This window comes from Lagopus leucura, unplaced genomic scaffold (assembly GCF_019238085.1).
Source record: "Lagopus leucura isolate 7727_CA_CO unplaced genomic scaffold, USGS_WTPT01 Super-Scaffold_100028, whole genome shotgun sequence".
Lineage (NCBI taxonomy): Eukaryota > Metazoa > Chordata > Aves > Galliformes > Phasianidae > Lagopus > Lagopus leucura.
The window spans coordinates 3813654-4102011 of NW_024962279.1; the positions used below are offsets into that span (position 1 = coordinate 3813654).

The 288358-nt window shown below is 41.5% G+C and overlaps 4 protein-coding genes across 8 annotated transcripts; 2 read left to right on the forward strand and 2 right to left on the reverse strand.

Annotated features, from left to right (window-relative positions):
- The first annotated feature begins 1769 nt into the window (after positions 1–1769).
- On the forward strand, positions 1770–86827 carry MITF (melanocyte inducing transcription factor). 5 transcript variants are annotated; one of them, XM_042880815.1, is made up of 10 exons: positions 1770–1928; positions 51272–51518; positions 72109–72336; positions 73444–73527; positions 74914–75009; positions 79391–79508; positions 82316–82390; positions 83318–83393; positions 84559–84706; positions 86300–86827. In XM_042880815.1, the coding sequence occupies exons 1-10, from the start codon at positions 1825–1827 to the stop codon at positions 86699–86701; spliced, it is 1578 nt and encodes a 525-aa protein (XP_042736749.1). In that variant the 5' UTR covers positions 1770–1824; the 3' UTR covers positions 86702–86827. The 5 variants fall into 5 exon arrangements, with proteins under 5 accessions (XP_042736749.1, XP_042736750.1, XP_042736752.1 ...); XM_042880816.1 differs by having other exon boundaries at positions 82334–82390; XM_042880820.1 differs by lacking the exon at positions 1770–1928 and adding an exon at positions 46717–46736.
- Positions 86828–93677: 6850 nt separating this feature from the next.
- Positions 93678–98567, reverse strand: LOC122185227 (2-epi-5-epi-valiolone synthase-like). The gene is made up of 5 exons (XM_042880807.1): positions 98428–98567; positions 96578–97211; positions 95429–95662; positions 94489–94741; positions 93678–93778 (listed from the first exon to the last, which is right to left on the reverse strand). The coding sequence occupies exons 1-5, from the start codon at positions 98565–98567 to the stop codon at positions 93678–93680; spliced, it is 1362 nt and encodes a 453-aa protein (XP_042736741.1).
- Positions 98568–100795: 2228 nt separating this feature from the next.
- LOC122185228 lies at positions 100796–130048 on the forward strand. The gene is made up of 12 exons (XM_042880808.1): positions 100796–101062; positions 102350–102440; positions 103703–103862; positions 105516–105643; positions 106622–106854; positions 112361–112597; positions 113731–113812; positions 115009–115218; positions 119117–119325; positions 119866–119938; positions 124052–124169; positions 129853–130048. The coding sequence occupies exons 1-12, from the start codon at positions 100796–100798 to the stop codon at positions 130046–130048; spliced, it is 2004 nt and encodes a 667-aa protein (XP_042736742.1).
- Positions 130049–172028: 41980 nt separating this feature from the next.
- MDFIC2 (MyoD family inhibitor domain containing 2) lies at positions 172029–180812 on the reverse strand. Its single transcript, XM_042880809.1, has 3 exons — positions 180788–180812; positions 175887–176108; positions 172029–172288 (listed from the first exon to the last, which is right to left on the reverse strand). Exons 1-3 carry the CDS (start codon positions 180810–180812, stop codon positions 172029–172031), a joined length of 507 nt encoding a protein of 168 aa, XP_042736743.1.
- Positions 180813–288358: the final 107546 nt, after the last annotated feature.

The window sequence follows — 288358 nt, forward strand, 5'->3', positions numbered from 1 at the left end:
ATAGAATTGCTCTACAGAAATCTAGTACTCGTGACAGCACAACAGCCACTTCTTCTTTAATTTCACTGAATATCTCTTTTGAGTTTGATTTCCTTTATTTTTATAGCAAATTAACTGCAATATTGGCATAATAGGTTCACCTTCAAGCACTCTGTTTGTTTGGGGGGTGTGTTTATGTACTAATTTCCAGCTTCGGCCCAGGGGAAGTATTGTTCCTTCTCTCTGAAAGACAAGCTCTACAAGAGAATTATAAGCACCAATGCCATCTATTATGAGAAGAGCTTTTCGTGACTCAGCAGAACGCTGTCAAGGTCCCAATTAGCCCAGGTACAGTGAGATATTGCCCACTGAACACCAACTGTGTGCTGGCCCAGAAAAGGGGTGAAAGACAGAAATAAGGGCTTTGCGGGGCGATGAAAGGAAAGGCAGTGTTCTCTGTGCTGTGAGCTGTGCGCATGCTGCTACTGAAGCTGCAATATCTCTAGAGCAGTGTCATTGCCTAGGACGTAGATTTGCATACTGGATCTTTAGAACTAGTGCTATAATTAAAACAAAGCTGAAACCTCATATGCTGTACATTTTGAACAGCAGAATATATCATTTTTGCACCTAGAAAAATAGAAGGGAAGCCTTACAACCAGCTGCGTCCTGCACCGTGTTTCCTTGCACCATCCTTCACTCACAAAAGCATCTCATTGATCTCAAGGAGCTCAGCTGGAAGTGCAGCTTAGCAGTGGGCTTTTTGCAGGTCGTTCTCACTGTTTGTTTGGTGGTTGCTTTTTCCCCCTCCGTTTCTCCCCCAAAGCAGTTAGCGAGCCCACGGCTCCTCAGAGCTATCCCTACCATCTGCCAATGTGGGCTCAAAAGAACACTCTTCGGGGCCCTATCCAAGTTGTCGCCTCTGATTCAGATTCAGGGAAGTAATTGCTCTCGCTGTGCAGTCACTGCACAGAGTTTGGAGGCTGCAGAGCCATTTGGGACCCAATGCTGATATTTGTGCTCAACTTTGCTTGCGTGGGGTGCGATGTGAGCAGCCAGCCAGGCTGTTGCAGTCACAGCATCCCTTTCTGCAGAGCTCTGGGATGAGATGCTTGCTTGTGTCCCTGCTCCTGCAGCAATCCATCTGGGGTACTTCTCACGATTTCTGCTGCAAATGATTGAAACCCCACTGTTTTTGTTGTTTTTTTTTTTATAAGTAATTTTACCACACCTTTCTTAGCGATGTTTATGGTTATTTTTTTTTGCTTGTTTGTTTGTTTGTTTTTTTGCTCATTTGTAAATGCGTGTAAAACTTGAATTGAAATTGCTGTGCTGGAAATTCACCCCGTCCTGCTACGGGAATCCCAGGCATTCTGCATGTATTACCACAGACCTCACTCCGTGCCGCCTCGACACTTTCCCTGCACATCGTTTGCATTCAGAGCGTCCCTCCCTGCCTCTCAGCGCACGCCGAGCCCGTCCCGCTAACAAGGGCCGGCCCCCAGCTCGTACTTTTCCACTTTGACCCCGAAACGCGGATTTTCGGGACGTCACGGAAAGCCCCGCCTCGCAAAGGGGCGGTGACGTCACGCCCAGCTGCGCTCAGAGCCCCGTGACGTCACGGCGCGAACTCTGAGCGGGGCGGGGGCCGAGGGGCCGCAGGTGGGCACGCGTGGGGCTCGAGCCGTAGCGTTGCGGCGGGCGGAGGCGGCGGCCCGGCCCGGCCCCGGGGCGGACTCAGTACCGGGCGGGGCGGACGCGGCGCTGTGGGCGTGCGGGAGCGGCGCGGCTCGGCTCGGAGCGGAGCGGCGGTCACCTCGCGGCTCTCCTCTCGCGGCGGCGACGATGCAGGCGGAGTCGGGAATCGTGCCGGACTTCGAGGTGGGAGAGGAGTTCCACGAGGAGCCCAAGACGTACTACGAGCTGAAGAGTCAGCCGCTTAAAAGCAGGTGGGCGGCGGCGGCCGGGCCGCGGAGGACGCGCTGTCCTGGCGTGGATCGGGGCCTGGGGGAAGGGAACGGGTTGGGAGCGGCTGCGATAAACGGCACCGGAGGGGAACGTGCTGCGGAGCAGCGCGTTAAAAGCAGCCATTGAGCCGGTGTTTCCTGCAAGAATGGCAGTTTTGTTCGGCCTGCGCGGGGCGGGCCCGTCCCCGCCGTGCCATTATGTAAAGGGCATTGTCGGCGGGGCACGGGGCCGGCTGCTCTGCACTGCTTTGCTCCGCACTGCTTTGCTTTGCTCCGCGCTGCACTGTACTACGCGGTCCCGTCGAGTTCCACAGCCCCGGCAGGACGGGGACAGGCGCTGCGATGCGCTCCGTGCTTTGCGCTTTGGCTGCGCGGTCGCCACAAGGTCTCGCGTTCCGGGCCGATCTCTTTCATTTGACTTTGAAAGCAGGTGTGTTGTGTGCGAGCGAGCGCTAGGGATTGGAAACTTTCGGCGGTGTGTCAGCTTCTTCCTGAAGTGTTTTTTTTTTTCCCGCAGATCCGCACTTTATTCTTACCCAAAGCGGCTATGTCGCTTAGATTTTTTTTTTTTTTTTCTTTTTAAGAGGAATAAAACCACACAGAGTTCTATTTCTTTTGGTGTATTATTGTGCCCGATTTCACTCGTGGTGCTGGAAGTGCCCCCAGATGCCCTGAGCCCTCCTGCTTTCTGTGTGTCTCCATTCTGAGCTCTGGGCCAGGAGTGAGCCCTCACCTCAGCACCAGGTTCTGCTATGGGTGGATCTCATTGCAGCAGGGGCTGTTAGCTTGGTTTCACAGTCACGGCTTGTGCTTCTGAACAATGCTCTGCGTCCGGCTGTGTGTGTAGCTGGAAAATGAATGGGAAGGTAAATATTAAAAACTGCTGGAATGAAGTTGGATTGCGTTGCATGTCAGACTGACTTCAGATGAATTCTTGATCGTGCTCTGAGTGCTGAAGAAACACAGCAGTTCATAGTGAAAGACGTGAAGGGTACAGAGGAGGTGGACCTGCTGCTGTGGAGGCAGCTGGGGTGGTGTGGGGTCAGTGACCATGTTGCAACAGTCACCGTGCAGGTCACCAATTCACAGCTATCAGCCTGGATTGCAGCAGCCTCAGGTTCTGGCTGGTGTGCGCTACAGTTTTGTCCCTTTGCGGTTATCTCCTCTGTAATCTGTAAGTTGTCTTGCACAAATGTTACAAGCACTCTTGGCTCTTGTGATGTGCTGCCTTGCTGTCACTTTGGGCTTCCCTGACTTTCCCCAGCATGTTGGCTGATGTGCTGACCTTGCTGTGTCACCTGCCTTGTGTGCAGCTGTCACCTCCAGGTGAGTCCCAGCAACTCCTGGCCATGCTGGAGCTGAAGAGCCAAGGACCCAGACATCCATGCTAGGTCCATGTGAACCACAGCCAGACTGATGGAACCTGATAATGGGTGGCAGAAGTTGCTCATAAAACTGCCTGCTTCATAGTGTGCAGATTATAATCTGTGGGGATTTCAGTAGTCCTTCAGCACTGCTCAGGTCTGAACCAAGCCTGATGGGTGGTTGTTGGGGAATCCAGCATCACTGTGCTGCTTTCTTCTGTAATGTAATCAGAGTAATAGCACAGCACTGGGTTCAAATGGTGTCATGATGGGGCTGTAGCCACAAAAACTGCTTTCTTACAGTCCTCTCTACAGCTTTACCCAGCGGAGCAGGTGGAACAGAGGCAAGCACTGGTATTAGGGGTTGGGGCTTAATAATGTTCTTCTACTTTCCCTGTTGAGAACTGCTGATTTCCTAGCAACATTCAGGGCTTTCTCTGATGCTTTTTAACAATAAGAAGTGAGAAGCATCCTCAGCTTACTCACAGCACTAAAATTGTGAGTAGATAGAAAAAGGCACACCGCTCAGCAGTACATAGCAGTGCCAGTGGCTCTGACCCTAGAAGAAATGTTTTATTGGCACTTGAACTTGGTCCTGGCTGCCTCTTTTTCAGGTCTTGTTCTCCTCGCATCCTCCCCAGTTGCTTGTTTTTTGGTGTATGACATCCAGCTCGATATTCCTCCTTGTTGATGTGCCGTCTCAGTTAGTCTATCCATATTTCATAATTCAAGTCTGCAATCCAAAGCTGCCAGGGGTCCAATAACAAAAGCTTTTTGCTGTAAATACTGTACGAAGTTAGGCCAAGCCACAACTGAATACTAGAGGCCAGGGAAAAATGTCAGCAAAAAGCTTTAATCACAAGGGACGAAAAGAAGTCATTGGACAAAGATGCATCATTTCCAACCACGTTTCCTAAGCTCTCCAGGTCTGTAAGAACCTAGCTTCTTGTACAAAGTGCTAGATACACTTAGGGTTCTCTGGAATTTGTTGTGGTTGAACATCTTTGAAAACTGAGATGATGGTTTGGTTGCTTTGGTTTCTCCAGAGTGACTCCTCGCTGTGGGAGGAAACTGGATTTGAACTCATGTCTCAGTGGCTGGACATGGTTTCCTTCCCCCTCTTCACATTTGCACTTCATTCCTCTGCTGCCTTATTTTTGGAGACCAATTTATGAGTACACACTCTTGAGTACATACGTGCCTGTGTAATGAGCAGGTAAATAAGGTTTCCTTTTTGGTGTAAGCAGTGCACAGTGAAATGGGTGGAGTTTTATTTTCAGACAATCAATTGAAGAAAGTAATCAGTGATTGCCAGAAATAAACACAGATGTCACCTCTGCACGCAGCCACCAGAACACAGTTACAGTACATCTGTCACAGTGCTAACGTGGTTTCTTTAAAACATTTGACTTGTTAAAGCTCTACTTTGGGTATCAAACTGGGATCTTCAAGGGAGGGCCTCACAGCCTGCTGCTGTTGCTCGCAGTTGCTGTAATATTTACTTTGTCCTCTTGCCTATTCTGCATGCTGTTACCACTTATTGACCCTGCTCCTGCCCTGTTCTGTACGCGTTTTCCTTTGGGTGGATATTGATTGGGTACCACTGAAGGCACAGCTTGACCCACTGAGGTGCACACAGTGCACTGAACTGACCCAAATATGGCCAAAAATAAAAGAAAAAGACAAAAAAAAAAAAAAAGATTCAAATGCTCTGTTTTCTTGAGTCCCTGTAATGTGTGTGCATTGGTGTGAGCTGCCTCTGAAGTGCCAGGACATAATTATCAGCTGTTGTCATTTACTTCCATGCTCTAAATAAAGCCACATACCTGCAGTTAGCTTGCTGCTGGTTGTACTATTTTCTTGTACCCTTTTGCAGCCAGTTTATATTCAGACTGGTTTGGAACAATGGCAGCTACTGGAGTTATTTTTAGTGGAAAAAGATGATTAGAAAATGCTTTTAAGTTGTGTGTTAGTTGTAGAGGAAGCTTGTTCTTGCTTTATGAGCAATAGCATTGAGCTGTAGAGTTTGTCATTGCTGCGGCAGTGATGTAAGCTGTCGGTACCTTACTTCCATCTGCTTGTACCTCCCCTATGCCCAGCTGGGATCCCCTGGAAAGCACTTCACTTGCTTCCTCCTGATACTGTGCTGAGCACTGAAGACCAAATTTAATAGCAGCTTTCCTTATAACGCCGTGTGTTTGTTTAGGAAACGTTAATGTAACCAGAGGCAAACGTTTCTGAGACGTGTGCTTACTATGGAGCCCAACAGGACTCTTCTGAAGTGCCTCAATCTGCAGATGATCAAATTTAATTTTGCAAATGATCTTTGCAGCGTGATTAAGTTTGAACTTGATTACATTGAGGCTTCTCAGCACTGAATTTGTGCTTTACTGGAGGTAGTCTTCATAGCACTGCTATTTACGGATCTTATTTGAGTGTTTTATATTCTGGTTAGGTTCTGCAATGCAGTTTGTTCAGGCTACTGCTTACATCTGTTCCAGTTGTGCAAGAAGTGGAAAATAGACTTTATTTAGAACTGGTCACATGTGCTCCCATCCAGGAACTGTGTCTCAGCGTGCTTAAAAAAATAAAAATGTATCTTGGAGGAACAAATTTTAAAAGTTCCTGAAATATTTTTCAGACTGTTATGAGGATTGTTACGTATTTTAAACTGAAAGGTAATAATGTCTGAGTTGGAAGTGGTATGAAGCTCGTGTTGGCTGAAGGCAATGGTAAGGGCAGTGGGAGCAGAGCTGAGCTGGAGGTCTGTGTCTTTGAAATGTCTTCCGTGGTGTTTCTGTGAGTCAGTAATCCCACCTTTGTTCTTCACCTCACATTCTCTTCATTCGAAGGAAGCCCTGTTAGCCAAATATTCTTGTATTCTCTTACTTTTGAAAACGGACTTGAAAGGAAAGGCTGTAATTGGCGTCTCTGTTGTGTAAACATATGGAGACAATAAGAAGTTGCGCAGAAAAATGGTATTTCTTTTGTATTAGGAGCTGGTACTGATCTGTGTACCAGAGCATTTTCCATTGTGAAAGATTCCTGTGACCTTTTCTCTTTAGAGGAGCTCTCTCTGCTATTTGCAGTAGGCCTTTGCTGTTTAGCACGGAAACAGAAATAGCCCATGAAATTCTGTTCAGCATTTGCTTTGATAGGAGCTATTAAACGTTACCTTTTCACTTCCCCAGCTTGCTTTTCTCAGGAGAACTGTGCTTGGCTGCCAAGCTCATCATGCAGCACGCAGATATTTTGGGATGGAGCTGACTACACTGACTCTGCACCTTTGGGCAGATGCATTTATCAAACTATTGGCTGCATTCGTTGTGAGTACACACTCTACATGAAGTAAATCCGTGCCTCACTGCTGAGCCTCCCTCGCTGGCTAAGACTGATTTTGACAACCCAGGTTACAACTGGAATTGGTCTATTCTTCCATTTTTCATTCTGTGCTGTGTGTTTGTATGTTGCACTCTTTGTGATGGTCTCAGAGGGCTGTTCCAGAACTGTTGGAGGCAGTGTGACCAACTCCTGCTGCACTGTGTGATCAGGATCTAGAAGAAGAGAGTGAAAGACACCCTTGGATGCATTATCTTACTAACAAATTTTTCCCATCTGTACACTGCAGGATTAGAAGTTTACTAGGAAGAAATCAGTACAGCTGTTAAAAATGAGGGTACAGGAGACAACCCCTGTTTCTTTTCGTGTTCCCTAACGAGCCACTTTGAGATGTTGGGAGTGAAATGAGAATCTTCTGTTTACTTTTCTGCTAAAATTGAAATTGCACGCTGACTGCTAATTGTCTTTGGAGCACAGTCTGCCATTTCAGCTCCGGGAACAAAATGAGAGTCCAGCTTTCATTAAGCTGCTCGGGCCCTTGGCCATTATTGTCTGTCTCTTTCTATTTAAGATTCTAAAAGTTTTCAAAATATATTATGGTAGTGTTTGTTCTTGATAAAATTTATTGTCTTTTCCTATCATTTTTGCTGGATCAAAGATGATGTGATGAGGCAGGGTAGCCTGGCAGATCTTGCTGTACTGTTAACTACTACATCCCTATATATTATACTGGTTACTGTTTTGCTGCTGGGAAGCACGAGGCAGCTACTGATTTGCATATAATTTCACACTTCATTTCATTTGGGGGGGGAGAACAGCTTAGGAAAAAAGCATCATATTCTAGACTCATGATAAAATAATGCTATTGCTTCACCTGCAGCAGCTGTAAAGTGCTGCTGCTGATTTGAGCTTCAGGACCTAAATAGTGCATTCCCTATGAGGGCTGCAGTGTGCCCTCAGCCTTTGTGCCTAGGGATGGCAAGAGGCACAGCTTTGTGTGCCTTCTCAAAGCACTCTGTCCTGGTAATGTTGGCCACAGTGTCACCTTGTGACTCACAGGAGCCTGGCTGTTGATGTCTATAGGCTTCATCTGAAAGTAAGGATTTTAAAGAGGCCGTTCTTCCAGCATGGCATAGGTATTGCTGCTCCACGTGAAAGAGTTGTGAACGTGGATAAGAAAGGCTTAGAATGCAACTGCTAGTTAATACTTCAACCACTAACAGTGTGCTTGGATGACGCTCGCTTTTTCTGGTAGCATCTCTGCTGCAAGGGCTGCTGTTGTGTTTGTGCTAGCAGCTCTCTGCTCAGCATGCAGCCATGGCCGGGTGGGTTGTGCTTTTTCCTTCAGTGCTTGGTGGTTCAGAGCGACTAACATGCAGCCCCTTGCCCTGCCCTGCTTCCAGCAGCTGCTGTGAGGACCGGCCAGGCAGGTTGAGGGCAGAAATGTGTTGCTGCTGTATATAATTACAGCTTCCAGCGTCAGCCAGCAGGGCTGCTCGCTGCGATGATTGGTGCCTGTACTGCTATGTAAAGCAGAATGCGAGCTTAATGCCGGGTTTGGGCTACTATTTTAATATTGTAATTAGCAGCCTTTAGCAGTAAACAAGTTTTTTTTTTTAATCAGTTCCATGAAGATTATGCTTTCACAATTTAAGCAGACGTGCGTTTGCAGACGTGGGGAGTTTGTTTCGGGAACTGTGTATTACTTGGAGGAGAAGAGCATTAAGGACAAACAAATACCCTGTTTCTTTTTCTTTTTTCTATACCCAGTGTATTTTGGGCTTGGTTTTGGGCAGCTGGAGGGTGATCCTGTAGTCACTATTCAATGAGGATGTTTCAGCTAAGAACAACTGACACATTTGAGGCAATGTGGCAATCTCTTGGATTCATCCTTTTAAATGCTTCCCAAAAAAAACGTGAGCTAGTTTCACAGGTATGTTCTGTTTCCCTTCGTGGCTGAACTTTGGGCACAAAATGAACTTAAATCTCTCTCAAGCTGCTGCTTTCATTGGTTGCTGTGCGTCAAGTTGGATATTAGGAAGAATTTCTTCTCAGAGTGGTGAGGCACTGGCATAGTGGTGGGATCAGCATCTCTGGAGGTGTCCAGGAAAAAGGTGGATGTGGCACTGAGGGATGTGTCAGTGGCTGTGGTGGAGGTGCATTGGCGTTGGATTAGGTGATCTCAGTGGCCTTTCCCCCCTTAGTGATCCTATTATCAGTAGACTTGTGTGGCTTGTTGGGCTGAACCAGCCTGGCTTTCTCCACCTACTGGTTGCAAAGAGTGAAGAGACAAGAGGGCTGAAGTTGTAGGGAGCAGGAAGGTTTGTATCTGCTCAGAATTTCGTTGGTGTGCATGCAAGGGTGACGTGCATGGTTTGGCCTGCTGTTCCATTAAATGATTTACTTGAGATGAATTTGAAGAGAAAAGGACTTTGCATGGGGAAAATTAGTGTTTTGGGTGTATGGAAAGATGCTAATCAGCTTTGAGATATTTTAAGTGCTGGAGGCTTGCCAAGTTGATGTGTCTCTAAGCATTAGGCCAATAAGAGGTACCGTAGTTTCAAAGTGTGGATGCTATGACACCATTCCTCTTCTTCAGCACAAAGTGCTATGCGAAGAGTAGAAACCTGGCAGGGCAGGGATTTTGGGATCAGAGAAACCAGAGGAGTAACGAGAAAAAGAAGTGGGAACCACTGGAATGTTCTGAATGAGGGATGCTTCAGAGAATGGAGAAAGGGATGATTAACGATCTTTACTAATCTTACTCCCAACCATCCTGTTGTAACATGTAAACACATACAGAAAATAGGAGTTACTGTGATTCTTTCCGGGCTAGAAGGCAGCTAAAAGGCTTGGGATGGAGCTAACTCAACTGTAAGCTGCTTCAGGGTGAGGAAATGGGAGCAGACACTTGGAGCTGCCAGACACTGAGAGGTGAGGAGTGGGGGCAGGAGGGGGCTGTGGTCCTGGAGCTTCACACTGCCAAGCTGAGATAGTGCCGGGAGCTGAAAGGGGATGGTTGAGAGATCTGGAGTGGGAGAGCCGGGCTCAGCCTTTGTGTACGTTCATTGCTTCTTTTCAGGATTCTTTGAGGTTTCTCTAAATAAAGAAGGAGAGTTTGTGTAAAGCAAGATTTATTTTGGAAGTGCTTTTTCTGGACGTGACCCTGCATGGTGATAAAAAACAAGGCTGTAAAGTCAGAGTAGCAGTACGGAGGGAGAGGGCACGAAGCAACCCCTTCCTTCTTACAGTGCCTGTGTACTTCACTCTAAATAAATAAGTTACAACCTCGGGGTGTGAAATCAGAGATGAGATATGCCAACGTGCAAGAGGGAGATGATCTTACAGAGAAGCAAAGGGAGAAACTTGCTCTGGGCTGCTAGGAGCACAGAGAAGCGTGAGGCCTCTGCAGTGGGTCTCTTGGGATGCCATTAACTATTGTTTGGGTTTCTGCTCTGCAATCTTTGTTTGTACCAAATATTTACAGTTTTAGCAAGCTCATCCCGGACATCAGTTTGCCTAGTGAAGGAATGGGCACGGTTATGAGTTGTGGGGATTTCTTGTTTATTTATTGCTGCTGTAAGACAAATGTCACTGTCTGATATTCTGCCCTTGGAGAAGGCACAGTGTAAATCTGTTAAGCTGCTCCTTTGTTTGTTAGTTTTGTGCATAATGAGTTTGGAATTTAAGATTAGTGGTGTGCTGTGTAACTGCTTATTTTGTGACCTCATCCTCCCGTTCTGCTTGCCTGCTTGTCCACCTGTCACATCCTGTTGGGCACCTAGGGCTATGTTCCTTTGGTTTTGCATTGCATCATCTCATTTTTGTGTGTTCTGCACCTTAGTGGAATTGGGGGGGGGGGGGGGGAAGGCAACAAAAAAATAACAACCAAAAAAGAACAAACCCCCCCCTGCAAAACCAACAGAAAATACACCCATGTGAAGTGGGTGTTTATATTCATTACAGAATGTGTGGGGAAAATGTGCCTTCAGGGAACCATGGAGTGGTTTGTGCTGGAAGGGAACTTTCAGAATCTCTCAGTTTGGTCCCTGTGCTCCAGGCAGAGACATCTCTCATCAGATCTGGCTGTCGGTCTCACCAAACCTGAGTCAGCCAGTGAGGGATGTAAGGATATATACTGCAGACAACCAGTGAGCCATGGCTTTTTCAACGTGTGTCTTCAACAGGAGCTGCTCCATTTTGCCTTGTGTAACGTTCATTGGGCTGGTAGGAGCCAGAGTGGCTTAGGAACACAGTGAGCATCCACCTGGGATTGTTCTCATCCTGCTTCAGAAAATGATTTTTTTGGAGTGGAGCAGCTCTACCAGGAAGCATGGAGGATGTGCTCACAAATTAGATCTTTTTCAGCCCCATCTGTTCCTTAAAGGCTGTTAGCCAAGTTTCAGCAATTGGGGTCACAGCTTGAAGTACAGGGAGCTGCGTGAGCCCTGAGTGGTGATGTTTGCAGCACAGGCAGTGGGATGAAGGCAAGACATTCCTAGAGTTATGGGAAGCAGAGGGGTTAGCAAGGGGTGAGGAAACTAACTCTGAAATTGGTGATTGAAGGGCTTCTCTTAGTGGTATGCATTAGTAGAGAAGAATATGAGGAGTGAAGGCACATACAGGTCACTTCTTGAAAGCACTTCACCTTTTAGGAATGTGCAATAGTGTGTAGTGCAGCAGGAGAAGCCAGAATCTGTAGAAGCGGGTAATTTCCAAGGAGTGAAGTGAGCAAGGCAGGAGATAGACCATAATCTTGTTCTGTCACAGACTTGTTTTTTTTTTTTTTTAATTTAGCTTGTTGCACAATTTACAGTTTCAATCTAATTGCAAAACTATTCTGCAAGTGATAATTTGGTTCCCAGCTAACACAGCTTTTGTATTTACCACACAAAGTGGTCCCTGGAGCTGCCGGCCCTACTGATGCTGGGGCTGGGCTGACTGTTTTGTGTGTCACAGAGATCTGCATGGAACCTTTGTCCCTTGGGATCATCTGGGAGGTAGCTGCGCTGCCTCGTGGTGATGCTGCAGGCAGAAATGTCAATCTTGGAATGAAGTTCTGCTGTTGGATTTGAGTGATTTCGGGTGCTGTCGTACCATTACCCGATGCGTGTTTCACATCTGTCATTTAATACCTTTGCACTGAGGAAGACCAGGTTTATGAAGTAACATGATGTAGAAAGTCACAGTATCTGTTTTTGTTATTGTTTCCAGTGTTTTTATTATTTATTACTGTGTTTACTTCTTTCTTGTGGCAAGGACTCTCCCATCTCTTGAAATCCCAATTTTGCAATCGCTATTCCCTGTATTGAAGTGCTTCAGTATCAGGCTGTGCTTTTGGGAAGTGCTAAATTTGGCTGCTTGCAGACTCATCCCAAGTACAGAAGACGTTCAGTAGGCGCCGTTTGACTTCATGAAGTGCTATCAGGAACACTTGGCTTTGGGAGCTCTGATGGAAATGTAGTTCCTATCTTCTATATAGGAGAAATCAGTAATGAAATTAGAAACTGCATGCATTTGGTGAGATTTTAGTAGCCTGCAGAGCACCCTTTGCAGCAGAAAGATGGGTGCTCTGGAACTGCAAGATGGTACTGATTGTATTGCATTTCTGCTGGAACAAAAATATAACTGGTTCAGCATTTGCACGTTCCACTTGTGTATTGTTTTCGCTTTATTTTGTGCATTTAGAGAATGCTGTGCTCGGCAAACTGCTGCTTTAGTATTTTCTGTGGAATGGAAACCATCTGGATAATTTAACTGAATTTTATCTAAGGTCTTGGTAACAGGCTCTGTTCTGTTTCTTGGCATCTTGCTTGATGAAGATGAGAATTCGAGTTAAAATTCAAGAAGTTAAGTAAGGGCTGGTTTATGACCCGGAATTTTAGAAGCAACTTCTGCTTATTTGAAATCTTAAAGGTATTCGTATTCAACATATTAAAATGCTATACAGACTCTCCCAAAAGCGTTTTCCCTGAGCAAATGCCTCCTGTAAGGCTTTTTCTTTCTTTCCCTAATGTACTTTGAATCTTTTGTGTAGTGGGACTTGCAAGTTAGGAAAGTGTTCAGCATTTGTGCTGCGGCTGCTTTGAAAGAGAGCTGTCATAAGCGCATGCTAAAGTTAAGCATATGCTTAAAGGCTTTTCTTAATTAAACTGCAGTTCAGAAAAACCCTTCCATGTCTTCTTTATTTCAGACTCCGAATTAAATCAATTGGCTTTGTACTCATAGGTTTAAACTTGTTGCAGCCCTCGGGTAACAAATATGTTGGAGTCCCCCACCCCTGATCCAGCAAACCTGTAGTGCAGGAGCTGTGCTGCTGTGCTGAGGTTTCAACACATGGCTTAAAAATGGTGTTGGATTGGAAGATGAGTTTTCAGTGTATGGCAGGTTAAATCCAATGGACTTCTGAGCCTGACACCATGATTTGGTGTATTCTACTTCCATGTGTAACAAGGAGAAGTAAGAAATCATCCTAGGTAAAGATAAATGCATTATCTTTGTGACATGAGATGCTCAACAGGAAGACCACCATCAGTCAGACTTTTTTTCCCTACAGAAAGAGTTAAGCACCCATTTAGTTTCTGATGTCCTGATGATAATTTGGCTTGTGTTATTTAATTTTATTTTGAGTGAGATGAAGGGAAGAGATAACATTCTCAGCGTTGGTAGGTTGTAGGCGTTGGTGGGGAGAGGCAGTTAGATTTGCCTAAATGGTGATGAATGATTCTTTGAATGCTTTGTGTGCCCATGATATTGACACATTCTGGTATGGGGTTCATCCAGTAGAAGGAGCAGTTTGTGACTGCAGCATTCTGAATGGGAGCTTTGCTGCTGGCCTACTCTCAGATCTCATATGGAAAGGTTCTGCATGTTTGGAATAGAGCTATTTTCAAGAGTCGTCAGATTTTCCTGGTGGCTGGAGGAGTCATTTCATCGAGTCCAGCTTGGAGCCACGTCTTGTTGGCATTGGGTTCTTCCAAAGGTGGAGACCTCACGGCTTCTCTAGGGAACCCGTTCCAGCATTTGTCCACACACAGGCTATAGAACTGGTGTATGTTTGTTTATTTATTTTTGCTTCCCTTGTGCCTATCTCAGGTAGAAAATACTTGTTGAATTTTCTGTCGCTGTATTGAACTTCGTAGTGCTGTAGGTTTGAAGGGGCCGAACCATTTCACCTCAGTTGTGCTGTTTCAGCTTTGCTTTTGTAAGCTGGACAAGGGGAGTTATTTCTTAATCTAAACTGTTGCATTTGGTCATTCAACCAAGCCATTGTCCAGGCATTGGTAGGGTGGGCAATGCTTGTACCCTTTGCCTCACCTTGGAGTGGCTTCCTTGTTTTGACTCCATCTTGGTTAGTTCTTCAGTGTGTTGTTCTCCTACATGGTAGAGCTGCAAAGCATGCAATGAGCACTTCAGCTTTGATGCAGAGGTGTCCAGTGCACAGAGCTGTGCCTCAGTGCTGTTTGTGCAAAGCTCCTGACAGATGCTCATTGCCTGTGATGTTATCAGCACTGCTTAACATGTGTAATAATTCCACAAGGCTGTTGACTAAAACATTTCAGCTCTTTGATGCACCAGCACTAACTTGTCTGTTATGAATTCATATATGAAGTTAAAATTGCTTTTAAAATAGTAAACATGAACTTTGGCTGTTTCTTGCTTAAGGGATAATTCTAGAATGTGTTCTTCAGTGCCTTCTGTAACATGGAACTGCTTCTGTGTTCCTCAGGACAGCCTACAAGCTTTGTTCAACAAATAACACATGCAATTGAGTATCTTGACTGTTCTGGCATTGGTTATCCTGTGTGAAACTATCCAGGGCTACATTTTAGTGTTTGGTGCCTTGCTTTTGGCAGCTTAGGGACCAGCAAACTGGAGAGCTTGCGGAAATTAAGTGCAAATCTTTAACAGGGCTGTTGATCACAAATAAGAGCCGGGTGCTGCACCATGCCATTGCAGTCTTTGCTTGGTATCAGAGCAGTGAATGTGTGCTGACTGTAAAGGCTCCAGTTAGTGCTGTATCGTCAGGCTCTGGCATGTTTTGGTAACTGTAGTTGACTGGGAATAGCAGAACGTGGAGCACGGAAAATAAACCATGTTTACTGCTCCAGTTTTTGTTCCTTCTGCATTTCCAGTAACTGTTGAGAAATGAGCAGAAAATTCAGGGTGGGTGTTTTCCCAGAGCACCGCATTCTGGGGGAGAGGGCTGATGTCTTTGTGCTGCTTAGAAGCTCTGAGGCAAGCTGAGACCCTGAGCTGGGTGGGCTCAGTTCTTGTGTGAGCTGCTGCTTAGTAAAGCTGTTTGGGCAGTTTAACTCTGCAGTACTGAACTTCAATTAAGTTGTCAGGTGTAGCATTGCTTTAGGCGTTAATAGAGTTTTACTCTCACTTAAAAATCTGGTTTAGTAATTAACCTCCATGTTATTCTGCAGTTCAGAAGTCGTTTGTTTAGTGCAGCAAATCTAGTGCCGTGTGAATTAAAACATGGAAGATGTTCAGTAATGAGAAATGGAAACAGGAAAGTGCAGAAATTGGATTATACGCAGTTTACAGGGAACTGTGCTAGATGCCCAGTTTTTAATTAAGAGTTTAATTCTGAAGGCACTACTTCGCTTCTGCATTTGGATAGTTGAGGAATATTCTGTTTTATATAGGAACTGAATAATGGATTTCACTTGTTGCACACTGACTTGTAGTTGCACTCAGTCAGTGGTACAGCTTTTTCTGCAGTGTGCTTTTGGGTGACAGCACAGTTGCCAGGAGGTGCAGTGTGTTCATATGCTGGATGAGAAGTGCCAAGAGGACTGTGGAACTGCTCCCACAGTTCTGACTTTCCCCAGAAAATTCCAGGCTTAGAGCTGGCCTATTATTGCAATAATACCCATGGCTCTATGCTTTCCAGGACTGGAGGGATAACATCTCATTGAGTTGTACAGGCTGACTTGCTTTCTTGTACCCCAGCATTTCCCTCATACTGTTGGTAGGCAGAGTGAGATGGAGAGAAGCTGGGGGGGCAGGCAGTAGCAGCAGGCAGTTGCCATGCCAGCGCAGTGCTCAGGCTGCAGCCCTAAACGTGCTCCAGAGCAAAACATCCTCGTGCTAAATCTCCTCCAGTACATTTCAGAGGTAAACATGCTGGAGTTGGAGGTTCAGTGTTCTCCCAGCCATGTCCTGTATAGCATGGATACGTGGAATCCAAGCCTCAATCATTTCTAACTTCTGAGTGATTCAAGGAGGGAAAAAAATACAGCTTCATATCTGTTACTTAACTACTTTACTTCAAAGCAGTAATTTGGGGTGAAAGTTCACCTCCTGCTTGCCAGCAGGACTCTGCACTGTTCGGGGCGTGACTTTGGGCTACACCTGGTGTCCTGTAGCTATGGGCTGCTGCTGGGAGGGATGGCTGTGCCCAGCTTTGCCTCCAGCCACAGGTCTGCTTCCTCCCTGCTGAAGAAGTGAGCAGCTGGGGCATCTCCCTTCAGCCGTTTATCTCTCTTGAGGCAGTCGGAAAGGTCCACATGTGCCCAAAAAAGCTTTGTTTTCCTTCAGCTCACAGCACTGTGCTGTGGCTGTGCAGTGTTAAGACCCAACCTACGGAGGATTGAGGACCATACATAAAATTATAGAATGGCCTGGGTTGAAAAGGACCACAGTGACTACGTAGTTTCAACCCCCCTGCTATGAGCTGGGTCACCAACCACCAGACCAGGCTGCCCAGAGCCACATCCAGCCTGGCCTTGAATGTCTCCAGGTATGGGAGGGTAAGTCTCCTCCTTCCATAGCAGCTTGCATTTACATGCAGTTTGGGACATAAAATTGTACCACTGATTTAAAATCAAACCAAAAGGGATCTGTGGTTACAACTGGCCTGTGCTTGGTTTGTACATGGCTGAGTGTTGCTGCCTTAAAGCCAGTATTCCTGTGGGAAGCATGATGTGTATCATGCCTACATTCAATGAAATGAATGAGTTTGGTTTGATGGCTTTGTCATTGATTTTTAATGTACTGAGTCTCTTAAATGAGAGAGTGGTAATGCCAGCATTCTTGGTAACCTGTCAGGGCTCCCTTCTCCAGCTTTATGCTGCTCTATAGGCGTCACATCCCAAATGCAGTGAATCACTGAGCTAATCATCTTATGGCTCGTGCATAGTTGAGTTAATTCTGTGTAATAATTTACTGATGTCAGCTATGCTGTGGTAGTTATCTATGTGCAAAGTCCTGGTTCATAGCAAATATGATGTAATGCTTGCTAACACAAACCTCTCTGGCCGTAGGCTAAGCTGTCTTAGTACACGTTTGCTGTGATCTAACAGCACACGTGGCTGTGCTTGCTCCTCAGCTGCTGAATGGTAACTTGTTAAACCAAGGTGTTTAGGTTGGCTGCTTGAGTCTCCCTGCCACCATCCAGATCTGGAGTCAGTTGCTTTGACTGTGGCTGTGATGTCCAATCCATCCTGTGTTAATTTGTTTTCCACAGGAGACAGAAAATGTGTATAATGGATGAAACAGGATTGAATTCTTTCAGTGTGTAGCCATGGCTGGTAACTGTGGACTAGTTTAGCAGGGTTCACATCTGTGTTAGCTTTCTGAAGACAACATGAAGCTATTATGCAGTTACTACCCACTCCAGGATTTGCACATCAATTAGGAGAGGCTGCTTACTCATGCTCCTCAAAAGTTGTGCCAAAATAGCAGTTACATTATGTCAGAGCCCATATTTTCATCCAGGACAATTAATCAGGATGTAAACCTTGTTACTCCTCAGTAGCTTTGTGTATGTGCCTGGGACTTTGATACAGGGTGCTTCAGAAGGTTCAAGAAGGCTCCTCTGCAGTTGGCACACATCAGGGAAATTATGATGAAATGTGATGTTATTTTTCCAGCAGTATATCTGGGAAGTTCCAACAAGAAAGTTCTCTATAAACAGCTTTGCTCTGCAGTTGTAATTTATCCTACTTTAATACTCAGGATCCCTGCTTGGGGACACCTGTGTTGCTGTGAGGTGTATACGAGCCTGGAGTAGGGAGGTGCTTCCCAGCAAATCTGCAACCTGAGAGGAAGGAATGGGAAACAGATGGCTGCAGGAGGACAGCATGAGGCAGTGCTGCCAGTGCAGCAAGGAGTCCTTGCTCCCTGAGTACCTGTCAGCATCCCATATAGGTACCTGGCACATGTGTGCTTGGCATTCTGCTGCTTAGATCCTTCTTTCAGCAGCTTTTATGTTCCAGGTTGCCCCACGATCCCTTTGGATCTTGTGGTTTCCTGGTTGTTCCAGGAAGTCATCCATGGTGATGTAATGCTCCTGCTCTGCTTGTGTGTGTGCTGCAGAACCACGTCTGTTTACTTTCTTTATGCAACACTGCATATAAAAGTTCTGCAGGCAGATCTTCAATGCTGCATGGACCTCTTCAAATTAATAAAAGCTGTGAATCAAATCCTGGCTTTTGCTGAAGCTGGTGACTTGCTTGTAACGTTTCTTCTCAAATTTCAAGAGTCTGTGGTTCTGGATGCCAGCCCTGTCTCCTTGGGCAGTCAGTAAAACTCACTATGGTTCCGAGACTGATGGTAGCAGAGCTGAGGACAGATGCAAAATGTCAGTTCAGATGTGATGCGACAAGGCAGTAGTGCATTTGGAGAAGTGTCAAAACCTGTTGTAATGGAAACAGGAAAATAGTGGCTTTACTGAGGCTTCTGGCCTTAGACAAGAACCTGGAGATCTGCCTTGTGACCTTCCGGGCTCTCTGCACATATGACCTGCCTTATGTGCTGTATCAGAGCTTCTTCCAAAGAAAAGGAGAGGCTCAAAAGTAATCCCAGGAGCTGTGTGTGCCGAGCCGTGTGCAGCAGGACAAGGGTTCTGTAGGGGGGAAAAAAAAAGCACTGCCATGCTGAAAGCGTGGTCTGAGGTCTGTTCAGTAATTCTTGATCCTGATTCAGTCTTCTGTCTGCTTTGCCAAATGCCTTGTAACGCAGGGAAAATGATAACTCAGAAAAGATGATGTGCAATAAAAATAGTAGCACTTGCTCCAAATCCTCCATACGCTGATGGCTGGGTTTTCAGGCGGTAGATTCCAGTAAGGCGTGCCAACAGGCCGCATACCTGCCTGTGTTGTGGCCCTCTTTCCATGAAAAGCCATTTGGGTTAGAGACAAGGGTGAAGTCACCAGGAGTCTGTGGTATCTCTGTGAATTAGATCCAATCATGTAGTTTATTAGAAGAAACGAAGCAGCATACCTCCTGAGGTCCTAGATGAGATTCTTGCTTTAGGAATCCTCTCCTGTTTCCATTTATTTCTTCCCGATTGGAAAACTCATAGTGAGTGTATATAAATTCATATCATTAGAGACCATCTGGAAATAGCTATAGCAGACTAAATTATGTCTAATAAAAACTTTCTAAAGATCTTTTCTCTGAGGGAAGGGAGGATGGAAGCCTGGAAAAAGGAAAAAAAAAAAAAAAAAAAAAAAAAAAAAAAAAAAATCCAGACCATCAGATCAGGGTTCAACTACATGAAATTATGGTAATGTTTTCATTTGGAAAAAGCACAGAGAAATTGAATTATGATTGAATGCAAATGCTGAAACATTAAAATTCTACTTAGCCTGTGGCTGTTCACTTAGTTTATTCTGTCCTGCTACCTTCAAAATGCAAACAACCATAACATCGTTTGACCTATCAGAATAAAATTAAGTATAGGAAATGCAGTAATACAGGTTTGCGAGGGAAGAAGTAAATTTAAGCAAATAGTCAACTCCTGGATTTGGTTGTCCCAGAAGGCTGTGGAGGTATCAGTAGATTCCAAAAGGGATTGGGTGCTGGAGAGGCACTGGGGAGCAGAACATGGGCAGCAGGGCAGGTTTGTAGAATTGTAGAATGACTTAAGGTGGAAGGGACCTCAATGATCACACAGTTTCAACCACCTCTCATGGACAGGGTTGCCAAGGTTGTGTGCTTGTCAGTTGGAGGCAGGGTGCTGAGCTTGGTGGAAGTGTGGAATTCTACTTATTTTGTGTATTCGCCCAGCATCTGGAATTTGGGTACCAATTGACTGAGCTCTGGCAGGTTTGACATCTGGTTCCTTCTTTCTTCAGTTACTAAAAAATCAGGAACTACTCATCGAAGCCTGAGTCGAAGGACTTAATGAATCACTGCAAATGCCTGATTTGTTGGCAGCTACATGCCACCCAGCTTCACATTCTGTTCTGCTGCCATAATTTTAACAAAATATTGGAACTATGCTCCCCCACTCAAAAAAAAACCAAGCAAGTCAAACCCAAAGTATTCAGAGATCTGGGAACTAATATGCAATCCTCCCCCAGTTTATTTGTACCAAGTGTTTGGGTAGGCCTTGGTAGTACTCTCAGCTGCAGAGCAGGTTTTAGTCAAGAAAAGCTTGGCTGTCGTTTATTCTGAGGAGGTAAATGAGCTAGATAATCTGGGACTGATGAGAAAGTTCATCTGAGTTGAGAACTCAATCAAAGACATCTGAATCTCTGAGTCCGCATGGAAGAGCTCTTGGATGCCTTGCTTTAGTTGGGGGATTGGTCGTTATCTTGTCAGTCATGTTTATTACTTTGGGTTAGAGTTTATTGAGATGGCTCTCATGCCTTGCTGTGCTCATCATTGCATGCACAGGAGGCTTGTGTTGTCTCTTAGGGTATTATTTCCATTGTAACCGAAATCTTTCCATTAGCTACCTGTCAGATTTTGACTCTCAAAGCCCACTTCACTGTACCTCAGCATATATGTTAAAACAGCTTAGCTCAGAACTTCTGAAAGGCTGTGTGTGGAGGGAGGTAGAGGAGTAGAAGGTATTTTGTGAGCATCTCCTGCTCCCCTCAGCTTGGTTAAGATACCTGGAAGGAATTTTTGCCTTCAGTGAAGAAGAACAAAGGAGTTAAGGTGAGTTGGCCTCTCTTGGCCAGGGACGTGGTAGATTTGGTATTGACGTGCTGTGTCCAAGTTCCACTCAAATTTCAAGAGCATAAGCTTTAATGGAGACTTAGAAGTAGGACAATTAAACCTGAACAAACAAAGTACATAAACAATGTCCAATCTGTTTAAGCTTCTCTTTGAGAAGGAAAGATCAGATGCAGATAATGGAACAGCCACAGGTGTATTCAGGATGTGTAATAATGTTCCCCAAGAAATTAAACCTTTTCCATCATTTGAAAAGCTGCCCTGCAGTTTGAGGTGCTGCCCCATCTTTTGTCACTTCCGCAGCATCAGGGAGAGAAATAAACCTGTAATCCAAGTAATCTAAATATAGCACTGTTAGCTTACAAATGAGACTTCTGATGGCTTCAAAATGGATTCTGTAATAAAAGGAAATGTATTTGACGCTGCCAGAATGTACAGTCCCACCAGAGGCTTGTGAAATAACTGTTACAACAAAAAATTCTGGGCTGTAACAAAGCTTGTTGACGTGTGCAGGTTACTGGAGGGTATTTCTGACTGTTGCCATGAAGATGAGTTAGCAGGAAAAATACTTTCTTTGCAACTGCTGTGCAGCCCTGTGTGTACCATCAGCTTTTGCAAAGAGACTTTAAAAATGGTTAAAGAGGGAAACCACCTTTAAGAATGTGTACCAGAGTTACGAGCTGTGGGGGCCAGAAGGGAGAAAGTGTGAGTTGGTCAGACAGCCAGAAGCAGCATTAGCCTGTGTCACTCCCAACTGACCAGAAACTGTTTTGCTGGAGTACCTGGGTTGTTTTTTTCCCATCAGAACCATAGGCTTTGATTTCTCGGCAGTTCTACAAGTGAAGGTTTCAGTTACTCCAAGCGTGCTGGTAACACTTGCAGCTGGTCACTTAATAAAATGTTGCAAGAAGAGCTGATGGCGCTATTCATGTGATGTTCAAAGATGCGACTTCCAGCCATTGAGTGAGATTATAAATCCAGATTTAGAGGTGAGGTTTGCTCTGCTCACAGTTCTCTTTTTCACAAAACCTTGGCCAAGTGCTGAGTGATTGTTCTCCTTCCATCTGGCAGTATTTTCACAGCCATTGTTTGTAAGTGCATGGAGGGCTCTGGTTCTGCTCAGTACAGTAGAGACATAACCATAAGAAAAGGCATTACAACCGGGCATACAGTGCTGTGGTTTCTGCTTGGCTTGGCTTGAGAGGCACTGGAGATGCATCAGGGAGAGCTTCTGCCCATGCTTTGCAGTGTCCAGAAGTAAACTGCAATGAGAGAACTTTGAAGACCACTAATCTTAGAATGAAAAAAAAAAAGTCTGCAACCAACTTTTTATCCTACCTACCAGAAGTTGTTTTTCAGGTTGAAATGATGTGGTTAAAAGAAGTACTGAAGCTAAACTCTGTGCAGTCTGTTTCTATGGGAGATCAGGCTGTGCTGTGCCTTCTGCTGTGCTTTTAACTTGCACGTTTCTGATGCCCACGCACAGCCCTGGATGATGCTGATGAGCCCAATGCTAGAGACCACTGCTTGGGCTCTGCTCCTTTTCTACATGTGTCATCGTGGCCTGTTGCTGATTTGAGACATGGTCTTATCTCTGGCTGTGGCAGGCACGTTAATACAAGAAAACGCAATGAAAATACCTGCTTGAGTTCTCAGAGATGTTTCGGGTTATGTAAAACCGAATTTTAAATAGTAGCCTTTTCACAACATTTGGGGCACGTGTTAGTGAATATGAATTTTCAACGCAGTGCCGGCAGAGTTACTTTAACAGATGCAGAACTGCATTGCTAAGAATAGTTTCTGCAGTTATCTCCCCACACAAATTTTCTCCTCAGGCATTTGCAATGTGCTTATCTGCACTGCAGAAGACTGCATGCATCTTCAGACTTCTTTGTTTTTTTTTGTTTTTTTGTTTTTTGTTTTTTTTTTGCAGAAACTAATCTGCAAGCTTTCTGCTCTCCGAGGATATCAAAGCATGCTTTTCTGAGGCTGCACTGAGTTCCAACTGATGAATCAGAACTCTGCACAGAAGAATTTGGATATAAACACAATAAGGAAGTTTAGCAATAGCTTTTTTTATTCTTTCCCCATTCTTGCTTTCCCTTGGTAAACAGCAACACTTGCTGGCAAGAATGGGAATAACAGATCAGTCTGCTTATTTTCAGTTGTTTGGTTCATATATGATAGTCATCCAGCTCTTCTGCAGCTGTTAGCCAGTGCAGAATTTACTTGGTGAGGAGGAAGGTGATGCCTTAGCATGAGATGCAGCCTTTGTATGTCTCCTTAAGGCCACCGAGCAACAGAAGTCAAATCTGCAGCTTGTTTGAACACAGCTGAATTCTGAGTTTTCCCACTAAAAGAAATGGAGTGCTCTCATGAGCGAAGCAAACAGAACTCCATCCCAGTAATTGCACAAAACTGTCCTTAAACAAGAAGGGAGGTGTTAATTGAAGGCTGCCTCTCCTTGTTCTCTAGGCAGCAGAACTTTATAGGGTGTGAAACTGTGGTTTTTAAGCAGAGTTAATGAGGATAGACTCGGTGGTTACCAGGTGCTGTTGGTTCAGGCAATGCTGCTGTTTTCTGAGTGCTGTAGTGGGGTCTGAGTGCCTTAGTGGGGGTAAGTGCTTTACTGTGAGCAAAGAGCATGTGTGAAGAAGGTTATCTACTTATGGGCCCCCAAATGCATCTGTGCTCTCAGTAGCAGCAAGAAAATGCTTCCCTGCTTTTGGAATTTCTTTTAAGGTACTTGATGATAGCTGGTTGAACTGATGATGTGATTTGCTCTCATCTCCTTAGTCTGATATCTGGTTTGTCGGTACCATCAGCTGTGTGAGGCTCAGCTTCCTTGCCTACCTTCCCTTTCTCCAAGAGTTTCACTGAGTTTTTTCATCAGTTTAAAGCTTCATTTTTCCCAAAGGTGGGATTGGCACAGGCTGACATGGGAGGGGATGGAGTCGCTGTCTCTTGGGGTGTTCTGTAGATGTGGTGTTGAGGGACGTGGTTGGTGGGAGTGGTAGGCATTGACTGACGGTTGGACTTGGTCATCTTACTGGTCTTTTGCAACCTTAATGATTCTATGATTTATCTTGCTCAGTTATTACATGCTGCAACAGCATTTGCAGCAAGATTTCTTAAAAACAGAAGGAAAATGTGCTGGAACACTCACAGGATTCTCTAAACTTAGAACCATACCCAATCCGGCAGTAAGCGTTACACCCTCTTTGCTCCATAATAAGTGCCAACTTGCAGACCTACCCCTGCATCCAGGTTTGCCTCCCAAGTCACTTTACGCAATGGCTTTGGGAGCCAGGTGTGGCTGGGACAAGAAACCTGGGGTCTGCTGTGCCCAGAGCTGCTCCATGAAGGTCTGTAGGACTTCCCCCATTGAAACAAGGGAGTAGGAGTATGGGGAAGCAAAGGGAAGTTTGGGATTTTCCATATTTTTGTGCTTAATTTAAAACAGTGATTCAGACAGCTGAGCAAGACTGGTTATCTGCTCAGCTGTAAGAGAGGCGTTGCCTCCTTTTGTGCCAAATACCTCTGAAGATACATGAGATGGCAGAAGACAACAAGATCCTTCTGGAATCCAGAACAGAACTTTGGTGATTTTAAAAAATTTAAAAAATAAAATTCTTGTAGACTTTGACTTTATATCTGCTAGGAGAGAGCAGGGTTTATGATAAAATCCAGAAAATAAAGCCTTTAGTCAACGAGTATGCCATTGTTGAGGGATAGCTCTTTAATTTCTGCCTGATCTGGGTGATTTGGTATAGTGCATCCAAGTGTGGAGCCCCCAGTGCAAGACAGACAGGGAGCTGTTGGAGAGGGTTCAGAGGAGGCCACAAAGATGAGCAGTGGGCTGGAGCACCTCCCCTACAAAGACAGGCTGAGGGAGCTGGGCTTGTTCAGCCTGGAGAAGAGAAGGCTGCAGGGTGACCTCATTGCAGCCTTTCATTGCCTAAAGGGAGCCTACAGACAGGAGGGGAATCAACTCTTTGAAAGGGTTGATAAGTGCAGGATGGATGTCAGGGGGGAAATTCTTTACAGAAGAGTGGTGAGGTGCTGGAACAGCTGCCCAGAGAGGTTGTGGATGCCCCATCCCTAGAGGTGTTCAAGGCCAGATTGGATGGGGCCCTGGGCAGCCTGGTCTAGTTGTGGAGGTTGGAGGTCCTGCATGCAGCGGGGGGTTGGAGGTTCATGGTCCTTGAGGTCCCTTCCAACCCTGGCCATTCTGTGGCCATTCTGTATGTTTAGTTCTATGGGAAGGTTACTGTGCTTGGGTTTCTTCCTTTCAGTAGCTGTGGTAACCCATAATGATAGAGTGCTCTGTCCTGTAGGTCTGAGATAAGCATTGAAAATCTTCATCTTGCTCTGAAACATGATACAAATGTAATAACTTCAGAAGATGGGCTATAGATTAGCAAATACTTGGTGAGTCATACATTCCCCTTGCTGCTTTCTTCTTCTGCATGTCACAAACATTGAGGAAAGCTCATTCATCCTAGATAGGCGTGAAATCCATCTCTGATGCATAGGGTTGTGACTCAAGGAATGGAAACAAAAAGGCCACTTGGTGTAATGTCTGCTGCTGTGCTCTTGCCAAATGCCTTGAGCAGAGGGGGAAATCTGCTGTAGTTTGTTTGGAAGATGCTTTGAAGATTATAGATCTCTTGCATATAACATACCTCAATTAAACGTGATTAGGAGTGTTGTAAGTAATAGCTCTGCTATGAGGATGAGAAAGGTGAACAGCAGGATGTGAAGGTATTGGTTGGATACATGGGAGAAGGCAGCACAATAATGGGAGCTGTGTTTCGGAGGAAGTGAGGCAGGGCAGCAGCAGGCAGTCTGGTCACACAGGAGCATTGGCTGAGGGGATCTAAAGCAGATGTGAGGGATTGGTTGAGAGCTGATGTCAAGGTGAGTCTCCACTTAACCTCCTTGTGCTATCTTAGTCCCCCTCTTTGCTTTTTATGAGACTTTGCCCCTTTCTAATACAGTAATTGAGTATGTCAGATATATCTGTGGCCTGGAGAATTTGCTCTGTGACGTCCCTCTTCTGAAGCCCAGGCTCCCTATGCTTGCTGTTCTGTCCTGGAGGGATTCTTGCTTGAAGTTAACTGGCTACTGCAGTTGTGGACGTGCCTTTCACCTTCTTTCCTATTCACCTTCTGAGGTCACTTTTCCACATCAGTCTCCCTTTACAGCACTTCTGTGGCTTCTTCCCAAAGCTTTTGCTGTGTGCTCACCCACCCTGTCCAACAGAGTGCTTTTTCATCATTGTTATCCTCATGAGCATTTCAAAATGGTCGTGTTAATGAACTGTGCAGGGAGCTGAGGGGCTGGCAGCAAATTGCTGTCGTGTTTTAGGGCTGTCTCAGTGGTGTACAAGAGCACGGTTTCTTTATCGAATGAACCCATGGTGTTCTCCAGTGGATGCCTTTTACTCCGGCTTTTGCCTTGCTCACCTCTTAATCTCTTTCATCCTGGCAACGGAGGGCTGCAGGAGCAGCTCTCAGGGTGTTCTTGCATGCTGTATTGTTTGAGCAGTGGAGATGCTCTTGTAATTTGCGGGGGGCAGACAAACAGGCTGCAGACTGCTGTGATTGCCCAGGAAATGTTCTGCCAGCTCCACCCTTTCTTCCTGATGCACAGCACTGCCCACTGATCCAACACTGGGCTGAGGTGGAGAGAGGAGCAGAGACGTGGGTGAGTCATCTCGTGAAGCCTTCCGACAGATGCAACTCCCTGCCTCTGCCTACCTTGCTTGCTTTTCTAGCACTGCTGCCTTCTGCCCCATCTCTTCGGTACCTTTGCGTTGCTTTCTCTTCAGAGCATCTCATCAGTCTTCCATTCTTTCCTTCAAGGATTTCTGGTTGCCAGCAAGGAGGGTAAATTGGCAAGCAGAGTTGCTCCTGGACTTGTTGCAGCAGAAAGCATTGCACAAAATCAACAGTGCTGATAGAAAACAAAGGGTGGGTTCTGTGATATAGAGTGTAGGGAGGAAGAGTGAAAAGATAATCAGCTACGAAGCTGTAGAAAGCTTCTGTCTGTTGATCTTGTTGCATCATAATGAATTTACCACTGATTTTAGTATGGAAAAGGTGTAGCTGACTATTCCTCTTTCCTTCCACGGGAGGAAGAGCTCTATGGTAATAATTTTTGACTGAGTCTGAAAGAAGAAAGCTGTATTAAGAGGCCTTCAGCAAGTCCATTTTGGCTTTGGCTGCTCCCTCCGACTCTTCCATCTCTGTAAGGAATGATGTGTGGTTTCTTTTTGCAATGTAAGTGTTTCAGGGGGACGCAACTTCATGGTGGAAACTATCTAATTAAAATTATTAGGAGCTGTGTTTATTTATAACATGTATGAATAATTATTACTCAGAAAGTCTGAGTGTTATTTTCTTGGGAAGTCCCTCATTAGAAACTCTGCATCATCGAGGATGAGCGGTACTGTTACTTAACTGGTTTCGGTTCACAGCTGGGCGAGGAGCAGAGGGAAAGCTGTAGAGGCAAATGTAACACGCTGTGAATAAGAAAACAGATCTTCCAGCATCTCAAATATATGCTGTAATTATTTTGCCTTGTAGTCTGGAGCTTAAGCTCAGCTAGTGCTTAGCATTTAGGGCAGTGGAATGCTGAGTGTATGAAGATGCTGCTGGGAGGGAGGCAGGAGCAAGCTGGGGGCCTGTGTGTGTGTGTGTGTGTGTGTGTGTGTGTGTGTTGTTTTTAATGCCAGTGTTGCTGGAGCACCCTGAGCCTGCCACGCACTTTATACCAGACTTTGTACTCTCAGTGAAGCTATGCTTGGTTTATACATCCAAATAGTTGGCCTCTTTCCATTTTCTTTAGAACAGGGACCATTGTTTGTGCTTGGACAACAGTGGCTGTGTTTTCTAATTCAGAAAGTGCCTTTATCATTATTTCTGTTTTGCAAATGTGGAAACAAGCAGCAAAAGGGAGCACTAACCCTCAGGTAATATGAAATGGCAGCAATCAGGAACTGAGCCCTTGTCCTTTCCAAGTCCTGTTGTTATTTCATCTATTAATAGAGTCACCAAGCAAAACTCTCCTGTGAGCCTCTGTAAATGAGGGTGCTATTACAAAATGTTGCAGAACATAAACAACCCTTCCCCTGCACCGACAAAGCTTACTTGATCCTGCAGTGCAATACCATTACCAGTAAGCAGGTCCTTAGGCTTACCAGCAGTGACCAGCTTTGGTGGGTAGGAAAAGCTGAGCTGGAGTGATGGGGCTGGGGAGCCAGAGCAAGCAGCACAAACATAGATCAGGCTGCTGCTTATTCATGGCGACACTGGGGAAGGATCTTCCTGTACTACCTCTCTATGGAAGGTTCTGAGAAGTGCTTTCCTATGTGGTCTTTTGCCCACAGTGGATAGGAAAGTAAGGTGTTCTGACCTCTCTCCCCCTTTATCCTCTGTCAGCCTGTTTTTATGGCCACAGTACAAACCAGCCATAACATGTGCTTGTAGCTGGCCTCTCTCTGATTTATTTGTGCTATACACACTAAGAATTGCTTGCTCCTGTAGCTAGTGGTGGGATCACTAGCATTCAGCATGAAGACATGAGTGCTCTTAAAGCCTTGCCGTGCCTCTGTAATAGAAAGGGAAGGTATTCAGATGTAGTAACTTCATTTAACCATGTTTCCATCATACAATTAAGGAAAACTTGTCAGCTGGATTGTAAGTGAGGGCTTGATGGATTTAGGATTATTTTTTTCCATAAATGATCCATTATTTCCTGCCCTCCCTTCCCCCCCCCCCAATAGAAATCAAATTTAAGCAACGTTGGTTTTGCATCTAAGATCTGAACTTCTGCAAAATATATTGAGAAGGCCTTAATTAATGTTTTTATGGCTAAATTATTAGTTCCTAATGAGAGTTCAGTTGTTTCATAAGAGCACCTTCTTCTTAGCTTATACAGCCAATGGCAGGTGAAAACTCTTGGCATTGTTCATACTGGTCCATCTGTCGATGTACTTTGGAACAGCTGCCTGCTTAACAGTATTTTAGATTTGGTCTACCTTTAAGCAAGCATTTTCTGATAGTGTTCTTTTAGTTATATGAGCAAGCAGATGCCAGAGGTGGTAGACCTGCAGTACGACTATGCTGAGCTCATGATGGAAAAATAATGTTCGTTATCCTTTCCTTTTCCGTGCCCTGTTTCTGTTTTCTGTGAGAAACAGCAAAATGAAAAGGGCTATTTTGGAGCTCGGATGGTAGTACCTGTGGGCCATAGGAAGAATTTGCCCACTGGAGGCTTCCTTTTGCCTCAGACCCCTCCCCAGAGTGCTTCTGTTGATCTAAGAAGCAGTCTCTGGGATTGCTCATATCCTGTGATTATCGGGGCTGTGAGAACATTGCTCTGTGTTATTGCAAGAATATAACTTCTGATGGTTCAGGTGAGTGGACTTATTCATCAGCTGCTCTTAGGAAGTGCTTTGTAGATGTGTCCCATGGCCATCTGACCTGATTTCTTATGTATTTGGGGAAAGTGAAGGAGATGTGTTGAACACTGTTGAGATTGAACAAGGGCTGTTTGCTTTGAGGCGCTGAGTTTTGACTGCAGACTCTTGAAGCAGTTCTAGGTGTGGATGCTCATGTTCGTTCCACGTTGCCTGCAGCCTGCCATCCTCAGCTTGGGGCAGAGAAACACAGAGCTGGGAGAGCAGAAGGGAAGGAGAGAGGAGGGTGGGCTTGTTTTTTCCTGATAAGACTAAGAAATAAGACACATGGTTTGCATGGGGTTCATTTCTTCACCGGTTTGTGGTCTATCTAAGATGAAACCAGCTTCAGCAGCATGCCACTTCTGTGTTGCTATGAAGTACTGAGCAGACACGCTCTGAGTTTGACCTTGTCTGCCTGAGGACATGTTGCTCTGGGTTGGATCATCCCCCTGTGAGCACCAGAACTGTGCTGCAGCCCTGCCCCAGGATGAGCTGCTGCTGGAAGGCTCCCATGAGCCTGGGAGCAGCTGTCCTTGGGGAGCAAGCTCTGCTGTCTTCAGCAAGGAGTTCTGTTTGGTTTCTGCATGAAATTGGAACCCTCAGTATTGTCACAGTGAATGCACTTTTAGCTTGAAGTGTGTGTAGTTTGCAAGAAGGATGCTGAGAGTTGTGCTTGGTATGGCAGTGCATGCTGAGCAGAGATCAAGCAGCTAAATGTCAGTCGTCCATTCTTAAGCTTCCAAAATTTAGACTTTATTTGTAGTCTCAGTCCTAAGTCTGATTGACTTTGTCTTTATTTTTTAAATCATCACTAATATTGGCATTCTAGCCAGCAGCAGTGCATTGAAATCAAAGGCAAGTACCAGGACAGGACAGTGGTACCTCCCTCAGTCACTGATGTGCTAAACAGTAACCAGAGAGATGAGAATGTTGTTCTCAGGAGTTTGAGAAGACTTGCTGTCAAGATCTGTGGACCGGGTGGCTTGAATGACATGGCCAGATGGATGCTGGGCTCAAGTGCCCCTGGCTGCTGGCAGGGTGACTGCATAGCTGAGCACTTGGTCACCTTGTAGGTGAAGGCTTTTTTTTTTTTTTTTCTTCTCGTTTTCTAAATGAGGCTTGCTGAATTATTCTAAGTGTATGAGGTATTGCTTGGTTTTTGTCTCATGGGAACAGTAGTTAAAAAACGCTTAACAACAGGATTTCTCAGTATATACTTTGGTCTGTGCTGACCTGGAATTGCTTACTGAGTCAGTGGTGCACCAAGGCTGGCCTCTGAAATAGACTGTCTGATGCACCCTCTGCTCCGGTCCCTGCTGTGTGTTTGTTTCCCTTAATGTGCTGCAAGGAGCACAGACATAGCTGGAGTCAGGGACAGAAATAACCATGACATTACATTAGACTTGGGCACCGTTCTGACTGGTGGGCTTTGATAACTTTGACATCTAATATTTTTAAGCAGACTTCAGTGTTTGAATTCAGAGAGCTGTAGCCTCTCTTCACCCAGCTTTTAGCTCTGGGGCTCTTGGTTCTGTCTGTATCCTCCTCTAAGGTCCCATTACAGAAAGGCTGTGCTTTTCCATGTTCATGCAAAAGTGGTGGCTGTGCGTGATGTCTTAGCTACCAACTGCACGTGCGCTTCTTGCAGAGAAAGGTCACAATTGCACAGATTTTGCACTTGATTCTAACTGCTGCCTTACTAAAGCAATTTTGCAGCTCTTCTACCTCCCTTCCTGCATTGAAACTCCTAAATTTAGTAACATTACAGCCGGAGGATTAGAATGGTGCTGTGAATTTGTCACAACTCATTTCATTGGTATTGTGCAGATGCAGGCTGTTAGATGGCTGTTCCCACTCTCTGCTTGCATTTAGGGAGCTGCCAGGAGCTTGCTGGCAGCATTGGATGACCAGTGCTGCTCTGGATCCACATTGCTGCTGTGCCACCCACTGCACACCGGAGGCTGGATTTGTGTTTGCAGTATCGCTAGCTGCAGCCTTTCTATTTTAAGCATCCCTGGCATGCTGTAGCCTTTCCAGAACATGACGTGTACTCTTAGGGAAAATGAAAGATGCATCCACCAGAAAGTAGCAACCTTGCAGAAGTTTGGATGTACATCAAGTTTCTTTGAGGTATACCCTAAGAGAACTGACTGCTGGTTATGAATTATGACTGCTGGAAGATTTATAGTGCTTATAGAAAGGCAAGAGGAGATTCTGATTGATTCTGCTTAGCAGTTCCGATGTATGTATATTGGTGAAGTACTTCTGTTTTCAGTGCTCTGTAGCTATTAACTTAAAGCCTTGGATGCAGTGCATTGATGATGTAGAGTAGCATTTGGTAAATGAGATTCTCTGCCATGCTCTTGGAACCTATAATTTTTTCTTAAACTTGTTAAGGGATAATGAAACTGATCTTCAGCAGTGGCACTGATGTGGAGTATCAGCATGCTAAAGGACTTGCGTGTTGTTTGAGCAGGAAAAATGCTGAAGGCTGACTCACCAGACATTCATTTTGGGTTGGGGGTGGTGAGGGAGGGGTCCCAGCAGTCTGTCGTGTTCTGATGCTCAGCTCTGGCCTGTCAGTGTTGGAAGGAGGCAGGCAGTGGGAACTGCTGTCTGCATGTGCTGTTCTCCACCACGTCCTGGTGGTTGTCAGCAGTACTAGAAGTTGAGATCACATCTCCATTTAATTTCATTGAAAGTGTTTGGATAGCAGGAACCTTTGACCTCTGGATGTCTGAAAGCTACACTAGTTCAACAGGCAAACTTATGTATGAGTGGCAATGAAAATATGATAGCAAAGACCCTGTGAGTAGATGGCCTGTGTGCAGTATGGTTAGTGATAAACTCCTGGGTCACCTATGGGCCATCAGGGAGTCTTGTTGCAGCTGTGAATGTTTGTGTGTATCTCCCTAGGGGTGATGTAACAGCTGTGCTACATTGTTTTTCATCCCTTATGCCATGGGTGAAACTTTTGTAACTTGTGTTAATAAAATGTTTCCATGCTTCTAAGTAGGTGATCTGTTACTTAAGAGACAAAGGCTAAGCTTCGGTGCCAAGCGTAGACTCTTACAGCATCGTAGGTAGGCTGCTGGGTCAGTTCTGTGCACAGGAAAATGTTGTTCTTATCAGAAGGAGTGGCGAGGCACGGGCTGCCCAGGGAAGTGGGCTCACCATGGGAGTCATGTGGAGAGGTGGCTCTGAGGGATGTGACCAGTGGGTGGGTTGGTGTTGGCTGTGGGGATCGCAATGGTCTTTCCCAGCCCTAATGATCCTGTGATCTTCTGCTCTTGGGCACGTTCCCAGCGCAGAGCCCTGGCTGTGGCAGTGTGTGAGCAGTGAGCTCACACAGCAGGGCCGTGCGGCGGTTGTTCCCCAGCTTGCAGAGGGCCTGGCAGCTTGCAGGCTGCGCTGCTGCACCCGAGCGTGGATGTACAAGGTTTCAGAGCACCTCACTCGTACTGATACGTGCAAAAAGAGTTTGGTTTCCTATTAAAAAAAATTAATTGCCGTGCAACTTTCCACATTCTCAGTTTTGTCACTGAATATTTTCCAGGACCCATTTTTTTTTTTTTCCGGTAATGATTTTGGTTGGAAAAGCTATCGTCTGTTTTCCTTTGCAGCTCAGTGAGAAGTACTGTGAGGAAAAACTCATTTACATTTTTAGAACTTGCGGCTGATTAAGTTTTCGGTAACAAAGATTTTTTGTCTAAGTGCTCACAAAATATGTGTGCGCACTTCAGCTGTGTTTGAGTGCACAGAGATTAAGGCAGCTATAAATAGCATCTTCTGTGACCCTGCTGGAATTTTTGCTAAGCTTGGAAGCACTGAAGTGTGTGTTTTGTCAGATTCAAATCGTGAACCCTAGAGAAGAGCTAATGAGTTCTTATTCTTCGGCCCTAATCTCTAACCTGAGCGCTCTGGATGTGAACAGTCTGAAACTGCAGCCCCAGCTCCTGCTGCCTTATTTGCTCTGCTTTGCTTGCTTTGCTCATTGGGTCATTTTCTGCCCCAGTTGATGTGTTTATGAAAATAATTAATTTCAACCCATATTAGCAAACCCATGCCACCTGTTCAGCGGGAAACAGTTCACAAAACCTACTTTATTTCCTGTTGCACAAGCTTTTCCTCTTGGATGCCTTGTAAACCATCCGAGTGAAATGAATGGCTTTCTCCTGTTGTTTGCTTAATGAAGAGGTGCAGCTGGGAATGAATGGTACCTGATGAGCCAAAGCTGGGCTTTAGCAGCATTCTGGTTCTGGTGAAGCATTTCTGTGCTTGTCATACCCACAGGTTGGCTGAGGACATTGGCTCGGTTCTGCTGCTTGCATTCAGCAGCACGGGCAGCAAGCGCACAGAGAGAAAGCCCTGGGAGCATTACTTGTAGAAAATGGGTGAAGGGACATAGAGACCCTCACCTAAAGGTCATGCTGTTACTGCGGGGCTGTTGGGTATGGCTTTGTATCTCTGGTCTGGCAGCTGTCCAGTGTTTGTGGGTGAGTTAATCATTTCTGGTGGGGCAAAGCCAGCCAGCGTTGCTCCCTGCGTGGCCCCGGGTGTGGTGGCCGTGCCCTCCTCTTGCCTCCTTGCATTGCATTGGGTTTGCATGAATCTGTTCATACTCATGTTTGTTGGCTCTTCTTCTTTTTTTAGAAACAAATCTTACCCACAGCAGCTCTGTATCCACAGTGAATGATGGAGACATCAGTGCTCGTTAATGATTCACTTGCACGTTCCTGGATTGCAGTTGCTCAGCAGCTTGTGTTGCTGTTATCTGCAGGTGTAGTTCTGAGAGCCATGCTTAGCCCAGATTGCCATGGATCCAGTAGGATTATTGCAGTGAAGGGCTGTCTGGGCTCTGCCTCTGTGATGGGTAACTTGAAGTATGTCTCTGCAGAGCTGCTCCTAGGGATCTCTGCAGGCTTGGGGAAGTTGTTTGCCTCTGAAACTTGCAACTTAAACGATAGCTTAAGTCATGTTGATGCTATTTGAAGACTGCTTTTAACAGCTGAAAGCAGACAAGCAGACTTCAGTTCTGAAGTAACTCAGTTGCTGAAACCCAGGCCTGAAAGCGATGTGTGGGGTGACTGAGTATAGCCCTTTGTCCTGGACATGGCCGTCATATCCTCTCTAGATTGGTGGAGTTATGCAGGCAAGGCTTGCCTAACAATTGAACTTCCTATTTTGTAACAAGCATTGTTGTAAGCTCTTTCATGGTGACACTGTTCAAATAAACTTTGAAAAAAAAGAAAGAAAGAAAAGGGCTCTAACAAGAACAAGAGGATGCTTTTGCTGCCTCTGCCTTAGTTGCTTCCTGTTTCAAAAAAAAAAAAAAAAAAAATCATTCACCGTGTGATGCTCAGTGACAGCCAACCCAATGGTAGAAAATAATCTATTGGGGGGGGGGGGAAGGGCGAGAGGCTTCAGGATGCTTTTCACAGCATGGAAATGCTCAGGCCTAATTTCAGAGCAGCTTCCCAGCAGCACAAAGCCAGGTGCAGAGCGGCCCTAGAGCTGCAGCTGCTGTAGCCAGGGAGAAGATCCTGTGGTGGAGGGCTGCAGGAAAAAAGGCTTGGCAGACTTTCTGATAACAGAAGTGATTTGCAAGGCGGTTACTTTTACTGTAGCCAGTTTTGTTGTAGGGAGAAAACGTTTGCAGAAGAGAAGGGTTTTCAGTGTCACTTGTCCTCCTGAGTTCGTTCATCCCTAGCACTGGGGCTTCTCACAAGAAGCATGAAAATCTCTTTAGATGCTTTTTATGAGGAAAAAAAACCAAAAACCATCAACCTGAAACTCCCTATATATAATGACATTTTATAAGCACAAAAGCTGATTATTTTCTTCCTTATTTATTTTGCTCTTTAGGTGAATATGAGATTGCTTCACACTGTGTTCATGTGCAGGGTTTGAAAGCTCCATGCTAAGCTTGGAGAAACCTATGGGAAACCTTTGGCCCTGCACGTTTTCTACGAGCATTTAAACTCCTTTTTGTTTTAGTTTAGTGATAAAAGGAACAAAGCTATTATTAGTGACCACGGGCATGGAAGTTTGCTATAGCAGCAGCACTTACTCATCTGTTTTCATTTGCAGAAGTCTTGTAGTGAGGGCAGGCAGAGGTAGCAGTGGGGCGGTGGGGTGAGTGCTAGCAGTGGGAGCACAGCTGGGTCTGGGAGCTTACTGGCACCTCTCTGCACAGCCCTTTGGTTTGGTGGCCATCAGCATCACATCTGCCCCTCGCCAGCCCCTGCTGTGCTGGATTGTAGAGTAAAAGGATGAGCTCTTCAGGTAAGTTCTCGGTCATTTGTTTTTTCTGAGCTTCTGTGTTGTACAGCAAGGTGCTGCTCCTGGCTTCAGTATGCCACTGGGCTTACATCTGAGCTCATGTGGTTGGCTTGCAGTGTAGACAGAGCTGGAGTCCTCTTGGTTTGTGTGATTTCTATCTCTGTACTCTCATCAGAAAAGAAAAAAAAAAGAAAATTATCTGACATAAAAGCACCAAAACCAACAAAAACCAGACCTTGATAAATGTTTCCTTGCTCCTTGCTTTGTTTCCTCTCCGCAGAAGCCTAGCAAGCATGCACATGGCCTTTTTATGTGCTTTAATGTTCAGCCATTTGGTTCCATGGTTCACACTGTTGTGTGTGCTGTGAGCTGCAGGGCTGATGCTGCCCATGCTGGGGATTCACCTTGCCTTAAGACTGGTGCTTCAGGTGCTCCAGTGCAGTTTTCTCAGGTGTACTGAGAGCAGGTGAGTTGGATGCTGAAAACACAGAATTAAGAATGAAATAAGCCTACTGATTCCCTCAGTTTTGGAACAACGTCCCCAGTTACTTGGTTATGATGTGCTGAAGTCAGCTCGAGTTCTGCATTGTAATTAAATGCTTGGTGAAAGTTTGCTGCTTAATAAACATATTTAAATCAGCCTCTTTGTTTCCCCAGTCCTTCACCAGTTAAGAATCTGGTCTTGCAACCTGACTTTAAATCCTCAAGTTACCAGGACAAATACCTTGAGAAATGTATCTTGAAAAAGGGGCAGAAACTTTTCCAAGCAACTCTTGAAAATCGGTATTTGCTCAGATGTCTGTGTGATGAAGATGCTGAATTCCCAAAACGCCCCTTAAATGAACCTAAACAGAAAGCAGGGGTGGAAGATGAAAACTCCTATTTGTGCGTTGAGGTCTGTTGGAATGGCTGAGCAATGGTGTAGGAAGTTCCAAGTGTTTTTCTTGTGTCCGAGATGATATTGTCAGTGGTTTTAGATAGCAGATAAGCAAGGGGGAATAACAGCTGTTTTATCACGCTGCTTACAGACACTTGAAATTTAGCGTGATAGCTGAATAAAAGGTTTTATCTGTATTTATGGTTGTTAGCTGCCACGTAGGGGTGTAGATTAAGTAATTTAAGTAACTTTTGCTTTATTTTTATTAAAATTGTAGATGTCTTTTTCCTGCCTTTTTTTTCTACAAAATATTTATTCACAAAACATGCCTTCTCTCTTGCCTGCACGGAATAATATTTTGCTCCCAGGTGCCAAGATTTCTGGGAGTAGACTGATAGAATGGGAAGAATGTTACATTTGGTGGTGTATTTGCAGAGTGTTTAGCAGGGCTTTGTGATTTTTTTTTTCAGGAGGATTTTCTTAATCTGCTCAGTTTTTTTTTCTTTTCATTCTTCCTTTTTTCTTTTACGCGAAAGATTTTGAGATCACAACAACTTCCTCATCTTCTTCCCGTGCATCTGAAGGTCCCCAACTCCCTTTGAAACAGTTACAGTCACCCCCTGTAGTCGGAATGGGGAAAATATCTGACGTAGGCATTCTAAATGGCTTTTGCCTTGTTTGGATGCTTTAAGTTCTAATAGGCTTCGCTGCTGAATGAAAATTATGTGGATGAACCTTAGCCTAGAATGCGTCACAGTTATCTGCCAAACCTTTTGTTTTGGGTGGGGGGAAGGGGGTTGTTTTGTTTTCTTGTGGTGATGGAAAACGTTATTGCAGAAAAGCTCTTGGGTACTGTTTCATGAAGGGTAGTACTCCAGCAGTTTATGAAATGATGGCACCGTTGAACAGTGCCATGAGAATATGATAAATTGGTTAGAAATCTTGTGTTTTGAAGCAGCTGCAGCTGAACTGAGAACGTACAGGCCCACTGAACTGAAAGCATTATAGGCCTGTGTCAAACCAAAGTGACTTGTTAGGGCTTCTGGAGCAGAATTGCTGTGCCCCTCAGGTGGGAAGTGTTCCTACTGCCTGCAGTCTGGCACTTACATGGGCAGGGAAAGAGCTTTCCAGCCCCTCACGCTGTGATCATCTGCATTTATTGCCGTTTCATCCTTTTGTTGCCCTTTGTCCTAGCATTATATTGAGGTTTTCCTTAAATAAGGAAGGATCTAATTTATTTGATGTAATAGCTGTAGCATGGTTTTATTGATTGTAAGATACCTGTAATCAGTCTTGAATGCCTCCCTTGCAGGTGCTTGATAATGCTTCATTGTAATGGTTCTGCAGAAGTGTGTGGTGAAAGCTGACTTTTGCCTTGGGCTTTTTTGCTCTCGTTTAAGGGGAATTTTTGACTCTCAGCCTGGAAAGATTTAATGTGCTGGCTCTTTAGTAGTGCTAAACCTGTTTGCTTTGAAAACTTGCATCTAAACATTTGTATGTTAAAGACTAGTTTTAAGCAACTTGTATATAGGCATAATAAGAACATAAAGCAAATAAAACGCATTTATTTCAGTTTAACACTGTGTGTTTGTAGGTCCTGTCAGCTTGAATTAATGTCAGTGTTCTAGGATAGTGCTTGCTCTACCAGACAAGAGGATGTTACTCAGGTTGTGTAGTGGCATTTTGTATACTTCTGAAAGGAGGAAAAAAAAAAACACCAAAATCCAAGAATAATTCAGATTATATTGAAAGAGCATTGGAAGCTGATGTTTGTTCCCAGACTAGAAACAACATGGCCAGTGAAGCTGTTCATTCTGTTCTGACATTCACTTAAAATCTTGACTGCAAACCTGGTATGTCAAACAGAATGGAGATGTTAAAGATTTGGGGTTTTGTGCTGATGTGGAATAGCAAATGAAGGGGTGTGGTAAGACTCTTGAAGGTGAGATGACTTTTAGTTCTCCTTGCAAAGCTAACTTCCTAGGAAGGAATTGAGAGCTTTCTCCCTCTATCAGAAGCTGTAAGTCAACACGTTTATGATGTGCATACAACTTTTAAAAAAACATTTGACTGATTTTTAGCTCTCCAGCTGGCTGTTAGAGGTGCTCCTGGCCTGGCTGATGTGTGCAAACCGGGGGAAGCCTAAGGGAGAACAAAGTGTGGTTGGAGTGCTTTTGTTTTTATGCTGTTCCTCTGGAAAAAAAAAAAAAGAAGCAGATCTCTGCCAAAAACGGGTGACCTATGTGAATGTTTGGTTTAGAGAAAGCTTTCTGGAGCTGACTTGGCAGGCCAGTTAAACTGGGTGGTGTGGTGGGGTTGACAGAAAGAAAATAGGGACTGAGACAGCTAGCTCCAATGTTAATGAAATCAGATTCTGATTTGCATCACCTGCTCCCACACTTTTCTAACTCTAGCTTCCTTTGTGCACTCTGATGTCAGTGCCTTGTACCTCTTGCTGGGGTTTTTTCTTTTGTATTTAAGAAATACTGACTTGGAGAAATCTTTGCATGACAAAAAATGACCATTATTTGTATTCCGTTTTCAGACCTCTTTTTACTGTTTGTGCTTGAAGTTGGTCTTCCTCTTTGACTTAGTCACTTTAAATGTGTGGCTGCACCAAATTATGGCAGCGCTGACCAACCCCCCACGTGTTGTTTGGGGCAGAAATTGGGCAAAAAGCATAACAGCCAGCCTTAGGAAGTGCAGTCAGCTGAACTACAGGCACTTGTTTGCAAAGCAGTGATGTAGGCACTCAAGTTGTTTCTACATGAGCCAAAACGGAGCGGTTGCATTTTTTTAAGACATTTTTTTATTTAGTGCTGCAGTTCCCCCACTCCTGAACTCTGGCTCACTTGGCTGGGTCAGTGCATGGGAGAATGTGGGCAGTCCCCAAGCTGATGGCAAGAGTGAAGAGGATGGTTCCAAGAAATTGCAGCACGAGGACTGCTGATGCTTACTTTCCAGCCTGTCCAGCATGCCAAGTGAAAAGAGTAGTATTTAATTAATGTCTGAAACTTGCTGCCAGCTCTAGAAGAACATCTTTATGTTGGTGCCACCTGCTAAGAAGCCTGCTCACCTTCCAGAAGTACAGCGTTTGGCTGTGCTGATGTATGTACAGGCTACAGTTTAATACAGTGCTAAATTCCAGCACTTCTTCTGTGTAAGTGTGCTTTGTCCTGTGTCTATCCCGTTGTGGCCTGTGGCCGGAGGGCATCTTCTACGGCCTGTGGTTGGTTACTGGCTGCTTCGTTCTGCAGTAAGACTCTTGAGGCAACGCATGTTGTTCCTTCAATAGTCCTCCAGCTGAAGACTGATTCAGGACTGGACTTCTCAGAATATAACTGGTTCTAATTTAATCTTACTCATAGCTGGTTCATATCACTTGGGGTAATGCCAAGGTTGTTCTTTTCTGGGTGTTTGTTTCTCTGCAGTATTTATAGACAGCAACACTCATTCCTGTCAACCTCCCTGTTTTGTAAGATTAAAATGCCAAACTTTTCTTTAGCTTCCCACTATAAAGTGGGCTCTGTTCCTCTCGTTTCTTGTTCTTGAGCAGAGTGCCTGGGCATGAGCCTTTTTGCCCATGAAGCCTTACACAGGTGTCATGTACCAACAACGCCAATGTTTTGCTCTTCTTTCGTGTGACCTTGCCTGATGCAGCCTACAACTCTGTTTTTCATTCCAGTGTTGCAGTGCTGGACATTTATGATATTAGGAATAATTCATTCACCTGGCCTTTTTTCTGTCCTATTGAGTTTAAAATTCCTCATTGAAATACTGATGGTGCAACACAACCTGGAGTGCTTTGGAAAACCTGAACAGAGTTGTAGCAGCCCACCAGAAGTCAGGCTAGTTTTCTCATACTGCTGTTTCCTAATAAAATGCATAGTGGGGTTTGCAAAGGATTAACTGTTGCTCTTGAACAAATGTTCCAGATATCAAAGATGTAAGTTAAGGGGAGTTTTACTGTGATTGGTGTTGTTTCCTGAAAGTGTCAGTGGGTCCAAGGCTGGAGCCTTAGCAGTGGTGTTAGATGCAGATGGCTGAGGTTACTAGTGAAGAGATGGAAGAGCTTATGTTGAAAGAAAATAAGTGGGAATAAAAAGGAAGATCCGGGAAAGCTAGCAAGCAATTCAGGTGTGTAATCTGGTAAGGAGTTAAAATACTGCTCCTTTATTTGGGGAGAGAAAACAGCAAGGTCACTCCAATGTTCTGGTGAGAACTCAAGGTAGTGGCCAGGGAAGGGGCTGGTGGGAGCTGCAGCATTTGTCAAAATGTTTTATTCTCTGTAAAATGAATAAACGTTCAAACCAGGGAGGGGAGAGCAGAAGCAGGGAGGGTGCAGTTAGAGCCTATGTGCTCAACTTGATGCCATGGTGCTCCTGGGGCAGTTATGTGTGCTTTGTTTACTTGGGGTGATGAGAGTGCTTCACCCTTTACCTCTTTACCCTTTTTATCCATGCTGCATAAGACTGCAAATAATGCAGTGCAAGCTGACAGGCTGGGGGGAAACAGGGGACAAAGCTCCATCTAGTGTATAAAATGAGACATCTGAGAGCTAACAGGAGAAGAAATCCTGCAGAAGATGGCTTTCCATACTCCTGTTCTGTGGTTTTTGGAAGTCTGTGAAATAGGATTGCAAGCACCTTAACTGTGCAAGTGTTAACTGAGTATCTTTGGTGTTCTACAAGCAGATATGACTTTTGCATGAGTGTGTTTATATACCCTGGCACACAGGGAGGTTCATATTGGATTTAGTAGCATTTTAAGTTGTCTATAACATCATTTCTCAAATATGTTCCTTCTATTAAGGTTAGGAGTTGTGAGTCTAGACTATACGTCTGCCAAGAGAAGGAAGGCAAAGAGATGCAGGAGTATAACAATATATATAGATATATATATTATATATTATTATATATATATATATATATATTATATATTATTATATATATTATATATATATATAACAATATATAAAGATAATACTACTTAAGGAAAAATATCTTCCTGACTTATGCAATCTTAAGTCTACAGCAAATGGTAGATAAAATGTGTTGTCCATTTATACTTGCATTACTGTCTGCTCTTAAAGACAAAACAAGAACAAGAAATCATCTTGTTTGTTCTAGAGGTTGCTAAAAATAGGCATGTTTTTTTCCCCCTGAGTACTTGGAAATCCAATTGTAATTCCTGAATGGGACTCTGCAGCAGCCTTTAAAAGGATGGGATAGATATCCTCACAGAAACCAAATCCAAATGTACTCCTCCATAATCACAGAATGGCCAGGATTGGAAGAGACCTTAAGGATCATGAATCTCCAACCCCCCCGCCACAAATATCCTCCTTGTGTTAGATGCAGATTTGGCAACTAACCATCAGTCATCTACTGATGTATAGTTAAATTGAGCAAATAGATAATGGCCAAAACAGGCTACTGTGATCTAATCCAGATTTTCTACTGTAGATAGTGATGGAAACATTTTTTTTCTTAATTTCCCATGATGTTCCGTCCTTATTCAAAATCATGTTTCCTGTCCTGGTAAAGAGTTGCCAAAGACCGATTGGCCAAATGTGTCATTATGGCAGTGGTGGCTCTTTGAGATCTGTGGGAAATTCTGAACCCTTCAGGAACCTGTGTGTTTTCTGCCCCACTGTGAATATCCCATTGACTGCAGGGCTCAGGCAACTCTGGAACTGTCCATAATCTCCAGGTGACTTTATTGCAGGTTTGTAAAACTGGCTGACTTATGTAATGTTCTGTAGTCCTCTGTTGCAGCCTAATATAAGAGAAGGTGAGGATTGCTGCGCAGTGTTGGTGTGTTCTCCCACAGGTACTTTGCCAAGGTCATAAGCAGTAAATACACCAGATTAAGCAAAACCCTCATGCAAGAATTCATTATTAACTATAGTCTTTGCAGGATTTATTAGTTATAAACTAAGTGCCTGCCTTTAATATTCTTTGTCCTAGTAAGTAAGGCAGATGTGGACTTCATGTCCAGTGAAGCATATTCTGGCACTTACCCCTGCTTGCATGATTCAGGAGTTTGCAGTAGCTGCACAACAAATATAGCTGTATCTTTGAATAGAACTAGCCATTCAAGTACTGTGCTTCTGGCAGTGCAGAAGGAATTAAGAAGGTCTAAGAAAAAGCTTGTAAATAATTTTGACTTGGCAGCTTTTTTTCAAGAGGAATTCAGTAGCTGCAGTGTGTTTGGAAAAGTGAGAAGTGGTGTTCGTGCAGCAGGCCTGTGAGCACCTTATACAGGTGTCATGTCTTAGTTGTCGAAGGACTGCAAAACTCAGCGCCTGCTGAATGCTTTTAATATAATCTTCTTGTAGGACTGCAGCTGTATTAATTTCCAATAATGTATTTGGTTGCACAGAGTTGTTTCTGAGGATCTTTTCTGATGTCTCTCTTTAGGTGCAATGTAAGTTGCTTGCAGAACAGAAGGAAAATACCAAAATAAAATTAAGGCAGTGCAACAGCAGGCTGTATTTATCAAGTTCTCAAGAATACTCCTGAATAGACTGGGGGGGATCTTTTCCTATATATATTGGCACTTTCTAAAATCAGGAGGTATAAACATTGCTTACACGTTACTTTGAATGAGACTTCATTTTTAATTGATTATTTCTTATTTCTGTTATTTGCATGCCACATGAAGTATAAGAAATCATCTTCTTTCCCTCTCCTTGGTGTTATTCATGAACAGTTTCTGACTAGAAACAAGGTGCAGAATTTTTTTTGAAGAAGTTTGGGGAATTGGCTGAGCATTCCTGCAGATGCCCATTCCCCAGTAGTCTAGACGTTCACAAAAGTCTTTAGTATTGATTTAAAGGCTGTGGTTCATCTAGATGCCATGAACTTAAAATAGAGCTGTGGCTGTTAGACAGCAGATGAAGAGGTCCTCTAGTCCATACTTCCACTGCCTTTCCCCAGCCATCCTGTGCCAGCTGCAGAGCAAAACCCGAGGTGAGACTGACATGACCTACAGCATGCACTTGAGGGCTGTAAGCACACAGAAAGGATACCCATTTTGGGAAATCCCTGAGCTGAGAGTGGTTGGAGCTCCTTGTTTAAGGAGGCCTCCTAACATTCTTGACTTGTTCCTATCCTGTTTCTGGTTGCTTATCTAATGGGGTGCTCTGCTAGACAGACTTGGAACCAGTCCTTAGCAGGGAAGAAGAGGTACTGTGGAGCAGTGGATATCATGCTGAATGTGGTTCTAATGAGGATGCTGCTGGATCCCCTGATAGTATTGCAGCTTTAACTGATATCCTGATGGCTCCTGCTTTCTACAGGAGCCTTGATTTGAGATCACCTCACATCAGGGATTTTGCTGATTGCATTAAATAACCTGCACAGAGGAGTTGAAGGCCATCTCTTCAATAGTGTTTGCAGTTTTGCACTGCTTCCAGTGAATGAGTATGGCAGAATATGCTTCACATCTGCCTTACCTGGCCTCAATTAGCATTTGTAAACATCACTACTACTTTTTTACGTGGAAAAAGCTAGAGCTTTTTCCACCTTGCTGTCTGCACTGTGAATACCCAAGGCAGCAGGAGTGGTACATCTGTCCTGCTATTGCAAATTGCAATTGCAGTGTAAATATCCAAATGATAAGTGAAGCAAATGTTGCTGAATGAAGGCCTTTTTTTCCCCTCAGTAGTTCAGCCTGTACAGTAAAGTAATCCTCTTTGTCCCAGTAATTCTTCCACAAATAGCCAAAAAATGTAGAACTATAAGTAATTCTTAAAGACTGCAAAACTAAGTTTGTTTACAACAAGTGGACGCTGAGGAATTGTTTTCTGCAGTCTTTTTAGAATGAAGTTGCTAAACGCACTCCCTGATCAGATCCTGTAATGACCAGCTAGCCCTGCGGCTACAGATTGAAGTGGAAGTTTGCTTAATATCTATCCAAGGTGATTTTAATGCTAGAGTTCTCAGTGATGTTAGGGTTTTTTTCTCTTGCATTTCATATTTGCAGTAATGAACGAGTCATACATGCTGATAACAGACCTGTCACAAGCAATGAAAATTCACCTTGTGGTTTTCATTTTGAGTGTTGGGGGTTTTTGATCATTTAAGGCAAATCTTCCATAAACACTTTCTCTTTTGCTTCTTAAGATCCTGTTTGCTCGGCATACCAGAAGGAGGACGTCATCTGTGCGAGATGAGATTTTAGGCTGCCCTCTGCATTCTTTGGAAAGAATTAACTAGTGCATTGGCAAACAGTCAGTAAGAAGAAAATCAGGGATGAGCCAAAAGATGTTCAGATTGGGAACGATTGAGTTCCTGCAGACCTTGGAAAGCCTGCTGGGTTCTCAGCTTGAAGAGTTTCTGAGCAGGTGAACAAGGTGTACAAACTGTGAGCACAACGTGTCTGAGCTTTGTTTGCTGTGGGTCTTTTGTATAAGCCTGTGGGCCGACTGTGAGGTTTATACGTCGTTGTCTAAATTTAGATGCAATGAGAAAAGAATGTGAAGTCTGATTTTGGGTCTGTGTAGTTAAAAAGTATCAAAAAGTGTGGTGATATACTTCATCTTCCCTATTGGCGACAGTGTTATCTTCTCTATTTACCCAGATAAAAGCAAGCAAATTCTGCATTGCAAAATCAAGAACTACAAAGGTTATTAATGGAGTGTTATCTCCTGGCTTTTTATTTTATCGCTTTTTGGTTGTTGAAGCTATCTGTTTTTTTGTTGTAGAATGTCTTGCGAATGTGTGCAGAGTTCTTTAGAGAGGTAATACAGATAAAGGCAAGCAGTGTCCGAAATAGCTCAAAAAGTCTTTTGCAAGGTGACTATTCACTCTGTCAAGCAAAAGGTAAATCTGCCTTCTGCTTTTTTTCTTTCCCTTTACTATCTTTCCTGTTTGTGATGAACTTCAAAAGTTTGAGAAAGAGAACCAAACACAGCCTTGTAGCGATAGGACAAGGACGGATCGGTTTTAAACTAAAAAAGGGGAGATTTAGATTGGAAACTTTTCACTGGGAGGATGGTGAGGTGCTGCACAGGCTGCTCAAGGTAACTGTGGATGCCCCATCTCTGGAGACATGCAGGGCCAGGCTGTATGGGGCCCTGGGTACACTGAGCTGCTGCCTGATATAGGGGTTGGTCAACCCTGCCTGCAGCAGGAGGTTGGAACTTCAGGGTCTCTGAGGTCCCTTCCAAACCAAGGTGCATCTTCACTGAAGAGAAGTTTGGATGTGCAGGATATCTCCCCCAGAAAGCAGGTTGTCATGTACCCATCTCTTCCCTTTTGATGATAAAGATCCTGAGAAAACCGTGCTCTTGTCCACCCAGCCCTCTGATGGTGTTGTTGCCCTAATCATGCTCCTTTTAATTAATGAATGGGCTGAGTGCTTTAGCACCAGTGCATATCTCCTGCTCCCAGGGATGGGTGTGAGGGCAGGGCAGGCCCCAGCTCTGTGGTATGGTCCCACAGCACCGCTGGGCTTTTCCTTCGGCTTCCCACAGCCCTCGTTGGAACACATCTGTTCCTTGCCTTGGGCGTGTTGGCAGTTTGTGCAATACCCAACTCAGAGTGCCTGGGCTGCCTGGAGCCTGCTGGGGCCATCTGAAGCATCTCCTCAGTAGATGCTTGGTTGCACAGGCTTGCCTGCACTGATCCCAGGGGTTGGTATTACCAGGGCCTCGCTTCTGTCTGGTTCCCCACTCTGGTGGGGATCAAGTTTCTAAGCTGTATATATACCAGAAGCTGTATATATACCAAAAGCTGTGTCCCCAAGTAAATGGGCATTCGAGCAGATCAACTTGTGGCATTTTATTAAGTCAACACTCATGTGAAAGCCACCTCCAGAGCTTAATAATTATTTACTGAGTGGTGCTGGGTCATGAGTGAGGTTTTCATTAAGTTCAGAAAGCATTATGCTCAGCAGCATGTGAAAGTGTGCTTTAAAGACAGGAAAAAAAATGGAAAACTACTAAGTGGTGTGCAGCTACTTAAAAAGGTGGAGGGTTAAATTATCTTTACGTTAATAAATGAAGGAACACTCGGAACGACAGACAAGTGCACCTTCTAAACTTAATATGTGTGTAACTCAGCCTTGAGCTCCTGGTCATGGACCTGCATGGAGGGCAGTTGAGGGCTTCACTTCAGACTGACTGCTTGGGGCAGTGGGCATGTGATGGTGGGCCAGGCCAGGGTTGGAAAGCTGGAGGGAGAGAAAAATGTTGGTGTTGATGATGGAGCAAAACCAAGCAGCGTGTCTCTTCACACAACTAACCTTCAAATGCAGAAGCCCTTAATAGAGAGGGTTGAAACACAGTTGTTGCTTTACTATAAAGGCTGATAAAGGCCTCTGTGCTGCTTATGTAATTGTCAGGCTTTCTGCTCTGCCCTTGACAGACAACAAAGGACATTAAAGGGTGCCAACTTTTTTTTTTTTCACATTGATACGTTAATTCAGTGCCAACCAATTGGCTTTCTGAATGAATTGTCACTGTAACAATCAATTATTAAATTTTAGGAGTGGAGCATGAAGCGGTGCAGGGAAAATGCTGTGGTACTTTTCCTGTAAGTAAAGTCCATTGTGATGGCTGAAGATGGAAGAGAAGAGACTTTTCTTTTGTATTAATCTGCTCCCCTTTACGTTAACTTTGATCTTGTTCTCATATGGTATCCTTCTGTTTTCTGTTACCTGTGTGGCAAACAGTGATGCTGACTGACAGGTTAGGTTAGGTGCTGCTAACATATACACTACTGGCAATTGTGTCCTGAGGTGTTTACTGCTAGAGGGACTGCAAATGGTATCTGTATAGATAAACCTAGTTTTGAGAGAAATGATAGCACTCGTTGAACAGGAGTGTTGGAAGGGGAGTTGTGTTAGTTGCTTCTGACAGTGCCTTCTGTAGGTCAGGCCAGATGTTTGAATTGTGTTGTTGAGCTTTTATCTGCTTGCTGGAAGGATCAGCCTAGCCTTGAACTGATGTCAGATACTTCAGTGTGGATGCCTTGCTTTTCTTTGTAAATAGTGATGAATGGAGTAAGGATAAAGGCGTGAAATACAGGTATTTAAATCACATGCTGTTTCTGCTCTGATCTCTGGGAGATGGTGCAGCTCCATGGGTTTCTGGAGGTGCTACATCTTCTGCTTTTCTCAGCTGATCTAAAGATGAGAAATCATTACAAAAATGTCAGATCTGGATGTATTTCATTGTGCCTTCAGAACGTCCTTTACTGAATATCACCTTCTCTGACACGTGGGTCAGCTGTGCACACGCTTAGCTGAAACATTTCAGGTATTTATTTGTCAGGTCCTGTCTGGAGCAAAATATCCCAGGCTGTTGCTAGAATACAAGAGAATGATGGGAAAACAGGTGATTGGAATTTATTTTTTTTTAATAAAAAATAATTTGGAAAAGATTTGTTTGACTAGTTGGCATATGTTTTTAACTGTTGTAATGTTTTATTCCAACTTAAGGGCCTTAGACAAAACTCCAGTTCCGGATTTCTTAACAAGTTCATGGATAGTGCAAAATATTGTGTGTAAACCAGTAGAGTAATGCATGTAAACTAGAGATCCTGTTATTGAATTTATAAGGATCTGAAAACAAAACTGCCTAACAAGAGACTAGTTTGGTGTTTTGTCCATGGGAACAGAAATGAAGTATTCAGTACCCATCTGGAAAGATGAATGATGCTTTAAAATACATGGTCTCTTTAATCACTTCAGTTGATAGCAGTGAAATTAAACTTGATTTTAATCTGACTGGTTGCTTTTTATTATGCAACAACTATTTGCATTATAATGTATGCATCCAGTAACTAACATTTCCCAGGCATCTATGCAAAGGATATGTAATTTAGATTTATTTGTTAAAATGTTATCACTTAATGATTAATTGAATTGGCGTATGACATTCATAACTATTAACTCTGCCTGTATTACACTGTGCTTATTAGACTGCTAATAGATAACTGGTTTAATCATACGTCAATTAAAAGGATGAGTCGGTTTCATTTATTGCAATTAAAGGATATCTGTAGACTGTGTTTGCAGGAAGTATCTCAATCACATCGAGTATCAGTTGCCTGTGTGGGTTCTGTTACTGGCTGTGTAATGCCCAGCTGAGTCAGTCCATGTATGTGAGCTCCAAAGCCACGTGTCTGGGTTCTGCATCGTGCTGCGCTGTATCTCTCCGTGCTCAGTACTGAGGGAAGATCTGCTCGTGTGGCAAAGCTTAAAGGTCAAGTAGCTTTCAAAGTATGATTTTTTTCGGTATGCTTTTGACTAAGCCTTTGACACCAGTATTGAATTTTGGTTTATGGCTTTTTTTTGTTGCTGTTGTTAGAAAACTGATTTTTCTGACAAAGCTTTTCCTCTTTGCTTTCCAAAGAATACGTGGTGAAGAAACCCTGACTGCCTTCCATTCAGTCGATGCATCATGCTGCTGAGAGGAGTGGATGGAGTGGGGGATGAAGGCTGAGTTTTGAGTGGGATGGGCTTAGAGAATGAAATACTGGGGGAAATTTCAAACGCTTCTGTTCCCACATTTCTCCGTGCTGCTCTTGCTGAATTGCAGCAAGTAGAAGGAAAGCTGTGTCAGCTTAGTGTCTAGAGGGGGCCCTGCATAGACTAGAAACTTCCTCAGGTGATAAATAATGGCAAATCTGAACAGCAGGAGCTGCTTTGTTTGTCCACTTTCCTCATGAACTGGGCATTCTGTCTGGCAGGCAGTGCCTGATAGCAGCACAGGGCACTTCATGTCTGGAACAACTCGGTTGGTGTCTGTGCCATGTAACATCACTGTGCACACACAACACAGCGATGTGCCTGCTGAGCTCACTAATGCTGTTAAGCTGCATTGCTTTCTGGCTTCTGCTTTGCAATAAGGATGAACAGGATATTCCGTAATCTCACAAGCTTGTTTTCTCCCTCAGCTGGCCCCAAAATCTGGTGGTTTGGATGGAAGATCAGACTCTTCTTCCTCTGGCCAGTGTCTGCTCTTATTGTGATGGTTGTTAAAGAGTACACTGCTCGTTCTTGCGTTACCTGGTTAATTACACCTACGCTATTCTTTTTTTCCAGTGAATAATTAGAATGTTGAGCAGAATTGCAGTAGAGCCTGGAAAAGTGTTTGTCTTTTGGGGAAGAATTTGGCAAAACAATATCTTCTGGGATTTTTTTCTCTTTTCTTTTTAAAGACAGTAGTTAGACTTTTCTTTTTAATCAATGATTCAGGGGTGCACTACCTGCAGGAAGTTGTAGGGATGGCTGTAGAGCCATGTGACATGAGTACAGTAATCGTCTGAGGGAGGTCCTCACAGGGACTATTGGAAATGCAGTAGAAATCCCTTGTGTTCCCTAAAATTTTAGATACAAGAAGTAGCTGCTGAGGTGGTTTTATTACTCTGGGCTTTGTTAGGCAGAGAAGCAGTTCAGAACAAGAGAAGCTGGGAGGAACTGTTGGGTTATCAACTTTGCAGCATTAGGTGTCTGTAAAAAATGCCAATAGTACCCTAATGAGAAGTGTGCTTAAACTGACACAAAGTTTTTATTTAATGTGAGGAATGAGTCCTTCCTTAAAAGCAGCATTTCAGCACTTGTTTTGTGCTTATCTGTAACAGTGGACCATTAAAGTGAGGTGTGCGAGCAGAACCATTGGGAGTGCAGGGAAGAAATGTTGGCACTTCAGTTATACATGTATGTAGTCCATAAATATACCTATACTGGGGGGTGCAGGCACAATATCGTTTTGTTTTGTTTTACTGGTTGGATGTATACAATCAGAACGATTTGGAGACCTTTTTGGAGCTCTGTAATTCTCCTGGTTAGGGAAATGCATGTTTCCAAGCTGGACGGGGACTCTGAGTGGCTCTGATGTTTGCTCAGATGCGGAGTAGCCAGGAAACTGGCTGCAAAGGTTCTGATGGGAGAATGCTGTGTATTAATTGGGAGGGTGGTGTTTGTGCAAGTATCACAGTCGTTGACTTGTCTTGAGCAGCTAATTAGTGCGATTATTCCACAGCTGCATTAGTTTCACCACAAAGGTTTTCTCTTGTTTTATCAAAAGGATCAGTGTCTCTGTGAATGTTTCAACCTGACAGGTCTTAAATAGTGAGGCTGTCTCCTCCCTCTGCTCCCTCCCTGCCCCCAGAACGTGTGCTCTGGAAGAGCAAAGTTTGATCTCTGGTGAGAGTAAGCATGGATCCTCCTTTTGCATTTTCACTGTGAGCACAACACTGATCCTAAACAAACTGCACAAGCTTTCAGCAGTGCTCCTGTTGGCCAGGCTCTCAGTGGCCACAGTCCTGAGATAAGAGCTGGAGGGATGCTGGGCCCTGAGCTGCACTGTGAAGCTGCCTCAGCAGCATTGTGCACGTAGCACTGAAACTCAGGAGCCAGAGGTGGCGTTTCCCTGCTGGTTTTCAGGCTTGCTGTGTATCTGTTTGGTCCATGGAGTCATGGTTTCCTAGGTGCTTCTGACTCCCCTCCCTTAAAGGATGCGTAGATTGGTGTTTACTTGCCTTAAGAGTTCCACTTTATAGAAATGTCTTATAAATGGAATCTTCTGGGAGTGAACAAAATGATTGATTGTTTAAGAAGATGTCTCTGCATTTACAGCAAAGTGCTGTGCTTGCCCAGAGTTGGTGGTGTTAACCTGAATGGCTCAGCGGGCTTTGGGAAGGGTTGCTGCTTTCATGGAAGAGGTAGATTTATTTATTCTGAGCTAGATGATTAGACCTGGAGTACTGTCTGTACCTCTCAATGAATGCAATTAATTCTTTACATAATTATTTAAAAAATTATGAATATGAGTACCTGCTGCTGTCTATAAAATCACTTGTTTTTCTCATGGTTGGTCGCTGCAAAACTTGAAATAGGGAGGCATGTTTTCCAGCTGGATATTGGTGTTTAGAAGTGGTTGGTTGCAGTCAAGTTAAGGCAGCACAACGCAGCTGCTAAGTACCCTCAGTAGGTCAGCCATGCACCCGTCTTAGTGCGGCATTTCCGTTTGGATTCTGCTCTGTGGTTCTGTAAACCCTGAGGCTGGGATCAATGGAGCCACTGGTAGAAGCTGAGCCATCTCTCTCTGCTCTTCCCACAGCAATTCCGAGCATCCTGGCGCTTCCAAGCCTCCCTTAAGCTCCTCCAGCATGACCTCACGGATCCTGCTACGGCAGCAGCTCATGCGTGAGCAGATGCAGGAGCAGGAGCGTCGGGAGCAGCAGCAGAAGCAGCAAGCAGCCCAGTTCATGCAACAGAGAGTTCCCGTCAGCCAGACACCTGCCATCAACGTCAGCGTGCCCGCCAGCCTGCCCCCTGCCACGCAGGTACCCATGGAGGTCCTCAAGGTACGTCGGGTCCCCACACTCACTCTCTGAAATGGGCTTTATGCAATAGGGATGTGGGAGAAATATTTCCAGCACCGAAATCTTGCAAATAAGTTTCGCTTCGGCTTGATTTGCACATTGGTTTGGTGTCCCAGTATTCAAGATTGAAGATCTTGTTAGCTTGTGGCCTTTTTTTTTCTTTAAACTTCAAGAATCTTGGGAAAGAGGTTTTGTTACAAAACTCCTGTTTCTGTTGTTTTCCCATTGGAAGCCATTGTCCACTCTTTCTGACGCTCAGTGGTTTTCAAAAGGAAGAAATTATTAATAAATACTCAAGTCAATATTTCATTTTACAAGTAATGAAAGATATATATGTATGCTTTTAAAAATTGAATCAAAACTCATTGCAAAAAGAGGTTTCCCAGAAAGCCTTAATCTGAAATACGGTGAGTTTCCAGCCCCTTGCAACAAGCCTTGGTAATCCTTTTTTGCTTAAATGACTTGTTTGCTGTTAGTAGCTCTGGGTTCCTTGTCCTACTGGAAGCTGTAGGAGCTTGTTAGTATCTCTCTGTCAAAGGGGATGCAGCTTGCTAATTACTCAAAGGAAATCTTGAACAATTAGAAGAAAAGAGAGAACTTCTTGCTCAGAGTAAGTTCATTTAGAATAAAGCAATGTGAAAACATGTTAGTCAAAGAGCATAAAAAGTAATGGAAAAATATGATAGATCTTGGAAAATAAATGAAAATTTTACTCTTACAAAGTTATCTATTTGCCTTGCATTACTGCAAATATGCAAATGCAAATATCTCTTTTCCAGTATCTTTTTATTGCAGTTTTATATTTAGTAATTTTTTCAGCCAATAAGCATACTCTTACCAGATAAGTTAACTGGGTTACTGTATGTTCTTGTGTTTTGCCCATCACTGTTCTGTATTAGCGATACATATTCTAAGATTTAAGCTTAAAACAGAGCTGCAGGCTCAGTATTTCAAGGCAATCTCAGTGTGACTGTTTTATGGAGGAGCTGCAAGTTGTTCTCATGTACTGAATCCGCATTGTGGTGTTGTGTTGACAGTGCTGTTAGCAATACTTGCAGGAATACCAGAATATACTCCAGCACAACCCACAGTGTAGGAGTTAAACTGATTATCAATTATGTATTTAATTTTTGAAGGAAGTGCATGTACTTTGTGCATATGTGCACATACCAAAGAGTCTGAAACTGACTGGGAGAAGCTATTTTGTTTTAATGTTTGTGCATCCTGAAGTTGCTAAATTTCTTTCTTGGTTATGATCCCAGTTACAATGTGAGAATCTAGCAGGTATGTAGGTGATATCAGTTAGTTCTGTTCACAACACTTTTGGTTAAATAATTGTATTTTTTGATAATTTCATCCTAATTTATCATAACACGAAATGTAGTTTGTTTTTTTTTTTTTTTCCTATTCTAAATCTCTCTGAAAGCTTATAGGAACATGTGCACTTCCTGATGCTAGGTGTGCAGTAGCTTGAAGTTTTAGCAGTCGTTTACATTGTCCATTTTACTGCTACCTCTTCACATGAGAGAGAAGGGAAGGATGCAAAGGATTCAGACTTGAATCTTTATCTTTTGGGATCCTAGAGGAAGCATCTGTCCCCACTTCTTCCACTTGGCAGGAGAGAGGGCACCTCCTTGGCACTCAACTTGTGCCCCAAAGGCGATGTGCTTGACCTCAGAGGGAAAAACTAGCAAATATATGCTTACCTGGTTTGTAAATTGAAAACAATGCCTTGCAACAAATGCCTTTTGGAAACAGAACTGTGCACTGAAGTAGTGGTTGGGGAAATGTGAGCTACCTGATGGAATAAAACAGCCTCTGACTGCCTGTCACCTGCATTTACATAGCTAACAGGCAGCAGGAGTGAAACCACATCACTGTCACCTCTTGCTGTGCACAAGGCAAGAGGCTGCTTTGCTGCTTGGCTCAGAAGTTGTGCCTAACAGTAAATGGGGATCTCCCTGGTGCCGATAGGCTGCCAGCCAGCTGTGCCTGAAGTATGCTGTGCTGGTGACATCACTTCCCTGGAGCTGCTTCTTACACTTCAGTTGTTTTTAGCTGTAGACAAATTGTCCGTATGAGCCTAGACAGCGTTTTTAATTAAATGAATAGGGAACTACATGTGGTAGTTCTAATATCCAGATGGTCTGGATTTAGTGACCTTAAAGAATGAGATAGTGTAAAAAAAATGCCATTTTTGTCTTTCAGAAATGTTAATCTGTGAGGCAGTTTCCTGTGTGAGAGCTTTTCCAATGTTACTTCACAGGCCAATACCGCCAAAAGTAGCGGCTGTTTTATGTAGTTGGCTTTGGTTGATTTTTGTAGAACTTAAAATCGCATTAAAAGCCCTAACCAATCAGAAAAACCAACTTGGTGAATTTCCTGTTTGTATTCTGTAATTACACGGTGTGACTTGCTCTGTCTCCTATGTCTCCCAGTATTAGGGGAAGAGTACTTGCATGTCTGAAGATGGTAGTTTGGGATGACTAGCATAAAAAGAAGCTGAAACTGTTGATGAGCTTGCATTTTGTATTTCCATGATGCTTATGATGTCATCTAAAACAGCACAGAAAGAGTAATTCATATAAACCTATGTCACATTGCATAGGAATCTCTACATTACGTAATGTGGTCATTACGTTCAAGGGTATGTGAATAAATAGGATTTTATTTTATTGAGTAATGACTTCTTATTGCATCATTTCTCTGCTAAGTATGTAGCTTGGCAAGGTAGGAAATAACCCGTTGGAATTTAAATTTTGTGTTGCTTTGTAAAATGTAATTATGAGATGGACTAGGAGCAGGTGTATTTCATTTGAAATAATATCTCTTCTGATAGCAGGAGGAGGGTTTGTTAGGGCTTTCAGTTGTCCTTCTTCACTACTGATGTTAGTTTCACAGGCATAAAGGCTAATTTATCACTAAGCAGCTTCCTCATCCATATCCTAGTGGTTGAGGAGTGATGCTGCAGAAGGATGAATGTCACAAGGGGTTCTTTGTTTCTCCTCTGCTTCTGGACTTCCTTTTTGCTATCACAGAACTGTTTTTTCACCTGTAGTGCTGGCAGCTGACACTTACATGTGGGGAGCATCTACTGTTGCTGCTTTTTGCTGATGGTAGCTTTAATGCTCCCTTCTCACCCATTCCCCATCTCCTTTCTCTATGAGCAGCTTATTCTAAAATAAGTGATCTGCCTGCTGAGTCACTGGTGGCATACAATAGTGCTTGTAATATGCTGGGTACTTTAAACGTTTATCTGTCACAGAGGACCTCACTTAGGATTCGTCCTGCCTTGCAGCATAGGTGGGTTTCCCCATGGTGGATGTTAACTGCTCCTTTGGTGCTAAAAATACAACTCTTGACTGCTGTGTGTTGTCATTGTGGCTTGTTTTCCTTAAACATCTTTTCAAATACTGGACCCAGACACTCTTTGTTGTGTTTTTGTCCTTCCTTCATCATTCCAAGAGTGTTTGCCCATTGTAGGGCTGACCAACACAAGTCTATTCGTCTTTCCTAGTGCCATCCCTGCAATCACTGTGGTTCATTTTCTCTTTTGCCCTTGCAGCAGCTTTTGCAGAGCCAGCAGGAGCCCAGTGGTGCAGGAGCCCACTCTGGCCTCTTACCCTCATGGCATTTTTCATTCAGATTTTAAATGCACCACCATGAAAAGCTCTTTGCATCAGACACCCTGTATTCCTTTGTATTTGAAATGCCAAGCATGCCTTCTGAGTGGTGATAATGATCATGGATGTATATCAAAAAATACCACCTCCTCATCTTTTTTGTAGTATGCTCTATTGCAAACAGTGACCCATGGTGTTGATATTGTCCTTCTGTTACCAGAGAAGGCTGAGCAGTTAGAAATAGTGCTCCTTGTATAGTAAGTACCATGAAACTCCATTGTATAGCAGACCTATCTTACAGTTCTGAAGAACAGGAACAATGGGATGTCAAGATAAGTGCATGGTAGCATCTGCTACATTAAGTGTGTGTTTGTGGGAATGCTTATCTGATTCCAAGTTAATTTAATCGAACCTGACAACAGAGATAGTGGTGTGTGTCAGTATGTTAAATAAGTATGGCTTGTATTTGCAATTGTAACTTAGAGAAGTGATTTGCCAGAACAAGCCTTGGTGAACTACAGAGACAGCAGTGCAGAGCCAGTGAGCATAGCTGAAGCCTACAACAAATTCTCTGTTAGGAAAAACTAGCTTTTAACTACAGAACCTCTGAAGCCTGCCTTGCCTTCTAAACCTTTACATAAGTAGAAGCATCTCTTGGGCTTGCTTAGTGAGTTGTAAGCTATTCCAGAATAAGAACTAATGATAATGTCTGTAGTTTGGACAAGACATGAAATGTAGAATCTTTCCTAATACAGAGGTTACCAGATGTGCAGGTCTGGGTGTTTTCTGGGAAAATAGCACAGTGAACAGAGCAGGAGCTGTAAAGCTGCTGCTCCTCATAGGGCTGGTGCCTTGCACACAGGCAGCGTGTTCCAACAAGGCAGTATGCTGCTGTGAGGATTTAATTGGCACTCTGCATGGCTGTGCTAAAGGACCAGATCTACTTGGTACTTGGTAGCTTGAAATAACGCTCCTGACAAAGATGAAGCATGATAACCTCTCCAAAGGTAAGGGAAACTTGCCAAGTTGGTTCTATTACTTCTTCAAAGTTTTCTTTCTGCCATGTTTTCTGATGTCTGAGTTACCAGGCTTTGGGAAAACTGAGGCTTATTATGTGTTAGGGGCTGCTTTGGAACTGCAGATGAGTTCTGAATGAGTCTTCTCAAAGTTTTGTAGGAGCTCACAGCTGTGGCTGCTGGAAGCACAGAGGAGTTTCTGCAGCCCACCAGGCAGCAGGTTGTAGCAGGCTGTACTTTTTCAGCCAAAGTTAATTAAAAAACCCATCTTACTACACCGTACTGGTTGAACCCAGATCATGGAAAGGGGCAGTGCTGCTCAGTGCAGTTGTGCTTTTTGCCTCCATGGTTTCCTTGGGCAGAAAGCTGTGCCCAGAGCCCCCAGGGAGCTGGAGAACGGGGAGAGTCATGTGGAGGTCTGGGGAGGCCTCTGTTGACAGCTTTGATAGACATTAAATGTTAAAATGTGAAAACTTAGATCTGCTTAAAGTAATCTTTAGGCATTATGTATACGCACAAATATTTCAGTTCTTCAGCTAGTTTGGCAGCATTATTCTCCGAGACGCTGAACCTGTATAGTGAATGAATTCAAAGTGACAAGCTAGAGACATTCCTGCCATTCAAGAGAGGCTTAAGGAATTTCTTATTGGCTAAATTACAAATATGTAGCATTTTGCCCAGCACTGCATGGCAATTTCAACCTGCCTGACCGTGACAAGATTAGCACTTTTCCTCCCCCTCCCTGGCAGTAATATTAAGGAAAAAAAAAAAAAAATAGATTAAGAAGTACCAGGCAGAGATGCAAAAGCTTGAAAGAGCAGAAAACCAGCCTTACCTTGAATGATTCTGTCTGTCATTGGATTGGTGCCTTAATTAGCCCCATGTCCTTTAACCTCTTGAGAAATAAGTAAGGGATAAATTTGGGGATAAAGACAAAGACGTCCAGAGATTTACCACACACCGCTAGGTAATTCATCAAGGAATGTTGGTAATTAGCCCTGCCTCTTTCCTTTCTGGCTCATTTAATAAAACTAGTTGATTTAAAATAATGCCTGCTGGTTCATTATAACTACTTTAAGAACTGAGTTATGAACTTGAAACAAAACCCAGCATTGTGTTGTCTATAAAGGACCTGGCAAGTGTATTTTGCTTTTTAAAAACAAAATAATTCCATTCCTTTCCCCCCCCCCTCCCCTTCCTTCTCCAGATTATTAAATATTACTTTGCGTTTGGATTACCATTTGGCTTTTAGGGTGTATTTGTTTCTAATGTCTACTATTGAGAGACAGAGAGGAGAAAAACATTCCAAGATCGTGAAGAGGAATATGTCAGTTTGCGTTAAGAAAGCATGGCCTGATGGAATTCGGCTGAAGACTGACTTTACAATAGTAGTAGGCCAGCTGAGGAAATTAGTAGTTGCTTTAACCCTTTACGCCCCTGAGATAGAGGCCAGGTTCACGACTTGTTCTTAAACCAAAAGGTCAGTTGCTAGCCAGTGGGTCTGGTTAGGTCGGTCTGTCTGTCTGCCTTCAAGAATTAAACCATTGTTACTGTAAATCTTCAGTTAATAATTAATGGCAGACCAGGATTGCAACACTCCTGAAACTGTTGTGGGCTTGTGGAAAAGCAGACTGTGCTAGCATTCTGCTTAGATGTTGAATCTTGGACTTGGCAGATCAGAAGGAGTTAAGATGAAGTTAAGGAGTTAGAAGACCTTTGCACCTTTTATCATAGTACCTTTGGGGGCAGAATTGGATATACTGTTTTAGTGCAACTATGGAACAACACCTTCTTTGCTCATCTTCCATGCATGCCCTGGGCTGGTGCTTGCTCCTGGGGAGCTTCCACAACTTTTTGTTTTGACACAGCAAAACAAAACGCCTGATTTTTACATACTTGGCAGATTGTTAAATTAAATAATATGGTGGCCTTTGTAGAATCATTACCATACATTTCCTTGATTCTCAGCAATTCTTTCATTGCCAACTACAAGATTATCTTGTTGCTTTTGAACACATAGGGGAGAGTTGGCTTGTTGGGATAACAGCTCAGCCCTGCAGGCTGTCCCTAGAAGCACTTCCATTGGGTGCCAGTTCCACACTAACCAATTTTTTTAGACTTGTTAATATACATCTGTTGTATAATCAGCCCCTGCCCAAATCCAGTTTTTCAAGTTTGTAATGATGTAGAGCTCAAAATAGAGTATCTTTAGATTTTATTTTTTTATTTAATACCAATGTTTTAGAATGTATAGGCCAAATTAATAATTTGGGCATCCCACATCGTACCCTTATCCTTTCGGCATTTTGGAACAATATTTGTATTGTGGACCTCTGTTATTTAGTGTCTTTGCCTTGTTTAATTATCAGTAGGCTGTGATGTTTCAGTTCTTTGAAAACTCTAGGATAATTTTTCCAATTTAAGCAATTTTTCCTTTTGAACTTGACCCCAAGCAGCATGTTTTCAGCACTGGTATTACAGCAATTAAACTAGCACACAAAAAGCTCTAAGCACTGCAGAACGCTTCCAGGAGTCATTCGTTGCATTGCACTTTCATAATCTCTCAGCAGATGGCATTGCAGTTTCCAAGAGCGTCTATTGGGGAAGCTTTCAGATGGTTGTGAAGTTGCCTTTCTAGACTGTTCCTTTCTCTGGCGAAGGCTAATAGTGAAGTGACAGCAACTGGCTTTCACACGATATTCTGATCATGATGTTTGTGTTACTGTGTTTTGTTTCCACCAACTAATGTCTCAGAGGTGCCTTTAAGCTGTTAACTGATTGAATGTGGAAAGTCTGTGAATTTCTGCTGTTGGCATCCCATTGAAGCAGAAAACCTGTTCAGCAAGTGCAACTTGAATGCGTAGGGGGGAGAAAAAGCAAAAATGATAAAGCAGGAGTGCATTTTCCACTGAACATTTCCTGTCCTCAGAGCTGCGTATGACATGATTGAATTATTCTTCTCTTTCCTGCTTTGTGCTACAAATCGTGTTTCGTTGGGTGTTTGTTTTTTATAGACAATGTTAGTGTTAAGTTTCTTTTTAGCTAGTTTGGGGCTTATACGTTGAACTGTGTATCCTTAATGGTAGCATGTTGTACTTGTCTCTGATCTGACTTCCAGTGCATGTCATCATTTTCATTGCTTGTTTCTGACACTGCTGACACCCTTTTTTCCCACCTACCCAGTAACTTCCAGCTCTTGGTGGTGTCAGATTTCTTCCTTCTACTTTTTCCTCGGTGCAGGATGCGTGCTTTTCATTTCTAGTTGCATTTAGGACTAAGGACCGAGGCCAGGTAAAACAAGCATGTTATGATAGCCTGTGCTTTTGCGTTGCTGTTTGCTTTCCATTCTTTCTACGCACACCATCCCTTTTGCAAGGTGAATAGAAAATCATTTAAAAGAATTTATAATAACATAACTTTCTGGGAAAAAAAAGATTAGCAAATATCTCTGTGTTCAACAATTAATGTAGCTTATACAACCCAAAAGCCACTAGACATCTTCAGGCAGCTCGTTTACTGAAAGCTCTGGCTTCTGACAACAGAATTCTCGTTCTTGACTTGATTGGAATCAGCATCGTCTTAAAACGAACACATTGACATCAGCAGGAATGTGTTTTCTGTGTTCAAAAACCCACTAAGTTTCAAAGAGCAATTTTTCTGTCTTGGGGCAATGTAAGTCTTATATCTATCCATCTGTCCTCTCCTTTTGAACAATGACATAGGCATATCTGCTCACCATAGGGCACAGGAGTGTGACAGACTGCTGAGCCGCAGCGGCTTGGGAAGGAGCTGCGTGGATGGGGCTTTGGATCTCAGAAGCTGCTGAGCACCTGAGCTTCTTTAAAAGAGTCAAGTTCCTTGCTGTAGCCTCTAGAAAACCCTCACATCAAATTTCAGGGTATTTTTCCCTCTCTGACACTGAGTTCTTGTTTTTCTTCCTAGTTACGATGAAAGGCCTTCCACTGAATTACTGTATTAAGCTACACTTGCAGTGATATTAGAATCATTTCTGCTCTTAATTCAAATCAGAAATGAACTGTGAATGTGAAAGGAAGTTTGTACATTGAGTGAATGAAAGCTTTTATTTCAGATTTTCTTCCTGAAAATCACCTGGAAATTCCTGGTTGAAACAACCAAAGCATTGTGGACTTCACAGATGATTAGGAAGCAAATTTCCATTTGTTTTCAGAGAAAGAGATAAACAGGCAACGACTGGAAGCCCTCTTTTTCAAAACTGGTGGAGCAGAGCTTCTCTTGTTGCTGCTGCAGCCTTGTGCAGACTGGGGCTGTTTTGTTGAAGCTGTGCAGTGCTCTGCTATCGTTACACAAAGTTGGTTCTTCTCCCATCGAAAGAAATTCTTAGAAGTGAGACCTAAGTTTAAAAGCAATGCAGCAATCATCTTTATGATCATAACTTGTTAATTGAGAAATCTTCATGTTGAGCAGTCTAATGCTATTTTACTATTTAACTGATTATTTTATGAAGATTAGGCTTCTTGGAATACACTTGATATCCATATAAAGATTTGTCATGTCGATAAAAAGCACTTTAAAAAGACTTTGGAAATTCTTGTAGGCTTGTTTAAAATGACCCAGTGAAATGTAATAATATCTTTTCTGCAACCTGCTATTTTCACAATAAATAGTACTTTTAGAAAAAAAAATTTCTGGCTGAAGTTTGAAGTAATTTTGAATCCTTGAAGTGTAGCACAAGCTAACAAAATTCTGCTTCCTTGCTCCTACTGAAATAACAGTCTTCTGAAATACCACGGTAGGCTGGGACTCAAAGAAACAGTTTGTTCAGGGAAGGAGTAAAATGACCTTGAATGAGTCAGCAGTTATGTGCAGCAATTGTAAGCTTTCTAAAAGGAAATGAGTCGTGGCCCACAAGCACCATTCGTTGTGCAGCAGTTAATGGGCTCCTTTCACATGAAAGTTCATGTATTCCTTAAGGGTTCAGCCCTGTATGGTTTGTTGTGTAAAAGGAAAAATAGTATTTAATCACGATACTGTGGCTTTTCAAAAGAGTTTGTGCTTTTCTGATCTGCGTTGGCTTTTGGAGGGTAGAAGAGTGGTGCCATCTGCTCTGGAGTGCTGCTCACTAAACAAGTGGTCGCTCTGTGCTAAGTGCCATTTCCTATGGGATTGCTGCTCAGAGTTGGCTTTCTGCTTTTCCCAGGAGTGTTTGATGTAAGCAAAGAGAGAAATGCTTCCAGACAAGGCCTCTGCCTGAGCTCGGGTTGCTCACAGCACTTGCTTTTAGAAAGCCTTTATCTCTGAGCTTCCACTTTCTCCAGCAATTGCTATTAATTCCTCTTATCTGCATTGACTGAAGCTGGTAGGACAAGTTTAGCAGACTGCCATGAATGAACCCGTCCTGATCGCTTAGTGTGATGCAAGCAGATCATCTAGATTCTCTGCTTTGGATGCAGTGTGTACCAGGGAGTAGGGGCAGATAACTGTTTGAGAACCACAGCTAGTCTAGCATTGCACTTCCCTCTCTAGAGGCTGTAATTCCAGACGTGTCTCAGCTAACTATTGCTTCCAGTTGTCTATAAGCATTAGGCATCAGCTGGAAGAAGGCAGAAGCAGAATTGGCAGCCCTTAGCATGAAGGGCTTTTGCAACCTGCTTTTGCAGTAAATTTCCCGTTGTCCCTGCTTACTAGAAGTTTGTTAATTCTTATTGATGAATACTAGTTACGTTTGTGTCAGAGGGCACTAAGCAAGGAGCCCTCCTTCTCTCCAGTCAGGTCTAGGAGTCCAGCCTGTGAGACCAGTCTGGAGCCAGCCTGATGTGAACATCTTTGCAATGCACGTGGTATCCTCAGCTATTTCCCTGTGCAGCTCTGTGTATTGTGTTGTGTTGCAAATGTACATCAAGCTATGGGGTCCTGGATATTGGCTGTGAGTGTCCAACCCCACTGTTGGCTGTTATGGATGTGCTGGCATCTGCTCTGGTTCTTAGTGCCCTTTAGTTTTCCTGTGTTCAAACTTTCATGTAAAAGAAACACAGTTCAGTGTGAGCTTATTTGCATTTTTAAAGCATTAAGATCTCTAAAAACTATTGTATCTTACAAAGTAGTGATACACTGAAATGGGTTTATACTTGGAATATAAAATAAGGTAAGGAAAGTGGGGGGAGAGAGAGAATTAGCATCTAGTTAGTCCACATCTAATCTCTAATTACATCCATCTAATTGTCCAGGGCCTGCTTGCCTTCTGTTGGGCTGTGTTTCCATCCTGTCTCTTGGGTAGCTAAAACTTCTTATCATCCATCAGTAGTGAAAGGTATTTCGTGATGTACATGTAGTGTTGCCTGTATTTTCCAGTGGCAAAAAGTGATGTGTATATTTTTCACATAAACGTGGCTTGACTGGAAGATACTGTCTGTTTCCCTTTGAGAACATAGTTCTGTTCCTGTGATAGCATTTCGAGGGTTAAATTAGCATGGGTCAAGTGTGATTTAAAACAGGATTCTTTTGAGACCAAGCCTGGAGGCCCTGGATGTCTCAAGAGACATTTTGATCTTCTGACAAAACCAATACTTCTGAATTTCTTGGCAATCCTCCTGCAGCTAACCTTTGGAGATCTGGGCTGATAGCACACACCCAGCTTTGTATCATGAATGTGTCTCTCCTGGTGAGATGTTGACTTGAGCTTTTTTTCTTGAAGTTCAGATGAAACCATTTAAAAGAGTTTTCTGTAAAGTGCTTGGGAAGATGGAATTTGTGGCGCTGTTATAAAATTCAGGTTCATGTCCTGTAAAGAAAGTTGGCACCAGCAGTACTCTGCAGCAGGGCATTGAGACCTCACAGGCCCTTGCAAGGCTGCAAAGGCTGCTGTTCTTGTAGGGCATGTCTATGTGCTGGAAATGCAGAAGTTTTGGACATCTTTTTTTTTATATAACATTATTTTCACAGTCTTTAAATATTCCTACAGGGAATGTTCTTGTCCAATATCTGTTGAAGTAATGCTTCCGACTGCAGTTTCTTGTTACGGTTGGCTAAACAAGGCTAATGACAGCTAGCTGAATTTTTGTCAAAAGATTTCACCAGTTCAGCTGATTGTGCTGCAAGTTCTCCTTTGGCCTGAGCAAGGGTCACTTCTGTGGACAAGAGCTTCTCATTCCACTGTGAAATGAATTATTTATCTACCATATGTGAAATAACACAAAGAGAAGAGTTTTCAACAGCTCATGTCTGCAAGACATGGGAAGGCAGGTGTGGGGAAGGTAACAAAAGTGGCTGAGTGGCTGGATGTTGTTTTTGTTGTTATAAAATAGATCATGATGCTATATCTCTTACATATGCCAGGCTTGAGATCTTCAAAGGGCTGAAATGTTGCTGTCCTTTATTGAATGAGCCTCTGCTAGTCTGTCTTCTCCTGGGAGCCAAGAAATAACTACCATCTAGCTGTTATGAGAATAAGTTCATGGAATATGGAGGTGAGCTCATGCAATGTAATAGCTATTTGCCATAAATACATCTTTGTGATACAGAAATATTATGGCAGCATTATTTTAGCTCAGATTGAACAACCCCCCCCCCCATTTCTCTGTGGTTTAAAATTAGAGTGCAATAACATAACAAAACGCAATTTCTTCTTTTTGTTACCTTTAGTCTTTTGTTAGAGCTGACATCACAGTAGGTGCACCTTCTCTGTGAGTGAGATGTCAGGAAATAGGAAGTGTAATATTGCTTAATGGAACTACCAGGGACATGAGCACTCTGCTCCCTTGGAAAAGTAATGCCTACAGAGCAGGTTTTCAGTTTTGATGCTCTATGGCATCAACTTGGCTGATTGGGTTAATTTTCTCCTTTGGAGCAGTGCCTTGCCTCTTGGTAAGGCCTGCACACATCTTTGTGTGTCTTGCCAAAGTAGCAGAAAAATGCCAATTCTGGTATTTAGCAGAATGCTTCAGATCGCAGCCAGCTGAGTTTGCATGAAGGTGACTTGGATTGTCTTACATTACTGAGCGTGATGATTGAGCGCTCTGAGCTACTGAAACTGTTTTATTACAACCCAGTCGATTTTAATACAGCCATAAATAACATTGCACCTCGTTGAACAGAAGGATAAAAATCAAGCAGTTTAGTGGTAAGCCAGCTTGCGTTTCCTTCACTTAAATGAAGTCAGCTATTTTTTTTTATAAATAATTTTAGACTATTTCCAGTGATCATGTTAGTAGTGTGAATAAAATGGATGCATTTAGACTGCTTTATTCTTTGGTTTATTCAAGACTTCCATACTGGGGCTGCCATGAGACACTGTAGGCTGTAGGCAAAGTTTTATAGAGCCCAGTAGAGTCTTTCTAATTCTTTATTAACTGTGACATGTAGAATCTCAGGGCAGTTTATCACATAAAACCGTTTTGAATTAACAGAATCTTCATTCTCTTGCTAAGTTTTTCTCATGGCACTGTCATAAAGCAGATAGCCTCCAAACAAGTGCCTTCTAAAACAAGTGTTCTTTGTGCTGTGTAGCAATGTGGTACGAAGCAATTTGTTAAAAGAAGTGGTCCTTTCAGAATCATGCAAGTTTCAGAAGGAAGGTTTTTCAGTTAATGGTGTAGGCCAGACACTGCATGCACTGTGCAGTGTTTGTTACCTTCAGTGTTTTGCTTTCAAATGTTGATCGTGATTAGTGACGTGCTCTTGACATTTGCTTTGTAAGTGACCTTGAGAGCATGCTGCCAGCCCTGAAATTGTTTCAGCAACGAGTGTAGCTTCACCTAGATCATTTTTAGCTGTGCGCAACAAGTGGAGATCTCCTGATATGCAGCATTTCTACAGAGCACGTTTTTCTTCTTGAATATAATAAACCAAGAATTGTGTCTGAGTTTACGAATAACTTCTATTCAAAAAAAGAGGAAGATACAAGTATGATTTTCCTTGTGGCTTTTGGCTATTAAATGAGTTTTGATCCAGTGCCATCTTTACATCTCTTTCTATCTTGCATTCCTTCGCTGAATGTTGAAATTCTGCAAGTAAATACTTCAGTAGCCCGTGGGCAGTATTCTGAACTTCACTTCATTATTATAAGCTAGATTTGTGGATTTGTAAGACCTATAAATCAAGCATTCTCCTTCTTTAACTTCAAAGAGCTGAAGATAATATTCCTCAAACTGTAAAGTTGTCTTAGCTTGAAACTGCATCTTGTAGGCTATTAAACAGAGCAACTTCTCACAAACCTTGTAGCAAACTCATAAGATCAGTGTTAAGGATATGAAATTTTTAGAAAGCAATTTTTGTTTGGTGTGGAGTTTTTTGTTCTTTGTTTTTTTTGCTATCATATACTATTTGAGCAAAATTTCCTGTTTTAGCTTTAGTTTCATCTGTGTGAAGTCACAGAATGGCAGGGTTTGAAGGTACCTTGAGGATATGAATCTCCAACCCCCTGCCACAGGCAGGGCCACCAGGCTGCCCAGGGCCCCATCTAGCCTTGAACACCTCTAGGGATGGAGCATCCACAACCTCGCTGGGCAGCTGTTCAGCACCTCACCATCCTCACCACTCTCATAGCACAGAACTTCCCCCTGACATCCAACCTGAATCTTCCCTCCCTCAACTTCAAACCATTTCCCTTTGTCCTGCTGTTGTCTACCCTTTCAAAGAGTTGATTCCCCTCCTGTTTGTAGGCTCCCTTTAGGTATTGAAAGGCTGCAATGAGGTCACCCTGCGGCCTTCTTTTCTCCAGGCTGAACAAGCCCAGCTCCCTTAGCCTGTCTTCGTAGGGGAGGTGCTCCAGCCCACTGCTCATCTTTGTGGTCTCCTCTGGACCCTCTCTAACAGCTCCCTATCTGTCTTGTACTCGGGGCTCCAGACCTGGACACAGTACTCCAGATGGGGCCTCACAAGAGCAAAGTAGAGGGGGGCAATCACTTTTCTGTCCCTGCTGGCCACCCCTCTTCTGATGGTGCCCAGGATACATATCATCTCCTTTCTGAGCAGTCAGTGTTGCATGATACACGTTAAGTCCTTGCAAAGACTAAGCAGATTCACTGGGTTAAAATTTGTCATGTTTACAGCTGATCAACCTTAGAAGAGCAGAGCCAATAGGGCAGTGTGCTTCTCACCTGGACAGAATGTCTCCTCACAGCATTCTGGGATTTGAGAGTGATGTTCTTCCTTCTGTGTACCTTAAGTACGTGCTGTCTCATCCGTGGGTTTTATACTTCCATCCAGGATGATCTCTGAATTGCTTGTACATACAAATGTTCATTGCTTTAAGTTATGTTCTAGTTTGTCAACACACTTCTAAGGAGAAGGGTCACGATTCTGTATTTCTTCCCTGCCCTGAGAAGCGCAGTAGAGTTAAGCAGTTTAAAGACGTGCAGTGAACCAGAAACCTGGGAGTGCTGGGGTGTGTAGGTCTAGCAGGGATTACTGGGGGCTGGGGGGGATGGAGTCAGTAACTGCAGTGCCATGTAACTTGATAGTCTTGTTCAGGTTCTAAATATGTGACTGCAGGTCAAAGCTGGCACTATGCTTGGCAACCTTAGGAGGAAGATAAAGTTAGACAAACATTTTAACCTCTCTGAAGTGACTCAAGTCAATAGCGAACTATGTTAGTGGTCCAGATAAATCTTATGTTGGTCCTGCTGTTTGAAGGGTGGATGATATTGCTTTGGCTATGAAAGGCTTTCCAAGATAAGGAACAGAGGTGGTTTCAGACCATCTGTACTGGCTTACGGGCAACTGAAACGTCTAGTCCTATGGTTCTGCTTCCTTGTAAGCTAATGTCCTGCAGGTCTTGCAAGAGAGCTTATGGAACAGCTTTGTTTCTATCCTTTTGTATAGGGGAGGCTTTCACACCCTAATGTGTGCAGCAAGCAATCTCAAAGATTCTAGTGCAGGTGAGAAGGAGGAGGGCAGAAATGGATGTAGATCTGAAGCTCTTGAATCATGTTATTTTTTTCTTTACCTTGGCAGTAATTCAAGCTTGCTTTTCAGATGCAGTCTTGCCACTGATACTGTTTTCTGTTAGTCATAAAGCACTTACACTCCAAAGCATGTGGTGTATGTGAAACCTATTGGTGTCTGGCATTTGATGGAGTCAATTATTTGTTTGTCTTGAAGTGTAAAATAGTTCCTGATTCCCTATTAGAAAGTATATAAAATAAAAATATGTAGCACATACATCCAGAAGTAAGTAGCAGAAATGTTTGTTTCCTATCAGAAAACTGTTGCTGTTCAAGGGATGAGGTTCTGTCTGAAGGCCACACTTGTGAAATGGCAGCTAGCATGTCACTAACCTGCAAATTACATCAATTCCAGTTGTCTTAGGCAGATTGGTTAACCTCTCTTTAATTTCTTTAGATAATGTTGTCATGTGCTTCTATATCTAAAGCACAGTTTTTAAATACTAATTCACAAAATACTTTGTTCTTTTCATCTGCTTCCACGTCTTTCCCTTGGAGGAAAATGTCAAATTACAGAGAGGAATTTTTGGTGATGGGCAAAACAACTCCCAGTTCATTCTGGACAATGTGCCTTTTCATTTTTATAACTGTGTGTTGGAAGATGTCTATTGGATGTACTTAGATTGCAATCCTACTGCTGGATCTTAAATAGTCTTTTTGTACCTGCCTTGAGTTTTCATGTTCAGAGGGGTTTTATTAAGCATTAATTGATGTCATTTCTTTGCACTATGTCCTAAGATAAAATACTCGTTTTGCCTGTTAATAATAAAAGTAGCTTATCAGGTTTCTTTTCTTCTTGGGCTTTCTGGTCTGTGTTCTTCTAGTCACTGTACCTGCATTATAGACTGAACAAAAGGGAGCAAATATCCTCTAAAAAGATGGGGGGAATGGTAGAACAGCAGCCAGAGAAGTTATTTAATAGATGTATCTGTTTCTGAATTCTCAGTAACTCTATGGGCAATAATGTGTACTGCGATACTGTCAACTATGTTTTGATTATATTTCAAGTGAGGTAGCTGTTTCATCTTGGACGAGTGATAAGGTTTCCAAAGGCCAGCGGACTGAACTTCTAATGTGAAGCTACTTAGAACACTGATGTCCTTAAAGGGGAAGAAGTGAAGCTGTTGCTTAGTATTTGAATGCTGTATGTGGGAAGATGTCTTTGAGGCTTGTCTTGCTAGTTGAGTTTTGGAGCCAGGTAGTGTTCTTGCTGGTATTTCAGTGAAACCCGTGATTGGTATTTTAATGAAATAATTGAGGTTGTATATGGTATTGAAGATTTCAGCAGATCAATCAGTGGTCGATATTACTTGCAGAATATTGAACTTGGATTAGAGGCCTTAAGGAAAAGCTAACTTAAGCGCTACAAGAAAACCCATATGAATGGTTATATATGTTTAAGACTGATTTGCCAGCTGCTCAAAATCGAGTTAACCAGGTATACATGCTTTGACAGTAAAATGAAGTTATCTGAATGCAAGAGGCACTGATTCTTGTGTTGTTCTCAGTCTTCTTCTCGTGAAATGAGAGGCACCTGTTAGGACAGCTTTCAGTTTCTATTCATGGTGCTTGAAAAGTGTTTGCTGCTGTTAGTTTTTGTCACCTCCAAACGTGATGGATCAAAGCAGCTTTAAAAAGTAACTTTGAAGGGCTGGCCCACATGTTGAGCTGGCTTTCTGGTGCAGTGCGCCTAGCTGAAGCCTTACAAAACATGCTGCTGGATGTGGTTTTACATCATTTTTCTTTGTGTATCATTGATTGCTAATGCAGATTTTTAACCTTTTTTAAAAATCCCGTGATATTTAGCTGTCTAAGCAACAAAAAGTTCTATTGAAGGGAGAAAATTGTTCAAAAGGTATTTTATTTGTGATTATTAACTAAAAGTCCTAAGGCAATTTACTTGGAACAAATGGTCTTTTAATAAAATAAAGTAAAATAAAGAAATGTGGGGATGAGGGGAAAAATTCTTCCTCTCATTTGGTTATCTGTCTCCTCTAAATCTCTGCAATGTTCCTGTGCCCGAGCTTGTCTCTACGTAAATGAAGCATTCAGTTGTTTGGCTTTGCTCTCACAGAAAGGTTTAGTGGTGTTTTTGATGAAGGATCTTCTTATGTATGTGATTCAGGCAGCTCAGATGTGCTCCTTCCCTGCTTGTGGGGTACCAGGGAGATGTAGGGCATCCCGGCAGATTACTGGAAATCTCTTGCAGCCGTATCTTACCAGTTGAGAGCTGGGAATCCGCAGCTTTGCTGCTTAATTTCTGTTTTGGATTTTTACCGTCTGCTCTTTAGAATGGGTGTTGTGTCCTAGTTTGAATCGGCATGGCCTGAACTCTCTTGAAACACTTCTGCTGGATGAGCTTTGCCCAAATGTCGTGCACTGGGTCTCAGTGTAAGCCTGGCCAGGCGCTTTTTGGCACAGGGACTGAGGGCAACTGAGGGTAACTGAGGGTTGTGTTATCTGCCAGCAGAATGTGGGAGATTAAAGGAGGAGAAAAGAGGTGACAGAGGAAGGGCCTGGGGCACAGCCTGCTACAAAAAAAAAAAAAAAAAAACACAAAACCAAAAAACCCACAAAACATGCAGTTGGTGTCTTCTGTTGGTGGACATCTAGGTCTTGGAATTTTTCTGGTCCTTTTCCTGGGAGCGTGAGCGATGCAGGTTTTGTTCTGTATTGTGCTCTCACCCTGCCTGGGTGACAAGTGATGTCTGATCCTGATGGAGGAAAAGGACTGTGCAAATGCTGTCAGATGAGCAGGGTCTATTGTCAAAGTAATACATTCTAAGATAGGAGTTACAGAAATTAACTCATCTACTGGAACTTAATTTTTCATCTTTGGAGTCGATAAAGTGAAAAATAGATTTATCTGGGTAGCATAACTCTTACTGGTGGTGATAGGAAAATTGATTCTATAGCTGGGGACCAACAAAGTTGAGTGCTGTTCTTATCACAGCAGACTTGTGTGTTGAGTTGTGTAGCGATTTAGCGATCAGATTAAGCTCTCCAGAAATGCTATCTTGAGTATGCTTTGCTGTGCAGCAGACTTTGGAAAATAACTCAAGTGGAGTGACTCTGTGCTTTGGCACAGTGCTTTCTGTTGGGTAGGAAGGATAAGGAAGGGCTGAAAGGTCTGGGACTGGGCTTAGTGATCCTTGTGGGTCCCTTCCAACTCAGGGTGTTTTGTGACTGGAGGCAGTAATGGGGAAGTGTGGATGAAGGTGTGTGCAGGACGTGGTTTAGCCTATTGTCAGCTGTTCCTAAACTGGGAAACCTCTTCCAGCTGTATGGTAAGATAGAGTTAATGTGGAGGATGAGGGAGGCTGAAGAAGTGGCTCAGCACCTTGAAATCCTCCTGCTGAGCTGCAGGTCCTGTGTGAAGCCGGGTGATGGGTGGCTGTGGCTCTCTGGGCTGAGGACAGGCCTGTGCAGCCCTGCAGCTTTTCCCAGTGTGCCCCATGGCCGGTGGGTTTGTGGTTGGCTCGTGGGGTTTGTTCAGTTGGTTCCTACTCTGTACTTAAAAACTTTTAACCTTAGTGCTAAAGAAAAATACCATTGTCTATTAGTATGACTGGAACGAAAGATGAATTGCGAGTTAGCCTTGAGCGAACTGTCAATCTGACTTTGATAGCCCATCACTTAAAAGGTCCTTTTATGTTTATGAAAAAGCATGACGTCAAAGCCAGGGGAAAAAATACCAATTCTTAGGGCTAAACTTGCATGGCTCCAAGAAGAGCTCTTGTGAACTGTTTGTTTCTCTACATGCGTGGCTAATTAGCGTAGGTTACTATAAGTCTGGGCAGTGGCATTCAAGTGCTTCTGGTTTGGGGCAGCTTTTTCATGGTGCTTCTGTGCATGAGTCTCTGACTGGAGTAGCATAAAGCAAAGGATACTGCAGTCCTTCTCTCATAATTGTATAAGTATTATGCTGGAAATGCTTGAGTATAATCATTATCAGGTGAGTTGTTATTTGCAGACTTACTTTAAAACCTATTGCTAAGAAGGCTTAAATATACAGGAAATCCTTTTCCTCTGATGTCTAGTATGCTTTATTGAATTTCTTCCACAAAAATGAACGGGGGACATGCATGGTCGGTTGTAATGGCAATCGAAGTCGCTTTAATAGAACTCTTCAATACAAAAAACATTTTAGAGTATTATTCTATCTCAGTTTCTCTACCTTTTGATATAGCTGTTAATGATAAAAGAGACATGATAGCGTTTCCAAGATATAGGTGATTTTTTTTGCATGAAAAATAAAAGATCTTTCTTCTCTTGCTTACTTAAGGTGAACGAGAATAGTTCAGTGTGATAGTTTCATTTACAGATACAAAATATGGAATATTCTATATTATGCTTGATTTGACCTGAGACACTTCTTGTCTTGCATTGTATTTGTATAATGTGTTGTCTTAATGACTGTATATGATTTAGGCCATGTATCTGAGAGATGAATAATCTGGAGGCAAAAATTCTTTTTTTTTTTCCAATTAATGCATTTGATATTAACAAAAAAAAAAAAAGGAACGTAAACTAAATAATGTAATTTGTTCTTTAGTTCAAATTTGGTAACAGATAGCAGTTCATCCAATTTGGTTTTAGTTGGTGGCTATCAATGAGCAAAACGAGTCCTTCTGTGCTGCTTATTTCTCCGCATTTGTGTAAAAATAAGTGTTGTGTATCTGAAGGTCTAAACAGAGAAGTGCCATTCCTGGAGTATCTGTGTAAACTGGGAAGCCCAAGCATGGATTTTAAGTGATAAGTCTTGTTATGTAGAAGAGCAATTGGAACTTGTTGGTTTACCATTAAGACAGTTATTGAAACATTATCTCGTAAACTCATTCTTCGCCACTGAATGTGAATAAGCAAAGCGCTGAGTTCCTTGGAGCAGCACAGGTTTGTACTTTGAGTCAAATGCTGCTGGGCTGGTGTGTGTCACAAACATATGGCCAGCTTGGTTCCACATGTTATTACGCTGTAAAACAATAAAGCTCTCTTAACTCCTGTCGTATAGGTGCAGACTCACCTTGAGAATCCAACCAAGTACCATATTCAGCAAGCCCAGCGGCAGCAGGTAAAGCAGTACCTCTCTACCACTCTAGCAAATAAACATGCCAACCAAGCCCTGAGCTTGCCATGTCCAAACCAGCCTGGTGATCATGTCATGCCGCCTGGAACTGGAAGCAGCGCACCCAACAGTCCAATGGCTATGCTCACCCTCAACTCCAACTGTGAAAAAGAGGTAATGCACTCTCACTGTGTATATTCTTCACTGAAATGGAATCTCATTCTGCCTTTTTTCTGTTTCAAACCATATTTGCTCATCGTTGGGTTATGTTTGGCTCATTTTTTGAACTGTTTCACTTGAAAATGCAATCACTACTTCCCTGTCTCCCTGGTCAATACATTTGTATACAACGTTTGGGCAGAAAAACTGTCTGTAACTTCCTCCTCTGTGAACTACTTTATCTAGTTTATGCTTATTAAAACTTTTTCTTCTCGCTTGCTTGATGCACACAATGAATAATTGACCTTTGGAGAGTACAAAGCAGTTTTGTAAGCTGTCTCTTTCTGGAATAATGTTATTTATGGCTCATTCACTATAGAGAGAGCAAAGAACATAACAAATAATAACTGGAAAGTTCAGATCTTTTTTGGTGAGGAGTTAAGGAGTTTTTAGAAAATTCTGCAGTAAAACCTGAACGAGTCTCTTAATAGCTGGCATGCCAGATGATCTCAGCTCACATGTCCTTAGATGTTACTCATTTGCTGTTTTGATGCTCAGTGCTGCAAATATGAGACTTCTCTAGCCTATGCGCAGAAGTCGTTCTCCATCTTAATCTTTGCTGACAAAAACTGAGGTGGATGTTTTATGTGCTCAGGTGCAGAAGGGAGATTACATGAAAGATAACAGCAGTTACAAGAATCATGTTCATAATTTTGCATCTTGACAAACAAGAGAATTGTAGAGCTGCCTTTGTCCTCAAGCTTTTATGCTGGAGTTTTAATACAGATGCACTCTGTGCTAAAGGAAAACGTTATCCAGCTTAGAAAAACACTTATTGCAAAATTGTTTTCGCACATGCGAGAGAATGTACTTGTGCTCCATGGCTTCTAAAGAAGTGAAAATCAAAGTTCCATCTCAGTTGTACCCAAATATATTTATTTTTTCTTCAAGTTATTCACAGCTTTGCTTTACTGTGTCATCAGGCCCGTGTGTGCATGACAGCAATTAAATTGTGCTCTTTTGGGGACTGAGACTGTGCCATGAACTCAGATCCATGCTTTGCTTTTTTTTTTCTTTTTCTTTTTTTTTTTTCTTTTCTTTTTTTCCTTTTTATTTCTGCAGGGATTTTATAAATTTGAAGAGCAAAGCAGGGTCGAGAGTGAGTGCCCGGCTCTGAATACCCACTCACGAGCATCATGCATGCAGGTACTGGATGACACAGGACTTGGAGCACTGAACGCTTTCTGATGAGAATATTTATTTGAAGTGATGATAAATACTAAACTGGCCCAGTAATGTTTTTAAGAGGTTGAATGTAAAATGACAAAAAGAAATCCTTAAATTACAAATCTGCTGTATCCTTGCATATTAGCATCAACAACCTGAAAAAGCTTAATGCTTTTCTAGAACTGTAGTGCTACAGCAGAATAACACTATCAAGCATGCTTTAGGATCTTATTCCAGGAAGTCTTTCTAAATCAATTTTCCTAAAATTGCATGTATGTGTTGCTGCCTTGATAGTTTGGAAGACCCCATTTCTCTGTAATTTATGTACTTATGGGGGGAGAAGACAGAAACAGCTTTAATTAACAGCAATAGATAAGTTGTCTTTTTTTATTTTACTTCTTATTTCTAGTTATTATTTTGAGCAGAATGTTTTTTATTCTAGTTGCAAGACTTCAGATGGACTGTGCATATCGATTCTTTTCTTGCTCTCACTTCCAGCCAATGTTATTCATTCTTGGTCATACCTTCTTGAGCTGATTAGAAAGCCCCCTAAACTACTATTTCAATCATCAGTTTTGCTTGTTTTATTTTTTTACTGTCATTTAAGCTCCTTTTTCTACATTAAAAAAAAAAAAAAAGAAATAAGCAATCTGTAAGACAACTCAGAGCATCTCAGTGGGTGCTTGGAAGACAATGTTTCTCCACACTGTGCAGTATGTTGCAGAAGAATCTTCCAGAAGATTGCTTGCATCACATAGAATTATCACTGAGCTGCTCTTGGATGGTGCTTCCTGGGAGGGTGTATTATGCCAAATAGACTCCACTGTTGAAGAAGGGCAGCCTTTCACCAGCAAGCCTCAGTTTTATTTCCTTCCCCCTGAGGGTACTGGGGCCTCAAGCATTGCTGTCTGTACATGGGTTTTTACCCCACACTTTGGCTGAGACCAAAGGTGGGCAGGCAGAGCCATAGGCCTGTGTTTGGTGATGTTCCCATGTTGTTGGGACTTGTGCAAAATCAGGGAAGAGCGTTTCACACTCTGTATGACTCACACAGGCCTCAATATTCTGTGCTTTTCCTGGTAGGAACGGCTTGTATAATAATCTAGTAACTGCTGATTGGAGAGGTGGGTTCGATCACGAAGCCTCAAGCTTTGTCGTGGTCTGGCTCCCTGGCTGGATAGTGGGATTGGATTTGGAGTATAACAGAGTGGCAGAAACCTCCTCTGCTTTGGCCCAGACTGCAGAGAACCAGCACGTTGCTGAAGTGCTCTGTTAGACCTTTGTATCTTGGTGGTTAACGATTTTGTAAGTTTTATTGTTTGTGTGTAACTTTTATTTTTTCATTGTTCCCTTTTCCTGCTGCAGATGGACGATGTGATCGATGACATAATTAGTCTGGAGTCAAGTTACAATGAAGAAATTCTTGGCTTGATGGACCCAGCCTTGCAAATGGCAAATACGGTACAGTGGTCCTTTCCTTTTGCTTTGCCTGTTAAGCCTAGCTGCTGCTCCTGAAGAGAATGCAAAACAAGTGCAACTTCTTTTTCTCAATTTAGTAGTAGTTATCGTGCTGGCCTGTAGCAAGGTTCTCTTTGAGAATGTTAACATACACAGTTGCAGTGAAAAACATGAGTTTAAAAATGCAGGCTGGAGTCAGGAAGAAGGAATACAAAGGACAATTTTGTTTTCCTTATTTTGAATTCAAGTTAGCCAGTGAGAAGATTATAGCAGGGGAGTAAATTGAACTAATAGAAATAAGCTTATATCCACTGATGTTAATGGATGTGTTAATGGGCATCAAAATTGACTTCAGAAAACCTGGAAGAAACCTCTGGTGCCCCATGTGTGAACGTAAGAAATTGAATGCTACACTTAAGCATATTTTAGCGTCCTTGTCCAAACCTGTTGTCATGCCACTGTGAAGCTTCAAGATCATATCCTTAGCTTAGCCTGATTCCAAGTGAAGACCCTGGTTAGGTGATGACAAACATGGTACAAAATTCAAACAGGAAAAGAACAAATTAACATACAAAAAAAAAAAAAGGCAAAGAAAAACCTCCTCAAAACAAGTCAAAGGTGAAGGAATAAAGCTTAAAAATTGAACAGGGGAGGAAGGGGTGTAGGAGGCCTGGGACGAAAGGCAAGAGTGCAGAGATGTGCAGGTTGGTGAGCAAGGGTGGTTGGCATGCTACCTCCAAGTTGCCATTTCTGTTTGCTGTTTCACATTGCTGCGAGCATTAACATAATCGTACTTCTGGCATAATCTTATTTTGATCTTTTGGAGGGGGGGGGAGCTCTAGTAAATTTTTTGCCTTCGGCTTAAGTGCTGTTAGATCTGGCTGAGTAGATGTCTGCCAGTGCTGGCGTCTGGTTCTTTTTTTTATCTAGTGCCAGAATTTACAGCTCACCACATAGCATCAATTTAGCAGCACAGGTTTACATTTGCTGACAGTACTTGTCTGATGTCATGTAGCCTAGTGCCATGCTCCCACAGATTCCCACAGCCCTCTTGGAGGCATGGGACATACCACAGGAAATGACCCACCAGCCTCCCTCATTAAACAGTGCTCTTTGAGTGGACTGAGAAATAACTGCTGTGTCCTACTGGAAAGAAGTACTTTAATTTAAGATGACTTCAAAAGACCATAAGTCCAGGCATTTGAGAGGAAAACTTAAAAACCCATGAAAAGGAAAAATTTTCAAGATGCTCGTTATTTTCTCTAAGGGTTTGAATTCGTCTGCAGTCCTTTCTCTGAAGTTCCACTGGATTGGGACCGATTAAATGAGAGGAAACTCAAACTTGTTTGTGCTTCTCTTCCCTTCTCATTTTACAGGGACTTCAGCAGTGATTCTTTGCTTCCAGAATAACACAGAATAATCAGTGCCAGGAGCCCATGTAGTCAGTATTTCGGATAGTCCTATGTCTTTCCTTCGTGCCGTATGACAGCAAACACTATAAAGACTTCCTGATCCGTGTTTGCTTCGTGTTTTACCAATCCACATGCAAGTTTGCTGTCGGATTGTTTCTCTTTTCTGTTGCCAACCTTTTCACTCTTAGAAGAGGTGCCGGTCCATTTAAAAGAAGTTGAAGTGACTTTTAAACTTGAACTGCTCAAGTTATTTGAATTAGCTAAGAGCAGCATTATGCTTTCCACTTAAATTAGTTGGTCTTTCAGAAATTGTTAATGTGATGCGGACGTGAAGAAAGGATATGTAATAGCAGGACTAAATATACTAATACTCTTAAATTGCTGGATTAAAAATATATGTATATATCATATTTCAGTCCTGAATTAACCTGGTACGAGTCCTGAAGTGGTGGAAGTAAAGCCATGTTTCTGAAAATAGGTTTGGGGAAAAAATAAACCTGATGCAACAAACACTTTTCTTTTGGAATAGGATTTAGCTCTTAAAACACAATATTTTACTAATGAGGAATAAATGTCTGTAGACTGAGCTAAGCAGAGGTAGAAAAAAATCAAGAGGAAATGGTCTAGAGAGATGCAACCTATAAATAGCTGTGCTGAGACTGCAACAAAGGCTGCTATTGTTCTGTAACCAACAAAGAATGAAAGGACTGGTTTGTTACATTTGGTAACAGTACTTAATTGATAAGCAAAATCAGGGGTTTATGTGTAGAACAAGCTGAGGGAAGTTTCCAAGTACCTCTTAATTGAAGAGGGCTCATTGCAGTAAACTGCCTATGGATTTATTTGTAAACTTCAGTACTGGGTCACAGGTTAACCAGCTTTGCTTCTGTGCTGAAAGGTGTCAGAGTGGTCACTGGTTTTGCTGAGGGGGTTTTCTACTTAGCAATTCAATTACTAAGTCACATTAGGTAATGTATAAAGTACTTGTGTATGTCGAGTTGAAATGGCAGCTCGTTCATCCAGCTGATAACTTCTAGCATGTGCACGCTGGTCCACTTCCAAATGTGACTTCCTTATGGAAGGTGAACCCCAAAAGTAGCAGTCATATTTCAGAAACTGTCACTGGGCATGTGCTAATAGGTAAATAAGGGAACAACACACTACATCCTGGCTAACAGAGTCCTTCCAGTGAGTACTTTACAGAACCTTGCACAAAAATCTAACAGTGTTAACAAATATGGTGCTTGCATGGGGAAATCACAAACTTCTTGTAGCAGACAGAGTCCATCTTGCATCAAGTCGAACAGCTTGGTGACCTTGATTGTTCTCCATGTTTCACTATAATCTGAATGCTTCACCCAGGGTTTGAGATGCTAATTTCCATTTTTTTTTCAGCGGATTTTTTTTCCCCCCTGAAATTCCTGATTAGATTTCATGTCTTGATCTGAACGTCAAGTTCTGGGCCTATAAACAAGTCCTTTGTGCTCTCACTGTACTTAAAAGCATGAATAGAAAAAGTATATCCAAGTCAGAAGGCTGTATGACGCTGTTGCTGCTCCTCTGTCACGGATGTATTGAGGGCCCAAAAGATATGAGAGTGAGCCTTGTAGAGCAGCAAGTGAGATTATGGTTCCAGTAGCATTAATGGAGGTGTGCCACAACTAGGAAAGGCCATTATGAAGGACAGCTGGGACCTTAGATTTATTTGCTGTGTTTTTAATACACAATTCTGTTTTGAATTCAGAAGCTTTGGGAGCTGATGGATTTGTAGCATAGCTCTTGGTGAGAATTTGGGTACGTTTTCCCTCTGACGCCTAAGGATTCAACCAGAGAACTTCATTTTTGCTGTTGGCCACTGTCTGCTTAGATTTGTCTCGACAAATCTCAGCGTGTCTTCTAGGTGATGGTACTTTAATGAAGGCGTATCAGCTTTGTTTCTTATGGCAGCTCTAAATGGTAGATAAATTTTCTTATGTCTCGGTCTGTCAAGGACCGTCAGTAGGAGTTTAATAGTCTGTGTGTGACTCACTCCATTGTATTCCACAGAGTTATTTACATGGGTGTAAAGTTAATAGTCTAATCAGTGCAGGATCAGTGTCTCAGAGGGACTGGTTTTCTCTACAGCATAGATAAGTGTTGCCACTCAGATAAGATATGAAAATGTTTTACACCTGTCTTCTCAAAAGCTAGTTTGAAAACAAAGAGTAGACAGGTAAAATAATCCACTCAGGATAAATGTAAATTTCTTTAGGTTTACATTTGAAAGGGGTAGTTCTGATCAGCCTTATTGGAATGATTTCTTAGTATTTCTTCACAAATCTTTGTTCAGACACTCCTAAATACGAATAACGGAATGAATGAGTAAGTGAAGAAACGCGATGTCAGAATCATCTTCTTCCAACTGCTGCTTGTTTTTGTTAAGCAAGGTGAAAAGCAAATTGACTTGAAACTTACAAAATGTTTTCTGTGCAAGGAGCTTTCAAGTCTCATGAAGAATGTGATTGATGAATAGTGTCTTCTGTCAAGCAGTAACAACTTGCTAAGCACATCATCTCACATGGTGCCGGGAAAAAGGGAGGCATCTTCTGAGAGCTTTCTGCAGGCCCTTTCAGATTTTTTGCACAAGAGAAGTGATGAGGGCAAAGTACACTGAAAGATAAGAGGGAACAATACCGCATTACTGACAGCCAGTGTTACCTCTTCTTTTTTAAGACTTTGTAACTTCAATTGAGCTGTGCTTCCTTTAAAAGAAAAAAAGGAGTGATGTCTGCACGATCAAAAGAAAGAGAGAACAGAGCTCTCCCGATGTAGGTGGTTTATTCCACATGCCCGTGCATTATGTATAACTGTTACTGACCCTATTGCAAACTCTGTTTGCACAGATTTCTTAGGAGAGGTCAACTCATTTCTTCCGTGCAAAGCTTTTTATAAGGGCAAACTAAATGATCATTCTCCTTGTTTATCTTTTCCAGTTACCAGTGTCTGGGAATTTGATTGACCTTTATGGCAACCAAAGCATGCCTCCTCCAGGACTTAACATCAGCAACTCCTGTCCAGCTAATCTCCCTAATATAAAAAGGGAGCTCACAGGTAAATACATCTCAAATACCACCTTGGAGGCATGGTGTAATTGTTTCGAATTCAAGTGATCCTGAACATAATCTCTGTTAAAATAAAGAAAATATGGACGAAAAGCTTTTTTCTTTTGCAGCCAGTTCCTTAGCATGTATTACCTGGTGATACAGTGTATGTTTATTTTTGTTCGGTGTGGGTTCACTTTGACAAATTAAGACAAAATCCTTAATTATTGCAGTCAGATCTGCTCATTTGAAGCATGTCACAGGAAACCTGCATGCAACTCTTGCAGAGCTCGCTCCTAGTCTGAGCCTATATCTTTGCTCAGTATTAAAAATTAACAAGTTGACACCTGAAGTCTCTCTGGGATTCATGCTGAGAAATACGGCATGGTGAGGCTTTCTTCTAGTAGGGGACAGCAATGAACAAATAACTTGTGAAATCTGGGGAGTCAGTGTCCTACGTGATGTGAAATGTGGCACATAAAAATATTTGAAATTGAGGTGAAAATGAAGTGTCCTCTGAAGTTCTTGTCACGTCATTTCTTCCAGTAGCGAAGTTGATCTCATCTGAATAAGCTGCAGGAGTTAAGAGGAGAAAATGGGGACATTATTAACGTAGTTTAAAGCATTAGAAGGGAAGTTCCATGTTCTCGAGCCTATTTTATTTTTACTGTTTTATTTTGCCTGTAGATAAAAGGATGTAACCATACATAGGATACAATATACAAAGCAAACTTGCCTGCAAAAGATAAATATAGATCTGTTGTAGAACCAGTTACAAAATCACCTTAATATCCACGAATGGCTGTTCTTAAGCCCAGCTGAGGTTGTGCTGTACGCTGATGTGAAAACTCACAAGCTAACTCAGTTGCAGAGCAGGTTCTGGTCAGGAATTAGTTTAATAGAGCCATTTTAATAGTCCAGGAGTCAGCTTCTCAGGAGGAAATGCCACATTTCTGAGCTGGTGGATATTTGCGTTTATGTAACTGCACAGAATGTGAGTTCAGCACCAAAGGAAGGTACACTAACTGCACAGTGACTTGTGGCAGTTAGAAAAACTTGATCACCATATTAAACTATGTTAGGAGGAGGGTGGGGGTGGGGTGGGGTGGTGAGATCTACTTAAGGTCCTACGTTACGCACGGCTTAATTGCTCCAGTTATAAAAAGTTCCAGGCAGCTGTAGGCTGTGAGCTAAGCGCCCAGCTTGCCAGATATCTAGTCTGCTGGATTCACTGCAGATGATTCTGTAATACTTTGGGTGAAGAAGGCTGAAGAAGAAAAGAAATCAATGGGTAAAATGTTTTTATGAAAGGTCCTCAGTTAATCAAAATAGAGCTGAACGTCAAATGTCAACATTCAGCCTTTACCTGTAAACAGAAACAGTTTAGATGAGTTCTTTTTCTTTTCAAAACAAGTGGTGGCAGATTACGTTCAACTTATAAGAAGTTTAGTAATTAAACTCAAATTTAACAGCAGTTGCTTTGACATTGATCTGGCCAAGCCTTTGACTGTTCGTAGTGTTTTCTGACGACCAGTGACTTTAATATCTGTATGGTATTGCAGGCATAAATCTAGGTAAGAGATTTCTTCTTATGTACCACAGAAGTTTTCTATAGAAACTGTAGTTTAATCTGTACACGTAGAAGTGTGGAATAGTTTTTGATTCTTTATTTCTTGATAATGCTGTAGGAACTAAATTGGAGCTAGCTTACAATATTTAAATCTAGCATTTGTCAAAAAACCTTTCTTCATCCTAGTGTGTAAACATCAAAATGATAAAGAAAGAAAAAGTCAATTCTGTTATCCCAGCATCTCATGTTGGTGGTTGTTATGAGTTGTCAGCTGTAGTTACTGAAGCACTTAATGGGAATCCTGCTCAGCCTCAAGTGCAGTTTCAATCAGTTTTGTCCTTACAAACCTCTTGTCTGTTTTCCTGTAGCAATGTCAGATTAAGCCCAGATTTCTTTAAGACATGTCATACTCTTTCAAGCTTTTTTGGGATCCTTTGAGAGCATTTTATTGAGAAGCATATGTCTTGTTACAATGCATGTAATGCTGGGGTGGCCAACTTTCAGTACTCCCAGGGAAATGCCACCAGATTTTGTGGATTGTGAGACCTAATTCATATTCCATTTAAAAAAAAAAAAAAAAAAAAAAAAAGTACAGGAAAGGATCTCACTTGAGTGAAGTTTTAAGGATTTCACCTCATCTTTTTCAAAAATTTAAAATGAATTAGCATAAATGTTAAAATAGTTGAAATTGTTGGAGAAATGTAAGATCAAATGAGAACTGAAAATACAGCATTTTTAGTAAGTCACTTAAGTTGCACCTTCTGTGTCGTGGTGATGTGCACATACTGCCATGAAAGGGCATAGTCTCAATTCCAATGGGAAGAGCTTCTGACTCCTGGCTGCTTCACATCCTGTGCTGGGAGCAATGCACTAAGCATGTTGTTCCTCTAGTTCAGTGTGTGCGTGTGTTGTCTGCGTGTGTACAGAGAGTGTAGGAGAAAGGTATGTTGCATTCCAGCAACACGTAGTCTTCAAATACCCTGCTGAATCAGGGCCTCCGTGGGAAATGTTCTCATCATGAGAGTCAGCATAGGAAATGTGGGAACAGAAGGCTCTGCAGGTTAAGCTAAATACCAGCACTGGGTTTTAGTAAGCACAGCTTGTGTTACAGGCCCTCCTCACTTCTTGGGGAGGGTGTAGTGATTCATTTGATAATTATCAATCCATCTTCTTTCTCTAATGTTTCACAAACTGAAGTGTTGTGTTTTGAATTGCTTTAATTCTAATTACTTCATTCACATGCACAGCATGTATTTTTCCTACAGAGTCAGAAGCGAGAGCGCTGGCTAAGGAGAGGCAAAAGAAAGACAATCACAACTTGAGTAAGTTGAATTCTTCATTTTTAACTTTTAAATTTTAGAAAATATTTCAGGCCTTTTTAAGTATTGAAGTGCTAGATTGATATATCCCAGTGATGTCCTCCGTGAAGTTGTAGTAGTGGTTCATTATATTATTCCCATAAATAAAATATCTTTAATCCTCTTGGATAGTGTGCTTAAAACTATTATTCAACTTCTACTTTTTTTTTTTTTTTTTTGAGAAAAATTTAGTAAGTGGTATCATTCGAAGTAGGATTCTGTTCATTTGGACTTTTTCAAAGCATGCACCCAAAGGTGTTGCTGTCAGCAGAGACACTGAGAGCAACATTTAATCCAATTGCTTTTAACAAATTCATCTTGCACAATTTGACTTTAAAAATATCTGAAATTTAAGATATGTGGTCAGTTTATAGTGTTACACTGAGTATGCCTACTGATGTTTGACGTGTGTACTCACAGAGTACATTTTGTGGTGTCCCTGTTCACTGCAGGGGTGTTGAGCTAGATGGCCTTCGGAGGTGCCTTCCAACTCTAAGGATTCTGATTCTATATAAGCAAGTCTATATTTTGAGTTCCTTTTCCTGCTTTGGGATTTCCTTGAGTGTATAAACTTCTGTCTCTGGATTTTGTTATACTTTTCCCTTGGAAAACGTACACTTCTCATTCTTCTTGGAGTCCTGTGCTAACAACCATCATATTTTCAGTCTCCTTTTAGATTTGCCACTTCAAAAGCCCCACACTTTTAAAGTACTGATAGAACTTCTGCTTCAGTGTGTCCATGAGTAGGAGAGCAAAATAAATTACTATGCTACTGGATTTTAAGCTTCAGGCAACAGTTCCAAAGGAGTTTAAAGAACTCTTTAATGAAAAGCTTTCTACTTTGTAATTAAGTGAATATTGCTTGTAACATTTGTGCTGTTTTTCCTAAAGTTGAACGAAGAAGAAGATTTAACATTAATGATCGTATAAAAGAATTGGGCACCTTGATACCCAAGTCAAATGACCCGTAAGTAAAATGTGCCCCAGGGGTCTGTGGGAGGGAGGTGTCGAAAGAAAAAAGAAATCTTAGGGGAGAGAGGAAAAAGTTTTAAAGCATGAGAACCCAAATAAGTGTTTGTGGTAAGTTCCCAGACAGGCAGGTTGTAGTTCCTTTAGGTAATTTCAGTGTTACTGACTTGTCTTAACTTTTAGCTAATGCTGGTTCAAAAGCAAGGAGCCCTTCTCACTCCAAAGTTTGAAAAAGCAGCACTTGAATCTGAATCACTGAGGCTTGGGGGGAGAACTTCCATTATTTTATAACTCATAGCTACTTCCTTAGAGGCTCTTTAGCTTCCTCTAAGGCAAGACAGTATTATGTATAATCAGCCTACAGAACAAAGATCCTACAGGTGGATCTTTGGTCTGATAATCAATACTAAACTTTATTTTTAAAAGTCAGTGTGGGGAAAAAAGGTGATGCAGTGATGCAGGCAACCTCTGTGTGAGGTGGGAATATGTGGGAGAGGCAATATGGGAGCCATGTGCCCCTCACTGGAGGAGCTTCATACCTAGGTTGCAACCTGACATTTGTGTTTTTAGTTAAGTTTAAAACTCTCAAATTCTCTGCTGTGCTGCCTTTTTTCTTCCTGCTACAACACAGCTGTGATACAGTGACACCAGAAGCATTGCTGCAAGCTCGAGGACCTCGTGCCTCTACAGGAGCACCAGCTCATAAATGGTTCTTTATGAATGCAAGAACCCTTGCAGTCTTTTAATTACCCAGCTGAAATCAGGCAATCACCCATAGAGCAAGCAGTATGATTTTCTTGAGTAGTATTATGGGTTTGTTTTTTTTTTTGGCTGTGATTGTGCAGAGAAAAGGGGAAGGAGCTCAGGACTTCATCCCTCTGTGCAGTGCTGTTCCCAGAGCACAGGGCACGGGCTGTGGGAAGCCCAAACCTGCAGTGCTTGGGCTCTGCGTTCTTCACCTGGGACTGTGCTCCCTGCGATTTGCCTTGCAAGAGCTGTGCTCTGGCCCCCTCTAGCGCATTTCAAAAGCCTTCTGCATTCATCAGCTTGACAGGAATATTATATAACGAGGGATGTAATCCTAGCTGCTGGTATGAAGGTACTGACTTCCACATGAAGTCTCCCTGAGAGTCTTAGCTTTTCCTTTTGTGTTGATTTCAAAGGGATATGCGATGGAATAAGGGAACTATTCTAAAAGCATCGGTGGACTACATCCGTAAGCTGCAGAGAGAGCAGCAACGCACAAAGGAACTTGAGAGCAGACAGAAGAAGTTGGAACATGCCAACAGGCACCTGCTGCTCAGAATACAGGTTTGCTGATAAATAATGTGCAAATTCTCTTGGTGTTGTAGCGTGTGGCTCCAAATAGTTGTGGCTGAAGCTTGTTAGTAGGAATTTGGGCTGGGGGAGCCGTAATTCTAATTAATGGTAACCAGTGCTGAGATGGCTGCAGGATTTTTATGCAGTAAAGCAGGATCCATTAGTTTTCAAAAGTAAAAAATACAAATCATGCACACAAAAGCCAAACACCAAACAAAAGCTGAAGCCCTCTGCAGGCAGATTGCTGTATGCCAGGCTGGCTACAGGAGAGCCCTGAGCCACAGCTAATCCACAAAGCAGATAACGAAGCTAGAAATACCTGAGGGTCAAGTGTGGCAGCAAACAGCTTTAAAATAGAACAGCCTGGCATGAGCTTCAACACAGCTTTCGTACTTCACTGAGCAGTCTGTTTGCTCGAGTGAGAAGATAAAGAAACATGGCCCTTCTGCAGGGCAACATCAAGCAGTGGTATTTCAAAGCTAAGTCAGATCACTTTTTAAGCATCTTTCATCTTCTTTTCCTTTACCCATGTGCTCTGGTTCCCTCTTCAATCAAAATAACGTTTAAAAAAACAACAACAAAAAAGACAACTAACCCTTGAATAATGGGAAATATATCTTCCAGCAAATAACCTGAAGTCTGTATTTTCCCTTTCTGTGTTGATTTTGATGGAGTGTGGAATAGGGAGCTCCTGTGTACTCTGATTTTGGCACATTATCCGGTGGAATTGCTGCTGCTTCTACCTTCTCTGTTTCTACAGCATGCCATTATGAGCTCGTTGTCTTAGTGTGGAAATGGAAAAGGCTATTAATCAGCCTCGGTGATAAGAACAGGGCAATCACAACAGTGACTGTGACTGCTTAACGTAATGCATAAATAGAAGCAAAGCATCTCTCTTACTGCCATATTTGAAAAAGGGCACTTATTTCATTATCTGCCTTCAGTCAAATGCATTTGTGATGAAATGGGAGAGTGGGCTTTAAGCCTTATACAGCCAGGATTCTTTGATTCTTTGAAACTTTGTGTGAACTCCAAAGCCTTTCTATGACTTTCCTATATATTTTTAGTGCAGGAGTAATATTGCTCAGTTCTGGCTGACCTCTTCACTTTCCCCTTTATGAGAGCTTCAGGTTGAGAAGCATGCATTGCAGCGTTGCAGCAGGAAGTAGCTGCCTCATATGGACAAACTCTGCTTTCCTATGCAACTTTTAAAAAGCATGGAGACTCTGTTTCTGCTATTTCAGTTTTTTTTTCAGCTCTTTCGTGTCAAGCTTCTAAAGCATGACGCTAGTTTTAGAAGGGGCCTGAGGGGGGGATGCATCTGTTCTGCAGGGCGTTGAGGTAGGTTCTGAGAACTGTGAAGGACCTGTATTTGGTAATATTCATCCACCTCTTCAGGAGAATATTATTTGGATGAAAATCTGCAGGGTAGGAGTACACAATGTGCAAATGTTTGCTACTATCAGAAAAGGAGGAAGCAGTTTGTGTCCAACAGAAGAGAACTGCAGGACATGTTACACAAGATCATCAGATGACAGATTTTGCTTTCAGATTGTTAACTTCTCCTTTTATCCTCTTTCCCAGGAACTTGAGATGCAAGCTCGGGCACATGGACTGTCCCTTGTTCCATCCACAGGCCTTTGCTCCCCTGATATGGTCAACAGGGTGATCAAACAAGAACCTGTGCTGGACAACTGCAACCAAGACCTCATGCCGCACCACACAGACCTGTCTTGCACTACCACCCTTGATCTCACTGATGGTACCATCACCTTCAGTGACAACCTCGGAAATGTGACTGAACCAACTGGCACTTACAGTGTTCCTCCAAAAATGGGATCCAAACTGGAAGATATCTTGATGGACGATACCCTCTCCCCTGTAGGAGTAACTGACCCACTGCTTTCTTCTGTGTCCCCTGGTGCATCAAAAACGAGTAGCAGGCGGAGCAGCGTGAGCATGGAGGACACTGATCATGCTTGTTAGCAAAAGCTTGGCACACCTTTCATAAACTGCTTTGGTTCTTGATCAGTAGATTAAATATTTTGCCTTTTGTAGAATTTTTTTGATTTTTTTTTTTCTTGTGCTTCATCAGTAGCCCAGTGTGTGCGTGTGTGTATATATTATATATATAGGATTTTTTTTAGAATTTTTGTGAAAGAAACTTGTATATTCTATTTTAAAACTACCAATGCCTCCGATCATATTGTACAGCATATGTACAGTATCTGTGAACTGGATTCGACAAGAACTTTTGAACTGGTCAAATCTACTCAAAGCAATAGAATTACAAATGACGAGTCTGCTTCTATTCAGCGGGAAGGAGGAGTCATAGAATTGTAAATGCAACCTATTTACGTGGAGACAAAATGTAAAGTTACAGAATGTAAAGATACCAAAAAAGTCCGCTTTGTAATTGTATTGATTTAATAGTGCTGCCTTAAAGATACAGTGTCTCTCAAACTTTGATCCTTATAGACAAGTGTTCAGAGAAGGAAAAAAGCAAACCACTCCGTTCCATTCGGAATACAAGAAATAACAAAAGTGTTAAGAAATCCTCGTTCTGTCGATGGTGATATAAAAAGCTCTTGCTGAAAATGAAATAGAAATTACAGGGAGATGTGAGACTCTTCAGAGTGCTCTGAGCTGATTTGGGTTTTCCTTTTGATCACGGTACGACTTTCTTTTAGATTTTAGTTCTGTTTTGTAACAGGCATTGATGACTTGCCACCAGTAAACCAAGGAAGGAGCACTATGGGTTGGTATGCACTCTTTGGACGATAATAATTGATAGGTTTTAACAGCTGGGCACATTACGTTGTACATATCTAATTGGCTTTATTTTTTTTGAATTGCGTTGTACAGTTTATTCTGATTTGCATGGGTTCCTCAGTTACCTTCAGCCTTTCGTTTTAAATATGTTTGTATTTCCTTTGTAAGAATTTGCCTCTTAAGATTGCAACATTTCTTTTTTTGACATTTTAAAAGCTCATTGGAAGTTTTCTGCGTTCTTTGTAAACACTTGAAAGGAAGCTTTTATGCAGGGTTCTGTGTTTTAAGAGAGATTTTGAGAATATTTTGTATATTACAGTCTCACTTTGAAAATGTTTTTAAACACGTTTAAGGTAGAGTTCAAATGTAGATTAGGTAATAAACAAAACTTGTAGAGAAACTGAACTTACGTATTTATTTTTAGTGATACAGAAGAAGTAGTAACATGCTTGGAAACATAACTATGTAGTAGATACACCCGTCATAGCAATTTGTGTTTTATTTCAGCACTGGCGCTGACAAAAAAGAAAAAAAAAAAAAAAAAAAAAAAAAAGAGTAAATTACTGTATCTGCAAATAACTGTTACTTGATAACAATGTTATTAATTTTTAACATGCAACAATGTTGTAAAAGTAGTTTGGTGCATTATCTACTCAAGTGTAGTCCTATGCAATAACAGTAGTTATACTTGTATTATATCAAGCCTAGATGTTTTACAGAGATGACATATGGTGTTAGGAGCTAGACTGGTTGAATGGATTTCTCAATAGCAGCCTACAAATGACTTGCAAGTGGCAGGCAAGCATATCTCATTCAGAATGAAGTGCCTTAAACTCTAGTTGTAGTCTTCCCCGACTAGCACTGACTGAAGTGTGACAGAGGAGAGCAAAGGGTGTTGTTTGTAGGAGGTTGAAGTACGGCGTGGTGCCTACGTGTAGAAAACAAGAGCTTCCCATTCTCCTTTGTGCTACACTGGAAATGATAGAGAATAAAAACAAACAAACAACCTAAAATAACATAGCAGAACAGTTAATGACTTGAGCGCAAGTTTGGCAGGCTCTGTAAGGAAACCATGGTCACAATGGTTGCGGTGTTCAGAACTTCAATGTGAATTGACAGGGATGGGGCAGCACTGTAGCTGGGGAGTTCTGTAGCTGTGCTGGGGCTCGCTGAGCTCTCAGGTGAGCATTTTTCCTACAAAGGCATCCTTGGAGTGCCCATGACTCCTGGTGCTGGCAGCAGTGGTTGCGGGGCTCGGCAGGGTTGCAGCTTTCTGTGGTAGTGCTTTGGGGGCTGCTCTGTCCCTGCATTAGCCTGGATGCAGCTGCTGGGTTGTGGCTTTTTTGAAGGAGGATCTGAAGTTATGTGATAACGATGCCTCACCCCAGATAGATTTTGGAACTGTGTCTTTCCTTTGGTGGGTGAAGCTCTGACCCAGGGAGGATGTGCTACATTCATCTAGGTACTCAGGGCAGGAGGTGCTCTGCTTTTGCTGCTCCAGGCTGAGTGTACAGGTATGAGCTTCTGGTGTTGCTGTTTTCTAATGGTGGCAGGTGAAGAAGATCAGGGCTGTGACGTGACACGATTGTGGCTGTAACACAGGGCTGCGTTGCCTTTCCTGATGGTAAACGGTACCTTAAAATGGAGCAGTTCTGTAGCATTATGCAGTGAAATCAGGGTGTGCTCCCAGGGTTGTAGAAACTGAAAACCACTGAGTATATTGAATAAGGCTTTTAGTTTGATGTCTATGCTGGTCATTCAGAAACTGAAGTCTAAACTGTGATATATAAATACCCTTCATGCTTACATGAAGCCACTGGTACTCAGTGGCAACCCTGACTTCTGAATTTTTGGCTCTGTGCTGTGTGGAGGTGAGTTAGGACTCCACGCTGTTGCATCAAGAGCTGTTTCTTGCTAAAAGTGACAGTGACAGCAGCAGTGGGACCATGTGTTCTGTGTGCTGTGTTGCTCTGGGGTAACACACAACTCAGCTGTGACAGTTTGTTCCCCCACCCGTTCCTGTAGGCCACAGCCCTCTGAGTTTTCTCATTTTTGAGTGGAGACGACGTTCCTTGTGCAGTGGGGACATCTCCAGGAGATGCAGACCTCTCGGGTACTTGGTGATGTTATTCCCCTTTTGTGCATTGTGGGATGTGTGTGACTGTGATATTTTACAGGGGATCCTGAACAGAGGGCAGAGACAGCAATTAGAGGCAGAGATGGAGCAAGATGGACAGTTGTTGCCCCTCTGCCTCTCTGATGCCATTGTTGTGTGTGACACTGGGCCCCAGGGGTTGGGGTGCTGACCAGTTCTCACTTTGCCAAAGCTATGCTACCACCAGGAACGTGCAGAGCACCGTGGAGTTCTTCCTTTCTGCTTTTGGCCTAGAAAGCAATATTTAACTCTTACGACCTGTAAAAGCAAAAAAGGTACGCAAGGAAAGCACAAAGCACAAAATAATGCACTTACGTTTATGTTTGTTTGACATAAAATGCACTGGGGGGGAAGCTGATGTTGATAATAGTATAAATACCTATATTTCTTGAAGAAGTGACATTAATTACTGCCTCTTGCTATAATGCTTGGTACTGTAATGTTGATATTCATCTGCTGTTGACTGCAGCAATAATTTGTGTATGGTCCATAGCACTGTAAATTATGGATCAATATTAATGTATCCAATGAAATAATTTGAACTGTTGTTCTTGATAGATGGATTAAAGCATTTGGTTTTTCACATACGTGTGTGTAAGCCACTCGTTTTCTGTGTAAGTGAACCTTGTTGATTTCTTTGTGCGTTTGAAGTCCCAGCTGTGCTCCTGTGTCCATGGCCTGGCAGTGAGAGTCTCCATGTGCCTGGTGTCACCCTGCAGATCTGGCTGCACCAGGGCTGTCCAGTTGTGTGTGTATTGCTGTAGCATCAGGGGCTGGAGCCATGGAACAGATCCCGCTTGGGAAATACATGCTAAAAGCAATGTTTAACTCTAAAACCTGTCTACCAGATTGACCCAAAATTGTGGCCCAGTGTAAAGAACAAAATGTGGATGTGTGTCATTCTGTCTGTCCCCTTCATTGGCCTCCTACCCCAAGGGGCCATCTGCCCAGACCACAACCACCAGCTCCCACATGCCAGGCATGGGGCTTGGCAATGCCTTGGGACACCCACATCTGTCCCACTGTCACTGCTGCTGGGCCACATCCCCTGCACAGCCTTCCTGCTGCTCACCCCCAAAACCTCCTGGGTCACGCCTGGAGCTACAGCCAGCACTGATGAGGAGACAACATTTGTTTTGTCTTCCACCCTCATGGCTTTCCTGTCGCAGATGTTGCTCTCATCCATCCCAGTCCTGTTCCTCCACAGGCTGTGCTCACACCGTGCAGTCCTCACCTTCTCTGTGGACGTTGCTGTAGCAGCAGGTGTAGTTAATGTGTCATCTCAGGGCTTTTGAGCCAGAAATAATTACAACAAAATGAACGGAACTTTTGAAATTGGCCCCCTGAAAATCCGTTGTCTATTGAGGTACACAAAATGCTTGTTAATTCAAGTTAATTTAATCTGCAAACAAATCAATCCACCTGACTTTGCTAGGAAGAAGCAGAAAAGTGCTGCACACTCTTTGCAGAGGATATTTGAGTTAGATGATGCGAGTGCTTCCAACAGGCTTTGTAGGGCTGTCCCTTTAGAAGTTCAGTTCACTGTTAGGATGTGGTGGTGTAGTTCTGCAATGGTCAGTTTGGGTGTCAAACACAGGATGGCTTTTTCTGAGTTAAGTTGAGTGGTTTGGTGTATTTTGGCTTGCATGGAATCAACTCTGTCAGTATTTTGGGAGTTCATTTCTTGCTGGTGGTGGTGGGACCAGCTCTGCTATCTTCATGCATTGTGGCTGGATTGCAGAACCGCGAGAGTAGTAGGAAGAGAACTTGGCTGGGTTAATAGCTGTAAGAAGTTGGTCAGTCTATTCCAGTGAAAGATGGCATCAGTGCTCCTTAGGAGCCTTTTATTTCCTTTGGACAAGCCTGAAAAATTCTGTACAGGAGATGACAATGGATGGAAGAAGTTGCCAGCACAGGTAGGGTCTGGCTTGCAGGGAAGCCCAACTATGTGGGCATTGGGATTCTGAACTGCAGGGCTGGACCATGCAGTGCTGCATTCCCATGTCATGCTTTCCTCCCAAGGGACTGCCTGGTGTCCCCCTGTCCTATTTGGATGGAATGTTGGACATTGATTAAAGCAGAGGGAACAGTGGGTGTGCAGTTTTAATGAGGGCAGCTTTCTTCAGTGGGCTTAGAGCTCAGTAACGATGCTGGCTGCACCTCAGTGCCTGCAGACCCACAGCTGCTGTGCTCGGAGATGTTTGCTCAGCCAATTTAAATACATTTAGCCAGATTCTTTCTGCATCTGTTCCAGATCCCCGGCCTGAACCCTGTTCTACATAGGGTACATTGAATACTGCTATTGATAGTTACAATAACTGTTGTACAGTTGGTCATTAACATGTACCAGAGCCCTGAGAACAGCTGAGAAGCAGTTTGCAGAGCAAACAGATGGGGCAGAAGTGGCTTCGGAACATGCAGGTAGTAAAGGATCCCCAAAGGCTCTCTCACCACCGATGCAATGTCGTGCAAACAGCTCTATGAAGAACTTGTGTTGGGCAGAGTGCAGCTGGGTCCCGCATGACTTTCTGTATCTTGGAGCAATGCACCATGGAAGGTAATGGGAAAATAAGGTGTTTCTAGGTTTAATGATGATAGTTCAATTTGAAAAGCAGGAATTAAAGCTGAATAAATGAAAATAAATAAATTCATACTAGACGTGCATGCGCACACACAAATGCATTCCATGCAATGAGGTGTATTTTAAAAAGCTCCTGCTTTATTAATAATATTTTCTGCCTCCTTCCCCTGATCTTTCAGTGACAAGCCTGGCAGAGGCACTCTTTATCAGATGCTGAAGCAATTTAGTTGCTGTCACATGCCTTTCTTGATATACACATATTAGTCACACAGCCTTTTTATGTTTCTTAGCATATTTTAGTATGTAATTAAAAACATGGCTGTCTGCTGCTAAGCAACCAAGCGTGTCAGAGGTTGATTGTATTCTGTCACCTGCAGGAGGAGGATGATAAAATAATAATTGGTGTTGTTTTTTTCAGTCTTAATTGAGCTCTGGCTCCTGTGATGTGTTGTTACAGCTGTGTATGGGGACAGCTGGCAGTGACCCACAGCTGTGTCCCCATCACCAGCATCAAGGCTCTTATTTGTTGGGCTTCTGGTGGGAATGTAAGTTGTGGCTCTTTGGGTTCCTTCCTGTTGGGCTGTGCAGAGTTGGCCTCCCATGGGGCCGAAGTGCCTTCAGGTCTCTAAGTGTTCACAATGAGTGATGAAGTGGATGTTCATCAATCTGTCTCTTGAGCATGTGCACATATACAACAAGTGTTGCATGCAGCAATGGAATCATTATTCTAAAAGTTGTCCAGTATTAATAGCTTTTATTACTTCAGCAAAACAGAATCCAGTACATCAGCACAAACTGATAAGATAGAAAGAAAGAAACAAACAATAACGCTGTAAATAATTTAGAGGCTGTTTGTAGATTGTGATTCTTTTGATTCAACCTCCAGAGAGAAGGATGACATTGCCTTTACATTTTCCACAATCAGCATGTGATACATTGCTTGTCCAGTGCCTGCCAGGACCCTTGATGTGGTACTGAGGCTGCTCAGAAGTGACAAACTTACTGGGTGTCCCCTGACTTCTCTTGGCTGCCCCAGGTGATCCTTCCCACCTGCAGTGAAAATGCCCACTGCTACACCTATTGACTGCAGGGCCCCAATGGGCAGCAGTGTGACAGCGCTGGACAAGGCCATGGATCAACCAATGGAGGGACCAAGTCCCACTTCCTACCAAAGGAGACACAAAGCTACTAAGAATTACAGAACGGGCGTTGTTTTGACTGTGTGTAATCTCTTTGTGAGCACAATACAACTCTAACAAGTTCCTTTCCAACTACAGCAATCACAGTAGGCAAACTAGGCTGATATACTTGCTTCAGAGAGCTCAGAGGCTTTCATAAGTCTGCACAAATTCATGCTGCTGTATTCATTCTGCCTTAAATTCAGCCCTGCCCACCCACCCAGCAGCAGAGAAGCTCCAGGAGCAGGCAGGATGCTGGGCAAAACTGTGCAGCACTCACAGGGTGGCTGTCTCCTCCTCCAGCACCGTCCTGCAGTCCTTAACCCACAGCTTGTAGGCACCTTTCAGTGTCTCCTCGCTGGTGTCATTGAATATCTCTGTAAAACAAAGCTTGGAGTTAGCTGGGTATCCAGGGAAGCTTCTCCTGCTTGTTCATGATAGTTTGCTAGGAGGAGGGCAGCTCCTCTGAGCAGTTTATAAAAGCCTGGTTTCTTGTGAGTGCACAGGTTGGTGGAAATATTCTGGGTATGGGTGTAAGGCTGCAGCCTGGTCCTATGCATTGCTTCTGCATTCAGATTTTTTAATGTCTTATAGGCAAGAATATCTCACCTGAGTTGCTGAACAGATATTTTTCTTTCCAGAATTAGTTATAGACATTAAATTCCTTTCAGCAAGGACAACTTAACAACTATTTTCAAATGTAATGAAGGGTCTTTTTCCTTGTATGACTGATGGTTTGTATGTCCTAGCACTGTGTTTAGGCTGTTGGTTTGCATAGCAAAACCAATGCGCATCCAACTCCTGGTTCCATACTCAAACCCTCTGGCTGAGAGAGATGTCCCAGAGCTCCGGCAGCTTGGGGCTGTGCCCACCTTTCCGTAACATCCAACCAGAGATCAGCGCCTGCCTTTATGAGGGACCTGTAGGCTGCCACGATGCCTCCCCTCAGACGTGACCCACTGGGTCTTGGTCCATTCTTAGGACTCACACAGGAGGGCTCAGCCTCCCAGCAGGATTGCTGAGATGCCAAGGAAGCATCACAGACGCCTCCATCGCGCGCTCTTCAGCACATCCCCATGCTTCGTACCTGCCACGCCGAGGCCGGTGGGCAGTGGCATGCGAGGCTGCCCCCCTCCGTGCCGCAGGCGCTCCCTCAGCGCCGTCTGGATGAGGGCCCAGCTGCAGGCGCCGTGCCACACGGGCAGCTCCAGGCCCTTCATGCACTGGATGATCTGCTCCTTCTCATCCGCCGTGATCAGCCCCCGCGCATGGGCCACGTAGGTCATGAAGGCCATATCAATGGTCACGGCTTCTCCGTGCATCAGCGATGGCAAAACCCTCTGAAAATGGAGCAAAGGGGAGGTGGCAGAAAAAGGTTGGGTTGCCAAGTATCTGAATAACTACTTATTTCCTAAAGAACCCATGAAAATTAACGTTCAGCTCCGAGCTGCAGTAGCACGTGTATGCTGAGGGTCAGTACTTTGTGACTTATGGTTTGCAAAGGATGGTCTCTTTTACATGTGATTAATGGCATGTTATATCTCCCACAGGGATCCAATTCTCCTCCTGTTCAAATTACTGATGAAGTGCACAGTAGGATGGAGGGAAGAGCTCTGAATTTTGCATAAGCTCTGGATCTCCCCACTCATTTCTCAGTGGCAATTTTCCCCCCAGCAATATGGGCTGTGGTCTCTGTGCCTTTGCACTCCTATAGTTAGTAGGTGGTTTCTAATGGATCCTCTGAAACCTGGTCACCTCTGTGCCTTGGTAAATGCTTGGCAAGAAAGCAATAGCAACTTCCTGAATAGAAAACACAGCTGGGCTGTGGGGGAAATGGGGCAGCAAAATGTATTCCCTGAGCCAGCAGGACCAGGCTGGTTGCATTGGGTGCTCTTCCATTGTTTGTTCAGTTATTGTGTTTGGCTGAGCTACATTTACACCAAGTTTTCATGTTGCTGTTTGGATATGACTTTTTTTTTTTTTTTTTTTTTTAAATGAAGTAATGCAGCATGAAGCCTGTCACTCACCATTTCCAGCTCTGGGCTTATAAGGTGACCAAAATCCACCAGTCTGTCCAGGTCATCCTCCCAAAGGTTGGGAGCCAGCTCCTCCAGCATTGTTTCAATGGCAATCCTGGTGGTCTGCAGTGCAGCGTCCCCACGGTTGGCAGAGCCACTGTAAGACTGGAACTTGGTGTCCAGCAGGTATTTGCCATGGTTCTTGAGCAGGTCAAACAGCCCTTTGTGCTTCATGAGTGCCATCTAGATTAAAGAACAGAAGAGGTAATCATAAACAACTACATGATCCTTGTATGTGCTGCTGACAACAGAGTGTTTCAATAGAGTGAAGTACAGTTGTACGTAATCACATGTTAGCAAAGAAATACCTGTGCATTTGGCACAAGGGCAAATTCTACTCTTTAGGGAAGGAAAGTCGGGAAAGTACTGCAATGTACAGAATGTGTGGGGTTCAGAAAGGATTTTTTTCCTCCCTTTCTGACTCTGCCATTACAGCTCTCCCGCATTGGAAACTGGGTTTCCCAGTGCCTGCCAAAAGTTTCCAGACATCCTCAGGGAGTTCCCACAGTGCAAACACAGAAAAATGCTGCTGATGAGCTTTTATTCTAATACACTTGAACAGCTTGAACTCTGCTTTATCAAAAGTTTTCCAAGCTCTTCAGGCATAAAGTCATTTACAGTGCACTTCCCAGGTAATTTTAGAAGTAGAATTTGTCTCGTAGGAGATTGATTGACCCCAATCATCATACCCCTCGAGGTAGGTGTGAATGATCTTGCAGATTATTAATCCCCAGAATAATGAGCCTCAAATCGTTTGTGAGCAGTTCATTTAAATGTGCTATGGATCAGTCTCCTTCTTACCTGGTTGTGCCTTTTGTCTGTCGGGTTTTGAGTTTGGGAGTTTGTTTACATTGCGTATAAAGGAAAAATTTAGCAAGTTTAGTGGCTGTAACTGTGTAGGCACATATAGCTATGTAGATATATAGCTATATGTATATATAAATATACTATATGGATATATAGAGAGAGTTACAAGCACCATTGCAGACTTGGTGGCCCACCTTGGAGTCCACGAGGCTGCCTAAACAATGCTGTAGATGCTGACAAATATCTTACCATTATTTCAGGTTTAAAAGCTGCAGTTGCAGGAGTTCATACCTTTAAGATTTCCCCAAGGCCATTGGAGATGTGTCGCCGGGGAATGCTCTGAATGAAGGATCTATCCAGAAAGCTAGCTACTGGGGGGGTGTAGCCCCCAAGCTTGTTCTTGCACTGGAGGAAGTTCACTCCATTCTTTGCTCCCACGCTGGCATCAACGTAGGAGAGGAGGGTGGTTGGGACGCGGATGTAAGGGGTGCGTCTTCTATAGAGGGAAGCAGCTAACCCCACAATGTCCAGGCAAACACCTCCTCCGATGGCAATGATGGGCTCTGTTCGCCTGTCAATGCTGAAGTTCTGAACTTCTTGCAGGATGTTCAAGACCAGGTCCATGGATTTCGTCTCTTCTGTGGTAGGCAGGGCGAGGATTTTGTGCTGCACGTTGTTCTCTTCAAAGTAACGCCGGACTTTGGTGCCATAAAGTTCATCCACGACTTCATCTATGACGATAAAGCGCCTCAGCCTCCTTTTGCCACCAGTGGTTAGCTCGAGTTGCTGGGTGTCAGTGATGTGACCCCAGAGAAGAGTAGTGTTAGAGGGATCCAGAATGTTGTTTGTTTCTACCACTTTGTAGCAGAAATAGATGGGAGCTTCAACTGTCCAGGAAATCCCACCTTCAGAGACACATTCACCTCTAGCAAGGATGAGAAAACATAGCTTGCAATCATTATATTTCTCTTTTATACCCTGCATGTCTGAACTGGTTTAAGGAGGTAACCAAAGGTGGGGAACGTGTGGCATCTCTGCCTGTGCACTGCAGAATCGTGGGGCCGCAAGATGGATAAACCTCATTACATCTAAGTGAAAAGTCAGATGGATGAAATTCCACGTGACAATGACAGAAAAGAACCATAAGGTTTGAAGAAATAAGAAATTTCCCTTCCAGTTCTCGTCTGTCAGCAAAACAGCAGAAAACCCCAGACCAATAATTTCAGCTTCCCAGAAGGGAAAGGAGAAGTGATTTTCAACATTTTTTCAAAGATTTTATCAAGGAAACCTTGTCTTCCTGGTAGATTTTGATGGCAAGAATTGACTTACTCCCATCTACCTTCACGCACCCACACACAAACCTCCACAGAAAGCTCTCTACCATATATTGGTAAGAGTGAATTGATGCTTCTCAAAACAAACATGATAGAAAAAGGAAGTGCTGCTAGACAGGGAAAGAAAGCAGGAAAGATTTGAGAGTTACTTAATAATAGCAAAAAAGGACAAAATGAAACTGTGAAGTGTATTTTATGAGATTCTTCATCTGCAGATGGAGAAAAATTGAAAGTTTCTGTGAAACTTCAGCTTGTTTTCTGAATGGATGGCTCATTGGATAATCAGGTTTCTCCACATGCCTGATTTCTTTCCACATGCCTGAGCATCCTCTTGGATGGCGTCTTGGGGGCACTTTGCTTTCTTTGATACCAAACTCCCTCTGAATCTGACCCTAACTCTTTTAAGTGTTAAAGAAAAGCAGTGTGGATTTATACCTTTCAAAAAATTCTTCTGACCTTTTAAAACACAATATTACTGGAAGTATTATTGTGCACATTTTAATGCACAAACTTATGCCTTCAGTTTGTAATTTTGCTGCACCTGCATTCATCTCCAGCATGTGACCCTTAAGAGACATGGCAATTCTGGATGTTAGTTGGTGGAACTGGCTTTGGATGGTGCAACCAACACCAATCACAGCCCCTCAGCTGTATGAAAACAGCAGAGAATTTGCAGCTGACCATTCCCTTGTTGAAAGAGAGCTCAGCTGAGGTGCATCCCACTGGGGACACAGCACACTTTGCACAGCCAGAGCTGTCCAGCCCTATCACCAATGTACTGGGAGCAATGTGAGCTCCTATACTTACATTTTTGCTTCGGAAAGAATGATCTTGTCCTCGGGATCAGAAAGGGCTTCTCCTTTCTTGACCCGGCACCACGTGCTCTTGACTCGCACCAGCTGGAAGTCTGTCTGCTGGGGCTCCTTGGGTGCTGCAGCTGCTGCCATCGGTACAAAACCCTCTTCTGACACTGGCATGTTTCTAGGAAAGTCAAACCTCTGCTAGGAGATCTCACATAGCTTGGTGACTTTGAGGTGCTTTTTAAAGTCTCCAGGTGACCAGATGTTGGAAGGGGAGGTGGCACGGAGAGCAATTACAAAACGAAGGTTATCTAATCTGAGACGTGAGTTAGGAGTGTGAGGAGCATCTGAAGACACGTGCAGGCTCTGGGATGGGGTTGTATAATCAGCTAGTTTTATAATGCCTGAGGAGTACAATGGGAGACCGTAGATTAATACCTAACATGATGCCCTACAGCAAATTTGATCTTATGAAAGCAAATTCTGTGATCTTCAGTGCTGTTAAGGAACTTCCTTCTTTTTGCATGGAGACTCTGGGGCTCTGACCTGCTCTTATGAGAGGGAGATGGGAGCGGGAGCGCAGGGATTGGTTTGACACTGGCTGCTTTGAGCTCCCATTCCCAGCTTTGCATTAAGCACTGAAAAGAGTTTTTTTATTGTTTTCAGATATAGCTACAGGTTCCAAAAAGCAATCAGAGGCTGTTTGATCCCTGAAGGGCTGTTTGGGGGATGAGCAGAGCTTTGATTCATTTGCCCAGCTTCCCTGGGACTCTAATGCACTGAACTTTCCCTACAAAGGGATAAATTAGGTCTGAGTTACAGAACCTTCTCCTGATCTGCTGGGCTCATGCTGCAGTTTTCACTCAGCTGTGTTAAGAGGATGCCAGATCTCCTACACTGATGAGCAGAGCATACTGCCCCAACCCAAAGGCACAGGGGTGCTGTGGGGAGGGCTCTAGAAGATGGGACCCTGGCGTGGTTTCAACAGCAAGGCCTGGAGGTACAACTTTGCCTTCTCCTCAGCTATTTCTTAGAAATCTGTCCTCCGAAAGCAGAAAGAAAACCCAGGAAAATTGATCACAGGTGTAAAAGCAGAGGCTGGGAAATATTGTTCTTCAAGAGCCTGCTGAGCAAGAGCTAGGTCTTGTTGCTTTAAAGGCTTCATGGTAGCCAAACTCATCAAGGAACTTAGATTTATATCGAATTTCAGTTTGGGAAAGAGATGCAAGAACAAACTCCCCTGAAGTCGTGCACTGCTGCTCCATGGAGGGAGTACCACCTAGCACAGAGCTTCTGCTGGCTTCATCTGCAGATGGCAAAGCACTTCACAGAAGGGATAAGATGTTATCCCCATTTTATGGAATAGGAGAACAGAGTCCACCAGAAGAGAAGCAACATGCTCAAAGTCACCTCCAAAGCTAGAGGAGGGAGGAATAGGTGGCATGTTAAAGCTCTTAGCCTGTTTATCAAATACTCATCTGAAATTTTAACTCCCAATACAAACACAATTTGCATCTCTTTCTACAGGGGCTGCAGGTTTAATGCAGTTTGTTGTTTACTGAATTATAAACTGGAATAATCTTAGGCATGCAAGGAGATCTGCCCTCTACATCTTGTTTATTTGTTTTGATTAATAGCAATCTACTGAGTGTTGGGACTTCTTTTATTTGCTTTTCTTCTACTCTTTTGTCCTGAGCATTCACTTATTTTCCGTTTATATTTTTTTAATCTATTTAGGCAGCATCTAAATGACTTGAATTTCATTTCAGAAGGTGACAAACATATTTTCCAACGTTCATCTGTTTGTTGTGGCCAAAGGCCGCCACCTCCTTGTGCCAGCCCAGCTGTAGCAGCTGTGGCCCATAGGACAAACTTGGATGTGAGTTGTGTTTCTCCCAGGCAGGAGATGCACAGGTTGCTGTGTGGGGTAACCTCCTCTACAGGCCACTTGTAAATAAGCAGGGATTCAAAGTCCTGGGGCATTTGCAGCTCCACACCTGATGGCTTAGCTGGGACATGTCTATGCTATATTATGAAATTGCTGATTATCTCCTTGAGAACCAGCAGCTTCTCCAGGTCCGGATGTGAACACTGCTGTTACATAAAGCACAGGCACTGAAAGTTGCTTTTTTTTCCCCTCTTCTCCAGCGTCAGACGCCGTTTGATCTCACAGCTGTCCGGGAGCAGCCCAACGTGGCACAGTGCAGCATTGCAACAAGAAGCTCAAGAGCTCACCTGGTGAACCTCAACACTGCCACATCGAAGGACAAGAAGCAACATGCAGTGTCCTGCAGGTAACCTTCCTGCTTGGAGCTTGCAGCCCTCCATGCATGCTTTAGCCCTTAGCAGCTTGTGTTTGCAAACCGGTGACTAAGATGGTCCATGGGCGCTTTCTGATTTCTCCGGCAGAGAGCAGGGAGAGATTTTTACCTAACAAGCAAAACTGGCATGAGTGCCATAAGACAGCCAGGGTGACAGTTGGACTGGGTGTACAAAAGGGTTCTGGTGCCTTGAGTGAGAAGAAGAGCTCAGGAGACTGGGTGGGTTCCTCCAGGAGAGGAGATATGCCAGGAGGGGACACCATGGGATGTGTCATACCTGCCTCCCAGGCTCTGTGGCTTGGCAGAAAGGAAGAGAGAAAGGTATGTGTGGGGAGAAGTGTTTGGAGCTGAACAGTGGAGGAAGGTCTGTGTGGATCTGAAGTGGGAGGAAAAGATCTGAACTGGGAAATAGGAATGAGGAAATGGGAGAATGGTGAATTGGAGAGTAGACATTGCAGTGGCAAGAGGAGATCTGGCTGTAATTTTGATGCTTGAGATGCTTGTTTTATACCAGTATGTTTTCTGCCACCTTAGCCTCTGTGCTAGCTCTGGTAACTGAGTACGCTGGGCATACTCCCAATTGCTTGGGAAGATAATATGAGGCTTCCATGCCCAAGGTTTTATCAGATTTGCAGGTGTTTGGTGCCAGGCAGCTCCTACCAAAGGCACCTGGGGTGCTTCAGTGCTCTGCATGGCCAGGAGCACTCTTCCCAATCGACACTGGGGCTGCACAATCAATGTGAAGACTGGAAGGATAGCCCCAGATGGGAAATACTCAGTCTCATATCTCTGAATGCAGCATCTTTGCTTAGCTTTTATCAAATTCAGACTCGTTTTTTGCATGTTTGTCACCACTCCATGCTTTTTACTGGGCAACTCCCTGCAAAGAGTACAACATCCTCCTCTTTCCTGGTTGAGCTCCCCCCATCCAAGTAAACACCATCTAAACCCATCCTGGAAAGGTTTGGTTTCACCTGTAGAGTAGATTTCATTCCCTATATTCAGGAAGAAGATGATGCACAATTAGGTTGGGAAGATGTCTGTGCATAGATAGAACCACGGGTAAGAAACCAGGTGATATAATTTAGTGCTTATGATGGTCCAGCTGCAGAGATGTGCACTAAAACAGAAGGACTTTCCCTGGAGTTAGGCAGGAAAAAAGCAGTTGCAAAAATTTTCCTTCACCTTATTGCTCAGAACCCTGAGAGCAGCCAGTCTCAGGCTCTGCTCCAGCTTGTCAGGCCCTTGTATAAACGAAGGCAATTCTGACCTCTGCTGTTGGCCCTAAGCATCACCAGGGCTGAAAAAAAAAAAAAAAAAAAAAAATTAATAAAAAAAAAAGGCAGCACTTCTTGAAAAGATTGTATAATCCTTGGCGTGGAGGTGTGGAGTTGATTTTGGCATGTACTGCATGTTGCTGCTGTCTGGGAGCACTTTGTGATGCTTGCAGTTGGTGTTATAACACAGGTTACAAAACAGCTGGAGCTAAATCTTTTCCCCCTCCCTGAGTGACAGTGCACCCTTGTCAGTTACTCATCCAGGAGTGAAACATGTTGATTGCTGAAATCCGACATGGATTATAAACACGTGTTTTTTCCGCTAAATTAGCAGGAAGCCTCGGAGTGCTTGGCAGGGCAGATGGAGAAGGCAGCTCCTGACGCCCAGCATCTTGCAGACATGTGGCAGGAGCCTGGAGGTGGTAAAAATGTTGCAGAAAGACATTGCGTTGTCACAGAGCACGTAGCTGGGCTGTGGGGGGTTTGCTGAAGTCAACAAACTAGCAAGGTCTGGGAAAGCAGCCGTTACTTCTGTACTGACCATTAATTTAGATATTGCTGAAAGAGGAGCGAGCTGCCCCTGATGGTGAGACACCAACATGAGCTGTAAGTCAGGGGCTGCTCTATCTACTCAAAATCTGCTTTTCTTCTGTGTAAGGTTGGGCTGCTGCCAGGAGTATGGTGCTGTATAGGTGACCTCCAAGTCTTCTCCATTAGGGCAATTCCCGTGTAAAATGAACATGTGTTATTTATTTTCCTGGTCCGCATTCCTATTGTTTGTAACTTGGGTAATGAAAATAAGTTGAAGTTGTCCCAAAAAACGGTGTTGTTCTCTTAATATCTACAGAAAGCTGAGATGCCTTGCTCTGAGAAGCAGCCCTTTGGGGAGGTTTAGACCTTTCCCCATTTCCAAAGATGTGAAGTAGGAGATGCTCAATGTTGCTCCATCCTTAATGAGAAGACCTGACTATCCCCATATCTCTGGTTGAGAACGTGGAGTTGCTCCTGTATCCACCTCAGATTTTTCCCCTGAACCCCTCAGACAGAGAAGATATTAAAAAAATAAAATGACGTTACTCTGTCCTGCTCCCATTTGGCTAGAGGTTAACACCAGATCGTCAGCAAGGCAATGACAGTAGGTAGGACACCAGTGAGACCCAATGTTTGATGAGTGCATCCAGGATGGCATTTTGGGTAGATAGAAAAGAAATGGAGAAGGGAGAAATCGGAGGTATGTGTCGTGGATGGCCCCACAGCTGCTGGGCTGGTTTGGGCCAGTCCTCCTGAGGAAACATGTCCTTGATGGTGGCTCTGGCCTGCATCACTTTGTTTTCAGCAGCTTTTCTGCCACAGAGAATAAAATCCTGCCAGGGGCAATTTCTCCACCCTGGGTGTGCATACAGCTTGTTTGCCATGTGCCTCAGAGCTGCTCTCACCGGTGCTTTCATAACCCCACACGTGCTCTGACACTTGAGGAATGGGGAATTTTTCAGATCTCACTCTGTGTTGTCACAGCTCACCGGGAGCCAAAGAGAAGTGAATTAGAAGTGTGTATTCTTTTCAGGTTGAGAAACTTTCCATGGCTGTTTCCATATTCGTTCAAAAACCTGTACTATGTATGACTTCTGGTTTAAATGTCTGCTGATTTGAACAGTTATCACTGTTCTTTCTTTTTCCATTTCAGAAACCCCAATGGGAAGCATTGCAGAGAACCTTCTTAAAGCCCAAGAAATAGCCCTCAATGATCCTCGTGTACCTGAACAACTCAAGAATTACTTACAGAAAGCTCTTCTTGTTGCCCTTGGACTGGACCCTTATTTGGTTGCAATGGCAACTTCAAAGAGGTATGGATCCTCTTTTATAACTTTGTGCTTTTCTTCTCCAACTGTATGAATATGTTTCTAGATTCTCTGTTCAAAATGTGCCATAAATGTGGAGAGCAGAGGAGAGAAGGAGAATGAGAGTTGACTGTGTTCAAATATATCGTGACACTTGCACTGACACGTGTGTCTGAGTGCACCCATGGCCTTGAGGAGAGGAGGTGAGAACAAGAAGTCTAGCTGTAAGTTGTGTGAGCTGTTTTACCTGATTGCTGCTAACTATGGCAAAGTATTGCACCAGATTCTTGGAAAAATAAGCAAGCCAGCTTCCAGAAAGGGCTGGCTGAAAAACCCAAGGAAACCCTGGATTGAACCAGTGCTGGGATAAATAAAATATGACGAAAAACGGCATCACAATCTCTGACTGCCCCTATAATAACAGCCTTTAAATGCAGCTTTTATCTCCAGCGCTCAACAAACACTAATTAATCTGCTAACTAAATAACTCTGCTAACTAAACTAATTAATTAAACTAATTTAAGGTATCATTAATTCAGAAGTCCAACTGAAACCCTCATTATTCTTTTTTCTCCTTTTTTTCAGTATATTACCCAGCCATGTGGGGTCTGCTGAACAATTCCCATTTATCAGTGTACATTCTGATATGTGGAAAAAGCCAGTTCTGTCTTAAATTGACAATGTGTAAACTGTTCCAGGCTGTGGATTATGGGAACACTGAGTGTTCGTTCTGTTGCTGAAATAATAGCTGATAGTTGTTTGACTTACGCTTGCTGTATGATAATAGCTATACATTATCTTATTAAAGTTGTTAAAGCATTTGTGAGGGGCAGAAAAGAGGTTATATGAAATGTTCTACTCTTTAAGACTTGGATTATCTGAGTGTGGCTGACACGGGTTATGAATTCTTTCTCATTTTACTGGTGAGTGGTGGGAGGAGAAGAGGGAGGGATAAAAAAGCTCAAATGACTCTAAATTCTGGCCTGCAGAAGTATCACCAGCCATTTCTGGTGGTTGCTTTCTTCAGATACGGTAATCTAATCTGTCTTCAGGCTATGGACTTTTTCCAGTCATCTTTTTATTTCCCACTGCAATAGGCAGTATCTCACTTTATCCAGACTTCTCTCAGACATGGGTTCTGTGAAATAGTGTCTGGAGGTGCCCTGTTCTCTTTGCAGTTTGGGAAGAAAAGATTTTTCTTTTCTCTTGCAGAAAATTTAGGGTTCTACTCCTCTTGCCCCATTCTGAGAAGAAATCTTTTTTTCAGCTGGAAAATAAACACACCAAACAAAACCTGGCCTTGGAAACTGGAGCAGTTTACTCTGAAACAGACAGTAGGCATTTGCTTGGTACCAATGGGAAAGATTTGGATTTGAACGCAGTGCTCCTCTTGGAGTGTGTTCTTCCTTGGACACACAGCCCCCTCTTCCCAACCCAACACAGAAAGGCCAGGAGTCATGGCCAATCTGCTCTTGCTTATTACAGAGCCAGGCTCCCCTAGAAGTCTAATTCAGTGATATTTGTGATGTCTCTGCGCTGCTTTTACATGCTCCTAAGCAGAGGTACTTTTTCTTCAGGAGTTCCCTCTTTGTTTCTCTTATACTCTGTGAGATATTCAGATTTTGGTTGCCACCATAACACTGAAATTTCTTTTTCCAGAAAAGTGTCACCTGCCCATGGCTCAAGGGATGCTGGAGGAACCAAAGCCAGAGTTAAGCCACTCCAAGAGGACACTTCAGGCTGTTTGAATGGCAAGTTGATCAAACAAAATGATAAAATGGCTCCCAGTCAGTGTCAACAAAGTTCCTCATATTCTAGTCTGTTTTGAGTGGGGATAGGATGAATGCCATGGAAAAGTTCAGAAAATGTGAAAAAATTCTTAAAAAGAGAACGGGGATTTTCCTGCCGGTGCCAACCTTCCTGTTGTATGCATTTTGTCCCTCCCCCACCCCACACCTTTGTGCTCATTCATATATGCTCACACATGCGCTCATGAGTGCTCTCTGTCTTCTCTACTTCATCATGCTTCATGATGCCCATCCCTTACAGAGCAGAAAGGAGATGGTTGTCCTCACTGCAGGGAGGGGGAAAGCCTTGGTTTTGTTTTGGTGGTGCCTGCTAGGGTGTTATGTGCTTTAGTGTTGAAGGTGGTCTGTGGTCAAGCACTTCACCTTTTCAAATAGCAGTACTCAGGCTTCGATTCTCATATAAAGCTTATTACACTAAATCTATTCCTAGATTCATTCTTCCCAGATGTTCCCATCCTTTGAGTAATACATCATCACAGTGAAGTACTCTTATAATGTATTACACTAATACATTGTTCGAAGGACACCACTGATGATAAATTTCTTAAATGATGGTGCTGTCTAGGGATAATGACTCTAAGAGCAAACGCAAGGTAATGTAGTGATTTTTTTTAACCGGGTTCCAGAAAGAATATGGAGACATCTTAAAGCCATTTTCATATGGGGGGAATGTTAAAATATGCAATATTTCAAGCACTATTTAACAAGCACTTGAACAATAGCAGCATTGATGATAAAGGTTCTACATTTCAAACTAGTCCCTCTATTCTGTTGTCTTCTTGCTGCATTTTAGATAAAATTTGGAACGATTCTGTTGTTAAACCCTTATCTGAAAGTGTTTTAAGATGTGATTTTATTTTAATGATGACTTAAAAGGTACGTCTAATTTTCATCGTGAACAAAGAACTGTCTTTCTTAGAGCTTTATTTTTATATTTTCACTTTTGTCTTTCCGCAGGCCACATTTTTAGGATGTTTATTCATCTGATCAGAGCCAGGAAGATTTTATTAATTGGCAAGCTTAAAGGTTACAGTATCCTTGCTATCGCAGAAGAATTGCCAGATGATGGCAAAATCTTTGCATGTGCAGAAGTGCCGTATCTCGGAGTGAACAGCCAAGAAGCATTTGATTATTCTTCAGATGGTGAAAAGATAAGCATGCGAGTGGGACCGATAGCAGACACGTTGGAGGTAAAGTCTGTTGGAAGGGGAATTTGGGAGCTCTTGTTCAGAGCAGATTAAGGAGGTTTGGGCAGGGTCAGCTTGTACTATTTCCTGCCCACAGGTTTCTGAGTGGTGACCCTAATTCACTCGCTAATAAGTGAACACAACCTTGCACTGGAGTTATTTCTTATTCATGATCATGCATGGTGAGGCTCTGTCACACGAAATAGCTTGTTTTCCTTCTTAACCAAAATACTACAGATTTTTGACCACAGGAATCCTTTAAATTTAGGTATGGTGGCAGAGTTTTATTTGACTTGGCTGCTCATTGGATTGGGGTCTCTAATTCCAAACATAACTGTGCACTGCTGGAGGTGCCCCAGTGCTCCCAACAATGGGAAAGTCCTGAAGATGTCTGTAAATCACCCACAGCCCATCATTGTTTTCCTCCCAGTGATAACACCACGAGGAGTTGGACCCTGGGTTTTTCACTTCCAGAGCAACGTAATAAGCTTAAGATGTACAGACACATTAGATAAATGTGTTTCATTCTGAGTAGTGACTTTGTCCCAAGAACAAGAGAATCTTGTGGATCAAGCTGGAGGAGTTTCACATTTAATTCTATTTTATGGATCTCTATGGCATTGCTGCAGGTCCAGAGTACCAACATGAGAAGCCAATACCAGGTTCATTAAATACAAGGCATTTCTATCATCGTTGCAAACCAATTTGAGATGATTCCATCTTCAATCTGGACGTGTCATTGTGAGCCTGATTGTAACTTTATTTCCATTAACAAGTATCTTAATTTTTTTTTTTTTTTCCAAAATGAGGTGGCCAGGAGCTCCCTAGACTCTGGCTTTCATGACCTCCAAGTTTGATAAGAAAGAAACAAAGAGCTTTGCCAAGTATGTGAATAAATGAAATGTTACAGATCACCTGCAATGTGCAGCATTTAAAATCCCAGCTCCCTGCAGTGAGTGTGAAATTAATTGAATTGCTGTTGCTCTCTAGTGCCCATTCTGTGCAACTGACTTACTGTGACTGAATTGAAATATCTAGAGGCAGGCAGAGTACATGCTGTGTAGGGATTAAAGAAGGGAGCAAAGACATGAAAATTAAATCCTTAACACACGATGTTGCAATTGATTTTATAGCCTCTGATTGCAAAGTGCAGGCACGTCCTGACCCCAGTTCTACAGGTTCTTGGGGCTTCCAACATCTCTTTGAGATGCTCATGTTTGGCTGGTGAGATCTCTGCACTGGGATGTTTCTCTCTGGAAGGATTTCCACGCTGGCCTCTGAACTTGTGTTGCTTAATCTGACAGATATTTTATCATTGGCACCACGATAATCAGAATTGCATTACTTGGCCTCTAGGGCTCTGGTTGCAATGACTGTAAATGATGAAGGGACACATTTGGTGGCCTCTCTGGGGTCTTTATGCGCTGGGGTCATTGGGTTCTGTCTGGTGCAGGGCCACCATTGTGGCAACACATGGAAGAGGCTCAGGCTGTGAGTAGTGCTCTGCTTTTCCCCTAGAGAAGACCAGCTTAGATGGGAGAGAAAGCAGAAATAAAGCAGAAATGGGTAATGCTGCCAAAAGTCATGGAGAGATTAAAGAGATTTGATCCCAACTGCAGGTAGTAGGGCCGGCATGTGCTGAACCAGAGTGTTTAAAATCTTTTCCCAACAAGCTGCTTAAATCTGAAGTGCTGTGCCTGAGCAACATGCCTTGCTTTGCATCAGCTGTTAGCAAAGGGTCTGATCCCTCCCAAACAGCTCCCTTTAATTCCCAGTAGACGTTTTGTGGAACAGTGAAAGCAGGATTAAACCCTGTGGGGAATGCAAACTACCAGCAAATTATTCCCATCCATGATTTCGATCCTTCCACTTTAAAATCGAAGGCACAACACAGAAAATAGCACTGTGTTTGCAGCAGATTCTGCTGATTGCAAGGCATTGTGTAAGCATGCCGGGGGTTTCTTTTTTCCTTTCTTCCCTCCTTTTACCAGACAGAATAGGTGAAGAGGTTGAGCTGCAGATCTCATTTCTCCTGTTTTGCTGCTTGTGAAGTCTGCCAACAGAATCCACCTTGACAAAGTCAAGGACTCTGCGTTTAATGTTGAACTGAGTGAATAAATTATGCATGAAATTGTGTCGGAGTCTCTAGTGTGCAGAATTGCTCCTTTTGATATGAAAGGTTAATTCAGAAAGGAGTCCAAAATAGCTGGAAATTGTGGGGATAAGTGGATAGTATTCACTGTTGTGAGCTGTTATTACTAGAAATTGCATTCCCTCTCTGGCTTCCCCAGAGATTTAGCTTTGCCGGTGAATATAAACTGTACTCAATAGAATAGCATTTAGGAGTAACAAGAGTGTATGTCCACATACAGTAAAATATTCTAATGGTGTTTTAAAAGGAAGCTGTACTTCTTCATGTATTCTGTGTACTCTAAGGATGGATTGCTATTGCATTTAGGTCAAGAACACAGCGTAGGGAAGGTAATAAGTTTTGAGTACATCTTTATTACAAATATGCTGACTGTGATCCATTTCAAAGGAACTGGACAGTCGTTTGTGTCTGATTGAGTTTGTATGTGCCTTATGAGAGCACGTTGTCTCTGATCTGAGCTGCAATCAGGTTTTCTTTCAGTCTGCCAGAAGATTCATTCATGTTTTTATTCAGGATGTCCTCTCCCTGATCTTTTGCTGTATCTGTCAACAGTGTTGCTGTGCCCTTCTTGTGCTGGCTTTTGCTGCGTCTCTTCTGTGCAATGCAGTGCTACAAGTTCTTTTTTTTTTCCCTTCTTTTCCAATCCAAAAGGAAGTTAATGATTCACTGTAAGTAAAAGCATTAATTTTAGCCAACTTTGCTCTGAATTAAGACATTTCTTGTTGCCATCTGTTACCATCTATGATGCCTCTGTAGCAAGGAGCAAGGATTGCACTGTAAACATTCAGGAAATTAGTTTCAGCAGGATATTTTGCAGGCAGATTATTTCCTTCTGGATCTCAGTTTTCCTCACAGTTGGAGATGTTTGGGCTCTGCCTCTCCCTTAGCAAAGGACAAAGGGACCTCTGACGTGCTGTGAGGTCCCAGGCAGGAGCAGGCACGATCTGCTCAGTCCCACAGAGAAGAAAAAGATGGTCAATCCCATTTTGAGAGGAGTAGCAGTGAGCTCTCCTGCTCTCTCCATCACTGCATTGCTGCTTCAAGCTTGAAGCTCTGCACTTGGACCTGCTGGGAGGTCCCAGTGTGAACTCGAAGGGAGTGTTTCAGGCATTCATATGTAAATGTCTAGTTCTGCTTCAGCTGCCTTAGACATCTGACTTTTCCATACATGTTTGGGGTATATGAAACAGGATACTTGGGGCTGCACGTGGAAGCTGTGTGGTGTAACATGGACTATACAAAATGGACCTATTTGCCTAAACCTTGAAATCTAAAATCCACCCCCAAGTTGTCACAACACATATTAGTGTCTTGCAAAGCTCTGCAACACACAAAGAATGTAATTAGAGTAGGAGACTGCAGAGGGCTTGATTTGGAGGAAATGGAAGGTGACAAGTGAAATTTGAGGCTGTTTCTTCAGGACTCAAAGCGGCTGAAGTGAAACACCTTCCAGCAGTGCAAGGATAACACAGGCTTGTGCTAGATGCACACTGAGCACAGGGGTCCTCCTGGGCTGAGAGCTGTGATGCTGAAGGATGGTTTGGCTGCATGAGAAGGTAGATAAGAAAGGGATAAGCTGTGAGCAGGTAGGCAGAACAGAAAGAGGGTTGAAACAAGATGTCCAACAAATATCCTAGGAGCTACACAACTCCATATGGACCTAATGAAGCCATTGCATAAAAGTGAGATTCTTTTTCATTAGGGAGCCATAGCACAGAGCAGTAGTAGCATATGTTTAGAGATTGCCACATCTGCTTCTGAAAACCTGCCCCCCACCTCCTCCACCCAGGAAGGTTACAAGTCAGAAAGTAGTGATAAGTCATGGTAATCGCTTGAATTTGCTTTGGCTCTTCTCTCTGGAGAATGAGACCTCTAATCTTTCTTTCCTCCTCCCAGCTTCCATCCTCTGACCCCTCCTGAAGCAGTGACATTGAGCAGACTGGCTGAGTTGTGGTTTGATACAAGATGTTCTTCCCCACATCAAAAATGTCTCTGCTGCTTTCCACCAGTATCGCCCAAGAGGGAAACGAGCTTCATTTCTTACCCACTAACAAGCTCATAATGACACCAGTTTGCAAAATAGAATAATTCAGAGCTTCAGTGATCCACTCCATGCTATTTTCTCATCAGAACAGTGTGCATTCTGTTTCTGAAAGGTTCCTGAAATCTCTGTTTGGAACTATCAACCTCACTCCTGAAAACAAATTAGTTTTTCAAATATTCCATTGCCATTTGTTCTTGATGCTTTCTCTCGTACACCTCAGGGGATCGCTCATCACTCATTGTACACAATGTCTCCAAACACAAAAGGGAAATCTGGACTCAAGAACTGCTGTTAAAAGTTGTGGTAGAAACAGTGAGTTCTGGAAAACATAATTGTTTCTCTTTTCACTTGAAATGCCAAGACTTGAAAGCATTTATGCTTGCCTGAGATAGGTGGATGAGCCGTTGTTTCATTGCAACGCACACAGATGCAGTTAAATAGTCCCAGATGGAATCTGAAATATTCCATAGCAGCCTCTTGGGCAGCGAGTGCATTAACAGCCACAGGAGAAGGCTGTAAAGGCTCCCATCTGGTCATCCATCAACACTTTTATACATTATCATCAGCAGCCTGCTTGGAGGGAAGGTGTGCCACATTTCTGAAAATCCAATTAGATGATAGAAGCCAGTTCTCTTTTATCCTCTGTTGATGAGCCACCCAAAGCATTTTTTTACATTAAAGAAACATCATTTTCCTTCACAGGAGCTATGCTGCTTTATCTCTACCATGACCTGTTCTTTTATGTGCTTTGTAATTCTATTATTAATTGGGATTTCAACCATTTGCCTGTTATTGAAGTGGGACTGGCTAGTTTGCAATTCCCAGGATCAGCCTGATGTCTTTTTCCCAAAGACTGTTACAATTGCCACTCTTTGGTTTGTGAATAGTTACTCTTTGGAGAAGAGAGAGCTTATTGCAGCAGCTCAGCTGCCACAGGGTTTGATGTGAGTCTTTTCCCTTACCCTGATGGCTCAGTCCCCTTTGACTCAACATGCAGGTGTTTCTGCTGCGATTCTCCACAAGACAAGCTGGGATGAGCAATCATCTGTTATATCCTGATTGTCTGTGAGAGGTTCAGAGATCTGGGCACCGGGGCTGCTGAAGAATTCTTTGTGAAGCATGGGAAACTCCCAAGATCTCCAGAAGTAATTTCAGCCAAAAAAAAAAAAAAGTATGCATATAAAAAGTAAAGACGTCCAGAGTTCTTCATATTTGAGTTTTTTATATAAAGGACATTTAAATGGTAAGTTGAAACTGGTATTCAGACAGCAGGTAAATAATTAGTGTTTTCTCCATCCTCATTTTTTTTCCAGGCATTACATGCTGAGGATGAGCACTTTGATATAGTCTTTATTGATGCTGATCAAAGGAACGCTGTTAACTACTACAGCTTTGTCATGGATAACCACTTGCTGAGAATGGATGGAGTGATCTGTGTAGAGAATACACTCATGAAAGGACAAGTCTACCTGGAGAACATATCTGAGGAAAATGTACTAGCTGTCAGAAAATTAAATGCAGTGATTAATTCAGATCCTCGTGTTGAGCAGGTTGGTGCAATGCAATTGGTTAGGCTGCCTGTGGTACTGTATCCATGGATTTTGCAAAGTACTCATCAGAATCCTTCTTTCGTCAGTGTCATTTTTCAAGGAACCTAAAATGAACCCAAGTTTTATTATAGTTTACCTTTCCTGAGTTTCTATATTCAGCAAAAGTCCCTATTCTCTGTCTACATCATCTCCAGTGTTAAAGGCAAGTTAAATTTGAGCACTTGGAGGTGAATAATCAGCTCTAAACATAACCAAGGAACCACCACTTGCTTAAGGCCTCTGGAGGCTACAAGGCATTTCCAGCACAACAGGAGTCAGTGAGGCTTTCAATGCACTTGTTACCAATGCTACCCCAACACAGTGGCACCAGCATACAAGGCTCACACTCATGTACCCACTCTTCTAAGAGCCTCCTCTCAGTTGCCATAATACAGGATTTGGGCTTTGTGCCCCATAAGCTCATCTTTGTCTATCTGCAGGACAGAGAGCCTCTAGAGGTGCCTCCTGTCATACCCCGTTATTCTGTCATCAACTCAACCATCAAACACCAAGAGCAATGACTTTTCTTTGTAGAAAAGGGAAAGACTCACAGCGGATTTCCATGCCCTGAATATTACCATTAGCCATTTAATGAGTGTAAACAGCATGTTGTTTCTGTATTTAATTTTGTAATAGTTTGATCCCGGTGTTGAACCTCCAGCACTGAGAGCCTCTTCCACTGAAGTGTTATAACAGTATCAGAGGCAGTTGTCAAAACCCACTGAAATTCACCTATGGGTTCCTGTGAATAGTGATGAACACTGAAGTGTTCATTGAAGTGAAGCTATTATGGTTTGCTAAGTTCTGAGAATGATTCTGGAATGTCTTCATAACAGCATTAGCCAAGCAGTGGAAACCCAGAGATCTCAGCAGCTGACACTCATTTAGGAAATGGAGAGGCAAAATTGCTTTTTTTTTTTTTTTTCCTGGCATTTGTGGAAGTTGGGAGTTTGGGAGAAGAATGTGAGCAAATATAGATGCCTGACATATTTGGGTTGGAAGGAATTTTAGCTAAAGAATAACAGTAGGAGAAAAACTGCTCTGGCCTAACGAAGGAAGGACTTTCCTTAACTGTTTATGCATTATGTCTGCAGATAATTTTACCTGTGCAAAGCGGGCTGAGCGTCATTCGAAGGATCCCTGTACCACCAGATGCAGTGATTGAATCAAAGGTGTGTATTTTCTCTTCTGTGAACATTTCTGGGAAAGTTTTGACTTTGCTGAGAACAGTGATAAGAGCAGGGATTTGCTGTTGAGGGCCCAGACTTATGCTCTGCTGTGCTGTTAGTGCCATACAGATTTAGTTTGGCCTATGGAAAAGATGGTGATTTTTCTTTTTTTTTTTTTTTTGTAGGAACTCCATTTTATGTAATGGTTATCATCCAGCTATAATGAAATTCCCATCTGGAATTGTAATTGCCCAATTCTGTAAATCCAGACCCAAATGTCTTGATTATTTGGGGGTTTCTGACTGCTCCCAAAGCTATATCCACTAGTAATTCCTGGCATTTCAAAACCAATATTTTAAACATCTTGTATTTTCCATTGTGATTCCAGCCAGGGGAAAATGATGTATGGCAGCTGATCAGATGACAGCTTGGTTAAAGTTATTGGCTGATATCTCTATTTGCGCACCAGCCCTGTGAAGATATTTTGAGTGCACAGCATTTGAGCCAAATCCTGCTTTTGGAAACAGGTTCTCAGCCTCCTTCTTCCTGGAGGCAGCTGAACTGGAGGGCAGGACTTGGTCCAGGGAGTGAAATAGATGGAAGACTTAATCAGTTCTTTTCTGAGAGGTCATACCTGCTCATGTCCTTGTTCTTCACAGCAGAGGTAGTGAGGTGCTGGAACAGGCTGCCCAGAGAAGCTGTGGTTGCTCCATCCCTGAAGGTGTTCTAGACCAGGTTGGATGGGGTCCTGGGCATCCTGGTCCATTACCAGACCTTGAGGTTGGTGGCCTTGCCTGTGGCAGGAGAGTTGGAAGTGGATGATCCTTAAGGTTTCTTCCAAACCAAGCTGTTCTATGATTCTATAATCTCCCATGGGAAGCTGGGCCAGGAAGGACTGTGCCCTACTCTCATGTATTTGGAGTGGTCAGTGCATCTTCCCAAACATAGCCCTTCTGCTACCTCACCTTGCACCTTGGTGCTCCCGTTGAGAATAATATCAGTAGGGGTAAGGATTTTATTTATTTATTTATTTATTTTGGCTTGAATTAATCACATCTTTGCATTAACTAATGGGTCAAGAAGACACGGATCCCTGTACACATTCTCACATCGTCCTCACAGACAAAGCCCATAGCAGCAGTTCTGGTACTGAGCTTTGCCCCGGATTGTGTTATATGTATCTGTCTTCATTTTAGAAAGAAGTGATAAGGGATGATGTTTTCTGGGGTTATAACAAGAACCGCATCCTTGACCGGCTGCGTTTGGATGACAAGGTGGCTTACGTCACTGGCGGTGGGCAGGGAATCGGGAGGGCCTTTGCTCACGCGCTGGGAGAAGCTGGTGCTAAAGTGGCTGTGGTGGACCTGGTCCTCGCAAAGGCAGAAGCAGTGGTGTGTGAGCTCAACCTCAAAGGTAAGCATGACACTGCCCTCAAACTGGGGCAGTCACTGTTGAAAACTTCCGTCTATAGTTCTTTCAAACATGAATATGAGGTCAGACAAGGAACAGAATATTAGTAGACATAATAACTAAAGTCCAAAATAAGAGGTAAAATCCTCTACAGGGCACTTCTATTTTAGCAGTAAAAACACAAAATGTAACATAAAATTGAATTTCCCCCTAGAGTCATGCTAACCTGCAAAGGGGAAAAAGAAAACTGGAAATATAATTTTAATGAGAAAAGAAAGGAAGTGTTACTCATTTTATAATTCCATTTGTGGGATTACAAGCAAGCTTTCTTCAAAGTTCACTACTTCATCGCCTCTGAAGATGGAACGTTGCCGAGGAAATTTTCACAGTCCCAGTTGGACACAGACAACAGAATTTGTGTCCACTCTGGTTTCAGAAAGGGTTTGATCACCAGTGGATGATCTGCACATTAAAATCTGGAGTTTCCACTCTGTCTTAAGAACTGTAAAGCTTTTTTTGCCAAATGGAAAATATTCACGAAAACTGTGTTTGTGCAACTGGAAACTGTATTATCCAGCAAAACAAGCCCTTGCAGATACATTTCTATTACTCATCAATCTGCATCTATCAGCTTTTTCCTAGGGAAGGGGCAAGGGATGGTTCGTTTCTGGTTTTGACACCATCCTGAGCCTCTGCAGAGAATGCTTGATACAACAGATCCCAGACTGTATGATGCCAGCTTTAGTAAGGATAGGACACTTCACAATGAGGATTGGTGCAATGGTTAAAGCTTTGATTGCTGGTCTGATCCCTAACAATGACACAGACTAGAGTGTCTCCAGTTCCTATTACAAATTCTTAAATAATCCAGTCCCTCTTTCCCTGAAGCTTTTCATTTTCTTATGCTCTGAAGCCATATGGTCTTGGCACACAATAGCTGTGCCCTGCAAGTTAACTTGCCTTTTGGATATTTTTTTACAGTGAGATCCTGCATATCAAGCAGAGCTGTTCAGAAATAAATGAGATAGTTGATAGAGCCGTGAGACTTTGGATGCCAGTGGTCCATTTGAAAATGAACTTAACTTTTCTCCAGGGCAATTTCAGTAGGAGTTTGATCATCCGTCCTTCAATGGCTGTCCTATCTCTGCTCTTTTGCTGGTGGGTTGCAAGCCCAAAGAAGGTGGATGTGGTGGAGGGATTATGCAATGCAGTTGGAGGGGTCATGAGGCACTGCAAATATTATTGCAGCCTAAAATAAAGAAAATCTCACTTTTCAGTCTTCACATATCTTTATCTTTCAAGGTCAGATACTCTCTGTCAACTTGACCAGTGCAGCTGGTCAGGGCACATCTATTCCATCTCATGAGGGTTTTTAAGGTTTCAAATTTATTGTCATTCCTTGTTGGAACAAAACCCAAACTTTGTAATGCTTTTGTGAAAGAGAATTATATCCAAATGCCCATTCTTGGAAAGGATCTGGAAAGGTCAGATTTTCAATCTCTTTCTCCCCAGACGTAACTAGAGTGCCTAGCCTGGACCTCAGAAGCTTTTCCTTGAAAACTTTTGTTGAAATCAATATGTTTCCATGAAACACTTTGGCTTCAAAGAAGCAATGTACTCTGTTGGAAATAAATTTTGACAAAAAGGTTCAGCTAGTTTTACTCTCACAATATTCACATGTGTAAATTAAAGCAATACTTGTAGTACTAATACATATTTTTCCTGCTATAATAGACACAAAGGATCTGTGATTTTTCCCCCCCACACTCTTCGTGGATCTCTTTCTCAAAGTCGGAAACAGCGCGCCCCAAGTCATCCCCATACTGAATACTTATTCAAAACATTTTACTTAGCTTTCTTAAATCCACTTTGCTTCTTATACCAAGGAGCCCTTTGCTGTCTTCCGGGATGGTGCCATCATTTCATGATGGATTTTAAACATCAGAAACTCTGTGATCTCAGTTTTAGCTTTGTTAGACATCTCGGGTGTATCTCCCTTGGCTACAGGGGTCTTTGTTTTTACATCCTGAGTGAATACCTTTTTCAACTGTTGCTAATGGATCCTGACAGAAGAACCAAAAATGATGAAACAGAACCAAAAACTCCTAAGGGTTACCTTCCTATACATACTCCTCTGTCTTCAGGGGGAACCGTTTCTTCTACCTTAAGGGAAGAATTAATCTGATGGGATTTTTAAAATGTGCATTTTCACTGTAAACTATGCAAATGCCTTCCCCACAATGTCACCTCTGATCTTCTTGTCTGTATGCAAGGTATTACTTCCATTTATGCTGAGAGCCAAGAGATGGAGCCCCGTGGCAAAGGGGCTCCCCTGCAGAAGGTCAGATTGGGCACACTGGGGCTCTTCTTCTGCTCCTTTCATCACAAAACTGCCCCCACTAGCTTCACAGAGACAAACTGAAGACTGAAGAAGTGCTTTTGTACCATCATGCGTGTAGCTGCAGGGCCGTGTGTTTCTTGCTTCTGGTTGATACTACAGATTTAAGCTATTTTTCCACTGTTTGTTTTGTTTAGTTATTTAATCAGAAGGTTTTGGGGTAACAGTGGAGAGAAAGAAGCTGTTTATTTGTTCATTTTTTATAGGTGGCTCCCTGCATGGGGAGATTATCACAGGGCTGTTATTGATTTGCCTCCAGCTTAAGACTTTGTTTGGGGGAGCCTTCTCTTCTGCTCAGAAATATTTTTTTTGAGGAGGGATCTGAACTCCATACATGTTCAAGAGGGGACAGTACAGCAGTGCCCATAGCCCTTTGGAGACTGGTTTCTGAGCATTCTCGTGAGGTCTGAAGCATCATCTGGGAGTTTAGATACATCTTGAATGCTGAAGAATGCATATGGTATTGATCAAATGGTCTCAAATGTCCATGAAAAATGGGTAAGGTACCAGTCAAATGGTCTCAAACACAGACAATCAGCACTGCAAAAATGAGCCAGCCCTTCCTGTCTGCAGTAGGAATCACCTTTTCCTCTTGCTTCCTAGGAGAACTGCTTATAACACACAATCTTTCCCCAGTCCAGTGGTTTGCAATAACCTTGTTACAGTGGCTTAATAATAAGGATATTTAAAACAGAATTTGGTATTAAATTAAATGAAGCTAATTACAAATCAGCACTGGAGCAATAGTCAACATCTGGATTGTTTTTCTAGGAAAGGAAAGCACAATTTTTACATAATTTCATATCCAGCAAATCTTTTCCCTTAAGAATGTTTGTGCTGCTTACTCTGACAATATGATTTGTAGCAAGTAAGGCTTGGCACCACGACCACCACACCTGTGAGCCTGCAGGTATTTCCAGTTAGCTCTCACCTAAAACTGGGTTAGTTTTCTCTGAAGCTCCATGCTGACCTCACACCGCAGTTCAACAAGAAAACACTTTTTTGGACAAATTGGTTGAATTTCTGTAGCATCTGGAGATCTGTTGTATAATATATGTGTATGTGTTTGCATTTGAGCAAATGAAGGAACCCATTGCTTTGTCTTGTTCCGGAACTGCACTTTCTGGTCCCCAGCACCCAGGAAGTGCTGGAGTTGAACCCTGCTGGGAAGCTGCAGTTGAGTGTTTGGACAGAAGATGGTGCAGTGTTCACAGCTTCGTCCTGCTGGAACGCTGAGCTCTGCTTTCAATCTCAGTTTTATGTTGGCTACCAGCAGGCAAACCAACTCCAGTTAGCAACTTAAATTTCATAGTAGTAACAAATGCACAACTGGCTATGGTTTGTTAGCAGCAAATTAAAGTGGCAAATATATATGTAATACATACATACGTAGAAAATACAGATATATAGTGCATGGAGATGAATTAATAAACAATCATAAGGCTGATTTCTTTTTTCTCTCTGAATTCCCATACTGATTTCATCACCTCTGTTTCAATTCAGGGATTAAAAGCATTGCCCTTGCAGCAGATGTGAGCAAACCTGAGGATGTGCAAAGGATTGTTGATACCATTGTAGCTCGATGGGGTACGATCGACATTGCATGCAACAATGCTGGAATCAATATGAATTCTGCCAGTGAAGATACTTCACTAGAAGAATGGGACAAAACTTTCAATGTCAATTTACGAGGACTATTTTTGTGCTGCCAAGTGAGTGTGAAATGCTGTACAGGTTTGATATGCAAATGGGCAGCAATGTTCTTAGTGTTTAATTTACCAAGATTTTATTGTTTTTTGGTATTATTTATTAACACCATTTTATTGTTATTGTCATCATAATGGGGTTGACTTCATGGGATTAATCAACTTACAGATTGTGGTCAATATTTTCAGAACAGCTGGTCATTACTGGCCATCACAGCTCAGGTGCTTAAGAATGGCCTGATTCTGGGGGGGGGGTGATTATTTGGCACTTCCTGAAGAGCAGAAAGCTTTGGGGAGCCATTGCCAGCATCAGTGATTTAAAAAAAAAAAGAAAAAAAAAAAAATTGCCAAAAGCAAAGTGGGTCCAAAATGGCAATGGAATTTTTCCTGCATCAGCCATTTTTATACCAAGTTTTTACATTGAGTGCTTAAAAAAATGTGTGAGAGCATACACTCTTCTGAAAAGTGAAGACTAATTTATTATCATGTCATTATTAGCACAATCACAAAAAGGGTCACTGGTCTTTCCTTTAATTTCTGTCACAGGCTGCAGGCCGCATTATGCTGAATCAAGGATATGGGAAGATAATTAACACAGCATCTATGGCAAGTTTAATAGGTGAGTGATGAGAGCTAACAGTTGTGCTTCAGAATCCATATTTTAATTACTACCGATGCTATTTGAATCAATTAAACCTGTATTGGGAAGGAGTAAATCACTGACATTTTGTATTAGAGGAAATGTACTACAAAATTTTTATTGATATCATTTTTCAACATTCATCTGTCCTCTATGTTTTAGAGCACTTACTGCTTTTTATAGAAGAGGCGGAGTCACCTCTGTGCCTGATGCAGGGATGGCATGGGAGAAGTGCTGGTGCATTCCCCACTAATTTCAGGAAAATGTGTTTCAGTGCAGGAAGTGGTGCCCTGCTGATGTTTACAAGACACCCAAAAGCCATTGTGCCACTCCTTGCCACGGTACCATGGTTATATTTCATTGCCGTTGCCAATAGGTGTCTCCACCGACGCTGCTGATTCAGCAGCGTCGTCAAAAGCACCAATAAACCATTGTAACATATGGAATGAAATCCCTACTGCTGAGCTAATCTGGAAGGCAGTTACATGCTGGTGAACTGAGGCCCATGTAACAAAAATTGATCAATTACACAAATTAAGCATAGCCCTTTAGGAATTTATTTTATTGGTCTGGACATCTGTTGCAGTATTGTCCAAATCCAAAAATCAAATGGTGCCTTGGGTTGCCAAGTTAGGCAAGAAAATCTAGTAGCTATAAAAGTACAACTGAAAACCCCTGTATTAATATCATGTCCATCTGCTGAACGTTACATAAATATGCAGTCTTTTTATTTTCCTTGGGAATAACATTTATTTTTATAGTGCCCAGTTTGACTTTCTGTGACATTCTGTTCAGTTTATTGCGTAGTAACTTTAAATGTTTCTTCAAAAGTGCATTCATAATATTGTTGTTAATTTTTGTCAAGTGTCTTTACCAGCTGTTTCACTTATGCTCAAGCGCAGGCACCATACCCCTGCCCCAGCTTTGTGTAACAAAACCTCCTGAAACAAAAGTAGATTTGAAAAGACTGCAAAGCTGTCGACTTCAGGTACCCTCATGAAGTGCAGCTCTGAGTGCGGCCCAAAAGGGGCATTGTGCATCCTGTTTAAATGGCACTGAAAGTTAATGCATGTGGGCATGGATAGGCCAGAAGTTAGGAGACAAAGGGATGTGTTTACCTTCTGAACCTGTTTGGATCTTGGCATGAGAAAAATCTAGTAGTTATAAAACTACAACTGAAAACCACGATGTTCATATCATGTCCATCTGCTGAATGTTAAATAAATATGTTGGTTGGTTGGTTATTTAAGTATGTTGGCCAACTGGCAAAGTATGAAATGTTTCTAGAAATAGTTAGGGGATATATATATATTTTTTTTGTAGGTTGAGTCCTTCCTGAGAGATAGAGGAAAATGAGGAGACTCTTTGTAGGATAGAAAGGTTTTTGTTTGTGATTTTTTATTTTCCAGATACTTTGCTCAGAATCAATTTTAATTAACTGAAGATAGGCTGCATACATTTTGCATATGTGCATGTTGATTCTGGTGTTTGACTGGAATTATTCCAGACGTATGCTTCAGCAGCAGAGAGGAGGCTGCTGCTGCTCTGTCATTTGTACAGGTGGAACTCCGCTCTAATTTTTACAGCAAATATCTTTAGTGGGAAGTGATCTGTTCTTCTCTCTGTGTGTGCTTCTCATTAACATTATGCGGCTGCTTCAAGGTCAGGCGAGAAGCCTTACGAACAAGGTAGCAAAAACATTGTGTCAGATGTTTAAAATGTAATGCAGCTGATCTTGGCAGCATTTTTATCTGTTCGCCTCCTGCCTTCTCCATGCGAAACAGGAGCGAGTGTTCTCCCTTCATGCAGGCCTTATGAACTCAGAAATCCTGATGACACCGCTTGAGGCATGGCTTCCTTCACAGGCTCTGGTTTGGAGCGCTGAAGATTTGTGGGTCTACGAAGCATTACCCAAAAATGTGGCTCGGGGAATGGAAGAAGTGGTACAGATGCTCAACAAAGTTTTTGTGTGTCTCAGGAGAAGAATATCCCATCTTGGTTACCTTCTTTAGCCATTCCTATGAAGACAAAAGCACTGACATGGAGAGAGCCTTGTAAATCCTAACACCCCCACCCCAAATCAGAGTGCTGACTGCTGACAACCACTAGCTGCTCTCACCCGTGTGGGCAAGAGGTGCAGAGACAGTGCCAAAACTCTTATCCTCTGAGCAAACTTCCAGTGATTTATCACAGACAGACGTGTTTGGAAAGTTTAGCAATGAGATGCTTTGGGGAGGTTGTGAGGTTAACTACCGAAGCTGTACATAACTTGAAGCTGATGTGCGGCAATTAATCAGGAAATTAGGTGCCACTCCTGCTCGAGAGCCCACACAGAGCACTGTGTTTGTGGGGTGATGGGGACATGGATAGCAGCAGGGTTCTGCAGGTTGGAATGGGAGTCATTTGGTACAGAACAAAAAATTAGGACAGAAGAAATGCTGGCAAAGGCGACAGTGTCAAATAGTTTTAATTCTAAAAAGGCCCAGTTCTCAGCATACCCTCAGCAAAAGTAAGCACTAATTCTTGCCACAATTTTTTATGTTCTTCAAATCCATTCATAGATATCGATCTCCATTCGTAGATATCTCTGTTTGTAGATGTTCTGTGTTCGGTGAAGCATTGGCACAGGCTGCCCACAGAGGTGGTGGAGGTCACTGTCCCTGGAGGTGTTCAGGAAAAGGGAATATGTGGCACTGAGGGCCATGGTTACTGGGAAGGGGTTGATGGTTGGACTAGATGATCTTTCCAACTGTAATGATTTCATGGTTCTGTGATTCAAGGCAAAGGTGCTTACTGGCTTGCTCAGCACTTTGCATCAGGGGTCTTCACTGTTTCAGAGCTTGATTAACTCTGTCACTGTCTTCTTTTCACACTTGAAATCAACACACTTGGAAATAATTGTTTTAGACAAAAAGTAGTTGTGAAGGTGTTGGGGTACCCTAGACAGCAGTGGTTTGGAACTTATTCACCAACTTCGTAAATTTGACAAAGCTTCATGAGTTAGGCCAACTTAATATCAACTGCCAGTGACTCCACGTGCTTCTATCCATGTATTGTGAGTTTCACCAGAGGCTCTCAGGGTGCAGAGCTGCCTAACTGTACAAGTCACCAATGCTTGTTGCATGGTTACTGACATTCAGACTGATTCCCCGCTTTCACAAAGTTCCCTTTGATGTCCTATTACATCAGTGCCTTGCACCAAATTTATTTAAGGAGTTCACGATAGCCAGCAGGTCCTCAGAGAGACAATGTATAGGTGGAAATCCCAACAGCCACACTGACTCAGGTTGGTTCTGATGGGTTTAAGGCACTTTAAACACACTGTGGATTTGTCCTTAAGCAGCTTTCTGGGAATGCTGCGAGCACGAGAGCTGGCAGAGGGGCAGAGCCACCAAGCACACCACACTAACGAGCTTGAACATTGTAATTAGCAAGCCGATCATCTTCCCTCCGTGACTGACATGTGACATCCCTGAAACATCTTCAGAAGCTTTAGACTCTGAAAGTGGTGGGTGTTCAGGATTTTTGGGACGCACCTGTGCTCACATCCATACAAACACTGATTAGATAATGTGTTTGCTTCAGACTGTGGGTAATTTAAAAATTAAAGTGAATAATTTGTTCCAGGGAGATATATAATATGGTATGTTATATACAAATCTGTAATGCATGCGTATTATATCATGTGGTATGGTTTTATATCAGTACTGCACTGTATGCATATTTTCCATAAAATATACATGTGTATAAAATGTAAACGTGCAAACATCAATGTGATTATTTATCCTTCTTGGAAAAAGTCAAACACTTGCATATATGCTTAGCACACTGCTTTTGGCTTTGCCAAAACACGGAATGTTTTGAGTTCATTTCTTTTATTTTTTTTTGCGTTTCTCCCAGATGCTGAAGCAAAAATGTGAGGTGACCACAGGTTCAGTTTTGCTGTGTGATGGCTAAACTCTTGTTGCTCCCTGCCTGGTACCAGGGAAAACGCCAAAGAATTCATTTCAAGGCAGGGAACGGCACTGGAACTTCCCCGCACGCCTTAATTTGAGGAGAATAAATATTTTCCTATTTCTGAATCTCTTCCAGTTCCACACCCGCAGAAGCAGTTGGCGTATAATGCCTCCAAAGCCGGGGTCGTAAAATTAACACAGACGTTAGGAACGGAGTGGATTGACAGGGGAGTAAAAGTCAACTGCATTTCCCCGTAAGTAAAATGTAGTCTCGTTCTGAAGGTACAAAGGGAATGAAATGTTCTAAAAAGCTCAAATGAGCAGTATCTTGGAAAATAAAGTTTCTAATTAGTAGGTGGATTGCATCCCTTTTTATGTTGTCTTTTCCTTAACAAAGGTTTAAATACTTATAACCGAGCCTGCTCTGTTGCTGTGTATACTCAGGGATTTAAGAAGAGGTTTTAGCATTTGATAATAGGTTTTCCAATAATGTGAAGGGTAGTTTTTAGCATTTCTCTTCCAGATGAAATATTTCCTTAGTCTGTCCAAGCCTTCCGCGGTTAAAGAAAAGGCTTTTGACACTTAATAGACAATACTTCTTTCCCCTTTTTGCTTGAGACAAATATATAGGCACTTAAAACGCCACATTGCAGTGCTGTAATTGAGATAGTGTTCAGCTCTGACAGTTGCAGGAGGCCAGGTGTAATTTTGTAAATATATATCTATATTTATTACAAATTACATTTTCCTTATTTTTGGAGGCTTAAAGCTGCATGTTGTATTTTACGGTGTTTATTCACAGAGCAAAGTTTTCTTGCCATCTTTTCTCTCCCTGTTTCTCGCAGTCATGACCAACACAGTCATTTTATTAAACAATTAACAGTGCATGATAGTGCTAAGCAGAAACCCAAGTGGATAGCACTAATTGGAAGCGGTCAAATTCCATAGACCGTTGAAGTCAATCAGAGTAAGTAAGAAGGGCAGGATTTTAACCCAGGAGTTAAATTGTAATAATGAAGTTATAATGTATGTCAAATTAGGAAAAACAAATTACATATTTTAATCCACAAAGTGGAAGAGAAAAAAAACCACGGAGCTCAATGGCAAGTGCCCGTGTTTTTACTGTCAGTTCGACTCTCCACTTTCTTGTGCTAGCTGTCTTCCTTATGATTATTTATTACTAATTATAGCAGTGACTCCAGCCTTTGCTTGATGTGATCCATGGATTCTTTAAACAGCATCTCACTTGCTAGTAGGATTTTCCCCATGCCAGTACTAGCAGCTCTGCTGTAGCTTTCTCACAGCTAGGTCTGCTGAATTTACACAGGCTTTTGTGAGCCAGGGGAGATGAAGGGAATTAGGGAAGCCCAGCAGGACCTGGCAGGAACTGTGCCTGCAAATGCACAGGTAATCGTTACCAACAGAGATGGGATAGTATGCCACATTTACTGTGATCACAGGTGAGAAGGCTCTTAGAGGAGGAATTACCTATTCTTAAGGGGTTTACATAAATTTTAAAAGTCTCCACTGAATGATCAAAACTCATTGTTTTGTGTAAGTTGGAAACTTACACTCTTATTTGAAGAAGTTATGCTTTTAAAGGCAGTTGTCAAAGCATTGGGAAAAGAGAGTCATGCTTCTCTTTTTCTACTTTATAAGCCAAAATGAGGTTGCAGTTTTATCATCATGTCTTTAACTCTAACTCTAGCTCAAAATCCTACGATAGCAAGTGGGATTTTTCTTTGCGAAGTAATAGCCAGGAAGGGCACAGAAAGGACAAAGGTTTTGGCTGTACTGAATGTCTCCAGCTCTTTCTCTCCAATGCAGTCCAATGCATGGACTGAAAGGCTCCCAAATCCTGGCAGAGTTTTACTTCAAAGCTTTGGTTGAGCCGCTCCTGTCCAGACACATGTGGAGCTCTGGGTCAGTGTTTAGTGTGATTTGGTCAGATCCCCCTCACTAAAAGCAAACTCTGCTTATGCTTCTGCCTGTATGAGAGATATGAAGCTTGTTTCTGTGATGCCATCAAAGAACTTTGCTGGATTGGAAGAAGTTCCAAATGCACAAGTCTATCTGAGTGTGGATGTCCAGTGTAATGTGCAACATTTTGAGATATTTTGAGAGCTATGAGAAACACAAGAGCTGGATATAAGCTGTGGAGAAGTAAAACATGTAGGTGTGCCCTTAAGCCCTTTGCTCTCCCCACACTTGATTTCTTTAATGCTTTAAGGCATTCACAGCACACATCTGCCTGAAGCTCCATACACTCCAGTCTGGCCTTGAACATTATTTCACCATGCAAATCTTTTGGCCTTTTTTCCTCTTCCTATCTGGTCACTTTTTATCAACTTAATTTCTTAACGAGTGCATAAAACTTATGCAGACCGATGCATAAAAGTTATCAATGCATAAAATGTTATGGCAGAGTCCTTAGCATAATTTATTGCATTTATAAAACTGAAGATCCTTTTCTCACTGGCCAAGCAAGTCTCAAGCCCATGGGGAGAAAGTGACTGAGGTTTCTTGTATCACATGGGATCCAAGGAACCTGATGGATGCTCCATCCCTGGAGGCATTCAAGGCAAAGCTGTCTCTGGGCAGCCTGGTCTGGTGGTTGGCGACCATGCACGTAGCAGGGGGTTGGAGCTAGATGGTCATTGTGGTCCTTCTCAAGCCAGGCCATTCTATGATTCCATGACTTTGCCTCTTGTTTCATGCAGAGCAAGCATTTCTGTGCTTAGTGCTTTTGCCATTGTCTATTCTGTTGCTTCCTAGCTTGTTGCACAGCTGGTGCCAGGCAAAATAAAAGTGCTGGACTTCATCAAAAGAGACTTGCAGTTTGGGCCATAGAGGGGACTATGAGTAAATGGGGAGCTGCTCATGGTGTGTGTGTTTGTCTCTTTCCTGGTCCCAGCAGATATTTCAAGTTAGGTGGGTGTGATGAAGCAGGGAACTTTGGGGACCTCAGTTCTCAGCTTGCATGGTGTTGGGATGCCTCATTTTGCAGCCAGCATGCTTGACCAATGGGCACTGTGTGAACAGGATGCTTTCAGCCCAGTGGGAACAAGGTGTGAGAAAGCAGGTAGGGATCTCCCCCAAATTTGGGGTCACCAAATTTGGGGGAAGGAATGGCAGGAGAATGAGCAACCCAGAATCATCTCAAGGCATCCCAATTAAGAGGCATTACCATCCCCATTAAGCAGCAGTCATTGCTGGTAAGTATCTTTGGACTTAAATCTAATTCCTTGGGAGATGTCCCAATTAAGTGGATCTCTTGATTAAACACTTCCTGATTAAGTGGAGTGTACTTAACTCATTCAAATTAATAACTCATCTGAAAGAAATCAAGTTACACACAGATGGAATCTCTTCTTGCTCTCATTTGGGGATTGAACGCACGTAACAATTCCAGTTAAGTATCTGGTAAGTGATATTTTTCCTAATGTGTCTCTCGAAGTGGAAATGTTTTAGGCAATTGTTTTCTTTTTTTTTTTTCTTTCTTCTCCTAATGTCTCAAATTGTCCTGTGTATCAATAATTAAATATTGATGCTCATGTCTAATGTTAAGGAACTAGCAGTTTGATATTACATTGACATGCAACAGAAAGTACTGATAGGCTCAGCACTGCATACGAGATGAGGTAGGGAATTAATGCATTGGCAGTTGTCTTTGCTGGAACTGGTTAGAAGCCAACTAAAATCTGCCTAAAAGGGTTCAACAACATTAAATTGCCCAACTTGGCACCAAAGCTTTCCCAGAAGATGTGTAGTATCAATGACATGCCTAATATTTATAGTGCCATCAGTATGTGTGTTTGCAACTTTAAGTTTTGTGCTACGTTTTTTTCTCATTTACGGAACAAAAAAATTTGTAACGAAGTTTTGTCACACATCAAAATTTTTACTACTCGATGTGAGCTTAGGGAAAGGTCAACCAAGAGGTGCAGCCCCTGGCTGAAATCAGACCAAGGATGGTTTTTCCAGACATTGAAAAACATCCTCTTTTAGTGAAATCTACTGTACTGGAGGAATGTATGCCATATTTCCTAATCTGCATTCCCTTTGGGTTAAAACTAAAAAAAAAAAGGCAAAAGAATTATAAGGATTTAAATTTGATGTCTGATAGTGTAAAGCCAGAAATGATTATGTGGGTGGTTTTGTGAGCGCAGTGAGAGGCACGTGGGGGGACGGAGTGCGATGTGTTCTGCTGCTCATAGCATGGTTCTCTCTGAAGAAAACCAGCTCTTGAGGAGCTTGGGTGAGCAAGGGGAGAGACTAGGAGCTGCACTTAGGGGAAAGAAGTAAAATCTGCAGCCCTATGCTGGAATGCATTTGATATTATTACACCGCCAGAGCCTAAACAAGCTGCGTTGCTCAGTGCTGTGAACTGCTGTAGTGTTTATCGTCAATTACAATAAAAAATAAAGCTGATCTTTAAATCCTGCCTGATTAATGAAAGCAGAAATGTTTGGAGGAAAGTCTGAATTAGTTCCACTTTGTAACAGAGTAAATAGAAGATTTCAGCCTTCATTTAAAACAAAAGGTAAATCTCGTACCCAGAATCCAGCATGTCTCAAAAAATAATTTCCTTGGAAGTATAAATTGGGATGCCGATGAAGTTTCAGAACAAAACGGGTATTTTTATACTTTGTTCATTTCATATTTATCACTAGCTTGTTTGCTAATTTTCATTTGCAAGAGGCAATTCTTCCAGCTAACTGGCTGCCTCAATGGGCCACTGATTTCTTTGAAGTGACAGTCTGTAAATATGCATAAAAAAGAGATGCAATTAGCGTGTGTGTGGTTCAGTGCAGCCTGATTTCATTGGCAAGTTTACCCACAGTGTTGATAAGCTACATTATCTAGAAAATTGGCCGCTGAAAAACAGCACCTCTGATTGCCAGCAAAGGTTCCAGATAACAGGGTGCTGAAGAGAAATATAATTGAGGTTGAATATGTTAACCAAGGTGTCACATGCTCCTTAGAAGCGCTAATTTATCAGCATGTTGGAATTTTTATTAACATTTGGAATGCATTTCTACCACACTAATGAAGTGGAATTGGCAGTTCAGGTTTTAGTTATTGTCATTTCTGAGAAGTTAAATGTAATTTCTCGTTAGACACAGTTATGTAAATATATTTGTTCAGGGGCTGAAAAAATTATACATTTCACAAAATACAAATATGTTGTTAAGGAGGAGTATGACAAATCAGTCGTAGTTAAAGTCATAAAATCCAGCCAAACATTCACCATGCATTGTGCTTTCCGGAGCATCACTCATTTTTAGGGCACCCAGAGAAAATGTACTTAGAGTTTTAATAAACGGTGTTGTCTCTCATTAATGTAAAGCAGGCAAGACAGGTACGTGCTTTGCTGGGGTATTTGTTTGATGGGATTCCACTGTGATGTGTCTCTCCTTTTTTGTGTGGAAAGAGTTCAGGGCTGAGAAAGGTGCTGGCATTTGCTTTCCTTGTATTTAATGTGTGGGAAGTTGGGCTGTTTTCAGCTTCTGGGCAGGATATGAACATACTGTGTAACATCATGCTGCAAAAAGAGAAATCAGAATAAGGACAGCAGTTCCCAAGTGTAGCGACAGACCTGGTTGGAGGCACTTTCAATTTGAATGCCATGTTGTCTTCTATAAGAAAATGTAAATTGGAGTTGATGATGAGTAACCCGAAAGTTAGGGGGTCTTGCTGTTAGCTAAGATGACAGTGTGCGTGTGTTCTCCTTTTAAAATAAATTCTCTAAGCCTGCCCAGTGGTAGTGCAAGGCAGTCGGAAAACAGCGCTGCTGAAGTTTGCATTATGAGCTTCGTTCAATGCCAAGGCTCTCCATGCTACTCCCCACGGCTTTCCTTCTGAATTAACACCTTGCACTGCCTTTCCACTTGGGCCAACAAATCCCTAAACCCACATCGTGTGTGCTCTTCACAGAGGCATCGTGGACACGCCGCTCATCCACTCCCCGGAGCTGCAGCCATTGGTGCAGCGCTGGTTGGCAGACATCCCTGCTGCCAGGCTGGCACGGGTCACCGACCTGCAGGCTGCCGTTGTCTACTTGGCCTCCGAAGCTTCAGACTACATGACGGGTCACAACCTGGTCATTGAGGGTGGCCAGAGCCTGTGGTGAGAGCCCACCAGCCTCCCTTCTTGGAAAAGCGTTCACTTAGAGTGGTAGAGTTAAGTGCAATCACAGTTTTGGTCTCTGTGGATGAATGACTGGCTAATGGGTGTTTTCCTCTTCTGGGTGTTTCTTTGGAGATTCATATTCTGGGGGGGGGGGGAAAGCCTTCATTTTCAACATTTTCATGTTTTCTACTATGCAATCATATTTCTGTTAAATTATACTTAATCATATAAGGGTGCATTTACTGTATTTACTGAGATTTGGCTATTATTTAGCTTAATAGAGGGCATTTTTAAAGCAATTAATATTAGTTGCTCTGTGCAGGATATTGTTCTTAGGCTGTTGGTTTTTTGTTTTTTGTTTTTTTTTTAATTCAAGTTGTTCCAGTGACATCTGCGAGTGGTGAAAAACAGTTGGATGTACTGTTGAAAAGAATAAATTAGTTCATTGCATTTGAACCTGAATGTTGCCATTTTATATTTACTGGTGTTCTTAGTTTTTGACAGTGTTTTTATACAAACACCCACATAAATGCCCCTAAAAGAAAAGTATTGCATTTAATAGAGAATCATGGTTGGCAATTACAATGGCTGCGATCCAAAGCCCTTTGAGGTAAGTGGGGGCTGCTCGTGTACTTTAAATACACATATAAGTGTTGATATAACTAGCTCTGCGTTCTCCTTGATAAGCAGAAGTAAGCAAAGGTCTTCTTTTACATTTCTTTTCCCTCCGTAAAATTCTCCAGACATTTCCTGATTGTATATCAGGGCCATTTCCAATGGTCTCATGACAGCTCTGTTGGCTGAGGAGCCCATCCCTGCTAGACCACTGGGTTCACGACTTACAGGCAGTAAAATGTGGCACAATAACAACACCGGTGATAACACTCTGAATTTATACAGATTCCTGAGGGCCTTTAAGCATAACCTTAGCAGAATTTACGGGAAGGAATTCACTTGCAAGTCCTCATGTCATTTGTTTTGCATTTGGCAGCTCTTTGTTACCATAACATAAATAATTGTGGATGAATGTCATTACTTTGATTAAGTGCTACAAGTCCATACATTGGCTAGCCATTATTGTGGTGAATTGCTATAATGGCCTCAGACTTGACATTTCACCGCCACACTGTAAGGTATGCATTTCGCTGACGTACTATCATAGTTATCATGGATAAAGTGCAAGAAGATACTTGTCTTCATTAAATTTCCTATTAGACCATTGATAATTAATACATATCTTGTGCTTCATCTCCAGTCGTTTTTCTGGGGAGTGTTGCTATTAAGCGACTCACGGCTGGAGCTTTTTGGCTTGAAATCCCTGCCTTGTGTGCATGATCTAATTTATTGACAATGCTCTGCAAACTCACAAGCTTAAGGAGAGCTCAATTTTGGATAAATCTTCAAGAAAAACAATTAAGGATTTAAATGTTTTATTATTTTTCTGGGCTCGCACAACATTTTCTCTCTTAGCTCCCACACTTGCATCATTTTGTGTCATGCTCTGGAGGGCTCGGAGCAGTTCTCACATCTCTCTGGCTGGCTTTTCACCCAGAGGTTAATGTATAAACATCGGTGAACTCATCAGGAGCTCTTCCAAGGGATCCTAGAGGGGCTTGTATACTATCGCTGGGACTGCTGGTGAGCAGTTTGTTGCAGCTCCTACTTAAAGTGTAAAATAACAAACTTTAGCTAATTTGAACCATTAACTGGAGTTGGCACTGTGACTATAACCAATGTTCTTGCTTTTCTAGCAGGAAGACAAAGGGCTGAGCTCCCTCTGGCTGCCTGGTGATGGCTGCAGGTTAGCTCCGACAGGCGTGGGCAGGGTGATGCAGGAAGCCAAAGTTCATTGCCCTGGTGCCGGGTGTTTTTGGAAGGTTTGCAGTTGGCGAGGGTGATGCTGTGACTTTCGTAAGCTCCAAAGTAACTTTAAAAACAAAACTCAGACAAGAAAAAAAAAAAAAAAAAAGACCCAGACTTAAAAAAAAAATTATATCAAAGTGATCTCTTAACTGAGCAACCTTCAGTGTTTGGACTAGAATCTGTCTTGTTTCAATCTGTTTACCCCCAGGCTCTGCCTTTGAAGGGTGAGTGGAGTAAGTTTATCTGCACACAGGCTGATGTGGGGCTTGGCCCCTGTTTGGGGGCATAGACATGCACCCACATGGGCCTGGCTCGAAGAGACTGCACTCACTGGCAGTGACCCCATGGGACAGGATGGGGTCTGGTCAGCCAGCCCAAGGTACCAGGTCTCCACTGCGACTGGCAACTGCACGTGATGTTTTCAGCTTGAATGGCAACCTTATGTTGGCCAAAGAAATGAATCCTGGAGGTGTCAGAAGACGTGCTCAGCCCCATGCACACGCTGAGCTGCCCTGCATGCTGCTGAGGATCAGCTCTCTCCTTTATTCTGCACACCTCCACCCTAGAATTCACGGGTTGAAATAGCATCGTGGCTCTTCAGGGTCTCATATGTAATTTTTAGAAGGGTTAGGGGGATGGGTTTACTGGTTTCCATTCAAAGATGGTGGTGATTTCTGCTACACAGGGCTCCTCTGGCAACACGACCCTACAGCAAGCGGAAACCACAATTTCCCCTAATAAGGGAAAAGTGCAGCTCCAGAGGGATGGTGGAAAAAAAGCCACTTAGAATTGAAGACCTGGGGGAAGCAAAAAAAAAGAAGAAAAGAAAAGAAAAAAAAAAAAAAAAAGGAAAAAGGAAAAAAGAAACAAGCTTTAGAAAGAAGGCACCTCTCTGGGCTGCGCAGGCAGCAGCGAAGCCGTTCCCGGCGGCACCTCTAGGAGGAAACCTCAACCTGTGCTGTGCCTGCAGGAGCTGCGTTTCCCCGGAGCTGCTGCTCGACTTCCACACTGCTGCTAAGTTGGTACTTTTGATATTTCTAAGTTTTTCTTTTTTTTTTTTTTAACATTTATGTAGAACACCACATAATTGCAGAAAAGATAATAGTCACATACCCTAGGGCTTGGTGTACACTTATGTTAAAAGTACAGCTTTTATTGGCAACTAAAGTAATAACCTTTCCATGTCAAATTGCTTTAAATTAAACTTAAAAAAAAAAAAAAAATGCTGGCTGATACCCACTTAGTAATTGTCAAACATTAGCATAATGTGGAATACTAAAGCTGCCTAAATCTTGGGCTTAAAAATAATTATTTACTTAGGTAAATTCTCTATTCTAAAACATAATACTAGGGTTTTTTTTTTAAGGCAGTCTCCTTGATGCAGACTTAGGCTTGACACTGGAAGTGGGTCTGACTTTTACTGTGGTCTCTGCAAGGAAAAGGATGGACATTATTCCTTTAGCTCACCCTTCCATCACTGGTCACCACAATGGAAAGGTGTGAAGTTGACATCTCCAAAGGATCAGGTGCTGCAGACAACTGGTGATGATGCAAGACTGACAACCTGGCATAGCTGCTGGTCGAAGCCCCCCTCCCACCCTCTCACACGTGTCATGTGCTGGAGGACATCTGGGAGACAGGTGTCTCAGGTATGTCTGCGCTCGAGGCTGAGGGCAGCAGGTCAGGAAGTGTTTCATACAGGTGAGTTTTGCTTATCTGTTTCAGCACATTGCAAACACAGAGGGCACCATGCAAATTTCTGGCGTAGAAGAAGAGAGGAACTTAGGAGATGTCAGAGGTACTTTTCAGGGTTCTCTGCTGCATGTGTTGGAAACCGGACCTTCCAGGTGCCACAAAGATGCAAGTCCTCATGGTTTTATCAGGCCCAGAACCTGAGTGCTCGGCTGAGGACATCAACCCGTCTTCCACCCGGCCCCTCTCCAGCTTGCTGCCTATTGGTCAGTGGGAGTCCACCAGTGCTTCCCAGAAACACACCAACATTTTGATGGAAGTTCAGCAAAGCCCCCTTTGGAACACTGTTTTAGAGAAATCAGCAATTTCCACAGAATTTAACGTTTGCAATAAATTCCTGGTCATCTTCAATTAGCAAGGTAGAAAGGTATTGCAATTCCCAGTCCTTTAGCAAGCAAGAAATTTTGGGAGGCTCTTGCTGCTTTTCCTGCCAGAAAAAGTAAGAGCAGAGGAGGTTTGTGACCTTCATTGAAAGAGCATTGGGAAGTATTTGGGAAGGGAAGTACAAAGAGCTGGGACTGAAAATCAGATACCTTCCCCAGCCTTGCCTAATACCATTTGTGTTCTGTACTGTGCTTGTAAATCTGAGCATGTATTAATTTCCACACTGTTTTAACTCTTTAAAGCAGGGAAAGAGAATTTGTGTCCTTGAAGAGCCTTGCTGCCAGACTTCTACCTATCTAGTCTCCTTTCTGCTTTCTCCCTTTCTCCATCCTCTTTGCTTTTGCCCCAGAGCTCTCCCTTCCCCTGCTGCCTGCCCTTGCTCCTGTAGTCACTCCATTGCACAGAGGCAAGTGATAAGAGTGGAGAGAGTCCAAGCAGAGTCTATTGGCAGTACATGTGGGCTGCCCAGAAATATCTCAATGCTAAGGCCTAGACATAACCTTCATTTACTTGCCCTCCAGTAACAGAGACATGAGAACCACTTGGGGATGCCTGTCATGTGCTGTATCACCACCCACAAAGCCTGTGGTACCAGGACTTTATCAACAGGAATGAATGTGGGAAAACTCTTGTTCCTTAGTGAGTACAAGTAACTCCCACCTCAATGCCTTTCTCATCTGAGTATGTGAATATGTTCTTGAATGCAGGGAAGTATATAGCTCCCATTCCCACTTTTGCCAATGTCCTTTCTCTAACTTAGGCTCATTGAGGACTACTTCAGCCCATGCTGGCTTGGTGCTGGGGACAATGAACCCTCCTCTGGGAGTTCTTCAGGGCAGAACCCTGCACTGGCAGCTGCAAGCTCTTTTTGCCATGCTCTGCTTGCTCTCCCTTCACCATCACCGCATGCTGTGTACAGACACAGTTTGTATCTTTAGGAAGCCTCATTAATTCACAAGATACATATTTTTTGTTTGACAGTTTGTAACAGCTTCTTAAATGTGTAAACTAGCATTTTCAGATCTGTATTAAAATAGCGACATGTAGATGCGTATTTCAATAGGCTGCTTCCTATGTCCAGACAGACTACTGACACCATCTTACGTGTACATTTGGTGCATGAATGATATGTTAACGCATGAAAGAAGCCATTCATTTGAAACTGTTCAGAATGATTAAGGGCTTTAATTACAGCCCTGATTAAAACAAGGCTTTTGGTAAACAGCAAAATGGCAAATACAATGCTATTTCATTACAAACCTCTTTTGATGACAGCCTGGTTTGTCTCCATTGCTTCTCTTATTGTCATATCACTTATCCAGTTCCAATGTTCAAACCCCACCTAAGAAATGGTAGCAGGCTTTGTTTCAGCGCTGCATTCGGTGCTGAAAACGCCGAGTAACTTTTGTCTCACTGCACAGCACCTATGCTGTAGTAGATGGCTCAGTTGTGGGGCTGAGTTCACTGCCACATATAACTTTTTCCAGATTTCAGGTAGTTGTACTCACCGTCTTGCTTGAAACCAGGCTAACACTCCTCGGCAAGGTTTTTCAGGGCAGTGCAATAGCCTGGGAGATCAGTTTTCCCCCTTTTTGTGGGGCATTATTGCCCCTGGTGGTAGAAATGTTGGTGATATTTAGAGCCTCGAAGCAGGACCAAGCAGAACACAAGCTTCAATGAACTTCAGCATCTTTCTGTCCAAACATTTTGCATGCTCCTTGATCTTCTACATAAACTTTATCTTTACTTCTGACTTTAAATGGATCTTTCACTGCAGAAATGTTGGGAAGTTTCTTCTGAGCGGTAGAATGGCTTGAGTGGGTCACCAATGTTGGGAAGTCATCCTCTCTCTTTCTCTCCCCTGGTATTTTTCAGAGTTTCCAGTGGTCCTGAATGAAGAAGCAAATCTTCTCTCTCCCAGAGCTCCTCATAAATGTGCCTGCAGTTAATATGAGTCCTTTTATATTCTCTCCTTTCAAATTCTTTGGATTAAAACAAATACCGTCTGGTTCTTCTAGCTCTTTTGATTATATATTCAGTACTATTGTGTATCCTGGAAAATGAGTTCTTTTCAGTTTTCACTTTTCTTGACAACAAGCTGAAAAATTTCCCCAAATGAAAATTTTCTGCAAAAGTCTTGGTTTGTTCCAAGACCCATTTTTCAAATAAGTAACGTTTTGATGAAAAAATGCCAACCTGTTCTACTTAACAACTGTTCGTAGAACTGACGAGAGAAAAACAAGGAATTGGAGAAAAAAATTACTGAGTCTTTTATGTAGAGTTAATCTTTGAATATTCCTGTTGTTTCAGTAACAGACAAGATGTTGGTACAAGTAGATGAATATTTAAACATTAGAGTTGACACTGACTTATCTTCTCGATAACATATTGATCGCATTCTTTCTGTAGACATTATTATGGACTTCCCATAGAGTCTGTGAGCATCTAAATGAAGTCACTGGCTGGATGTTTATGCAGATATTTCCTTAGAGGTCAGTTATACAATGTGTGCAGTGAATAGCCTCCTCCTCTGTTTCCCCCCATACATCTCCAGTGTAAATCTGGTTTGTGCTTCCATCTTTTTATTGCCACTACTATGTATGATAAGGCAGAAAGGTTGGCACTGTGATGCAGTTTTATCTTGATACCTGTTATTAGCTGCTTTTTAAATAACCACTAGGTGTTCTCTTTACTAAAGCTGGTTTAGATTGTTGTTTGTTTGGTTGTACTGAAACAAATGTTTTTCAGACATTAAAATTACGCCTGCGAAGTGGGAATCTCTTTCCCATGGATTCCTGCAAGCCTGTGCCTGTACTCTCAGTAGCTCTGTGTTCACAGTGTCCCAGCCCATCCCTGGCACTGTGGCCAGGGAGGTGACTGCTGCTGCTGCCATAAGGTGAGAGGATGACTGACAGGCAGCTGTCCCTGCTCAGAAACCTATCAGTGTTGCAAGTATGCTGCATGGATTAATGTGGGGTCTGTGTGATGTTAGTGGCACCGAATAAATTCTGCAATAGATGGGGATGTATGGAAAGGGAGGTGTTAAAATGGAAAACATCTTTAGCACAGTAGAATATATGTTAGTGTCTTTCAAGAAAACATTAAAAAAAAAAAAAAAGAGCAGCACGAGGAAGGAAAAACATAAGTACATAATAAATTTATGACTCAGAGCAAAATTCTCATCTACTTTAAAGGGAAGACAGTATTTAATTTTCACTGGAGTTATTAAGAAATGCCTCTCATTGACATGAGGAGGGGAGGTGAACAACGCTGTTCTGTGGGAGAGTGAACACATATTAATTCCTTTAAGATTTAAACTGGACAATAGGTTTGGAGCAATTCTTGTTAGTAGGTGCTTTCTACAAGTCTTGCAAAGCTGTACAAATGCTCCAACCTTTCAAAGATTTCCAAAGAATAATGTTTGGGCCTCAGAGTTCTCAGCTTGCAACTCTGCACACCGGGAGGAAGAAGAGTGTCATACAGATAAAAGGACTCCTGCAGGTGCTCAGAACTGCAGCAGTTTTGGGCAGCTGATGCTGGTTTTGCAGGGAAGGAGCACCCCTGTAGGTGGGCATCCTTCCTCCTTATCGGTGCTATGATACACAAGTGTGTGGGGGGGAGTTAAGCTAGGTAGCATAGACTTATATGGTTCTCCCAAATCTCACCTTGCTGGTATCTCATGCTGAACACTGCCATAAAGTGATCTGGGAAATGATCCATTCCCCAGGGCATGTGCTCACATCTCTGAGAGTGAGTTTCAGGCAACAGCAGAGACTTTGTGTCATGGTCCTGCTCTAAATATAGTTAGCCAAACTGTCTTGCTTGGCTGGGCTCCGTACAGACTTTTTAGGTTTCAATCCATGTAGGTTTGTCCCTAATTTGGACTCCAGCCGTGAATGAACCCTAGATTTGGAGTCGAGCTGGAGATGTATGATACCATTTTTGACAGTGTGAGGACCTGAGATTTGGACGATGCCAGAATAAATGCATATATTGATCCAGGGTTGTTTTAAATTAAACTGGGCTCTCTTAAAATATTCATGATCTGGAAGAGGTCAGTTAAAATCTTCAAGCTGTGAGATTTATAACAGGCTTATCAAAGCAGATGCGTTTTGCATCATTTCTAACTTATGACTGGTGAGAAGTTTGGAATTTTTTTATAAATACATATACATTTCCCCTAGCAAATGTGTGTGTATATTTATATATATATAATTTTTTTTTCAAATGCATCCCCATATGCACCCTCACTCTCAGAACATTTTGCTTTTACTCTCCCTGCGATTCAGTAACTTGCCTCAGCTGTGCACCGTGTTGCCTTCCAAACGCAGTGCATCATAAATTCACCATGGCTTGCCAAGCAAAAGAGGGCATTGAGCTTCTTTATGAAGAGGGTATTTTTGCAAACCGGACCTCAAACATATCCCAGTGGAATTTTCTGATGCTTCCATACTACTCTTGCACAAAACTTTTAGGCAGTTATAGATCAGACATCAAAAACAGTAATTAAAGTCCAACTTACTCTTCAATATCTGTCTATCCTTTTCATTAGGGAGCAGAAACATACATTTCCTCTCCTATAATGGCTAGATACAGGCAGTCAATCTGATGATCAGCCTGGATATGTGCTTCTGCATTTCCAAGCCCTCCTGGCTGGATGCTAATACTTATAACTGTTGTGTGTTCCATTAGGTGCCCATCAAGCAAGTCCCATGTACAGAGCTGGGTGCTGATAAGTATTTATAAGTAAGTTCACAATGCTGAAATAAGTCTTTTTCTTTTTGAGTACTGGTAGAGCATCACTTTGATGAATGCCACCATCTACCCAGATGCTTTGTCTGGTTTGGAGTCTGCACTGGCTTCTGAAATGCCTGGATAGAGATGTGCCCAGAACCAAGAGGCAAGCCTTACCCCTGGTACCACTGCAGTGCCTTAAGGAGGAAAAACCACTCTGTAATGCAGGTTTGATAGATCTGACCTTTCTCACAAAAAGAAAGGTTTGGATTTGTAAAGATCTTAAAAACTTCTAACAGGTGCCTTTAACTTTGGAGATAGGTCTGGGAAATGCATTGCTATGGCATTATCTGTACTGGCTCCAGAAGGAAGCATATGAAGCTCTCCAAGCCTGGGTCTCCCTGCTTCAGGAGCCACATGAAGCTTTATCATCAGCACATAACAGCTCATGGGGAATATAGCTGAGGACACTTCAGTAGGCTGTGACCTCTACTTTGATGTCCTCAGGAGCATAGAATCTCCTGGAGCTCTTCTGGAACAGTGGGCCTTTGCAGAGGTCTTCCTCTTTGCTGCTATTCAAGCCTCAGAGGGGTAATTATGCTACAGCTGACTCATAAGCAAGAGAAAGCTTGTAGGCTTTCAGCTATCTTTAATTTTGCATTAGACAAAAAGTGATAAAGAATTTGTTTTCTGTAATCTATGGATTTAACTTTGAATAGCAGGTGGTAAATGTTCCAACAAATATGTACATATCTCTCAAATCTGTGAGTGCCCAAATATTTACATCTTCAGCCAAACAAAGGCTGGAGACTCTACATTGCCTGAGGGGAAGATTGTTTTAGAGAAACAGGTTGAAAGGAAATCAAGAACGAGAATTACAAATTTTCTTCCAGAGATGGGTGGTTGTGTTAGGGAGGAATCACGTTCCTGATAGATCGCTGGCTTAGAGATTGAAGCCGGCTTGCAAAAAGGCGTGTCCTGTTGTCTACTGCAACGTGGTCTTGTTTCTTTGAGTACTGCACACATTTGAAGTCTGCACAAGGAACACGCCAACAGTAGTCATAGTTTGTACTGGCTTTCCCAGCATGGGCTGTCAATCTTGGTATATGGCAAGGATGCATGATCTCTAGCTGATGTATGTATCCATATTGGATGGCAGCAACAGTGAGTTTATCAGTTCTCCATTGCTAGGACAGGAATATCAGTAGATTGATGGTAATCAAGAACATTAGCAGTCTGGGAACACTATTTGTGTTGTAAAATGCAACAACAGAACCCAACTGGTTCTAATATTCACCAGGTTTTGTTGTTTTTTCTCCTAAAGACTGCTTGAACTGCAAATGCTGAACTTCAGTTGGATTTACAGGACCCAGCAGTGTAAGGCAGCTGTGTATTTCTCTGCTGGGAAACTCCATTTTTCAGGCAGTATTGCATATTTTTGTCACTAGACTATTGCTAGCACATAACAAAAATTCATCAGTGAAGAAGTGGGAAGTCTTAGACTGAGAGGGCAATCTTCAGGAAAATTTTCAAGAGTCTGGAGAAAAACATCTCTTGCATAAGATGCAAAGAACGGAGGTTGCCTTTGACTTTTACTTGTGGGTTATTTACAGCAGAGCCATACAGACTCTATAAGCTGTGCCAGAGCCAGGGTGAGTGCTGGAGAAGTGCCAGGGCAAGCAGGTATATTTTGCTAAGCTTTTGGTATGTTCAGTGGCAGATAATGAAACCCGGAGTTTTGCATGGGTATGTAGCACTTGTCATGAGCTGCAGTAGATTGTGATGTGTATTTTTTGTCAGCTTATTATGATGGTATAGAAGCTTCCCCATACTTGGGTCAAACTTTCCATAACAATAGGCAAAATCCATTTTCATCCTCCAGATTCATCCCTTGCACAAATAGAGATGGCTACAGTTCCATGATACTTACCCTCATTCCAGGCACGAATAACTGACACAACACTTACAGAATCGATAACTGGTCCTTCTTGACTGGTGCAGCTGAGGCAATGATGAACATGTTAGAGGTCCAGATATAAAAATAGCAGTTGGAAATGCAAAAAATAAACCTAGGATATCTGCTATTGACCATGTCACGTGGAGAGAATTCTGAGTAGCTTGCTAGAAGAGAAAAGAGTAGATGGAAAAAATGAAATGATTAACTGCACGAACCTGAGATACAAGTAGAACTTAATGGTGAAGTTAAAGGGACTTTTTTTTTTTTTTTTTAATTAGATTCCAATGTGTTCATCTCCTTATGAAAAGAAAGATAAAAACATTCTGGAATTCAGCTTTTCAGTTTGCTACATTTTACCATATGATTGAGTTTAAATGTATTGGTGTATTGGATATGTTTTTCCATTTAAAAAGCTCTTGTAATGGAATTATTTATTTACATGGAAGAAAAGGATTCCCAGAGCAGCCCACGGTACTTCTCCGTTCAAGCTTGCCTTGAAAGAAAGTTGCCCTTTCTTATTTGGATCCAGGTTTCAATGTTCTCCAAATTAAAAATGTATTCTTAGAACTAAATAAAACATAGATATCAGTATTTCTGGCTGAATGAATGAGCACACTTCCTCTGAATAGACCTATTTGAATGGCTCTCGATGTTTTGTTAGGAAAGTATATTAAAAAGTCGAAACAACCTGCTGAATGGAGGTGAGGGACAGAAACAAAATGTAAAATATGTCATCTGAAAAAGGAGTCCCTTATCCAAGAAGATCTTGGTGAAACTTTAAATGGAAAAGTGACACTCATCAAACGATTTCTATATCATCTGCACTGAATAATTTACTTTTGGGTGAGATTCACTAACATCACTGCAGAGGAAGTGTAATTGAAAATTATGAAAGCTATATCTTTATTGTGTATTACAGCACATGCCTTTGATACGGCGTTATGTCTGCCACACTGGGAAGTGTTTTTCAGGAAAAGTAGAATCTTTGGGGCTGATTCTGTGTGGTGTAAACCAGTTCCTCCACTGACAGCATCCTGGGTGAGCAAGTGTGCCTGCACACCCAGAGCCCTGTATCTCTAATCAATGAGACAAATTAATGACCCACCTCAGGGGAAGTTTACCCGGGCAGAGCTAGGCAAAGGCGCTGCTATTTTGTTTCTAGTAGACATCTCCAAACTGATTTTAAATTTTCAGGGTCTTCTGATAAAGAAAGTATATAAATGCACGTTTTCTCTAAGGGCAATTTAAGTAAGTTTTGTTAACGTTGGCTGCCTAATGTCACAGGTCCCCGTGGCCATGTGTACATCCTCCATCTAAGCAGCCTACTGTTTGAGGTCTTGACCAGGTGCTGGCTTTGATAGAATAAACCCTTCACCTTCAAAATGTGCTTCAGAATTAGGAGTCAGTAAGAGCTGGTCTGAATACAGAGCTGTTGTTGTAATCAATGAAGCTGTTCTAGCTGAAGACTTACTAAATGTCTCTCACAGCATACACTGCAAGTCCTAACTGCTTACTAAATTTGTCCACGAGTATCTGAACAGCTAAGGTTCCTGCCCCAAATGATTTATCCATCCCTTGCCAAGGGCTGGCACATGGGGAATACTGCTATGTGCTGCTTACATGAGCTCTGAATAAAGGGTTTTTGTGTGGCCAGGTGCATCAGGGTGAGCTCCAGTTGGGCAGAGCCTGGTGCCCAGGAGAATGACCACCAGCTCCTCTGAGCTCAGACATTTCCCTGATGACTTGTGCTGGTGGAGAAATTCTGCCCAAAGTAGAACACCATGAGTGACATTAGCATTCAGAGAGCATCTGTTCAGCCATCCCCAGTTAGCATGTGACTGTCAAACTGAGACACACGTCTATTCCCCATCCAACTCCTTAACCCCTGCTTTGCCTAACCTGCTGCAATGTCTTCCATGGCCATTTCTATGGGAGAGACAGTGTGCTCTGACCATTGGTAGGTATGTGAATTAATTATGAAGTCTTGACTACTTTATTAGCAAGCATTTTTCTTGCCATTGCAAAGACAGTGTGTGTGAACCCTCTCTGGACAGGTCTTTGATGTACCATATATATGTCCTCTTGGCCATATGCCCTACTGGAAATATTGGTAGCCTTGATAACAAGGAGGTGTTGACATCATACGTGAAAATGTGTCATTGTGGTTTAAAGGACCTTCAGATTTCCTCCGATCTCTTCAAATGAGTCTTGGTTAAAGGAAAGGCAAGCAACCACTCTTGTAGACATTGTCAAGTACTGCTTGAAATGGACAAGGATGTAGAATAGAGCACCTGAATTTCCAGGTTTTACCTGTATTTTTCCAAAAGGGGAAATTATACAAAATGCTTTTTAATGTGGGCTTCCACGTCTCCTCAGTGCAACTCCATTTCCATTGCTGAAATCTGTTCTCCCCTCCTTGTGTATCTGTGTGTACGTGTAGATGTGGTGCAGAATTTAAATATTAATCAATGTTTGTATAGTGCTTTGGGGCTTTTTGCACAGCAACTGCCTGTTTAGAAGAAAGGGCGGGAATTTTGTTTCTTTGAGAGACTGATGGAGAAGACTTCTCTTGTTGGCTTTGTGTCAGAAAAATCTCCAGAGTCTTCACCATTAAATTGTCAGCACTTGCCAAGAGACACCACACAGTAACCACAAGTTTTGCTCTGCTACCCTCTAGGGAGTGCTGGTTCCCTCATTGAGCACCATGCAGAAACAGGATCTGTGATATTAACCCAGAGAAACTCTTGGCCTTCAATCTCCTTTCGATGGCAGTCATTGCCAGACCTGTGAGATGTTAACACCCTGGTTCCCATCATCACATCGTGAGTTTTGTCACTAGGCCAGTAATGATGTTCAATTAGCGGCAAACCTTGCGGTAGCAGTATTGAATTGGAACTCCTGGGCCTGCAGATTTGACTATCCTTGTGTGACCGTGGGCAACAGCTTAATATCTCTGCTCATATGGCCATCAGCACCCCAGCCGGATGTGTGAGGAGGTCCTGGCACTTCTTCCCTGATCTTCTTCTAAGCTCCTGCAGTACAACTGCAATATGAATGTCCAGGGTGCACTGCATGCTTTGCTTCCCTTTGGAAGGCAAAGAAATTTTGAACTTTCTGTGAATTCATGCATTTATTTGCACAAAATGATTTTAAATCAAGTTTGCTACTTAAAACTTTGCAAGCAATTATGTGAGTTTGCTCAACAATGACAAATTGTTATTTTCCAAAGGTGAAAAATGAGTTTGCTTACGTTCCAGTCCCCGGGCTGTTAAAAAACATTCTCATAGGTGTTTTAAATGTAATTAATTTACAGATACCATTTATAAATGTCCAGTGGATGGAATTTTTTTTTCCTTTAATTTCCTTCATCTGATCTAGGTCTTTGATAAATACTACAGACAAACTGAGTGCTGTAGGATCAATCTTGACAGTTCTTCAATAAAAGGCTGTGTGGTTCTTCGTCAGTGTCTTCCTTTCAGTGACAGCTGCTTTGTTCTTTTTCAGTCAGATTTTCTAGTTAACACATCAAAAGTGTATCTGTGTACACGCAGTACTGAGAAAACAGTTCAAAGAGGCAGGAGATTCACTTTTAACTCTTCACTGCATCTCCCTGCACTTGTCACAGAAGATAGCTTATACAGAAAGATTCTGAACAAGGTGAGGAGTTCACCGAAGAGCCCTGTGAAGTACAGCACATGTGGATTATTCTTAAAACACAGATTGGTCAGTCAATCCACTTACTGTCCCAAATTAGACTGCCTTCGAGCCAAGCCATTAAGCGATAAGAAATTTTCAGGCTTAGGCAGCAAAAGCTTCACACTGGACACAGATAAAGGTATGTGTTTGATTGAGCACTGAAGTTCCATCTGATGGTCCTTGCTGCCGTGTCAATACCTTATAACTAATTAAATTGAGTTCAGTGTTCAGCTTAAACTCATTTCTTTGGAGGGCTGCCACCATCTTCTCAACCAAGGTAAATAGTAAGGACAAGAAACTGCTTTGCATATCTCTAATCTATTGTAGCTGAGAGCTTATTTCTGACTACATTTTTAAAGCCCTATGTTTTGCCCACCAGCTCGACAACACAACACACATCTTGAAACGTTTTCTGATAACTTACGCCTATTAAACATTGTTCAGGTTAGGAGCCAGATCAGCAGAATAAAGTGCTAAATTGTGAGAATATATTCTACACGTCATATCCTAGTCTGAGCAAGGTGTTAAACTGTGCTAAAATTCAGTAATGTTAGTCCTTACAGGAAGGTCTATTTCTGAAAAAAGGGGAAAATGTAATGATTAGTAATGATGAAAGCATATCCGTGATTTCTGTCAGCCTTAAACTCCAGCAGCCTGTTGCAAACTGTTGTATCCCCAGGTATCTCCCACCTGGAGAGGCATCACCTGGTGTCACTTGGTGGGTGTTGCTGCCTGTTGAGGGGCACTGTGTCCCCTTCAAGCCTCTCACACGTTGATGGGAAGCAAGCAGAGATCTCCTTGTTCCCAGCAGTGAGGGAAGTGAGCAGTGAGCCCTTCCTCACTCACCCTCCACGTGCGATCTGTGCTGACAAGTAGGGGCTACAGCATCTGGCAATGACATTCCCTGTGTTACCAGACCCTGCCTGTTAAGCTGGAATGGCCCACCAGTGCTGCATGTGTTCTCCTTAGCTCAGCAAAACCCATCAGCCCTCACTGACATGTCCTCTGTGTGACTCTTGCAGATAATGGAGATCAGAAACGCTCGTCTTCCAGAACAGTCCCACCAGACAAACCCTCCCCAGGCTGCCTTTGCTGAACCCATCTGTGGTATGTACAGTCCCAGACATGAGGCAACAAAGCATGTGGGAAGCCGACATCAAAGCCAGTGCTTGTTACAAACCCTTACTTCTGCCTGTCATCTCAGGAGTGGGCTGGGATAGCCTGGTGCCAAAATCACTGCATTTACTACATGGATTTGTACAGTCTGGAGATGTGGTGCAGCAGTCTTGGTAGAGATCATCAAAAGGAGTCGTAGCTGGTTACATGAACAGATATAGAGGTATGTGCCACAGAACACAAACTGGCAAACAGGGATGGGCTGGAGATTTATGTGTACTGAAAACGAGCCATCATTAAAGCAGATGGGTTGGAGGAATGAGAAGGGAAGCTCAGTCCCAGGATGGACTCCTAGGAGGAAGTGTGCAAGTCCAGCAGATGCATCTTCCAGGAGAATCACAAAGCTGTGTCGGGTTTCTCTTGGGTAGAAATTAATTACATGAAATTTGTTGGTTATACAACAAAATAAAAAGTACTGCGGATATGATTTAGGGTGGAATACTAGGCACCAGGCAGTTATATTTAAAAACGCCCACTGAATAGATGGGGGAACTGGATATATGTGTATTTGCTTTGTAGAAAGATGAATTTGCAACAAGCTGGTGGTGAAGCTTCATGCACTACAGCTTGCACCTCCACCCCTGCTTCTGATCCCTGCTCTGGCTGAAATATGAAGTATTCTGCATTGGATTCAATTTTTGGAATCTGTTTTCCACACTGGAAAGCAGCAAGAATAGTTCTGCTAAGCTCAGTGGTCCTCTGACAACAGCTGGCATTAGCAGTAGCAAACGAGAGACCTAGAGAAATGTTTCTATATACTGTCCACCAGGTAGAAAGGTGGGAAAAGGAGTGCATTAAATATTCCGCATTTATTTGTCAATATCAGAGTGTGCACTGTCAGTAACCTCTGGCTTACATTGTTTTATCACGTCAATATTTCATAGCATCATAATGCTATTATACGGCTGACTAATGGGAATGGCTATTAACAGTGTTGATGTAGTTTGAAAATAGCAATCCATATTTTATGGACCAGAAAGAGACCAAGCCTTTACCTTAGACCTTAGAAAGCGTAAAAAGGGAGATAATGTAAATGAAATTTACCTTCTCATTTCCATCTTCCCCCAATTAGTTCATAATTCACACATTGTCCGTCTGCTTTCATGCCTTGAATGCACTTACACAAATTAAAATATCCTGAGGAGGTACGTTGAAAAGTCATCCTTTTTTAGCCTGAGGTACCACAGCTCTGCTCTGCCCAACCAGGGAGCGTTACTAAATCGTATCTGTCCTTTTTGTTGTAGGGTACACAGCTCTATGAGTGATTTACCAATGTAAGCTGCTAAGTATATGGACTATTGGTGCTGAGTGTCTTGGCAGGGAAGAATAGGGGATGGTGGCTTCGCAATATCTCAGATGCTGACCATAGTATCTGTAGCTACAGGCAGGGTTGGTATGAATGGAAGAGTTTAATTGTGAGAGCAAGCAGCCCAGATTTTACTTAAATCCAAGGCTGTGTGGATGGGACTCTGTTATTTCCATGGACACTGGGCTAATGGCACAAGCATGTTTCCCTGCCTGAATATCCAATGTATTAAGCATTTCTGTAGAACATGCAGCTCTGCCTGACGCGCCAGTTACTCTTATTTTCCATCTTCCTTTACCTTGGAGGACAGCAGGAGACAGACACACTGCTGAGCACTGCTGCTCTGAATCCGTGCAGGTTTCTAACACAAGCAGTAGAGAGGCAAAGAAAAGTATTATTAGGCTGTAATCATCAATCTTCTGCACTAACCTGCTCTAGACCTTCATGGAGTTAAGTCTATGACATTAAAGAGAAGAGAAATGAAAATTGCAAATGGCCTGTGAATAGCCTGACTCTGAGAAGCTGCCATAATGCATGGTTTTACACAGGCTGACTAAATAGACTTTAATAGTAACCTAATGGCGGAGATAGAAATTAAATAGATTGGGTGTTAATTAGGTATTGGTTAATGCTATTATTTCACTTCATTATTCCATATTCCACCCTCAAAAAGTGGAATCTACCCTTGTGCTGAGAGGCTGAAGCTTTCCCAGGCAGAGCAAAACTTGGGAAGCCCCTACATACGTATCACTTAAATCCTATTGCACTCAAAGTTGGGGTGTAAGTTCTTTTATTCTGCAACAACAGCTGGAATAACACATCTGAACTTTCCTACGTTAATAATTAGCAGCATATTATTCGTGCATTATGAACTTGTTTCTATGAAAACTATATTAAATATCTCCGCAAACTAGAAGATCATTAATTCATTAAGTATTCAAAGAAGGTGATGAGAAGCTTTCATCAAGGCATCCCACTAAAATATTTTATGTTTCTTATCTTGGCCCTTACTGTCCTTATTACCACTGCACTCTATTTATAAAAAATGCTGTCTGTACAGCGGTGGGCAGCATACTGCCCTTAAACTAAGTGTCAGTGAACAAGTATAAAAGCTCACCAAAAAGTGGAGAATTTGGAAACCCAGTGGATTTTGCAAAAAACATATCTTTTCAATTTTTTCCCTGGAAATGCTGGCCCCTTCCCTTAAAAAAGGTCAGGGTTGTAGTATGGGTGGGCATGTTCAGTGTTGTGAGTTTTCATCCCTCTGGGATTTTATCCAGTCTGAACAATTGTGGGTGTAGACTGACAGGATAGGAAAACCAGATTATTTTCTTGACTTTTTTATTAGTAGCCCCACACAAGCATTTTGTTCCATGTAATTTACGTGACTAGAGTCTATTTTCCTTCTAAACTTAATCAAAATATCCTTGGCGTACTTTAAACTTTTAGTACTGTGGTACTTGCCAAGTTAATTTTCAGTCTTTTCGTTGATACTATGGGTTCATCATTTCCAGACTCCTGCCATGACATAACCACAAATCCTCTGCGCCATCAGAGCCCAATGGCATCTTACTCAAGCAAGAGGGGAAGAACCTAGTTTTCTGTAGTTAATGTATGAACCAGGAGATTGTAAGAGATGCCAGGCTATGGGGGTCTGAATGGGGGTGTGAAAATGACCACTAAGAGCTGCCCTGAAGAAACTTTTACATTAGGAGAAAATGGAAGAGCAAGGCAAACAAAATGCCTCTTCCTTGCTGATGCTCTTAGCAAGCTTGAACATATCTTTAAATGTGTGTCAAGTGATTTCTGCTCTAATTAAGCAAAAAGTCATTGTCTTCCCCCACACCTTTAAAAAACCTTTTTGCTAAGGTTCTCCTTTCCAGATGTGCCATGGCAATGGGTTTGGTCAGCACACACCAGCATTTCTCTATTAGCACAACTCTATTGCTTTTTTTTCCTCTTGACTAGCTGGGTTGGAGTGCTGCAGGAAAACTGCCTTGATCATTGAGTGAGTTTTAAAAGCATATGATTTAATCTACAGAATTTGAATGGAAATATTTTAGTGCTATGTTCTCACTTTTCTAGTGGTTAAATGGAAATGGAAAATGTTAGCTTAGAGAACAGAGTGCAAATTGAGCATTTGTACAACAGAGACAAATTGCTACCACCTCAGTTCAGTGAAACAAGAAATCATAAAGTATTTTTCTTTCTTAAAAGAAATTGTAAATATGAATTTGTAATCCAATATGTATTGGCCTTGGTTTCTTCAAAATATATAGTTTCCAAATCTGAATTTAAATATTTATGCAGTAACGCACGTTCCTTTTATAGCTAATATAGGTAATATATTTATCTTTCGAGACAGCAATATTTTTTCACTCATCTTTGACTTTTAAGTTTATATATGCGGATAGGAAATGGTGCTATCTGGGAGTTGTCGATGCTCATTTCTATGTACAAATCAAGATAATTCAGAATGCTCTTTCAGGAGGGAGCTTTTTTATTTCTGCGTTCCAGCTGATCAAGCATATTGTGATAGTTTACTGTCACTTTTCATTTTTCTTTTATGGCTTAGACACTTTTCTGTACACACCTTCAGGAGTAAGAAGGCGAATTTCCACAGCCAGTGGAACTGCTGGGAAAAAAATCTAATGATAAATTGCACTTTTTTTCTGTAAAAACCCAGGATAAGATTTTGATGCATGTGAAGTCTGCCTTGCATCATTCTCACACTTTAAAGGGCTTGTGATGAGTGTATATTTAGAAGAGCGCAAGAGCGATTTAGGGTAACTAAAGCTCTTGTCCATATCTCTGAGTAGCTGGAAACATCTATTTCTGTAGGACATTTCTGGTAGATCTCTGACATATTTTTCTCTGGTATCGAATCCATGGCATTTGTAGTCACTGACTCCTGCTGAAGAAGAGATGCTGAGACCCTGCTAGTTGTTGCTCTCTGGGTTTCCAATCCTCAGTTGTGCTTTGGCGCTGGACTTTCTTTTTACCAGACAGAATCCCTAGATAAAGTTTTGATTTCTCCTCCAAATGCTTGAGGAATAACCTTTCCCCTAGACAGGCCCTTCCTCTCTCGGTTTTTCTGCCTTTTCTTTGTCTTTCACCCCATTGTAAAGCAAAAGTAGGTAACAATGGAGTAATTTTTTCCCCCTAGTTTTCAGAGGCACTGTTTTTCACAGAAATGTTGAGTAGGCAACCCACCAGTTATTCCAGAGAGAATTTCACAGGCTAAAGACTGCAGCTACACAGGATGTCTGAATGTCCTTTTTCACAAGACTCCTCATTCCCTGTATCCTGAGCTCTCCATCCAGCAGGACAGCTGTGGAAGAGTCCTCCCTTCCCCCTCCCCAAAAGGTAAGTCTCTCATGCACCAGCTCTGCAACAGAAGTATTATTCTGTCAATACAATGGCCCTTGGGATGTCAAAAGTTAAAAAATCTGAAGCGGAGAGAAAAGCCTGATACAGTTGCACTGACTTTGCATACACTTTGAATGAGCCATCACCATGTCAATCAAGTGTCTAAGACTGAGTGATTTCACAATGTCAGTGCAAGCTCTGTGCTAAAATCAATGGCAGAGTTCCTATTAATATTTGGAATTTCTATTTTCTTAGGCTCTTAAAGCTATTTTCACTTCTTTTGAATATTTAGCAATGCATGTGAGAAATATTGCTGCTCTACAGCAGTCTTCTTGTTTTCTGCATTAGGAGTGGTGTGACAGTAAAGTGTTTTTCATGAACCTCCCTGCTGGCTCCTGCTTGAACAAGGATGCCTGGGAAAGATCTCTGGTAAGCTCTGTGTATCTACACTAAATGAATAAAATATTCCTATGGTTTCTGGATCTGCTGATGATGATCCTCTAGTAGGAGGAGAGTCCACACAGCCTTAGAGGAAAGTTAAGTTGCAAAGGGGTAAGTTGGTACGGCCAGACACCTGTCTGCTCCTGTACAGACAGCCCTGACCCAAATGCCTGTAAGAACCCACCACATAAACTCAACCACCAAGCCAAAATTATCTGACATCCCCCGTAATTTTGTAAACTACACAGGGGCTTATTGATGGTTTTAAAATCATTATGCAATGCCCCATTAAATCCCACTGCAGCTGAGTTATAAGGAGGGAAATAAGAGATGGCATGCACAGAATATTGTTCCTCGACATGGGTTGCCTGTCGACTGTACCAGGAGAGCAGAAGGCGAAGCAGCACTGGGTTGCTGGAGATAATGCCAGCACATCAGCATTAGGCAATAATGGGGAATGTATTCCTCATCCTTCTTCTCTCCCAGACAGATAGAGGTGATATATCTTTTGGCACTGTCAGCCTAATCTAGGTCAGTCCTATTGTCAGGCTCCTCAAATAGTACCTGTCCACAGTTAAAATTTATGTTGGAAAAGCATTAATGCAAGCTTTTAATAAGATGAAGAATTTAACAGTATGCTGTTATCTGGAGATGATATATTTTATATACAGGAGACATATTTAATTAGCTTTGCAATAGTGAAACTGGCTCGTGCCGAGGCAGGCACTGCTGTACCACCACTCCTTCCTCCTGTAATTAGAGGCAGCAAATGCAAGGCACATATTAACTTTTCTGGTGGCTGAGCTGCCTTGCGTAGACCTCCGCACAGGCTGCTGCTCACATCTAAATTAGCTTTTGCAAAGCATGCTTGGTGGATAAATAAAAAGGAGGGAAGATCTTCCTTGAAGTTTTGTTCTTAGGTACCAATACCAAGGGAGGAGTCCATGGACATTCACATGGTATTGCACAGCACACATGGAAAAGAAGGCAAATATCACTCTTGTGGAGCTAGCAGGGCTGCAGGGAGCCAAGTTGTCCCCATCACTGGGAACCCCCGTCTCCCTTACCAATCCAGCATCAAGGTAACAGTGGTCAGGCTCCCACCAGCAGTTTATGAGCCACATCCCACCTTCCTGGAGTCAGCAACACGGCTGCAGCCAACGATGCTTAAATGAAAGGTGCAGTTAGGGGTTACTGCTGATGATCTTGTGCAGGTTGTTACAGGAAAAAACCCTCCGGTTCTCCCATTTCTCCATCAGTCCTCGTCATTTCCTCTCTGCTTGTGCTAGACCCTGCCAGGAGAGCAGATATCTCACTACTGAGTGCTTCTGGAGGCCCTATGCAGTGCAGTGGCCAAAGACATCCTGGAAACCCTGCAGCATTTCTTCTCTTGATTACAGCTCACCTGTGCCCCAGAATAGAAGCCCACCATGGGCAGAGTCAGGTCTGGCAGCTGAGGACAGAGGAAGGCTGTATGTTGGGACCCCATGGCAGCGTGACAGCGAAGGTAAGCACAGCCCTGACATCACATGTGCCTTTAGGGACAGCGTACTGAGAAGGACCATAAATGCTCCGAGGGGGAGAACTTTGTTGTTTTAATGCCAAAACGATTTCTAAGGAGTGGTAATAAAAGGCAAGCCTGTTTCAAAGGGGTCACATTTGTTAGTGCTTAAAAATGAAACAGCTGTGAAAAGACAAGTCAAGAGAATGCTTCCGTTCTCCCATAACAATGATACATCTGAGGCTAAATAGACAAACATGTTTTATAAATATAGTCTTCTAGGCTATTAAGACTCTTCTCCTGGATGAAAAGATGCAACAAATCACCATAAACTAACTAAATTTAAATAGTTTCTATTTAAAAAACTTCACAATAGCTCACTATTAATAAGCTGTTGAATAACAGGCATTTAAAGAAAGACATAACTACAATATTAAATGGATAAATGTAAAGTACTCCGTGTGCATTTAAATGTGAATATCACATTAGGAGTTGAAAATTACAAAATTTTAAATACTGTAGGAGGTTGTTATGTAGGTAGTCTATAAAAAACAGACAATTTGGAATTCCTCTAAAGAACATAAACCCTAGATAGAGCTGCTAGCTCCTTTGATAAAGACAGGTCTCAAGCCGAAGGTTTGATGTTTAAACCCCCGAAAGGTGTCTGAGCTATCTTTTTCTAAGGGATTATATAAGATAAAAGCTTGCACTGTAAGTCCCTATTTTAAGAAACAGAGTTGCTAGGAAGTTGCTAATACGAAAGGCTAATTGTGCATGCAAGAAAAGCATTGCTCCATTCACAAAATGAAGTTCTAATGGTTTGACACGGGCTGAACATTTTCTGCTCAGAAGCTGCTTCACCCAGGGCTGCTCCTGACCTGCAGCATGGGACAGTGCCAGAACCAGGCCAGCAACAGCTATGGACACAGTGGAAGAGTTGTTGCCTCTTAGACAAGTTTTGAGTGAGTAGAAGTGCGACACATTTAGGTTTTGTTCAGTCTTCCCAGACTGTTTGCATCTCTTTTACTTATTAATTTTATTCCGTTCAGCACATTTTCTTCCTCTCCAGCCTCTCCCTCTGACATTCCCATCTGTCTGCATTGTTGACCATTTGTTAGTTTTCTCTGGGATATTTTCACCTTTGGGACCCAGGTTTCCAACCTACAATGCAAGTGCTCCCTTTGCTGTCACTAAAACGACCTTTGCACCCCACAGAGAAAGTCTTATATCTTAAGAGGGCTGCATTCCCTGCTGGTGGCACCTAATGCTTTCCATAGACTAGGAGTACAAACTAGCCCTGATAATTTAGGTGTTGCAATTAGTTCAATTTCTACTGTTTGAACTTGATCTAGGCTTCAGGGGCTGAATCGAAGGCTAGTTTGCAGTATCATTCCTCCATCAGATCTGCTGATTTATGTGAGCTAGGTGCAGGAGGAGATACGTGCTTTAATATGAGGTGAAGAGAATGGTTAGGTCAGCAGGTACCTTACACCCACCCCACCACACAGCCTTGTGATGCAGAGCTGACCCTTCTCCTTTCCTCTTCTCTTCCTGGGCTGATGAATGCACGTAGTGCAGCCCATGTAGTCATGACTTCCCATTCATGGCATTTCAAGTGTTCATTTTAACTATCAAGGTCTTACATTTCTGGTGATGCAGCAATTTGTCTTTGTGTACAAGGGCTTGTATTGGAATTAAGAGCCAGATCCTCAGCTGATGCAAATTGACATCCCTTTATTAATGTGGTTGCTCTCTGTGTAGCTGGGTTGATTTACAGCAGCTGAAAATCAAGACTCAGAGCTTCCTTTCATTAAAACACTCTTGATCTGTAAAATAAAGTTGCGAATAAGATGATGGTGACAGAAGGGGATAGTCTGCTTTGTAGTACCTTGTTCGCTAACATTATAAATGGTATGGAAATTCAGTTGATGTTTTTCCTTTAAAATATTAGTTAAATCATTCTGTCAACACATATTTTTTAATACATATCCTCCCTGTCAGATTTTACACTTAATCTTGGAGTCTGTAGACAGCTCAAGAGCATCGCTTTCCACGGCGACTCCTGCATCAAGGTCTCCTTTTCTGTTATACTCAGCTTGCATCTGTTTAAACACAAGATAGGAGATAAATGATAGTGCCAAGCTTAAACATACATCATCAGGACTCTGATGTGAGGCTGTGGAAATGGCAGGCCAGATGGTGTAACGCAAAACTCAGACATCACAGTTTGTCATGCCGTGCTCCAGTCCACCGTACTAAAAATGGACTTCCCCACACACTTAGTCAATCATCCCTCTGGTGACCAGGAAGTGGGGGTCAAAGCAAGAAATGTCACGAAACAGAGGTTGTAGTCCTGCTTGGCAGCTGTTCAGCCCTCTAAAACTGGGCATCGTCCTTGCTAGCTGCAGAGGAAAAATTAATAGTGAAAGGAGCACATTTGCAGATGATATCAGTGGGTCTGAAGAGTCACGCTAAGAGTTAATGAAAGAAACCAAGCCTACTAATAGAACAGTCAAGAATATAAAGACCCATCTGGAGGAATGTAGTGCTGGAGAACTGTTTTCCTGGAGGACACTAGAGAGATCGATATATAAATAAGTTCTTGTTATGTTTGCTTGAGGGGAAGTACGTAAATGCCACCCAGGGAAGAAAATTAGCCACTACCTCACTGTATTTATAGGCAAAGTGTTAATCAGGGAGAGGAGTGGCAGAATTAAAAGATGCTAATTTGAATGAGTTTTTGGTGTGAATTTTTGCTTGTGACATACAACAGAATGTGCAATGGTAGCCACATTTTAGATTTTTTACATGCTGGCCTTAAGATTATATTTACAGCTAGTCTTACTGATGAACAGAAGTCAGCGTCAGATATAGGAAGCTACTAGGAGTAACTGTACTGAACACTCACTGATAGTCATATATACATGTGTTTGGAGGATAGTTGCTTCAGTTCTGTATGTGTGTGCAATTGCAGTCATTGTGTGAAACTGCAGTAAGGATCCATCACCCCAGTTGTGCCGTGTTGTAAATGCTGGGACAGAGCAGCAGCGAGCCGAGCTGTCTGCTGCTAAAGTTAAGCTGGGAAGGAAGGAACCAAAGCTTGCGTCAGCAGAACAAATACGTGGTAGACCCAGTGAATATGAAACACTGCTTCTAGTTATCAGAAAACAAAACACATTTGTTGTATTATGCAGGGCAGGTTTGTTTGTTAAGCTCTGTCAGCAGGAGAGAAAAAAGCAGTATGTGGTGTATGGTTTTGATTTAGCAAGGTACTCTGTGCGCTGCACTGTTATCTTTGCAGTAGAAGAGAAGGTTTCTTAACTCATAAAATCCTCTGATTTCCTCTGATCCTCTGAGTTCTCTGATTGTTTTATCAAGCAGCACCTCCAGCATGTGTGTGAGAAGTGGAAAAGACTCAAACAAAATGCAGACATGCTTAAAATCTTTTCCAATTAACCAATTTTCCTATGTATTCAAACTGCCCTGAGATTAGACAGGGCCGAGTAAGAGGCCAGCACAGCTTAAACTTGTCATTATTTGTTACCTAAAATGAAATCTTTGGAAGCACACGTTGACAATACAGTGACTTGCTGGAACAGACTGCTAAAAGTTGAGTTAGCTTGGTTTGGAAGCATAGAGTTAAGCTGAATTTTATTTATGGGAGCAAAACTCCAAGAGCTCATTGGTACTTTATAGAGCTTTGATTCGATAGGTTATTGATTTTGGCTTCAGGGGATATAGCCTCTGTTCAGAAAGTATCAAACTCACACTGAATAAAATTGTCAAAAGCCTTAAAACCAGTAGTAAGGTACTGGTTAGCTGTGACTGCAGTGCTTCTAATGGAGTGGGGAAGATATGCCTTATTGCCTTCAGACCTCTGGAAGCAGTTATGTGTATTAAATACTGGAATAACTTGATATTTTAAAAGCTTATACGCTCATCCAAGTAAAATGGGTTTAGAAGACTGCTGGGAGTTTCATTATTTTATGACTAAATCGATACCCAGATTTATGCTTTTTGGACACAGAAACTTGAATTTAATTGAGAAAATGGATCTAATGAGAATAGACATTTTTTTTTTTTTTCATGCAGGTGCCCTTGTTTAAAAGCACACATGCATGCAGCTCTGTACCAAATAAAAAGAGCAACTTTTATTTTAAGGTTTGAATGCACCCACCAGAGAGGGACACAGCTATAACACTGGGGAATGGGCAGAAGCAGAGAAATAGTAGTTCTCCTGAACACCTGAGAAACCAGAGGATTTTTTTCTTTACTCTTGAATACAAAATTCATTAGTTAATGCATAAAAGCATATTATATTCCAAGCTATCAGCAAAATTAATGGCCAGATGGCAATAAACTGGCCATCAAAATCTGCACTTCTGGCTGACTCAAGTGCAGCATCAGTATTTCCTTTTTGCCCATTTTCTGGCAAATGTTATATACATATAGTATTTATAATACACTTTTCCTACTATAAATTATTATCTGTAGTGATGAAAATCAGAAGGAAAGTGTATCAAATGTATCTAGCTGAAGTCTGCTGCTTGTGTGGAATCAATTAAACAAAAAGCCCCAGACAAGTACTTATGCTTGTGCTTAATTTTGTTCCTGTCTCTGAGACCAACTTTAGACCATGCGCTTTGCCAAATCAGAACCAAAACGTGGGGCAACCCCATTGACTTCAGTGAAATAACTCGAGAGTCAGTCCCACATATTTGTCTCAATATGTGTTTCATTGGCTATAATAGGCAGGAACTATTTATGACACAGTTTTCCTGGACTTTTACGGGCACAATTAGCACTCCGAAGGGCAGAAGAAAACTAGAAGTAAAACCTAACAAGTATAGAAATGTAGATAGAGATTCATTAACATTTCATTTCTTCTATACTTAGGCACACACACACACACACACAAATGACTCTCCACTGGGAATGCACACATCTTGAAAATTCAAATTACGCACTGAGAATAGGTTTGTGTTGTAATGTACAGCAAGAAATTTTCAAGTTTACGGTTGGCAAGAAATTAGCATTTACTATATAGAGAGACAACATGATGGGGGATATTTTGCTCTTTATGCAGAACCTCCATTGATTGCCATGGGAATTTTCTGCATGGAAAGGCAGCGGGAGCTGTGCCTTTAACAGGAAGCAGCAGTGATAGTCAGTGATGTTTCTGTCTGCACAGAAATGAAGTGCAAATAAAAAAAAAATCTGCATTGGTATTGTTTAAAAGTCACAGCCGATAGATTTTTATTTTCCCCACTGACTTGAACAGTAAACTTCTGTAAACAAAATCTGACATGCTTATCTTATTAAATGTAATTTAAATGAGTACTCTGGGAAAAAAAAAAAAAAAAAAAAAAAAAAAGTCTTCAGTGAGAAGATATGTGGGATAAGACTTAGAAAGTATGCTGGTTGGGAGGGTACTTGGGTAGGGTGCTGCTTTTCCCATGGAAATTGGCATGGCCATTGGATATTCCTTTATTTGCCTAAGTGTGAAGGCACAGCTTCCACAGAGGGGTGAAGGACAGATTGGTGCTGAATGGGTCTGAATGCCCCAGAGAAGCATTTAGTCTGCAGCCACGTTGGTCCCTGTATTTCATGGCCGGTTTGGGTGCATGCAGCACATAGAGCCCTGTGGCAGTGGGAGCAGCCAGAACAACTCTGCTGCCGTAAGGCTCACGCCAGGGCAAATACTGGGCTGAGCGTTCACAAATGCACAGCTGCAGACTCTTCTGTAAATAGCTGCCCATAAAAATAAATCTTGAGAATGAATAACTGCAAGCTGTGCGCTCTGTGTCTATTACTGCTCACTGTGCTGACAGAAATTCCCCAGCAAGCCCGCACTGTTTGGTTCACACCAACGGGTTTCTGTTGGACTTCATGGCGTGACCATCGTGTGCAGGGGCTGCCTTTGTGCACTGCTTTGCCCGGGGTAATTTGGGAGGAAGTGATCCTCATGACGAGGCCACCGGCTGTGACGCAAACCCCTGTGCTCTGTCCCATGGCTCCCAATGCTCACTAACGGTGTGCTGCGCTGCGGAGGAACTCGATGCTTATTAAAAATAGATTACTTCCTGCCACTTTGCCATATTTTTACTAAGAGGTTTTTTTGCACTAAGTTTTCTGCTTCGCTGACACACTTTTTAGGTTATTTTTTTCATGATCAACAAGTAATCACTCAAAAGAAATTAAAAAAAAACAAACACCACAAACCCTGGAAGACGATCTGGAAGACCAGAGTGTAAAGTAATTCCAATGATATTGGAAGAAAAATGATACCCCCTTGGAGATAACCAGGAGGACTCCAATGGCCCCATGCTCTCTCCCTGCAAAGAGCACCCAAGTAAGGGCCATTTCATCGGTCTCTCTTCAGAGGAGGAAGCTCACATCTTTGTGATTAAGCTGCCTAGAGAAGAGCCTGCACTTTCATGCTAGAGCTAGAGCAGTTTGCATTTGGTTTCTGCCAAGTGAATTTTTCTTTTTCAGGCATGTTTTTTGCTTTATTCTGTATATGAATATGGTCCAGGTAAAATATTTTTAATTCATTTCAGGCTGGATTAGTTATTGGAAAAAAAGGGACCCTTTTTTTCCTTGTTGTTACTTGATTTAATTAGTGCTCTGTTTTTAAAGTGGCAAGTCAAGCTTTGCCAAGTCTGGTTCTCTGACTCATGCGAAAGGGTTTTATAGCCCCACCTGCATCTGTGAGGAGTAAAAAAACCCAAAGCTTTATTTTTTAACTCCGTGAGTGTAGCTCAGCCATTCCATTAATGGTCTGTGGGTGCTGACTGGAAGCCCACCCGAATCCCTTGGTCGGTGGATGCTTCTGCAGTTCATTAACATAAAAAATAATTCAAAATTGTGTTATCAGTGTTTTTCTTCTCTCACAGGACTCTGCCTTTTGTGCTTCTCCAGCAGCTGGGCCTTGTGTGAGTGGATCAGAGTCAGCAGGTAACCCAAAACGCCACTTATTTACCTGATGGGATGGAAAAAAATGTGACTGCATTTCTCTTTCTCGCCTTCTTCCCTCTCCTTTTCTCCCAGCCCATGTTGGCAGCTGTGCTTTGTATTCCTAGTCCAACATTTCCTCCCCATTCTCACCTCACCCTGATGCCACGGCAGGTCTCCCTGCTTTGGGCTCACCAGCAGTCTGGACACGAGCCTTTTTGAAATCCTGTTGGAAAAAAATGTCATATTTACCATTGCTGAGGCTTTGTACAGAAAGAGGCCTGCTGTGGTGGATCGTTCCAGTTTGAAAAGGGCTTGAGTTTAAAAAACAAAAACAAACAGAACACTATTTTTATGAAAACTGTCTAGATTTTGACTTTGATTCGTTTTTCTACTTTTCCTCAGAATCCTTGTGACTTTATTCCAGAGGCTAAAAACAAAAATTTTGTGAGCTAAACAAATAGAGACATGGTTTAGTTGGCATGGTGTTGGTGGACTGATGATTGGACTTGATGATCTTAGAGGTCTTTTCCATCCTCAACAATTCTATGATTGAAGGCAGTGCTTCAAAATGACAAAAACGTATAACTCACTTTACCTCTCCTCAGAAATGATACTTTTAAAAATAAATTCCTTCTTCTTTACCCTGAGCAGAGACAGTTGGAGCCACTGAGTGGTCAAAGTCTCGTGCAAGGTGGGAGAACTCTCTCCCCAAGCTCTGCATAGTGCAAGTGTTTTCTTCCCTCCCTCCCTCCCTCTCTGGAGCCGCGTCCTCTGGCTGTGTCCCCGATCCCGCTCTTCCTGCTGCTGGCACCCTCTCTGCTGCCTTTGGCAGAAGCAGGCCTTTTCCTGTTGATTTTTTTTCCCCTCGCTGTCAATCAGTTCCTTTGACATCTAAATGTCAAATGACACCACATGGCATTTTTCGCTTGCGATTTAATTGCAGGCGCAAAGCGGTGGGTGCAGCGCGAGAGGGTTTCAAGAGAGTGGATCATTAGCAAATTCAATCAGCTGGCACCGGCACAGGCTGGCATGGAGGGCTCCGGCGGTGCCAGGGAGGCTGGTGCCATGCATAGCTCCCCAGGCTGGCTGCTCACCTCTGCTTTCCCCCAACCAGCCCGCGATCAGAGCTCCTGCAGTGCAATCCGCTAATAACGTGAGGGTCTCTGCTTCCAGGAACAATCCTCCTGCAGCAGCACATCAGCATTTCTTCTATTGTAACATCATTCCTGGAAGTGGTGCAATGTGACATGCCCTCACTGCCTGTCTCAGTGTGAATGAGAACGCAGCAAAGCTCATGTTTTCCATTGTTGAAATACCAGCATAAATCTCTCACTAATGCACTGCTGTCTTTTATTATAACAGTCACTGTGGCATAGAGAAGTACGTCAAATCTCTCCGTGTTGGTGCAGTCGGTTGTTGGCATCGCCCTGACATGTTGTTTCTTCCCTTAAGATGGCTTTGTGAAGGGACTCAAATGAGTTGCTCAGATTCTGGCAGCACCTCCGCATGTTTTGACAAATCTGAGGCTTCAATGTTGTGTGTGAGAAAGTTCAAAGCAGGGGGAAACCGAGTCCTGGTGGTAGGCTTTAACAAATCCAGGCCCATGTTAGCACCAAAAGGGTGGTGGTGAGGAACCAGGGCAGGAGTATGGGGCGTCCTTCAGCTCATGAGTGGGAGAAGGTTGATCTCATATGCAGATACAGCTTTGTTCCACCTTTCTCCTTCACAACTGAGTATTTCAGTTGTGTCTGAAGGATTGCTCACAGGTTGAGGTTTGAGGTTGTTTAAGCAAATGCTTGTACAGAGAAATAAAACCACAATGAGGTAAGGAATTTAATGACTGGCTGTTTGAATCCCAGAGCATCCCATATCCTTCCTATCTGTCCATCCATAAATGCCTTCTTCTTTTATTTTTCTTCTTGTTTTGTTGTTTTTCGGTCAGTGAGCTCTTGCACGATGGGAAGCCTCGCTGTACCTTCCAACAGTGCAGGACCTGGGGCTGCCCCATGGCCCGGCACAAGCAGCCGAGGCTGTCCCTTGGCTCACCTGCTGCAGGATGCTCCTCAGACACCTGCCCCAGATGCTGGCTTAAAATAGCCTCTTCTTGCAAGAAGCTGAGCTCTTCTCACCTCCTTTCAGAGAAGCAAAAGGCACAGCCTCAGCCAGCCGACACCTCAGTTCATTTTCTCTCCAGTCTTTTTTCCTTATGAGCAAGAAAGGGAAATATTTAAAAGATTCCTTCTCATGCCTGTAAGGCCCTCCTCCTCCATCCCAGTTTGGGAAAAAACACTTGAAGCTGATGACCTATGTCTAGGGAAGGGCTTGTCTCAAAGGTGCTAGTAGGGCCACAATGGCAAACCACTGCAGAAACTTCAAGTCATTTCCAAAAAGAGGAGAGCTTGAGTCCTGTCTGTTTCTCTGCTTCTCAGTTTCCAAACGATGCCATTTGGAAGTGGATGTCCCTTTAGTGTCCAAGAGAGCCGAGAATGGGACATACTCATTTTTTTCACATGGGAAAACTCAGGCAGAAAGCTTGTCTGAGGCAGCAGGGCTTCACATAGATTCTGTAGCAAAACTGGAATTAAACTGCACCTCAAGAGAAAGCTTTCCTCCCAGGGCTGTCTTGCAGCCTCATCCCTTTGCAGACATATCCAAAGTGCCCACCCCAGCTGCAGGGTAACTTTCAGATGCCCCTTGCAAAATACTGCAAAGCATTTGGCATCAGTGCAAATGAGCAGAAAGTGTTTGGCGAAGCTCCCTGGCATTTTTTGTTTTTATTTTTTTCTTTTTTTGTTTTTTTCCATTCTGCACAAGACATTTTACAGTCTTTGTGAACCCGTGTAGAAGCTGGTTCCTGGCATGTGGTGTGCTGGAGACTGCAGGCTGTTGCCGAAGCCTCAGGAGTACAGCTGGCCTTTAAGCTCTGCTTTATAGGAAGGAAACTCTCGTCTTGCTGGAGGGAGAAAAGATCTTGTGATGCTTGGTGGAAATAGAGCTGGTTTAGTTCGGTCAGAGGGAGAAGTTTTCCAAGGAAACATGAGGTTTTTAATAGTTTTCCCAAGTCCAAAAATGTTCAGTCCAATTGTCTTGCTTTCTGAGGCTAATTTTACAAGGAGGCCCTAAAATGTGAATGAGGAGTGATCTGGTTCAGCCTGAAAAATAAAATTAACACCACTATGAAGAGGACTGAAGCCCAGGGAACTGCAAGTGCCTCGTTGTATTTTACTGAAGGATGCAAAGGCTGCAGTTGGTACGTAAACAAAGTCCGCTTTGAATAATGTATTTCTTACTTGCTGAAGAGAAAAAAGTAAACTAAGATCCCTCTGGGAGGAGGCAAGCCCTTAGTGCAATAAGGGAGAACAGGGAAATTCCTTCTTTTCCTTCACTCTTAGAACTGACCTTGGGTCCTTTCCCCTAAAATCTGCCATTTCTCTCATTTACATAGGGTGCTCTATCCCTCAGAAGTCAACCTACCTCCTCTTTTTCATTTGGTTTCAGTACTTAGCACCATTACAAAGTCAAAGTTTGACTGAAAACAGAGCCCGAGCAGCCAGGAACAAGCCTGAGATGTACCACTGCCCTCCTCAAAACCAATGGTCAAATTTCTCTTTCTCAGCAGCAGCACTGGGATTCATCTGGGCTCTACTTGCTTTGTGCCTTACATGTGCTCTCATCCTCTCTTCCCCTCTCTCTCTCCAGCTGTAGGCATCTCCTGTACCTCACCTCTAGGGCTTCAGGGGGGGGTCTTTAGGAGCAGTGTGACCAAACCTGGGAACCTGGGTTGAGGTGAATAGCAGAACAGTTAGATTTTTTGCAACCAAATATATTCTGGTAACTTCTTTGCTATATATAAAGTTTTCCTCAAATCTTTCTCAAACTAAGTCCCGTCTCCTCCCTTGGAAGCATCTGCTTCCCACTGCCGAATTCTTTTGCGTTCCTGTCCCTTTGGTCATGTTTTCTCTGAATCCTTTAAAAAAAAAAGTGCATTTTGGCTGCGCGGTCATGCCAAAGAGTGTGAGAGTTTGCACATTTCGAGCAGGGATTGGCCCGTCTTGAATTGGTGCATCCAGAGAACCTGTCACAAGTTCCTTGAAGCACTTCTGCCTTCTGTTGTGCTGGCAGCGAGCTGATGGGCGCTCATTTTGCATGTCTCGGCTCTGCGCTTGGCTGCTGAGGATATTTGCAAAGCTGGATATTTCTGGTTCTACTCCATAGAAGCCTTAAATGGAGTATTTGCTGTGCCCTGCCTTACAAAAAGGAGGCTGGTAATAAAAGTTTGAAGGCTCTTGTTCAAAGCCTTGTGTCAGACCTGCCTGGGCGGTGATACGTCTCTCTCTGTTTGTGAAGGAGTTTCAGAATTCCTTGGCTGTCACCACGCTTCCTGAGCTCTCCTTGCTTTGCCTTACCGATGGGTTTCAGAGCGCTTATTAATGCCAGTTCTTCCTATACTGTTCAAGATGTTTTTCAAGCGTGGATTTAAAGGTTGGGAAGCAGCCCGTGGTTGAGCTCAGACCATCTGTGCCCTGAACCTCCCCATAGGGCTGACAGCAGAAAGTGCTTATAGAATCATTAAGGTTGCAAAAGACCACTAAGATCATCAAGTCTAGCCATCAACTAATCACCACCACGGACACCCATGCTGCAGTCTGGAACCCCAGGGCAGGTAAGAGGCACTGACAGGGAGTGGTTCTTTCTCTTGTAAAGCAATATACTGGAGCCTATATAGCTCCATTTCTGTTCAGCCTCATGGCCTCCATCACTTAGTGGCAGCAGGAGCCTGTGTTGCCCGACCAGCAAGCACCAACAGCTACTGATCACTACCTGGCAGAGCAAACCACATCCTTTGAGGTTACCAAACTGGAAGCTACGGCATATGGATGCAGGTCTATCACCTGTCTCATCTGTCAGCAGTGACTTAATTACCTGGCACCTTGGGCTCCTCTCATTGCCCAAACAGAAACAAGAGGAAGGAATGACTGATTAAAAACCTCCTCTGCCCCTGTAGATGCTGGTCTTTGTTGCCAAATAATTTTAATGGTGCTTTCTGACCTTAAGAGGGATGAATCTAAGTTAAATATCAAGCGTTTCAATCTCGGCAAAGTTCAGATTTCCAAGATGAAGAAATACAAATAGTTAGAAAGGAGACGCTGTGCCTGCTCTGGAGGGCTGAACAAGTGCCATTAGCTCTTGAGCATATTCCCAACTAGATATAAAAGAAATCAGGAGTGTTAAGGAAAAACAGAGTAAAGTGTATGTCTATTACAGCTGTCGCAATAGGAAAGTTGCAACATTTGCTTGTAGGAAAAGATGCAGAATCACACAGAGTACCTGCTAATGCGAGCGAAGCCAGACTTGGGCAGGATTTCAAGTGTTGCAGACATAATCCTGAAGGCTATATACAGAGCAGCAGACTTTTCCATTATGTTGGTTGAGATGTGCCATTACAATTTGTTTTTAATTTCAATTTTTTTTGTTGTTGTTTTTATTTTTTTTTGGAGGCTGCTGAAGTTTTCTGAGCCTTTATGTAGTAGACATACATAGCTTAGGAACATGGTGTGCGCTGCAGGATGGGACTGATGGAGCAATGTCTTCAGCCATATTACAAACACCACCCGTCTCTGGGCTCCTGTACAGCAGGTCAGATTCTTAGTTGAGGAAATAATGTTCTCAGGGGAAAAAAAAAATCCATGCTTGGTCCCTTTGTCCTGATTTCCTACTTACAGTCTGGGCGGTCTGACACTTCTCCCTGTCTGGCTTGAAAATTAGGAGTTCTCTGGATCAGAGAGTCTTGTCCCTCCCCTATAAAATTCTGGCCGTGACACAGATGTTAAACATAAAGCCAGGGGGTTTTATTCTGCCAGGGATTCTGAGTTTAGGGGGGAAAAAATGCTCTTCAACATCAGAAAAATGGAAGGACTTACATAGAAGGATAGTCAAAGAAAATTCATTTGGGAAGAAAAGGTTTCTGTTCTAGTTCTTATTTTATATTTTAATGAAATGGAACAGATGGTTGACCTGAATCTCAAGGACTTCCAGGCTCCCAGGAACGTGCCTGGGTCATCTTTGCTGCTATGGGCTGCCAAAGCCCCGTGGAGCCCTCTGGGGAAGCCAACAGTTCCCAACACTTGGTTGCTTGTGGTGCTGCAAGGTCGGTTAGAACAAACGATTGTTCTGTCATGAGCAACTGTTTTACTGGAAAATTTCTGCTCTACTTTAGCTCTAATAATTATACAGCTTCTAAAGGTACTAACAAATAATGCTGATCTGGCTTTGTCTTATGAAGCTTTGTATCACAATTAATCTTTGCCCACCCTTCATCATTTCTTGCTTCTTGGAGCACAGAGGCATTGCTATAAATACCCTTGAATATAGATATGGATTTCTACATACACACATACACTCAAGTGCACAAATTGATATTTTATCATATCGTACCGCACTGTGTCATATAACTTAATACAGTATTGCATATGTGCAAAGAGAAAAGACTTTTTTTTTCTGGCCTGGTTAGTCAAAGTGAAACATTGAAGGTTAATTTCTCCCTGTCTGTAATTTACCCCAAGAAAGTTAAGCCTGACTTTACTGCGCCATGATAAACTTTGGGTAGTATACCTTGTATAAAGGTAAAATACATTTTCCATGACTTAAACCCTTGTGGATCAGCACTATGCTAAGGGCAATTAGATTTAACATCCCTGGAAGCACTGAAGGCATTTTAAAGGGCTCGCTCTTTTGTTCCAACTCCGGTGCTCAGAGAGACTGAGACATTTTTGGAATGGGTTTTGATGGACTTATATGAAAATTTATATGACTAAGAATTGGATTTGTTCCTCTGGAATATTATGGATTATTTTTGCACTGGAATTACATAAGTGTGCAGAGCCGCATGCAGTTGGCTTAATGTAGCTGAAAATATACATTCTGATTTCCATTTGGAAAGGTAGCTGGATTTTTCCCGATTCCCCTCTCAGTAATGACTTTATGGTGTGTATGGGTTATAGTTTATGTGGAACTCTGAAATGCAGAGTAAAATCAAGGCTTTGAAAATTCATTGGTATTTGATTACGTCTTTGAGCAGGTGATGTTATTGTGTGTCCTTCTCCACTCCTGATTTTGAACAGAAAATCCAGCTCTCCTATTCCAAAAGACAACAGATCAGAAAACCCAATCCTTTCATTTTGAATGACTGACTCCCCTACTTAATGCCAACTTTCAGCACATCTTTCTGTTCCCTCCGTGTGGAGCAAAGACAGTACAACACCCCAAAAATTTTTAGGAGCTGAAACAGTGTGTCTGTGGGCAGCTCTGCTGTTTCCCAAGCAGCAAGCTTGTGTGTGCAATGACTGCATCGAGTGCTAAGGCGTATTGACACTTAGAGGAGATGAATGACATAAATACACTGTGCTAAAGATGAAAAAATTGAGCAGCCAGCAGCATGCTTCCATTAGGTTTTTGAGTGTTTTATAAGGTGGAACACGTGTTATGGCATAAAACCAAAACCCTACTCTTGTTCTGCATCTTCACCTCACCCTGCGTGCTTTCTAAAATGGACATGTCACTTTGGCTGTATAATCTTATCATATTTAGATTTGATTTAAATCTTGCCTTTTCTCAGCTGTGCTTGCTAATGGAATCACTCATGCTTTTTATACAGTTGTTCTAATAGTATTTTCTTCACCGCTCTCTGATATTATTTTCTACTTCGTAGAAATCATGGCAAAACTGGCCACGTAAATTGAGTCTGCATCTTAATGATATTGATGGTGATTTTCCTGTGTGTTTGTACAGGTGTGGGGTTTTCTTCTTTCTCTTTGTACCATGATCATTCTAATATGCTGTGGCATGAGGCTGTGAATGACTACTTCAGTGGCAAGGTTCCCTAATAACGGATTACTTTGCCTCTTAAACTGCCCTGCTGAGACAGGTCATCAACGTAGTGTCTGTGAGAAATGTTCTTTTCTTATTCTTCTTTGCATTTTATAAGCAGGATTCTCTAGCGCCTGTGAACTGGCTATTTGGAAGTCTACAGTCTTCTGAGGTCCCTCCTCAATATCAGGAGAGTGGTGCCTTGCTCCTGGAAGGCTCTAGTAGAAGATAATTCAGCGACATTCAACATTTTCTGGCTTGTAAATTTCTCAGATTTCAGGTGGGGATTTATGAGTGGGTACTTTATATTTAGTGACAATAGATTTTTCTTTGCTCACTTCTGGATGCACCTAAAAAGAGGACAAACTATATACTGCCAGTGACTGCCTCTGTTTCAGTTTCTGCTCATGCAACCTCCATGATGACTTTATGGGGGAGGGAGAAGATGCATGCTGAGTATGCCCCTTCAGAGCCATTTTTCTCCGTGTTTGAAGGGAGATCTGAGATACCAGAGGGTATCTCAGAAAAGTGAGGCCTGTTACAGAGGCAGCAGATGCAGTTCAGCAGTGCTCTTTCTACTCTGACCATGGAAGAGCTAGCACTTGGGAAAGAAAGTGCTCCATTTACTCTCAGGCCTTGGCATTTCTCCCAAGGGTACAAATTATAATAATGTTTTTTTTTTTTTGTGATATGGGCACGCATCCATTAGGAGTTGGCTTGTGCACACCAACTCATTTTGCACAGGCCATGGAGCACACATCAGATGGCAACAATTCCTGCTCGTGTGCAATGCTAAGAAAATCTAGATTGTTACCAGCAGAATAATGAATTCCATATAATTGTTTTGCTCTGCGGTGACAGGAAGAAAAAGTGCAATTTCTCAAGAACTCTTTCCTTTTTTTTTTTTTTTAAACCACAGGAATGATAGATTATTAATCATGATTAATACCCTGTTACTGTGAGTTATGGTAGAGAAGTGCCTGGTGATCCCAGTCTGTGCAGTAACCTCATGTTCTTGCATAACAGGAAACTTTCTTTTCATTTAGGAGACCTAAAATTCAGCTTGGCATGGATGACAAAGACAGCAATGCAAAATACAGATTGGAACCATTCGTTTCACATAATTAAAAGATACGTTTTATAGATATATACATTCTTAGTCAAACAGTAATTAAAGTTTTTCCATATATACAGGCATAACAACAGGATTGCAAGCATCTTACTTGCTCCTACATTTTGCTTTCTTCCTGAGAAACAATGTCTTCTAGAGCTCAGCTGTAGCATGCAGTCTGAATCCCTAAGCAGCACTGGAGTTAAGGCAAGAGTCGTCTTGACATTTGGAAGAGCTTGGTTATTCTCGTTGTGATTGCTTAAGAGAGTATGAAGGATTAAAATGCTCTAGGAAGTAAAGGAAAGTCACAGGTGATAACATATTACGCTCCATTCCTGAATTCAGAAAAGTACATGGGATAATTTTTGTTTGCCCCCTACCTAAAGGGACTTCTGTGCATGGAGTGTAAGGCACCAGAACTACAAAGGGGAAGGCTCACTCAAGGGTCAGTTGGAGAATTGCATTTCCTTTGAGATAACTGCTTAAATTTTCAGAAGCACCCCAAAGCCTTGTCAGTGGGTCCTCTGATAGTGCTGGGTGCAGTACAGTATTTAGCAAATGACAACTTCAGCTGCGAAGAATTTGCAACTGAATCAGGAGATAAAAGGACTTTCTTTTTTTAAGGATGAGATTGGTGAGTCACTGCCAAGAGGAGATCCGTAGAGAGCATCCCGTGGTCCATTCCTGTAGAAGGCAGTGATACAGATCTTCGTTATTATCTCCGTCTCTCTCTTCCCCCAACCAATCTGTCAGCTCATTTATGGTGCTGAGGAGAGGCGTCGTGTCAGAGCGATGTTCCCGTTTGCAAAATGGTAACGTTTATTTGTTGTTCTGAGGAGTCAGTTTCACACGCTGCAGAGCTGACATCTCTCCGGGAGCACAGCTGAGTCCAACATGTTCAGAACAGCCATCCACCCAAATGCCTCCTACTCACACACTCAGGCCTTTCTCCACAGTAAAGGAAAAATACAGAGAGAGCCTCGAATAGTTCCTGATAGTTCTGCTTAACTGGAATGTCTATATCCATGTTCTTATCTGATAAACAGGTATTTCTCTGGCTGAGGAAGTCAGTTTAATGTAGGAATAGGGTGGCTCCCCAGACAGGAAATCCAGTTTCTGGAATGCTGAATGGAACAAAACATTTTTGTTTTTCTGGTGTCAACACTTCAAATGGTCCCAGCATCATGGAAGTATAACATTACAATTAGCACTTTTATGGCAGAAAACAAAGTTGTCATGAGCCGCCAGCTCTACTATGTTGCATGAAATAAAGTATGAAAACCATTAAATATGGAAGAATATTAACACATTCCTCAAGATTTCATTGCTTATATAGAATTCTTCTAAAAATCTACTTCCTAAAACAGGAAACTGAGCAATGTGTCATTGTAGACTTTAGGCAAAAGATACTGCTGCACTGTTTAAAATGCTACTATTCATCATGTTAGTAGTTATCAGTATTTTCCAGCATGATTCAATTCATGTTGTTGGGGCTTTCTATCTAGCCATGGCTGTGGCCACGACCATTTAAAATCTGTCTTTGGTCTTACTCATGCCCTACAGTAGACATGACTTCAGTATGCCAACCTACACACAGGAAGGAAGGCTTTTTTTTTTTTTTTTTGAATAGTGGAACAGTTGAAAGGAATATTTTGTACTGGTAATCCTTAATTTAATTTGGTTTCATAATGGGTTATCCCAGTATGGCAAAATTGTAAGTGTCATGAGCTCAGAGCTGGAAAAAAACAAGCAACACTTCACCTCTATACATGTCATTGGCTGTGCTTTGGTGTGCATCACCCTCTGATGCCCCTTGCTCTCCTTCCAGATATTGCAAGAGTGAAAAGCTTTTTTGGATGGCAACATCAAGAGCAAGTATTGCCATTATGCATCGCTATTGGTACTCCTCTCAGAACATATGTGTGGCTGAGATCTCTCCTCTTGTGACTTCTAAATGTTGTGGGTCCATCTCTTTATTCACATGAGCCTACTTGCTAATTTGTTGAAGATAACCTATGGCAGTTTTGGGTGTCACCAACACCCAAAATGTTGCCCTACCAGTGTAGTCTTAATGCTCAGTATGATCAGATTTAAGATCAAAAACCTGCAGGAGAGTGCAAACTGGAGCATTAAAACTCAGCATTGCTCAGCCCCGGGTGTGCAAATACAGTGCCTTGCAGATGGCAGTAGTTAGCACTTTCCATGTTTGGGTCCCATCGCATCTGGCAGGCTGGCACAGGTGTGACAATTAAGAACTAATGACTTTCTTCCTTCAGGTGGCTGCAACTCACAAAAGGCCTTTCTAATTAGAAGAAGGAAACCTATTATTTTCCCCACTGATGTCCTGGAAGGAGCACAGGAGCAAGCTACACTAGGCTGCATTTCTAGGTTCGTTGTCCACAAAGCCATCTCATTTTTTATTTGTCATGGTAGAGGCGTTTCGTTTGCTCTGAGGTAACAAAGCTTTGAAAGATACTTGATAAAGATTATTAGCATTTGTACCTACTCCTTACTTTCTCATTTCTGGAAGAGAAAGCAATGGAAATTCACATTGGAAATTCACTCTATTGTTATACATTTAATATTTGTGTGTCACGGCTGGAGATTTGAGACTCAGATTATTAAACAAGTGGCTTCAATGACTTCAGCAAAGCTCAGTATCCTGTAATCTTGTCCAGAACTCTTGTTTGGGATTCCCCAGGCACTTCTACACTGAGATCAGTAGGGTCCTGGGAGAAGTTTTGTGACTATACAAAGCAAATATGGTCTTTGGTGTTAGTCTATAAATATCTAATGTGAGCAAGCAACTCTGTATTTTCCTCTGTGCTTAATACGATCGTTCTGCACCCTGAGGCAGCTGAATTTACATGCTTTTGTTGTCATATGTGTGATGCACAATATGTATTTCCTTTTTATTAATCAGACCTGCCATCAGAAAAAGAGATAGAGGGAGTCTGAAAGCACAACCAGGATAGATACTGTCATTTTGTAATCTTTTGTGCACAGGTGGAGATGCCTGTTTCCACTAGAATAGATGGCAATATTCTGCTGCTTGCAGGAGTCTTGCAAATGAAAATCAGGCAAAGGAGTTACTGGCTATCCATGGGGTAATTCTCCTCTAGAAGTGTGCAGTCAGTTCCCATTTAGGCTAATTACACTTAAGGAGCCCTTTTCTACAACTAATGAACAATAGGCATAACCTGTTATTACATAACCATAGGCACGCACATTAATACACTGTCGAGTTGCACTACCCTGTTAAAGTGCTTCCTCCACAAAACTCACTGGAGATTTTTAGAGGCATTTGCTGTAATTACAGCTAGCATGGTTTCTAATTCATTTAATTTTCTTTTCTACCTAAACTGAACATATAAGTGTGTTCTAAGAGATTGAATAAATAAATTTTTAATTATAAAATGATGCTGTATCATACATTATTAATAATAACCAACAATGTGTAATACATGTTTATGTATGAATCCATTAGGGAGATGAACTAATATATATCAGTCCTAAAAGAATGTCCTAATTCATCCTGTGTTTGTGAACGGGGGAAATCCATGTTTAAAGCAATTAGGGGTTTATAAAAGCATTGCACTGGCAGCACGTAATGCGTTGAGCACACTTGGCACTTAGGAATTCTGTTGTTGTCTATGGCAAAGGAGGAAACCTTTTTTTTGCCCTTTATTATCATAGAACCAGTATGTTACAAATATACAGACCTCCAGGGTGAAAGCAGCATGATGGCATAGTCCGGCTGGGAAACATTCCTGTTATCTTTTTCTTTTTTTTCCCAAAAAAAAGTCTCCTTGTACTCTGTCCAACCCCTTCCCGGCAGTTTTCAGGATTTTTGTCAATTGTTTTCCTATTAGCGATAGCAGACTTCAGAAATCTCCATGGCAAGTTCCAGGCATTCGCCAGTCTCATGGCAGGACTCAAAGAGGCTGCAATCAATGTCACAGTCACAGTTGCAGTCATTGTTGGAGTGGTCTTCATCGGAGGTCTGGTAGTATCTATTGGATGGACAACAGGTATCTATCAGCCAGTGTTCACAGGTATCAGGCAGCATTATAAGAAAGTCCCAAAACTGGCAGAACAAGCAGGCCAGGATAAGTGTTGCACATTCATCTAAGAAAAAGGAAAAGCAGGGAGACGTGAGAAAAAGGGCATGCTTGATTACCCAATATTGTGCTGCTGTGATCATGCAAAAATGAGATAATTCCTTTAATTTGACACTATGGAGATATGAAAAGATAAAAACAATCAGACTGCTGCAATTATTTCTTTAAAGAATTTCTTTGTTTAAAAAAAAATCAACAAAAGAATTCCCTCCAAAAAACTCTTTCAAGGGTAATTTTTTTGCCTACAAGTAATTTGGTACTGAATCTTTTTTGGGGGAAATCTTTTCCGGGCTGCCTGTTGCTGTGCTCTGATTCAGTCCTTGCTGGAAGTCAATGCACAGACACCCAAAGCTTTTGTGGAGAGTGGAGTAGGTCCTCAGACTCTCCAGGTCTGATTCTTACTGCAGTACTTGGTTGTTCTGGATGGGTGGTGACCTTTGCCCATGAATTAGATGTGGTATCTGGATGAGGACTGAGATGATCTAATGAGAGCTACAAGCAGTACAGGGCAAAAAAAACAATTACAGATTCCTCATCTACTTACAGTTTGGCTTCTATTAAAGGTTTGATTCCATAGAACTGTTTAATGACTGCTAAATGGCCTAGCCAAAGAGAAGAGGTAATGGCAAATACAGAGAACCACATTTACAGAGGGCACTGTGATGGATTTTCAGCCCAAGGCCCTTCTACTTTTACTCCCAAATTTTACCACCTTTTCATTTACAGCCTTGTCAACTTCCAAAATGAGACAAAAAATTGGAAAACAGTATCAGGAAGGATGATGTCTGTCTGTTTTCTATTCACTCCCCTCAAAAAAAAAAAAAAAAACAACTCGATTTGTTACCACCCCAAATTTGAACTATGGCATCTGGGGAAGCTGGTGGAGTGCAGCAGGGCTCCAAGCAGGTGCGAGATTCTGACGGTGTGAATCCTGTTGGATCGCAAAGAACCAAACGTTTCCATTTTTTCCCCCTTCTTGTTTTTGGAAAAGAAAAATGCTTTCAACAACACGAATGTCTTTTCATTGGTTCTTTCAGGAAAGCATATGGTTACATCCGCGTTTCTTGCCCTGGGATGACTAACTGTGAACTCATTCAACTGCACTGGTTCTGTTGTGGCATTTTTTTTATCTCACGTAACATAAAGTTCACTGCCAGGAAGTTTCCAGAATTATGCTCGTTTTTTTCTTTCTTTCTTTCTTTTTTATTTTTTATGAAAGATTTCTCGATGGAAAACAAAATTAAAAATCATTCCAGTGTCTTTATGTATACAAAAAAAGGCAGCTATTGCAGGTAGCAAGAACAAATAGCATGTGATTGAACTCCTTTCTAAGTAGCATATCATCATCAATGCTATCAATTTTAATACTTATTTAAATATGTCAAGATCTATTTAGGTTCAGACAAGCACAACTAACTTCTAAGTCAGTTCTGTTGAATAAGAATGACTAGATTTTGGTGATACTGAGTAAATTCATGCTTACATTTTTTTCTAAGTAAATGAACTGAAATAATTATAAAATTGAAACATTTTATAAGGTGACACTGCTGCATTTAATTGTATGAAATTTACAGTGTAGAAAATGTAATCATTTTATCCAGTAGCCTATGGTGTAATTAAGACTATTTTTCTTAATGTGTTGATGAAATTTCCTTTCTATACCTAGATACAAGAGATCATATTCAAAATCATGTATCAATTAAGGATCTTTCCTTTTAGTTTCTTTTTTTCCTCTCCAGAGATCTGTTTTCTAATATCTTTTCTTATTCTTTTCCTGATGTGCTCACCATATTGGTGCTTCTGTAATCTTCACAGAAAAGGTACCATCCTTAGGGCTCCATCCAGGAGAAGGAACACACAAAAAGCACAAGATTTTAATAACAAAGTAATGTTTCGGCACAGAGTCTGTGATGTGCAGTAAAGATGCTTTTAAATTCCCATCAGAGCACACACCATGAACTGTGATAATGGATGTAACACATTTCGAAAAATCTGCATGTGTGAGGCTTTTTTTTGTCCTGTTTTAAGTGGGGTAATGTATATAAATAATAGATATTAGCAATTAAGCATCCATTCCTATGCATTCATTTATATATTTGAAAATAAATTAGCCACAAACTGCATAAAAGGAGATGCAATCTCCTGTTTTCTCTTCTGTTTTCCCCGCTGTTTGCAAAAAGACGTTATTGCATTTATCTCAGTGAGAACAATGACCTCAGCTCTCATTCTCTACATAAGTGGATTAATTACCACAAAAGAAGAACTTATAATAATTTAGCCAGCCTGCCTCATCTCTAGTTTTTCCTGTTCCTGTCTGGTGGCTGCCAGTTTGCCCTTTGTTCAGCACAAACCTGGACTAGAGCTTGCTCATGCCACCAGGACCAGCACGGTGAGACCTCTGAGCTTTGGATCTGCTCTTCTCTCAGCACATCTCCAATTGCTCTGCTTCCAGAGATCCTCCATGCACCAGTGAGTGGGATTTAGCCTTTTAGATGTGTGAAGTAAGCAGTAACTTGTCAGAGTAAGGAGGGCAGAGTATGCAGTGACAACCGCAAATCTGGTTTCCTTTGGTTCTCTTGGCTTCCATCCAGTATGTAACATTATTAATTGAGCGTGGCTTTTTTTTTTTTCTTTTAATTATTTTTTTTCTTGATTCCTTTTGCTTTTTAAGGATTATGAAATCATATGTGCATACCTGTGTGCCAGTAATGATGGAGGGGCCTGATCTGATAGTAAACTCAGAAAACAGTGAGTGTCTGGGCTGGAGGATGAGTCCCTTAAACGCAATAAACACTGACTGCCCTTCACTGAAATTAAAAGCGTTCTAACAGAAGTGACAGAGACATCACTTTTGTTACAGGATCGCTGTTACAACAGAGGTGGTAGTTGTTCCATGACAGCACTGCAGTTTATTGTGTTGACCTGTATTCAGAAGTTCTTAATTCAGGGATCATTTTTATCACATCCATGATAGATCTCAGAGCTGCTTGATATGAAACACTTATCCATTATTGCATAAGACACACATTAGAAACTTTACAAATGATTCACATAAGTGTTTTTTTCACATCTATGCTAATAACCAGGAATAACTTCTTAAGTGCTGGTTATTCACTAAAATCAGGGCTGTCATGCTATTTACATTACCAGGAGTCATAGCCCATGGTCTGTTACGGGCAAAACCATTTCTCTTCTTTCTTGGTTCCTTTAACAATAACAAAATCACAGATATTCTGCTCCTTAACCCATGCTCTTGTACAATTAGAAAGACCAGCTCCTTTATCTCACAAGGTGACACAGCTCTGGTCAATAGCCCAAGATCAGGCTATGCTTTAGCAGTGTGTATGTTTACATGTAGGGGAGCACAGCAGCTCTGTAGGCTGTAAGTTTCTCTTCTATGACTTTAATATCATTGAAAATTTAAGATTCTCTTCTACAGATTCTCATCACTCAAATGAGAAAATGGCAATAGAGCTACTTATTACTGCTTTTGGCTATGTTCTTGAACTTCCCATTAAGCATGTAAGCATTTATTTCAAGTTAGATATGCATTGTGCTCTGAAGTGCTTGTTATTTAGAAATGCAATTTGTTTTACCAAACATACCATCACTGTCTCTCTGATGAACTGACGCATCATCTTCAATGTAGGTGAATTCTCTGCATTTCTCCAGGGAAGCAATGGATGATCTGCTTGCTTCTGACAATTTCTTCTCATTTTTGGTTTCTTTTGATGAAGTGTCTGCCATGCTAAATTCTGCGACAGAACTCATAACAATACCTTTCACGGTCTTTTCATCTGTATGCTTTTTATTTGTAAGCTGGTTTTCTGGTGGGATTAGGAAAAAAAAAGGAAAAAGAAAGACTTGTTTGTGGTACTAAGGCATAGATCTGAGGGAATAACATATGCAGAATTTCCAAGCCTATAGGTGTTTACTTCTAAGGGCTAACCCTGCTTGATGATTTCTGTCTCTTTACATATGTGAAGTTTATTCATCAAGCAAGCAATTGTAAACTTGCACTCAAGGGTTTCCTCTTAAACCAGAGGATTTATAGGCTAAGTAATAACTCCCACTGGGTGGGATCAGGCGAGAAGAGAGAACAGAACTGTAACCTCAGCTGAAATCTATTTGGAGTACTTCCTAACTTCAATTTGTGATATGTGAGAATGCAAAACAATAATTTGGTTTTTCAACAGCAGCTCTTGTTTCTCTAAATTTACAGCCAACAGTGTGTGTAGGTAGTACCCAGATGGAGCTGTGCCAGCTGACCATGGTTCAATGACTTGTTGCAAAGAAAATCAGATTATCTTTGTTTCAAATTTTGTTATAACTTCATGTACTACTTCATCAGCTACTACACATGCTTGTATTGTTGGCCCAAAATTCAGCTAGAAGATGGGATACTTCACATGCTGTCATTGTTCCAGAGAGTCATCTCAGAAACCAGAGACAGAGCTTACTTCTAAGTCCCTATTAGGGGAGAAGAGTTCTGAGCTCAGTGTATCCTTGAGGAACTACTTAGGAGCAGACAAACATGGGTTGATGTACAGTTACAATTCTTTTCCAAAGTGATCAAGAGTCCAAGAAACACAGTCATTTGCTCTACTGCTGGGATGATAAAACCTCATTAGATCTTATCTTCTACTGATTAACTCCTGCACCTCACATCAAGCACAGCCTCACTTTTTATCTTGCTTGAATCTTGTGATATGTTGATCTCAAGCTATGTACAGAAAATCAGTCTTTACAAACACCTCTGTTTTGCAAATGTTACTTTCAAAGGGGTCCATAAATACTCTAAATCAGTTAGTCTGCTTTCTGCTGCAAGGAGCCAGAGGAGAGATCTTGCTTATCTCTTGTTTTTCAGGTACCTTTGATGCCTGCTGTATATTAAATAAAAGCCAAGAAAAGATTGATAAAGAGTGAAACCTTGCAGTTGAGCTTCTACAATTATACTTGTGGCAGAAAAAAGGAAATTTGGGCAGGATGAGTAGACTGCAAGAAGAGCGGATAAAAAAACTGTGACCATTGGGCTTGAGCTAGGAGAAGTGAAGGTTTGAGGTATAACTGTCTCTCATGGAACTCAGCAAAGTGGTGAGGTGTGCCTGATGTAAGAGGAGAGGCAGAAGGAGCTGGATTTGATCCTGGAGAAGAAAAGGTGAAGATCTTCCTAGAAGTTGTTTTCTACTACAGGGTGATGGAGAATATAGACCCCAAGTCCTCTCTGTTTTGTCCACTTACTTATGGAATGAGTGAAAATTTCATATACGATTTTACCCATAGTCAGATTTTATTCTGCTGTCAACTTCATGCAGTGGTGTTTCCAAGAGTGAGAAAGCTGGGCAGAGCTTATCAGAGTGATAGCCATGGAAGAGGATAAGAGGAAATGCTAAGATAGTGTATTCATTTTTGTTTTAAATCACGGTTATAAAATGTTTGTTGGCAGGTATTTTTTTTTCTAGATTGTGAACTTGCAGTAAAGACAAGGTCTGCTGTAAAGGAACTGTGGGTTTCCCTGTCCCAGAGAGTCTATAGGTTGGCCTTAGGCAAGGAGTGACTGGTAGGATAGGGAGAAATGGAAGGAAGGAGGCAGTAAGGCAGTAGTGGCATGGAGAGGGGACTTGGAAACCTACAGCTGTCAGGTTTTGTGAGCATTAGGATGACAGAAAGCCACAGGTGAGACTTGAGAAGGGCAGAAGAGGCAGCAGCTCCTCAGGGTGTGATGCAGCAGCACAAAGCCTGTAGGTTGCACACTTGATTGAAGGAAACGAGAGTTCTGGACAAATATGTCTGTGGTTTTTTGACTGTAATAATTTGTTGATAGCTTTTTTTCCAGAGCAGTAAGTATAGTTTTTTTCCTCTCCTACTTCTTGATTAACCTCTTGAATCCAAAATGTGAAAATTCATGCAATTTGGGTGTACTTGTATGTACAGTAACTACTATTTTCCAGTGTTTATAAATCAATGACATATCACAATTTCCCCTGTGCTTTCTTCCAATAATATTCCATCTTCTAGAAAGGCGATGTTAATGGAAGTAGCAGAGATCTGGAGGAAGCAATGTCCTCCTGGTCATGCATTGCTATTATTGGATAATAATTGATCTGTGGGTCCAAAAAGCACATGCCCCACCTGGTATTCAGGTGCCAGTCTTACAAATGGATCTTATTCGTCCAGGCTGAGAGCTGAACATGGGCTGAGCAGTTGAATACGTGCGGGTCAGATTGAAAGGTCTATGCAAGAATGACATTTTGTATCATTTCCCCCTTTCAAAATTGGCCCTAATGTCTAAGCTGGATATATTTTAAATTGCAATATATCTGTTCAGTTCCCCTATTTTGCCACAACACAATGGCCCACGGAATGCATTTGAGCATTCAACAAACGAGACTGAAAAAAATCAGACGGAAGTAATCAGTAAATGCCAGACTAACATTTTCTGTATCCACCGACTTCTACTATTCATGCTTCAAGTTAATTTTTATTCTTGAAGTGCTGTTGAAGAGAAATCAAAACCAGAAATAGAAAGGCATAGACATAACCTGAATTTTTCAATGCAGCACCATCAAACAAAAGGGTAACAAAAGCTGTCATTCAAGGACTCTTCTGTTTGCTAAAGCACACTATATCTTTGAAAATACAGTACATGTTAGTGTCAGACTCTTAGTTTGAAAAGCTCCCTTCAAGTAATGTTATACTTGTCTTGTACAGCTAGATCAAGTCTTCATGCAATCACCGTAACAAGCAAGTTGCTATGACAAGCGAGATCCGTGCTTCCAGAAAACAGTGCGATAGAGGCTAAAGCAGTGTACAATTATAGGTCTCCATTTCATTTTTATGCAATTACCTTCAGTTCAGCTGTGGGTCCTTCTACATTATGTCTTTTATCAATTTAATGTTTGCACAAAGTGTTTAAAGAAATAAAGATTATGCTAGACCAGCATAAAAAAGTGGTTAGCTTTTTTTCTTTTTCCTTTTTTTATAGTTTGTCTCTGCACGGTGCAGTAATAGGCTGAGAGATGAGAACAAATAAGCAGAGCCAAACAGGATTTAAAATATATATATTATGTACAGCTGGTATTATTTATGACTGCTTTTAAATGAGAATGTTAAAAAAAAATTGCAGAGAGATGGAGATGGGCAGGAGGTGAAACTTCGTTACTGTCTTCTAAAAGCCTGTGTCCACAGTTCCACACGTCTGCAGATGCCCATTTTTAACAGGTAGAAATCACTCACTGAACTGGATTAGAAGGGAAAAATAGGTGCATTGTGATAAAAAAGATCTCAAGCTATTTTGTGTTGGTTAGACTGTTAGAGGTAGTTAGGGGCAAATTCCCTTAATGCACCACTTTTAAAGAATATCCCGGAGTAGCCAATTTATTCTTTATCCAGGGAAGCTGGGGCTTGCTTGGACTGTTATAGCAGGGAACTGGGATTGCTTACCCATGTTTGTATTAAAGACAAATAGTAGGAATTTAATGTGAGTATTGAGACGTTTTATTAAGCCGGGTGATTCAGGCCACTGACAACAGCGTCTGAATTCATGAAAGCACAAAGTAAATCACCTGCTTCCCACTGATGCCAGCCACAGATCCCTCTTGTTAATAGCAAGGAGCAGCGGTGCTGTTTGAGACTGGTATTTACAGCAGGTCGTCTGACCCCTATTTCTCTTCATTGGCTCAGGCACAAACCAGGGTCTTCCAGCCCTGGAGAACAGGAGGTAGAATTTCCTAGCGTACTTTAGAAATTAGTTTTTATACAACGGCGTATGAGGGCTTTAAGTCTGCTTTCTTTTGGCGAGGGACTGTGGGACTGAGATGGCTGTGTTCTGCTGGACAGGGCTTGAAGCAATATGGGCAATGCTGCAGAGCCATATAGAGCTCATGTACATCTTACAACCAGGGATAAGTGGGTGCGTGGCTCTGCTCACCGATGGGATTTGTTCCCAATCCACCCTGGCTGCAGCCCCAGTTTTGTGTTCCTGGGGCAAGGAGTCCCAAGGGTTAACAGTGAATTCTGTGGAAAACTCTGGCAGTTTAGGATGTGTAACTTCTTAATTTCACCGTGAGGCATCTTTGTATATCAGTGCACAAGAAACACTGAAGGAATGCCTGGCTGATCTCCCTGCCATTCCCTATCCTGTGCACTGCTGTCACTGCCTGTCTATTCAATATAGCACGTGCTCGTCACTCGAGGAGCTGAGTGCCATGTCCATTCAGTCCTGAGATGGTGCCAGCAGAGCTACATCAGACCTGATGGAGGATAACTTGTAAGTTTAAACACTTGAACTGAACTCAGTCGGTTTGAAAAGACTCACAGAAAAATGAAACCCAAACTCCAGAAAAGAGAGAGAGAAAAGGAAGTAAGAAAATGACCTTTGGTCACCTGTCTAAAGGACACCATTTCAGCATTTTTTCTTTAAATAATTATTTGCAGCAATATAAGGGGAGGCCAGATGTGCAGCTGCTTGGTGTGATGTGACACATGCATGGGGCTGCCAGCTTACCTGGGTGGTCCTCACTGCTCAGCATCACCTCATGGAGAACTGGGAGAGGCAAGGAGCTGGTGCAGCTGTCTTGGTGGAAAAATAACACAATGTTACAGAGAAATACTGTAAATAGATGTGGCTCAGCACAGAAATTTCTCCAAACACCAGTCATTTAAGGGAGACAAGCATGCTTCCTTCATAGAGATACAGAATGGCTTGGGTTAGAAGAGACTTTAAAGATCATCTCATTCCTTGAGAAAGTTTTATCTGAAGGGTCAGGACAAAGGGATCAACACAGGCACAATAGTTCTTTGATTTGTTACAGAAAGTGTTGGGACTGGAATATTTGCAATGAACTGGAGGCCATCATCCATTCCCAAGTACTCTAGAGCCGTTAGATGAGGTTCCTCAAAGGCCAGTGAAGGAGGAGGAAGGAAGGCACTCTCAAGGCCCAGCCTTCATAGCTTAGCCCTCCTGGTGAACAAGATGCCCGAGGTTCTCATGTGAGTGCTGAGCTCCTCCACCTCTCTTGCACTTGCCTATCCATCCATTTCCCATGCAGTGCTTGGAGTATTCAGTCTCTCTTCCTTCTTCACCCAGAGTCAGAGAGACAAAGTGGGATGGGGGCTTGCCCCTACAACAAGCCCAGGCAGATCCTGACTAGTATCATAGGTGCACTCATGGTCTCATGCTCATTGCATTTTGCTGAGCTCAGGGTTGAGGATACAAGGGATCTAGAGACTTATTTTTATAATAGGGCAACAGGAAATAGTACACAAGGCTATAAATATTTGTATGACATCATGAACTTGTGCAAGTTCTTCTCTCCTGATTTATGATGATGGACTGGTAATTCACAGAAGCTCTGGGTTTACTTTTCTTTTTTTATTTTTATTTTTTGCCGTTGCAGTAACAAAGTTAATGGTGCAATCCCTGGAGGGGGCATTTTATCAATAGTGAATTTTTGACCTCATTGCATACGTTTTAACTTTATGAATTAGTGACCCAGCTGACTGTAAAACCTTCTATAGGCTTATTATAAATCTATCAGAGGACTAGCAAAAAATTTTGGCCCAGATCCTAAACTCTGACAGGCATGTGTTGATGGACTGCATACCAAGCACTTCCACTAATATTTCTCAATAATTATATCATATATTAAAAAAATGAATGAAGCCAATGTTTATATGTAGCTTTAACTGCTTTTGATATAAGAAAGCAACACAATCCCTAATAAATTTTCACCTTCAACATTTCTATTCATTATGATTTTTACCATGATGAATGAAGTTAGAATGGGAAAGGGAGGGTGTTCGTCTTGAAATCTGTTCAGTGAATGACTGAATTCCCTTCCCCAGCTCGTACTGAGGAAGGAGGGAACAGATGGACACAGGAAGAAGAGGGAGGCGAGTGTGGAGGGAAGGAGATGGGTGAGGAACAGATGGAGTTGGGGGAAAACGAAGGGAAGAGTCAGGAAGGATGGTAGGAAAGTTTTACACCTGACCTTGAGCTGAAATGAAGATCTGCATACACCTTGGGACATTTAGAAGTTGCTTTGGGATGCATATTTATGTACCTATGAGGCACTAGCACCTCAAAGTCATGTGGTCCATTCCAAAGGATTCACTGCTCTGTACCCTACATTTTCTTGAGGAGGCAGATACCGCAAGTGGACATCCGTGCTGTGTTCAAGCCCTGCTGGTAATGGCAGAGGGCTGAAATGAGAGCAAACACCATAGTGCCCAAAATGGGATGGGAAGTGATAAGTCAGCCAGGCATCTCAGCCAACACAGAAATTGGAACTTAGAATTTTGAAGAGGTATCCTGCACCCTGTTGGCTGTTAGAATCTGATGGCCAAAATGCTCAAAGTGATTTACAATTTTACTTGCTTAAAAATAGGACATTTGAGATGGCCTGATTTTTAGAATATGCTCAGCATCTGCGCTTTGAGGTGTATTGAATTATATAGCCCAAATCGCTAGTAAGTCTTGGAAATCTTGACTATATTTTTAATTCTATTAAATTGCCTGCATTGGTTCTGGCTCTGCTAGCTGAAAAATGGAAGAGGTGAAAGTTAAATATTGGCCATGTGTGCCATTCCCTTTGAAGAAAATGGGAGCCATGTGCACACACCTAGCAGCAAAGTTTGGCCCCAACTATGATTTCACAGCTGGGCCCTAACTTGAGGAATGCTAAGGCACTAAATGACTCAATTGGGGTAATCTGATCAATGCTGTATTTTTACTCTGAGTTTAAACTGCACACACAGCAAGAGCACAGTTAGTTTTCTTCTCTTTCAAAATCACTTTTCTCTGCAGAATTGATAACACATATATGATGTTTTGCTCTCGTCACACAAATAAGTGAAATGGCAGAGAACATATGTCAAATAAAACGCATAACGTTACATCCTTTTTACTTTCTGGAGGCTGTTTAAGAAAACGGCTTCATTAATTTTGACTGAATAAAAGGTTCCTTTAAGGGATTTCAATAGGTGACATGAAAAACGTTAATATGAACGATCAAGACAATGGAGGTTAAAACTGTTTTGGAAATATGTTTCTTTTATAGATCTCAGCTGCTGGAAGAGTTACAGAATAAATATACGGTAGTGCTGACATTCAGTGCTGTTTCATCTTCGGAAAAGAGTTTTTAATAAAGAAAATTCTTTTCAAGGAATGCTTTCTGCAGCCAGTCTTCAAAAAGAGGTTTTCCCCTCTCCTAGTTTAATAAAATTAAAGTAATTTATGTCACACTGATATGTCGATATGTTTTTCAATAAACTTTTTAACAGAGATTTTTAAAAAATTCTCTTCACTTTAAAAATTATAATTATATGTCTTCCTCCCACTTTGAAAATGGCACAAGGTGCTCATTTGCAGAGCTCTACTGTTCAAATCTTCACTGAGAATAGAAATGTCATGACTCAGTTAACAATGCTTTATTATTCACATTGATCTTTTTTTATAGTGTTCTTTATCTCAAAAACATTGTAAATCAGATATCTTCCTCCCACTCTTTTGTTCATTTGCAAATTTTTATTATTCTAGTTTAAGAAAGCAATGGAGTGTCAAGAGTCAGTGTATATTGTTTATGTTCTTTTTTGCTTTAAAATTACTTTTAACTATAAAAAGTAAGGATGTACAGCCAGGAAAAAAAAAAAAAAAAAAAAAAAGTAGCTGGATTTCAGGATGCTTAAAAAAGAATTGAAAGGATCAGTGTGAATTTTATGTTGTTCACTTACACTTCACAGTCGCAATGGACTTTGAAAAAAGGGGAGACCAAACACTTTATGAAAAGGTTTTCATGCGCTAATTCAAAAGGGCCTATTGCATCAAACATCATCATCTGCATTAGACACCAGACATAATTCATGCACCCAAGGAGCACAATAGCAAAATTCACAACAGCTTTTGTGGCACGTTCCCAGGATGGTTTGCAGGTGCGCACCATGCACTGCCACAGCTCAGCGCCAGGTCCTTGGGGATCTTAGCTGATGCACCCCGGATAAATCACTGGGTTTTCACAGCAACTTCACAGCTTTGGGATTAAGTATGAAACTGCAGCAGAGAAGTAACTTCAGCTGGTCAACAGGTCACAGAAACCAGTGGGCTCAGGTGCAGGACGTGGCCGCGCATCCTTCGGGATAGATGTGCCAGAGCCCCCAGGGTTTATTTCCAGGTTAGATCTTCCACGCTCTGCCTCAGGCCCTGTTTCCTTTCCTACCAAGTTCTTCTTCGCATCTCTATTCGTGTCCTACTTGCTGTGACAGTGTGAAATTTATCCATGACAGTAAGAGAAGCTAGTGCAGAAGGCAGCAGGACGTCATGGTGTTTCATGCTTTGTAGGAGCAGCAATTTCTGACGCTGCTTTTAAGCCTTAGGTTGGACTTTTGGGTCATGTGACAGCTCTATCCCATAAAACAGCCCTGGAAAGTTGTAGTAAAGAGAAACAAAGTCTTTCCACATCCTCTTGTTTTCTTCCTGTTTTATAGATAACTCAGAACTCCTATATTCTCCTTATTTCTCACTTTCAACATGAAGCTGGTGATTCTGATTCATTATCTTATCTGAATTGATCGTGCTATTTCTCAAATGAAAGAAAAAACAAACTTTATTATTGTTATATCCTTTTCTCAGCAGCACTGCTGCATTAATTCAGCCTTCCTTCCTTCCTCTCAGGGTTAATTGCTGTCCCCATTGGTGAGGTTAAGACTGTCTGCCAATATGATCAAGTTTCAAAAACCAAACCCAACCAGAATGGAGAGCCAAGAAGTGGGCAGGGGTTTCTTTAATGTGTTGGCACAATAACTAAAGGTAAATCTTACTGATGGACATGCCTGTGCAATTGCTTACTGTTTAGTTTGAGACATTTATAGATGAACTACTACTGAATTTATTACAAAGGTGTTTCTTTTTCAGTATTTTTTCTCTGTCATTAAATTTGGAAAGGTTTCATATTTGGTAAGCTCTATCTGTTGAGAAGTTGAAATTTTAGAGCAGCTACAGTCAGAATTTGTGAGCTTGTCACACAATGTCTTCCTTTTGCATCCCGTGGTCTTTGGCAGTTACGGTCACAAAGATATCATTGCACAGCATTAATGCCAGAGGAGATCTGAGGCTGTCAGCACTTGAATTTGGTGGGGGAAAACACCGTCAAACCAGCATGATTTCTTAAAGTACACTGAAAAATGCAGCCTACCGCTCACTACTCCTGGATTGAGTAGGAGAGAGCAGTGAAAATCAAGATGTCCCTCCCTGTTTATACAAAAATGTTTGGAACAAAGCAGTGTTCTTAGAAACGATGAATCTTATTGCAGAACAAAGTTGCCTTCATAACTGTGCTCCTAATGTTTCCAAATAGCTGCTTGATCATTTGAGCACATGAAATACTAGGTTCAGCCCCATCACCAGCAAACACTTAAATTCTTCTCACCACAGCACCTTCACTGTGGTCATTTCTGCCTGGCTTTGTAGCATTGGCATGTGTAGTACAAGTACAAAGTCTTCATTGTACATACAGACTTTCAGTGGAGAGCTACAGATTTCCTGAAATCTCCCTAACACCAACTGTCCTGTATCACATGGAACTGCACTCCCAAAGAGCTTTCCTGGTGCCTGATGTGGGCCATGCACAGGGGGCTGGTTGGGCACAGGGCACTGAGCTTGCCAAAGCCCGAGGAGCAGCACCCTTGTAGGGCTGCATAGACACAATGATAGATGAGAAGACCCACTGGAGGAGCTCGTGCCCCTCCTCAACATTTCCTCAAGTCAGAAGTTTCAGGAAGGCTCAGGTGGACCTCCCCTTAAAAGCAAGGAGGTCACAGCCTAGGACCTGGGTGTGAATGAAATGGAAGAGGTGTCATGCTTTAACATTCGGTTTAGGAAAAACTTAACCCCATTAATCCTTAAGAAGAGGGTCTCTGGTTTGTTCTTTTTTCAGTCTATTCTGTATTCAAAGCAAGTACATTTTTTCTGTCACTATACCGCTATTGTTAACAACTATAAATGTATTAAAAACACAGGGGCATTTTAGTATGTGTATTGTGCATAAGAAATATTGTTACATGACAAGCTCCAATTGGCAAGTGAAAAGAGGTTTTATTGAAGGAAATCGCAGTAGCAAACAGTGAACTATGCAGAATAATGGTAATTGTTCCTTTAACATTGGCAGCGCACGTTCACTTAATATGACTGCTCCTCTGTCTCTGCCTCATCCAGACCCAGAGGACCTGTTAGACAAGCAGGCAGCCACCTCTCTCTGGGATCAAGCTGTCAATGCAAACTTGCTTTCTTTCTGTTTCTCAGAGCTAAGCTATACCCCCAGAGCTCCTGAAGCTTTTCCTGAGTGAAAGCTTTAAAAAAGCTCCATTCTAAATTACATCACACGAGCTGTTCTCTTCAGACTGACAGAACAAAAGCATGGGAGGGGGGGGGGGGAACGCCAAATGTACCATCTGAGTGACTTCTGAGTTGCACAGAATGATTTACCTCCTCATGCTTTATCAGAGTAGACTAACATTGGCTTGACCTTGCCCACCAAAGCCCAGAAGTGTCCTTTAACTACCAGAGAAATTTTGCATCCTGTGTGCATGCAATACAAATAGTGGTAGGCTGTTGGCTTGCATCAGCAGGGTCTTAGACACTGCGTTGAGGATTACTTTTATGGGGGCAAGATGCTTATGGAACATTTTTGGATGATGTGGACTTTAATAGAGCCAGTTCACTGTTACTGATAGGCCCAGCCTGGTGTGTTCAACCTCTAATTAGCAACTCCCCAATTAACAGTAAGAGAAAAGACTGTTGAGGGCTGCTTCCAAAATCTGAAAAGTTTGGGTTGGCTCTGTTTGGACTCTACAACCAAAGGTCATCAGCAGAAGAGAGCAGACAGACATTCAAAATCTGCTGTGGCTGTGTAGGAAGGGGTTAAAAATTGACTGATCTTCCCTTGCTCTGAAGGTTTTGAGGTGGTTGTGAAGGGTTACACCCCTTCAATCAGGAAAATGCTGTCAGCTGGGAAGGAAGGCCATGGCTGTTATTGCTTCCTCAGTAGATAAATACAGGTAGGATGAAGGCAGAGTAAGGTTGTGGCTATTTTTCAGGTAAGGTGCACAACAGCAGCTTTTAGGAACTCACTGTTTCTTTGTGTTTTGTCTGAGGTTTAGCAGATTAAAACAAGCAGATTTGGCTTTTGAGCTGGTTCTTTGAGGTTCTCGCTCAGTTTTCAGAAGCAAATTCCTTGTATTCTTGAGTATATAGGCAAGTTAACTGCACAGCAATTCTTTCTTTGTTCTGTTATTTTGGACTAAACCTTGAAATATTTCACTAATTCATAGTAAAACAAAAATATTCCTTCTGTAAAAGATAAACTGAAACATGATGAGTCAATAATTAAGGAAGAAACACTTTGTTCGTATTCCCCATGGAGTTAGAATATCTCATGCTCTCTTCTTTCATGAAAGGGGCCATTTCAGTGTTATATTTATATGGTACCTTGAGGAGAAGGAGCTGAGGATGTGGGGATCTTACTTGAGTCTCCATGGGGCTGGAGGATGGGTTTGTCCAGTTCTGGAAAACAAGAATGGGAAAGGAAGACTTCACTGACCAGGAAAACTCCTCAGCTGATGAGGTGGGGTTGTTACCCCATGTAAACACCGGTGTTTTATAAAGCTGCACTGTTATTGGAGGGAAGTTAGAAGTCAGGCTGCTGGGCTTGGAGGCTTTGTCTCCTGATTGACTTCACAAGAAAGGAAACAAAGTTCTCTAGATGGAGACTGGGAGATAATTCTGCTCTTGAGGGCCCAGCTTTCTCTGGCCTTTCAGATGAGATGTAATGTTTCCCCAGGGGATGCAGTCGGTTTCCATACAGTCAGCACAACACAGCAGAGGAGCAGCAACTCCCTGAGGACCTCAGCTGGTTGGAGCATCCCTGAATCTGAGTGAGTAAAACTTATGATCTTGGCTATGTCTTTTTGTTGGCTGATGTCTGAGTTGTTTTCACCTGATCAGAGAAATGGCTCTGCGTTGCTGTGTAAGGGACCAAGCTAATGCCTGTTAAAGCTGATTGGAAGTGCTTAGCTTCAGGACATGCTATATCAGGTGTTGTATCTGCTTCCTACACCAAATCATGAAAATCTTAATTAGGCAAAAGTCGTCATTAAAATAATTGCAACCGAGGAAAATGCTGGTAATGAACCTGAATGTAGGCCTGATCTCTGTGTGCACTGTCACAATCCTTTTCCTATCAATGGTAAATATATAGATGCTGGACTCAGTTTTTGAAGCAAGAAGAGTAAGTCATTATTTAAACATCTCTTATTCATACCCTCGTATTTTCTGAGCTGAGGCTTTGTGATATGCTGGGGTTCAAATTCAGATCACCTATCTTTATTTTTCTGTTCCAATAAGATGAAGTTTCCCAGGTTTTTAGCTGTGTTAGGGCTTTGCACTGCCTTTTGTCACTGTAGTATCTGAGTATCATAAAATCAATGATGATGACAAAGCAGAAATGTAATGGTGTCTGGAGCAATACACATTTCTCCTCTGCTTGGAGGGAAGGACTGCATACTTGGGTGGCATTGCTGCACTACAGTATGTGGGATTTTGTGCTGTGCAGGTGTCACTCATAAAAATTTCAGATCTTTATTTATTTGGTAGATCTGGAGCTGTATGTGTGAACTAAGAAAAAACCTAACTTGTAAATCCCAGGTAGAGTTTGTAGTAGTGGCAACCAGAAGCTTGCTTGTAAAACAAGGAGAACTTGAGCTGGAAATGATTTTGAGACAACAAGCAGGGTGCCACAGCCCTGTTCCCAGGCTCCTAATGTGAGCATAGCTGGCTTCTCTGCAGGACAGCAATGAAGGTCCTGATGGCATGGGGACGTTTGCTGTGGGTCACTTACACCACCCCACAGGCAAGACCTGGAGTCCCAGGGATGCTCGGTTGCTGAGGAAGTTAACTTACTCATGCTACTACCCTTTGCTCCTCCCTGCACTGATTGGCATTCTGTGTTGCTTTGCTGGTACTACCTGCCTTGGGGATGTATATGGTTAGTTGCTTTTGCTTAGTCCATGGTCCAGAAATTTTACTTAGAAGTCTGTAAATGATGTTACTTGGTTTTCATCTAAGAATTCTGTGTAAACTAAGCTTTGTATCTGAAATTCCTAACATAAATGGGAATTCGTGCCTTTTCCATGCATTGATTTCATGACTCTTCTAGGAAGTGTAATGTGTTTTCATATTTCTGTAACAAATGGTAATAGGAAAGGTGGCATCCCTGCCAAGCTCTACGTGCTTTCAAGTAGCTTGCTTTCATCTCCTCCAGAATATGTGGCAAACCTACTGTGATGTATAGCTTGCATGGAACGGGACCATGGAAATTAAAGCAAGAAATTTAAGATCCCATAGACAGACAAAATCACAACAGTACAAAGTGACAGTTTGAAAAAGTGCTGTACCTTTATTTTCCTGTATCAGCTGCCCACTGGAGACGGTGACTGCTTAAATCCTAAGTGTCCCTCACCAAGTGCTTGAACAAAGCACTGAATTCCTGCATGCCTCAAATCATCTCCTGTAAAGCGGGAACATGTACACTTCTTAATCATATACGATTGTTTTGGCACCGAAGAAGTGGCTGTGAGTTAATATATGCCCTGTAAATGTGTTTGTCGATGTCTTGTGGTTGCCTTGTTCAGCTTCAGAAAGAGTCTTAAACTTTTACGCAGTTAACTTCTATGGCCATTACAGTTTATGGTCACCGTTTAACTACTGCAGGAGGGTCAAATTTTGCAGACTCTAGTTTCTTTCCAGACTGCAGGATCCCTCCTCCTCCAAGTCTGTTTTCTACACTTGCCAGTACTCTGCCTTCTGTTGAAAGACATTCCTCGTACCAAATAAAGCTAAAGATGCTCATTATAACAACCAAGTTGTTTCCTTTTCAACCGGAGTAAATGCTTATGCCATGAGGATCCTGCGTGTGCTTCTGGTTTAGGGCACAGTAAGACAACCATTTGTTAGAAGGCCAGTGCAGTGCAGGTAATTTTGCTTTTAATTAAACCTTTACTGGATAGCTGCTATGAGCATCAATAATCTAATTTTTGCCTGGTTGGTGGTGATGGAAATTCAAGGAATGGGGAATAAAAGGTTATTGCCATGTGTGCTGAATTGTGGTTTGTCAGCAGCAGTTGTCTTGTAGTTAAGTGGTCATCAAAACCTTTCTTGGGGTGGCAATAAATAATAAAAATCAGAAAATATATCAACTTTCAAAGAGTAAAAATAGCTGCAGCAATTATTGTGACACAGGTTTGCAGTCTGTTTCTGATTATCCTTTTGGCTGGAGAGTTGGGGTTTCTAATTGTGAGGTTAAGGAATCCTTTTTATCTGTCTCTTGCCCCCTAATCCTATGCTAGACAGTATTGTTTTCTGTGTCTTTTGTCTTCTGGGGAAGGAGACAATCTCTGGTTCATGCAAACATCTTGTTAAAGTCTGTTGAGGATTAGGGGGTGTGACAGTTTTCTTGCTGAGCCTTTTTATTGGGGATTTTTATGCTTGCTTTTCTGGGAGGTCTTTGAAATATCTTTTATGTAGCAATCATTCCACTCTTTCTTTGTTGTCTCAAATGTTGAGGCTGTATTCTTCTCTGTTCCTGTTTATATGCCATACTAGCTGGTCACAACAGTTTGGCTTGAAACTATCATCATGCTGTGCACTTCTGAATCGCGCAGTATTGCTAACCAGTCTGTGACAATTGCAAATGTGTGCGTTATTTTTGGCCATCTGAAGCTTTAGCATGGTTGTTTGCTGTGAAATACTGTTAAAAAAACGTTCCAGATGAAAAATAATCATCTTGGAGCTGGGCATTTTGAGTGTCCGCAGCTATAGGCACTGGCATTAAAACCGCTCCTGCTATAATAGGGTTGGTGTCCTTCGGGGTGGTGTTCATGGCAGCAGCTGCTGTCTGCCCTAAAATCCTGCAATAATCAAAGGGAGAGATGAGTGTCCTGCTGGCATGGCAGCCCCTCTTGATAGGAGAGTTTAAGCCAGGAATGAGTTGTTTCTTGGAAGAAATGTTTAGTCCATGCTCCTCGCCCTTCCACCCTGCAGTGGTTGGCTATAAATAATAATGGTAAAAATAATAACTTGGGCTAGAAACTAAATGTATAGGTGACTGAAGGCAGATAATGAAAAGATTAATCCTGTTTGAAGAAATAAAGGAGTTTCTTCAGCTTTTTATAAAAAGACTGGAAAACTTGGTCAATCTCACATCCATAAAGCTGAAGGCTTTGTCAGCCTTCTTCAAGATTGTAGGTAAAGCAAAAGACTGTTTCCTCAATTTTTTTCTTATGGAAACAGCATTTCTACACCTTGAGCAACTGTCTTAATACACGTGGACCCTTGAACCTCTTGTCAATGAAACATTAAGCTCTTGTTATTGCTGATCTTAACACAATGCTTATTTCGGACACTATGTAAGCTTACACACTGGCCGGGGACACAGTCCTAAGCGGGGAGCCAGGGTTGTGTTATGTTTTGCTGATAGTGAAGGTACCAGAGGCAGGTCATACCAAAACAGCTGCATCACCTTCCACTTGGAGAAGGCCACAGGAAGTGTTTGGGAAGGCACTACCAAAGCTTTCACTGATCAGCGTGTGCTAAGGGCTGTTTTGATTTATTTTTTTTAACTGTGTAAGGCTGCTTCCTTCTTTCACTCCATTAAATATTTTCCTAAAAAGCTGCTATTTCTCCCAATCAAACACGTTCCCCATATAACGGTTTCCACCTGCATTTGCTTACAGCTTTCCCAGCCCAATTTCTGGTGTCTGAAGTCATATATAACATTATTCCATTTCACACCTAATCACAAAAGCCACCCTTCCAGATATGACCTCAGTTTATTTTACGTCACATGTCTTTTTCTTGAAGTATTTTATACGTAGCATAATATGCAATGATACAGCACTGATGTTCATCAAAATCTTTCACACTGTAGTTATTTCTATTCCTGTCTTTTGGATCAAGTGTGATACAGCTGCAGGTTAATGCCACCTTCTAAAATGGGCTTAATGTGTTTATTTTCTTACCACACTCACTCCATCCACTAACTTGTTATATGGATTATATTTAATGGGAATCTTGTGGGACTATCAAAGGGCATTTATTTTCTATTGAAATAACAATTAAGATAACAGACAAACTAATACAGTAATCAAATAAACCTGACGAATAACAAAAACTTTTTTTTTTTAAAGCTGCAGAGGCATGCTAACAAATCTATTTGATCAATATATGGGATGTGAAAAAAGAGGAGACAAGATTGACTGATGAATAAAATGGAACTGACACAAATAGGCTGACAGCCAGTCGCAAGTCTCTTTAGGGCAAATGCAATTAACTTAGAATAATAGACTCAAATTTGATGGTTAGAAATGCATTTTTATTAACAATCACAGCCTGAATCATTATGCACTCTTATGAATAAAATTGTACTTATACTGAATGTCTGTGTATACATGTATGCATGTACATACAAAAAAGGCTTGTTGAAGGAGGGCTTTATTTTTGTGACAGAAAATAACTGTATGAGATTTAAAATAAAGAGCATACGTAAGTATAAGGCTGAATATTCAAACTAGTGATAAAAGTCCCGTGTAGTATGCTAGTATTAATGATGAAGGCAATAAGCATCAGTCCCAGGACTGCTTGTTCTTTTGGGATGTGAAATTGCAATCAGGGATTTACAGATTTCATTCTGAGGCAGAGAAGTCATTACTAGAAACATAAGCTCATTCTCTTTACTTTAATAGCTATTTTAAATCATTCATTTAGAAAATACATTAACTATTTATTGTATAGGCTGTACACTTCTATTGGCCTTCCATTTTCATGCTTTTTAATAATCCTTTTTAGCAAATTATTTTATTAAAAGAAGATTAGAATTAGCAAAAGGATCCTACCAATTTTTGAAAATGCTACTCTTGAAGAAGGATATTTCCTATTATTAACAGGTACAAGGTATTAAAACTTTAAAGAGACAGAAGATATTCAATTGCTAATGTGTCCTTTTTCTTTTGACCTTCATAGCAGAGGCTGATTGCTATTTGTGCATTAGTTTCAAAATTACTAATCTCATTTAATTTCTGAATAAATATAATCTTTTTTTCCTCCCCAAACATCCTTGGATTTAGATATGAAAAGAGCTGCCTATAGGATATGCTATGCTGCAGGAGTCTTGCTTTTTGGAAAAGATAAAATACACCACTTAATGTAGGGAAAGTCTAGATAGTATAAGCAAAGTATGACATGAATACGAAAATATGAGGCCTACAATTGTAGAATGGTTTGCGTTGGAAGGGACTCCAAGGATCATCAAGTTCCAACTCTACAATGCTTGGTGCTTGAATATCTTGAGAAAGTGTAATGGTAGTAGGTAAAATCTGTGCACTGGAAGAGTCTTAAATCTCCAGCACTGTGTACCTCTGGACCACTGAATTGCCGTGGATGGTATAGCAGAGAAATAGGATGCTCCGAGAGTTTCCCTGTGAATAAGCTGATATGTAACTTTGTCATGCTTTTAAGACAATTTCTGGAGTTGCTGAGCTATATCCAAGAATTAACTGCTCTCAGCCTCCTCCACTTGGAAGGGGGTTTCTTTCATTCCTCCCCATTTCCCAAAAGTGAGAAGAGCACAGATGTATAGAAGACAGCCTGTCTGGCTCCTGGTGGAGAGAGAGGCCCACGGAAAGCACAGAGAAGCAGGGATGGGATGAGGCTGTGGAACAGATTTCTTGGTAAACACTCAGTATCCGGCGAGTTCATGCACTACTGCACTTTCTGCCTCTATTTAGCCATAAAGTCATTGCTACGAGGGGAAAAAACTTTCCAGGGACTCCCTGGGGATATTTTCCACCTTTTTCTTCCCTCCCATAATCTAGTTTAGATATCAACAGCAGCGCACCACAACTTCTCCTGAGGTGACTTCTTGAGTAGTTGCTATTGCCTATTCTCAGAGACAACGTGGGAGGATCACACGTGGTGCTAGCACCACCAAACCTGTTGTGTGTCTAAAAGAAGGGAATGAGACTGTCAGGTCTGGCATAGAGTTATTTCTTCTTGACTCAAATTGTCATAAAATGCTCAGAGGTTTGAAATGCTGAAGGATTATCACAGATCTGAGTTTGGTGAGGAGGAAGTTCACATTCCTGATTTTGTTTCCTCTTAATATCTGTATAGCTGTGTCACTGGAGACTGCTGGAAGCAAAGTTGCTTCTTGAGTGTGATGCTGAGCAAAGGGTATATACTGTTTTATAACCACAGTTACTTAATATTTTAAATGAGCAAAAGATCTTAAAATGACTTATACAAAAGCTTTAGTAGGTAAACAGACCAGAGAATGGTCAGATCCACTGATTTAACTGGGGGCAGCTTCTCTGCAGTCTGTGTACATCTGGCATAGGGAACTGGAGCTGTGGCTCAGCTCTTTCATCTTGCTGGTTTTAGCAGTGAAATATGGTTGAACTCCACACAACATTTCTGAAGTATGGTGATATAAGAGAAGGGCGACTCAGACATTGCATGATGATAGACTAATTCTCCACTGATGTAATCGTGCAACCTGAACAAGAATGACTCACTCTGTCCATAAATATCTTAGGGCCTGCTTCAGATTGCATTTAAATTCGTTCACACCAACCTCATCTCATTTGCTTGAACAGGCCTATTCCTGAGTTGGACTGATGCATGCAAGAGGAAATCCGGGCCCTTAAAAATCAATTCGTAATTAATTTCTCTCTTAATAGCTGCCCTACTTAAAAATAAACAAAAAGGAAATCTGGTATTTCCTAAAATATATTAGAAAGCAAAGGAGGATGATTTTAAGTGCATTAGTTTTTTTTTCTTAACCCGGCAGCAGTAGAATCATACTTACAATATGTTTCTATTGGCTTTCAGGTTCCAAGTTTTTATGTCTTCTTTTCAGAAGTTGTTTCATTAAAAGAGGATTAGAACTAACAAAATGTGACTACACGTTTTGTAAATACTTCTTCCAAGAAGGATATACCTCCTCCAACACCTTCCATTTTCATTCTACTCCATTTTAAACCTGTTTGGGTTCAGATCTCTGATCTTACCCTTTCGTGATCCCAAAATATTAAAAGATTCAATTCTCCATCAGTTTATACTTTTCCAGTTTGTCTGCTGCAAAATCTGGTTTGGCTGGGATGTTCTCATGGAACAAAAATACTTTCCGTTCACCTCATCCTCAAGCAGGTGCCAGGCAATCTGCTGTAGCTGTTCTGCTACCTGAGCAGCGTGCATATATAGCAACCCCAGGCCAGCCTTCACTGTCATGGCATGGGAAACCAAGAATAGATGACATGAACATATTTCCTCCCATGAAGCTAGGTGAAATCTTCAGATTAGCAGGTTTCAGTGATAGAAAATATAGTTTTGGAATGAGGAACCTGGAGTGTAATACAAAAATAGTCTCCATATTCTATATACATTTGGGTAGATAGGGATAGAATGTTGTATCTGTATATTCCTCCTTTCCTCGGTGATGAGGACTCTGCCAACAACCTGTTCTCCACATCAGGTGTGCATCTCTTCCTCTTTCAGCACCCAGCACCGTGGCTGGGAAGCTACAGAGAAGTAAATTTCCTCCAGAGCCATATTTATAATATATTTAGTGGCCACAGCACTGGTTTACTGTGAAATTCAGGATTATTCTTAAGTCTGGGTTATGCTGCACATTGTGTTGTAGTTGTGCCAAAGGCAGAAGGGAAGAAGCTGTATTTTAAAGGCAAGGAATGATGCCAAAAAGAATCACAGATGATGGACCTAGAAAGGACCTCCTGGCTCAGTTAGTCCCAGCCCACGTGGCATGAAAATCTCTGTACGATAACCCCTGCAGTGTTTTCTCTCTCATTTCTACTCAGACACCACAAAATGACAATGCCTGAAAAGCCTTCATAGGCAGAACTTTGCCAAGTCTTCCTTCTTTGTCTGACATTTTCCTACCGTGCCGTTTTCTCTGTTCCTAAATGTATCTCGCTGTGAAAGTGGAAAGAAATTTACCAGGGTAAATAATTCCACATGGAATAAGGCCCTTAGCATTCCAGGTTCTTCAAAACCTGATTTATTTTTTTTTTTTAATGGAGTAATTTGTTGTTTCCTCCCTGTTCTTGGTGTTGCTGCTTCTTTAAGCTTTTCACTGTAAAGGGTCACATTATTTGTCATATGTCACTTCTTCAAATGCATAGCTCTCAAGGACACCAAGGCAATTGTTACTCCAGCCCTAAATTTACAGAGGCTGGATAGATGTTTTATTGTCACTGGCACTGCCTATTACAAATAAAACAAGCAATTGATCCCGTTTCAGTTTTTATGACAGTGCTAATAAAGTTCTCTGGCTCCCAGAAAACAGCCAACTGGCTCTATCCTGCAGTACAGCCTTAAGGTTAAGACTCAGCATGTGGTGATTTTTCAGTCAACATCGAAGACATTTCAGCAGCATGGCAGTCAAAAGTTAATTGTAATTATTGATTTCTGCCATGGCCAAATTCCTGTCAAACAGTGCTCAGAGCAGGTGCAGTTGGAACGTACCTGCTCCTGAAAGCATGAGGTCCACGTGGAAAACTGTGTTGTGATGTCTTTACAGATAATAGGCTGTAGCATGGGTTCGGGCTATTTTTCCCTGAAGATCACACAGGTGGGAATATCCATGCACAAAGTTCTCTTTTGAGTGTTAGGTGAGTAATAAAAAACATATTTTGTTCTCCAGCTTTAAATGTTCTTCAAATTGGTTATAAACTTTACCCTCTCTATTAAAAGGCCTTACATAGCTTTCTTCTGTAATCAGGGAGAGGATTACATGGTTTCATTTTCTAGGTGGCTTTCCATGTCTGTATGATGCATTATTTTAATTCCTTTAGGTTTGGTTCAAAACATTCGTAGAACAACACTTATGTAACTGTAGTGAAACTGCAAATGTTCTCCCAGGAGAAGCTGAATTTCTGAGGGTTCCCATCATGCTTCTCTTAAAACAAGCTCTCCTATGGTATTAAGGAAGGAAAACCACAAAATTGCACTAAAAAAAAAAAAAAAACCCACCTGTATAAAACATTGCTTTCTTGTGAAACTAAACAGAACTGTACCTCCCTTGAATTTCAGAGTGTTCTATAGTTTCACGAGATTTTGGGAACAGGCAACACAATTATCTCATCTCACCAGAGCTCAGTAGAGCTTTCCCCAGTAATTTTTCCTTCAGAGTGAATTATTCTTCAGCACAAAAGTGAACACAGTCAGACCCCACCACAGGCAACCAAAGGCCCCTTTCTTTAAAGCTAGGTGCTGCTCCCTGAAAGCCAAAGGGAGGTTTGCCGTTGACTGAAAGGAGGGGAACAGGCTCTTTATTTGCAACTTAAAGCAAGCATGTTAGAATTATGAAGAATGATTATTTAAAATAGCAATGATGTAATATCAGTGTCAATTCCATTATTTTAACAGATGTAAATTTGCTCTGCTCTTGAACTCTGGTGAATTTTAATGGCAATATTAAAGAGATACTATTAAGACTACTTAAAAGAACTATTTGTAAAAAGTGTCTCCAGCTAGGGAAAAAAGTTTAAATTGCTTTTTTATTCAGTCTGCACAGTTATTTATTTGAATGGTTTTGTATATTACAAATTAATATGTATTAGAAGCTAAAAGATCACACTAATGTTACCAATAGTGATGGGATACGAGAGAGCTTGCTCTGTGTAGACAAAGAAAATAGACTTCTTATCTAGCTGAAGTTTAGGTAGCCTTTGCTATAGAGCAAATATAGATTTTATGGTGTACACTATGGACAATATACATATAGAAATACTTGAAATCAGGCTAAGTAACTTCAGTAGGGTTCATTTATGTACATTGCAAGACAAGTTACAGGTGAGCTTCAATGCTGTGCCTGTCTCATGGTGACTGCTGCTGCTTTCCCAGCAGCTAAAGAAATTTGAAGGTACTCGCAGAATCCAGTTCTAATTTTACTTCTTGTTTTCATGCAACTGTGTTTCAATGGGACATCAATGGGAAAAGGATTTAGTATTCTCAAACCAAAAAGGACAAATCTGCAGTAGTTTCTTTCACCTTTGCCTTGTTAGGAAGTGTAAATATAAAGTGCTTTAGTGAAGCTGGACCTTATGAATCATTTGACCTAACAACTATGTTTTCCTCTAAGCATTTATGAGCAGTCCAACAACGTGTTCTTCCAAGTATTCAGTTTTGATCCAAGGAGAAATGTCTCTTTCTATTAGTTTTTATTTCCTCCTGTTGCTCCAGATAAACTGGAATATTACAGAAGGGCAAATCCATGAAAGTTTTTCTCCGAATTTCCCTCGGAGGGGAAAGCAGGCTTTTTTATCTTAAAATGACACTATTTCTGTTTCACAAAAATACCTTTCATTACTGTGGAAAATCCTAGGCTACCCTGTTACGGCAGGGAGAAAGTGAGGGTGTATTTCACTGACACATGCTTATGTAAACTCAGATTTAGACATTGTGTATAAACACAATCTACAGGGGCAAAGATTTATTTCTTCTGTCAGCAGAAGTTTATCTCAATTCTTATCTCTGGATTTAACATCATGACTCTATCACGCAGTAACCCAGAACAGACAGCTACTTCCAGCACTCCTTGTTCTGCAGCCCTTGGCTACCTGGTTTAGACATGACTAATCCAGAACCAAGAGCTCAGTGCAGCCAGTTTGTAGCATGGTTGACCAAAGCAACCATAGCTCTATCAGCATATGGTTTTAAAGCAGAGCCAAATGTAGCTTAACAGGCAAATTGCAGTGAACTTGGAAGAGGTCCTCTGCCAGAATTCAAGCCCTATTCTGCCAACCTGCTTATAACTTACTGGTATAGTGTACATAGTGCTCCTGAGAATAATAAATGCATAATCCCATATCCCACAGTCCATTACCACATAGTGCTTGAAAAATTTCCCGTTAACAAAACACAGTACATGCAGATAAAAATATCAACGTGTCTCATTAGAGGAAGAAAAAATGGAAAATATGTATTGCACTAAAGCCAAGTTTGGGGCTCTTGTGCAGAGTTTGAGGGGAAAAAATACATGTCTGCAGGTGGTCTCCACTCTGGAAGAAAGGATATAGTTTCTTGGCTATGCTAACGGTTAGAAACATGCCAACATGATAGCCAAGAACTGGCCTCTAAACCGAGGTGTTCCTCATCTTCCTCTGCTATAAGAAGCAGAGCCGAACTCCTAGCATAGGAACAAAGTTGCCAAAATTAGTTCTAAAATCCTGGATACAAGAATCTTATCCGAGTGTTTGCCTTGCTCTGTGGCAGTGCTGCGCAGGTTGAGTTGGGTTGCACAGCAACACATGGAGTCCTCTGCTCTGATTTTCATCAGCAATAATGCTGAACGTGTATGTGTCAGAGATGAAAGTGGGGCTCAATTATCGGGGGGAAAAAGGGGAATTGAGCCTTGGGGAAAGTAGTGCAGGAGAACTGTATGTGATGAATACGTACATGGCAGAACCATGACTGGAAAAAACAGCTCACACTTTTTGTGTATAAAATCTTTTCTTACCGTTTCATAGGAGTGCTTAAGACTGATATCACTATTGCAAAATGCTACTGGTGGCAGGAGAGTGATTTTGGTATCATTCATTTCTATGAACAGCTGCTGCTCTTTAGGCCTGTTGCACTAGCTTGTGTGAGATGCTCAGCTTGTGCAATGGGTCTGAAAGGGAGCTTGATAGCTGCAGGATGCTGCCTGTAAGAAGTTCAAAAGGACCGAAGCCTAATTCTTGAGCGTATATAAGCAAACTGCTTTTACCTTCTCTTTTTACTGAAATAATAAGACCCATAACTAGTGGTGTTTATTTTAAGAGAAGAAATGCTATTTGTCATAAGTATATAGAGTTGCATGTATCTTTCTTTAGATAAATACAAGCATGTTGAGGATCCTTATGGTTTCCTACTGTTCTTAGTACACTGTAGACAAAATCTGGGGCATCAGTTTCCACCAGGAATGTTTGCACCTTGCTGTTAATACGGTGTTTCTGGAGAGATCTCTAATCTGAAGAAAGAAATTAAAGAAAATGGAAGCTTGGAAAGGGAGGTCTGTTGGTTTTCTGTTTGCATAAATTCTCTGCAGAACACGTGTGGCCCTTAAAGGCTGTGTTGGGTGGAAGAATTCCCTAGGCAGTGCAGCACCACGTGTTTCTGCTAGCCTGTGTGCTCAGTGCAGCTGCAGAGTGTATCTCATAACACCATCAACTGCAAGCAAGCTGCCTTGCCATTCTGGAAGGGCCTCCAAAACTGTAAATGACAATGGATAAGAAAACTCCCTAAAATACAACATTTGAGCTTGAATTTTTGAGCCAACTACACAGGGCTTGCACTTGATGCATAAACCCTGGTGGGTCGTGCCCAAGGCAATCAGTTTGTCCCAGGCTCTTGCCTGGATGCTCTTCAAGAGAGTCGCTGGCCAGATATGATACAAAACATCAATCACATGCTTCCAGGAGTATGGGAGCATCCCTTTTCTTTTGAAGCAAGAAGAGAGAGAATGATGCTGTGCTCACCAGGGCTTTTGGCAGGAAGGGTTAGAGGGTTATGAACTTGCCTGGTGGCCCAAAGGTGTTACCTAGCCATGCACATCACCTGTTTTCCCAAAGTTGATTGTGATATATCGTTGTAGTTCGACCACCCATTGTTCAGTTACCTGACAAGTTTATTTTATTAAAGAAACAATGGTGTTTTACATATAAAACTGTTTTGTTTTGTATGAGATTTAACTGAAATGATCTTAATGACTTATGTAAAGTGAAATATTGGGTTTTCCTTATTCTTTCTCTTTTAGCCCTGGTCTCACACAGGCATATTAATGATTATTTGTCAAAGTCACACTGTTTGCTTACAAGGTACGAAGGCTTTTTAGACACTATAATGACAGCTTTTGATTCACTTGATAATATTTAGAATAAGCCATAAAAGCCAATCTCTGAACGAACAGACCGCTTTTATTGGCTTTTAGTGCTATTACTGCTATCATAAGTGGTAAATTGGCCTAATGCAAGTAATACTGCTGTGTCATACTGTAAAAACCACTGCTTAGTTTTATATTTTATTTATTTTTCATAGGTGGTTTTTTTTTTTTTTTTAAGGCAGGGAGACTATACTACCCTTCTACAACTGTTGGTGATTCCCTCCAAGTGAGAGCTGGGGGAGCTTCCACTGCTGTCTAGATTTTCTTAATATAGTGATTACCATCTCTGTTGGACAGTGCTAATCCTAAAGTTAGGGACTAAGAGGGAATCAAGGAAAACCATCCTGAATTTAGGATGTCATTTGTCAAAGGAGCTTCCAGAGAACCTTGTATGAAGCAAGGATTGGTGAATTTATATAAGGTTAGAACATCTTTTCAAAATAACAATCTAAAATCAAAATTAGGATATTATTCACAGCATCTGCCTTGCTGCTTGCTTAGCCTCTGCTTTATATGCTACACTGGATTGACTATTTTTGGTTCAGCTGAAGCCTGATCCAAAGCTGCCTGACTTCCTTGGGTTTGTAGGGTTCCTGCAGAGTCTGCTGGTCCTTTGCAAGGTCCCTGTCTCTCTTAGGTGGCCTGAGGGATGATATTTCCTGGTAGAGTGGCAGTAAGTAAAACCTGAAGTCATTACAGTTCAGGTTGTTCTGCTGGAAATGAGATATTTAAACTTCTTTTCCCAAGAGTGACTGTCTCTCTGAAGCTTATGGCTGAAAGAAGTGCACGTGGTAAAAGTATGTTACATGAAGCTGCACTACAAAATGGCAAATACCTGAGAATGTGTGCTGTTTTTCCAAGATTCCTCTGAACTTATTTCTAAGCTTTATGTGAGCTAAGTGAGCATCATGCAAATAACCAGCATGAAACATGGCTGAGAGTTAATCTGGATATAGGGCATGGCTTAGTGAGCATGGTGATGTGGGGCTGATGGCTGGTCTAGATTACATTAGTGGTCTTTCCCAGCCTTAATGAATTCCATGAATAAACTTTTCCTGACTGTCAGTACACAGGTCAGAAACCCTTGGGATTTTAGGCTTAGGAAATACCAGTCTGATTTTGGCTTTAGTGATTGCAGTACTTGTATATAACTTATGTAAGTTGGTGCTATTCTACCTGAGAGTCGAGAGACAATGAAGACAAATGATTCTTGGGCCAAAAAAAAAAAAAAAAAGTAGTGTTTTAAAACCTGGATGTTTGAAACCCAAATTTAATTTGATTTTGTTATACCATAAGTCTTTTGAAAAAAATTATCCTACTGACAGGAAAGCCTACCTGAGTAGTAATCACTAATTTAATTGAACTCATGCTTGAAATAATTGTTTACTTTCGATATCCTGTGGGAACAAGAAGGCGAATCAGAATCCAACTATAATTTTGGCATCTGTTTGTGGAGGTGATCATCTAAGATAACCATCCTCTTTAAATCTGATGTCGGACACTTGCTTTGATAGGAAGATATTGCTTTAACTTGTGCTTTTTTCAGAAGAACTCAAGTGACTTTATTTACCCAAATCTACATCTCTGCTTTTCGAATACAGGTGCAGCAGCACTGTAGAAAAGTGTTGCTATCTGCATCTTTGATACTGCAATAACACTTCCTTTTGAGACTACATGTAGGCATATTTAAGCAGAGAGATGCAGGAATGTAATTTGTCAGTAATCAGTTCTCAGATGTCTCAACACCATCAAGGCAATGTTTGTGTTTTTCTGCAGAGCACAACACTGAGCAGTGCATCTACTTTATCTCTGAAGCCTACTGACATATTTAGGGATAAGTTTTTTCTTCCTGCACATATTTCTGCAATGCGTATATTCATTTGTGTGAGAGAAAACATTATCATGTTTAACTGCTGCAATCATAAGCACATTAAGTAGACAGATAATAAACAATCCATCTGAATTTATGATTAAGTTAATTGTGTCTGTGTTTTTCTAATGTGTTTATTCAGATTAAAGACTGAAATTAGAATGAGACTATATATAATCAAGAGACCCTGAGAGACTGCTTCAATCCTATAAAATAAAAATTAATCTAGTTTAGGGGGAAGGCAAAGATCTCTGCCACTTAAGTATTACTTAGGAGATAACAAATCTTTGTGCAGTTCTCTTCAAAGAGATGAATCTCAGTTATGGTGCACGTCATAAAGAAACCTGGCTAAACTGGGGGCTTCAGCTCTTTGCATATGCTTCTCCTAGATTCATCCCTCCATGCAGCACACGTACATCTTAGTGAGAAGTTGAGACAACTTGTTAATAGCTTTCCACTTCTTGCTAGATAGGTAAATATGCTCTCAGTGTGACTAGAGCCAACCTGTTGCCCTCCATGAAGGTGCCCTATCTGCTGCTGTAGTGTCCTTCCTGTGCTCTCTGGAGCAATGAGAAATGAGTAGTCCACCATGTACTTGGGAATCCATGTACCATGCTATTAGAGCATCTGTTAGCTGAGAGCTGGAGTTTTCTTCTTCTGGAAGATGTGAATCTAAGTCCTCTCACACGATCATGTGCTCTCAGCACAGATCTGAAGCGTCCTAGAAGTCACTTACCACAAAGCTCTTTTGATAAGGATTTTATTATGTCCAATATTTTATTATTGGACATTTAGAGAAGACAGTGTCTAAGTTTGGATTTAATTCTAGATAATTATTTTAAATGGATGGAAAAATAATTTTTTTTGAACCTTGGCTAACATAATAAAACAATGTCTAAACTTTCAGAAGCATCAGATGTAACACCAGAGGCAAATAGAAAAACAGCATGCCCAGGATTTAGCCCACTTACTGCAATTTGGTTTGAGTATTTAGGTGCTGCTGTATTTTGGTAAAGTAATACAAATCTGCAAGGAGAAAAGGACCATTTCTTATAATGTAATTATCTTTACCTTTCGCATCTGATTGTCCCCCTCCTTTTGCCCCAGCAGTAAGGATTTTGCTCTATTTCACACACAGAGGTGTGACAGTCATTCTGGCTCTACATGCTCTACGTGTTGGTGTATAAAACTTGCAGGCCTACAGAACTCCTCAATTTGGCACTGAGCTGTTTACATCCACAATTACCTGTCTCTAAGCTTAAGGCAATTAAGGATTTCCCCTCTTTGAAATAATCTAACAGCCCACTAATAATAATATTTTCAGAGTTTTTAGGTGTCTAATGCACATTTAGAATCCAATATTTCTCATTCACCCTTCAGGAGAGAATGAGGATAACACCAGTGACATTTCCATTATTCAAAATAAGGTGAAATACAAATAATACTTTTTTGAGCTTTCTGAAGTGCAGGCTGAAGTTGATTAAAGAAACAGATTGGGCTGTCAGTGAGGAGCAACAAACTGTTTTATGACAGTGATGTATGTATTGTAGACTAATACCAACAACATCCCTGATTTGGAGTAGGTACACAGTCAAAAGCATTAAGAATTAAGTTTCTAAAATACATTTTGTTTCTATTAACACAGATTTATTTATTTTTTTTTTTAACCAAGATATTTATTCTGCTTACTACAAGCATCTTTCTTGTTTGTATTGTCTTAAAGCTAGGAAACCAGTTTTGTATTTGACCCTTCCTTCTTCTAATTGAAGTGGTAAAAACAAGACATCTCATGAATGTTGTTTTATTTCTCCTCCCTCATTTATGCCCTAAGATAATTACAGGTATGCTTTAAACATGCTGCTTCAATTAAATTTTTGCAAATCAATGTAACTCCTACTTTAGTGGCATTGCTGATCATGTTGATGCAGCTTATCGTAAGTAGAAAGTGTTATGGAGGTCCTTGGTAATGAGGATTCTGCTTTAATGTGTGTACTGCTAAATAATAAAAATCAGCAGCTAATGGCTATTTGTGTTATTACACAGGGTTAGTTTTTTAATTTATTTTTATTTTTTGACTGCACTCATGTTACTAAGGGGAAAATTTTGCACCAGCACAATAAAGAGCAGAATTGCTCTGGAAAATCTCCAGGGCTGAATGATACAAAACAACATCTTGAGGTCTTGACTTGCATTGGCAATTGAACACAATGTATTTATTTCACTTGTGGAAGATTGAGCTAAGAATTCAGACAAACCTAAATAAACCTTGTCCAGCACTGGAGAGTGACTTTAAGATAATCCTCTCATCCACAGAAGTGCCAGTGTGCATTAATTCCACCTTTGTTGCAGAACTCGAAGCCTTACATCTCCAAGGATCCTCCAGTTCAAAGATCAAGGACCACTCAGTTTATAAAACTATAATTAGGAGTGGTGAGCTGGGACCATTGCAGATTTCATTTACTCTCTCCTCATTGGAAGAGAGTCCTTAAATCTACTGTTTTACAACTTAAAGGAAGGGTTGTCTCAATTAATTCATGTGGTCATAGTCCTGAAGCTGACAAGGCATCTTCCAGGAATTTGAGCCCGCTGGGATCCTTGTCATCGGTTTTTAAATGTGCTTTTTTTTGTGTGTGTGTGTGTGTGGTTCTTATCTGGAAGCAGTCTGCCTGGATTACAGCATTCGTCTTATAAGCATTTGGCATTTTCTGTTATATGAAACTGAGAGGTTTTTCTTTGCTATTAGAACTCTATCAAGCTTTTCAATCCAATGACTTAATTCAGGCTGGGAGAAGGGAAAAAGCTGCTGGACACAAGTCAGCAAAATGCAGGAAACAAATGTCCAAGTGTGCATGCAGTTGTATTTATTGTTATATTTACTGACTTCTGAGTATTGGAAGAACATCTTAAGGCAGTAAGTCCTTCCTGCTTTGTGACTTCTCCAAAAAATCTCTTAAAGTCTTTGAGTATCCAGGGTGAGAGGTATGCTGGGGAAAAGGTATTTAATGCTGCAAAAATGAGGATTTTGCTATTCCTGCAGGAACACCTCCCAGGGTGAGCTGTGGGATGTTATGGGAAGGTACAGTTGGGAGTAGCTGTAAACTCTCCCATCAGAGTTCTGGGATGTACTGCTAAGCGTGGCACAATCCCACTCGGTGGGATAACTCCTAGAATAAGGTATTATTTGAATAACGTGAATAACGTCACTGCAGCCAGGTCTATGATATGAGTAAATCCTCCTTTTCATATGAACTGTGGTCCTTGGAGGGGTGAAATGCAATCCTAAACAGAGGCTCCTTTTACCACTTAAGCCCTGTTTTATGGATTAAGTGCTGACCTTGCACTGACCCTCGGCACAGGGCTGAATTTTAGCCTACAGCAAAAATCTGCTGGCTAGAGCAGCCGATTGAAGAAATCAGGGCTCGACTTCTTACTCTTTGCAAGACAATGAAACCAGGCTTATTTTTGACAAAACGTTTCTGATCTATGAGAATTTTAGTGCAGAAAGGGGCTCTTTTGGAGAAAGTCTTGAAATTAGCCTTTCAGCTATATTTTTGGCAGGAGAATGGCAAGGAAGCCATTTCATTAACTTTTCCCTGGAAGTTATATATGGAGGGCATTTGTGTACACAGCTGGGCAGCATAAAACAGGAGGGCTTTGTGTGAGAATATCCTGAAATGAAATTTCGTTTCTGTGCAACTTGGATTTGTGTTCTCGGACTGCCAGGGTCAGTTTGTGATGAAACCATAGGAGGGCAGTGTTAAGCCCTCACGTTTTTCCTCACATTCGGTCTTTTGCAATGGATACAGAAATCAGGAAGAAACCACTTCCCCACGTGCAAGATCAGTGTCAGCTTTTAAAGCCTGGTGTCAGTCAGATAAGCTCTTGCCTGCTTCTATGCATCCATATGGCTGTAATCATCAAGTGATACCAAGAGATTACATGTTTGTAAGGCATTCCAAAAGCCACATGTTGAAGCTGGGTGTGAATTTAGCTCTGCTTTGACCTCCCTTCCCACATGCTTGCTGTTCAGACCCCTTATTGCTGCCATGGTGGAAAAAGCCCTGGTTCATGTGGAGGAGGCACCTCTGGCCACCATTTTCACAACTTTTGTGTGATCCTTGGAAATAATAGCCCTAAGGAGCATTCCATATTATTGTAAAAGGTAACTGGTGCAAATTCTTGATCTCAAGACTCCTTGGGATAGGACTAAGACCACTTTTGCATCTTCATTGAAGCCCTCAAACCAGGATGCCTCTTTTGCTGATGTTCAGAGTCAGGCTTTGACACTGGGTGACCTAGGAGACACTAAGCTGGTTTATGACTCCTGGGTAGCCTAGCAAAACCAGACAGCACATCTGCCAGTCTGATTCCATGGTTATGTTTTTACTATTTCTCTGTAGTTCCGCATTTTCCTAGCTGCTGTGGAGGACGTTGGGCCCTTCATCAAATAATGACTTTCATGATAAGTAAGAAACTAAAGGGGAGGGTAAATATGTTGGTGTTCCTCTTAAAAATACATTCTAGGGCAGTGGTTTTATAGACATTTCTCTCCAACACTGTGATGTCTTTGTGCAGCATTATTTTTTCCCCGTGTCATCTTTAACTCCCAACAGTCCTCTGGTGCACTTGTGGCAGGGATAAATGAATGTAGCAGGGGGTACGAGTGACCTCAAGGTAGGGGCATGAGTAGGAACCGTTTGGGGATTCCTGACTAAGGATACATTTTGATAAGCACGGCTTAATGCTTTTCTATAATATTTTTTATGCGGCTGATTTGGTTTCTCTTATGTCTTCTGGAAGCTTTTCTTCAAAATGAGGCTTTGATTTCAGCTTTTAGAGACTGAGAGACTGAAACAAGATATCTTCTTCCAAAAAAATAGAAGAAAAATAAGTAGTAGCCATATTAAAACGCCATCTTCCAGCCCAGATTAAGCTCTCCTAGTGCTGAAAGCCAACAAGCAAGTAATAGATACTTTATTCTGGGGTTGACCCGCTGCACTACTAGTCCATGGGCTGTTAGTCTGCAAAGCATTACGAAGAAACAAGCGTCTACAAGAGATACTAAAGCCACAGCCTAGTCTGTATTTTGATGTTTATTTCTGATACTATGTGGTTCATGATTGTTTCTTTTAGAGGAACAAATAATCAATACAAAACCATGAATAAAAATAACTTTTCTTTAAAGCGTGATGTTAGAAGAACATATAGTCTTCTTACTGTGCTTGACGGAAACAGTACAAGTCTGTTTTCCACAACTCATTGCTTATTAGAATGCCTGAAATCTATATGTAATGTATTTTTAAAGCATTTAAACACAGAATTTAAGCTTCTGCTCCAGACAGTTTGTTTTAGCATACTCTAAAAAAGTGATGTTTGCTTTAAGCAAAGAAACAATAACAGTTTCTTAATAAGCAAATTTCAGTGTAATATTAAATAATGTCCATATCAATATCTCAAGGAAATTTTCTGTCTCTTCTGAGACACTTCATCTATTTATTGACTCAGCTGCAGTAAAAGACCTTCAAGGCCCACTTCTCTGTTGCATTTTAGAGCAGAGGTGCAAACAAACAGCACTTGTCTCTCTTTCTAAGGAGATTGCATCCTCCAAGAACAAAACAATTAGAACATCACTAATGACCTGGAAACTCAGGACTATGGATCTCCTAAGGAGGGGGAGAACTACAGAAATATTGAGAGTGTGCATCAGTGAAGCTAAGCCAACTCAGGAATGTACTGGTGGGAGAGATGCGATTTGGCCCCTGCAGTGCATCTAGACCAAAGGATAGATAACTATATGGCACTCTGAGGGCTCGTGCCCATGGTCTAACCCTGCTCAGAGTGTCTTTCTTACTAAGGACCACTTAAACTCCCCTGTACTCCTTTTGTAAGGTTCCAGTCTCTGGTACTTATTCTGATGGAATAAGTATTTATTTCATCTATATGCTTGTTGTTTATGAACTAACTTGCAATGCTATCTTGTAGAATCAGACCCAGATCTCAGTCATCTATACTGTTCTTTCTGATGTTCAACCTGCAAATCTTCTGCTTGCAGAGTTCCTACTGATGTAGCTGATACCTTGCAAGCAGAGGATTTTGGTTGTCCAGCCAAACAAGCCCAGTAAAACAACAAAAAACACAGGGCAGAGACTTTAATTTAGGTTCAATCCAACCTCTATGCCAACTTACATATCTATCAAAATTAACTACACGAGCTTAGAATAGACATGTTTTATGGATGACATAACAATAATTGCTGTGAACACTCTTTTCCTCAGTACCCACCTAGTTAATGCTTTCAAAATATGAAGTCACTTGTTGAGTCCTCCCAAGACGTTTGTTAGGATTAGAATAAAACTTTTCATTTAGAAGCCCTAATTTGCACCTAACGTAGTTTGTATCACGCTTATCTTGGAAGCCTTTGCCCTAAGACTCATTTTAAGTTATATACTTCAGTTATGTGCATACATCTGAAATACAGAGAAGTTACTCTGTTATCATGAGCTAACCTACACAAAGAGGTTCTTTTTTTCCAGCAAGACAATCTTTTTTATACGAATAGGGATAAGTAATAAGAAAACTTTTACAACTGTGTATTTGTTTTCCAAAATAGTTTAACATATTACTAGAAAAACCCATATTTGACAATTATTTGCAATGGAAGAGCTACTAAATACCTGTCAATTCTGGAAGTCTATACTTCATGAACTGCTGACAACTGATAGTATTTGATCCTAAGGTAACACACTGCCAAGTCCAAAGAATTTGGGTTGGTTTTTTCACATGTTTGAGGAAATTCAACGCATGTGAATCCATTTCAGTACAGGTTTGAGTTAATAAAATCTTTTCCTCAGGAATTAAGAGGATGGTCCATCCATATTGTTGTAGTCGAGGTTAAGCGAAGTTTCCCAAGGAACGCAGGCATGTTGGGAAAACAAACTTCCAGGTTACTCAGAATTTTGGCAATTTTGGCCACTGTGCACCAAAATAAAATGTATATGGATGTTTCATAGGCATCAAGTTATGGAGTTTGCGGTGGAAACTCCTTGCCCTATTTAAAGCTGTAAGATTTCTAGTGTGGCTTTTTTTCTGAACACGACCATGCAACTAATAACTCAGCAATGCAGCTTACCTTTCTTCAGCCAAGAAATATTTTGTTTATCATTTTCAAAACTTTCTGCTGGTTTGACTTTTGCTCTGTCTGTCTTGGCTTCTGACATCTATGGGGGGGAAAAAAGAAGGAACTTTGGGGCATCGGGAATTCTCTTAACATTTGTCAGATAAAAATGTTCTCTGTTTAGGTTTCTGTTTTAAGGAATTGCTCACTTACACAGACACGCTTTTTCTCTGCAGATTATTGATACTATATTATATCTGTCATTAAATTTATGTTCTGTTCCTAAATGCTTTATCAATATTACATAGTTGCTGAATATAGATGGTTTCTTTTGTAATGTTACTATAAATTACATGATGAAATGAATGAGTGAGACATTCATAGCAGGCTGCTAAGAGAAGTACATACAACACACGGAACAGGCACGGTCTGGCTGCAGAGGAGCATCCAGCCTGCTTATCGTGGTTCAAAGTAGCTGTAAAGCCTGCTGTCAGAGAGGTATAATTATGTAAATAACGATCAACATTTATAAAGGCAACTCAAACAAATTGTATCCAAAAAATCCTTTAGTGCCACTTGCGACTATTTATTTGCTGTAACGAGAACAATCACATGCAAGTTACAGTACCTGAGGGTATTATGTATACAGGAGCTATCAGCCCGTGCACTGTAGTTTATTTTCATCCCTGCTAGCAATAAGATTAAGCTGTCCGGGCTTCTTCTAACTGCTTTCTATTTTTGCTGAATCCATTTAGCAAAAGCATTTCTCTATTTTTACCTGTATCTTCCAAACGGGGGTGAAGGCAGCAGGGCTCAGACACCGAGGAGGAGTGCTTTCGGCCGAATCCCTCGCTGTGTGTTGATGTCCAGCATTCCCATACACTGACAAAACCGAAAGGATGAGCAGTGCACTCTCTTCCTGCCTGCTGTGTGGTGCTAGATTTGTCTTGCTGCCAGAATCAGCCAACTTATTGCTGAGGGTTTTTTTGTTTTGTTTTGTTTTTTTTTCCTTTTTGTTTGCATGCACTTCTAGAGCAGGGCAGGGTAGGGAAGCAAGGAGTGATCAGCATCCCAGCATTACTGGAGAGATGGAAAATCAACAGCTTTGCAAAAGAGAAATTGGTTTGGAAAGGTTATTACTGCAGTTCATAACCCAGTGGATCTGCAAGAGGAGGAAAAAGTCAACCAGGAGATTAATAGGGACTAATCAGACAAATGAGTCAATGTTTTGGCTAAATGTAAGTTGCAATACTGAAAGCTGTAGGAATTAGACCCCACGTGTCTATTTACAGCTGTTACCTTGGCAATGAGAAAGGTCTAATCCTGTGGGGAGCTGGGGGATGTGAGACCCCAAAGAGCCGAGGGTATGGTGAGCATTGGGCAGGACTGAGAGGGCTCAAGTGAGGGCAGCCCTCCTGCTGATGGGCAACACAGGGGTCAATGTGGTGGGCTGGACTGCCCTCTGCCTTGAAACTTGAAGGTTGTTAGTTGGCTTTTAAAATGCCTTGGCTGTCTTTACCAGCAATAGTTCTCTGACTGTGGGAGCAAAGAGGACAAGACTTCAGAGGTCACTCCCTACTTTTTCTGTAGGGCAAAAAGCAAATGCCACTCTGCTTCCCCAAAAAGAATTTTGTTAATTGCAGAGTACATTCAGAATTACCCAGTTATTTTACCTTTTAGGCAATATTTACAAAATTTCAAGCAGTGTTTGTCACCAGATACTGTAATCCAAGATCCCAGTGCTTAAGTGTGGCCAATAAATAATAACATACTCTCTTTGTTTTGACAATTATCTTCCTCTACTCTCCCATCACATGTCATTCTTGCAAGAAAAAATGTTTTGTTTTTTTTTTCTTTTTCTTTAAATCTCCTGTGCCAACATGCCTGAGATTCTTCTACCATCTTTAGCTAATTGTGAATTGCATGGTAAGTGCCTACTTACATCTCCAAATTGCAATGATTAGTCTTGCATGGTTTGAAAACCTATTTTAAGCAGGGTACTTTGGGAATAATTGCAACCACAGGGGGGAAACATCTAGGGGTAATATTTTAAGATCTTTGTTCCATTCCCCTTGGATGCAGCTTTGAGAATCATCTATTTTTTCAATTGCAGTTCCCCTGCTTCTCACAGAAGCACCTATTTTGTCAGTGTTGTTGCACCTATAATGCTTTAATCAGTGGTGCTGATTCTTCAGCTGGATTTGGTAGGATAGGCTTACAGAGCTCTTGTTTGGCCCTAATAAAATCGACTGGTCTTCATGAGGTACAGCCAAGACCTATCTGACTGTAACTTGGACCAGATGTTAATGACCACTTAAGAAGCACTATTTAAAATGAAGATATGGGTAGTTTCCAAAGTAAACTAGAGAGAAAATTTATTTTATGCATTCACTCAACTAGAGATTTTGTTAGCATCCTATTGTCTCCTAAACAAAGTAAAAGAGACAAGCAATGCCCCTTCAAAATCACAGCCATGAAAATTGCTGTTTGAAATCACAGCCCATGAAGACTTATCTTCAAAGTTTTCTTGCTGATTTAAGGTCTGCTTGAAACCAACAGGAGCTAGAGCTGAGCCCAGCCAGCCTCCAGGAGTGCAATAAACCAGCACTGCTGGAAGCTGCTGATTCCCAAACATGATGCCTGTAGGATCCCTCTACCTGCTGTAACATGCAAACCTTCAGAAGTTACCTAACCTGAACCTTGGAGTATTATCCATCACTGATATTCAATTACTAGTGTTTCCAATCCAGAAGGATGTAATGCATTGTTCCTTAATCTCAATCAACTCTAGTTTTCTACTGAGCCATACCTGTGAGCTGTTTTTTGGGTTTTGTGGTTTTTTTTTCCTCATTTAATTGTTTTAGATAAACACATCAATATTTCTGTTTCCTAATCAATCTTAAAGCAGTCACAGGAATGGCAGGCTTGCCTTGCATTCTCAATAGTGCTAGACTTTTGAAAAGGAGGAATAAAATAAACATTATACAAGAAGGTCATTAAAATATTGAGTAAACTTGTTTCTATTAAAGCTGTAATTGAATTTTTAAAGCCATGGCCCATTTTAAATGCCGAACTTTAGTTTATGGAGTTTATGGTTTGATAATTCATTTAACTTTTATTTTATAGGTTTTACTTTATAGCCATTAAATAGCTATGGGCCATCACTTGAGCCTTTTCCTTCCATATTGTGAAATAGGGCATTTATATGGAGGATTTTTTTTTTTAAAAAGCATAATGCTAAAATAGATACAATATCAATCAATTGCCAGATAAATGTACTGTATAAAGTGCTTGTTGAGATTGAAGTGACTATTTTTCTGGTCTGCTCAACTAGGAGTGCGTTCAAGTCTTTGTAGAGAGGAAGCCTTAATAGATTGCAATGACCATCAAAGCAGAGGAATAAAAGTCGCTGCTGGTCCTAGCTATGATCAAAACTTACAAGATTTCCTTGTGTACACCATTTTAGTCAGGAGTCCAAAATGAGGCACTGTTCTGAGTCTAAGACAGGATGCATAGCTATAGCTGGGAGAGGCTTTGGTTATATCCATGGGTCCAAAGTTATATTTCACTACCAAATGGGGTTTTTTACATGAGGACTTGAACTCTGTGCCTCGAAGTTTCATTTCCAGGAGATAGAATCGCATGAAATTTCTGCATCATACCATGAGATAAGCAGTTATTTCTCTTTTGCATAGCCCAGGTAATATGTAGGCACTTGTCCACTGGCAAGTGGCGCTCTCTAGCTTTGGAATACCCTACACTGTAATAAATGTGGGGGAAAAAAAGTGTAATGAAACAGTCTTTGCTCCCTTTTACACCCTGGGGTGATCATTTCCAATAATAAAGTAAGTATAATGTGATGTGCCCTGTCAAAGTTAAGGAATTTCTTCTTGATCATGCATCTGTAGGTAGAATATTAAGTTGTGGGAACATGGTATACAGCCAGATTATCCTGGTGATTACATGTAAAATGCATGGTTTTTTAGCCGAGCCATCATGTCCTGTGAGAACTTCAAATGCAAAGCAGCCTGTTTATATAGATTACCTCAAACTGGCACTGACAAATGATCTATATGCTGCAGAGGCTCTGAGCAGTACAAAGACAGTAAGACTTCACTCCCCATCACTCTGTCTAATAGACACTGGGTAATTTTTCAATAACTCAGTGTCCTGGAAGAGAGAGGTGTGGGGCGTTATCTCACTTTGCTAATCTATGCCATTCTGAATTGGTAAATGGGAGTATGTTTAGATGGAAGGAAGAAATAAATCTGTGAAAAGGGTGGTGAAGGCAAGTTAGTACATGGGTCACTAATAACGTAGAGGAAGCACAAACCAGTAAGATTAGGAATACTTCAGGATGAACAGGAAGGAAAAGGAGGTATTGAATGCTAACAAAGCCACTCCACACCCAAAAGTGGGTGTGCCAAGTGTGAAGGCAGTAAACAGCTTATGGATTTTGTCTTTCTAGAGCTCAGGAGGGAGTGAGCCTAGCATATGATGAAGGGCACAGTATCGGGAGAAGCAGATGGAGGTCAGGTCTGAAATAAAGTTGAGAGAATGATGGGGTGCTAGGGCAGGGGAGACCTAGAGAAGGCCTAACCTCAGAGACAAGAAAACCCCATCCAAGCTGATGAGGAGCTATGGATGCTCCTGTATGCTTTGGCTGATTTTCCTCCTACCAGCTATAAACTCTCGTAAAATGAAGGCCTAGGCTTTATAATGTTTTTGATCCTAATGTGATGTGAACCTTTGTGAACCCTGGCTGCAAGCAGAAACTTCTCCTATGCTGTTTGATTTTTGTTTCCCCATTACCTGTGAGTGTGCTGTTTTTACAGACGGTTCTGCATTGGTGTGCATGTAGATGACTGTGTTTGAGAGGACAGTGGCTTCTACAAGAGTTTCTCCCCCCTAAACATTGATACATGGTGCATTAGGGGGCAGCTTGCTCTTTTAAAATGCTTGGTTTTGGTGTGTTTGGTAAAGGAGATAGAAATATAGCTCTGTAGGGGCCAAGAGAGATGTGCTGCAGCAGGTCTTTCTGGACAGAGTTTTGAGCTTTACAGCAAAAATTAGGAAATAGTGGATAAGATAACACGGAAAATAAATGGAATATTGTAACTGCTGCCTTGTCTTAGTGTATACTGGTGTTAGGGACACTGGAATGTGACCATCGTGGGTTACGCTCTTGGGCGACAATTGCAGGATGCATGGTGAGATTGCTGACAGTGAGCTCACACCATCCTTATCATCCTTTATGAGCCAGTTAGGCACTGCAGTGGTTTGGTATGTATACCATCATATGCAAAAAGTCAATGGCAAATGTTTGTAATGAAGAGGAATCCAAGCACTTACAGCTGATCAACAAAGCTTGAGAGCACCTCCCTAAACAGCACTATCCCAGATGAGATGTCAGTGAAAGCAATGTGCTTCTCAAACAGACAGAAAACTGACTTGAGTGTTTTCCCTTCAGGCTTTATGTAAGCCTCTTCCCAACAGTATTGAAATGTGGTCAGCTTCTCGGAGGTGCTGAGTATGGATGGGAAGGATTTCTTTTTTGGTCCAAATTACTCTTATCAGAAAGGCTAAGATAAACAGCTAGCTTATTTCAGAAAGATGTCAGGGAAACTTCTTAAGCTAAGCACTGATGAAATTAGTTTCTTCAGTTCTCTTGCTAAGTTTAAGTCTTTGTTAGGCCAGAGTGAAGGCAACAGTAGAGAAAGAACGGCTACGTTGTGAATATTAAGGGTCTTCCCAGGGTAGAAGAAACCTCAGTTCAAGCTCCTTTAGAATGACTATATTCATTTCTATCTAGGATGAAACAGCCCCAGCAGGAGAGATTAAGAACTGCTTGTCCTAAAGGAAGTGGTAGCTTGGTGTTTATGGGAGTTATTTGGGATCTTTCTTTTCTAGCTCGTCTGTAAGATGTTTTGTAATGCCTGTGATTTGAACAAGTAGAATGAGAAAAACTCTGGAGTCTCAAAGCCTTGCAGAAGAGGAAATCTGCTCTCTGTCTGAGCACATACAACTATAACTGAAGTCAATACAAGCTCTGGGAGTGCAGCACCCTGAAAATCAGGCCTGATGTCTAAATGAAATTGAACTTCAGAATGAAAAGTAGTTTTCTAGCCCTTTGGGAGCCAAAACAAAAAAGTATTTTTTTCTATTTGATCAGCTATTCACAAATGATGCCTTTGTATCTTTAAAATAACTACAAACCAAATTTAAAACTGGAAGCTCTCATCTTTGATGTTATCTGCAGATAAGATAGAGCTTTGAAGCATTAACAGAGACTAATTGGAACAGAATACCAATACAACCAAATAGTAATGGAAAACACAAGAATGGTTTGGAGCGCTATCAGTCTAAACTAGGAATGTTTCTTTTCAAATGCTATAGAATTTCAAGGAAAAAAAAAGTGCAGTTCTCTTGAGTGTAGATGAAAGAGGAGAATTGTCTGATTTGATGTAGCGTGATACTTCAAATATAATCATAAGGATTAAAGCTATTTGTATGTATTCACTGATATTTAAGTATCAAAATTCTTTCAAATATTAACAAGCTGGAGGATGGAGGAGCGTGGGGAAGGTGTGTCACAGGTGAAAGAATATCAAATTCATATTTTTACTTGAAACAGGCTCACTTCCTGTTTTGTTTTGAAAACTGCACTTCTTTCCATCCTGAACTTGAAAAGAATTTGTCAAAGTTGCTGGAAGGGAAGGGAAAAAAAAACAACTAGTAGTGCTATATATAGAAAGCATGCAGCTGAGAATAGAGGGAAATTATATCTGCAATCAGCCTAGACCTGAACATTAAATAATAAATTGCCATCAATTCTAACAGCATGCGAGTGTGAGACAAAAGTAACAAAAATTTGTCGTGGAGTTTCAGCTCATATCGCAGCCTCAATGTTCATTGAGGTTCTGCTGGTGAGACGAACCAGGGGAGAGCTAGAGAAGAGAATAAATGTGCTTTACTCTGAGGGGTGATTTGCCCTGGTGAAAGATCAGCTAGCATTTTGTATGCGCTGCTTTGCACCATGGGCAGCATCAAATCCTGGACTATTCTGTCCAAATCTACTGATGCAGTAGAGGGCAGATGCATATGCTTGTATCCTTACTTTTAAAAGCATGCGATGGGAGAGTGCTCTCTAGATCTGGCCAAGAAACCCACTTGATATTAAAAGAAAATTATACCCGTTGCTTAGTCAAGTTCTCCGATGTTAAGCAATGCCAGAACTGAGGTTGCTCAGGCAACCTTATTTCTGCTCCCTCGTTCATTAACATACTAGGTGATCGTATAATTGAAGCTACTAATTTTTACTTCAGGTTAGTATCTTGGGTTTAGGCAAGGATTTGCATGAGACAGCTCTTCCTATCATGGAAAGCCTAGGTAAAGGTTTTTGCAGCATTTTCCAGGCACTGCATGTTTTAATGAAAATGTGCGGGATGGCAGTTCTGAAAGATCTGCCAAATTAGAGTGAAATTTCCATTGAGGGCAATAGCTTAGCTGGGAGACCCCAGCATGGCGAACCTCTGCCCTGTTAGGATAACACCCTCTGCTGTCTCTCCATTGCAAGAGCAGCCCAAGCAGCCCAGCCTTTATACTCGTGGCCCCACATACGTGTTTCTTTTGATGTTGTATTTTGATGTGGCTTTCACCTTGGGCAGCATCTTTCTGAGCACACAGCTATCTACTGCAATGGACTTCTCATTTTTTGCACCAGTCCCACTCAAATTCTCAACTCTGATTTCTCTCTGTGTTATCCAGTCCTTTTTCCTCTCCCTTGATTAGCAAGCACAGTGTCTATCTTGTTCTGGATGTTTCTCACTTGGAAATGTCACGCTTTTAATCCACCTGGCTTTTTTGAACTATGTTATCAACTCCAAGCCTTTTGGAGAGTGATCATCTCTCAGTCTTTACCATCGTTTAGTTGTAAAGTACCATTCCTCCTTCTTACTGTGTGCTTCTGCAAAGGTCTTGCAGCTTAGTTTGGATGAAAAGCACAGTCTTACTAGAGTATGCTTGTTGTCTCCTTAAAAGCAAAAATCTCTTTTATCTGTAACACTAGAAAGTAGTACAGAATGCGGTTTTTGTTTAAATGCCTGTTGTTTTTTCTTCTTGAAAACCTGGAATTTTGTAGTCCTGTGAAGTGCTTGTTTTCTCTAGTAAATATTCCTCACTGTTGCTGTATTTCAGTTGTTAGGTTTCTCAGGGGACAAAAGCAGTAAAGAAAGAAAATGAATAAATAAACAGCTTGAAGCCTTGAGTGTCCAAAAACATTGCAGTATCTTGATTTGAATAACCAAAAATTGAAACACTATTTGGGTACATTTCACACATGAAAAACTTTGCATGCAAATCTAAAGCCTGCTTCTCTCCCATTCTATTAAACATTTTCATTGCTGATCTTTTATCTGTTGTCTGTTCAAGCAAAAGAACACGCCTATGTATTATTCAAAAATAAAGATAACAAGTATTTAGTATTAAAAAAAAATGACCCCCAAAACAGAACAGAAGGACAATGATCCTGTATTTGTCTGGTGTTTATTTATTTATTTTTTTGCAATGTCTAAATGAGGTCCCTTGATTCTCTCTTTGTTTTTCTCTGCTGCAGGAGTATGAGAAACATCTACATTCGGCACTTGATGCCAACCTCTCAAACTCTGAAGCTGCATTTTTTTTTCTTAGTATTAGCTGAAAATACTAGAAATAATTAATTCATTAACAGCAAGAAGACCTCTGCTCCCAATAGCTTATAGGGAAGTTGGACTTAGAGGGGGCTTAATGTAGTCATCCCAAATGAGACCATTTCAGTTGACTTCTGCTTCTAATTAAACTGCAAAACAAAGCCAAGGGTCAGTGAAGTCTGACTTCTCTTGACTTGAGAGAAGGACAGGAGGGTTTGTGTCTCCAGGTCTGTCCTAAACATGTGGAAAAGAAACCAAAGCACACAGTGGGATAGGGCAGTGATGTGCACAGTGGTTGGGGCCCGGGCCTGACACATCTGGCGGTGATGAGTGACAGGAGAACATCGCGCTGAGGCCTCTGAAGGATCCCTCACTGCCTGGCCCAGCTTGTTGGACAGTACTTAATTTTTAACATGTGGAAATTTCTGAAATATGCGTCTTAGAATATCTGCTTAGCTTGCCTAGAAAGCTTTAATAATTAATGGATATTCAGAGCTGAGGTATAGTAATGATTTATATGGGGAGCTGTCTTTACACAATCTGCTCTCAAAGCTTTCTAGAGTATTACTCTTAGTGTCTAATTAACTTCCGAAGAGTGAAAGGAGCGGTATCACTACACTGATTGATCAAGGGCTTAACTGCAAGTCATATTTTCCAAGTGATTCCCCAGTGTCCTCTCTGCTCTTATGAGTTCTTTGCTGAACTGTCTCGAACATCAAGAACTACTTTTAAGTTTTCAGATTGTAGTACCTTAGACATCAGGATGTTTCTGTTGCTGTTTAGCTCATATTTCTGTAGCACAGAAATTTCTTGTATTTAGAGATGACTTGGTATGGAATAATACAGGCTGGATGGAGCTTGGAGCAACTAAGTTCAGTGAGAGGTGTCCCTGTCTGTAGAAGGGGAGTTGAAACTAGATGGTTTTAAAGGTCCTTTCCAACCAAAACCATTCTATGGTTCTTTAATCTAAATATTTTTATTTCCCCCTCCCCCATTAGCAAGTGTTCCTGGCATGCCATTTGGAGAATTCTTCCTTTCACTCTTTGGCATTTGCAGTAATAATTATATGCTAATACACTAAAATGCAATAAAAAGTTATAGTAAGTAATAGTGATTTAGTGCTATAAAATGGTATTGCAAATGCCAATGGCCAGTTAGGGACTCTGAAAATACAGTGTTGTTTCCTCCTCCTCCTTCCATTTGCACAGCGAAGGAGCAGGGTAAATCCTTTTATTTTCCTCATCTGTAAGGGAGACTGAGTAAAGCTGTCAGTCTTCACAGTACCTTATTATCCATTTGAAGCCTGTTTCCTATCAGGCTTTCTACCTGTTTATCCCACCACTTTGCTCCTTCCTTGTAACTCAGTGGAGTGAAAGTATCTTACAGATATTTGCTCAGTCATGGTTAAGTTTACTTTTGATGTTGGCAGCTTGTCATCAGCTGGTGAAGCAGACTTCAAAGAGAATCCAGTCCTTCATGAGCAGCCCAGTTCCTCTTGGGCTCGAGCATAAAGGCTGCCCTGATCCCAGAGCCCTCTGGAACATATAACACCTTGACTTTGTGTGTTGCTTTAATCACACATTATCAGTCTATCAGCAACACCTAAGAAATGATGGAGCCACTACCACCTCTCCCTTCAAATCAAATATATCACATTTTAAATTCGGATAGTCTCTTCTTAACCAGTTCCTTTCACATTTATGATGTTCAAAAGTCTCAGCATTGGCTGCTCTTAGACCAGCACTAGGTGTGCTGTGTATTCACAGGATATGGGTTTCTCTTTCCCACAAAGATGGTGCTTTCAGCTCGCACCTGAGTGCACTGCAGTGATGGCACTGGCTTTGGAGACAGTTACCACTTGAGAACATCTACTTCCTATGGATCCAAATATTCCTCTGACAGGATTAATGGTCCCACCTCTTAAGAGATTAGCTACATCTCCATTTCCTCTTTTCATCCAAACGACATTTCTGATACTAATAACATCAGCCAGACTGAAAGAGGAGATAAAAGCACTGGTGGCAGAGTTCCACATGTGAAGGAAGGTGTCATAACTTGGAGGGCTCATCTGAAGTTTGTACCAAAATTAATAACTGGCTTTGTCATTTAAATCAGCCAGGAACCCTAATGTATTTATTCTGAAACTTTATCAGACAAAAGATAGTTTGAAAGTGCTGTGTTGGAATTTGTTAGAGAATGTAACTTCGATGGAGCCAGAATGAAGATCTTCAGTGCATTTCCAGAAGTTGCAGAAAGAGGCTGATAATAGTTAAGGCACTTTGGTTTCTATCTCTCTTCCTTTACCATAGAATCGCAGAGTGGCTTGGATTGGAAGGGACTCTGAAGATCATTTCATCTAGTTCCAGTCCCTCTGCCAAAGGCAGGGTTGATACCCACTGCTGTTCAGGGCCACATCTAATCTGGCCTTGAACACCTCCAGGGATGGGGCACCCACGGCTCGCGGGGCAGCCTGTGCCAGTTCAAATCAAGCAGGCCTGTTAATATGTGGCTTTTACCATTTCTGGTAGTGCCTGCAATTTCTGATTTACTGTTAATGAAAAATTTGTGAACTCTTGTGCAAAAACTAATGATTTACTGTCAAACAATGATATTAATGAACGTAAGAAAGTGATTTCTTGATGCAGATAGTAGTATCTCTTGATGCAGATATCAATCTGCCTCTTGTTGCAGTACAACATCTTGGCTTAAAAATAAGAGAGGTTGCCTTTGGAGAACCATTAAAAATCCAGACATACACCTGCCTTAGTGCTTTTGGATCATGTTGAACTGCTCACATTCTTATTACAGTAATTTTAATAACAAAATACGCTGCCCCTGCAGTACAGTGTTAAACATACAGCTATTTGGAAGAGAAGGGCTGCAGACAGCACCATTTAAATTGTGGGGCTTCTCCAGGGTGAAGCTGCAGAAGAACCAATCAGTAAAGCAAGAAATGACTGCTCTTGTGTGTGAAAGGGGAAGTGCTAATAGGGATGCTGCTACCTGAGGAAAAGGGCAAGTCCTCTTACAGATAAGGGAAGAGAGAACTGTAAGGGGAGAAAACCATGTAAGGAAAGATTAGAGTTTTTTTTTTAAAAGTGGAAAATTATTTAACATTGAAATTGTATCTCAAGCCAGTCCTGTCTTTCCCAAGACCACTGCACGTTTGTAACCCCAACTTTGCAGACCACACTGTTTCTCTTAGATAACAAGGACATGCAGATAGGAAGAGGCACAAAAATAAATTAGAAAAGGATTTATTTAATGCTGCTAATAATGTATTTGGACATTATTATCATAATGAATCTTGTAAAATGAATTCACTGTTTCCCCTTTTATATGATGTATTTCTGACCTTCACCCACTTGATACGCGATTCCTATTCAGTGAAGGTGCCCAGAATAGAAGGGCAAGAAGGATGATCAGAGTTCAAACAATAGGGTAAGAAATGCAGAGTAGTGGGAAAACGCTTCCATTTTCCCATAAGCTGGGGCATAGAAGATACTGCAGCCTCAGCTCTGCAGTATCTTATGAACAAACAAATTATGCATGAGTTTGCTCAGGGGACTACTCAGCTACTCAACAATAATGGGTAATTGCCCTCACAAACTTATCCTCATATCACTCATACACACCAACACTTACACTGAAAAGAGAAGGCGCAAAGAACAAATTTCAATATTAAACACATTATTATTATGAAAATGACACATTTCCATTTAACCCTTTTCTAGCAAAAAGATCTTACTGCCTTTCAAAGAAAATGGGGCTAGGAAATTTTAAATCTTAGTCTCAGTATTTTCCCTTGGAAGGCACGCTCAAGATTGTTTTACTTGGCACATTCTGTACTCTTCATTGTAGCAAAGGCTTGCGAGTATCTAATGACACAATCACAGAATGCCATAGAAATTTGGAACAAAATCCCCATCTTCAATACAATTCAGCAGATTCACGCCATATGGAAATCCTGCTGTTTAATGTAACACCATTAAAAGCCACATATTGCTAAATTCATCTCTCAAAGATTTTTGCAAAAGTTGCAGGAACAATATTATTTCTGAGTTTTTAACCTTTATTCAGCCTCCAGCATTCTGAAGAGTCAAATGTGTGTTTCATAACTGGAAATCCAGCTACTTCATATGCTGCTGATATTTTGATTTCTCAAGCAGACACAGTAAGATGATGATCTTGCCTTCTTCATAACGTACTGATGAGTTACAACTCAATCACTGTGAAAGAACCATAGCCAAAATTCAGTGTCCTAAACTAGGTTAGGATAATTTTAAATTGTTCTGCACTTCTTCACTCCAAGCATCTGTTTCGCTCCTTTTGCTTTCTGTGTACCTTCAGTTCTAGTTTGTAGGTTCTCTGTGCCTAATATCATTTCTGCGTTAGCATTTTGAATTGCAAAACCATTTGATATTTCTGGACTGCAAATGAAACTTGCTGCACAGCCACTCGTGCATTTTCAGTCCCTCCCTTTGGGGAAACTTCTTGCAGAAGGCAGTCCTTATGGAGATGCAATACGCATAGATAGAAGGAAGTTCTGGCTGCTCTGCAAGTGGTTTACCTGATGTTTTCTGCCACATATGCATAGATTTGTAAGTCCTTAGTGGACTGCTAATAGGTGTAATGATTCTCCTGCTTCATCTGCTTGCAAGAACTGAATCAGAAAGCATTCAGGAAAAGATAAGAGTTCAGTCTCTCGTTGCAGTGTTTCCACAGAATCCTGCTGAAATTTGAATCAGTGTTTCTACTCAGTGTCAGAAGATGCGACTACCACCACCACAGAGAGCTCATGAAAAACAAGCGTGTCACCGTACACCACTTGCCATCCTGAAAGGAGCATCCTTCAGCTCAAAAGTGCCTTATGTGAGATTTATGTGCTACAGAGCTTAGAGGCGCCTGAGAAGAGTTCCTACAAGAGCTGTAAGCTGCCTTTTCAGCCCGAGCCTATTTCAGTTTATCAATTTTCTTTTTTCCATGCCCAAAGCTGGGGTAGGGAATTTCAAAAGGATTGAGGCCAACATCTCTAGCCTAAGAGGTGTTGCAGTGACTTCTGTTATCTGTGTAATTATGTCTGGAAAGAGTAAAATGAGTTGGGACCGACACCTTCAAGAGATGATAGAAGAGTTCAGAGGGAAGGACTGAATTGACTTAAACTGGAAAAGAAGATGAAATGCAAACAGCTGCTTGTCTTTAGACTGTTGATTCATGGCTCACAAGAATATTGGTCTGGATCTACATGGCCAATCCTATTTATTCCAGTGAAGTTTCAGATTTGTTTTACGCAGCTTTCGGCAGCTTTGTGAGTCCAAAGTTTGAACTCCAGAGCTGTTAGTACTTTTAATAAGATCAGCAAACTCTGAGTTACAAATTACCTGGTTGAAAGAAGAGCACCAGGCCTACAAACCTTCCCAGGTTCTGGCTGGTGAGCTTCTGGCAAAACTCAATGTCTTTCTGTAGCAGGAGCCAGCAAAGCTGCATTTGAGGGTTATGGTGACATTTGTATGTCCCTAATATATTTATAATTTAGGAGAGAGTAAGTGTATGTATTCCACATTCTTTTTCTGCTAGATATGTAGAGATTTAAGCAGGTGAAAATGTGTCCACAAAGGACCATAAAGAAGAAAAGGAGTTATAAGATAATGCAGCAGGAGCACTGATGCATGGTTATTGCAAGTAAAAATGGTTAACGTGTGGAAGGGGGTATATAAGTGACTGCAAGCCACTCTTTCAAGTGTATCTTTCCCTGTTGCTCTTAGCAATATCACCAAATATGATCAAATCATTTTTACACTCCTCTGCCACTGTAATTCTTGCAAGTTAACAGCCATCTTAAAAAGAGGGCATGGGGTCCACAGCAGATAATGCACGTTCTGTTGTGTGATTCCCCAAAGCTGCCAGGGCTGTTCATGCAGGAGCTTGAAGCTCACAGCAGCCTTACCTCTGCTTCCACTAGTGGCTGTGGGTAAGCTTCCTGGGGGCTGCCTGTGAGGGGGCTGCATGATGAGGCCATTGGCTGTGGGTTGAGTAGCACCCAGCGTGCGTCAGCTCCCCATGTGCAAGTCTTGGTATAGTTTTAATTTATTTTTAAGAACACAAAGATACATGATTTCAATATTGTGAAATCCTGTATATATTTTGGCTCAGTCAGTCATATGCCTGTTTACTCACAGATTCCCCAAAATCTGCATTTCCTCAGGCATTCATGTCTTTCAGATTCTTTATGCTTTTTCTGCCTCGGTTATTTCTGAACACCATGCTGCCTGCTTTTCCAAAGACACAGCTAAACATGACCTTTTCTGTTAGCCTTGTCTGCAGCACACGTGGCCGAGTGACCACGGCTTGGCTCCCTCACCGCAGGGCCATCAGCAACTACTGTCAAGGTGGAAATATCTTTCTGCTCTCTGCCTTCCTCCATCCTAAGTCAAGGAGAAAAAAAGTGGTAGTATAAAAGGAAATCTAATAATGCACCCTGACATAACCACAAGGGGAAGAACGGTGTATGTCCCCTGCTTGGTAGCTGTGCAGTCTGGGCATGCCCTGCTAAACCAGGAGTAGGGTGAGAGCTTTCCAATATGCTGGCTAAAACATGTTTAACTGAAAGCCTGTTAAATTGATACAAGGGCAGTGAAACCTCTCCCTCTTCAGGCCTTTGTGGAGGGCAAAGTTTAGGCTGCTGGATACTGAAAGGGCTGGATTTAGGATTTCATTCTGATGGAAGTGCCAGAGCAGGATTAGTGAAGGATCCGCTCTCCCTTCCAGTAGTTGGACACCCATCTCCATACCTGATTCTCAGCCTGTCCATACTGCAGTTTCTGCACTGTTAGTAGGTGAGCCTCTTTCTTTCCTATCTCTTCAAATGTAGCATCCCTGGAAGTGACTGTGTGCTTTTATTACACCCTGTGTGATGGGATTCTTTAGGGTGGGGGGGACCTCATGTTAGTAACAATAAAAATGAACCCTTCTGGATCTCCCTGGGAAAGGAGGATTGCTGAAAAAAAAAAAAAAAAAAAAAGCACAAACTTGAGTAAATGCAGTCTTCCTTGTCATTGAACAGTATGTCATTGAATTCCCCTTTCCCTCTCCTATGAAAAAGGAGATTTTTTCAATAAATAAAACAAGTTTAGGGTACTTGCATTATCAAAGAACATGCAGTCCTGATTAGGAAATCTATTTAACCTGGTGTCAATTGGCCTCCTTGATGTGAAAATCCGCCCAAGTCCTGGGAGACAGGGCAGGCAGTGCCCCACTTGAGATTTCTGCAGGAATAACTCATTTTAGAAAGAAGCCGAGTAAGAGCAAAGCCATGCCTAATAGTCAGAGTGAGGGAATGTCTCAATGGAGCATTGAAAGGAATAGATGCTCATGCTGGTGATGAGATTTTGTTTTAATCACAGTGATAAACCTTTTAATTTTGGTGCACAGCAACTTTAAAAATGAAATAAAGGGTTTGTGACTAGTGAGAGACCTTGGTGTTGCTTCCAGAGCATTGCTTGAGCTGTTATTAAAGCCCTGCCAATGGTTTCAAGTGGAACAGCTAATGTTTCAAGTGTTCATAAATAATTGTTTAATGTTCCAAGCACTTTAGAAGCAGGTTTTAAAAACTAGCCTTGCACTGATTATTTCCACTGCTGTAAAAACATTCTTTAGTCAGTAGCTTTGTCTACCACTCAGAGGATTCTGCAGAAAGGAAAAAAGAAAACAACAACCATCCTCTATGAGTTGATGTAGAGTGGCAGACCTAGTGTTAGTAGCTTGGACCTGTGAAATAATCTTGCTGTTAGCAGAATTCCACTACAAAACTGAATGAAATCTGGAATAACTTGGTGGAATTGTGAGAGCAAGGCCACGTTTGTGGCAGTGATCTGTCATCCATCTCTGCCTCTGTAGGTGCTGGCAGGGAGCAGTGGGATGGATACTGCTGGGCGCTCAAGCAGGGCAGGACCCAGACCTGCAGAGTGGGCAGATCCAGCTACGATGGGGAGTGGTGTGCCCTGATATCTCAGCTGGCCATTTTGGTCAAGTTGTGCATTGTTAATCGGACAATTAGGTTGCTCAAACCAGTATTTGAATGTATATTTTAGCTGCATGTTGAGAAGTAAGAAACTTAAAACAGTAGGCAGCACATGAAAATAAGTAGTTTGGATGATAAACATATTCTAGCTCTGCTTATCAGCCACAGCAGTTTAGAGAGCCTTGCAGTTTGATCTCTAACTTCTGGTTTTCCTTCGAATGCTATTCTTTAAGATGATGCCTTAGTGTTATTTTGCTGTTGTGCAAATGACATTCACTTCTGATGGCTGAAATCTGATTAATTTTTTTTAAGATAGTTTTTCCCTGGAATAACATAAAAATACAAGTACATAGAAACACGCACAGATATTAAGTCACTAGAAATTTCTGTTAAGTAGGATAAAGATGCTTTTTACATGTGTTATAGATTTGTTTGTGTGTATGAATAGATAAGGAAACATGCATAACATTACAGTCATGGGAGCATCCCTTCTCATGGATGAGTGCTTTCAGATTTGGGCCTTAGCTGCTACTCTTCCTGTGAGGATTTAACCAGCAGGTCTTCCGCTGCAATAAATACATTCCCCTTTGCTTTGTTTGCTGTTATAATTTGGAGATAAAGAGCACGACTTTATTTCTGCCATTTATCAGAACTAGATCGCACAGTAAGACTGCAAGCTTGTGCAAACACTGGTTGCCATTGGTTTGTGGCCTTCACTGTTTGTTTTGTGGGTTGTTGTGTTTTGGTTTTTTTTCTTCCTTTTTTTTTTTTCTTCTTCCTGTAGACTCTTAAATCCCACGTCTCTTAAATATCTCATCAGTTTTCTCACAAATGCAGTGCCTCCTGTTCAGGTGTAGAGAGCCAGTTAAGCGAGCAGTGAGCTCGCCTGGCAAGGAGATGCTCGTTAGAAAGGAGGGGAGGAGGGAAAAGAGGGGGAAAAAATAAATAAAATCTTGTGAGGACAATTGTTTGATCTGGCGAATATCTGCGGAGAGCATCTCGCTCCCCGGCCGGGATTACTCTTGCTTGGCTGCCCTCTGCCGGCACCGCCGCTCGGTACAGAGCGGTACCGATCCGGATCCGGCCCCGCCGGGAGGGGGGGCGGTTAATTAAGCATGAAAAATAGCCAGCATTTGTATGGATCAAAGAAAACAATTATGCATAATGGTTGAACAGAAAACAATTGACTATTATTGAATGAGAGGATTGCTCTAATTAATCCAAAAGATATACCCACTGCTAAATGAGGTGAAGAAAAAGCTCAAGAATAGATTTAACTCCGGAGCGTAATATAGCTGAGGCAAGAGGGCAGTTTATGACTCAACTCTGTAGAATTTCTGCTTGTAAATGTGATTGCTAACATTTTTTTCAATCACAATTTTCTTAACTTGCAAATGAATCTGAAACACATAGAAATAATAGTGTCTGTCGTGCAAAATGAATACACGCTTTTCTTCTTTTTAAGGTTTTATTTTTAACTGTCTCCAGCAAAAGTACATTAGTCATATTTATCTCACTCGTGAAAAAGCCTCTTTCTGTAACTCACTTAGGATTTAACCCTTTTAAGGTTATCTGTGGTGTCAGCACACTGCTTTCAGATGTCAGTGTCTATCCCTAACTCTTCATGGATGTTTTCTTGGCATTCAGACAGTCTTATGGTGTTAAGGAATAAATGTAAATTCAAGAAGTAACAGCAGAATGTCGCCACCATCTTGTTTGTGGTCAAGCAATCTTATCAGTGACACTTGTGGCCAAGCGACCTTATTAGCAATACAGAAGAGGGAAAGCAGTAGTGAAAAGAGGAGCAGGGGCTGCTTCCCTCCCTTCTTTCTCCAACCATTCCTCTCCTCTCCTTCCCATTTCCTCTTATGTTTCCTAATATAAAAGATGGATGATCAGTACCTGTAACCCTTAAATTCCTTATCCTCTGTTACATTTGCACACAGAAGATTATTAAATCTGTAGATAGTATTAGAGACTGAACTAAATTCTTATGTATTGATATAATCATGGGAGTTATTTTGAATATGATGGATGTAACCTGAGAGCAGAGTACGTCCAGGATGTCTAAAAGGCAGATATATGAGTATTTATGAAAAAGTCTGTGTGCTCTTAAGATGTCACGCATAATCCGCACGGTGTGTCTCTTCAGTGTCACAAGCACATTTACATAGATTGTCATGAATTTCAAATTGCACCTCAAATCAATGCCAGGGTAAAATTACCTCCCAGCACAATGCAGCCTTCCTGTAGGAGTTAATCACGTAGGTCTTGCTCTGTTAGGAGGAAGAGCTGGTCCTCCCGTGACACTCGCAGCTCATTGCTCACAGAGCACCAGCGTCAGGTGCCCTGGTGTGTTTTTAGCATCTCTGTGGGACTGAATGCCACCCGTGTCTGGTGCCACCTCGTGCCCTCAGCTGAATACAAAGTATGAAAATAGTTGTTGCAAATACAGCTATCTCCCTAACCGGTGTGAGCGGTGTCTCCAAAGGGTGCTGTGTACATGCTTAGGGCTCTGTCTTGCCAAACCATTCATAAACATCCCACAGAGGATTTGTTCCAACAGGTAAAAGAGCTATGAAGTGCTTTCCCACTGCTGTAATATTCTTGCAGTCATTTAATTGTGTGAGCATTGATGGCGGGGAGTGATGCCTTGAGTGTGTTATTCTCTAGTTATGGCCAAGTATAACCAACTGCATTGGTTGTCTGCATCCAAGATAGATTGTGGTTAACTCAGCAAGGCCTTTTGGTTGTGGGGAGATGAAAGGAACTGGAGATTTTACAAGGACCTTCCCAGGGTGATAGCCAGCACTTGGTAGGAGCAGCTGGGTCACCTGATCCCATGCTTCTTGCCTTGTCCCAGAGCAAATTGCGTCTTGCTAGAGGATTAATGCTTCCACTGTGCCTACAAAAAATATTTAGTGTTATGCATTGATTTCTGAAGGCTGATGCAGTTCCTTGCTGTAGATCACTCATTATAGAGGCACTAAATTATGGTGTGTCCACTTTTTTACCATGATCTCTTTTGTCCCCTTGCTAAAAGCCGTTCTGCAGATCTCTGTCCTAGAAAAGGGCTGTGGACAGAGGTGGCCATTCAAACCTGCTGCTTGAACTACCTCGAGGACTTGGGGCATGGTGATCATTGAGTGCTGCAGCTGCTTCAGCAAGCAATGGGAAGGGAAGAGGAGTGTTTGGACCGATGGCATTGCAAGTGATGAGAGACATGTAAATGCCAGCAATGCTATTTAGCATTTCTCAAGCAAGAGAATGGGCCAGCAGATATGTTGTGGATTCTCGCCAAGAATGTAGAGGGACATGTTGTTAACTTGCTGGTGTCTGCTGTAGCCAAGAAATTGAGTAGCCATGTAGGGACTTTGGCGGGCGGGAGAGAGAGCACATGCAGAAATAAGGCTTCTCACTCAACAAATTCTGCTGTTTGCATGCAGAAAAGAGGTATTTTTGCAAGTGGGGACTTAGAAGCAAGATAAAATTTTCCCACTTCTATCAGAAAGGCAGTTAGTGACAAGCACATGTGAAAGGCTCAAATTCTGGTGCAAATTTTCATGAAAACAACTGAGCACACAGAAAATCTGGAATTGCAAAAATCAGGAAGCCATGAATTTGTGGACTGACAAGATGGAAAAAATGCATTCTTTGTAAGAATGTGGTGCAATCTAACCCTCTGGGCATTATCATGGATTTACTGTCTCTCTACCAAGAGACAAAACTGGTGTTTCTCTGCGTTGAAAACTGAATAATCCCAGGCGCTTGAGATTTGTGGCAAGATGTGGAGATTCTGACTAGGATGTGGCTATGCTGTCCTGCGGATATTTTTCTGGAGATCAGCCCTGTGTGTACCTTAGCTGCTCACCCAAAGCTATGGATGTTTCATTTTCTCTTGCTATCACTGTATTAAAAGATGCAGAGAGCTTAAAGCAAGTATTTTGTTCCATCCCAGAGGTAGCCATTGTTTGATGGTAGGTGAAGTAATGACTATATATAGTCGCTAACGTGCCTTTGGAAAGTTCCAGAGAACAGCTGCTGTATACATTTAAGGTATTATTATTAAGGTATTATTATCGTAAATTTGCCACAAGTTGCAAAAAAACCTGTAAGAATTACCTTGGAGCACCTAATAGTGGCACAATGGCACAGTTTAAAGTTCTCTTTCTGTCAATATTGTATTCATTTTGTCTGGTGCTTTTGATTAAACAAACTAATCTGGAACAATTTCAGTAGTTGATTTGCTAAATAGAAAAAGCACTAATAACTGAACATCAAGTAGCACCCCTCTGACATCCGGAGAAAGGAAAATCCTTTATGAACAAATCAGACGTGGTCACACTGAGTCCTAAACACTACTTAGCTACCATCATGCTGATTTAATCAATCCTATGCGGTAAAAAAAGGTAGAAATGGAGAATAATACACCTGATGATGAGATATTTTAATGAAATAGGTTGGGATAATTTAGTGGTGAATGTAAGTATTATGGATAAAAGTGAGTCAGAAAGCGTGAAAAACAACAAGCATATCAGAATGTGTGTACAGCATCAGGCAGTGGTTGAGCATCCGTAAACTATGCTTCTCAGCTAAAGTAATGACTTGGAGCTGATCAGTCAAGGACCAAGGAGCCAAAGGTGAAAGCTCTGCAAGTATCAAATATAGTTGTAGCTTGGGAATCAATGGGACTTAGTCCTTCAGGCTTCTGCACTGTTTTGATTCCTTAGCAAACTTGCAGGGAGAGCATCAGAGCTGCCTGTGCATCTTGTGAGTTGGTATGCTTATTCCTGGATGCAGAGGCTGAATTGAGGTCCTTGATACCTAATTAAGAGTTTAATTGGCTTTGTACACTAAGGCTAAAACAGATATAATGACCTCTGTGTCCCCACAATGTCCTGGATAAATCATCATAATATCATCTCTTCATGTATGATATTATCAGTGTGAGGAAGGCAGAAGGGTGCTTGAGGGGAAGGATGGAAGGGGTTAGGTTGTCCTGGTTTAGTGTTTGGACCAAAATCTGAAGGTAAAGAGGAGCTTGTTGCAGTTTCTGATTTATCCTTCTGTGAATGAGACTGAGCTGAAATAGACATTTGGGACATTAAGGCACAGCATGTTTGGGTAGTAAGACCTCAAGCAGAGTTTGGGCAAAATCCCGTAGATACATAAGATGAATGTGGTGGACACTGGAAAGCACCAAGAGTTACTCCTTACATGCATTTAATGCTGTGTATGCAGGAGTGAGGCATGGACTTGTGTTGTACTCGTCCCATCTTGCCTTGTATTACCAGATATGTGGTTGACAGCTGTTCAACAGGCCCTTGTCAGTAAAGAAAAAAAAATAGTGTCAATTAGAGAAAGATTAAAACATGTTTCTAAATATGTACTGCTTATATATGCCTAACAAAAATACAAGGCAGGAAAAGTGCTAGACAGGTCTTGAACTGATGTTGGAATGCCATACCTGGATTAAGCAGCTGGAGATCTAGCCCAGAATTTTTCTGAAGCAGGAAATTTTTTTTCTCACAGTGTGCACAGGGAGCAGATCCTTTGGGTAGGATACATTTTTATACAGTCACTATTCAGACCATAGCCACACTTTTAGCCAAAAATAGAAAATATATTTAAAAACATGTTAAGTTAAAAAAAAAAAAAAAAAAAAAAAAAAAAGGAAAGAGAAACTTCCAACAGAACTTTACATTCTCTGACTTTTCAGACTTTCAGGTCTGCTCTCCTGATTACACATTTTCTAGCTGATGACATGCCATCAGCTAAAGATGGATTTTAAACACAAGTCATGTCAAAAGTTTCTTTTAACCTCTTCAATATAACAAGCTGCTGATGGTTTACATTTCTGACAGTGGAGGTAAATTAATCTGTGATGGATGTTTGGAAGCGAGAGAAAAGATTTGCAAAGAGTGAGAAAGAAGTAAAATGTTAACTGATTAAGGCACTGGACATCTTCTGGAGTATAGTGAATGGTGGGAGGGGTGTGGGTGTGGTGGCATTTCTAGATCTTCAGCTGTAACTACAGATATATATATCATACTCAGTATACCCAAGTATGTGTGGTTTTAAAATAAAAATAATTTTCCATTATCCTGTGCAGCCCGACATTTGATGAGGTAGAATATTTCCAGATGGGTTGGATTTTGGAGAATAGGGAGTAAGTTATGATTTGTCTTATGAAATGTTAATTTTTTGGCAGACAGAGGGGTTTAGGGTATATCAGTTAAACCCAAAGATGATTAAAAAGGGATTTGTGAAACTTTGGAGTAGTAATTAGTATTAATCGAGGCCATCATTATTTTATATGATAAAGGTAGCATGCATACATAGTTGGACAACAAAAATATGCTAAGCTCGTCTTCCTTCTTTCTGGGTGTTGTAGAAGTTTGGGAGGAAGCTCTTGTTAGTAAGTAGCCCCGAGAGATGTAACAGGGTAAAACCTTGACACAAGCATATTCAGCCAGGAGACAGTTGATTTCTCAGCTGGGAGGTACTTTGGGAAGAGATGGCATCTTGCCGTCTCCACCAGGACTTGGTAATAATTCTCACTATTCATGAACAGATGTCTTTGGTTAGATTCCCTAGGTGCATTTGAATTCATTAAAGGATCTAGGGAATCAAGATATTAATTCTAAATTATTACATATTATAGATTTTATTTTCTGGAAGAATGGGAACATGGCAAAAAGAAGTTGTATTAAAGGTGGCAAATGGTGTCAAGATAGTATAATCACAGAATACTATTAGTCTGCTACAGGCTATATTCTATTTATTTTGGTTTAACACAGGCTATCTAACTGAGTTTTGTGAAGGTGTCAGTCTTAAATTCTGTGTACTGAGAGCAAAACTCTGTAGTTGGAGACATCCATAAGTGATATTTGTCCTTGTCTTCAACTTGAATAAAGTGCTTTGTTGAAATCAGTATCTATCAGGGTTGATACAAATTCCCTGCAGATATACTTTGTACTTTTCAAGAGGAGTCTGCAAGCCTTCCTTTCCCAGGTCAGTTACTTTGGGGAAGTTTGGAGGCAGTGTTTTGAAACTGAATATTCAAAAGCTTTTCAAATCTTCATGACTAACCTCTATTCTGGTACTTGGTTACATTAACAGATGTGATTTTTTGTCAATGGGAGCTTGGCAGAAGAACAAATTTCATCAGCTAATATTTGTAAACTGCTTTGAGATCCACTGATGGAAAGAAACCTGGACTGAGAATAAAAAAATGCCAACTATTGAAGTTTGTTTGCTGAATTTTCCTTCTTTGAATCTATATTTATAGGATTTCTTCACATCTCCTTAATTATCACCTTCCAATTATATTCCTCTATCTTTCTCCCCCATTTTCTCTGTACAGATGGTACTTTAGTCATTTTTCTGTTCACCCGACGTTTTGTTAACACAAAGGAGAGTCAGGTCACTTCCAATTGGTCTTACAGATACGCTCAGTTTGAGTTTACTATTTCCTCTCTCTCTCTCTAAAGACAATTTAAACCATTAAAGAGGATACACAGGACCTTTTTCCTGCTTCATACTGTATATCTAACAGCGTCTTATTTCAGAGTCGTTCTCAAAGGATGCTTTTTTCTTTTATTTCTGCAGTTGATTTATAATTTCTCTGCTCTGATTGTTTTCTCCTTGCTCTTCTTTATTCCTGTTTTGCAATGGACTTGAATGCGGAGTATCTTTTGAAGATGATATTGCCAGTGAGACTGTAGCATGTGGTAGGCAAGCCATGGCAACTCATCTGGAGTAGTAGTACTTGCTTAGTTTGCAGTGCATCTTGCGAGGTCCCTTGCTCCTCTTTGGGTGCATTCATCAACATGGCTATGACTATCTCATCAGAAAAAGAAAACAAAAACAAGCACAGGTCTGCAGTTCTTCTATTGAACCCTAGAAAATTTCCCAACTGCACACTTCATTATCATTGTAAGGATAGATATTGCAACACAAGATATAAATAATAAGTACATATACATTTGTATATGCGTATTTGGTAATTTCTTTGCTGAGGTTCCAGAATTGCAGAATTTTTTTTTCTTAACTTGCAAGAATCACCTGAGCAGACATCTCTTCTGAAGTTGGCGTACACGTTATTTTCCTCCCAACCCTAATGCAACATATGTTTCAAGCCAGTCCTGATAATGTTTTTCAGTGGTATTCATCTGTGATATCTGTAGTGAGTTTCTTGTTGTAATTGTAATTCAGAAGTTGTCTGTAGCCCTGCGATATGTGTATAATTGTCCCTGTCCACTGTAACCACCAAGCACGCCCTGTCAGCAGGATTGATGGTAATGTTTTGGCTCCTTTTTTAATAATTAATTGCTGTTCCTTCCAACAACAGGGGGTTCAAGTGCAGCTTTTGTTGTTCTAAATTTGAAATCTTAGGTGTGTGGAGATGTCTCCAGGAAGTATTTTCTGGTTCAGCATACACTCTAACCACAGGTGTTGTACCATCAAAGAAAGAGCCCATATGCTAATTTAAAAATAACTGGCCTGTTTATTGTTACAGTGCATCATCATCAAACAAAACAACAACAACCACCTGTCTTTAGCTGTATAATTTAACTGATGGGTCTTTATTCCATGCTAAATTATATGCTAATATATGAATGCAGAGAAGAGAAATCATCCGTTTTAATTTTTGAGGTGCTTTGAACATTGTTTAAATCAGCTTTTTAAAATTGGGGAATTTAAAATAATTTGTTACTAATAAGATGCTTTGTCTCGTGTATTAACACTTCCTTCAGCAGTTTTTAACCACCTTGGAAACTCATCTTTCCGTAGCCCTGATGGCGACATATTCTCGTTTCTTCTGCGTGCACTTTATTGATTTGCTTTTTGCCAACTCAATGGCCAAATCTTTTGTGAGTTGACCAGCTTTCCTACCAAAGCCTGATTCTTAGAAAACCTGCTTACTCCTACAGTTACTTCAATTGGAGAACAAATTATAATGTTTTCATGGATCACTTTTTCTCCAGAAACTCTTTTGACACAGTAACTTGCGTGATGAGTGTTTTTGATGAGTAATCTGAATCGTGTTTTCTTTTGAAAAGCCTGTTTGAAATTCTTTTGCTATCCACTGGGCCTGTTAGCACAGACAGAAGGTTGTGATGACCTGCAGCATGTGTCATGTTGAATCTCTCCCAAAAGACGTGGCTCTTAAACAGTTTGGGGCTATTCGAATTTTGGATAGACCTGTAAAAACCAAATGAATGCAGGTCAGCTGGAGAGATCTGCCCCTTTCCCTAATTCTGCAGGGATGCTCATCTCTCTGAGACACCTTCTTTCAGAATTCAACCTCATCTTTTTAGGCTTACTGTCACTTGTCTACCTTTCCATTATCTTGGATTCTTACGAAAAATCTTTCTGTCTACAAAGTGAGCCTTTATGGTAGAAGTACTGCCACGAGATATTGAGTTGGCATCTTCATCCTGCCAGTTGTGGGCATAGTATTCTGAGGGCAGAGGCTGGTTTGTGAGTTGTTTATGAAGAAGATTTATGAAGCAGATGTTCTTTACTGCATTTTCTTCAATGGACTGATACCAATGAATTAATGCAAGACAGGAGTGTTTCTTCTTGGATGTTTTGTGGCTGAAGCTTAAAGATTTGCTTATAAAATTGACTATGAATTTTGGAACTGTTATATCTTATTAGTTCAGGTGGTATAACTGAACACTAAAAGTGTGTGGTTTTGTGTAAAGGACCTAAAGTATGTTCAATCCAACCTGAACAGGCAGAGAGACGGTCAGCAGAAGCTATGCTAGTCACTACTCATGAATATCGCAGTAAACCTGGCGTAGTCCTTTCCACATGAATGTCCAAGCCACAGATTAGCTCCTTTTGCCTGCTTAGCTTTCACTGGTTATTGGTCTGAAACTGTTTTACTTTTCTTTGAAAAGCTGTCATGCAAAGTGCTTAATTTTGCATTGGAGGTGCCCCTCCAGATTATGGTATGCACTGACGAGTATTTTTGGTTCTTTTCTTGAGGACTCTGTTCTGTAGACTTATTTCTAATCATCCATAAATAGACTCATCTGTGTTAGGTCTGTGTATCTGAGTAAGGGAAGCCACATGATAGCACGCCTCACTTGTTGGAGCAACAGCAGATCTGGGGAGAAAACTTGGCTTCATGGGAATAGATGAAAAATTCTCATTGAATTAAACACATCCAAAATCTCTGACAGCTTCTTCTCCAGACTCAGATTCCTTGCGTGGGATGGGGCGAGCTGCTCAGTCTTGGTTTAGCCTTCTTCAGAAATATGACTGGTAGGACTCAGTTCTGTAACAGCTCTGGATCCTGAGAGAATAAAAAGCTGAAAAAGTATTTCATTTATTTTTCTATTAACATGGTGCAGTGCAGTTTGTTCTGCCTTTTCTGGATAGTAACGTTGGCCATGTTATTTATCAAATCTGTGTGTCATAGTCTATATAATAATTTAAGGATAATACATCAGGAGCAGTTAGTTAAGGTTCTAATCAATTTAGGTGCGTGTTGAAGAGTTTATAGTGTCAATATGCACATTTTGCTGTTGAGCTGGGCTAAGAAATAATCTTTCAACAAGTAATTAGGCAGCTTTAGCCTCTTTTTAGTCTGTTTTATGACTTCAGTGCATGATGAATGTAACTCTAGCACTTACTGAAGATGACTGAGGGAAAGAGAAATAAAAGTCATGAGTTTTCCCCAGTACATATGATCATTGAGCTAATTTATTTTCTCGATGTTTTTCCTTTTAGGAAAAATGGTAATTAAAATTCTCCTACTAGAAACTGTATTCTTTCAAAATTCACTTTTTATGTCTTGTAACTTTGAACACATAGAGAACAATTGAGGGTAGAAAAGCCTAAACCAGCAAATGCCAAAAGCTGTGGAATGATTAGTATAGCAGGCAGTAAGTGAGATTAACATTGCAAGTAAAAGTGCATGCCATTTTTATTCTTAGTAGGCTATAATTTTTACTGTATTTTTGATAACTTTAAAATATTATTTAAGATATTTTTGCAGCCTCTGAGCATGCACATGTAAGATTTGTATTTCGTTGCCTGTTTCCACTTGCCCATCTCTCTGCCTTAAGGCAAGACCACTGTACCTGTCATATTTGATGGACGCTGTCTAATCTATTCTTCAAGACCTCCATTGACAGAGACTTTCCATCCTCCCCAAGCAATCTATTCTAGTGCTTTGCTAGACTCATTGTTCAGTAATTTTCCCTAATGTTTAACCTTAATCTTTCTTCCTGCAATTTAATCCCATTACGGCCTCTCCTATCTGCTATGGGCACAGAAAATAGATTCTTCTCTTTTTGTGTTTGAAGGCTGCTCTCCTATGACCGGTCTTAAAGATAAGCCACCCCAGTTGACACATTTCCTCAGAGGTTCTCGTGGTCTCCAGCTCTGGATTGCAGGTTGATGACTTGCATCTTTCAAGAAATATGGCAGGGGAACCTGGGAAATGTATTTTATGTAGCTGAGGAGGGCTTACAAGGGAGTGGTAAAGTCAGTGAGATGAGTGGGAGAAAAGTTGAGTGAGCCTTTGTGTTCTTCTGCCTCCATCACTGGGAATGTCACATCCCCTTCCTTCGTGCCAGTTGCACCTTGCACTCAGCAAAGAGGCTGTGTTGTGCATTTCACTCAAATGCAATCTAACTGTCACATGCCAGTGCTCCTGCAGCAAGTGCCATGATGCAGTCAGCGCTGGCCTCCACCTCCCTGCTCCTGCTGCTCCATTCCCTTCTGACAGAGCTGCCTCATACCACACTCAGGCATTATTTTCTGCCCTCTTCTGCAGCCTGGGCATATGGACCTGAAATAGAAACTTAAGGGTATATGCAAATGTTTTAATGATGCTATTTGCATATCTGGAAGTGATTTACAAATCGCTGCACATGGAGCTGCTTAAAAACTTGGCACTGATAGTCTGTAGAGGAACGTGGCTGAACACAACAGAAATGGAATATTCTGCTGGTTTTTGCCAGCACTCACAGAAAAGCAGTGCAGGTTTGGCGAGCGCCAAAGCAAGTCTGTCAATGGAGGAAGATGCCTGAGTACTTACACAAGTTCCAGTCTTGCCCAAGGGGAAAACACCCCACGATGCATTGCCTTTCTCTCTGTTCCTACTGCCTCGAGCAGAGCAGCAGCTGCAGTTGGTCCTGGCGGTGGGAACTGCTCTCCTGCACAGCCAGTGAATGCAGGAGGAAGGGACCTGGGGTTCAGAGCAGCCCAGGGATACTGTCATTCTGACATCTACACTGATCTTACAGGTTTTTTTTTCCTTCCTTTGGATAGATGTCTGTAAGACTTGGAGAATGATTTAATTGAAATATCCGAATTTGAGCTTTTCAGAAACTGGCAACGTTTGACAATGATCTGTGTAATTTGTTTGGAGGTGGATCCTCTTTCCAGATCCCCCAGGCTGGGAACTAGATTCTCCCTTCCTATACCTAGTCTGTAAGAGCTGACAGTGTCCAACCTGTTTCACATGCACTCCCTACGGAAGTGCTGTGATGACATAACTGAGCGGATGCTCCTGAGTCCTGCAACATCACTTTCCCATTACTTATAAAAATTCATTACTATAAAATGATTTCAAAAAGAAAGGCGAAGCCAGATAGCACTTATTTATGCCCGCCTTTAGACTTGACAGCTTTGCTTCCTATATTTTCCTTTACTTTGGCTTGAAGTTTGTTTATGCTAATAGAGAGCATTGATACTTGTTGGGAGCGCATAGCAAATATGTAAAAATGCACTCTCTAAAGTCCTAATGCAAGCAGGAGGTAGGTGAATAGAAAACGAATTTAGCAGGGCTGTTTTCAGACACACAGAAGTGTTGATGTTCCATGTATGAGAAAATCCTTGCAGAGGAATGCTATTTGATGCATTTAGTTTACAAAAATGTTTATTAATGATGAAGTTCAGTTCAGATGGAGATGGAACAAGTTCACGGGATGGCTATTCCATGAGTACTATTTAATCAAATTTGCAGTTGGCTAAGGATAAACAGAGCTGAAAAGAGGGAGTTTTCTATAGCTTTGACCTGTCATCATGCTCCTGCCCAGGAGTCTGCTTATGTATGGTGGTGAAGGCAGGGCACAGGCTGAGATGGACCTCTGCTGTGGCCCAGTACCGTCAGTAATTTGCATGATTTTTATTTTTTTTACTTTCTTGCAGAAATTTTTCTGCCAGTTTTCAAGAAAAGGAAAGATTAATGCAGAATCATCCTGAATATGATATTCAGATACTTTAAGAGTGAGTTAACCCTGCATGCACATGATTTAACCGAATACCCTTTGTTGTTTGTGGGTAAGGGTACAGTTGAGAGGCTCTGCAAGCTAAACCACAGGTTCATTGCATGCTCATGTTTGCAACAGATGAAGGAAATGCAAGGAAACAGCAAGATGGGCTATCTTGCAGTGCACCAGCTTCTGAGCTATTGCCAAGCATTCTGTTTGAAAGAAAAAAAAAAACAACAAAAAACATCTTAAAGAGAGAGAAAACAATTCATGGCTTGATTCCTGCAGCTGCTAACAGCTGCTCTTCACTGAAATATTTACCTGTTTCACTCTGTTTACAGAGTTTTATATATTACTTGCAACCTTGTGACAGTGGGATGTGGTGATATGGTCGGATAGTTTAACAGTGGAATATTTTCTCTAAAAGGAAAAATGAACGTCCTGTTGGAAAAGACCAAATCATTCCCCAGATTGTCCCTCCTCCAGACCATGCACAGCAAACACAACGCTTACAGCATGTTTTGTCACTGTTCTGCTAACATTGCATATACTTTATATTTTCTTTACAATTGTATAAATAGCATATAGGAAGAGGGAGACTATTTAGGGAAAATACTAATTAAAATGAACAATAGAAAATAGGAGATCTTATGTTTCTAAAATTAGAGGCTGGTTATTCAGTAATAAATAGCTCTGTCATTATTAGTTTGCAGTCCCTCCTTTCTCTTGCCTGACACACAATATCACTGTTATCCATGGTTTGCCTGTCTAAACATGGTTTCTTTCCAACGCTCTACATTGTTTGCTAGCCCATGTTACAAAAGCTCCCCAGCTATGGGCTTATCTGGCAAAAGAAAATAAGGAGAAACACTCTTTCTAAACAAAATGGATTTGATGAAGGAATACAAAGAACCTCAACAAAGGTACTTTCATGCACTTCCAGCTAGATGATGCTTGCCCTCTGCTAATTTCAGAAACCCAAGAGCACAGATCAAGTTTTTATTTCCTAATAATTTGTAACTATTTCGATGGGTTTGATGGTTATGCTGAGAATGTGCTTGCTTAACATAAAGGGAAAGTTTGGTTCGTGGTCACTCTAAGCAGTGACTCTGTGCAGCCAAAAGCTGTGGTTTGGGCTGGGCCTGTGAGAAAGGCAAAAGGCTGTGCATGCATGAGTAAGGACCTAGGCACTGGGTGGTTCTAGCAACAGCAGCCTCTTGGCTCTGTGGTTGTTCCCTGTTAGCAGGGTTTGACAGCAGGAATCTCCTTCCACAGGTGCAGTTTGTGGGGTTATGTGTTGCCTGAGCTTTTTCCTTTGTGGAGGATTAGCTCTTCCCAGAGGTCCCACTGCTGCACAGTCTCCAAACCTGCCCTCCCAATGGACTTCTGTGTACTCAGGAGGAAGCCTTACCTGCGCTGGACCAATCTGATAATGTTACTTAGTGCTGAGACTGTGTTGTGCATCACTAGACTGTGTTTTGGATCTGGTTGGAAGACACTGGACTAGCGAAGTCATTTTATGATGTTATTGCTTTAGTTCTATTGTTGACTGGAACAAAAAAAAAAACAACCTCTACTAAAGGGGAAAATGGAATGTACAAGGTGTAGGAGTCCGTGTTGGCTCAAGGGACTGTAACAGGGGAAACAAAGAGAGGAAGAGAACAAAATTCCCAGGGAAAAAAAAAAAAACAAATAGGAAGGAGGAGCAGGAAAGAAAAAGGTATGAGAAGCCATAAAAATCTGGTGCCGTCAGCTGAAAACTGGGGAGATTCTGTCAAATTAATGACAGGAAACCATATCTCTATTAGCTTTCACTGACAGAGCTGCAAGCAGCTGCTGTGGAAGGAAGATGACTCGAGCATAAGTGAAAATATCTAAGACATTGTGCACTTATTTTGCAGAGAGAGGATTTAGTGAGAATTCGTCTGTCATTGTCATATCCTCTGTTGAACGTGTTGCCCTTGGCAATGGGTGCTCAGTAACTGATTTAGCTTTTTTGTTGTTCGGTTGTACAATTTTTCTTCTTGGTTCACCTAGCAGCTGTGCTTTTCAAAAGTAAAGAACAAGCAAATTAAAACCTGAATTATAAAATAGAACTTATGAAATACACATTTCGCCACCCATCTCCTGGCATCTTGTAGATCTGTTGCGAGTAGATTGCTTGCTAATTGCTTTACAGGATCTCACCTCCTGTTTTCAGTCATAACTACATATTATGGGGAGGTGGTGATGATAGAGATTTCTGTTTTACTAAATGAGTTGACACTGGGTGAAACTTTTTCAAACCCAAAGTATACAGCTAGGGAAATATCAGTAAGTGGTGGTGCCCATTTCATTCTCAGTACAAGGCCAAGCTGACTGCTGTATGTCAAGGTGTCAAATGTAGGTGTGTAGCAGTCCAGATAAAGGGAAACTCACGACTTTCTGCAAAATAACATATGGCTGTGACACTTGAAATAAGACTAGTGCTAGGAGATTTGAACGTCTGCACAAGTTCTTTCTACAGCTTTGTGTAAAAGACCTTGCAGAGTAGATTGTGTCGGGTTTAATTTATCTAATTCGAGGGGGAAGAGCTGGCTTGACCCTGCAGAGTTTCAATCCTGTGGCTCCTGGCAGCTGTGGTAGTCCCAACCCAGTGCATAGGTCATTCATCCATTCCTTGCTTTGCATTTATCACTTCACCAATACAATACTGCATAATAAAACAGAGTACATACTGCACACAGCAGACATCAGCCTGTATTTAAAGCCCAGAGTGAATGAGCAGTAAAATCTTCCGGGAGTGTAAAAACCCAGACAGCTTTCTCTAAACCTGTCTGTGCTGACTCAGAGGGTAAACTTGAACTAAGCAGTGCACAGTGCGATACTGAACCTCTCATGATCACATGCTAAGTTTTGTGGACTTGAAAAACTCCTCAGCAGTTTTGAGGAAAGGCACAGGTCTGAGACAAGAGTTTCTGGGAACTGACTCATCTCCCTTCACAGCACTGATTTCCAAAACTGTGTTGTACAGAGACTGATGCATTAGGGAAAAATAGGGTGTTTTTTTTTTTTTTTGCGTGAGTTTTCTCAAATTTGTTTCAGTAGAAGCATAAATCTTTGACTGTGAGGTGCTGAGCAATCCTCACCTTAAATGCTGGCTGAACATTTCCCCTCTGATTTTGGCAGAATGATGGCATGTCACTGGGCAGGAGGTCACACTGCCTCCTCCCTCTGCATAGTGACAAAAAACAGAGAAGCAGAGGCCCTGATGTTTTGGAAGGCCATCCTTCACCTCCTCTTCATCTTGGCTTCCTTACTGCTTTTAGTTCTTCTCAGGCTTCTGTTGCCTTTCCCTCCTCTTACTGCCTCATGTTCTCCCCTCTCCACAGCTAATTCAAAAAATAGGGGGCATTTAAGTTATTTGGGTGGTTCTCAGACTTAAGCAACACTGAAAAAAAAGTTCTTTCTCTTCATTTAGTATTTTTAAAGAAGTAATAAGTAACACGGCAGGATACAATTGCAATAATATGAACAACTCTTAGGTATCTGAAGCTTTATTCCTTGGCCTCCCGCCTCTCCTGATCGCTATAAGTCATGCACGAGCTATTACTTTTACTGTATATAATTTCTAGTATCCTTTGAGATCCAATCACACCCCTGACAAAGTGATTTTCTGACTGTTTCGGCGATGCTTACATAACTGTTTGTGTATGTGTGGATGTAATTTATCTGTTTATTGTAATTCTAATAATGAAAAGAAAGTGGAATGCTATTATAAAGCTCAGCATGGTAATCAGTTTGTTGTTATTGCCGGTCACAGCAATCATTTTGAAGTCTCCATTTTGCTAATGGTGCACCTTGAATTTTCCAAATTGGATGGGATTTAGCCATGACTGTACTGAAGATGTGTGATGGTAGAACAGGAAAACTAGGCCATAGTTCAGCAAAACACCTGAGCGTGTGAATAACTTTGCTCATGTGAGTAGATCTACAGGTTTGCAGTGAACAACTCCCACTTACAAGTTTAAGTGTATATGTTAAATTTAATGCTTGGCTTGAGGCTTTTGTGCCGCCTTAGAAAATCTAGCCTTTGGAGGAATCTTTGCAAATAGGGTTATAGTAATTTGTGTCAGTATGAGATAAACTATCTGGAGTAGCTTTCAAAAGATAGGAAAGATGTTTTCGTTCTAAATCATGCATTCATACTAAAGCAAATTAGCCAACAGAGCAATATGAAGTCAAAGGATAATGTCTATGCAGCTGCTTGTAGCAAATACTTTCAAGAGAACCATCATAAAATTAGTTTTGTAGCTTACACAGTAAGAGCAATGGGAACAATTCCTCCATCAGTGGTCAAACAGATTTGCTAACATTGATGACTACAAGCTAGGAATACTATTGAATTTTTTTCTAATTAGCCTTTTTTTTGCCTACAAAATTGCCTCTTAATAATTTCCCTTCTTGTCCAGTGCATAAAGGTATCCTTGTATGTGAATTTAATTTATATGCCAATGATGTTTTATACATTGTCTTGTCTGCATCTCATTACTGTCATTAATAAGCACTCCAATACATCTTGTTACAAGGTTAATTGGGACAAATCTAAAATACGTCCCCTTTTATATTGTAAATATGATATCTCCTGGCAGCACATTCCTCGTGCCCTGGACACAAAAGTTATGGTGGCTTATTAAAGGCTCCTATATAGTATCATAGTTGCATTCAGTGACTACATTATACTGTAAATACAGCTCTGTGGAAAATTGGCTGCATACAACATAATCTAGATGAAGCACATATTTTCCTAGTGTTGGATGAAACACAATTGTATACAGAATTGTGTACTTTTTTAGCCATATCTATGGGGCCAGACTGTTTTGTGATATATATACACGGGTTTTTTTGCTAACAGCTGAGTTCTGATTCTGAGTTATTATATTTTTAAAATGTGTGTTCCTTCAGAAGACCCAGCTGCAACCTGTTATGACAAATAAAAAGAAGCATTTTGCAAGTAAAAGATGTTTTCTTTTGGCAGCAGATAAGAGCCTTGGTGCTGTCATATCTAAGTGCATCTCACGTCAACATCTGTCAGAGTCATCTAAGATAGCATACTAGAACAAGGATGTGGGTCACACATACACCTTCACTCCCTAGGACTAAGGGTTAAAAATCAGGAGAAGTGGGACTTTCACTGAAATGTACATTCCTGTAGATGTGACTTACACTGCCAGACCTCTCTGTCACACAGCAGAAGCGCAGATAAAGTCTTTGCAATGTGGCTGAGGAACAGGGGCTGTGGATAAGAGGGAAAACTGGGCTCTGTGTTCCTACCCAGCAGAGCTCAATCATTTCTTTCCCTGGGCCTTCTCACTCTCTGTGGGGACTCAATGATTTTGGAAGGAGCATGAAGGCCTCCTGGGCTGGGAGGCTTTACCTGAAGTCTCTGTTCTGTGACATACAGGCGTGAAGAGAATGCACTGCAGCACAGACGAGTTTCATCAGCACACTGTAGTTTGCATTTGCTTGTTACCTTAAAAAGGGCTTTCCGTGTTTCATCACCTGATGAGTGTAGCTTTTCCCCCAACAGCAGGGGGCTGAGTTTGTCCATTGACTGTGATGAGTGTGGAGGGTTAAAAGCATCTGTGAGTTGTGTTTGGGATGATCTTTATGGGGAGATTTATGTCCTGTACTAGAGATGGAGTTAATTCCTCTCTGAAGATCTGTGCCAAGATTAATACACCAGCTAAGTCCCTCCGAAAGAGGGCTGTACTGGTCTTTGTTTTCTCTTTGCAGAGATGAATTTCAGTCTTTCAGTCTCCCTTAGTCAGAATCACTCTGTAACAAATCCTTGATTGCAGGCAGCACCAAATGGGATGGGACCAGGAATCCAAAATCAAGACCATATCATAAATGTTCTGCATGTCTGTAGCTCAAGCCTTTCCTTTGAGTTTGATGCCCCTGCATTGGAATGCTGTGACTTTAACTTATCTTAAGTTCAGTCAAAAATGTATTTACTCCACAGTCTACTCAGAATAGAAGAAAGAAATAGACTCCCATAATGCTGTTGCTATGGGAGGCACAGAAATACTATTCACATTCCCAGATCAAGTAAGATACAACATTATAAAACATTAGATAAGGAAGTGCGCGTGCTTCCTTAAGAAAATGATAAATTCCTTCTACTCATTAGCACAGAGTCCAACCATTTTCCACTGGCATACACTGCAAAGTCTCCTGTCCCCAACCACCAGCTAAGTAGCACTGTAAGGCAGCATAGCTTCGTCCCAGTTTAATTGATACAGTACTGTTACTTCAAACAAGCTGTATTAGTGGCATGTTATCTCTACTGTTGTTTGTTCCAGACCCTAGGCAACAATTAATTCTGTCATGCCCACAAATATTTCATTTGATTTCTAATGTACCATTGCTAAAACAACTGCGATATATTTATCCTAATAAAATCCATAACTATTTTTTAATGGTAACTAGTTAATGATAACGACAAAAACCCTAAAATATATGACACCCTGTATTCAGTATATTCAGTGAAACTAGATCTGGTATGACCAGAGAGATAACAACATGAAAATATTAGCTCAGTGTGGGTGCTTGGGGGTGGATTGCAATGCAAAGATGCCTGCTGCAGCTGAGACCCAGAGTCACAAAGTGCTGAAGTGTTCTTCAAGCATCAGGACCTGCTCTGGTCTATGTGTAGGCTGGACCTAAATATGCTGTCCTGGAACAGCAGTACTGACTTGATGGTTAGATGATCAATTAAATAACTAGATTTGTTTTAGAATTGTCTTAAGAGCCACGTGAAAGTGTTCTTCTTGTAGGAAATGAATGCTTTTGTGTTAGAAACAGGCTTCAAGTAGCACTCTTGTTAACATTAAGTAAGTGTTTTAACATAGTAAGCCCTATCAAACGTTATCATGCTTGAATCCTCTCTAGCTTGGCAAGAACAAAACAAATAGTGGATATCAGAGATCTCATCCTGTGGAAAGTATGCCTCAAACCAAACCCCAAAACATGTGCTTTTATCTCTTGAAATGATCCAATGTACACACGCTGCTGTCAGCTCTGCTCGGTGGTTAGGCACTCCATAATGCATTCTGAGTAGATTACTTATTGTTTAATTTTACAGTCGCTCTGCAAGTGTCTGGAAAAAGAAAGCTTAATTTTATTAATGTCTTGTATCATTACTAATGAAACAAAATCCATATCTGACACTTTAAAAATACATTTATTGTGACTGCTGTATGCACTACAAAATTATTTGTTCCTATGTTTATACTGCATTTCCAGGAAGAAAAATTGAGAAGAAAAAAACTAACAAAACCCAACCTATGCAGATACTCCCAGGTTTTAAAGCAGCATTTTGAGATGTCAGTTCAGTCCTTAAGTACAGCTGTGAAATGTTTCCTTAGTCAGAAGGGCAAGAGCACATCCTTTGACTCTATTTTCTTCCATACCATGAGCATGCAGATCACAGGCAGAGCACAAACATCTCCAGAAGGTATGTTGAGAAGTTAAAGGATTTATTTTCTGGGGTTTCATGCTCCTGGAAAGGAGTAGCATGCCTTGGGATGAGGTCGGGTATACCCATATACCTTTCCCTTCGTCATCAAGTAACGTCTCACTCTGACTCTAGATTGCTACCCAAACAAAAACAAGCCTTGAATGCCTAATCACTGATGGTGTTTTGATTTTCCTCTCATCTGTGAGTACCACCAGGCAATCAGCAAGGAGGGGAAAAAAAAAAAAAAAAACAACACAGAAAAAAGCATGTTCTCTCAGTCTATTTTTAAATACAAGTAATTGGCATTTCTTCCTTCTGCTAACAGGTTCCAGGTAAGCACAGCTCAAATTGACCTCATCATATAACCCTCTAGGGAGGAGAGGATTTTCTATAAAAATAAAATACAATAAAGGGGCCCAAGCAGCTGTGATGTGTAGCTGTGAATCAGGAGGAAGCAGGGCTCAGCACCCTGGTGCATGTCAGGCACCGCAACCACCCCACATCCCACCTCTGGCTTGACCTGCCCAGAGTGAGTGGTCCAGACGCACTTCAGGGGGAGAACGGATAGACCTTCTGGCTGTGTGCCTCCAGCCAGAACACCCATGGGCAGCTCTGACCACAGCTCTCATCTCATCCCTTCAGTGCACCAAGGGAGCATTGCATCCTTCCCCAGTTCCTTAGCACCTGTGCCCAAACCTTGCACCTAAGGATGTGACCATCATTACTGTCTCAGTGCAGTGAGGTGGCAAGATGAAAACTCCTTTGCCTGCTTTACTGCAGAGTGCCACAGCCCTGGCTTGTCTAACTCTGATGAGAGAAAATTTTATCCAATCAGATATCTTCTGCATTTATCTTTAGAGAACAAGTCAGGAAGGACCATTTTCCTGTAGCAGAAAGAAAACCTTATGATTGCTGTTGCTGCCTAATGACTTCTTTCCAACAGTTTTATGCAGATTCTGGGAGACTGACTTTGATCCTCCCAGTTCCAAGTACAACCTGGAAGCAGCTCCTGAGCTGCTGTAGCACGGGTGGAAATAGGGGCACAGACAGCTGTTGTGAACGGGAGTTATTTCTTGTCATGCTCAGATGTACGCTTCTGTTACTGAGCTTTCTTATCAGAAAAAGTACAATAGAAGTAAAGTGTATGAAAACGAGAGCTTCAACCAAATGTCAGAGTCACTGCTGATAACATGAGCTGTGTAGCAAAAGCAAGATATGATAGCTTGTTTATCTTCTCGTTGCATTGTAACCGTCCCTTCTGAAAAACAGAAACCCAAGGAGCCTCGAGTCACGCTCTGCTAGCAAGTGCTGGGAGAAACACATGAGCAAGTGGGTTTGTGTTGAAGGATAACGTGTCAAGAAATACAGGAGAGGTGGTAGTGGTTTGCCTGGGAGGTAATTAGAAGGTTCTGAATACTCTTAAATAATTGCTTTTTAAGAAAGCAAAGATGTTTTGCTGCAAACTGTCTGTGTATATGTGTAGCAGATGTATTAGTAGGTACCTCTCAGAGGTAACCTTTAGTTTGAGGATTGCTTTCTGCCTCTTTGATGGGATCTATTTTGTGCCTACTTGCATCATAAGGCTGTTCCTGGTTCTTGGGGCATTTTGAGACCAGTTTCATTTTTTAAATCTGTTTGCAAAAGTCAACCCTCATTCAAAGGCTGGGATGGATAAACTGTGCTGTTTGCCTTTGATGCATGGCCAGAGATGTGAAAATCCTTTGAGGGACAATTTGGGAGTTGCAACTGGTAATTAGATCAAGTGCTTAAGCTTTGGCAGTAGGAATTTAAAGATACATAATCCCAAATATTGAACTCACCTACCCATGCTGGAGGCATAGAAATCTTGTGGCTGTGTAGAGTGAGTTTTGCCTTTGCAGATGCCAAGAGCTGACAGCCTCAGCAGTGCAAATCCCTCTGTGCAGGTCTGAGCGTGAGTGTCACAGAACCAGAGGGTCAGGCACTGTAGATGCCACAGCTAGAGGAGTCTCCCTTTGCTGTGCAGACATCAGGATTGCATTCAGTGTATCACTGTACTTGTAAGCATGTGTTTGCAAATCATTTTGTGGAGTCAGGGCTGCAGTGTGCAGAAAGAAGGAGCAGTGAGTTGTGCCACAAGCAGGCACTAGTAAAATTCCTATGTGTTCATGAGCTACACCTAGGACATGTCTCCTTCACCTGGGGGAAACACACTTCCTATGTCCCCCTCCAAAAACAGTCGAGTTGGGGCTGGTGGCTGGGGAGCAATTGGGTGGGATGCGTGGGTCACACTGGTACGTCGCTGCTGCCATCTGCCAGCAGATTTGCCTTTAATACAAAGAGGAGACACCAGCATCCCTTTGCTTTGTTGTATATTTCCAGTGAAAATGCACGTGCTGCCCTGCTCTCAAGAGGAAGAGGTGTAGGTGTGAAGGTGCACAGGGGGAATGCTAATGTACCATGTGAGGTGTGAGGTGTGTGGTCCTGGAGCAGTTCTAGGTGTCTCCCACCTGCTGCCCCTCTCTGAAGCTCCTCACATTGTTCTGCATACTTGAGCTATAGCAAGGGGTTGGTTCTCTGCTCCCTTCCTGTGCCCATATTCCAGGCTAGGGATGTTACAAGATGAAGTAGGGTTCAGAATACTCTTAAATAATTGCTTTTTAAGAAAGCAAAGATGTTCTGCTGCGAACTGTCTGTGTGTATGTGTAGCAGATGTGTTAGTAGGAGGGCCATTTTCCACCACTCAGCAAATAGTATGATGGGACATTATCTTTCAAAGCAAATGTTTTTGTGTACTAGCAACTGATCGGACACAATGGTAACACAAACGGTTCCTTTTCTGAGACTGATATGTCTGTCTTATGTATTACTTATGAGTAGTGAAACGAGGCATTTGAAGACTATCAGAGCAGAATGAGCCTGCCTAGCAATTTCATTTCTCTTGCTGTTCCCAAACAGGTTGTGTGTTTGGTGTTTCCTTTCCAACTCCACAGATATACTTACGGGCTCTTGAGACAACTTGGCAAGTGGTTTGGTTTGAATTCTAAGAAAACAAAAGTACTGAGGATGCCACTCTGTGACAGTTGTGCTGTGTTCCCCAGCTGATCCAGCTGGGCTCAATGGGGGGTTTCCTAATGGTAACTGAAGCAGTGCTTGGTCTGTCTGTCAATGAGCAAAACCCTTCACTTGCCACTCAGAGAAGCAGTTTGACAAATGCAAATACTCTCTTACAGTAGTTTCTGCAAACCCTGCTTGCAAATAAGAACCACATACAGACATGGCGTTTGGGGAGTCATAATCTAAATGAAGTATGAAAATGTCAATCTACTGTGTTTTAATTAGGAAAGCTATAATCAGCTTTTGTGTTCTACAAAAGTCTGCTAGCTTAGGTTGCACTTCTGGTGACGTTTTTGTAATAACCCTTTTGAGGAATGTTTCTATGAGCATTGATGATGTTTATTGTATGTGTGAATTAGACGTATGCATTAATGCCATTATCACAAAGTACTTGTGAAAATTTATAGTAAGGAATCTGAATTGAATATGGGCAAGCAATACTGCTGATAACATTTGAATTTATGTGGCAAATTTACTCACATGGCGTTAAAAAATATACAGCGTGTGATTAGAGAAGAAAATTCCTCACATGCATTTTATTCTATAAAGCAAGGACAGTCATTCCTCCTGTGAAGTTTATGTTGGTTGAAAGCATAAATTTCACTGATATATATACAGGTTTGCGTTCCCAGTGGTGAACACTGTTACATTTAGAAAATTGACAAAATCAATGGCAATAAACCAAAGATCAATTTAAATTTCACATTTAGCTACTTGTTTCAGAGCCTCTGCGAAATTTACAGCCAGTAACATGTTTTATGTTTAGAAGAAATAGATGAATACAGCTGCTGTCCATTTGTAGCAATTGTTTTCTGAATCTGTGAACTGAAGAGGGTGCGTGTGTCTATAAATGCATAAATAAAATTACACATCTCGTACACATAACTGTTATTCTGCCATACATGCTTTCTACAGATTGTTTCCTTATCTGTTGAAAGTATTAGAGAATGGACACTAATGAGTGTTATAAAAATAATGAATAGTAATAGTTGGAGATACCCAAGCTTTCTAAGTTGCTAATTTACTTTCCCCTTCCAAAATAGCTGTCACTATAAAATCAGGTCACTATAGAGGTAAGGATCTATAAATATAGTTCCTATGTCATATCCCATCATCTACAAAAGGATCTTGCTCTCTGTCTGTTTAAAGAGGTTTACATATTCCTTATAATACACGAATGATAAATTAAGCACTCTTTTCTGGACCACTTTAAAGGGAAGGAATTGAAAACACAATAATGATATAATTAATTGCAACCTTATTCTTGTAGAAAAATTACACCTTTTTCGATTAGTGTGAAATATAAGTGTCAAAGAAGCAATAAAATCCTGATCAATAAAACAATAATAACTATGTTGTTAAAAGCAGACCTAGAAAGGTGTTCGTGGCAACGTATTTTAGAGGTTAGAAACCCTTTTAAAATAAACGGATTTCATCTTTACACTATGTCATCTAAATCATTACAATGTTTGTGTATACAATTATCATCAGACGATAAATTGCAGCTATTGAATGGATTAAGTTTGAACTTTTTGACCTCATAAATCTGAGTTTGTCATAGCTTTAGCAAATGCTTGTGTAACAATCAGTTGATTACATGGCAGAGCAGATGTATGTATGTTAACTGGAAAATATGAAAGGAGCAGGGTAATTCAAAGTTCAATGGAAGAAGTTTATAAATGTCTGACGATGGAGTGTTAGCACATCCTCAGTGCACCTTTCTGCTTATAAGCTGGGATCAGATTTTATTCTATTTCCTCCTAATTTTAATTTGAGATTTAATAGAAGTAGAAAAAGAACAACAATTAATAGGTAAAATATTGAATTGGTTGATGGAATTCAATGGAACAAGCGTAAGAAAATACATTGGTGGGATCTGGCAAATCACACTATCAGTAAATTGTTAAAAATTCACAAAATTGAAATGACTATCAAAGCGTTCTTAGAGGAAATAGCAGAAGTAGAGTCTTGTAGTGGAAAGGTAGCATGCCAAAACATGAAAATACAAGATTCGGATTTCTTCAGGATTAGCTTAGTATATGGGTCAGATCTCACAGACAAGAGATGACTGATTTGTCTTGAGCAGGTACAGATGGGGAATGACTGAAGGCCAGGTTTGCATCTCCAATATTTTCCCATCAAGTTGGAAAGGACTCTCCTCTTTTCATCAGGTATTGATAGCCCAGAGAACCGAAGAGCTTGGGATAATTAATAATTATTCACTAGTGTCTGTAGTCATAGCTAGGGATTTTGCTTTTAGGCTAAATATTCCAAAAAATGTTGAGTGCGTTGCTGCAGTTCCCCCATGCACACCCTGATGGCATCTCCATCTTCATAAGAAAAAAGTAGCAACAACACCTTTGAGTACACATTATCCTTAATTTCTTAGCTGACTAATGTGATGTAAAAAAAACAGCTCTTTGAATACGAAGAGACTTGTTCAGTGTGCACACCCACCCAAAGGTATGCATGGCACAAGTGCAATCTGCGCTACCCACGTCTCTTCCTATTATAGTTCAGGATGCCTCTGGAAAAAAGATTTTCCCCTTCATGAGGAATACCTGGCTTAACAAGTGTCTCTTGCAATTATCATTTTTGTATACTCCTGTAAGAAATATGTGGAACTACTACTGTAATGCTGATGTTTTTGAACTGATCCGCTATGCCCAGACTTCAGAGCAGGGACTCAGAGACTGGTGAGGGTGCAGCCTTTATGTCATGATGTTCCTTTTAACAGTGAAAACCTTCAAAATCGAGCCAGGTTGTTCACTGATTGAAATTGCAGCTTGCCCTTGAATGACAAAGACTTTGATATTTAGCATTTTCCATGTGTTCTGTCAATGCAGAGTAAACCCAAGCCTCTCTGCAGAGCAGCACACTGAGCAGCTGAGCACACCCTTCAGCAGCAGCTCCCACAAAGCTGCACTGGGGAGATGGTGCTCCAAAATTACACCAGAATATGTTCCCACAGCTTTGTCATTCCCAATCTTTCTGTTTTGCATTGAAATCTCAATAATAATTTTAAAGGAATAATAATGTAATGGTAATAATAACATTATTAATATTGAAGTTTTATTGTAGGCATTTTCTTTTGTCTTTGAAGCATAAGGCAGGCAGCTTGGATTATAGTGTTCCTACATGACTGTCTTTCTTCTTAGGAGTTCAAAATGTATCTGCTTTAAATAGTAAAGGCAGATTCTCAGTGTGAGGCAGATCCTTAGGATGTAAATTGTCATGACTCCCAGGAAGCCAACTAAGTGGCAATTTTCACCACTGGGTGATACTGCTTTTAAACACCACTGTGCTAAATGTAATAGGAACCACTCTGGAAAATCTGTCTGTCCTTGGTGTCCATGTCTATGTGAAGTGCCTTCAAAAGGCAACTGATCTGGTTGTTAATTAGCTTAATTTTTCTTTTCGTCTTCATCCATGTGGCTAGGGAGAGGTTAATTTGGAGGGCACTGCAAAGTCATTTGTTTAGCTATTAAAGTGGATGTCTGCCCGAATGTGTGCCATTCTTTAACATGTAAAAAATAAAAACAAAAAAAGTTCAACCTGTCATTGAGATAATGTTGTGGTATCGCTTGAGTTGCCAGTGAACAATAGTCTATATCATAAGAAAAAATATACATATTTTGCCACTAGCCTTTGATCAGTAGACACACAGAATGAGCATAGCAACTACATTATCTTTCACCCAGAGGTTAAGGTCATTGTCAAGGATTTGAGGACAAGCTTGTATTGCAGCTGCATGCATTTAGAGCTGTCAAAGCTTAGAAAAACCTGCCCGATGGACACGTTCTTGTTTTGTATCATTTTTTTTTTTAAAGCCCTGCCATCCTATGGGAGATTTAACTGAGACCAGTGAAGAAATTTATAAGAAAAGAACAGCGTCCTTAAGTACCTGTTGTTGTTTATCAGTCTGATGCTGCTGCGTATTCTGACAGCAATTTGCTCTAAGAGAAAACAAATGACTAGTGATCAGAACCTGCTTCTCAGGCAGCTGCCCACTGCTTGCTCTGCATGGTGTGTGAAAGGCCAGGCTCTGCACTTCCAGCTTTGAAGGGGGGGTAGAAATTCAGACCTCAACAAAACAGCTTGCCGGAGCCCTTATGTGCAATTGGCCTCATGAACAGATGAACTTTTCCTTTCACCATTTTGAGTCTGTTAAGCACAACTAAAGGGTAGCGTGGCTATTTCATTTCTGACCTGCCTAATGTATAATTAGAAAGTTCTAAAAGGTACTGATAATTGAATTATGGGGGGGTTCATGAGCATTCCAGGTAGTAGGTAGAGATGTAAAAACCAAAGCTCATCTGGAATGCGTGCAGGGAAAGCAGATGATTTAGTAGGTCTGTGTATTGCCTGAAAGATTACAAGTGCGAGTCAAAAATCTACTGGTTAAAATTTATTTTTATTAGGAAAATTATCCTAAGACTCTAGCACCAATTTCTGTGACAGCATAACTGGTTGCAGCTCGATTGATTTCAGTGAAGCTCTGCTCATTTATACTTAACTCAGGCTAGGGAAGGGTCCAGTGAATTAGTCCCAGTCACATATTTATCAGGCATGAAACATTCAGCTAATCTCTTGAAGCACTGTAATTGGCTAACATAAAACATAACTGGATGATTAAAATTACAGTTGACTTTCATATTTGTTGTCAAGTAGATTTGAAATGTGGGGAAATAACTTAAAGGGTCCAATTTTGTGCTCTCTCTCCAGTGTTTATGGATTGATTGTCAGATGCAAAGTCCTTGTAGGCTGGCAACTCACAATTGCTCTCAGCTATACACGTCCTTCACCTTCTATGAAAACTGCTGTTCTGATGCATAGACAGGATTATTTAGCTAAACGTCAGTTTGGAAAATACAGGAGTATTATTAGAGGTGAAGGACAGCACCTTTCAGATATGACCGACATTGTCCTCCATTGTGGTTTTGGTTTTGATGGAGGCCCCAGGTCTTCTCTTTCAAAATGGTACAAAGTCAGAAAAATCTGACTGATCTCTCCTTTGACTGTAGATAGCTAAACAACGGGGTATTTCATCCTGTCAAGGATGCTTTGGGAACAGGAAGAGGTGAAATTAAAGATGAGTCTGCCTGATTCATTGTCTCAAACCATGATGTTGTGCAATGGAGTGAAGCACAGTCAGTCATCTACTGCATACAACTACATCTTCTCCAGTACGTATTGGCTGCGAGCTGTATTGATGGATATTTCCAGTCCCTTGTTTAGAAACAGAACTAGTCTTAGTCTTTAATTTAGAATGTCATATTTCATGAATTTATGACTGATAGCAAGAAGGCCTTTGAATTATCCATATTAAACTATTTGATAAGGGAAAAATCTATTTTTATGAGGCTGATTACTCAGTTGCCTTCAAGTGCAATTGCAGGGGTAGAACTGGAGAACATGTCTTTAGGTACTGTTCTTACTGTATTTGTGGATACTGTCCACAAAAGCATTAACTTACTTCTTAAGCTAAGGGCATGTTCATAGACTTTGTATTCTCGTTCACCATACTTCAAATAAACAATGTTCATAAAAATGTCTGTCATCTTCAAGTATAATGACCTACAAACATTAACTAAAGGTCTTCAAATAATTTCTGATCTGTTTCCTAACAAAGCGCTGAATAGCATCAATATATGTACTGTGTCATACTCCAATAGAATTAGATTAATAAGTTATATTGATTGGTTAGCAATTTGGATAGTATCTGATACCTCTTCTCCGGCATCAAAAAACATATAAATGTGTTTGTATTGTTCCCTTCTGGAGTTCTCATTTCCTGAATGATCTTGTTGACTTGACAGTTCCTCTCTCTTTGATACAATCAATATTTTAAATGTAAAGCTAAATGCACACTGGGAATCTTAGGCATTTATAACTTTGTCTGTATGATTGAGTGTTATTCATTTCAGTTTGAAGGCTCTTAGACTCATAAAGCATAACTTTGGGTAGCCAATATCTGAATATCCGCATAATTACACATTTTAATGGTATGAGTTTAAGGTTAAAAACTGTATTTCTAAAAGATGTTTAATAACAAAGGAGGGCAAAATGGATCTGCCTTGTGTCTGTATGGCCTCTGAGTGCAAAAGATAGATAGGGTCTGGGGATCAAAAGCTCTCCTTTACCAAGTGGCTACCTCTTAACATGACTTGAAGCTGCTGTTGAAGCTCTTGCCATTCAAACAAATCACCACAGTGCTGCTTAAAACATGAGTTGATTTTTAATTTGTATCATAATGACTCTATACATTGTGTGACCATGAGTGATATAAATCCTTGTCTTGTGTAATGGTTCCTTTGTGCTGGGGAGGTCACCGTGGAAGAGATTTCTTCTCTCCTCTCTATCCTCCCCAGTGGCCACTAATCCAGAGTGCCTGATATACGTTATATAAGAATAAAAATGATATTAATTTCTATTTTAATGTATACATTACATTAATAACACAGGCATCAGTTTTCAGCAGTGCTTTCCACAAAGCACGCAAAGACAATGTGAGCAAAAGAGCACAAATACAAAGTGGGGGAAAAAAAAAAAAAAAGAGGAAGATGAAGTAGTAGTAGAGAAGTGGTCTTGCACCATTTGCAGTGTCAAGAACACTAACATGGCTATACGTCCTCTTCTAGGACCATATCTCAAAGAGGATGGATATCTCAGAGATTCCAAGCTGAAATTATCAACTTCTTCTAGCCCATGTTTTTGTGTTATGTCTACAGGATTTTCAGTCCAGAATTGGTTCTCATCTACGCATTAGAATACTGCTACACAGTTGTCATTCTTCTGGACACATAGACATATTTAATTTCCCTCCTATTTTTTTGACCTGTTTATGGTAACTCCAGTAGAAATAGACTATTATTTTTATCCTCTATTGTCAGCACTTGTCTGTGGAATACAATAGTAATGATGTTTAGAGAAGGCCTTACTGTCATCAGCACACTTTTATTCTGCTCCCTTAAATTCTACTAATTCTGAAAAGCCTTTCTTTGGCAATTGAACAAATCCACAAAATTGCAATTTTTGATTCCTATGCAAATTGTTTGTGTTCTCACTGTTTCTCTTTCTCTTTTAATCACTGCTGAGGAATGGACTTATTGGTTTGCCATTTCCTGTTTTCATAAGAGTCTTTGTCATAGGAATAATATCTCAGAATGCCAGTGGTTCCGTAATACTTAAAAGTAATGAGAGGTCTGCATCCAAAGCTCTTTTGCAAAGTGGACTGAGAAGGCTTTGTTTTTGCTTTTCAAAATGTTTCGCCCTTTTCTGAAAGGCATGACACAGATACATTCTTATATCAATCATGCTAAAAAGACGAAGCATTGCCAAAAAAGTCTTTTATGGTAAATACTGCAATTCATCTCTCTTCATTCCCTCTTCAGTTCTTCTTCTTGCTGCAAACATCCAGCCATTCGCAGGCAGCTGGACCCAGCCAGAACATGCAAGCCTTTGCTCTTACGTCTTTTTTCTTCAGGCAACTGAAAACAGGCGCTCATTAAAATACTGATGTCCTCGATTTGCTGCTTGTGCTTTGAAGGACTTTTTCATCATGGCTATACTTACCAAGATTTCTCTTCTGATGGATTGCTTTGCCAAGGTTTTTGGTAAACTTTCGAATAATTACTGCTTTCAGAAACAAGACGGTCTGCAAAGGCCATTGGCACAGAGCAGCTGCCCATGGGCATTTTTCTTCTCTTCTATTGATGTGTATGGCAGCTTTCAAAATGTAAACTTTATCTAGCACTTGTGGAAATTACTGAGTGCAAATTCTTTTTTTGTTTAACATGAACAAATCCTTAGAAATGATGGAGTAGGAAATGCCATGTTTGCCCATGTGAACAACTGGATAAACACCTGATTCTCATCTTCAGGATTGCAGCAGGGAGCTGTGGCCTGAGATTGCCATGCTGGTGATCTGACCTGTGTATCAGAAGGAAAACTGCAAGTTTTCGTAGGAAACTTTTTTCCTGGATTCTTATTTCTTCTGAGTGGAGAAATACAATATATACCAAACGTTTTTGCTATGGAGGTTGTGTTGTGGCATGCTTCTTCTGCTATTTTTAGTTATTAGTGAAATCTCCAGTCTAGCAATCTGTCACATACTTGTTAACTGCTTCTGAGACAAAGCATCAAGAAAAAAATAACCCTTTCCAAAATGGATTTCTGAAATCTTTCCCACTGCCAAATTATTTCTAAAATAAAGGTAGCATTTGTGAAGCTCAACCTATTGCATTTCCCATATTTAATATGGAGACAGATTTAGAATAATTATGTTATCACATTTCTGAAAGCAGTATCATGGGATGCTTGTCTACGGCTCCAAAGTTCCTTATTAGGCAGTTGTTATCCTTGAGTCGTTCCGATAAACTTTGTACGACCAAATATTTAAAGATGCTGGTAGTGCAGAGGACCCCAATGAGTGCTTGATGGTTTAATTTGGTGTGCTGTTGTTTGAATTTGACTGCAAACGTGTTTGCACGAGGCGAAGCTTTTGTGAGGTGGAGAAAGACAGGCCATTGCTCAGAAGCATGCATCTTAAAAGAGTTTTGGAGATGACATTGAGGAATTGGTCATTGAGGTGTAGTTTATTGCAACTACATGCACTGAGAAGAAAAGTGACGTCTTTTATTTGGCAAAGAAAGTTGGAAGACCAGAAGGCGCCTCTCAAATCCATCCAAACGGACACCCATAATTATAGCTTTGAATCTCTTGGTTTTGGTGTTGTCCGTAACCTAAACTGATGCCAGTATCATTTCAGAGAGTGCAGCCATAACACAAAGAAATGACATCGCTTCTTTTGTTTTACTACTTCTAATTTCTCTGTAAACATATTTTAGCCCTATAGGCATTAAGCGCATACTTCAGTCATGCTGTATAGTTCCACTGGCTCTTAATTAAGACTGCAGTATTTCAATATAGTCTGAAAAATTTTGTGATACTGGTTTGCACATAGTCCAGCGATCAAACTGGATTTCCCTCTTTCTAACTGGAAATGTTTGCTGTTCTGTTGTTTGGGTTGTGTTGTTGTTTTTTTTTTCCTGCGTTCCTATCTTTAGGCTGCATATCTCTCTGCTTCTTGTTTAAGAAATTACTCTCCATTTTCCACTCACTGCTTTTCTCCTTATTATTTCTTTCTGGCTCAGTGCATTTACCTGCCAGCTGCTTCCCTTTGAATTTTTTCAGCTTCCTTTGTATTCTTTCTCCACCCATCTTCCAGTATAATAATATATCCTGTTGCAGCAAATGTGTCTGATCCCATGCACAGTAGTTAATCCATGAATTTCCTTAAGGCTTTTCATGTACGATTTGCTCTGCACATGACACTGTAAAATTATATTTTAATTTGTTAAAACCTCTGATAGTTATTAATATTTATACCAAATCAAGCTTAATGAATATGTTTTTCAAATCAAAGCCTGTGTATAGAAGGAGATTGCAAAGACTATCACTGCCTCTTATTGAAGGCTCACAGAAAGTTTTCAGCCATCTCAAAGAAAGCATCGGTATTCGTTTTCAACGCAGAGCCTTATGAATCCTTATGTTTATAACACTCCTCAACTGGAATAAATCTTCCAGCTGATTATCACAGCATTTGGCACGGTGCCACAAGCAGTTCTGGGAACAGTATTCAATCAATGTGTAAACGAGTAAAATGCCAGGAACTTTGGAAAGGCTGAGAAGGATGATTAGTTAGTAAAGAATAAACAGTGTTCAACTGTTGAGGACAGCTACTAGCTAACACAGGGCTGAGGAGAATTTTCCATAATTTAAAATGAATATGTAACTTGCAATTTAGACAGGTATTTATATTTTGTTATCTCACACTCCAATATTTGTTTAATTGAAGCAAGGTATACAGGGTAAGACTTTAAAAGAAATAAACACTTTGATTATACTGTAACATGTTTGCATTACCAACCATTAACTTTCCGTTTATTTAGAGTTAAATAGGAAGCTAATGGAATATAAAAACTGAAAGATGAACAAAATGTTTAAAAAAAAATCTTTAAGAATTGATACAATAAAAAATTGCATTGAGTATTACTGGAACAACCAAGCATTAGTTTGTTGCCATTTATGCTGTTTTCATGCTTGCTTTTTTTTTTCTTACAATAAGAATGTGCCCCTTTCAAGTTAATATCAGTTGTGCTGTTGGGGAAGAGGATGTCTGTTAGTTTGTGTATGTTTGAAAGAAAATATTTTGTAATCAATAGTAAGCTTCTGCATTTCCCTTAGAGGTTAATAATCTTCTGAAGGGTTCACCCAAATACCAAAATACTCCTTGAGTTCCAGAGGGCACAGTTGGTCCTATACACTCATCTGCTGAAGCTCTGATTTCCACAGCTTCCAGCTTACGTGCACTGATGCCTTTCATTCAGCCATGCCTTTGCAGTATTGATGGAATCTGAGAGGTTAATTAAGAGTAATCTATAATTCTTAGGAAATCTTACATTTCCCATTAAATAAAGGAATGAGTTTCAATTGCAGAGCTTGACAGCTGACATACACAACCACTATCTCTTAGAGCAGCATTTCTCATTTCTTCTATTTTTCAAACCATACACTGAACTTGGGCTCTCTGTTTACCCGCCAGGCATAGCAAGAGCTAGGTGGAAAATCCAAGCCCAAAGTATTTTTACATTATTTGAAAGAGCTCCGGTTAGCAGACAAAGTATGTGCTGACAGCCTCTCAGACGCTCCGTGGTAGCAGAGTCAGTCTGTTGCTGCATCCTGCCTACTGCTCAGTGCACGGAAATCATATCTGCAGTGTGCGCGACAGGAAGGTGCTGGGGAGGTTCCTTTGGTGAGGATGGGTTGGAGATGGCTGTGTACTTCATGCTATATTGTTACATTTATAGACAGCTGTAAACATGATACATCTGAACTCTGCCATGCTGCAGGAAAAATATGTAGGCTTGCATTCCTTTCACCATAGCATTTAGTAAGTTCAAAAACTGCATGGGTCATGCACTGGATTTATTAAATCTCATAGTTTTATACCCACAAGTTCAGGTCAGCTGTGCAGCTTTTCCCATGATCTCATTATGCGTCAATTGCCACGCACACAAAAGCAAAGTCTTTGAAAAAATATTTGGATAATAGAAGAGTTCAAGTTTTCTATTCTCAGACAGAATCTGCAGTCATCTTTTGAGCACTGCTTTACAGTAGTGACGCTGTATTCCAAGTGGGAATAAATACATGTTTTCTAAGGACAAGCGAAATATTGTGACAGAAAACATAATAAAACATTGAATTGGCAAGATGCAACAAAATAGGGGTAAGAAGAGGAAGTCTGGTTTGAAATCTCTAATTTAATACACGGTTGTGTAGGGATGTTAAAGAAGGGAGAATCTAATGTGGAATTCAAGTGTTCAACATATACAAACCTGATGCCCTCTAAAAATAAGATATTTTGCTCTATTACATCTCTCTGAAACATCTGCCTTTATTATTTATAAGCTCTCTATCTTACTTCTTTCTTCAGACTAAACCCTTGTGCATTTTGGGTTGGCACCGTACCACTTTCTTGAGATGATACAATGACACGGGAGAGTGGAAAAGAGAAAAGCAGTGTAGTGTGTTTGAAGGGATGTTCGTGTGTAAGATGGAGATTTGGCAGCAGGCAAAGCAATTGTAGGAACAACAGAAATTGCATTTTAAAATACTTGAGTGAATACTTTTAACGTCGGGTTCTCTTTGTAATGGGTTCAACTTTTTAATCTACGAAGAAGGTTAAAAGTGCTATCTTTTGTTGAGTAGCTGCTGTATATCTATTTCTTGGAGGTTTTTTTTCCCCTCGTGATGTGGAAATGGTCTCAATCCCTTTTAATATTCATTTAATGTCAGTGCAATATATATTGCCACCTTACTGCATTAGTAAAAAATGTGCTTATGTGCTATGATTCTCTTATGATAGAAACATAAAATCTCGGAAGGATCAAAGTCCACCAATATTCACCCTTCTGCAACAGCAGGAAATTGATCATGAGAGAGATGCTCACCTAATGCTAACATATTATTATTATTTATTATAGCACTAACAGTGTGGTAGGTGCATTAGACTCCAGTGTGAAGATGAGGTCCTTGTCCTGGAGTGGCTTCAATCTCTGGGGCGATCTTGCAAACACTTAGCTACATGACTTACTATGCACGCATGAAATCTCTTTCTTGCTCACATACTTAAGTGACTTTTTTGTTAGATACAAGACATTCCTACAGAGCCTGCAGCTTTAATTAAGCTTAACTTTCCTCATCTCCATCATTTGTGTGTGCACACATAATGGGGAAAGGATCCAACTCTTCTAGTGCTTTATGATTATATGGAAGTTTTATTTTAAAAATGCCACCCCTATTCAGTATGTGCCTCTTATTTCCTTACACTATATTTCCCACTTAATTTTTTACAGTCAGTAAAAGCTGTATTTTGTTTTACAGTTTTATTAAAACAAAGATCTTACTGACTACAGTGAAATTCCCAAAAGGCAGAGCTGTTGGACCACAGTCTACAGAGGCAGTTATGTAAACCAACTCAGAAAAAAAGGGCATATATTATAGTTTGTCATGTATATGTTAGAGTTATTCAGATGGTAAATTCTGGTCTAAATCCAAACTGAAATAAGTTTTGCCCAGACCTCCCTAAGACCTCGTTTGTTAATCCTTCTTTGTTTGCATGCTTGCTTTCAGCATCTCAAGAAAATCTTGCAGAGCATCAATATTTGTGGTGGTGATGTTGATATCTAGCAGAGCAGGAGCTGGCATCTTGTTATTGCAGTAAAGTTATCAGAAGGTATAAGCAGATAACTTTGCTTCTTAGTAAAATTATTCAGCAGATATCAGTACAAATGTGGCAGTTCTTTTGACTTGCATTGCCTAAACACGTATGTTTTGTTGCATGTTGTTGAATGTCACAATATCTTTCATTTGTGAAACATTTTTTTTTTTTTTTTCAGAAGTCTCAAAGATGCTAGCAAACGGGAATAACTTTAAACTCATTTTTGGACATATGAGGCTTAGAGATTGCCAATTTCCTTTCATATGTTGATGAGAGAGGGATGTAAATGAGTCTTTCTGTTAATTTTTGCTTTAGCTGTGGAGATGTCTTTTGCTGGATATTCACTCGGATGTTTATCCAGGCAATCGATTGATGAAGTGGAGCTTGTGGACCAGGCTGGATTTCTTGACTCTCGCACTTACAACCATGCAATTAGGCACAACTTTCTCTCTCTTGTATGTGGCCCAAGGTTTTGTTGATGGTCACAGACTACTATGTCCTGACTTTGAGCATCAGGGCTATGAAATGGGAATCTATTACCCGTGTGATCTGCAACCAAAATCTCATCACCCAAACTGTGTTCCCCGTTTTTTTTTAAAGAAAACACAAAATTATGAAAAAACACAACAACATAACAACATGTAAATTATATTAATAATGAGAATGCATTTGTAATTACTAAATACAGAGGTAGATATCAAAGCTGTGTTTTTCAAACAGGATATTATTTGTTAATTAACAAGAACTTCAAAAGAAAAAAGCTGAAGATGTGATCATTATAATGTGCACTAAATGCAGTTATAACACCATTTGAGCAAAACAGAGTTTGGTAGCAGAGAGGATAACTTAGAGGGAGGAAAAATTAAAACAAGCCAGTGTTAAGAGCAGGTCCAGTTACACTGGAGAATAAAGCTCTTCTCTTCATATCAGTGCCATGAAATAATTCTCTGTATCGTTTATTCTACCAGTCTTAATTGATAAGTATTAGGTGATTGATTCTTGCCAAAGAAAAGCACTCGGTGGAACTTATTCTGCTTTGGCTGGGCTTATACTTATCATAAAAATGAAAACTACTGGAGCATAAAGAACTTACAGAAAGGAAGCATTGCTGTGGATTTAGTACAGTTGGTGTTTGATACACTCAGTTGTATTCATCACATATGCTGTTTCAAGACATTGCTTACAATGCACTGGATCCCATTACAGGCCATAAGCAAGCATGATATTTGAATTGAATGATGCATTTCGTGTCATTCTGACTTAATTCTTATATAATAAAGCATTTTAAAAAAGCAAGTAGCATCCACTTCCACATAATCTCCCCTAAACCTTATTTGTATTTAACTGTATTTTTCTCATCTTAAAAAAGGCAAGTATTACTGAGAAGCCAAAAAATTTAAAAAGAAGCTGCAAAGATGTTTACTGAGCACATGCTATTTATTGACTTTTGGATGGTGGTAATCTTAAGCACATCACAAGCATAACTGGGCTTATTTCACAACTTGTTCCTGAGACCACAAGGCACGAGTAATACTCACATTTATAGACGGACACCAAAGAAGTACAGTGCAGCCCAGTGCCATTCCTGTACTGCATGGGGAGCCTTTATTGCAGCTGAAATGCAACCAGATTTTTCTTTATACTCTTTTTACTACCAATCTTTAAACTTGTAATCGTTTTTTGTGCCCTCTCAGTGGACAACTCCTCCATTAAATCTTTTGATTCATCTAGACACTGGAGCTGTGAGTGCCGAACACAGCCTCCTCTCTGGTATTTAAGGATACCAAGGGAGGCAAAATGCTGGTTTAGCTCTGGGGTTAGTAAAGTTGTGTTGTGCCAGTTGATGGGTTCTCCAGCCCCATGGCACAGAACAAGGGCTTTGTCACTGGAACAATTGCTTTACCTTTCAATCTGTGATAATTTCATACTTGAACCAAAGACTTTTCCATGGTCTAGGATACCTTCATGTCATCACCCAACCAGTGCAGTGACGTAGGTTGCATGAAACGTGTCCTGTACTTTCCTTGAAAGGAGAAAGTACACTTTCTTTTAGTCTGCAGGTTGAGTAGTTCCCAGAGAAACCTTTTCGATAAATGTTCCATAGGTAAAATAAGAATGGATGTATAGTTTAAGCTGTTGGCCGCCAGCCCCCTGCAGGTATGTACGTATTCTTCTTGAAAGAATGACCTAAAATAGGGCTCTTTTTTTCCAAAGTTTTATCAGTATGTATCCTCATTAAAGTGCTCTTTTGTCAGGAATTCTGATTTTTTTCCCCATGTCTTTATGTAGATGATATTCTCCTAAATCAATGTCAGGAACTCCAGTAACATGCTAGGGCAACTTGTCGAGGAACGGAAGGAAGGTTCAATTGAAGGAGATTCAACTGAGAACACTGGAAATTTTGGCCAAAGTTTACTCCCCACGCACACTTCGAAACACCTACCAGCTGTCTTTGTTTCTGGAGCTTTTAGTTTTCAAGTCTCTCACCTTGCAAATCTCTATGTATGTGCTTTATTTCTTAAGTGTGTGCAGACCATAGGCAAAGTATGGGCATATGTGTGCGTAGGACTCGGATGTGTTGTGGCAGATGGTATCATGGTACCTACATTTCTTCAGAAGTCAGCTGAAGGCTTTCGTATTTTCATGCAGATAAATAGGAAAGCAAATTCTGAATGCTTTGTAAGGTTTATTCATTAGAATTTCATACAAGGAATAGCCAACACAATATGATAGAAAAGTGGTTAACCTACTCTCTCTGTTACTGTGCATGTGAAAGCTGAGTGCCAGGGTTCCGCTCTTTACTTAACATTTTGCATGCAAGAGAACAAGGAATTATATCTTTAAAGCAAATATTTCCATAAAAGAAAAAGATCCATGCATCACCAACACAGAGAACAGCCCTAAGTCTTGAATCTTAATATAACTCTTAGTTCATTAACATCAAACTCGGCATTTTTGTGCATCCCAAAATGTCCTTATCTCTGTAGAGTTCTGTGCTGATTGCTGAAGGTGATTTTGAGACAAAACACGTGTAACGGTATGATACAATTTGTCTTTGTGTCAGAGGGAAGGGTTTCAATGACTTGAGGTAAGTCAGCAGAGCAGCACACGCGCGTTTGCCCGTAGTCTTACCTGAAGATATAGTTGAGCTTGTATTACAGAGAATTCAGCTGTATAAATACCTCGTGCCATCTGTGTATGGCAGGGGAATTGAGCCAGTAGAAGCTCAAGACCTGTGTCAGTGTTCTCACAGAAGGACTGTTTATGAACAGATGTTACGTGGTGTTTTTCACAGAAAATGGGCTCTGGAGAGAGAAAATGTCTATCAATTACCGAGGTATTATGTATAACAGCAATTTTTAACCTTGAGAATGATACTTTAAAGTTCTCTGTGAAATATTCAGTGTCGCGACCACTTCCTTTGTGCAAAGTAGCATATGCTCTTGCAGACTGCACAATTATTTTTTTTTTTTTTAATGTTGCATTTTAAGTTCTTTTTAGGAAAGGTACCGTATATTATCGGGCTCCTTAATCCCTGCTCAAAACCTTTTTCTTTTGGCTGTTTCCAAAACCAAGCTGGGTTTTCAGAATTGGTTGCGTGTGTGTTACATCCAGAGCTTCCCAGACAGATCTAACGAATGCATGTATTCAAAAACCTTTATTTTTTAAGCAAACTATAAGCATTAAGTGAAAAAAACATGTATTCTGGGTTAGACTCTGTCCCAACCTTGAGAATTAGCACTAATTTCAGCAGGATGTTTGAAAGAATGAGGTCTTAAGCTTAGTGAATATAGATGAGTTTACTTGAGACTGTAGAAAAAAAGCAGCATTCCCTAAAAGTTTCTGATTATTAAATGCAGGTATTTATTTAACAGACTGCCCAGGCTATTTCTGCTAGACCAGTCCTGTCTCATTTTCCATTTTTATCACTTCTGTCAAACTCCAGCCTTCAGAGGACCTTTGAACTCAAGCTTCTCACTGCACAACGTTAAAACCGGAGCCCCCAGTTACTGCTAACAATTACTGCTATCAGTGTTGTGCTGCATTTTACCAGCCTGCTTCAGGAGACTAGCAGCATCTTGCACAAATACACTGTCATTAAATATTCTCACACGGGATCTCTGTGTGTCGGAAGACCCTTACGTGACCTGTGGACCGACACCGTGTTTTGCATAACATATATACTTTCATTTTCCTTTAGCTTTCTTATTATTTATTCAATAAATCCTTTTTTCTTGCTGACAGCAGTTGTATTTATAAAGCTAAATCCAACACAGCGAAATGTTCATCACTTTATAAACTAAACGCTAATGTTTTATTTATGTGTAATGAACAGAGAAAAAAGAACTGAATTGATGTTTACCTAACAAGCTGCAAAAAAGTGCAGTAACATAATAGTGAAGTTCATAAGCATTCTGGCTTGTAATTTTTGGTGTCAACATTTGAATTGCAGAAAGAGCTTATGCAGACATAGCACGTATACAAGTGCAGTTTAGATCTACATCTATAAAAATAACATCTGTTTAAGCATACATTACATTTAAAAATAACTGTACAGTGATCAGCTGGTTAAGTACAGTTAACCAGATGCCGTTTTAAAGTGCCAGATGGAACAATGAAACTAAGATTGAAAATTAAAAAATACTGTGAAAGGTCAAATCAATTAAGCAACCTGTTTTGTTGGCATGTAACAGTTAAAAGTAAGTTTAAACTACTTAAGGAGTGAGCAATGAGAAGATGAAGCAGTTAATTTTTAACTTGCTATTTAGAAGAGGGAAAGATAAAAAGCCTGCTGCAGTTGCAGGTTCGCTCTGGAGGGTAGGTACCGCCGAAATTGACACTGCTAAGTAATGCTTTGTTTTGCTTTCAGTTTAAAATAAAGAGCTTTCTGTCTTTTAAATAACACTGTTTACGGCAGGCTGAGATCATGCCACACATAGGCAAGGATTTCTTTCTCCTCCCTTATGAGCAGTGGGTGACTGGCAAGATCAGCCCCCCAACACGGCTCATTCACAGCGGGGACGAGCGGATGGCCTAAGGACAGGGATAGGGCTGGGGTCTGAATGCAGTGATGTTGTGGGATGGGTGCAGCCACCCCTCACACCTGAGCCCTGTAAGCATCTTTCCTGGAAATGAAAGCCAACCTGTGTTAGGGTGACACTGAGGGGCATGGTTTAGTGGGCATGGTGGTGGTGGGCCAATGGCTGGACTTGATGATCTTAGTGGTCTTTTCCAATCTTTATGACTCTATTACAAGAGGTGTGACATTCAGTTTTGGAAACAAGTGTGCCTCCAGTTATGTGAGTAAATGATCAGTATTTATTAAAATTGGACCCAGTAATAAGGCATTGAATGACAGATATGGGAGAAAGAGGTCCTGTCTTGTGAGCTTGTGTTAAGCATAAGGGGTAGAATGACACCTTGGACGTCTCTGAGAGTCAGTACATTATTTCTTCAGTCCTAGATGGTGTAGGATTCACAATCTATATTTTAATTTTGAGCAATAGGACTGTGGTATCCTTGCTTTAATCAAGAGGTGTAATGATGGCTGCAGGTGTGCTGGCAAGCAGTGTAGTTTTGGTGGCCAAAGAGAAAGAAAGTGTTGATTTTCCCATAGAGAACCCTGCTGCTACCTTTCGTTAATTCTTTTTCCAGCATACCTGATTTTCATATTGCTGCAGCTCAGTGTCTCTTATCTCCCAGGTATTTTTCTTTGCTGGAAAACGCTCCAGAAACAGTGTAGGAACCGGTGACATTGGGAACTGCCCCTTATCTGAAAAGAGAGGGTCTCTGCACAGTATCTGGGGCTGTGGGTCAGAGGGAGATGCTCGACTGAGCCGGGGAAGAAGAGCCCCCCAGCAGTGACATTCATCAGTGTTTGAGAACGGCTGCTGACTAGAAAGGGAATGTTTCCTGAATGAGTACAGGGCTATTTTCAACCCAGGAATTCAATGTTGTTCTTTTGTTTTAGTAACTTTGTTTATATCTGGTTGGCGGAGGCGAGGGGAGGAGGGCAGAGTGCTGAAGCACGTTGCTCCTTCCTGACACCTCCTCTCCTGCTCCCACAGTTCCCACTAAAAGAGCAGCTGTACCTCTCGCATGCACAGCCAAATGTTTACTCCGAGAACACAATGAAAAGATTTTGTGGCTGTTAAAATAAATAGCTTCCCCGTAGGGGGTGGAATAGTATGGCCATGCCTAGGAACTTAGTGTACCCTTCTTTCAGAATCTGTTGGATAGGACACGCTATGGGGAGAGAGGAAACAAGCCTGGCTTCTGCACTTGGCTCACTGCTCCTCACACTGAGAATAGTTACCATACAGATCGCTGGTCTTTTTGGATTCCCTTTCATGGAAATATTTTGCATTCCTGCTGGTTCAGTGGCTGATGTTCAATTATTTTTATTATTTTTTTTTTCAAACAGTTTCTCTTGGTTGACAGCATAAAGCAAACATTTGGGCTTGCCGTAAATAGAGAACATACCGGACCAGAGGCAGGTAGCTTATGATTTTTAAGTGGATTGCCGACCAAAGTTTGTAAATCTGGGAAATCAAATCATTATATTTAACAGACAAATGTGTATAATATAAAATCAGTGAAAAGATAACATAATAAGTACTTTGACTATTATCTGGGGGCCTAATTAGGCTGGTGGAATCACTGTAGTCAGTGAAATTAGAGTTCTACAACCAGGGGGAGGGGAAGCCCAGCCCTTTAGCTGAACGAACGCTAATGGAGCCCTGTTGACATTTGCTGTCCCAGGTATTCGGCAGCTGTTCCTCTCCTTCGTGGAATGCAGGGCTTTACTCTTGCCAGGCCATATTTTCCTTAATTTAACCCCCTGGTAGAGGAAGCAATGGAAAAGACCAAAGGGGCTCAGCCCTGCTTGAAGCCCTGGTTGCTCCAACGCATGCAATGCCTTCATGGCTGTGCTCCCCCCTGTGCTCACCCACCACCCTGGGCACCGAGAGGCGGTGTCCCTCAAGCAGAAGCCCTGATACTGCAGGTCTCTGCAGCCAGACCACGAGCAGGACAGCACAGGGATCTGTGCACCGGGAGAGGTCTGAAGGACAGTGATGGAGAGGCTGGAGTGTCTGGGAGTGAGCAGAGAATGGCATAAATTGTGCTGGGATGTTCTGGGCTGGTGCTCTTTTAGGGATGTGAGTCATTTAAGCCAAGCAAATCATTTCCCAGATGAAACAATTTTCAAGGAGGATCTTTTGCTTGAATTCTGCCAGCTTGTTTAGCTGCAGAGGAGATGTCTGTGCTTGCAGGGCACTGTGCCTCCATAGCTGGGTGAATTCACATTGATAGAAGATCTCTTTGGCAACTGACAGTAGGTCTGGGATACTACTTCTTCTGAGAACAGCAGTGCCAGAAAGCTTGATCCTCTGGGGAGGGTACAGGAGGAGATCTACAAGGCTGTAGGCTGCTTGTTTGTGTTCCTGTTCCCCATGCCTGGTCAGCCTTCCCCGTTACTCCTCTCCTCAACACTCTCCTAACCTGTAGCTAAATCACCCTTGGCAAGTTTTCCTTCCCTTGTAAAGACGGTAACTCCCCTGTCAAGTTCTGGAGCGTTTGTTTGTGCAATGAAATCTGTGATGCTCTAAATCTCAATGTGCATCAGCTGGCATGCTCTGACATTTGGAGAGCCTTGCGTCCGTTGTGTGCCAGACACACAACGAGAGGCCCCAGCACAGATGTAGCTGGACCCCAGGTTCATCTCTGAAGGTAGGGAGGGATGTGCCATGGGTCAGCAAGTGACCTGGGGGCTTTTTGGGGGGAGGATGAGAAGGGAGCAGTGGATAGCCAGCTGGCTGACTGCAACAAAACCAGGGCATACACTAGAATATCATTTTCTTCTGAATTCCTAAAGTACTGAGACATCTGGCTACCTGAAATACAGCAACAAATAGGTCAGCTCAGATTGCAGAGGCATGCCTCACATCACAGAGCCTTTACGAGAGCTAGAGTCCTGCCAAAAGAAGTCTTCTTCCTCGTAACAGCAACAATTTTCTTCTCTTCAAAATCCTCTGCAGGCTTTTTAACTGGGATTGCTGGGAAATGTTAGTCTGGGAATTGTTAATTAAAAACCACATAAAACCAAAACATGTTCTAGGGAGTGCATTTCTGGAGTGGAGGCAGGAGTGGTGCAGGTCCCTGTGCTGTCCCAGCAAAGTGCAAGCTGTTCCCTCACACCCATATGATGGTCTGAGCTTTCCTGTATTCCTCTGGTGATGCTTCTAAGTCTGTTTTATCCTCAATCATGTTTTCAGATGTATTTCAGCTCCTGATTAGGGTAATATGTAGAAGTTGAGGTAGATGATGCCACTGTTTTTCCCGTGTTTTAGAGATATTCTTTTGTGAAATCATTTTCAAAGCCTGAGGGCTGCTCGCGTAACATTCCTCCCTTCTCAAGTCACAGAGGAGCCAGCTGACGGCAATAAATAATATTCTTACAGTCAAAGTTAGAAAAAAAATAATGCAAAATATCAAGCTATATCAATACAGGGTGATATCGTTGGTGTTGACATGGTGTGAGTTCTGGGGCACAGGGTAATGCCTTTTTTCAGTCTTTAGCAATACACCTCATCTTGACTGAGCTGTGTTATTTCCTGTCTCCCTGCCTTTTCTGCCTCAGTCTCACTCTCTGCTGAAACAGCTAAATTTACTGCAAATGAGGAATATTTTGGGACACGAATTTTCTTACAAAACATGGGAGAAATTTAATGCTGTAAGCAAATAACTCTAATTAGTACAGACCCAGGCTATCAGAAGCATTTGTAGGTTACTGTTATTTAAAAAAAAAAAAGAAAAAAGAAGAAGAAAAAACAAAAAAAGCAACAGCAACAGATCAAGAAATTGATGAAGAACCCAATACTGGCACGTATGAAAGACACTGACCACAGACATTTTTGGGAATGGTACCAGAGCAGCCATGAGCTCAGATATTCTGGACCTGAAACATATGGGTTTCAATAAACAGACTTCTGTTCCAACTCTTCAGTCGCTTTTTTTTTCTTTCTTACTTTTTTTTTCTCCTTACTGTACCAGCTTAATTTTATGCGGCTGTGTGCGATTCCTTTATTAATTAATCTACAAGTATTTGGCATTGCTTCCTCTCCGAGGTTTTCTTTAATTTGCAAATGTGCTGTTTTTGTCTGAGCAGGACTTGTGTCGCTCATGTTAGAACAGCAACGCCTTTAGCCCTCTGCTTCTTTCGATTGCTATCACCTCCTTTTCTCCTGCGAGGAGAAGGAGCCGGCCGTGTGTGTGTGCACATGCACACGTGCGTGTGTGTATTATTAGCTGTGCTGTCAGTTTTAATCCTTTTCTTTCAATCATCATTTTTCCTCAGACATGAAATATTTCAGTCTCACTTGCCGCGCCGACTGTTCGCGGTGAAGCACCAGGAGCGTTTTCGAGATCTACAACAGAGGAGTACCATGAGGATAGAACAAAAGAAATTAAAACACTAGATATGCCACAGTTGTCTTATGCAGCTGTTAGAAATTTAATTATTTTATCTCACAGAATAATGTGCCCTTCAGAAATCATTTTGGACTAGATGTTTCAAACCAATGATCTGTAGTTAATTATCTTTAATAACTGTTGCACATTATGGTTAGATCTATGTTTTTGCTAAACCAATTAATAATATCTTCATTAGTATAAAGACAAGGTAGCTGGATCCTTTCATTTTTCACATTGAAAGAGTAGATATTTTAAACACTGTAATTTACTTTAGCCATACATTCCCGATGATATGACTAATTAATGAAACTTCAAAGACATATAACTTCCAAAAGCTACTTATTTAAAGTCATTGTTGAGCACTTAATGACATTATGTTGGGGCACTGCAGAAGCCCTCGCTGCCTGAGTCTTAGATTTGCTAAACCTTTTTAAGCTACTGGACTGAATGAAGCTCAGGTTATATTGGAAAGGAAATGGAGCCAATATTTCTTCGTGTTCATAAAAACCACCCCAGAAACCTGTTGCTTACAGGAGGATCTATCCAAAGTTGATGACCTCCTTTCTGCTTTTCAGTTGTGACTGGCAGTTGTGCTTAATCAGGCAAATCTATGTGGAAAATGTTAGTAGAAGAACAAGGTAAATATTCAGTATTTTGTGGGTTGGCTGGTGTTAATTTTGTTCAGAATCATTAGTTTTCCAAATATTCCTTTTATATGTAATTTTTTTTTTTTCACGACCATAATTCACTTTCAGGGCTGGCTAATAACTACCATGTATTTAGACCACTACCTGGCAATAGAATTAACCCTGAGAGCAATAGTAAATACACAAGTGATGGCCTAGAGTAGTGTTGGCAGTCTGGGGCCAAATGTTTAAGGTCCCTTACTGAGGCATGCAAACTGATGAAAAGCTTCTCCAAAAGCAAATCCTCTGCAAAATTTCCTTGACCTTGAGGTAAACCAAATGCTGTTTTTCATCTCGTATGTATTTTCATACAATCTTCAAATATCGTCTGGCCATCAGGGAAGGCTTTCTGATTCTTAAAAGAGCATTGTATATACAGCCCTCCAAGAAGAGGTATTTCTTGCTATGGAGAACTGTACGCTAGGAATCAAGTGAAAAAGGAAAGAAAAAAAAAAATTACATCTAAGAGAATAAAATAGTTCAGTCAACTGTACACAGGACTGGGAGGCCAGGAGAGAAGTGTTAACAGCCAGTTGTGACAACTACAAAATAATTATCCGAGCAGTGAGCACCTGGTCCTTCAGCTGCTGAGTTTCCCACAGGACTCATCTTTAGTCCTGGTGCAAATAGGAAAGAGGGGGAATACATTTAGTGGGGATTACACTTAACCAGTAACAGAGATAGGGTCTGTGGGCCCGGTTTGCTGTGTTCCTGCTGATGGAGCTGGGGGCTGCCGATCCCATTTCATGCAGAAATACTGCTTCCATCAGGAAGGTGGCAAGGCTGGATTTCCTTAATAGGAATCTGGTAGCTTTGGTGGGGTTTGGCTGTGGAAATGCATCGCCCAAAAGCAAAGAAAGGAGAGAGCTTTGTAAGGAGTTGGCTGTAAGGATTTTGTGGTGTCAGCCGTGCCATTTGATGACTGGCGTTTCAAATCTATATTAACCTCTTGCAATGCACAGGTTAACCCGAGTGATTGATGTTTAATGATAATATGAATACATAGTAAAAGGAAAAAGAGCAAGAGTCTAAAAAACTCTTTCCACAGTGTATTTCTTTTTTTTTTTTTTCCTCTCCATCTGCTTGCTGAATTGAAAAACTGTTGGAGATTCCGCAGCGGTGAAGTCCAGAGTGGCTTTCTTGAAATGACCAGTTCAAACCATCTTGTAGGAACTTGGCAGGCAAACCATCAAAAAGATGGTTTTCTAATAGGAACTGTATTTTGACAACTTGTAAACTCACATATCACTGGGAAGCGATGGCATATTTCTCAGATGCCAGCACTTCTACAAAGTCCTCCCCCTCCCTGTAAAGCAGTGTCATCTTAAAAATATCATGTATTTGTGCCAGACTGTTTGAAGCTGTTGTTATTAATGCTCCGGCGAGCTGCAGGAGCCTCTGTGCTCCTGAACTCACTAATCTGTTGGGGTGAGCCCTCTTTTTCTGAGGGAGAGAAAAATGAACGTCCTCTAAATTACTGCCATCATTTGTTAATCTTGATGTATATTTTTCTTCAGCTAGTCTGAAAATATTAGCGTAGGGAAATACTGGGTTGTTTGTAAATCACACGTGTAATTTCAAGAATAACTTAAAATCCCATTTCTGCAGCTGAACTTAAGGGAATGTTTAAGACTAAAAATGTTGCCTGTGTTTTCATCTTGTCCTGTTATAAAATTTATCATTTCTTAATTAGACAAAGGACAAAAAATACTGGGTTAGGATGCCCTTCTAAAAATCTAGGAAGCTTTCCTTGCTTTCAGTGAAGAAAATCATCATTCTAATAAGCTTTATAATTCTAGAATATTTTGAGGCGTCAGTAAAATAGGTGGCTCTATAATACCAATACAGATCCTCCAAATACAATTCATTCTTAAGTCGACTGTAAGAAAATAATGCCATTGTTCATTCTTTCCCTGAGGTTTATTCTTTGATGTCCTACATACCTAATCAATCTTTAAACCAATGCCAAGTTTGATTAAAGATTGTCAGATGAGGCTGGTACTGGTTACTTAACAGTTTTGCTGCAAGCAAGGAGTGCACAGATGAAGCAGCTTGGTGTTTGGGTACAGTGAAAGCATTTTACTAGCTCAAATTTTGAGCTGGATAAATCTCTATTATCAGTGCACAAGGCATCTTGCTGCAGAAACAGAAGATGGTTTTGGAAAAATGAGCATATTTTATGTTTTTCAGCTGAGCAGTATATACATGTGAGAGTATGGCTGGAGGTATTTTGGGAGTACCACGGCCATGAGTGTGTCTTGAATTGTTGTTTGAGCCTTTAACCAGCAAAGATTGGTCTGTTTTTCTAGCAGAGAGAGCTGTATGCTACTTCATTTCAGTGATTTGTTAAACATCTTTTGAGAACTCCAACCTCCCCTATTTTCAGGCTAGCGCTGTAACTCAAGCCCTTCTCTCTTCCTTTTTAAGTCTGGACAGCCAAAAAAAATCCAAACATTTACAGTATTCTGTGTCTTGAAAGCAAGTTACCAGGAACTGGGAGAGGCACTACACACATTAGGTTACAGATGGAAATCATTATTCCGTTTGATGAAAGTTTCAATAATATTCTCCAATCTTGAGGTGAAGAAGGCTTTCTTGCACGGCTCCGTCACAGCATTGCATTTCCAGTGCAAGAGCAAAATGAAACTCCACAGTTTCCATTGACTTTGTCTTTGCACTGGGGGTTAGTTTGCACGTGAAATAAGTATCGTATGTAAGCCAGTAATGAATTTGAGCAAATCTCAGTTGTATAAGCTGATGTTAGTGAAATTATTGAAAATTTACCACTTGAGAACTTCTGGTAATTAAAGATCATTTTTAGAGGTTCCCTTGGTCTTTGGGAATAACCTTGTGAAGTGCTCGTCTAAGGGCTATTTGTAACCTGCCTTTCTTAGACTCACTCTTTGCTACCACAAAACTAGGGGCTGGATATGAAGAACAAGCATTTTTATCATGTCTTCTTCTTTGCTGAGTCTGCCTGGTCGGTAAGCCCTCAAGGAAGAAAGATATAATACAGGGAATTTGATCTCTAATTTGGATATCTTATTTGTAACACCTTAAAATTATCATAATGTGATACTGTTACTGGAGGACTAATTGGGAAACCACAGAAACTTGGAACGTGTATGCCAGACCTGTGTTAATGTTACTTCATGTAAATGCATTGGGTTTGGAGTTGGGGATATTTTATAATTTAAGTGAGGCTTTTAAATTATGTGGTTATAATTTAAACAAAATGTATTGTGCATGGGATGATCACTCAGAAACCTCATGGCCACTTATCCAGCTACTTGTCCCCTGAGAATGCTTCATGTTGTGAAAAATCTTGAACGGGCCAGCAGTGCTTAATACATAAATGCTTCCTAGCTCCCAAGAAATGAGTGATTGAAAACGTTAAATGTTGCTGCTGCCATATTTATGAAGAGGAATCAAAGCTCTTGGGGGCTGTAAAAACCTTCATTTTCTGGTGGCAGCCTGACTCATCTGGCCAAAAGATACCCATCAGAAAGGAGCCAGATGAAAGGGGCACTGAGCCCAGTGTAAGGCGAATGTGCCACGAGGTATTTTCTTTTTAATAATCAGTATTTTAAAAGTCACTTAATGTATCTGTTCAACCGAGAGCAGGTAAACACAAGATCAGACAGGATACTGGTTAAAAACAATCAGTAGAACAACTCTGAAACCAAAACTTGTCGGAGACTGAAAAATGCTACGTATATTTTCTTTAGTCATTAAAATTCCAACTATTTCTTAAAAGCAAGCTCATATTCACCTGCTTGTACTGGTTTTAGGGGAGGAAAAAATGCGTGCAGAGTCCTCTGAGCTCAGAGATTGCTAAGCTGGAGGTGGGGGACCTGCCTGGGTTAAGCCCTGCGACCAAGGAGCCGCATGGAGCGCTGATGGGGAGTGAAGCTACTGAATTCTCGCTTCTGTGTTTCTTGTTGATGTTTTGGATTTTTTTGGTTCTAGCAACCGGAAACATGATTTCCGGAGAAGATTAAAAAACAAACCGTGGGGCAGGGAAAAAAAAAAAAAAAAAAAAAAAAAACTGGCTCTCGTATCTGTGCGCTCTAATCAGTATTACATCCTGAATTCAATCCAGCTTCGCCTTATTTATTATCCGTCGAACTTGCTTTGTGCAAATGTTACGAAAGAGAACTGCGTCGGAGAGTTGTTCTGTACACGAGCCGTTGGTTTGGGTGCGCGGTCGGGGCGGTGCGGCGTCCACCAGGCGGCACCAACGCATCTCGCATCCCCACTGCCAGCCCGGCTCCGGCTCCACGCGCTTCCCAGCGCTATTCGTGCGCTCTCCGCCGCCAAACCCGCTCTGCCTCTGCGCTTCGAAGGGCCGGGTTAACAAAAGAGGAGTTAACCTTGATAAGAGCCGTCAGTAATTGCCTATACAATAGATATTGTGTGTTCTGGGAGCTTTAAAGCAATGATAATGTAAATTGCCTATTTGCTGTGACAAACAGTGTTCTTGTAGTACTTTTCCAGCGTTTCAGTGGCTTGTGAGTTTTGTGATAGAAACCCAGTTGCTACATACTCTTTCTTAGTCTTTGCAACACTCATAAAAAAGTTACAAGAGCTGGTTCAATTGGATTTCTTCTGGTTAGTCAATGTATGCACCACTCTTCTCTCTCCCACAGCTGGTGAGATGAAGTTATGTCTGGTCTGTGCACAGCACATTGCATTTTTCTCAGAGACATACACAGAGTCAGTGGCAGGAACGCACATGAGCCACTGTTGCAATGTGTGGACCCATTCACCTGTACCTGATGGCACCTACAGGGCATCCTTGCCAGCTGCAGTTTTCCCTAGTGGGTGCTGGGCTTAGGCATGTCCCACGCTCATGAGGCAGCTTTAAATCTTCCCCGTGCAATATGCAGGAGGGAAGGCAGAAATTGCTTCTGGGTATAGTCAGTCGGTGATATTGCTGACTTTGTTTTGCACTGATATGTGGGAAGCCCAGCCAACCAAGGTCTAGGCCCTCCTGAGTTCAGTCTATTTCAATGCATGTTTAAATTTGTCAATAAACAGCAAAACGGGAGAGGAAATAACTGGATACAGGGGAAAAAAAAGTGATTTTCTTGCTTGTTGTTGCTATCAGTAGGGATGGCAAGTTTCCTGATTTCACCTACTCATGCAGTCAACTACAGCTAGAGAGCTGAGTTTTACAGCAGCAAATGAGTCTATGCCTCTTTCACTGATAGCCGGATGACTAGGGCTCACTCTGTAAGCTATGCAAGTCTTGATGCCTATTCCCAAGAAAGCAGGACTATTTTAGTGAGAGATTTTAGCTTTGCAGGGTTTGGGAAAAAAATCTTATTAAACTTGAGAACGAGGTCTATGCTACGTTTTTTCTGATGCTGACACTACTTGTCACATTGACGTTGAAAACCAGAACTACAGAATATACCCACCATGCTTTGTACCAGCTCCATAGCTGCAAACGTTGCAATTACTGCGCCTCAATCAAAATTCCCTTTCTATTACTTAGCAGTCTGAATACAGATCAGAAGAAACACACATATAAAAGCTGTTGCTCCTAAAACCTAACTGGCTCTTCTCCCTTGTTCTGTGGTCAGAAGTTAAGTAGGATGTTCTGATTATCACCACTCCCAAAACAGATCAGTGGGGATTTTTTTTTTGTTTTTTTTTTTAGTTGTTTTTTTTTTTTTCTGTTGAAAATAATTCCTCCTCTTCTTGCAGTTAGTCTGTGCCAGCAAATTCAAAATACGGGAAGCTTGACCTTATCTGCAGTTCTTGCCCGTGTGCCGCACATCCTGCACCTACCAGGAAGCGCGGATAGGAAGGGCTGTCCAGTGGAGATTTCTGGGTTCAGCCCTTCCTACCAAATCGGTGACTTAACAAGGGAATAGGAACCCACTGGGAGTCTGATGTGGGGTTGTTTGATGATAGCAGAACTCACAGGTTTTGTTGCAGTTGTGAAGGAGGACCTCTATGTGTAATAAATAGGTAAGGAAAAGCTTTCCCCTGTATAGATGTGCATGTGGTGAAAAGGAATCTTCACCTCCTGAGTGTTGAGGGGAAAGGCAAAACCTCTTTCGAACTCTACTGCATTTACCAGTGTAGAGTGAAAGAAAACATTCCTCCCTGATCCTGATGCTGGCAATGGTCCAGAGCCCAGAGCACCCTGGGAAATACCACTTTCCAAACCCTGCTGTGCTACCTAATCACACAACGGGCTACATATGCCATCCAAGAAAATAAACACAGGTCTGTGAAGCTGTTTGTCCTGCAGGGCTAGGAATGCTCTTCCTAACTTGGCAGGGCAGCGTAATCCTCTCTGAAAGGGGAGAGCTGCTTGAACTCAAACTGACTAATGGGATCGAAGAGAAGCCCATCAGAAGCTGGCACCATCTTTCCCTCGTCCCGCCAACGTGCCATCAGAGATGACATGGTGCTGGGTGCTCTTGTGTGGCTTGTCTTGGTGTCATGGTAGAAGGCAGACCACGGCCCCAGAGCCCAGCAGGGGCTCGGAATGTTGATGAGTGGCAGGTTGTACCCTAGGGCTTGTGGTTTATATGGGAAGTTCTTAGCTTTTCTTGGCCTCTGGGCAAAGTCTTACTGAGCGAGTTGCATGCTTCAGTAAAGAGCACGGACTCCTCTCCCTGGCAGCCTCAGGAGTGACTGAAATTTGCAGCAACTGCAGATGCCTTCAGAGAGTCTTGTGGTTCACATAGCTCTGGGCTGGGTCCAGGGGTCTCTGAGAGGACAGAAGTATGGGGGCTTGTTGCACGTTGCCAGCTGGTCAACAGGAACTGCAAACTGCACTGACTTCCCTGAGTCCTGATCTGGTGCTCTTCTCCACTTCTGAGATCAAAACTATATTTTTCTGTAAGATTAAGACTTGCATGGGTGATAATACAAATTGGGATTAGGCTTTAAATCATCTTATTAGCTCTTCTAGCGAGATGAACTGAGCGACACAATTTGATTAAAAATTACCAAGACCTCCCCTTCCACCCCCCTCCCTCAGTTTCATAGAAAATGTTTGCTTTGTGGGAACTAAGAATGAAAGTGTTCCACGAGGGCTTTTTTAATTACAGCGTTAATAAGGTATGCTGTACGTTGCTCTAGGAATTTACAGATTTGTTGCTTTAAACCTATTGCTATCTGAAACTCTTGAAACTCTCAGAAGTTTTAAAAAGTGTGTGTTTAGGTTAAGGTTAAGTTGCCCTTGACAGCATTTTTTAAAAAGATTTGAATTGTTGAATAACCACCTTTCACCCATCCCTAATTGTAATTTAAATGACAATATGCTCCCAATCAATAGCTCTTTGTCACACTTTGAAGATCAAGGATGAGATTTCACCCCATGAGTTTACATGGCAAAAGCTCCTTTTTCATAATGCTAAAAATGCTGCATCCTGCTGTTAAAGAAGTATAAGGATACCTGCTCTCAAATAATTAATTTTGAATAAAAGCATTTAAGTCATACTTCATAGCCATTAATTTGAAACAATCCAAAGCCCTTCCTTTCTGCACTTTGTTCACGGCTAAATATCACGATAGTTATTTTAGCCAACTGGAAAAATAAATCAGTTATAGTAGAGTAATACGAACAAGTTAAGTTAGATGATGCTATAAGAGGTGGCTCTTGAATAACTATTGAATAACTGTAACTTTTGTTTCCGTATAGAACTACCCCATCTAGTAATAGGAAACTTGAAAAGCTTTTAATGGTGATCACTGTGTGTATGTGACTTTGCAGTACTGTGTACATGTCTAATAGGTACACATGGGGGCAAGTTGCTATTTCTCCAGTTGTACGTGTAAAGACAAGAGATTTATTACACAGACTCCACTCACACAGCTGAAACTTTTTTCTTTTTATTTCTACTGCTAGGAGTCCTAGACAAGGGCCAGGGCCCTCCTGTGCTCAGTGTCATGCAATGCCAAACAGAATGATGGTTCTTTGTCCCAAAGTGCTTACAATTCCTGTTTTCAGTTGGAGCAGCAAGATGTTTTAAGAAGGATAAAGTATGGTCTGTTTCTGTGTTGTCCTTGGTAAACCCAATCTAGTCTGGTCTCAAAAACAGAGCAATTCTGCTCGTTGCCAGGGAGAATACATAGGTATCCAATGAGTCATGGTCAAACATACGGCCATTATTAGACCACAAACACAGAAGGAGAAAAAAGATTTCATTTGGACCTGTTGTCAATGCAGAGCTGGCGAAGAGGAATAACAAATAACTGAGCGGAGGAGTTTGCTCTTTAGGTATTTATGAGGAGCTTCTCTCCTTGTGGGGATAGAATGGGGAAAAGCAGAATATGCACGTTGGAAAATTTAACTAGAGCAAAGGACGCTGTGTCATGGTCTAAGAGCATTTTAATGGCAAAGTAGAGACAATGGGAAAAAGAAGCTACAGCTGCAAAGGGCTGTAGTGAATGAAAGCAACATTTAATTTAGAAGAGAAGTGGCAATCAGAAGAAAGAATTCAAAGAGAGAAGTGATTAAGTTTTGTGTTAGAGGAATGATCTCTGTGGCACTATCACAAGTAAGAACATGTTCATCCAGGCCAAAAAAAGAGGATGCTGAAGAAATAGGAAACATAGGGTGCTGAGCATCACAATGCAAAGTCGTGTTCTTGTGGCTTAATGGAAAAGGTCACGTCTGAGAGCTGTTACCCAGAGATCTTTTGCAAGGCTGGGCCATATGTAAAGACTTGGAGAAAAATTTCAATTAAAGATGGAGCACAAGTTCTTTTAAACGTGTTCTTGCAAAAATATGGAATGCAAAGCAACCCATGGTGAGAAAGGAAAAAAAAAAAAAAACCAAAACCAACAAAAATTAGAAACTGTCTTTAGAGAAAATCTACAAAATAAAGGTTCTGCACTTGGGCAAGTTCTCTCTTGCCGAGGATGTTTGATATGGTAGGGAGCTGCCTGGTTTTTACTCAGGCACTGAGTTGTGCTTGGACCAGCATGGAAGAATCTCTGTTATTGGTGTTAAGAAGGGAACATCTAAATTGGCCCATCTGTAGGATTCTAGTGGAAGAATTGGACAGCCCCAGGTTGTGCTCACTGAATTAAGCTATATACAGATACATAGCAACTGATACTGCCCTAGCAGTAGATGTTATATGCAGTGATCTGGACATAAAGATATGGTGTGGCTGTGCATGACTGGCTAATCACAAAGCCTTTCTGTATAAAATGGAGATAATAATATTTCCAGTTCTGACACTAGTGGTTAGGGATTGATACTTTTGAACATTCATTTTTGAAAAACCATATTTGTACAAAGTATTGTTTCTTTTCACATTGTTTCAGATGATTAACACTATTGGTCATTGTACCACTATAATCAAAACACAAGATTTATTGATGGCTTTTATTTCCTATATGTGTCATATAAATGCCTTAACAGATGCACAGGGTAGTGAAAATGATAGGGTACTTCAGAATGGCTCAAAGTCACTGCTTCTTTAATAAAGGCTTGGTTTTGTACGCGGGAAGAAATGGAATTCACACCCTAACCTATGCACAGCTGCAAGCCCTATTAAGTGAAACCCCTCCTAAATATAGATCCAATGGCCTCATCCCTGGCCAGCTTCCAAAGACCATAGAGGCCTATTTTCCTCCTTCCACAGCCCCCTTCCAACCCACAGTGAGCACCGAGTTGCAACTTTCTTCTCTGTAGCTGGGAAGCACCAGCAAAAAGCTGGAGGGTCCAAGAGGCATAGCAAAGACTTCCTGCAAGGAGGGCAATTTTCACATGTGCAGTCTGTAAGGAGAAGGGACAGTACAATCACTGTAGCTATTTTGAAAGTGTGAGTTTATTGTCCTGTGTATTGTCACTTTAAATAGAGAAGACCCCCCTCCTTTTTTCCTTGCCCGAGTAGCCCTTAAGACAGCATTCACGAGATGAGCAAACCTGAGCTATGCTCAGACAAAACATTTCAGCGATCAGGAGAGACCTCATGCTTGGCAGTCGCTGAACATTGCTTGTTAAGTGCAAGCTAAATCATCAGATTGCAGCTTGAGTAGGTCCAGTGATGGTGCATTACTTTGCAACCATTCTGCCTGCCAGAGTTAAGGTTGAGTGGGCCTTCTATTATAGACCCCAACTGGTAGAGCTGAGTACTTTGGCCACTTCAGATAATGCCAATTGAAATTTCCTGTGAATTGAAACCCAAACACATGTCACCTGCCTTACAAAATGGGATCCAAGCCCTGAGCAAGGCTGTAGTAAACCTCACTGTTACAAGCTCAGCTTTGGCAGCACATCTCCTATCCACAGGCAGAACGTTTGGCCAAAGTGCTCTGAGTGTGTGCATGGCCATTGTGCCATGGACCTGCACAGCTCATTGCAACCAGCAGGGATTACTGGGATCAAGAATATAACAGGATCATAGAAAAAAAAACAACAAACAAACAGGAAGTTGGGTAAAAATTAAGGTCCTGTGTTATATTGTTAAGATTTGCAACAAAACTTTCTGGAAGGCACAGAAGCCTTTACTTGTAAGAGTTAGAAATGGATTTTCTTCATGGGAGAGTTGTTCTTAAGTTGATTCAGGAGAGAAAGGATGCGCTGGTAGTGAGGATGCAGGTGGAAACTCCAATCCCAGACCATAAATTCTCTCTATACTGATAAGGATGCAAAGCAGACTTAGATCTTCAGGTCTGAGTTCTATTTAGGACTTGACCTCTCAATAGTTGCTGGAAACCCCAAGTGAGGGAAATTCTGATGATGGGGCCTTAATCTCTGCTGGCCATCTCTCCACTGAAGAGCTTCATATCTACCTTTCCTGCCCAGTGCTGGGCTGGACAAGTTTGGTAAAGACTATATGGAGTTGAATGAGTTTGGGCTGAAGGAAAGAAAATTCCTCCTACCCATAGATTACCAGCACTGCTCTGCATACAATTTAAAATACTTGATGGTATCATGATAATTTTTTGTGTCGGGTTTGCTAAATATTCCAACAATATCACCAGGTTTTGCCAAAACCAAAGAGTAAAAGCTGATGAGAGAATGTTTTGCAAACTTGAAAAATCACCTGCAGTGCTTAAGATGATGAAGGTAGATTAGATAAGACTAGCAAAGTTATTTGAACATAAACATTTATTTAAAAAATATCCACAGCATTGCTGAGCCCACAAACATTGTATGAATAATACACAGTTCATGAATAGGAATGAAAAGACATCTATTCCTCACCAGGATAAATTTGTATTCTGCACCTGCCAGGTGACTTTACCATAAGTACAGCATTAGTATCTTTGCAGAGAGATCTAAAGAAAGTTGTTCTTGAGAATATGCCCCCGAAGCTTAAACTTAAGTTATTAATGGATAGATTTACAAATGTATTTATGCAATTAAAAATTAGAATACATGACTATTCATATTTATAAAAGCTAAGGAAGGCAGCTGCCTAGCTGCTGTTCGGTCTGCGCCCTTTGGTACATTAATGTGTTTTTAGGGTCATAAGCACTTTGTCAATCATACTCTTACTCTGCAAACAATGCTACGTGTGCTTAGCTTTATGCATGCAAATAGTACCCAGTGGGATTGCTCACATGAGTAAGGCATTTGCATATCTATAGGAGCTGGCCTGAAATGGTAAACATTACAGAGTAGGTCTAAAGACCATCTTTGAGTCTGTGAGTTTAAACATGACCAAACTTCAGAGGTGGTTGGTTTCATTCTAGCGGTGCCGAAAGTCTACAGAAAAATCCTATTTAGGATTTGGTCTGACCTTGCAAAAAGTTCAGTCCTCTTGCTTGGAACCTATCTCTTCAAAAAGAGGTTTTTTTCTTTTTTCTTTTCTTCTCCTTTACAACTTTACCTGTGTACTCCCGAGAGTCCATCTCTGCACTGGTGGCTACAAAGCCTTCTGCCGAAGTGAAAGATGTAAAATAATGCACAGTTGGGGAATTAAAAGAAAAGAAACCTGGCTAGGAACTGCCTTCTGCAATGTCAGAGTTCTTTCCTGTTTCACGTGCTTGTCATCTAATTTGATCAAACAAACAAACAAAACTCTCCAGCTAGTAAGACTAAGTCAGCAGTATGTCAAAAATTTGGATTTAAGGGGAAAGGAAGGAAAGTGTTGGAATCATTTGTGTGCACAAATGCAACTCACATTCCACAAAATACTGAATATTTAAAGCTTGTTGTTTATGACTCTGTCTTTAGTTTGGATAAATTCCTAATGAGTCAATTATGTGCACATACATCATCATTTGTAAGGTATTTACTGTATTATGTGCTTTAAAATAAAAAAGAAGGTATTAGCTTCCAAGTGCATTGTAATCTTGACGCTGCTAACAGATACATTTGTCTCTATACATTAATAATCTGAGAGCTAATATTCTGTTTCATCAAAACAAACATTAAGATGATCTGGTAACTCTGCAAAATAAAGCCTGTGTGTGCAGTGAACACGCACTGTGCTGACCAGTTCCCCATCGACTTAATTGCAGGATCAGGGTCTAAATCACAGTAGCACAGCCACACTTATCAGATGAATTGGTAACTCCTGCAGATGAGAGAGCATTATTAGATGTGCCAAACAAAAAATAACAGCGCTGCTGTTAGGGTTTTTTTCCCCCCTATTTGTGTATTTTTAATATGTTTTTCATATGCTAAGTGATAAACGCTTAAGAAGTATTCCCCAAAAGATTCCAGCCTGAATAGATGAAATGCTTGGACACAAGGATGTGGTTGATACTGTCGATATGTAAGTAGAACAGAAGGAAGTTGATGGTAGTTTTGTTACAGTCAACTTGTACACATGTGGAACATTGAAGATCAGGTTGGAAATGTGTATGCGTGGACCAGATCTCTATCAGGCATCTCCTGGAAGCTCAGTTGTGGTGGTCAAATTTGTGCAACTGGCACTTTGGGAAATGCCCAAGACCTCTCAGGATTTTGCCATTGTTGTATTGGATGATTCTCTTTATCTCAAAATAATAATAATAATAATAATAATAATAATACTCCATGAATTGTACTTTCAGATGACTTCTGGTACAAAAGCTGTTATTGCTCTTGGTAATGCAGTTCTTCAGAGGAAGGGAGTGTTTATCCCCACTGTCCAAACCAGATGCAGTAAACTTCAGGCTGTTATACATTCAGTCCTGTAGATAGCTACACTGCTACAGCAAAGAGATGGCTTCTCCCTCCATGACTGTTCCTGTGCACAGATGCTCATTGCTCTCCTTTAAATGTCATGCAACATTCATGCTTGCTTATTACATCTGATTTTGTTTTTTACCACTGAAATGTTGGTTTTACCATAGACATTGAGATTGCTATCTCAGCAGACCTAGGGCTTGTAGAAGTACTACTTTGAAAACAGGGAATATCCTCGTCCTGCTCACTGTCAGAGATCACACATTTTTCTGTCCACCAACGTGGCAGGGGGCTCTACTTCTCTCTTTTCCATATCCTTTGGGTTCTGATCTCAAATGGCTCTTTCTGTCCTTCTTCATCTTGAGGCCTCTCATGAACAACTAAACCAAGCAGGATGCAGTGGAAATCCTCTGCTAGACCCTGAGACTTGGGAGATGCAGCAGCAGGATTGGCACCAAGGAAACGATCGTTAATATATTAATGAAAATCCACGCAGATGAGCCCAAATAATAGATCGTATGTACTGCTAACCCCAGTGTGAGGTGGTCACTGGGACAGGCATGAAAGGAGACTCTGGGACACCAAGGTCCCAGACACCAGAGGGCAATGCAGAGCTGGGGAGGCTGACCCGTGTCAGGCAGGTTGGATTTCTTTTAGAAAGGTGTTTTGGACTCTGGAAACTCAGGATGAATGAAATCCTCTCCCTTATTTTGTGTAGCTCTCCTAATGATCTGCATATGAAATCAGATGGACAACCCTGCCATGGTATATTTAATGCTGCGTCTCTTTCTGCCTCACTCTCTGCGTGCCTTATTTCTCGTGCCAGACTTATTCTCCCTTTGTTTTTATGGGTTTTGCAGCAATAAAACTGGCTGCTGTTTAGCAAGGAGAGCTGCAGCTTGATTCAAACCTTAGTTACAGACTGTTTCTTTTTGTTGTTAGACACTGCCCGCCTCATACTCTACCTGGCCAAACCTGCCAAGTTTTGGATTTCCTAGAGGAGGCTTTTTATTCTGTCTTCTTGTCTGCACATGTATACACAGCCCCCAGTTATATAATAGGTGAACTCACCGTTGTGCTATTGTGTGTTTCCCTCTCTTTACAAGCTAACTGCACTGACACTTTGTTCTATTTGGAATCCATTGTTAGCTGGTGCTGGGCTGCAGCCCTGAGATCCCCTCAAATCTTCACTTTTCCCACACCTAATCAGGAGCTTATTTTTAGCACGGTTTTTCCTCCACTTTTTAAGCTCTTAGAAGGTTCAAACCTCTAAAATACTAAAAACAGTCTGGCCAGCATAGTCTCTCTAAACAGATTAATGGAAGGACTGTGTAATTTGGGGGTAGCTTGTCAGCCTATGTAGGATGGCAGAAGAACTCTTTTGGTGGAAAAAGAGCGTGATGTGTTTTAGTGCACAAGCAGGAGGTGATTCCCTCAGTGCCACTTTCAGGCTCGGCTTATGAGCAGCCTCTGAGTGCAGAGGCAGCTCCTGAAGGGAGCACTGTGTTGTCATCCAAGCC

Excerpts from the sequence above, each read along its gene's own strand:
- MITF (XM_042880815.1), top strand. The coding sequence starts at position 1,825 with ATGCAGGCGGAGTCGGGAATCGTGCCGGACTTCGAGGTGGGAGAGGAG. Across the intron at positions 79,509-82,315 it reads TATAAAAAGGGAGCTCACAG|CATGTATTTTTCCTACAGAG; the intron begins GTAAATACATCT and ends TCACATGCACAG. Across the intron at positions 83,394-84,558 it reads ATACCCAAGTCAAATGACCC|GGATATGCGATGGAATAAGG; the intron begins GTAAGTAAAATG and ends TTGATTTCAAAG.
- LOC122185227 (XM_042880807.1), bottom strand. The coding sequence starts at position 98,567 with ATGGCAGCAGCTGCAGCACCCAAGGAGCCCCAGCAGACAGACTTCCAG. Across the intron at positions 97,212-98,427 it reads ATTCTTTCCGAAGCAAAAAT|AGGTGAATGTGTCTCTGAAG; the intron begins GTAAGTATAGGA and ends CATCCTTGCTAG. Across the intron at positions 94,742-95,428 it reads TAAGCCCAGAGCTGGAAATG|AGGGTTTTGCCATCGCTGAT; the intron begins GTGAGTGACAGG and ends CTCCATTTTCAG.
- LOC122185228 (XM_042880808.1), top strand. The coding sequence starts at position 100,796 with ATGGTCCATGGGCGCTTTCTGATTTCTCCGGCAGAGAGCAGGGAGAGA. Across the intron at positions 106,855-112,360 it reads CGATAGCAGACACGTTGGAG|GCATTACATGCTGAGGATGA; the intron begins GTAAAGTCTGTT and ends TTTTTTTTCCAG. Across the intron at positions 124,170-129,852 it reads AAAGTCAACTGCATTTCCCC|AGGCATCGTGGACACGCCGC; the intron begins GTAAGTAAAATG and ends TGCTCTTCACAG.
- MDFIC2 (XM_042880809.1), bottom strand. The coding sequence starts at position 180,812 with ATGCTGAGCAGTGAGGACCACCCAG. Across the intron at positions 176,109-180,787 it reads GAGCAGTGAGGACCACCCAG|AAAACCAGCTTACAAATAAA; the intron begins GTAAGCTGGCAG and ends TAATCCCACCAG. Across the intron at positions 172,289-175,886 it reads TCATCAGAGAGACAGTGATG|ATGAATGTGCAACACTTATC; the intron begins GTATGTTTGGTA and ends CCTTTTTCTTAG.